A 288,358-nucleotide genomic window follows, 5' to 3' on the forward strand; every position below is an offset into this window, starting at 1 on the left:
CTCCAAATTGGTGGTCCAAATTGCTGAGTTGTTTCTACAGTTGCTGGATCTACATACTGCTTTCACTAATTTCTGTATCACTGAAATGGAGGTTATATACTCCATCTCTCTCCCCATTCAACTTACTGGCAAAGTCAAGTCTTTTTTTTTTTTTTTTTCCCCCCAAAGTCAAGTCTTGCATCATTACACTCAGTTCACAAAATCTAAATCACATCAGTAATGTTCTTTACCCGACTGTGTGGGAGCTGCAGGTTTTAGCTTTCCTGCATGTGCAACGCAAGAAGGTACATTAGATCAGTTCACACAAACCAAAATAACCCTCAGATAAATTATACATAGAGAGCTGAATTAGAGTAAAACAAAAATATCAATATTTGTAAGTATTCAGACTAATTTTAAATTATAGCCACATTTTGCGAATTATCCTTACATATTGGGTTATATGCATTAATAGATATATTACATGTAATATACATATTTAATTTATAATACATAATGAAACACATATGTACACATATTTATCTGGGACAGAGAGAGAGAATGAGCCAGAAGCAAAAAGACTATGTCAAAATGATAGCAATGACTATCTCAGAACAATGGAATTGTGAGTTCATCTTATTTCTTTCTTCTTGCTTATAATTTCTTAAATGGATGAATAATAACATAATATCTCCTTTATTACAAGAGAAGGTTAATTTTAGAAAAAAAAACAAACCCGAAAACAACTATAATTCAGAATAAAGATTTTCAAAATCCTAAGTAAAATATTTACTAACAAATATTTTAAATAAAAGTTAACCCTTCCTGGGAATTTTCTCCAAGATACTGTTCTTAGTGCTTTAATTGTATTGATATTCAGGTATTCTTTATAACATCCCAAGAGGTAAATAACCATTGTTATTTTCATTTTACACCGGGGAAACCTAAGATGCAGGAAAGGTTAAGTGACAATGCCTGAGGTGGCGCAGCGGGGAGGTGGAGTTGCTGGGAAAGGCAATCCTACTAGAGAACCCAAGCTCTCACTTGCAACACAAAATACTGTTATAATTATTAATATTATCAGCTAACGTAAACTGGGTATCAACGTACCATACAATTCAGCCATTTAAAATGTATTATTCAGGGCACCTGGGTGGCCCAGTTGGTTAAGCATCTGACTCTTGATTTCACCTCAGGTCATGATCTTGGGGTGGTGAGATCAAGCCCAGCATCAGGCGCCTCACTCAGTGGGGAGTCTGGTTAGGATTTTCTCTCTCTCCCTCCCTCTGCTCCTTCCTGCCATTCATTCATTCATTCTCTCTCTCTCTCTCTCTCTCTCTCTCTCATTCAAAATAAGTAAATAGATCTTTTAAAAAACAAAATGTACTACTCTATGGCTTTTTAGTATATTCACAGAGGTGTGTATCCATCACAATTAATTTTGGAACATTTTCATCACCCCAAAAAGAAATTCCACTCCTCCTAGCTGTCACCACCCACCCCTGCTAGGCATCCTAGGCATCATACAAATACTTCACTGGCATAATCTATCTATCCTGATAATAGCCCTATAGGGTAGGAGCTCATATCCTCACTGTAAAGATGAGGAAACAGAGGCACAGGGAGGTTAAGAAATGTGTGTAAGTTTATACAACTAGTAAATAGGGGAACCGAGACTTAAGTTCAGGCAGTCTGCCTCCAAAACACTTCTCTTAACTACTGTGTTATCCCACCATCAACATGGTCTATCACAAAAAGGAAAACTTATGGGACACCTGGGTCGCTCAGTTGGTTAAATGTCTACTTTCGGCTCAGGTCATGATCTCAGGGTCCTGGGATCAAACCCTGTATCAGGCTCCCTGCTCAGGAGGGAGTCTGCTTCTCCTTCTATCCTCCCCCCCCACAACCCAGCTCATGCTCTCTCATGCTCTTGCAAGCACGCTCTCAAATAAATAAATAAAACTCTTTTTAAAAAAAATGAAAACGTATGGCCAAGTGAGAATTATTCCAGGAGTTTAAAAATGGTTCGATTTAAATAAATGTAGTAATTTGATACAGGTTTTTAATTATAGTTTTAAAAAAAATCATGTGTCGAAAGCATTCAGGAACATTCAATGTCTATTTCTAGAGGGAAAAAAAGGTAACAAAAAGACAGGTGAAAAGCCCTAAAGGATAGAAGGATGCTGACACACCTACCTCAAATAGCGATAGTACATGACAGGGACACAGATGAAAGCTTACCTGAAAAACAAAGACAAACACATGCCTATTGTTGCTACCCTAACCTGATTTTACTCTGGCACTTTCAACCCATGCAATAAGTCAGTAAAAAAGGAAGGAAAAAAAAAAGATTTAAAAAAACAAAAAAAGAAAATGCAAAGTAATTATTTCTCTGTAATAGAGTACATAAATAGGAAAATACTAGAAGATCAGCTTCAAATCATTTTCAGCAATACAACGTTCCAGTAATCTAATAAACTGATTGAGAGACTGTGAAAAATGGAACAACAAGATAAAGGTGTGAGGGAGGAGCCAGGGGAGGGGGTGAGAGCCCAAACCCGTCTCTGAGGCCCCACAGCCCCCATAAACTGGAAATCATTAAGTCTTGCTTCAGCTCCCAAGAATGCATACCCGTTAGGATTCTTTACATTCTTTTCCCTTGCCTATTTTGCCTGGAAAAATACTTGAAACCACAATGTTGGACAGATAGTTTATTTTTGTGTGTCAGTATTTTAACTGGCAGGAAAAAGGAGAGGACTTTTCATGGATCCTTAGGTTGCGGTGATTTGACACTTTATTACTTACAGGATTTATTGCCCACGTGGAAAAGGAAGAACTTCCTCAAAAGGGAGGGTGGAAAAGCTAAGGACCAACATATTGTATCCCCTCCTTCCTTGACTGGGGCGTCAAAACCTCCAGTCGCATGGAATAAAAAGAAAGAGCCCCAGAGTCTTTTCATGTCCTCGAGGCTGTATGGAAATTACAGAGTGGACAGTCGCAGAGCATGGCCCAGGCTGCTGGGGTCACCGGGGACCAAGGCCGAAGGGGATCCTCAGTTTTGCGGATGCAGGAGCCCAAGTGTGTCTGCTCTACCAGGGCCTAAAGGGATATCTGAGAGCTGTAGCTTAACAAATTTACCAGGTACTTTTTTTCTACAACATTCTTTTATGCATCTTTACCCCCCTCCCACCCTCCAAGACTCTGGTGGTGAAGAAGTCCAGACATTAGTTTCTCTTTAGAATTGGATCAGTAGCTGAGAGGTACCAGAGGTAAACGGATGCGGGACAGAACCCCGGTCTGAACCCTGGATTACGCACGTAAGGACTGTGCCTGACCTTGGTTGAACCACGCAAACCATCATTCACCTGAAGTCAGCCTCCTCGATGTCGCCTTTAACCTGCTGGTCCCAAGTCCAATAGACCTTTTTTTATTAAAACCTCACTTAACCTCTTTATGGCTTTGGTGCCTGCTGATTACCCTTCTTCGTTGGGCTTGCAGACCACCACCCTTCTGGGTTTCCTCCCACCTGGCAGGTGGATGATTCTTCTCCTTATTCTTTAGCTCACTCCTTGCATCTAGGCTCTGACTTCAGTACTCAATTATTTGGTACTTCAGTTTTTTGGGTTTAAATCCCTTTCCCTGGGTGGCCTCATCCAAACCTAGAGTCAAGATCCAGACCTTTCTCCTGAGACCCAGAACTCTACAACGGGCCCTCCCCCCTGGAACAAGCCATAGAGACCAAAGAGTGATAGACTCCAAACCGGGCTACACATCTATCTCACCCCACCCTCACCCCCACCCCAACCAGAAAACGAGCTCCTCGTGTGAACTTGATACTATTAGTCTGTGCATCACCCTTTGAGAAGCAAAGCTTCTTTTCAGTTCCAACAACTAGATCAAGTTTTGTGGATTCTTTTACCCCCCCTTTGTTCTCGCCTCTGCTGCTTTCATTTAAGATCTTATGACATCACCTTCCATGGCCTCTCTACTCTCTCTACTGGTCTCCCTGACACCTTTCTGGACCATACCAGTATTTCCTACATTCTTCTCCTGGAATGACCTTTATCAAAGACAAATCTGAGACTCTGGGCACTCCATGGCCCCAAATTGTGAAAGCTCCTTTGCTTTGTACGCAAGGCCCTTCGTGGCCTGGACTCATGCAATTTAAGGCCTTCATCTTCAGTCACCTTCCCCCATTCCTCAATCAATTACTTCCATTTTCCCCCCAATACATCCTGCTGCTCCATGTATCCTTGCCTTCCCCCTTCCCTTCTTTCTGCTGGCATGTCCTTCCAAACCCCTAAGCTTACTCCCCCTCGAGCATCCAAGGAGCAGTTCATTGGTCACTTTTACAGGAAGTCTTCCTTTATCCTCAGTGTGGCCAGGTGTATTAGTGGCCGCAATTCTGTGCCACTCCCTGCATTTCCGTTTTTGCCATGGCCTTATCCTGAGCAAAGTACACTCACCCACACTTTAACTTTGAGATTGGCCTTGTGCCTTGCTCTGGCCCCTAACACAGAAGCACAGAATGATAAGGTGCCAGTTCCAAGTTCCTTACATAAACTTCTGACATCACCATGAGGAGAACACATGATCCTCCCCCACCACTGCCGCCACCCACCCCCAGAAATAACATAAGACACTCACTGAGTACACCTTCTCCAGGGTTGAAGTTGATCCAGCTTTGACTAGCTCCCCCTTAGAAGACTCACAGGCATGTGGGATAAAGGCTTATTGGCTCAGTGGTTGCCTGGCAGGTGGCACCCTGTCGATAAAGGATGCAGCCAACGTGGGTTATTTGTCCCTTCTCTGCCCTCCCGTTGCATCCCTGCATGTTGCCACCCAGTTTCTCTCCAAGGCAAATGAGAAAGCAAAGCTGGCGTGTGTTCCTGCTGCTAATAATACTAAGCAGATCACAAACTTCAGTCATGGGGGGGGGGGGGGACTCTCCATTCTAATAAAGTCGTTTTTAATGGCAAGAACACTATTCCCAGCACTATTCCCCCAAATAAATAAAGCTAGAGCACTTTCCTTTAGGTTACTCTCTAACCAAAACAAGTTTACCCTTGACTTTTACAAGACTGATGCCGACACATTTATGTGAACCTTTTTGTACAGATGGCCATCATGTGAAGAAACAGGTTTTTCTGCCAGGAACAAGCTAACCTAAGTTATCTGAGGAGCCCAGCTCTCTTGAAGTCTGGAGGGGCTTTAAAAACTTTGAGAAAAAAAATACTTTTATGTTTCCAATGCTTTTATCTGAGGTTTTCTTTGTCACCAGCAAAGGTGCTGGGCATTGGGCCCTGTTGGGGTTTCAATATTCCAAAAGCTGAGGTCTTGTGAGGGTGGTGGTAGGTCAGAGATGTGTCTGTGAGAGCAGAAACCTGAAAGGCACGGTCTTGGGCTATGGTCTAAGTTCATCACTGAAACTGGATGACCAGGCAGGTAGAAAAACCCCTTTGTGACTCTGGAGAAAGGCAAGTTGGGTGCCCACGTCCTATATTCACGAAAAGTACCTCTGCACCTGCTCAGAGAGCTATGCGGGCCCCAGGCACAGGGGAGGCCCCTGCTGGCCCCAACATCTATTGTAAAATGTTTCCCGTGGTCGCACAGAAATTCTGTATTTCAAATATTTCTGTATTTCATAATTCTTTTGTGTTGTATCTCTCGACAAGCCTTGTGATACTTGTGCAGAGATATTAAAAGTGCTGATTGTGTGTATGACTTAGGCGTGTGGGACATGCTTCTGATAGGATGGCAACCGAAAAACAGAAAACAAAATTGTTAAAAAAAAATTTGTTTGCACTCCGTTCTTATAATACATGTTCCTAGAAAAGCCTGGAAAAAAAAAGACCTGCCAAAAATGGTGGTTAAGTGAAATTGAGTGATTTTTTGAAGTGTTTCTATTTTTTAAAATACTCAGTGTAGAAAGGGAGCTCTGAGACGAGGACAATAAATGTCTCGTATAAAATAACATCGACAAATAAAATCTGGAAGTTGAAAAAGAAAGGTTTCTCAGTGAGCACTGAACCAGAACAAAGCAGTACGTGAACCCCCCTGGTGTCTCCCCCAGAGAGATAATCCTATCTTGGGCTCCACTACTCATTCCAGTCTGCACGGCCCCTTCTCCAACTGGGCTGGAGATAAATGACTCACTCTTTGGCTCTCGGTTTCTAGACTCCACACAGACTACCGTCCTTCCAATACATTACAATTGAGAAAATTACTGTTTACTTCAATTATATGCCAGTTATATATTCATGCTTGGGTTTTCTGGATTAAACACGGGACGTACCTTGGTCTTTTGCTGAAGGCCTTGAAACAGTTCAGCAGCAGAGGTGTTCCACTTCTTTATGGAGTGTTTACATACATAAAATAGAAGGTTCATTTTCATTTCACCTTCAGAGGATAAATTCTGAGGCCTCATCTCCAAAGCCAAGGCCGCCTCTGCTTGATGGCCCCACACTCTACAGCCTGTTCCAGTGAGTGAAAGAAGCTGGTCCCAATCCTGTTTATAGTAACCCTTCCCGCGCTTGAGGTTAAAACTGCCCGCCCACCAGCTTTTATTCAAAGGAACTCACCTGCTCTGTTTGACTTTACCTCTGAACTTCTGTTGTCCAGGAAAGAAGTGAATTTTTTCTGGATACTTGTGAAAATCTCTCCACTTGACTATCTCCCCACTGGAATTTAGTTGAAGATTTCTAAAAAGGATTTGCGATGTTGGTGCAAATATCCCCAGCACTGCCTGTAACTGTAAAGCAAAAGGCAGGGTCGGGGGTGGGAGGAGGAAGCAAGTGAAGATGGGTTTTCTATCATCAATTTATTGCATGAGGTGTCACAGGGGCACCTGGAGTGGCTCAGTCAGTTAAGCATCTGACTTTGGATCAGGTCATGATCTTGGGGTCCTGGCATCGAACCCTGCATCTGACTTCCTGCTCAGTAGGGAGTCTGCTGCTCCCTCTGACCCTTCCTCCCCACCCCTTCCCTGCTCATACACACACACACTCTCTCTCTCAAATAAATAATAAATAAAATTATTTAAAAAGATTTTATTTTTTTATTTATTCATGAGAGACAGACAGAGAGAGAGAGAGAGAGGCAGAGACACAGGCAGAGGGAGAAGCAGGCTCCATGCAGGGAGCCTGACATGGGACTCGATCCCAGGTCTCCAGGATCACACCCTGGGCTGAAGGCAGTGCTAAACCGCTGGGCCACCTGGGCTGCCCATAAAATCTTTTTAAAAATAAGAAATCACAAAGACATATAATGCTATGTAGTAAATATTAATACAGTTTCTTCCTACCATAGAGCCAGAGAGGCCAGAGTCAAATGTTCATGTGCTAAGGCTTGGAGACCCATTTTAAGAAAGAGCCAAAATTCTGAATTTTGGATTAAGAATAGGCAGTAATAGGGATATGGGAGCAAAGATGAAAGCTGTGACCATTATGAATCTTGGGCAGCAGTGCTTCTGGGTGATGTCACATTCAAAGACACGCAGTCAAAACAGCCAAAAATAATAATTTCTTTTGAAAAAAATCCATCTTAAACATGCAATTCAAAAACCATTAAATGGTACCCAATTTGAAACCCTTGTCTTCCCTCTGACTTACACGAAGAGCAGGTTTGTATCTTTTCCCCCCATCTCCTCCCCCTTCCTGCATCCTTTCACGGTTTCTAGGAGCAGTGGAGGCAGAGAAAAGTGCTCTCAGAGCAATGGAGGGGAATAACCAAGGCGGTAAAAGAGCTTTCTCATGTGGAAGGTGGGATGCTAAAACAATTTCCATAAATTAATCACTGTCGACTACGTCTCCCTGCCTCTCTGGTCAAAATTTGCCCCCCAACACATAGACACACACACACACACACACACACACACACCACATTCCTATGTTACATGGGGATCCCAGAAGCTCTTTTTATTTACAATCTAGATTCCCCCCTCTCTTCTACTGGGGTTATCTGAAGCCCTTGGATGTCTTTCAAGTCAACAACTGTAGATCCCCTTTACTGAACTTAACTCTGACAGATGGACAAATTTCTTTCCTTTTTAAAGATTTTATTTATTTATTTGAGAAAGATGGGGGGGTACGAGCAGAGGCAAAGGGAGAGGGGGAAGCAGACTCCCCCCTGAGCAAGGAGCCCAACATGGGGCTCCATCCCAGGACCCCGGGATCATGACCTGAGCCAAAGTCAGATGTTTTAACCAACTGAGTCAGCCAGGTACCCCTGGGTAGGAAAATTCCTGAGAAGCAAACACAATCAATTGAGAATTTAATCAAATGTCACCCCTGGAGCTCTGTCTCAGGTGTTTGGCATGGAAGTTGTATCTCTGGTAACAATCCTCCTGGTTGCAGACTACCAGCAGATGGCCCTCTTCCCCTCGACCTGAACAAAGGTGTCTCGACCCCAGCTGGGGTCTGTGACCAGAGGGGGAATGAGTCTTAGTGTGTGGACAGAGCCTCTCCGTGAGGAATGAGAGATGCAAATCAGAGTCAGAACTTGGCTGTCTTGGAGATTCCCACTGGAATCCACCAGGTGCGCTGCCTTTAAGGAGTGGTCGGTCATGTGTGCAGGCACACTTCAGTCCTCGCCTTAAGTTTTGAATGTCATGAAGAAATCCTGTGCCCCCAAAGCTTTAGATGTTGACTCTTTTCCTCCTTAACCCTATGCTTCACCAAAGTGAGATTCATACGAGGTCTTCAGAGTAACTATGAAGTGAATGTTGTGTCATAACTCCTGATTGTAAATTGAAACTGCATGAGTTCCAGAATCTCCATCCATTTACCATACCCAGAGAAAAGCTTGTTCACAGACCCCCCCTGTCAATGGTAACTGGTCAGGTTGAGCCTTACTGGGGACACCAAAAAGTAGCACAAGTATTGCTAGAAGGCTCAGATGAGCTCCAGTACTGATCAAGATGAAATAAATTTAATTTTTTTTAAATTATATTAAATTTTAAAAAGATATCAAAAGCACTTTGCCATAGAGAGGATCACTAGCTTAGTACTGAGCTCTTCTTAGAAAAACAGAGTTGACTAACATAGGAAAAGTATTTTTGAAAAATCACAGTGTGTATTGTCAGGGCAATTTAATTGACTTTAGGGATGCATAACACTTCCTTAGGGTGCTATGGAAAAACCTACAGTCAGAAAACAAAAAGGAGTTCCTGTGGGGGAAAAAAAGGTGATTTATGTAATTTTTTTAGAAGATTTTATTTATTCATGAGAGACACACAGAGAGAGGCAGAGACATAGGCAGAGGGAGAAGCAGGCTCCGTGCAGGGAGCCCGATGCAGGACTCGATCCCAGGACCCTGGGATCACATCCTGAGCAGAAGGCAGATGCTCAACCACTGAGCCACCAGATGCCCCTGATTTATGTAATTTAAAAATAAATAATAGAAGCCAAAAATAGTAGGATGAACATTGGACTGCTGAAAACAAGTTAGAACAGCACCCCAAGAATTCACTTGCATATTCAATAAATATTACCTAAGTCCCTCTTCTGTTGTCCATTCTCGCTCACATGAAGACATTGGGGACAAAACAAGAGGCAAACCAATCCCTGCTCACAATGGGCTTTCATTTTAGTGAGAATTATTCAAGAATTTGGAGCAAAAGAGACATTGATATAAATGATAAGATAATGGCCAGTAATATGTATAATCGATGAAGCTGATCCTACATCTTCATAATTAAGTCTTCCAGAAAGAGACCAGAGAGCAAATGAAAAAAAAAAAAAAAGGTAATAGAAAATCTTTTCTCTGAACTGACTGAGTTTACATTGCAAGAACTCACTGAGTCCTGATGAGAAAAGTTAAAGAAGCATTGAATTATATTGATAGCAAATTTTAAGTATTTAAGTTTAAAAGCACTATTAGAGGTAACAAGGACCACTTTGCATTATGGTAGGAGATTTAATTCACTAGGAAAACAATTTTAAACATAAGTACTCCAAATAAAATAGCCTCAAAATATGTGAAGTAAAAATTCATAGATCCTCCAAGGAAAAAACGACAAATGGCACCGTCAAAGTAGATCTCAGGATGTCTGTCTCAGTTGTTAACAGGAAAAACAGAAAAACAGCAAAATAACAACAGGTGCCAAAATGCAATCAGTATGCTTGATCTAATGGAAACATCCAATTTTGCTTCCAGCCATTACTAAATATTAGGTCTTCTCAAGCATGCAAGAGACGTTTAGGGGAAAAATACCGAGTTAGAGACTTCTGATTTCTGAATTCCAAGATTAAATGCTACACTCTGAGAATGTGCCAGACTGGCACCATTTATCACTCCTGCAACATTCAACACTAAAGACAATTGAGCAATGTTAAAAATTTCTTAAGAAAAAGATTATTACCCAAGAACTATATACTGGGCCAAAAAATGTTCATGTGAGAGGAAAACTGAAACATGTTTCCCCACATATAAGCAGTCACAAAATATGCTTTTTAGACAAAAAAAATCATGCATGGAGGCCAAAAGAAAAATGATTCTGGGGGGCCTGGATGGCTCAGTCGGTAAAGCATCTGGGATGGAGCCCCTCTCATGGAGCTCCCTGTTTCTCCCTCTGCTCTTCCCCCTGCTCAGATCTCTCTCACTCTCTCTGTCAAATAAATAAAATCCTTTAAAAAAAAAAAAAGAAAGAAAAATGATTCAGCATAAAGAGTAAAGAAAGAGGAAGATATGGCACAAAAAAATCCTAACTGGCAAAATAATCAGCAGAGCAATCTAAGGACTTACTGGCATATGTTAGTAAAGATCCTCCAAAGAGAAATTGCATTATGGAAAAAGGATCTGAAAATAAATATGCCAATTTTTAAGATATATGAAGAATTTTTTGGAGGAAAGGGTAGGAAGGAAGTAAAACTGATAAATTTCTGAACTTGAAAAAGGGAAATACACAGAGGTGTTCTTTTTTATTGATAGAAGCTAAGCTATTTTTGGAAAATACTTCTTTAACTTAATTTATTATTTTCAGGTGACAGCAGCGTGCTTCGTCTTGTGATGCTAATAAGGTAGCAGCCTCTCAGACGTACAGCCAGGTTGGATTTCTCACAGGTTTCTCACCTGGTTTCAAATCCTATCCCACCGGGTTCATTTCACTTAATTCCAATTCCTCTCTCCAGGGGCAAACACTCCCATTTTTCTAAATTCTTTTTCATAAGTTTCAGGTCTGCAGCAGGCAGTTCAAGAGCCCAGGATGCAGACTCGGCAGGAACCAGGTGCTGCGCAGGATGCAGACACCAATGTGCCCCTGAAAATATGTTTAAATGTGTATCTTGGAAGAAATTGAAAAAATAATTTCAAGATGGAAAATTAGGACAAAGAAATTAAAGATACACAAAGGCATAATAAGGGAAAAAAGAGAATAAGCTTAGTAACTCTACCATACATATTGTGGAATAAATAGGTAAAGCAAAATCAAGCTTTTGGCTGTTGATAAGCTACATAACTGAAACAAAATAATAGGGAACCAGAAGATGAAAACACAAAGACTTTCTTCTTCGAAAAAACAAAGGTACATCTCCACTTCCTATCATACTCAAATTGCAGTGAGATTGAATACTAAACACTGAAAAAAAAAAAGAAACACAAAAAATAAATAGAACAAAAGTCAAATACATTTATAAAATGGAAGGGGACAAAGCATTTCTAATTTTGTCGTAAAATTCAGGAAACATAAATGAAAATAATATAGAATTAGGGGAAAATGAAGAACTTTTATGTGGCCAAACACATTGTATTCAAAGCTAGGGAAAACATTCACCATATATAAGAAAAACAAGGGGCCATTATAACAAATAAAAACATTCCAAATTAAAGTGACCAAGAACTCATTAAAAAAATAGAAAAAGAGTATGCAAAGAAAAATAATACACTTATGAAAAAACTCTCAATCTCACCAAAAAAAAAATCAAAATTAAAATAAAGAAGAAGAATAAAGACATACCAGTTTGGCTAAGAATCAAAAGATTGCTCAGTACCAATATTGATGAAAGCATAAGGAAATGGACTAATAACTAAAAATCTTCAAGGTCACCCAAGAAGTAGCATCAAAAATTGAACACGAAGAGTTGCTGTATAGGCAATTTCACTTCTAGAAATTTATCTTAGGGAAGTAATTAGACAAGTGCACAAAGATACATGATTTTTATCTCAGCATTTTTTTTGAGGGAAAAATTATAAACACTTTAATGTTCACCCAGCTTTATTTTAATTACAGTACATGCATGCCTTGGAATATCATGCAGCAATTTAAAAGTTGAGATATATGTGTATACAAATGTCCAGAATAAGGGGAGAAAAAAACAAATTAAGACAGGATTTCTATGCCAGGATCCAGTTTCTGCATGGTATAGTTAAAATTTATAGTTACATCCTGGAGGGATAAAAATGTGACTTTATTTTGTTATAACTGAATTCAATCTTTTGAGGTCTAGTTTCAATTATTTCAAAACATAGTTTATTGAAGTTTAATTCAGTCTCCTCTGGGAAATTCCTCCTTGTTCCATTTTTTTCCTTTATTTTATCTCAGAAACTTCTCCCTTGAGACATCTGGCTAGAGAAGGAAGCTCCAGGATACGCTGGACAGAAGAGGTGTGGTCTGAGAGTCACAAGGATTGCAGGCTGGTCCCACCTGGTGTCAGAGGACTGGACCTCGGGGTCTGCCGAGGGGTAGCGGGTCCTGTCTTGCTCTTGTGTGTTTGCAGCAGGCATTGCTGCTGTCTATAATTCCTGGCACGTCCTTATGCCACAAGCTCATGCACGTTCTTTCTCCTTTCAAGAGAAAGAACCTGTTTCCACCACCAGGGCTTTCAGCATTTGTTCAAAACAACGTTTTTTGTTTTTTTTTTTTTAGGGGATGAGAGTGCTAGGTGGTCGTTATTTATTTTTTTTTAGAAGAAATCTTGATTCTCATAGAGAAAGAAAATGAAAACACGGCAAAGATTTAGTTTCACTCATTAATTAATAAGGGAAGCAGTAATGTTGCAACCCAGTTCAAAGAATTCAAAGACCAGGATCTGGAATTCTTCCCATCAGTGTTGAGCTGGAGTAGGACAACTGCCACCAGGAGGCTCCAAACTACAGTTGGGAGGGGATGGTGTTGGGCCCACACAGGCAACCCCAGAAATCTCAGAAGGTCACTGCTTCCAGTTTGCCTTAATCATCTCATTGACCTTTAAATAATGTGCCACCGGGTTTAACGTGATTAAATCTACCAGACTTCACTGATTGTATTATTGAGAGGGTTTACTATATTTGGTTGAATAATTTCTTGTTTCTCTAAAATCTAAACTTACTCATCAAAACTAGTGCAAACAGGTGACGACTTTCTTTTCTGTAGTGCCTTTCTGTGCATCATTTTATTGTAAATCAGTTTCGTTTTCTACATTTTCCATTATATTATGGCTACAGAATTACATAGGTTTTTTTTTTTATTATGAATTAGGTGGATTGCATTATCTAAGAATCTCGTTCCATGATAATAATTTTTAAACAGAAAACTGTCAATAAAGGTAGGTATTGGCTCTGCAGAGTCTTGAGTGCCACTGCATTGCATCATTCTGCTTCCTTCTTGAGACTTGTGCTATGGGCATTAAGGAGAGAAAATATCTCCAGTGGAGACGGTGACATTTGGGCTTCAGTTGGGTTTGTCTTCCCCATAATGGTGAGCCGTAGGAGTCTTCCTATAAATGGCCTGCTTGGGGCTGATGCCTCATTAAAATAGATGATACTTGAAGTTTATAGCCCATTTCTGTTCCAATATATGTGTATAAATTAATGCAGTGAACACCGAGGGTACTTCTTAATGAGTATTATTTCCCACAGCACTTCCAAAACTAAAAATATGTTTAGTTAGCTGCATAATTCTATACTCTGAATATATCATTCCTTTCATTATTATTCTGTTTGAAAAGGTAATTTCAATTTTACATGACGGATTTTTTAAAATTTATTTTAGAGATAGAAGGAGCATGCATGAGCAGATGTTGGAGGAGAAGGAGAAAGAGAGAGAAAGAATCTTCAAGCAGACTCCCTGCTGAGCCCAAGTTCAATGCAGGGCTGGATCCCAGGACCCTGGATCATGACCTGAGCTGAAATCAAGAACTGGCCTCTTAACTGACTGAGCCACCCAGGCGCCCCTACATGATGAATTAATCTTTAAATTAAAATTAAAATTAAAAGTTAAATTAAATTGAATACATGCTTCCAAATCTGAATTTAGCATTCAGGGTAAATTCACATCTTTAAAATGTTTTGTGGGGTGCCTGGGTGGCTCAGTCGATTGAGCCCCCAACTCTTGATTTTGGCTCAAGTCATGATCTCATGAGAATGAGCCCCACGTGAGGCTCCACTATCAGTGGGGAGTCTGCTTGAGATTCTCTCCCTCTACACATTCTCTCTCTCTCTCTCTCTCTCAAATCTTAAAAAAAATTTTAAAGACTTAAAAAATAAAAATGTTTTGTATGTGAGTGGAGCATTTAACTCACATGTCACAAAATAAGGCCAGGCTATTAAGTAAAATTAACAAAAATAGAATCAAGAATTAAATTCAAATAGAAGAAGGTAGTAGGATGAATAACACAACCCAATAGCTATTGCTTGGAAAATACTAATGACAACCTCTACCAAAGACATAAAGGAAATAGTAATGCAGCAATAGTAAGAAGGGAATATAATTAATAGAAAAGTGGTATCTTTTACATTTTTTTAAAAATTTTTTAATTTATTTATGATAGTTACAGAGAGAGAGAGAGGCAGAGACATAGACAGAGGGAGAAGCAGGCTCCATGCACTGGGAGCCCGATGTGGGATTCGATCCTGGGTCTCCAGGATCGTGCCCTGGGCCAAAGGCAGGTGCTAAACCACTGCGCCACCCAGGGATCCCTTTTTTACATTTTTAACAGATTTGTACTTTTTAAAAAAATGAAAGTTGCTAGTTCTACTAGACCAGATTGAGCAATCATTATTTTTTTAATATTATTGAGGATTTTAGAGGGATATCACCAATAAATGTCTAAAGTATATCAAGTATTGCCCCCAAAAGTGATATCTTTTATTTTTTTTTCTTTTTTTCTTTTTTTTTTTAGAGAGAGAGAGAGAGAGAGGCAGAGACACAGGCAGAGGGAGAAGCAGGCTCCATGCACCGGGAGCCCGACGTGGGATTCGATCCCGGGTCTCCAGGATCGCGCCCTGGGCCAAAGGCAGGCGCCAAACTGCTGCGCCACCCAGGGATCCCTGATATCTTTTAATAAGACAAACATTAACATACATTCAGTCCTGTGCTTCAGGAATAAACAGACCTCCTTGTAGAAATCCCAGACATAGCCACTACCAAACACATCTGCAAATGAACTCCTATTCTTCATCTTACCCTCACCCCAAATCTGTTCCTTCTCTAAGTTTTCCTATCTCAGTAAATGGCACCACTACCATGCAGTGGTTAAGTCGGAGACAAGAGAACATTATTATTCATTTCCCCTTGCAACACAGTCCATCACATTACTAAATCCTGACTGCTTCCATCTCTTACATCTAAAATATTCCCACTTTTGTCCATCTTTACTGCCAACAGCCTAGTCTAAGCGAATATCACTTTTCACATTAGTGCATCCTGCTGACCTCCTTCCATCCACATGTACCCCCCCCTCTCAACTATTACACAGTCAGTAAGCTTTTGAATCAACACAGCCCATCACTTCTCTCCCTGCCTTGAAACCCTTGGGTGGCTCCCTGCCCTTTACTCAAAAGAAAAACTCAGCACAAATTACAGGATTCCACTCGACATAGTTCCTAATAATCATCTTACTCTGCTCCCCTTTTTCATGCTCCATGTACGTAATCTTTCAGGTTGAGGGCATGCCTTAAAACTTTTATGCATGATGTTCCATCAACCTTTCCTGCCCTCTTTTTCGTAGATGATGTCTACAGTCCTCGGCTGTGAACTTTATTTTTTATTTTATCTTATTTTATTTTATTTTATTTTATTTTATTTTATTTATTTTATTTATTTATTTATTTATTTATTTATTTATTTATTTATTTATTTATTGGCTGTGAAGTTTAAAGGGATTTTCTCAGGGAAACCTTGCTTGGGCTTCATCCCCACTCTCAGACAAGGTAAAGCCCCCTTCCCATCATATCCATCTCACTTGTAATCATCATTCTCCCAATGGCTTCTCTCCCTTCTGGATTATAAACTCTGTGAGGACGTGCTACAACCTCCCTGTTGACCACACTTTCTCAAATATGTGCCATAATGTTTAACCCAGCACATGCTTAATAGGTGCTTCCCTGGGAAGCAAAAAAAATTTTAAAGGAATTCAGAACATGTAAGATGAAGTATGATCCTATTTTTGAAATGTTCAACGTTAAGTAGAGATACTATGACATGATCCAATGAATACGTAACTAGAAATACATTCAGCTGTGAATAACAGAACCCTGAAAAACAAATCAGGGCTTTCATTTTTTTTCTTACATCCTGAAAACTCTTAAGGTAGGGAGTCCAGAGCCTGTGCAGCAGTCACAGATAAAAATTTAAGAGCTGTCAGCTTACAGATGTTTTTAAGATCATGGAACTGGATGACAGTATCTAGTAAAAGATAGGAAAGGAAGAGAAGAGGCACAGGACTGAGTTTTGGGGGATCCCAGCCGAAGAAATTATTCAATAATAGATTCCAGTAACACCAAAGAAGTGACAATGCGACATTTCCAAAGCTGGCGTCATAAATGTGATGCCCCGCTGGTGAAGACTTAACAGCGAAAGAAAAACAGTATTGGAAATTGAAGGCAAAGGGATCCTTTTAAAACAGGAGCAGAACGTTTAGAAACACTGACACCTACATCACAGGAAGTAGAACATGGACCAGTGAACTGCGTGGTTTAAGAAAGACGTTTCCAGGTAAAGTGTTGGAGATTTTGCTTGTCTTCCTTTTGTCATTTATAGTAAATGACAACAAGGGACAGATGAGCTAAAGAAAGGACTGTTAAATATAAAGGAGCCAGAATTGTTTGAAAGTGTCAATTTCTAAAAATGGCAAATGATGCCAGGCTTCCGGCATAGAAGAAATTGAGGGCACAGTCAGGAGAACATGATCGAACAATGAAGCTCAGCTTGTGACTATAAAATATTTTCCTCAGATATCAGAAAGATCTAAGTTGGTGTCTCCAAGGACCGTCTGAACAGCAGGGCTTCTAAAAAAAAAAAAAAACAAAAACAAAACAAACAAACAAAAAAAACACTGAAAAAAGTGGTATCTCTGCTATAAACTCCCATCGATGTGCAGAGTTTTTATGTGGAAAGTTTTCAGTTCCTTTGGGTGAATATCAAGGAGAGTGACTGCTGGGTCCTATGCTGAGATTAAGTTTAGTTTTGTAAGAAACCACCAATTTGTCTTCCCAAGTGGCTGCACCATTTTGTGTTCCTGCCAGCAATGCGTGAGAGTTGTGATGACTCCATAGCCTTACCAGAATGTGATATTGTCAGTATTGTGGATTTTTGCCATTCTAACGGGTGTGTGGTGGTCTCTCATTTCTCTTTTACTGTGGAATTCCCTAATGGCAGAAAATCGTATCTTTTCATATGCTTGTGTGCTACCTACAGAACTTCTTTTGTGAGGTGCCAGTTCAGGTCTTTACCCCACTTTTAAATTGGACTAATTTATTGTTGAATTTTAGGAGTTCTTTGCATATTTTGGATGACAGTGCTTTATCAGATATATCTTTTGCAAATATTTTCTCCCAGTCTGTGGCTTATTTTTTCATGCTCTTGTGTCTTTTATAGAGCAGATGTTTTTAATATTAATGAGGGCTAGTTTACCCATTATTTCTTTCATGGGTCATGCGTTTGGTGTTGTGTCTAAAAAAAATCATTGCTGCACCCAAGGTCATCTAGAGTTACTTCTCTTCTAACGTCTAGGAGTTTAAGTTTTGTGTTTGACATTTAAATCTTTGATCCATTTTGAGTTCATTCTTAGGAGGGGTATAAAGTCTGCCTGTGTCTAGATTCAGGTTTTTGCCTGTGTATATACTGTAGGACTCTAAATGGGTATGATTTTTTTTTTTTTGGAATGTATTTTGGTATCCTCTACCAAAGTTAAAAAATTTAAATGTATCTTCCTTATGACCTAGAAAAGATTAGAATCATAATATTCATCAAAATTTAATACTATTTGTCAACGTAAGTTAGGTTATGTGGCAGTAACAAATGAACCGCAAAAGCCCACCGTAGACACAGCAAGTGTTTATTTCTTGATCATGCTGTACGTTGGGTATGAATTGGCAGGGGTTTTTCTCTGCCTCATCAGTCAAGGTCTCAGGCTGATGGGGACCTCAGTCTTTTCATGTTCATGTCTCCATGTTTGGCTTTCGGCGAAAAGATCTGGAGAGTAGCACAAGGGCTTTTTAGTTTCTTGGCCTAGAAATGACATTTGTCGCATCCACTCATATAGTCCGCTGGCCATTAGTCACAAGGACTTGCCTAGCAGGTAGGTAGTTTTCCAAGAGCCTTGGAAGGAGGGGGAAATAAAATATAGATAAGCTCTAAAAATGTCTACTTCAATTACACGTTAAGGTAGATACATATTTACCAACCTTGGAGATTATATATATATATATATATATATATATATATATATATATAATCTGTTACCAAGTAAAAACCCCAAATATGTTATAGATAGCTAACCTTATTTCGTTTACAAGAAACCTCTCCACTTATTCCTGGATAATATTTTCAGATATCAAGTTCTGCCCTTTTATTTCTCCCTATTTCCTTCCTTTTCTTTCTTTCTCTTAAACATATCAAAGACTCTGTGCTTCCTGGCTTGAGGAGGAATGTGGCTGGACGACAGCAGAAGACATCGGACTCTAAATCTGGATCTTCAGGCCAGAGGGGTACCCTGGGCTTCGTGTATCACATGGCCACTTTGCTACTGCATCGTTCTCCTTGGGCAGCTCATGGCTACCTCAAATTTTACTCATTATCGCTTTCCTGTAAACTTGCTCCTCATCTGTGTTCCTTACCTCACCACATCACATCCCCATCCATCTGGGGGCCAAGGTCATCGCTTAGGACCTTATCCGCACAATCTCTGGGGTCCAAGCCCTCACAAATCCAGCCACCTCCTCCTCTGCACCTCCATTACCACCTTCATCTTTCATCCCAGCAAGTGAGACAGCCATTGATCTTGTCTTTTGCCTCTGGGCTTCCTTGTCTTCAATTTATTCTGAAATGTAAACCGGACTGTGCCACTCCTTAAATCCTTTAACCCATTCCCCATAATTATCAGGACACAATGACTCTCTAAATCGCTCAAGACATCATGGCTGCCTCCTGCCTTTCAAGCCTCAATCTCACAGTCTATACTTGCTCTTCTTTCCAAAATGCTATGCAATCTCCTACCAAGCATTTGTGCATCTTGCTGGGAATTCCTATCTACCTATGCTAGGTGGGTGCCCTTTTTCTAACGGGTGGTTTGGGTGTGCACAATTTCCCAGAGTGGATTCAGGTTCAGGAGCTTCACAGAGTCACACCTTTGTGCAACTCAGGCCCAAGGTGAGGATTTTGAGGGGACAGTTCCTATACTAAGATGGAGCCTTTCTAGACTATTCTTTAAAAAGCAGTCTCTCTCCCTGCCGTCTTTATTCCTTTTATTTTCCTTTCATTTTTGTCATGCCAGAGTTTCCTTCACAACTCAATACAATTTGTAATTTTATTTTTAACTTGTGTCTCTCCATTTTCTGCTGCATTCCTAAATTCTAAGCTCCTTTTAAAGATCTTGCCTATCTCATTCACAGCAGTACCATACGTGCCTGGTATAGGGAGGGCTCTCAAAGAGGCCTTGTGAACAAGTAAAGAATGAGATCATATCAACTATCACGTCTAATTATGGTTTTATAGTTCTCAATAAAGAACCATTAAGTAAATGGCACCATCTTTGTAGTTTTGTTCCAGTAATTTGCATCATAAAAAGGCATAAAGTACAAGATGATCTCATTCTCAAAGAATTTATAATCAAGTTTGGGATACAGTCATACCTGAATGCCTATACAAGTCTAAGCACCGCACAAAACGAATCATGCACCTGTTTATGACCTGTTACCTTCTATTGCTTTTACTGTGCCAAGTTCTTTAAAAGATAAAAATAATGCAATACATCTTACCCCTCAAGGAACTCAAAATTTGTTTGGGGAGCCAGGATAAGGACGTACGAGGAATTATGGATTGCCACATAGAATAGATGCAATTATGTTGAAATAATTCTATAGACAACAAATATTAGGTCCCTGAATTTTCCTCTGAGATCCAGTTTCTTCATGTGGAAGAGGGGTTTTACAAAGACCAAATTACAAATTATGTGTCTTCTGTAAGCTGCAGATCACATTACAAATCCAACGTATACTAATATTAAAAATCTTCCCAAAGCATGTCAAGGTAAGCTAAACAAGACACACTCAGAAAGCACAAACTAATATTGATAAAACATTAATTTGAAAGCCCGGACCTTGGTACTTCATTGTTCCTACTTAATTTTAACTGCAGCATTCTTAAATGGCAGGGAAAACCTTTATCAGGTTGTGGAAGGGGACACCTGGGTGGCTCAGGGGTTGAGCGTCTGCCTTTGGCCCAGGGCGTGATCCAGGAGACCTGGGATCAAGTCCCGCGTCCGGCTCCCTGCATGGAACCTGCTTCTCCCTCTTCCTGTGTCTCTGCCTCTCTCTGTGTGTGTGTGTGTGTGTCTCTCATGAATAAATAAAATCTTTTTTAAAAAGAAAAAAAGATTCCTTTCCCGAAAGTTTCAAGAAATAAGAAGCAAACCAGTTATAAACAATATTATATCAAAGCAAAATGAACTCTGGCTTCCCTGATGTCAATGCGAAGATACTGAAAGTTGTATAAAATGAAATATAAGATCCCTTTGTAAGGGTCTCTTTTTCTTAGGTAATGCAACAGAGATCTGTGGTCTCGCTTCCACCTGTGAGGAGAGATTTTTACTTTCTACTTGATCCATTTCTGTATTCCTTGAAATAGTTATGTCTGTGCAATTTTTATAATCACAAAACTCGGTCTCTGAACAAGTACACACACAAGCTGTAGGGAAGTATCAGGCCCTCCAAGTTGCAACCATTGTTTTAAAAAAGTACTAGAAGTTTCAGTGTGAAAATGTTAAAATGTATTTGATGAATTGGAGAACAGATTAGCGGTTGCTAGGGGTCAGGATGGGGGTCACGGAAAGGACTGTGGCTATAAAAGTGTAACAGGAGGGATCTTTGTGGTAAGGGAACCACTCTATACATCGTATCAATGTCAATATCCTGGTTGTGATTTACATTGGTTTGGCAAGATAGTACTATTGGTGGAAACTGGGTAAAGGATAAAAGGAATCTCTCCAGATTATTTCTTACCACTGCATGTGAATCTACAGTTACCTCAAAAAGAAAGCTAATTTTAAAATGTTAGCAACATTATAACTACTTGAATAAAATTGGAATTATGAGCCCATATTGATATAAGTAAATAGGAGAGGACGAAACTTTTTCTTACAGTAGAAAGCTAACCTGAAATTCAGAGGAAAAAAAGAATTAGAAATTCATCATTTAGGGGGGCACCTGGGTGGCTCATAGTTGAGCCCTGCCTTCGGCTCAGGGGGTGACCCCAGGGTCCTGGGATCGAGTCCTGCATCGGGACTTCTCCCTCTGCCTCTCTCTCTGTGTCTCTCATGCGTAAGTAAAATCTTTAAAAAAAAAAAATCATTTGGCAAACATCGCAGTAATGATTCATTCATCTAAGGAATACTGATGGATGCTAAGACTAGACATTAAAATTCCATGAGGAATAGAATATTTCTTACAAAATGCTATTATTACAAAGAATTTTAAAAGCAAAACAATTAAAAAGTAAAAAAGTAAAAAGAATGGTTTTCTTCACAGTGGAGAAATCTGGCAGGCAACACCTGAATCAAGTAACCAAAGTTGATATCACCTGTAATGGAACAAATCAATGTCATGGGCTACTTGATAGGATGCAGTGAGAAGAACCACAGCAACACGTCTGTGTTATTTTTATCAAAGTAACATGAACCTAATCATAAAGAAATATTAAACCCAAATTCAGGGACATTCTACAAAATGACCAGTGATCTTGGGTCATGAAGGTCAAGGAAAGACTTGGGGATTTTTCAAGATTGAAGAAGCCTCAAGAGTTGTGGTAATTAAATACAACCAGTGATCCTAGACTCGATTCTTCTGCTGCAAGGAACATTGGTGGAAAAATTGGTGAAACTTAAACAGGGCTGTGAATTAAATGGTAGTTTATCAGTGTGAATTTCCTGATTTTGATGGCTGTATTCGAACTGTGAAAGAAAACGTCTGCAGGACTGACACAGCTTTTGAGGATGATGGGGCATCATGTCAGCAACTTCCAAATGGTTCAAGAAAATGTTCTGTAAATTTGGCAAACTTTGAGATTGTTTCAAAATAAAAATTATGTTTAGTATAAAAAATGCAATTGATAATCGTTTCTGCAGTCAAGAGCTCAAGAGATCATAGCATGCCCCACTTCTCCCTCCCCCTTCCAGTAAACAATACACTGTCAAATGAGGAGGGCAGCATGGGTGAAAATGAAATATCTAAATCAGGGGTTGGCACAGTTTTTCTGTAAAGGGTCAGAGAGTAACTATTTTAGACTTCAAGGGATGATCTCTGTTGCAACTATTCAGTTCTGCTATTGCAGTACAAAAAATAGCCAGAAACGATATACTGACGAGGGTGGCTGTATTCCAATATAACTATTTGACACTGAAGTTTGAATTTCACATAATCTCCATGTGTTACAAGATAGTCCTCCCCTGTTCCCCAATCATTTAAGAATGTAAAGCTCATCCTTAGTTCATACAAAAACTGGTAGTCTGGTCAATGGGTCTTAGTTTGCCAATCTCTGCTTTAGATTTTAAGATGGCCTTTAGATGTCACACCATTAAACAGATTCGTAAATAGTCTGTAAGTATTTACAAGAAGAACTAGAGAATTTTATGGGGGAGACTATCAAGGTACAGGTGAATGAATGTTACAGAATGAACACACCATGTTGGAAGATCGCTGACCCATTTTGGCTCTTAGTTATACACATTTCTTCTCTCAGGTGATGCCTACATCCAAGCCCGCCCCAACACACATACAAACCCCCATCCTTTGGAGGGTTTGGGGTCAGGTGAAGCTCACTTGATGTTAAAAGTAAGTAATTTGTTTCAAAAGTCTTGCCATAAAAATGTTCTTACCTTGGTGTAATGAAGGAACCTGATACAGATGTGCTTCTACAGTTTTAATCTAGCAAGAATCACCAGTTGGGTTTTTAAAAGAGGGCTAGAGGAGCTCAGTTAGTTAAGCATGTCCTTTTGGTTCAGATCATGGTCTCGGGGTCCTGGAATCAAGTTCTGCATCAGGCTCTCTGCTCAGCAGGGCGTCTGCTTCTCTCTCTCCCTCTACTCCTGGCTCATGCTCTATCTCAAATAAATAAAATCTTTAAAAGAAAAAGGGCTAGGGATCCCTGGGTGGCGCAGTGGTTTAGCGCCTGCCTTTGGCCCAGGGCGCGATCCTGGAGACCCGGGATCGAATCCCACGTCAGGCTCCCGGTGCATGGAGTCTGCTTCTCCCTCTGCCTGTGTCTCTGCCTCTCTCTCTCTCTCTGTGACTATCATAAATAAATAAAAATTAAAAAAAAAAAAATTTAAAATAAAAAAAAAAAAAAAAAAGAAAAAGGGCTAGAAACAATATCACAATATTACATTTCAAAAGTTTAGGGACTAGTAGAATAAATTAGGAGGAAGACAGAGTGGAACCTAATAGTTAATTGGAAAAGAAAATGAAAAAACAAGTAAGACTCATTAATTATATATCAGCTGAGGTTCTGAGTCTAGAAAATGATGGCTTTGCTAATTTAAAAAAGGCAATATGTGAGGGGTGGTTAATTCGTGAAGAAGAGTTCTAAGATACCTGATTTCTAACAATCTTAAAACCACCTAAATTTAAAGATTCAGAACTCTTCCAAATACTCATTGGGACATTTGAATAAATGTTTTATCTTCTCCAACATCTTAGCAATATATTTCAAAGAATATAATTGGCATATAATTGGAAAATACCTATGACTTTTGTTAGTAATTAAAATCAACAAGCATGAAGGGGTGCCTGGGTGGCTCAGTCAGTTAAGTGTCCGACTCTTGGTTTCGGCTCAGGTCATGATCTCATGGGTCGTGAGGTCATGCCCCGCATGGGACTCTCCACTCAGCCAGGAGTCTGCTTGAGATTGTCTCCCTTCTGCCCCTCCCCACCTCTCTAAAATAAATAAATACATCTTAAAAAAAAAAAGAAAAAATCAATAAGCATGAAGATCACTGTGACTTTACAAACTCCTAGTGAGCGTTTTTCATGAAGTCACCATAAGGTTTTCATAAAAATCACTTTTTCCAAAAGAAACTCACACAAAGAATGAGACTTATTACTGACATTGGAAAGCAGCAGTTCTGAGGTGGGGAAGGACATGGTGGCTTCCCCTCAAGAGTTCAGAAGCCCTGGTGGCAGGGAAATAAAGTCGTTCACAGAAGAAAGGCACCATGCAACACAAACTGGAAGACTTTTTGAGCAAGAGAAACACCACTGACCACAACCACGCACTGCCAAACTCTGAAAATGAATTTATTAAGGTCCAATTAGTAAGTTTTTAATTTCAAAAAGTCCAGAATATACTCACATGAAAGTCCAAGTTCACTTCATTCACTTCCCACATAAAATGCTTTGTATTTTGTAAAAAGAATGTGCAAACACCTTTCTAACTGGCTCCCCATGTTCTTTTCACTGTGGGCACCTTACAAGTCTGCCCTCTGCTCAAATGCTGACTGAACGCACTTCTTCCTTCCTAGACAAAACAATTCTACTGGACATCTTTCTCTTAAACATACTCCCAACGTTCCCATACCTGCTTCATGACTGGGACTTTACTGGTTACTTATTATAACAAATTGGTGCAATAACTAGTTCATCTGGACAATCCATTGAACAGATATCACCTACGATGGTGGCAGTCTATTGGAGGTGATTCCGAAGGAATACACAGTATCCAGTCACATACCAACACACTCAACCCATTTGCTACAGGAGGGTCTCGAGCCATTTAAATGAAGATCCTTTATTCACTTGGTATGTTTCATTTCTTTGCATTGTCTTCACCTCTACATTACAGTTGTGGCTACCAAGAGCTGGAAATTGGCTCCTTGGACAAAATTTGGGATTGCTAGACATATTAATTAGGGCGTCCTGGTTATTTGTGACAACTGTTTCCAGTCCATCTGTGATATAAAAAGAAGTCACTCTCAACTCAAGTGACCACTGCATTTCTTATGTAAAACGGCAACTTAAGTAGCTTTCCTCTCAACTGCCACTCCTGTGGTGCAAAGCAGGAAATCCCTTTTTAGAAAAGGTAAGAGCATAAAAAGACATTTCACATTTAAAAAAGAAAATCCTTCATGGGAATATGTCCTAAGTAAATAATCAATTACATGGACAAAGTTTTATGTACACAGAATTTCTGCAACGTTATTTATAACAGCGAAAATTAGAAATGACCTAAGTAGCCAAGAATGTGGGAACGGTTAAATAAACGGAGTTGCATCCATTAAGTGGAATATTGTATAGCCATTAAAATTATGTTTTTATAAAATTTTTAATGCCATAGGAAATTGTGACAACTCTGCAGTGGAAGAAAAACACTGGTTATAAAATTGTTTACGTATGATGCCAATTACATAAAAAGGTATATAATATACATAGAGGCATACACAAGGGGAAAAGCTGTTAACGGTGGTTACTTCTGGGTTGTGATATTACCAGTAATTATTTTTTTCTCTTTTATACATTTCTGTATTTTTCAAGTTTTCTACAATGACTATGTATTATTTTATAATACAGAAAAACACAGGCTATTAAAACATTCCTCTGATGTACTGATAATTAGAATGCACTTGGAGATTATAAATATGTGGGAACAATAGTACTGCATTTCATCTCCAGTAACTTTTTTTTAGAGTACATATTCTTTTGGTAATAAATTTACATTCCCGGTTTTAGATGTGTTATAACACTTTGATAAAAAGGTAATATTAGAGCACTGTTTCATAGCCTAAACAAATACTGGCTTTGACATCTAGGTTCTTCTATGTCCTAGAAGATTTAAAAATTTTAATACCCTTTTTATCTTTTTAAGTAAGGCATACTGCATACATACATTACATGCATGCTTTCTAAAAAATAATTCTAATTTACAGTTTCCCTACATAAGGAAAAAAAATGGAGTTAATGATAGTTTAAAAACAGCCTATAGTCTTATCCATCACAAGCATGCTGACAGGCATAAACATGTTTATTAAATGAAATGTATCATTTAGAAATAAAAAAAAAGGGAAGCCTGTATGTAGAAGAAGTTGTGGATTCAATTAGTCAGAATTTATTCTGACTTGCACCAAACCACACAAAATCTTTTGAAGTCTAGTTAGTGTAGTCTAAATGGACACTCCAGAGTCTGTTTATGAATTCCATTGCAAGATCTTCACTTTCTACTTTCAAACGGAAGGGGGATCAGGATGAGGGTGGTCACATAAGCTAATTTGCAACATCTCTCAAGTCTTGTTGGGTCTAGGAACAAATACTGCCATTGGTTAGTGTTTAAGTACACGAGTTTATTTTTCCTCTCTCTCTCACACCCCACACCTTGCCCTGGCATCTGGGTAGGGGGAGGCTGTTCATCCCTCAATCAAGGATGGCTGGCTTCTCATCTTAGTTGCCTTTCTAAACCACAGAGTGGTCATTGCTGTGAACTCCGGCCAAGATGGTGTGGTTGAGGGAGGAAGCTGAGCGGTCAGAGCCTTCCGTGGGGCCGCTGGTGCTGTCACTGCGCTGGCAGCAGAGGATCTGTCTGAAGGTGGCGCTCATCTCCTTGTCGCGGTAGGAGTAGATGATGGGGTTCATGGCGGAGTTGAACTCAGCGAGCAGAAGGAAAAACTTCTCGTAGGCCAGGACATCACACTGAGGACAGCACACATCGAGAAGTAACAGGACCAACCCAGGAGTCCAGCAGATGATAAAGGCACCTACAAAGACAGGGATCAAGAAGATTTTCAAAAAGAAGAACAGAAAAAAATACATAATTATGAAGCAAGCAACCGTAATGTGAAATGACTTCAGTTCAATGTAAAAATGCTGAGATTCAAAGCCACCGGATCATCATCTGAAATGAAATGCTAATTTTCGAAGAACAGAAGAAAGTTTTAATGTTAAAATAATTTATAGAATCTCACTGATTCAGAACCTACTAAAATTTGAGTATTTACAAGACAATGATGATCATTACTTTGAGCAAAGCTTAGCAACTGAGATGAATGACTGCATTGGGTATACACACCTCAACACCTACAAGGGGGGGGTTTTCAGCAGTATAATGTTGTTTTAGGGCAAAAAGTAAGTCTGTGACAAATGCCCCTTAATGTTTAATTAAGGAATATTTTCTGAATTCAGGTTGAATGGACCCAAATCCTTGCTTTGTTATTTAAAAAACTGGGTGATGGGGCACCTGGGTGGCTCAGTGGTTGAGCGTCTGCCTTTGGCTCAGGTCATGATCCTGGGTCCTGGGATCCAGTCCCGCATTAGGCTCCCTAGAGGGAGCCTGCTTCTCCCTCTGCCTATGTCTCTGCCTCTTTATGTCTCTCATGAATAAATAAAATCTTTAAAAAAAAATAAAAATAAAAATAAAAAAATAACTGGGTGAATTTAGGCAATTATTTTCTTCCGTTTTCTGACGTGGAAAAAGAGAACTTATATTTAGCTCATCAGGTTTGGTGTAAGGAGTAAATGAGTGCTAAGAAAATAATTGTTAAGTATGTATTTTAGCAATGACAACAATAATACTGTTTTTATCTGCTCAGCATCATATTTCCAGCGATATGACGGATGTTTACTTTTTATTCAACCATCCCTGAAAAGATGCTGTTCTGTATGCTTTAAAAAATACTAACTCACTGAATCTGCACAACACCATATGAGAGAGAAACCATTATCCCTTCAAATGAAGGGACTGAGAAAACACTATGTTGTATTTCTGCTCCCTGGACTTCATAAAACCTTATTTATTTATTTATTTATTTATTTATTTATTTATTTATTTATTTATTTTTAATAATAAATTTATTTTTTATTGGTGTTCAATTTGCCAACATACAGAATAAGACCCAGTGCTCATCCCATCAAGTGCCCCCCTCAGTGCCCGTCACCCATTGACCCCCACCCCCCACCCTCCTCCCCTTCCACCACCCCTAGTTCCTTTCCCAGAGTTAGGAGTCTTTATGTTCTGTCTCCCTTTCTGATATTTCCTACCAATTTCTTCTCCCTTCCCTTCTATTCCTTTTCACTATTATTTATATTCCCCAAATGAATGAGAACATATAATGTTTGTCCTTCTCCGATTGACTCATTTCAAACCTAAATAATTTAAACCAAATTTTATGCTTTAGCTGTTTCATTACTTTAGATCAACTTTTCCTTTCCTCCGAACCATACTGAATTGTTAAGATCTTACTAGAACTGTCCAAAAGCATGGAAATACAGACTATATTTTTAATTTCAGTTGACTTTGTTCCTAAAATCACTCATTTGGCTCCCAGGGAAAATGGAAATTGTGAAACAGCACTAAAATCTACCTTGTTATTCCAGGATCTGCTGTCGGCCAAGAGGACACGGGTCAGCAGAACCGGTGGGCACCATCACCTCCCCTTACAGCTTCACCCCATATATATAACCAGGCTCCACGGGAAACACACGGTGAACACGGATGACCACTGAAGTGCAACTGCATCTTCAGACTGCAATGGCATTGGCCTCAGTAGATTCAGGCTTGGACTGGGGTCGTGGATTTGGACTAGCCTCAAGGAGTGAGTTTTGTAAAATGTAAACACATGAGATTTAGTCTCCAAAAACAGCCCCGTTTTAAATGCGAGCTTTCTTCCTTGAACCTATTCCGCAGGGAAATGAAAATAAAGGAGGAAAGTACCCTCCTCAAGCTCTTTGTTCGAAAACACAAATGTGTATTGGTTTTCAACTGCTGTTCACTTTGAAGACTGTCCAAGGTACTTCATTTTCTATTAAATACAATACCTTAGACTTGCCTTAGATAGAAAGAAAAAAATATTTCAAATATCAGGAGATAATAGCCAAGGACCTATTTGAACTTCAAGTAAAAATGTTAATAAAGCATTCATTCCAAGTCCTTGAATTTCCTTGCTTGAAAATCACTCAGAAAGCTAAACATAAAGGGAAGTCAAAGGAATGCCTCTTGGGTTTCAGAAATAATGCATTATTCATTGAGAAGCCAGGAAGGGAATGATTCTCAGGGTGGAAAATGCTTGGATGGAAAATGCATGGTCCCATTATTCCATTTACTTGGAAACTAAAAACACGCAGGCCCTTCATGAATGGGAGAGCATTCTTGCAAGTTTCCTTTCCCTTTCTTTTATCAAAGCTCTAATTGAACTCAAAATCAGAGCTTGATTAGATACCAGCAACATGCATCTCAACAGATTTATTTTAAATAAAATGATCTTTTTCTCCTCCCGGGCAGCAGAAGGGAACATCCTTATTCTCATAGACTTTAAGTGACTGCATTCAGCTATGGGTCATTTGTTGTTTAAGAATTTCTTCCATTTTTTAAATTAAAAAAGAGCAAGATCTTTTCAATAAAAGCCAGAGTCTCAGAAACTAACCCTTGGGTCTTACTTTTAGACCAAAAAAAAAAAAAAGGAGGCAAGAAGATTTGTTTGATCAGAGAGAGGAAGTGGGAAACACCAGGCTGATACAGGAGCTAATACATGCGGACACTTCATTGAGGAACTTGGAATCATCTCCCTTCTTCACTGAAAGCAACTGTTTTTAGTACTGTGATCAAGCCCAACCCACAGTCCCAATACTCTGGTTCTTCAAGACTCGATTGAGTCATTTGAGGCTACTCACAGTACAGGCCTCAAAAATCAACATCTAAAACCAATCACACAGTTTTCCAGTATTTTCTCTTCCCTTCTCTTTCACGGAGGTGCCAACGACCAAACTGACCAAAAATGAAGATGGACTACGGATATGGAACAAAGGTGCTGAGGCTTCTAAACAACAGTGAGTGGGGGTGCCTAGCTGGCTCGGTCAGTAGAGCGTGCAACTCTTGATCTTGGGATTGTAAATTTGGGCCCCACGTTGGATGCAGAGATTATTTAAAAATAAAATCTTTTAAAAAAATAGACAGTGAGTGTGAATGTTACGAAATCAAGTTTGCTCAAAGTATGGGTTTACCCCCAGGCTTCTAAAACCAAAAACTACATAAACCCAGGCCCCTATAAGTAATAAGTAGCCAACCATAATTCAATTGGGTGATAGGACTTGAGACATGGATTATGGACCCTATCAACTTAATCTGTAGAGACTCAAGTGCATACCTGTAGCAGGTTAGTAAGAGTAAAAAGGATTTCCATCTCCCTGTCAGTAAAGTAGAAAAGTGACAGCACCCTGTCTACTCCACAGGGTGTGGTGAGAATCACATTAAGGCAAGACATGTAAAAGCTCTCTATACACTGTGCATCTACTTGACTCTACTACCTATAGCCATTGTGGGTAGCACGAGAGAAGGCTGATGGAGAGCACACTACCAGAGCAGATTTCCTCTAAGGGCAGAATGTGGAAACACATTTTGGACTGTAGAAAACCTGGCATTTCAAAAAGTTCTAATGACACCACCTCGACTCTAAGAGATTCCAAGGACTTGCTGTTGAGTATAAGGAGGATAAGAAGAAGAAAAAGAGAGGGAATGCAGAGAAGCATGGGAGCCCTAAATCACCTTGGAGGTTCTCATGTGTCAACTCAATGCCTATACCAAGATGGCAAATGAAATGATGTGATGCTCAGTGGGGACACTGCTTTCCAGAACATTTCTGATGGACATAGTCCCATAGACCAAGGCCTAAAACCAAGGTATCATATGCAACAGTAGGAAAGTAAGAGGAAGTATAAGTAGTTTATAGTTATTGTAACGTCTGTCATGAAGGCCTGTGTATCTGGCTAAGACATTTGAAATTTCTCCAGGGTGGCACACTAGTTCTCAGACCCGGCCACATTTTGCAACAACCCATGGGAGATTATAAGAACCATCTCACCTACTTCCCCCATAAGATTTTAATGTCATTGGCCTCACTGCAGAACACAATAATAGAATGGAAGAAGAAAATAAACTGGATTAGAATCAAGACAGAAACACTGGATGTTTCCAAATTCGAGAAGGGAAATGATGAAAGTCTGAATCATGGCAATGGCAACGTGGATGAATAGGAAAGGATCAGTAGAGTATTTAGGAGATGGAGTGCATGAAATGGGTAAGGTACAAAGAGTCCCAATTTCCAGGGGGGTGAAGGAAAAACAATGCTATCTTTCACTGAAGGAGGAACCACAGGAAAAAGGGCTGATCGGGGTTTCTGGGGGAAGATGAGGAGACTAGGGATGATGAGTGCGAGTTTCCCCATCTGTGGTCTTGAGGCACCTGCCAGACTTCAGATGCAGATGTCTTAAGGGCATGGTAGGCTCATGGCAAGTAGAGTCCTGGAAAACTGTCTCCCAGAATGCTGAACAAGAGTGGTTACCTTCTGCACTATTTGTCCATGTTACAAGTAACTCAGGTAGCTGGATACTGAAAAAATATCCCTGGGTTAGAATAAAATAGCTGAAGTTACTCTCCTCTTAGAACAAGCTTCATTCCTTTCTTACGCATCTGTCAAATCAATCTGTGAGGGCTCCGATGCCCACAAAGATGGAAGAAGAGGTGCTGGAATGTAGACGTGAAAGTCAGGGGGGAAGGAGGCTGTTTTGGAACAACAGGTCACAGCTGCAGAACCAGATCACATTACCACACCTTCCCTCAAATCTACACAACCTCACCGGCTGAATAATGCTTACCATCTGGTCCCACAATTAGAGTCTTTTTTTCCTAGAGTGACTTTTCCCTAACGAGCTGAACTTTGCTTACATATGGAACATAAGAATCAACGTAAAAGAGAGAAAACCTTTGACAGAGAAGGCGGCTAGGGAAAGAGCCCAAGTTTTTGACAAAGGAAAACCAGAAAACATTTCCAGTCTGGCTGGCAAATTTTGTGTTTTTACCCCAAAACCAGACAGCCCACAGATCTAAAACAAGTCAAGGTTAACCCAGTTCCATACCAGGGTTGTGTTCAAGTCAACCTCTTCGTCGGTCTCTCTCTTCTTGTTTCTCCAAGGATCTAAGAAACAGTCTAATCTCAGAGGCTTGTGGTAGAGGCTGAAGGGGAAAATAAATGTTCAAATACATGCACTCCTTCCATTGCCACTAAATTGTGCATGGGTATCTTGGGATCCCCAAATTCCGTCCAATTTCTGTAGTTATATTATGATTTCTGCTATTAAGGAACACATAAACAATATGGCTAAGAAATCCTTCTAAACTATGTATCATCTTAAAAGAGGCTGTTAGATAACAGACCACAGATAAAAAAGCTTTTTCTTAGGTCTAGCAGTCGAGGGGTCACTGCAATTGAGATGTAAACGACTTTCTGAAATTAAAGTTTTTTTCTGAAAGAATAAACTCGACCCTTTATAAAATCCATTTCCTAGAACACCGAGAAGATAAAATTAATACACTTCTGCTTCTTCATGGTCAAAGCAAATGCTTCATACATTGAAAGTTGCATGATTTCATTCATCGTGCGAGGTACTCCAATGTTTCCTTCACTCCCGAGAGCAACATTTATCCTTTAAGGAAGGATATGAGCAATATACAGATCTTGGGGTGCCTGGCTGGCTCAGTGCGTGGAGCTTGCAACTCTTGATCTCTGGGTTATGAGTTCGAGCCCCACTCTGGGTGTAGAGGTTACACAAAAATAAAATCTTAAAAATAACAACAGCAACATATAGACCTCAGAGCAGAATGTATTATTCATTACGTTTTCTTTTGAATAAAAGTTTTAGCTAAACTGTCTTTAGCAACACAACAACTGGCTCTCCCACACACAGAGAATGCCAACACTGCTTCGCTTGGAGTATTTTACACTCTCCTTCACGCTAAACTACTGAGTACATACACATACCTACGCCCCCCCATCCTACAACAGACTGTCAATCTCATCCTGCAACTGGACATGGGAAAGCATATGCTGCAGCAGCTTGCATGCCAGTGTCACCTCTTACAGAAGAACATCTGTGCTTGACAACAGTGAGTAGAAACCACTTCTCCACGGCTACAACCCTAGCCAAGTAAGCAATACCTTTCATCTGCCTATTGCAACAGGCTCCTAACCAATTCCTCTTCCTCCATGCCTCTTCCCTAAAGCTTGCACAGAAGAGCCAAAATGATCTTTCATAAGTGTAAGTCAATTCATATTACATCACTTTCCTGCTTAAAATCCTACGAAAGCTTTCTTCTTGAACCCCTTACCATGATCCGTAATGCCCCATAGGACTGGCCGCTCATCCCTCATTGCCTAGATTCTAATCACACATGCCAAGCTCATTCTGGTCTCAGGGCCTCTGCGTTGACGCCTTCTTTACCTAGGAACACTCCTTCTGTAGATCCTCACGTCTACTTACTTACTATTAAATATTGCTTCCTCAAAAGCTACCCCTGGTTATTCTAATGCTGCACACCTTCCCCACTACACTCTTTCCTATCTTGTCATCTCTGTACTGCTTATCTATAGACCCAAAAATCTCTTATTGATTTAACATGTTTATTTTCTATCTTCCTTCAATGAGAATGTCAGCCTTGTAAAGGAAGTAAATGTCGTCTCCGTCACGTCTGGATCTCTTGCACCTAGAACAGTAGCTGCCTACGGTGGACAATCAATGTGTCTGTCACACAAAAGTCACATGTAACTGCCCAATATACCTATCCAAAACAAGGAAAATTAATTAGCAATAAGGTCACTGAGTAAGGTTTGGAAAATAAACACTGATGCCAACAGGATGCAAGGTCTTTCTCTGATTGGGTTCTACAGTGCATTCAAGAGGGAATGAGGTGGACCCTGGAGGCAAAAGTCTTACCACATATGCATTTGTTACTGTAGCATAAAACTAGTCTACTGCTAACAATCCTGATGGATACCAGATTATCTATGGAATCTTCTGAGTTCTGGAGAAACATGTTGGGTTTATGCATTGGGTTAATGCATTACCCATGTTGCTGCCCTGGATCCTGCAGGAGCTACCTAGAAAAAATCACTAATCAACCTGGCCCAGCTTTGTGTTAATCCCTCAGGATTCAAAGTTCCATGTAGGGGCATAAGAGAGGCCATGATTAAGTCTCATACCCACACCCTAGCTATCAGGGAATAGGGAGAGAGAATATATTCTATCCCTTGGCATATAATTTCTTACTATCCTTCTTATACTTCTAATCACTTATCATCATAATCAGCATTCATGCATAATACTCAATGTGAATATTCACAACACTTTTCCAAGTGTCATACCTGTATTGGTGTGTTGTTTTCATATGTTTGTGTCCTGATAATTTATAACAGGCTGCTTACCTCAAAGAAGATCCATAATTTATGAGAGGATAAGGATAATTCTCATTAACCTAATTTTTCTTCCCAGCGTAGTATATCAGCTGCTTTCCTTTCAGCGATTGATGTCTAAAGAATGGTCTGAAGCTAAGTTCTTGAATTATTACATCTTTTTTTCCCTTTATGGAAAGTTTGAAAAATGTAGAAAAATATAAATAGGAAATTTTAAAAATTACTTAGAGTCCTGCAGTCTAGAGATACTTTAGTATGTGATCTTGTACTTTTATTAAAGTGTTGCTTCTTTTAAATTCTAAATGTGTGCCTTCTTTTCTGATTGCATAGGAAATTAACATGGAATGACTGTTTATTAGTGATGGGGAAGCGAATTAGATCTTTTATCTTTAGGAACATTATTTTGTTATCTGATTGGTGTTTATATATAGGGATGTGCCCTAATTTGGTCAATACAATGTCCTCTTGAATCTGTGAGAACATTAACTATAATTTATTTGAAGCTGCTTTTTGTTTCCTGGAATACATCTGTTTCAGTGTAAGATACTGCAATAAATGCAAAATCCACTGCAGGGACACCACACTTCAGGGAATGTGTATTTATGATGCAGAAGACTTTCCTGAATAGGGGACTCCCTTGGGAAGTAAATTGCCATCAAAGCCAGCTTTGTCCTAACCCTAAAATACCCAGTGATGCCATCTAATGGGTAGGCTAAATACGTGTTAAACAATCACATGGGGAGAAGCGTGCTTCTCTGAACGTTCTTATCTATGAACAGTGAATACGAGGTTGCAATAATGTTTAAATAAAACAGAAATAGCATGGCCATCTCGTTAGCTCCAAATTCGAAGAAATCAAGAGACAGCTAGCAAACTAAAAATGCACTGAGTTATATGTCCTTACACATCCAAGGCCATAGCCATAGCCATACCCCACTTCCAGCTATAGCTAATACTCTCTGAGAGTAGTATACGACCCATCAGCACACAAAACAGGAAATGGTTAAATTTACTTTTAATAAAACCAATACATATTAAACTATGTTAAAATGGATCACCATCTCTCCCTTTCCTCCCTAAACATGTTTTCTGATTTCTACCCAGCTCTTTTCTGGAGTGAACAAGCCGAGGATAAGACTGGCTCACCAGAGCATTACCATAAACAGTGCTCCTCCAAACGCCTACCAAAGCATTTTCTTGTGAGTGCTTACTATTCTCAAATGACAGATTTTAAGCTTATACAAATATAATTTATAAATATGCACACATGTATACTATGAATGCATACATAACACATGTGTGTATATACTTGTGTGTGTGTGTGTGTGTGTGTGTATATATATATATATATATATATATATTCATACCCACATCCAGAACAGTCATTGCATTTTAGTGTCTTTAAAAAAAAGAGAGAGATTTATTTTCTTTTACACACAGTAAACTTGAGACCCAAACAAAGAAGGATGCCACTTAACATATTCTTTACATTGAAAATAATTCACCATTCTCAGAACAGTGAAATCTGTTTTGCCTTCTGAACCTAATGGTTGCAAATTTTTTTAAAAAGCAAACTTCACCCCTTATTTTAAAAATAATAAATCTTAAATCTCACTGAAAATCAATGTTGTCAACTCCAGACCAACATCAACTAACTCAGAAAGTGATACTAAACATATCGCATGACTGTGGTCCAGCTGTTTCCAAGGTAATTTGAATAATATTTATTCCTTTAAAAAGATAAATAAAATCCACCCCCCAGAATCTTTCCCTAGCAAAAGTTCAACATAAACAAGGAATTTATAATTGGTTTTACAACATAAACAGGGATTTATAATTGGTTTTGCAACGTATTTAATTTTTAGCTATGAGTTAAGATTCTCCCAAAATGACGCAAGTCTGAAAAATGAGTACTAAAATCTGGTTGAAAATATTCACAGAATGTAGCTGATGATAGTATCCTATGGATTTCATTTCTTTACAGTTCATGAACTACTGGCACGGATCAGCAAGATATGTATTACTCAAGAGACAAACTCCGAGGACAAAGAAATGTGATAACAATTTCATTTATAATTCACTTCCTTACAAACAAAATGGGGGAAAATATTTAACCTAAAAGCAAATTCAGAAAATTTTGTGAAATATTCTTGCAACCCAAAATGTTTCAAAGTTATACGTATATATGGACAGCCCGGGTGGCTCAGCAGTTTAGCACCACCTTCGGCCCAGGGCGTGACCCTGGGGTCCCAGGATCGAGTCCCACGTCAGGCTCCCTGTATGGGGCCTGCTTCTCCCTCTGCCTGTGTCTCTGCCTCTCTCTGTCTCTCATGAATAAATAGATAAAATCTTTTAAAAAAATTATACATGTATAAATATATATTGTATATATACTTTTTTTTAAAAAAAGTCAAACAACATGAAAAGAAGAACAGCAGAGACAGTAAATATAATTGTTCTTTTTAATATTGGCTAGCCCTCCTACAGTGGCTGAATGTTCTGGATTGATATTTACGAAGCACAGATTCTTGGCAGAAGAGGAGGGAGACACAGTCTGTTCTGCTAGAATATGATAGCTGTGTGCCTATGATACCTCTCATTATCAAAAACTTTTAAGTCTGAAAAACAAGCTGTAAAAGCAATCACTCAATTGGGAAGCGGGTATTTAGGTTAAAGAGCTCCAGATTTAAAATCATAAGCATATTTTCCTACATGAATTTCAATTATTTTAACTACAAATTCAGAGCAAAACATTGGTTGCTTGAAACTAACAAAACTAAGATTAAATATCACAAAGCAAATTCTAAGACATAAATCCCAAACAAAAGTCTATCAGTTCTAAAGCATTCAAAATAAACTACAACAGGGATCCCTGGGTGGCGCAGCGGTTTGGCGCCTGCCTTTGGCCCAGGGCGCGATCCTGCAGACCCGGGATCGAATCCCACGTCGGGCTCCCGGTGCATGGAGCCTGCTTCTCCTTCTGCCTATGTCTCTGCCTCTCTCTCTCTCTCTCTCTCTCTCTCTCTCTGTGTGACTATCATAAATAAATAAAAATTTAAAAAAAAAGAAAATTTAAAAAATTCAAAATAAACTACAATAATATCACTTCTGGGAATTTGTCGCACAGACTTACACACAATTGCGCATGTGCAAGGAATTATTTGGAGCATTATTTTCCAGTTTAATTCCAGTATAGTTTGATTCCAATATAACATACAGTGTTATATTAGTTTCAGGTGTACATTATAGTGATTAAAAAATTCTATACATGACCCAGTGCTCATCGTGGTAAGTGTCCTCTTAATTCCCATCATCTATTTCATCCATCCACACCCCTACACCCCCTCTGGTAATCATCAGTTTGTTCCCTGTAATTAAGACTATTTCTTGGTTTGTCTTTTTTTTTTTGTATTCGTTCGTTTTTTAATTTCACCTACAGATAAAATCATATGGTATTTGTCTTTCTCTGACTGACTTCACTTAGCATTATACCCTCCACCTCCATCCATGTTGTTACAAATGGCAAGATTTCATTCTCTTTCATGGCTGAGTAATAGTCTATTGTATATATACACACCACATCTTCTTCATCCATCAATAAACCGATGGTCATTTGGGCTGCTTCCAAAATTTGGCTACTGTAAATAATGTTACAATAAACATAAGGGGGCATTCTCTTTTCAAATTAGTGTTTTCATATTCTTTGGGTTAATACCCAGTAGTGGAATTACTGGATTATGTGGTATTTTTAGTTTTTTGAGGAACCTCCATACTGTTTTCTGCAGTGGCCATATCAGTTTGCATTCCCACCAACAGTGCATGGGGGTTTCTTTTTCCCCAAATCATCACCAACACTTGTTGTTTTTCAGTGTTGTTTATTTTTATTTTTAAAAATAAGAAATAGTCTAGGTCATCACAAGTAGAAAAGTAAATTATATTGTATTCATAAAGTGGAATCCTTTTCAACTTTTTAAAGTTATTAAGATATTCTATCCTGACTGATACCAAATGATCTCCAAGATATGTTGTCAAGTAAAAAAAAAAAAAGATAAAGAAAAATACGTATAATATGCCATCAATTGTGCTTTAACAGCAACCAAAAAAGCATGTGCAAGCTCAAACACAGATACCCTATAATAAGACCCAATTAAAGCTACCAATAAATTTAAAAAGCATTTAGAACATGAAATTATAAAAATGATGCTTAAATGTTTTATTTGAACTCAAAATACCAATATGTATTCATTTGCCAATCCTTTAATATAGAGCCAAGACTTTATATGTGAATTTGGGTCTGCTAATTGGAGCTCTGTAACATCTTCCACACAAAGCCACACCAATAAAAGCATCACACATTACTTCCAAATTGGCTCCTTCAAAGTGGAGTCAGAACTTTAAAATTCTTGTAAAGCAGTTTGAGTACAAAAATCTTGCAGATTTTTTATGGTTTCTCCAAACTTCGAGTTGTTCTCATCAGCAAATCTAAAGCAATTTCTTTTTGCAACTTGCTGTCATTAAATATTAACAAAATATCCACCTCAGTTTTCCCAGAAACATCTTGTTGTATTCATTTTTATTCAATACTGTAATACTTAATTAGTTACACTATTATTAGAATTACTTGGCATAAACAGCATCAGGAGCAAAAATGAATTGGAGCTGAATTACTTGGTTTTGAGGCTACAGTCTACTGGCTTTTTTATTCATCTAAGTATATGTGTGCGTACTATATGCCAGGTACCATCCTTGGTACTGGGATGCCACAGTGAATCCGGAAGAAAGAAATCTCTCCTCTCATTGAGCTTAGGTTCTAGAAGGGATGTGAAAGACAACAAAATACACAAAATCGCTTACAGAGGGGGATGGCATTTGTAGACTGGGGGAGCAGGTGTGGAAGCAAGGAGTGCAGCTGGAGGCTCATATAGAAATCTAGACAAGAGACAATGATGGCTTTGAACATGGGAAGGTGATCACGGATGTACGCTGATGGTAACACTTATCTATGTTGCTAAGAGAATGGATGCTGGAGAGAGAGAGAGAGAGAGAGAGAGAGAGAGAGAGAGAGAGGAGTCAGGAAGCCTGCAAGCAACTGAAATAAAGGACTGAGTGCCAAGGAGGTCACTGATAATAGGTCAGTGGGTCTTGAGAATGGAAGACCGACTGGAGAAGATTTGAGAGCAAACAGGAGAAATTGGATATGGCAGGCTTAGACAATACTTTTACACAGTTTTGTTGTGAATAGGAGAAAAGGGACTGTTGGCATTAATATGTTTTAGAAAGTTTTTGTTAACTATCATGTTGGTTAAGATGGAGTTACTGGGTCTATACTGTGTGTGTATATACATATGTGCATACCCACCCATACATATACATATATATACTCATATATATAAGCTCATATATGTACAGAGTATTTTTAGAATGCTACATCAAGCATTGATTACTATCAATTATATATAAAGAGTATGTGCTTTAAATACGTGCAGTTTGTTATATGCTAATTAGCCTTCAGTAAGGGTAGAAAAATGGCTGGGAAGGAGGAGGAAAAGTGATTGAGATTGAGAAAGAGATTGACCAAGACTAGTACTGGCCATCTTTAGTTTCTTTTTCCCATCCACTGGCAGGAAGCCTATGTCTGGCCTGCTCAAGACCATGCAGTCACCTTCGTGGCACAGGCTTCATCCCAGGGTGGCCCCTGGTGATCCAGCACTGCCTGTGGCTCGGTGGGTGAGCTTTCTGATCCAGAAATGAAATGTTAGCAAGCCCTTCTGACTTCAGAATGAAAGCACATCAGTGTTAAATATGATGTTCTTATCTTAAAAAGAGTAGCTAGCAGACTGGGGGAAGATTTAAAACCCTATTAAAGACAGGATGAGTAATAAATAAATGGGCACACCCATGCACTGTTGACAGGAAAGTCACTTGACAATCTTTTTGAAGGGCAATTTGGCAATGCCTAAATTTAAAATGTCCTCTTCTCTCTAACAAGTCCAAACTGTATCAACCAGAAATACTTGAAGCAGCAAATAAAACTGTGAATATTTGTGATGGTATAAAACCAGCAATTTCGACCTCCATCAATAGTATACATAAGTGGAGTAGTAAACAGCCATCACACAGGCATTGCTGCGTGTAGGTATTTATCCACATAGGAAGACAGGCCAACTATACACCCATGAAGTTCTAGAACACTCTGTTCCATTTAGCATAAAGTTCCAAGGGGTACTTACGTGCATTCATACTCTACACACATTACAAAAGGTCTAGAAAGACACACGTCAAATTGTTAACAGCGGTTCCCTCGAAGGCTCAGGGTGGTGGTAGTACAGATTTTAAATTTTAACGGAAATATTTTTGCAATTTTCAGGTTTTTTATAAGGAGCATATTTAATAATTTTTTAAAAAGATCTTATTTATTGATTCATGAGAGACACAGAGAAAGAGGCAGAGACACAGAGGGAGAAGCAGGCTCCCTGCAGGGAGCCCAACGTGGGACTTGATCCCGAGACCCCAGGATCATGACCTGAGCGGAAGGCAGACACTCAACTGCTGAGCCACGCACGCATCCTGCATATTTAATAATTAAGGGAAGAGGCGCCAATATTCAGGCTTATTCCCCTGGCACTCAAGAAGTTAGCTCTTGGGCAGGAACACAGATTGAAGTTTCTTTGGGATAAAACTTTTTTCAACCTCCCAGGCTGTGTGACTTGGAGGACCTGAAGGGTAGACAGGTCCATATTTCAGTGGACAAAAGAGATAGGCCTGAGGTCGCACAGGGTTTCTTTCCCTGACTAGTGGTGTGATGTTGGGACAGCTTCTCCAATTTTGCAGAGTCTTAATTTCCTTCTGTGTCAAATGGGGAAAACTACTTTCAGGAGAACTGTGAGATCTGAAGGAGCCTGCCCGCCTCCCCACTCTTCCTCCCTCCTGCAGGAAAAACCCAAGAAATAAATCTACAAGAAATAGAGATATTTGCAGTGAACTATTATTGGTTCTCCAGGCCTGAAGTAGCAAAGTGGGGAGCTGCATCCCCTGTTACGTCTTCGCTGTAGCCAGAGAATGACCACCAGACCAGAAGACCGTCACCCCCGTCCTCCTCCTCCTGTTTGAGAAATTTCTGAAGGCACCACACCAGCATTTTTAAAAAATATTCTATTTATTTATAAAATAAATAGTGTTCTCTCTCCCAAGAGCACAATTTCTTGAGAGAACACAAGCAGGGAGAGCAGCAGCAGACAGAAAGGGAGAAGCAGGCTCCCCATCGAGCAAGGAACCCAACTTGGGGCTCGATCCCAGGACCCTGAGATCATGACCTGAGCTGAAGCCGCCGACTGAGCTACCCAGGTTCCCCCCACCAGCATTTCTTGATAGGCTCTCATATTTTAGGGCCAGTCCTCCTTCTACTTTAGGTTGAAAGTATTTTCTTTTAGTTTCTTACTTTTAGACCCTATCTCATTTGAAAAAGAATCTGAGCTAAGAGACAAATGACTACAAATTAAAGGATTTTTGCTTTTACTGGGCTTCAGACAGAGAACAATGGCCATACAGTAAAAACAAAAAACAAAACAAAACAAAAAATCACCTCAGCCTGCTATGCTGTTCTAGGGTTCTGGAAAAAAGATGAAATCCTGGCTCTGGAAAGCCTGAGAAGACAGTAAAAAAAAGTGCTGTTCTGCTCCGAGCATGCTCAGAGCTCTGGTGCAGGGGCAACTGCCTACAGCCCAGCCAGTGGAGCTTCTGAGCAGCTTGCTCCAAGTTTCTCTGGGGCAGACACTGGGGCCAGGTTACTTGACAGTGTGGGCCCACAGTCAAGACAAGCTGGACTGAGATGACCCCCTTTGTCACCCCCTCCACCCCCCACCCGCCCAGTCAAAGCCTAAGACAGAGGCCAGATTCCTAGCTGGGAAACTGGAGGAGACTGTTTTTTAATGACAGGGTCTGACCCAGCTGAGCGGTTTGAGGAAAACAGATAAGGCAGGGAGAGAACTTCTTTAGGGAGTGGACATAGGCCTCACATTTCTGTTTTCTCTCAGGTTACAGTTTGGGAGGGCATGGTGGGGACTTATTAGGCAGTATAAGCCAGGAGTGTGCTGCTTGGTGTAGGAGGTGCTCCAGCCTCCTCTGTGGGCTTGAACCCCACCCTCCTGAAACAGTTGGGGCGGCTGGCAGCGGGTGAGTGCCGAGGGAATTCTAGCCCAGGCTAGTTTTGGCTAAGGGGGGGAGGGAACAGATAAAAAATAATTTTCCTAAGAGAGCAGCAGCAGCATCCAACCAAATGAGGCTGAGAGGGGGTTCATGTTCACTTTGTTGGGAATGGAAGGGAACCTTTGAACCACCCTGGTGGACCCTCCTCTTGCTCTTCCCACATTTACCCACCTACTTCATAGACATTTCTCAAAGATCCTAATCAGATAGTCACAGAGAGAATAATGCCATCAGAGAAGATACAAGCTGTGTCGATTCATTTGCCTACCTATAGCTCCAAAGAGTTATTAGTCATATGTCTGCTCCAGTTTACCCTGGAGAGAGCAATGGGCTTTTCCAATTTAATTCAGGGACAGGATGCTAATGAGGAGCCTCAAGTCCAATTTGTAATTCGTCTTGTTACCACTTAAGATTTAAAACTCTGCAGATACCTTCTAGGGCTCTCCTTTTTCATAAATATTACCAATCGCTTCCTGTTAATAAACCTTTATTTTTCAGACACCTGCTATATTTTCCGGTCTTTTGTGGTCTTCTGAACTTAACTACATAAAATGTTTGAGGTGCAATTATACCTTTTAAATGTATTTTTACACCGGATCTTTTATAATGCCTGATTGAACTTATAAGGAGCAACCCATGCATGGAACATTATAAAGGTATCTCAGAATGTGAAATTAAGTATTTGATTTTTTTTTAATTCCCCATCGTGTACCATGGTACAATGTGGAAAGTAACTACATTTAGGCAGGGAAGAAAAACAAAGCAAAGTATCTGCAAGAATTGCACAGTAAGAAGGAATACAAGACTAGAAAGTTCCAAATAGATGAAACTATAATAGTAAAACAAGAGTGAGGTTGGCAGATTGAAGGCTTCTAGAGTCTACATGAATATTTAACAAAGACATAATATTTAAACATGGCTTAGAAGTTGGGGGTTGGGTTCAGTAACTTGTATATCAACATGCAACTTTTTAATCAGGAAGAAACATTTTTCCCTACATCCCACCTTCCCATCCTATAACACTCTTAGCATGTTTACAAAGCACCGATGGATCAGAATTGCAAACAGGTCACAGAGGGAGAAAACTCTGCATTAGTGCCATCTGTTTGAGAACGGAAGGTCATTTAGTTCTCTCTTCCATGTTATGGGCACCTGTGTTCTTCAATGGAGAGCATTTCCATCACACTTTGAGAATCAGAAGACATAGGTAGAAGCAAAAAGACAACTAGAGAATTAATTCTAGCAAGACAGAGACATTGAGGATACCTAGAAAGAAAAAGAACTTGGTATTCACTAAAATCAGCTTTTTTTCTTCTTCTTCTTTAAGCAGATACCCACACTACGCTCACCAATGAGGCAATTTCTTTTTTTTTTTTTTAAGATTTTATTTATTTATTCATGAGAGACACAGGGGGGGAGGGCAGAGACACAGGCAGAGGGAGAAACAGGTTCCATGCAGGAAGCCCAATGTGGGACTCGATCCTGGGTCTCCAGGATCATGCCCTAGGATGAAGGTGGTGCTAAACCGCTGAGCCACCCAGACTGCCCAGTGATGCAATTTCTATACCACAATTGTTGAATTTGACAACTTTAGAATTTTTTCATAAAGATAATATAGAATCTTCAATCACAAATTTTTTGAAGGGTGATTTAATGGGAAGAAACAAGAGATTCAAGAAATCCTAATCAGACTTGTAGTCTGAGACAAGCCGTATCTCCCTGGCCTCACACATACATTTCAGAAGCTGAAATAACTGATAACTGATAACTCTTAATCACTTCTGTGACATCAACTCCTCAAGAGTCCAGTCAAAGCCATGGCCCCTATCCTCAGCAGGAATAATGTCCTAAAACAACATTTTGCTTATAAGTCTAGGCAATCCATACAAAAATCTCTGGATCAAATTATTTTTCCCAGTGCTAGTTACACTTTCAGGGATTAAAAAAAGTTCAGTTTTGTCTAGTAGCTGTCAATTGCAGAACTATGACATCGAAGAATTAATATAATTTGGCCCCTGTATTCATCTACATGGAAAGTAAAAATTCTTTAAGTTGATATGTGCAAAGAGACATTAACTTAAATCTAACTTCAATACTAGTATTGTAGTAAGGGCTTCCACCTCTCCACCTATTTACTCCTTGCTTCCCTCATCCCACCCCGCCACAGACAGAAAGAGTCCACAAGAGAGGCAGTATAAAGCTATAAAAAGAATATTACATTTAAAATGAAAATAGCTGGATTTAAGAGGTTTTAAGAGTTATGAGGCACTCAAGGATCACCGCACACTTATGAGATAAAGATAATGAAGTCTCCAAGAGAGGTCTTCAGTGTTGCCCTTTCCATAAAATACAAGCCAAAGCCCCTCCTTCGTCTTACTCTTAACTTCTCTGAGTCTCCGTTTCCTTATTTGCAAAAGGAAGATCACTTACAGCCTGAATAGTCTAAGGCTAATTAAACTCAAAGTTTAATTTTCTCCTTTTCTATAGAATTCTTATTTATGCTATAAGCTACAATACTCAAAATATCAGGTCTTCCATGTGGTGTATGTGACCTTAACTCCAAAACAACCTACGAATGTTTTCATCGCATTAGTGCAAAGAAAGAACAATTCCTTGTAGTCTCAACTGTCATAGAAAGTAACAGATTTTGATTTATACCAAAAAACCTGATAACCCTCAGGTGACTCAGACAAACATTAGGCAATTTTTTTTAATGCAACACAAATTATTCCATCACAACAAATGATGATTCTGGAGATGTTTGCAATTAATATTAAGAATGGAGAAGGCTGGGGGGTACCTGGGCAGCTCAGTTCGTTGGGCATCTGGCTCTTGATTTTGACCTAGGTGATGATCTCAGAGTGTTGAGATCAAGCCCTGTGTCTGGCTTTGCACTGAGTGTGGTGCCTGCTTGAGATTCTCTCTCCCTCTTCTCTTTCTTCCCAACCCCTTCATGCACACTCTCTCTTAAAACGAAAAAAAAAAAAAAAAAAAAAAAGGAAAACCAGACACCTGAGTAGCTCAGTGGCTGAGCATTTGCCTTTGGCTCAGGGCATGATCCCAGGGTCCAGGATCAAGTCCCACATCAGATCAGGCTCCCTGCGAGAAGCCTGCTTCTCCCTCTGCCTGTGTCTCTCATGAATAAATAACATCTTAAAAAAAAAAAGAGGAAAAAAAGAATGAAAAGGTTTGCTACATTTCATTACAGAGAAAAATCTGAATATGGGATACATACATACATATGCATTCTCTTCTTCACATCATGAAATCACTAGCAACCTTCAATTCACTATGAAATTTTCAGTGGTTTGAAAAGGCTATATTTTTTCATAGTTGAAACTCTAGGAAATGCCCAAATTAAATTATAAAGTAAAAGATGAAAATAGCCATTCTTCGGGTTGAAAGGAAAACAACCTACACTATTTGGAAATTAGTTCAACAAAATTCAAGCCAGAAACAATAATACCAAGCAGCTATTTTGTGCAGGACGATGTGTTAAGTGTCTTTGCAGTTGGAATGCAGAGATGAAATAAGACATAGTTCTGGCTTAAAGAGCTTAAAGAGCTTAGAAACAGAGGTTGGAAAGAAGTCTCAAAAGAGAAGCAGCAGAGGGAGGAACATAGAAGGAGAAGAGAGATGAAACAAGGAAGCAAGAGAAAGTCATGTAGCAGGGCACTTTTCAAACTTACACATGCATATGAAATCACCTGAGAATCTTATTAAAATACAGATTCTAATTTAATAGGTCTGGGAGTCTGCATTTCTAACACCTCCCAGATATTGTTAATTTTATTTGTCCACATATAATTCCTTGGGTAGCAAGGGTCTAGAAGACCCTGGCACCCAACAGAACTTTCTGTGATAGATAAGTTCTACATCAGAGCTATCCAATATGGCAGCCACGAGGCAGTGTGACTAGTGAGCGCTTGAAATATGACAAATATGACAGAGAAGCTATTTAAAATTTGATTTCAATGAATTTAAATAATCACATGCCTTAACAGACACCCTATTGGACAGTGCAGGTCTAGACTTGGCAGTTAATTTAGAGCAAACTGCATGGTGCAGCCTGCTTTGAGTAGGTAAATCAACCTAATTCAGGATTTCTCAACCTGAGCTAATGATATTTTGGATGGATAATGCTTTCCTGGGCAGGGGGGCAGGGGAGTGTGGAGGTGGTCTTTCCATTGTAAGATGTTTAGCAGCATCTCTGGACTCTACCCACTAGGTGCCAGTAGCATTCCCCAGTCATGAAAATAAAAAATCTTCAGACACTGTCAAATGTCCTCAGGGGGACAAAATCAGCGGTCTAGATAATGCTTTTATACAGAAATTTATAGAAGATGAACAGCAACATCCTTAAAAGTAACCCAGTATTTCTAATAATTTTTCTATTGCTGCCATGACAAATTACTGCAAACTCAGCGGTGCAAAATAACACAAATTTATTATATTATAGGTCTAGAGGTCAGAAGTCTGAGATGGGCTAAAATCAAATGGTTGGCAGGGCTGGCTATCTTTCTGGGGCTCTAGGGGAGAAACGGTTTCCTTGACTCTTCCACCTTTCAGAGGCCGCCTGTGTTCCTTGGCTCATAGACCCTTTCTCCATATCCAAACCAACAAACAATCTAGCATGATTGCTTCCTTTTAAGGTCCTTAACTTAATCACAACTGCAAAATCCCTTTTGCCATGCAAGGGGGACATGTTTACAGATTCTGTGAAGAAGGGTATGGATATCCTTGGTGGGACACTTTTCTTACTACTATAGAACTAAAATGAAAGCTGAGAACAGTAAAAAAATCTCATACCTAAAATAATTTAAGATAAAGTCTTCCTCTAATGTCCTACAAAACTGTGACTGTATTCTGTGCTGAAAACACTTTCCTATCTAGAAATAGCATTTTCTATTTACATAAAGATTTATCGAAGTATCAAAATTTTCCAATTTTGATGTTACAGTTCTCACATACTGTTTCATGCCTCCCTGACCCTGTTGAGATCATTAGTATAAAATTACATTTTTAATAACCAAATAAGTATCATTCACTTCTAAATCTTTGCATTATGTCTAGAACTTGGGAATTCTATTTGTGTATGTATATAGTTAGGTCTTAGTCCATTTGTGCTACTGTGACAAAATACCACAAGCTAGGTAGGTTATAAACAACAAAAAATTATTTCTCATGGTTTTGGAGGCTGAAACTTCAAGATCAGGGTGCCAGCATGATTAAGTTTTGGTGAGAACCTTTTTCCAGGATGCAGATTGCCAACTTCTCAATTGTATTCTCATGTGGTAAGGGAGACTAGAGAGCTCAGTGGAGTCTCTTTTATAAGGGCACTAATCTCACCCATGGATGGAGGCTCCATCCTTATGGCCCAAGCACCTCCCAAAGACCCCACACCTCCTACTACCATCACCTTGAGGTGGGGTGGATTTCAACACATCACTTTGAGAAGGGCACATTCAAATTATAGCAGTTATATTTCCTACCTTTTTAAATACCCCTAAACTTGTCATTTCTCTTAAAAGTAAAAGGAATATTTGGTTATGTGAACCCTTATCCAAAATGTCCATCAGCAACTTTTTTTTGTATGTTTTAGACTTTTGCTTATATGTGCCAAGGGCTGGGGCATCTTCACTTATAGAACAACTAGTGACTAAGGTAATTAGTTATCATTCATAAAAATTGTTAAACAAATCCTTTCTTCAATCTGTTCTTACAAATTGCTCTTCAGAGGAAAAGCCTACATCCGCTCAACTGTTTCTGAAATAGAGGAGTGGTGAGGAATAAACAAAGCCAGATGGCATTTACACTTAAAGTTTCTTTCCCTTCTTGAGTTTGATGTACAAGATTCAAGGAATTGTCTTTAAAAGCCCATTTTCCCAGGCTTGAGAAGTTAAGCATGGTGAGGTCAACAAGAGGCGATTAGGAGGAAGGTAGAGGGAGAAGTGGTGGCCTAAGGATAGAGCATCTGCTGACTCACTTTCCCACCACAAAGAGTGGCCAAATGAAACTGAGGCTTCGATTTAACTGTTCTTCCACACTCTCAAAAGTATGAGAACTTCCATTCACAGAAGCCTATGATGGCAGCATGATTATAGAAGTGGAGGGGGGTGGGGAGAGGATAGATTGTGTTGTTTCATTTACAGGGAACCACGAGAGGCAGAAATGTAAAGAAATAAAGTACTTTGGCAGAAATGAAGCCACTGACCAAATTCATTTTTTTCTATTACAAGTAGTCTCTTAAGGGGTTCCTCCCAACCCCACAATGTCCCCTAGTAAGACTTCTGGTCCAGACAAGGTGGCATACACAATTTTCTCCCTGTGGTTTCCAGCTAAGTATAAACACAAACCCTGGGGGGAAAACCCTAAGAGGCAATAATTAAAAAAAAAAAAACTAACAACAACAACAATAAAAAAACACCTCTGAAATGCAGGAAAAGGAAAGTGAACTGGTTAGAGACCCTAAGATTGAATGGTCTTGCAACCTCCCACCTAACAGGAGAAAGCCAACCAAGTCCAGGTTTTCCACAGTCCCAACCTAGCAACAGAAGGCAGCCCAGCAAGGATTGAACAGTCCCAAGGCCACCAAGCTAACCAGTGGCCCTGGCGAGGGGATGAATCAGAAGCTCCATGGACAATATGGCCAAAATGTCCATATACAATGAAAAAAAATCACCCATCATACCAAAAACTAGGAAAATCACTACATGATTGAGAAAAGAATCAATGGATACCAACAGAGATGAATCAGATGTTAGAATTATTGGCATCCTTGTCAAAGCATTCATCAAAAAATGCTTCGATATACAGCTACAAATTCTTTAGAACTCTAAAAATAGAAACATCACAGCAAAGAACTAGAAGTTATAAGAAAGGACTGAATTGAAATTATAAATATGTGATAACAAGAATAAACTTAGTGGGTTCAATGGTAGAGATGACAGAGAACAGATATCAATGAGCCTGATAATCAATAGACTCTGTTGAATTTGAACAACAGAGAGAAAATAGACTAAACCAAATAAAACCAATGGCAGGAACTGGGATAATAAGACGCAACATTCTTCTATATCATGAGTCCCAGAAGGACAGGACAAAGAGAGTTTAAAAGACTATTAGAGGGATCCCTGGGTGGCGCAGCGGTTTGGCGCCTGCCTTTGGCCCAGGGCGCAATCCTGGAGACCTGGGATTGAATCCCACATCGGGCTCCCAGTGCATGGAGCCTGCTTCTCCCTCTGCCTATGTCTCTGCCTCTCTCTTTCTCTCTCTCTCTCTCTCTGTGACTATCATAAATAAATAAAAATTAAAAATAAATAAATAAAAGACTATTAGAAGAATCAGTGAGGATGCCTGGGTGGCTCAGTGGTTGAGCACCTGCCCCTGGCTCAGGGCGTGATCCACGGTCTCAGGATCGAGTCCCACGTCAGACTCCCTGCCTGGAGCCTGCTTCTCCCTCTGCCTTTCTCTCTCTGTGTCTTTCATGAATAAATAAAATCTTAAAAAAAGAAGAAGAAGAAGAAGAACCAATGGTTTAAACTTTCCAAACTGCATGAAACTAAGAGAGAATAAACCCAAAGAAATACACCAAGACATTTCATCACTAAATTTTGAGAACTGAAAAAACAAAACAAAACAAAAAATTGTTGACAATATCCAGAGATAAGTGACATATTATCAGTAAGGCAACACCAATTCACGTTACAGTAAATTTCCCATCTAAAACTATGGAGGCCAGGAAAAGCCACACATTTTCCAACTCCTAGAAAAAAAAATCATCTTCAAATTCCGTATCCAGCAGAACTATCCTCTGGAATGAAGAGAAAATAGAGACATCTTCAGATGCAGGAAAAGGAAAAGAATTTGTTGCTAGCAGACCTACCCTTAAAGAATGGCTGAACAACAATTTTCAAACAGAATGGAAATGGCAAAAGAAGGAATCTTGGAACAGAAGAAGGAAGAAAAACAAAAGGAAGAGAAATACGGTCGCATAAAGTAGACAATCCTCCTCCTGAGTTTTATGAAGCATATTAGGTATTTGGAACATCAGCACACCATGTTAAGTCACACATGTATACTGTAATAGCCAGACCAACCATTAAAAAACAACAACAAAAACCCAAAAAAACAGACACATTCAAAAACACCACAAATAAATCAAGATGCAATCCTAAAGGCCCCGAATTTCTACTTGGGATTCTTTCTGCACATCAGATAAGTACATGTATATCAAAGTATAGAGTCATTCAGGGAAAAGTCCTGGGATAGATGGATCTATATCTGAATCTAACTGAGAATGTAGATCACCGGAACTTACTGGGCCTCATTTTCCACACCCCTGAAAGGGAAGTGGCTGGAGAGGTACGTCTATTAAGACACATTGGGCCATTTCCACTGATAAAATTTGATTACTCTATAAATTATGAATTCCCATTCTTCTCATTTACTCTGTGTTATTCCTTATGATTCAGATGTCTCTAAAAGTGCTCTGAAAACCAAAACAAACAAAAGGTATTTGTGTGGAAAATATTCTTAAAACATGAGAGGAAAAAATGGGAAAACCCCATTAGTCTGTTATTGGTTATTTCCCAAAAACAAATAAGCAAGGGACCACTGATGGGAGACTGAATTATTCAGAATAGAAAAAAAAGTTTAGCCTTTATCCACTGTAGTATAACTGTCTTAAAAGTCCATTTTAGCTTTTCCCTGCAATCAGAAAAGTGGTGTGTGTGTGTGTAAGGATAAGCCTTTCCCTTTTTTGATATGAAAATTTTAGAACAATTAAAGAGATGCATGTAAATCAGAAATCTCAAATATTCTTTGAAGAGCAAGTCATTCTTCTACTCTCTGTATGAGTCCTGTTCTGCTTTAATCTCTGAATTATTATAATGTTGATTCCCTCCATTGTAAAGGAAATATATAATCAGCACCAATAACACAAATAATGCAGCTATTTGGCGTGGATGGCCCAGGAGCCAGTGGTGGTCTGGGGTGAACACTTCCCTTCTCTCCTCTCCAGAGTCAGCCTTCTGGAGGTAGTCAGCATCTGCTCTCTGGGGTGATTAAGGGTTTAATCACTGCTTAGGATTCTCTCCCGCTCTCTAAAAAACAAAAAAAATCATCTCCATAATTTTAGCCTGTAGTAGAGATGCAAGCTTATCTTCTCTTTTTCTAATACCAACCCTGTACACACTAAAATGGTCACCTCAAAAATATTATCTAATAAGAGCACAAATTCCAATCATTCTGTGGTAAAAATTTTTTTTCATATTTAAATATTTTTCTTGGATTTGACTTTTATAGCCTTTAGAGTTGTTAACCTATTATCAAGTACTTTAAAAAGTTTTCTTCTAAAAAAAAAGTTTTCTTCTAGGACAACAGTTTTCAAATTATAATGCTTTTCTATGTATAATGTATAAATATATTCAACAAATAAAAAACATAACAGATATGATATATCAATTATATAAGTAAGATCAAAGTTTCTGTAGTGGTATTGGAATCACTTTTAAGGCCAACTCAAGAATAAAGGGAGTTTCTAAAAATCATGATATGACGAAATCTTTCACTGATGCAAAATAGATTTAGTTTTTTATAATTTTTTTAATTCAAGAAAAGTAGTAAAACTTCTGTAAATATCTATACAGTGTCTGTTACTACAATACAGGTACCTAGTCACAACAGCTAATATGTGTTTGAAAATATTAAAAATGCACTGAACATATCCCTTTCACAAAGGAGAGAAAAGGAGAATACTAATCTAATAACTCTTATAATCTAAGAGATTATGATATCATTTAAGAATTTGGTGGCAATGATGTCACAGACAACAAATGTTCTTGATAATACACTATCCAGGGAGTAACATCACAGAACTATCCAGGGAGGGGTATAGAGAAACTAAGAGTAACAGACATGGGTGGAGAACCACCCAGAATGATTCACTGGAGACCTGGCAGGCATCAAGGCACTGACGGTTCTAACTCCCTTCACACTGAAAAAAGGTGAGGGGTGAAGGTCCAGGCTTCCAATGGAAAAGGCTCTCAGTTGGAAGAGAGTACAGAGAAAGGAGCATAAAGATAAAGAAAGACTCACACAACCACTAAGGCCAACAAAATAAATAGATTATCCATAAAGGGAGAATAATCCGGTTGACCTTAGACTCTTCTAAATCAGGGTTCTTGTAAGGTAACATCTGTAAGCATTTGCAGGAAATATCTTGATCTCTTCTTTATTCTCTCCTGTCATTCACATGCCAGGACAACAAAGTCCTTCTCAGATAGAGAACATGATTGTCTGCATGATGGGACTGTAGATGACTATTTTATTTCTTTTTCAGTATTTCCGAATTTATCTTACAATGTTATAATAATTCAGAGATTAGAGCAGAACAGGACCTACAGAAAACAGAATGGCTTGCTATTCAAAGAATATCTGAGATTTCCTATTTCTGTGTATCTGTGTAATTGTTTTAAAATTTTCATACGAGAAAAAAAAGAATCATCCTTAAAATACACACACACACACCACTTTTCTGATTTCAGGAAAAGCTAAAACGGATTTTTAAGGAAGTTATATTACAGTGGATAAAGACTAAACTCTTTTCTATTTGAGTAATTCAGCCTCCCATCAATAGTCCCTGATTTCTTTTTAGGGAAATAACAGATCTGTGTTTTTTTTTTTTTTCCCATTTTTTCCTCCCTAAGCGTATTTTAAGAACATTTCCCATTTAAACTAGGAATTAAAGTACTACTTATTTAAAATATCTACCATTTAAATATTTAAGAAATACTTATTAAGCTATTTTTAAATCTTTTTATTATTATTTTAAAATATTTTAAGGCATTAAATAATTTCAGAGCGAAAGCTATTTTTACTATTACACTTTACTATTAAAATCCCTTAATAGATTAATTTAAATTATTAAAGCTTTGAGTTAGAATCCTCCTAGATAAATTAATGCTTTGTTACATAATATCTTTGAAATAAACCCAGAGGGAACTATAAAGCAGAATAATAAATAACCTAAGTGGATAAATACGTTTTAAGCAACTGCATTGAATAGAACATTCTAGTCTGTCACAGAGAGACTCATTGGGTAGTCAGGTTAACCAGACACTCTATCAGTCTAAGGAAAACCTCGAAGGCCTAAGAAAGCCCAGAGTGGGAGATGTAGATGGACGGATGAAAAGCAACAGGGTCCCTGTGGACTATGGAAGGAAGAGAGGAAAGCACAGAAGCAAGGCAGAAATGAAATTTAAGTCACGGGTTTTAAATACTTAAAAGACGGTGGAAGGAAAAACTCAACTTCTTTCCAAACACAGCCTGCTCTTGGCCACCCACAAGGCTGGGCTGCTCCCCTGTGCTCCTCTCCTCCTGAAGGTGAGTACAAGTCCCCATCCCAGAACCAGCAGCTTGGAAGCTGGGACATTGCCAAGAAGCTCCCTCCTTCCAAGGCGATTCTTGACTTCCTCACAGATGCAAATGTCTGATCCTAACCCCAGAGAAAGAATATAAAACCCTGAAAAAGGAAAACTCTTGTCTTTTAACGATAGGTTACCAAAAAAAGGGGGGGGGGGGAATTAATAGAGGTCGAAGGCTTTTTTTTTGCTGCCAGCAGAGTTCTCCTTTGTTTTCATTTCTAAAAGCAAAGATAGAAGAGGCAAAATTAAATGAGCTTCTCCTTTCACAATGAAACTGTTTTCAGATATTTCTCATTCAGAGAGCCCTGAAGTCTTATTAATGGAGCTAATGCTTAGATGCTCAGGTTTTCATCAACTACAGGAACTGGAATCGTCCAAATGTGAACCAACTATTGCCATACAGTCGTAATGTCTCTCATGAGGACAGTGTCTCAACATCACAGTTGTTTTCATTATGCAGCCACCGTCCAGAGGAAAGGGCTGGAGATTCCATCCTAAATGCACCTGGATATTCCATCCTTCTTCACCCTCCCCATGAGAGAGGGCTGCTTTCAATGCACAGGGCGCTAGGATTAGCACCCTCCTGGGGGTTGCCTCGACAAGTGAAACCAGACTGAGCAACTGGTCAAACTTGGCATCATCAGATTTTCAGCCTCCAGGAGTTCTGGCACAGAAACGAGGCAAAGGAGTTAACAAGCACTGGATGAGGCCTTCACAGCAGACAGCTTGCCTTTACCCTTCAACACGGTGTGGGAAGTAGGATCCATTTTCCTGTTTCCCAGATGAGGAACCTCAAGTTGATGTCAATGAACTTGTCAAGCCACCGCTCACACTGAAGTCTGTGTTCAAGTCCAGGTATACCATTATATTCCCAGACCCAGGAATTCATCTAGCATACAACAGGTGCTACCTGTCTTTTTATCTATCTGTATGGAAGTAATGAGGTAAACTACCTGACTCAAAGGTAGACCATGGTATATGGAAAATACAGAGCAGCCACTACATTAAGCATAAGTTTGTACAAGTAGCCTTTACCACTATTCCACGTCAGTCCTAGAGCCAAATCAGAAAAGTCCATCCTAAGAAAGTCAGCACCAACTTGTCATCACACACACACACACACCCCCACACACACTTGATTCTGTAAGTCTTTAAGTCCAAGTTTTTGCAAAAGTAGTGATGAAAGGTTTTTGTTAATATATTTTAAGCAAGTACATCCACTTTTAGCTTTAGCTATTACAAGCCCATGGAATCAGCAGACTGGAACAGCAGATAACAGCATGATCTGCCCAAGGATCAATAGCCCATTTTGGATGGAACACAGCAAGGAAAGGGAAATTATGGGGCCTGAGTCTCCAGAAGAGGCTGCAATGTGATTCTGGAAGGATGAATATGTTAGGGTAAGGGATTTCAGCTTTCCTTCTTAGGCAGTGTGGATCCACATGAATTACTGACTAGAAAGGTCACTGTGACTATCTTGCAGGACAGAGAGGAAAGGTAAGATGCTACAAGTGGAAGGAGTGGCTCTGCGTTCAGCTGGGCGCCTGCTATACTCCTCCCCGGGGAAGGCAGGCTGTTACTAGATTGTCTTAATGAGACGTGTCCAAACTTGACGAGTATTAAGTCCTTTATCTTTGGCAGGAGATAGAGGACTAAAAGAAGTTCCCTGTTGCTTTTTCCTCTTGTTCCTGCCCACAGAAAATGCCATCATCTCACAAGTTGCCTCTTCCCAGGAGAAAGCAAGCGCCACACCCAATAACTTACAAAGCTCTAGCCTTTTCCATCGCCACACCCAAGAACTTACAAAGTTCTAGTTCTAGCCTTTTAGAATTAGCCATTCTAATCACTTTTTCCTTTATTTTCTTATGCAGGTATCTCCCTAACTTTTCAACTGTTTTATCATTACATATAGAGTGTCTTTAACAACTGTGCTTCTACTGAGCTTCAAGAACAATCTTGTTTGTGAGATGGTTTCCTTCTTCTGAGAATAGCACTCCCACTGTGTGCTTTACAAAGGAGAAAATTGAGGTTGAGAGAGCTCGAGAAACCTCTTTGAGCAATTCAGCTAACAAATGGTGGGGCAGAGGCCCTCACTCTGAGTCACAAAGCTAATGCTGCCATAGGAAAAAAACACACAGGATAGAAATATGTCAAAATGGTGGTGGTCCAATTCAGGAGTTTTGTGTTCTTACTCAAACATTTCCATATGTTATAAAACATCCACACTAGAAGGGGTTTGTTTTGATAATCAGGGATAAATTAGGGATCCCTGGGTGGCTCAGAGGTTTGGTGCCTGCCTTCGGCACAGGGTGTGATTCTGGAGTCCCAGGATCGAGTCCCGTATTGGGCTCCCTGCATGGAACCTGCTTCTCTGCCTGTATCCCTGCCTCTGTGTGTGTGTGTGTGTGTGTGTGTGTCTCATGAATAAATGAATAAAAAATTAAAAAGGAATAAACTAGTGGTTAATAAATAAATATAATACACAGTCCTTAGTCCCTTGTGCTACAAGACATCCTTCATTGTTATCCAGAGATCCTTGCCTTGGCCATGGGTTTCCCTTTCCTTTCTTTGAAACTGAGTTGGAGCAGTTTCCAAAGGAGGCAGATGTCTCTTGAAGCTCCGCAGGTTTCTCTAGAGAATGTTAATTACCATCCTCGCCCACAATGCACACACATACACACACACACAAAAAAATCCACCGACTTCAACCAATCTATACTTAACTAGAGAAAAAAAAGTGTCATATTATGGAGAAATATAATCTGAAAAAAAGACTTTAAAGGGGCTATGAAATAATATGCATGGTGAACTATGTCATTCAGTCTTCCACATAAGCTAAGATTAAAGATTCTTAATGGCTGCTGGGAAAAAAATCTAGACCATGTAGGGCTATGTGTTCATTCTCAAGAGTGTAATGACTTTACAGTTGGAAGATAAACCAAACTCACTTCAAAACATAATCCAAGGGATGGAAAGCAAAATTTTAAAGATTTCTTAAACTTTTGGGTGCTGGGCAGTTAAGTGTTGAAGAGACTAAGACGTACTGTGCTACATTTCATTCCAAATTGAGTCAACCGGTATTTTAGAAAGTCAAGCACCCCACAGCAAGGCTTTCACTGAATTGCACTTTGGCAGCAGGCCACCAGCCTTCGTGGACAAATATTATAAGAAATGGCCTATGGGCCATGGCACTCCACGTGAACACCATAAATTGTCCGGCACATCACACCATGGCCAACGTGTCCATCTCATATAATGACCCACAGGAGGAATGTCTCTTTGGGCTCATTATTCAGATGCACCATTTCTCCCGATTTTCCCTTACCACCACCAAATCCTGAAGCTTTTGTGTTTACGTCTGCATTAACTGCTAGAAAGTTCATCCTTACCCGACTCCACGTCACTTTCTGACACTGATTCGTCCCTATTTCTCCTTCTTGCTTATTTTAGGTTCAACTCTGTCCTCTGAACTGTATGCATCTTTTTAAGCTGCCTTAAATCCTTTTTCCCCCCACAAAATATAAACAAACACAGGCAGCGACTCTGCACACGTCTCTAAGACTGTTTATATAATACCGCTATTAGAACATTAAAACCACCCAGCATGAATGAAACCAGCATGTCTCCTACAGACCAAAAAGGAGAAAATAAATTTTCATTTCTATTTTAATAGTGTGATCTAAACAAGCCTAAGGTCCAACCCCCACCCCCACCCCCAAACCACCCCACCAGGCCTTTCGGCAGACACTCAGATTGCAACCTGACCCCAATGGAGCTGCTGGTTTAGCAGCAAGGTCACAATTACACTGTGATTATGTGTTTCTGCGCCGCTGCGCAAAGGAAGTGGTCAGGGTGTAAGACTCCCAGCCATCCTCGAGGTGGGCGGACAAAGGCAACTGTCAGGTTAGAGGTGTGACATTGAAGGAACAGAGTGCAAGGAAGAAGTACAAGGGAAGGACTGCACCAGGAGGCAAGAGAACCAGTGAGGAGTAATTTCTCAGCCACCAAGGGGAAAGAAAAATTCAGTTCATTGATGCGCTCTGTAAGGATGTGTCCCTAACACTGATTCCTTCTAAAATGGTGCTTTTCAAAAGTCAGTTTTTCTTCCAACTCTAATCCTATAAAAACACATGGCACATCTCTGGTGGATGCCCTCCCGAAGGGGTGCCCCAGTGCCCTCTCCTTATGTGTCAGAAGAGCCTGTGACTTGCTTCTGACAAAAGAATATGGCCACGGTTATAGGAGTCACTCTTTTGATTAGGTTCTATCATATGGCAAAGGTGAAGGGATTTTCCAGACATGATTAAGGTGACTTTAAGTTGATCGAAGGAGATTATCCTGGGTCAACTGCACCTGATCACGTAAGCTCTTTTAAAAAGAATCTAGAGAGACACCTGGGTGGCTCAGTGGTTGAGCGTCTGGCCTCAGCTCAGGTCATGATCCCAGTGTCCTGGGATCGAGGACCACATGGGGCTCCTCGCAGGGAGCCTGTTTCTCCCTCTGCCTATGTCTCTGCCTCTCTTTGTGTGTCTCTCATGAATAACTAAATAAGATCTTAACAAAATAATAAAAAATAATCTAGAGGCCAGAGATTGGAATGGAAGCAGCAGGGACTCCCTCTCTTCCTTGCTGATTTTGAAGAAGCTGCCGAGCACTCTACAGACACAGAGAGATGAGCTCTACTCAGAAGTAGACCCTCCCCTAGTCCAGCCTCCTGTGCAGAACAGAGCCCAGCCAACACGTTCATTTCAGCCTGGTGAGACCCTGAGCAGAGAACCCACAGAGGAGTGCCTGGAATTCTGATCGGCAGGAACTGTGAGTTAAGAAATGGGTGTTTTACCATCCAGTTTGTGGCAAGATGTTGCAAAGCATGGAAAACAGATCCATCATCTCAAGAGAGTCAGTTTGCATGACAATTGCTTATAGTATCAGCCAAACCAAAAAACAAGTGGAATGGAGACTTTAGACTCTTCTTCTCTCAAGAGTTTCTAGGTATATATCACTTATATTTTTTTGTAGCTTTAATGTCTTTTAAACCACTTTATTGAGGCACGACTGCCATCAGACTTAACTGTTCACACCATGTTCAGTCGAGCTCTTTCACATCAAATGCCGCTGATACTTAAACTAAAGCTGCTACCACCATGTCCATGACACTCGTCTGAAGACCACCACAGGGTGTCCCCCAAGAAACCTGCCACCAGCAGGCCAGGAAATGGTTAGCCTGGCCGACCTGCGACTTCCACAGTTTCCTAGGCAGCGACGCAGAGAATCAAGCTATGTTTTTTATCTTACCATGATTCAGCACATTCAAGCCAATGCCTTCAAGCCTGAAGCTAGAAGACCATTTTTCCCTCCCTCATCTGCCATTTGGATGTGAAAACCATCAAACAAGCACGGAACCAGCAAACTTCTTACAGACCTGAGAGAGGGAGCCTGGGTTTTACTTCCACTTTAACACTGAAATCAAAACACAGCCTACCACCAAGCTGTCCAGGGGAGACTTGGTTCCATAATAGCATGTTCTCTCTGCTCTGTGCAAAATTATACGCTGATGATGTATTTCCATGCCACTGTGCCCAACAAGCGGTTAGGCAGCAATGGCTCTAGCATGGGTGAATGGGTTAGGCATGTGAACATTTGGGAAAAAAAGAAAGATAGGGAGAGGGCAAAGTTGGTCTCTTTCTGAGGCATTTTTCTGTTGATCAGAAACTGAACTTAAATTTTTATAAAGATTTCATTTATTTATTTGAGAGAGAGAGAGCCCAAGCAGGCGGAGGACAGAGAGAGAAGATGACTCCCCACCGAGCAGGGAGCCCGATGTGGGGCTTGACCCCATGACCTTGAGATCATGACCTGAGCTGAAGACAGCTGCTTAACCGAATGACCTACCCAGGCACCCCCTATATTATATATTTGTGTGTGTGTGGGGGGGGTGCGAATACACTGTTTTTGGTATGCAGTTCAAAGGCCAAGCATTTTCTCTTCTGAAATTATTTCTAGCATCAAAGTATTGGTGATTCCCTCAAACTATTGTGATTCCTTTGCATTAATTAAAACCACTATCAGGGATCCCTGGGTGGCGCAGCGGTTTGGCGCCTGCCTTTGGCCCAGGGCGCGATCCTGGAGACCCGGGATCGAATCCCACATCGGGCTCCCAGTGCATGGAGCCTGCTTCTCCCTCTGCCTGAGTCTCTGCCTCTCTCTCTCTCTCTCTCTCTCTGTGACTATCATAAATAAATAAAAATTTAAAAAAAAAAGAAAAAAATAAAAAAAATAAATAAAAAAAATAAAGCCACTATCACCCAGAGATGTACTGGACACAGCAAAAATGGCAAATTTTCATTGCTTACAAAAATCATGAGTAACTATCACCTTTTCTTTTTCTTTCTTTCTTTCCCTCTTCCTTCTTTTTCCATTTTTAAGTTTTGAAATATTATAAAGAAGCAACAGGGGCACCTGCATGGCTTGGTCAGTGAGGTGTCTGCCTTCGACTCAGGTCGTGATCCCAGGGTCCTAGGATCAAGCCCCGTGTTGCATTGGGCTCCCTGCTCAGTGGGAACATGCTACTCCTTCTCATCCCTGCTCATGCTCTGTCTCTCTGACTCAAATAAATAACCTTAAAAAAAAAAAAAGGCAATATAACAAGTATAGGCCACTAGTTCTGAAACTACAAATCCTGAGTGAGGGTGTGGACTCCAGCAAACAGTGAATTACCTTCAGCAATAATGAATGAATGATCTCTTAAGACTCCGTTTTATCACCTCTACAATGGGAACAATAATATTTGCACTGTCAAACCTATGACATATGTATGTATAATGTCATGAGAATTTTTTTTAAAGATTTATTTGAGAGAGAGAGAGAGAGAGAGAGAGAGGGAGGGAGAGAAGCAGACTCTATGCTGAGTGGGGAGCCAGAGAGGGAGCTCAATCCCCCAACCCTGAGATCATGACCTGAGCTGAAACAGAGTTGGACATTCTTTTTTTTTTTTTTTCTATAACACCTAGGCTTTTTTGTTTGTTTATTTTTTTTAATGGGAGTTCAATTTGCCAACAGGACACTTTTGAGACTCTTAAAAGCTTATACAGGTTTATGAAGATATTTTACAACATAAAAACCAAACGTTACAAGAATGCAAAGTGCTTCTTTTTAATGACTGATGCTTTCTCTCAGAAAGTGGCAAAAAAGACAGTCACTAAATTTAAAAAAATGAGTGGTTACTTCACCCCTAACAAAATCTGAAATATTTGGAAGTAAATTTCATAGTTACTGTTGGAAAAAAATATCAGTACTGGTTAACATTTATTAAGAATCTTACTAACATTTATGAAATGTCAGGCATTGCAGTAAAAGCACCACACATTTTCTCACTTGATTCTCATATGAATTAAGACCTATTATCATCTTCATTTTATAGAGGAGGAATATGGAGTTTCGGGAAATGGAGCAGTAAGTAAACCTAGGACACAAAAGCAAGCAGTGTAATCCAGAGCCCACAAGTAACCACAAGCAACTGTTTCAAATACATTTTCTGGGTTGACAGGCCAAGAACAGCAGCAGCGAGATGTGGTCTGGGCAGTTCTTTGTTGCTATAGAGCAAAGACTGGCCCTGAGGAGCTGGGAGGTCTGGTGCGGAGGGCATGTCCACCCACACCAAGGGACAGTGCCACAGATGGACCCTGAATGATAAGCCACATCACTGGCCTGCATTTAGGCAGCCTACAGCGGAAAGGACGCTCCCCCGGGTTGCAAACTGAAACAGTCCTCTAAGGTTTAGAGCCCCATGACTGACCTCAGCCAGCGACCAAACCGATCAGGACCTCCAGGGCTGCATCTAGGGCCGCGCAGGGCCAGGAGCGACCACACAGACCCCTGCTGCCTGATGGGACACTAGACAGAGGATGGCCCTGTGCAAAGGGGAAGGAAATGAGGCAGCCAGAACCAAGAAATAAATAAAAACAGGAACTGGAGAACAAGAGGAGGCAACTAGCCAGAAACAAAACCGAAGTAAAAACCAGAAAACAGAAATACGGTATGGCCCTGGTTCCCAAACTGCACCCCCAAGGCACCTTAGGGTTCCACGGTTAATTTAAAAAGAGCACTGCCGGGGATTTTAAGTTTGAGAAAATCAGTGACACTCAACATCTGTCAGAAACCGTGTGAAAACTGCCAGCTTGAAGCAGTTCACAGTTTCAACATTAGATGGCATTAAATTGCTTTCTGTGACATTTTTGCACTATTGTCTGCTAGAATAAAAATCCAATATTGCCTAAAATTCACTGTGGAACAGGAAATGAGGATGGCAGTATTAGATCCGAGTCCAGGTTTTGAGAAGTCGCACGGTGCCCAAAAGGCGCACACCACCCTTAGTGGTTGCTGTTAAGAATTAGATAAAAATGATCTTTTTCTTTCAATTTATTCTTGTTGTTGTTGCTGTTTTACAAAATGGCTGCTAGTTTATTGGGAACTGTGCACTTTAAAAAAAAGATTTATTTATTTGAGGGTCACCTGGGTGGCTCAGTGGTTGAGCATCTGCCCTTGGCTCAGGTCATGATCCCACAGTCGGGATCGAGTCCTGCATCCCCACAGGGAGCCTGCCTCTCCCTCTGCCTATGTGTCTCACGTGAATAAATAAAATTTAAAAAAAAAAGATTTATTTATTTGAAAGAGAGAGAGCACATACACACACGCAGGGGGAGGGGGCAGAGGAGAGGGAAAGAATCCTCAAGCAGACCCCCTGCTAAGCATGGAGCTCGACACAGGGCTCAATCTCAGAACCTGGAGACCACAACCCAAGCCGAAATCAAGAGTCAGCCAGTTAACCGATAGTGCCACCCAGGCAATGTACACTTATTAAATTGACTTCACTGCTTAATAAATTAAGCATATTTATTTGGCACTGAAAAAATAGGAATAAGGACACTGAGAAATTATGGGAACCTCTGCATTAGGGACTAAAGTCATTGAGGGATCTCAGAGCTGAGCTGTTTCCAGAGACTTTCAGGATCCCAGTCCAAGGGAAACCTATCCCACTGAGTCCCCAAAGCACAATGGGTCCTGATCCTTCTGCTCTGCTGCTTCTTTTCACAACATAATGAATAAAGATCCACCACAATAAGGATTAATCCAGGGACTTTAGGGTTCAACACAGCAGTATGATAATTCTATACAAACACCAAGTTATGTATTTTGTAAGAGTATCTACCACGTACATTCCTGGCATCTTATATAATCATCTTACTTAATCTTTTGAGCCTTTTTCATTTTTGCCCTACCTCCCATTATACAGACAAGGAAATGAAAGCATGGGGCACTGGATCCATGACCCAAGTTGACACTGCTGTGTAGTAGGGTCAGGATGAGAATCCAGGCAGTAGGCACTTTACAGGTAACTTCATTATCCCTATGTTATACTGTTTAGTTATGCCTTCAGGTTTCTAGAGAAATATACATTACACTTTTATGGGGAACAAGGTACTTCAAAGTGGTACAGATACCTAAATGGGACTAAATGCATTCCTATTTTTGTTTATTCTTAGTTTCTCAATCCTGGAAAGGCTTCCATTTCTTTTCCAGGCCTGCTAATGTCTGTGCTTGTGAATAAAAATAACATAAATGGTTCCAAGATGGCACCATTAAGAGGGAAAAAAAAGTCGTCCAGATACTGGCACGAATGTAACAAAACAGTCTCACTCCTTTGTGTAAGAATGAAAATTGGTGCACCCTTTATGGAGAACACTAGTAATCAAGATTCATAAAGTCCCAGTGAGGAGAGTAAAGATTCACATTAGAATATATTTATCTCAACGTTATTTATCATAGCAAAGAGAGACAGATAAAACCTCAATGCCCACTGATCCATCATGGGATGTCTGAAGTCCATGGAGAAAACTCAGGTTGTCGTACAGATGGCCCAAACACACGTGAAAAGATGCTCAACATCACTCATCATCAGGGAAACGCAAATCAAAACCACAATGAGATATTATGACCTCACATCTGTCAGAATGGCTAAAATGAAACACACAAGAAATAACAAGTGTTGGTGAGGATGTGAGGAAAAGGAACCCTTGTCCACTTTCGGTGGGTGGGAATGCACACTAGGGCAGCCACTGTGGGAGGCAGTATGGAGGTTCTTCAAAAAAATTAAAAACACAACTCCCATATGATCCAGGAATTCCAATACTGGGTATTTACCCAAAGAAAGCAACAACACTAATTTGAAAAACATATATAGACCCCCATGTTTACTGCAGCATTATTCACAATAGCCAAATTATGGAAGCTACTCGAGTGTCCATGAATGAATGATGAATGGATAAAAGAGATGTGGTTTATGTGTACGCGCACACACACATACACGCACCCTCAAGTATTACTGAGCCATAAAAAAAAAAAAAGAATGAATCTTGCCATTTGTGACAACATGGATGGACCTAGAGGGTATGATGCTAAATGAAATAAGGTAGAAAGGCAAATACCATATGATTTTACTCATACATGGAACTTAAGAAACAAAACAAAGAAAAAAAAGAAGACCAAGAAACAAAACCAAGACACAAAACAAAACAAAACAAAAAACAGACTCTTAACTACAGAGAACCAACTAAACTGGTGGTTGCCAGAGGGGAAGTAGGTGTAGGGGTGGTTGAGATAGATAAAGGGGATTAAGGGTATACTTCTCTTGATGAGTGCTGAATAATAAATAGAACAGTTGAATCACTATATTGTATACCTAAAAATAATAGAACACTGCATGTTAATTATACTTCAAATAGTAAGAAAAAGAAAACTCATGTTTTCAAAGATTACTTAATGGCATTAACAAGCACAGGGTAGTTTTTTCAATTGTGCAACAAAACTGTACCATATAATCACAATTGTAAAGTACTCATTAAAACAAAGAACTGGAAAGAAACTGTATTCATTTTAGTATTTTGGTTTTCCTCTAAATGGTTTCGAATTCTAAATTTTCCTAATTTTGATTTTTTAATTTTCTTAATCTTTCCTTCTTTCCCTCCTGATGAGTGTGTTACTTCGGTAATCAAGAAAAAAGTCATAAATTTTAAAAAGGGATTCAGGATCTAAAGAGGCAAATGCAGTCCAACAAATACCTCAGTCCTCCACCATCACCTACACTGGAACACACTCAAAAAGCTCATTTACGTAAAGTTCTCCTGATTATACTACTGATTGGATTTTCTCCTTTTGCTCAATTTTTAGATAGCTTTATCTGTACTCCTTTTTTGGTATTTTTGTCACTTCCTGCCTTTTACAATTATCACCTATATACACATGGAATTTTTCCTATTGACTGTGGACTTTAGGATGGCAGGGCCATATTCGCTTCATAACTGCATTTGTCATCAACTTTACTGCCACCCTGTAGTTGGGTCATACTGGTAAATGAGTAGGGATTATACATCTTGGTATTTGTTATTCCAACACACAAAAGGCAACACAGGTCATTTGAACTGAATTGGTTTATACCGAATTAGTTCGTAGTGTTCTTTATAGCACTAAGGGGAAATAACTAGATCCAGTGAGAGGTACCCCAGAAAACAGTTCCATCCCAGAGTGTGAACTAAATATCTGTAAGTCCATCTATATCTGAGGACAGACTGGTCTCTATAGGGACAAAAGCCTTCTGTGCGTCTATGATGTTTGAGCAGAGGCTGAAAGACCACGTGTCCTTCCAGCTTTGGAAGAGGATGTAAATACCATGATCCTGTAGGTCTCATTCCACACCAAGATTTTAGGATTCCATATTCATTGGTTGAATGAATAATTAAGGGATGCCTGGGTAGATGAATGAACTGAAGGGCTGAATCCCTATGTAAGGCTCTCAGCTCCATTCCTTTTTTTTTTTTTTTCATTTTTTTTTCATTTTTTTTTTTCAGCTCCATTTCTATGGGTAGACAGTAGGAAAATGATAATATAGGCCTATAAAAGCAGCTAAGTGGCTCCAAGGAATGACCATGATGGGAAAACAGTTCAAAAGATTAACTGCTGCCACCTGTGGCACTTTCATGACTGCAGAACAATAGGTAGAGCATGCTCTCTCGCAGAAGTGCCAGACAGCATTTCTAAGCACTTCATGTATCTCACTTTATTCTCAAAATAACCTCCCCATTTGAGGAGCGACAAATAATTCTCTCCCCCCAATAGTGAACAGAAGCTGTGAAAGGTAAAAAATATATTGCCCAGGGTCAAAGTTTTTATGTCAGCTGAACTGGGATTTGTAACCCGTGGACAAATCAATCCTAATCCCATGCTCTTTATGCCATGCTGCCTCCAGAAGAAAATGAAGGAACAGCGGGCACAGAATATTCTTTACGTAGCCCATGAACAACTAAAATGATCAATCTGTCCTTCTCTATAAAGGTCTCCATGTAGACACACACAAAACTGCATCAGGTTAACTGCCCAAAAAAGAATATGGCTGCCCTATTGCTTCTCTTGGGGGGATAAAAAGTTTCTCCTTGGAACAGAAAATTGCACGCCTACCTGAAAAAAACATCTTAGACATGCCATGATTTCTCAAGGGACCTTTATAATAAGTCAGTTGCATTTTCAGCCATAAATTAAAGGTGACAAATTTTCCTTGGGTGATAACAGTTAACTAGTGTGGATATTTCAAATATTTTGAGAGTAAAGTCTATTTAGTGCAAAAATACCAATCTTCTTTAGAGTGAGCTTTTCAAGAGCCAAGAGTCTTGTCTTGGGAATACCATTTTCTCCCTAACTCCAACTTCTATTACATTTCTCTCCTCATTCTATTGCTCGCTTTGCAATAGAGACAAACACATAATGTGGGGGCAATCACCAGTCTTAACCCACTGTGTAAGTGGTACCCATAATGTGTCTGTTTTATGCAGGAAAGGTAAAAAATAGATTTTAGAAATGAGCAAGGACAGGTTTAAGGCCAGGTCTATGTGACTCAACTATGGGTGACTGGATGCCACACAGAGATTCCTGCTTCGATAGGTCTGGGCGGGGACCCAGCCATCAGCCTGTTCAATAAGCAGCCCAAGTGATTTACATGCTGGTGGTCCTTGAGACACTGACACAGTGAGGCCCTTCATGGTACAGAGGACGAAACGATCATAACGGTTAAGTGGCTTGCCCGAAGTAAGTGGCAAATTGGAGGTCAGAATATAGTTAATGCCTTTGCAACCACACTACATCACATTTCTTGCTTAGCATTCCAAACTTTTTTTTTTTTTGGTCACTGCTCTATATAAGCAGCAGCTGCAAAAACATTCATAACTTACATTTATGTGACACTTCCTATAAAAAGAGCTTTCACAATCATTATCACATATGATCTTCACAAAAATGTATTATACATATTTGCCAGATGAAGGAATTGAAATTCAGAGAGATTAAGATTATTGCTTGAGATTTTTATATCATATATATTTGGGGCAAAGTAGTAAGATTTCATGAGTCTTGATCTAGAAAGCCCTCAAATGTTAACCATTATTATCATTGTGGGGTTTTTCTGTTTTACGGGCTTTTTTTTTTTTTTTTTTTTTAAGAAACAAAACCATAAATATTGACTCAGGAAAAGTTAAGATTGGTAAAAAAAAAAAAAATTAAAAATAAAATTAACAGCCAAGTGTAATTACTTATTACTAATTAACCCCCTCCAAATATTTTTTTTTTACAAAATTTAGCTATAAAGTAAGGCTGAGGATAAATCAATGTAAGAGCAAAAATGAAAAGTTGAAATGGTAGACATTTTGTTACAATCTGATATGTTCAAAAAAAACTGATAAATTAAGTTGTTTTATAATCTATACAAAACAATCGGTTGTCCTAAGAATTGAAGTTTTTATTTATTTATTTATTTATTTATTTATTTATTTATTTATTTATTTATTTATTTATGAGAGAGAGAGAGAGAGAGAGAGAGAGAGAGGCAGAGACATAGGCAGAGGGAGAAGCAGGCTCCATGCACCAGGAGCCCAACGTGGGATTCGATCCCGGGTCTCCAGGATCACACCCTGGGCCAAAGGCAAGTGCTAAACTACTGCACCACCCAGGGATCCCAGAATTGAAGATTTTGAGGGATGCCTGGGTGGTTAGCGGTTTAGCGCCTGCCTTCTGCCCAGGGCATGATCCTGGAGACCAGGGATCGAGTCCATATCAGGCTCTCTGCATGGAGCCTGCTTCTTCCTCTGCCTATGGTCTCTGCCTCTCTCTCTCTCTTTCTCTCTCTCTCTCTCTCTCTCTCTGTGTCTCTCATGAATAAGTAAATAAATTAACTTTTAAAATTTTTTTTAAAATTGCAGATTTTTAAATCCGAAAAAAATGTAGCAAACTAGAAATGCTTTCCTTAACTGTGCTATACATTCAATTGTTGAAGGAATTAAAATGGACTAGGTATATACAATCCAGAACATACCTTCTCAACAAAAATGTTACTCAGATTTAAATATCTCTATTTTTAAAGACAGTACAAAAATGTCTTTGAGGTCTACACAAAATGATGGGTCAAAATATCCCATAATCTCAATAAGTTATGGAGTAATAAAGCCACCTCCAATGCTATTATAAAAGCTGTTAAGTCTGAATGCTGAGGGACATGCAATGTATTACACTGTAATAGTTAGATCACTTATTATGTGATGTATTACAGACAGATCAACATATAAACGAATGTACTTTCTAATTCTGTTTTTAATGTTTTCTGTTCCTGCTTCTAAATTTACGTAAGGCATTAGTCTTAAAAGAACCAAATCAGACTGAACTACGATATTAAGAAATTCCATTATAGAATTATAATCAGTCTTATTATCTTAGACTTACCACTCAAATTTAGTTTCCACAGAATTCTCTTGTGTTTTAAGTAAACTGTTGTGATGTATTGGTACTTGCAAATAATGCTAGAGTACAAGCATGGTACTTCGGAAATGATGTGTTGTTGCTGTTTTTTTTTTTTTTTTTTTTTAATGAAAACATCTTAGCTTGTCCCCCCCCCCAACTAAGACATTACAATTTGCCAAATTAATAAAGCTAGCGCTTCTAATCTCTACAACTTTTGTGTATTTGATCGTTACATGTGTACTCTGTAGAATGTCCAAACACAGACTCCTGTTTTTGTTCCAAAACTCACTAATTCCAGCTCCTCAATTTATAGCGCAGCTTTTCCTTTGGGGCTGGGGTAACACAGAAAGGAGCATTCCAGGGCACCACGTGCTCAGCAAGGTCACAAATCCCTGCAGCATAACACGGTGAATCACTTGCTGGCTGCAGCAAAGGCTTGTCAACTTTTCACTTCATTCAGTTTCCTGGGCAGGTCCTGCAAGGCTGGGCCCCTAAGTGTATCTTCCCTCTCCTAAAAGAAAGGAAAATAACTCGAGCAAATGAATCCATGCCGGGCCCATGAAGAGAAGCTTTTTGAAGTGCAGAAAAACCCATTCAGAATGAACTCATGGAAAACCCTGCTTAAAATGCAGTGTTCTTTGTGTCAACAAAGGTCTGCTTGGGCGGGATAAATAGGAGAAGCCATGAATTTCCAGTCTCCCTGATGCCAGATTAAATCCCACTGCTTCAAAAAAGACCCTGTTATTGCTGTGTCACCCTAATAGAACTTCTTATTTGCTTTGGATCATCACAATAACTTCTCTATTGGCGGAGGAGACCTGCCAAGGTTTAAGTAAAGCCATGACCACACTCAGTCTAGACACTATCATCTTCACTAAAATACATGAATAAAATGTAGCTTCTCAGAGGCATAAGGCAGGCTGTAATTTAAACCTCAAAGAAAAAATACCAAAGGTACAAACACTAGAAAAAAAAATCCTTTGTTTATATGGGAAAACAAACTTTGTTAAAATACTTTTTTCAAAGAGCGTGATGAAGAATGTGTAAAAAGAGAATAATTCGGTTTAGAACTGGATGTATGTAGTATACAGTATGTTCATAAACCTACGTAACTTCTGAGGCACAAATATAAGATTCTATAAACCAGACATGTCCCTTTATTTGAGACAACTCAAAATAAAACTCAGGAAAATTAAGTAAGTGAAACCCTTTATGTACTTAAATTGATCTCAGGATAATATGGAAACCCTTAAGACAGAGGAAGAAAATCTACACAGAGAGAGCTGATTGCCATCTAAAATGCTTTACTTCCCATCCACCACTGTGTGCCAGAAAAAATAGATCGTGCCCAGTTGAATTTAACTTTCAGATGAACAATGAGTACTTTTATTAGTACATCCCATAAAAATTATTTTTATTTGCTAAATCTGGCAATTCCCATGCACGTATGTGTGTTTATTGTAAGTGTAGGTGTCAATATTTCCTGGCAAGAATCTTTCAGGTCCTGAAACATACATGTCACTACAGAGCCCTTCTTATTTCCCCTGCAAGATGTTAATTTGCATATGTAGAATTTTTTTCTTTTTTGCATATGTAGAAATTCATCCGTTTCCTTATAGGTCAGTAACAAGTCAAACTCATTTACTTCACAAACAATTTGATGTGAAACTGCTAATTGTGGCCAATTTAAAAAAGTGTATTTTATCAGTGCAAAAATGATGGCAAAAAAAATGATAAGCACAATATTGTCTTAAAATTATGCAAGCCTTCTCTCCCACCTCCAGATTTGCAAGCCTAATGGGAGTTATTGTCATATCTAAGTGACATGTTAATTGCAAAACATGGAGGTGTTTTGAAGGGACTGAATATTTAATTCAGAGTGCCAAGACTTACTGAAATTATCTCTTTGCCAAGGTTCACATGGCAACTCCTACAAATCATCTAAGATGTAATTCCTTATCATCATCGTGAAGCCTTTCCTGATACTGCCCAATCAGAAGACAGCATCTTGCATATTTTATCATACTATATTGCATTTATTTAATCTATCTTGATCCACTAAAATGAGAGTTTCTTGAGAACAGGATCCATACTTTCACTGATCTTTGCATCCCTACTTCTTAACAAAGGGCCTATGAGACATTCAATACATATTTGTTGAAAAAATAAACTATTATTAACAAGCTCACACTGGAACTCAGCCTAAAAAAATGTCCTTGACAGGCAGGATGTGGAACTGCCTTATTATAACCACCTTATAACAAATACTCCTTTGAATGAGGCTCATTATTAAACTACGTTGAATTTCAAGCTCTACAGGTATATTTCTATTGTTACTAGAGAGCCTGTAAAATTCTATCCAGAACATTCATTCAACAAATATCTAGAGTTTGCTAAATGCTAGGCCCTATTCTAGGTGCTGGGAAAGAAGACAAAGACCTGCCGTTGTGGAATTCCTATAATGATATTCCAAGGAGACTGATGAAGTAGTAGGGAGAGATTAGAAGAGGACCTAAATATCCTTTATCCTTTTCTTTCCAGGTGAAGAGTGATGAGGCCTCAACCAAAGTAAGCATAGTTGGTCACACTGTAAAGCTGGGACCAAACAGGGAGCAGCAATAAGGTGTCATGACCCCATCCTCTAGCTATTTTTCCATTTATGACAAACATGGTCCTTCATTGTAGGTCAAAAGCAAACAGAATGGTGCCCTAAAAGGTGGTTGGGATGCCAGCTGAGCCCTAGAACATCAGGTCCATTTGAAGGACCTGAGAAGCCCTCTGTAAGATTTGAGAGAGAGAGAGAGAGAACACACAAAAGCGTGCAAGAGGGGGGGGGGGGGGGGGGAGGGGCAGAGGGGGAAGGAGAGGGGAGGGGGAGAGATTCTTAAGTAGACTTTGCACTGATCTTGGAGCCTGACACGGGGCTCAATCTCACCACCCTGAGATCATGACCTGAGCTGAAACCAAGAGTCAGATGCTTAACCGAGCCATTCAGGCACCCCCTGATGACTCTTTCTAATAGATATCAGCAGAGTCACCTGTTCCATTTCAAAATTCATTTTTTTCTAAGTTCATTTTAATGGTTAATGCCATTTAATCTTCAGAGAGTTACCAGGTCAGAACTGCCATTACTGGGATGCCTGAATGGCTCAGCGGTTGGGCATCTGCCTTTGGCTCGGGGCGTGATCCCAGGGTCCTAGGATGGAGTCCCACATCAGGCTCCATGGAGAGAGCCTGCTTCTCTCTCTGCCTGTGTCTCTCCCTCTCTCTCTCTCTCTCATGAATAAATAAATCTTTAAAAAAAACTGCCATTATTTTTGATGCTAATGGGACTTTCAATACATAGAGCTGAGGCTCAAGAAGGCAGACGCAGGCCACTGTGCAGTACAGATGTATCTTTGGAAGAGCAAGGGCCACCCCGAATAGAAGGTACAGCCCCTTAATGGAGGAACCAAAGCTGCTAAAACACAGTAGGAATTTTACACCACATCATAAAAAGGAATCACTACCTCAACCACTAAATCCACTGTTGTACGTATGCTCGTCTGTGGGCACGTCACAAGAGAAAGGAGGCAAGTGCACCTGCGTACAAGACCTAATAGTAACGGAAATTTGCTACCACGTAGCATTTTACATTAGCCAGACCCTATGCTACCTTTGCTTCAACTGAGTCAGCTCAGCAAGTGCTGATCATTCGAGAAAGATCTTAACAGGAGATCCTTAATAGGATCCTTAATAGGATCCTATTAACTATTAACTATTAACTCTGAAACTGAGGGGCTCCTGGGTGGCTCAGTGGTTGAGCATCTGCCTTGGGCTCAGGGCATGATCCCAGGGGTCCTGGGATGGAGTCCCGCATCGGGCTCCCCTTGAGGAGCCTGCTTCTCCCTCTGCCTGTGTCTCTGCCTCTGTGTCTCTCATAAATAAATAGAATCTTTAAAAAAAATTCTGAAACTGAGGCTCAAAGAGATTAAATCATCCACCCCTAGTTATGAAAGCAGTGAGAGTGGAGTCAGAACTTGAATTCTAAACTCTGGTCTATTGCATTCCAAATCTAAGCTCTCAGGCCCTAAGCAACAGTGATTCCCAGTGGTCACCACACACCATTCAAGGAATCTTTGCGATCTTTTAGGACCTTCAATGATAAGGACAAATGTCTGTGCAGCATTCACATGGGGTCTGACAGGAGCGTCAGGAATACAGTCTGAAGCAGACCTAAAATAAGAAAGAGCTTCATGTTCTGACTGTTCTGTTCACACCTCACAAGAAACTCTGTGAGGTTAATGTGGTATTTTTGTGTGTTTTTTTGTTTGTTTGTTTCTGTTTAAAAGTCTCTTCTGAGTAAAAATATTTGAATGAAGTTGGGCAACAAAAGGGCATAAAGAACTGGTATTTGAAAGTTGTTTTTGCTTTCGACCAGGGCCCCGGATTCGGAGTCTGGGCAGCACTGTGGGGTTCCTGTCGAGTGTCTCTCTTGACCACACCCATGGTGCCAAGCCAACCTCATGGCTGGCCAGACAATCGGGGCTCTCATGAATATTCTCTTAGGTTCCACCTCAAAGAGGTCTTAACAGGGATGCCACAGGGACCTTAGGAGACTTGGGGTGGCTCTGGTTCCTCCACAGAGCAACAGGATGTGCAACTGGTCACCAGTGGCCAGGGAATAAGAGCCTCTTGTATCCACTCCTTTTTTTTCCAACAGTGGGGAAGCCTTCTCTTCCTGTCACTGAGCTCTCTATGGGAAAATAAAGCAAAACAATTTATTTGAGATTATCTTCTATAAATGTGCCACTCCCTTTAGTGGGGAATATATATCTAAAGCTAGTCATTAAAGAAGCTGATAGGGAGAGAGCTCATAAGCCCTTGCTATTATTCCATTTCTATTTCTGTGTTTTCTACTAGAAAATTCTACATGGTTGACCCACGATGGTTATGTCCTTATCATTTTATTTAAACAGAGTAATCAGCAGAACTGTAATCTTGGAAATCATATTAGCCAACTTCCTCCTACAGATGAAAGTACAGAGAAATGAATGCATAGAGAAAGTAACTTGCCTAGAATCACCCAGATGGTTAATGGCTGAGTCAGAATAGATCCCAGAGGCATTTACCTTGATGAATATTAATTGAGAAAACACATACACACACACACACACAAACACACACACACACACACTATGGGTAAAATTAACTTGATAAAAACATGAAGACAAATGAGAAATTAATACAATTGCTGATAAAGCTGACAGGATGCTAATATGTGTAAAAATTATATACTATGGGGAAAAAAACTACATACTGTGCAAGTAATTCGGTTTCCAATGACTTTTGTCAAAGTTCATGACAGAGGTTACCAGGTGGTTATAGTTGAGGCCAAATTCAAGGTGACCCCTTCTGTGGGTGCCAAGGTACCTTTACAGCCACAATGTTTACACCTATCCAGGCTAACCACATAAATACATGCTGATGTTCAAAAGGAAGAAAATGGTGGAAATTTTGGATGAGAATGAACAGGATGGAGACATATACAGGAAGAACAGACCCTTTCTGGAAGTCAGCAAATGTGACTTGGGCCACCAGATAACTCAGATCTAAATTTCTCAATGAGTGTGGGAGTTTCAGTCTCTTTCTTTGTAAGGAGAATGTTGAATGGTGTAATTTTTTTGGTACTAGTCGTCATGTACAAGGACTCTTTTGGCTCTAAAATTCTAATCCTGGACAGACCCTTGCTTTAAAACAAAACAAAAACAAAAAAAAAAGAAGTTATCATCTATATAATGGATCAAATCCCATGTTGAAATGTGCTTTTAGAAAGCCAAAAGAAAATGTAAAAAGAATATAAACAAACCAACAAACAGCAGAATCTAGAAGTAGATGACCACACATCCTGCACTGACCAGACTTGGTTGCTGCCTGTTGCTCCTGTGTCCCAAGCAACCAGTGCCTGTTTTCACTACCAAAGCATCTTATTTTGAATGATAAATTATAGGGTAACTCCTATAAGGAGTTGGTGTTCTTTATCTGGGGGGAATCCCTCACCACCTTTGATCACCTACAGGCAGAAGCCTAAGTGCCTTGGTATATTAGGAAGGCTTTGACCCTCCAGTCAAAACTCTCCAGCATCGCCACCATATGCTAATCACACCTGCGTATTCCAGTTCCCCAAAGGTGAGGCGCATTGCTCCCGCTATTGCTTAGCTTCTCCACCCCCATCCTACAGAATGGCGAGCTCCTCCACATGTATCAAGACGTCAGCTCAGTATTGCCTTCTCTGGGAGGCCTCCCTGCCCTCCACCTGGGATCACTCTGCCCATATCTCTCCTGGCACATGGACCCAACTGTTTCCATAGCTCTTTATCTCCTCTACAACACCCTGAGCTCTGTAAAGATGGAGTTTACCATCTTTGTCTTTTTATCCCTTAGCATATATAATTAGTGCCATATAAGTATTTGATGTGTTTGTTGAACTAAATTGAGAAGTATATAAAGATTTGCTAATGGGATATTAGCTGAACTATCTTCCATCGGAGTGAAAAACAATGGGGCTTCTACTCATCTGGCCACCATCACTATTATTATCACCAGTAACAGTTTCTTGTATGGTATGTGAAGAGCCAGCATCCTATGATGGTAGGTCATGGTCTGCAGCCGCCTTACAGCTCAGTTCCACCTCTGCCACTTATAAAATGAGTGATCTTGAACAAGTTCCTTGCCCCACCTTAACCCTGTTCTCTCAGTATAAAACAGGGGAAATACAACTTTCCTTGGTGTAATACGGTGCATGAAGAGTGGTGTCAAGTATTGACCCTGGCGCAGGGGACACAGGTAATAAGTAGAAATTTGGCTTCAGTGGTGATCACTTCCAACCAGAGCAGATGGAATTAGAAAAACCATGACTCCTCCTTGTTCCCCAAAGAGATAAGCCCCATCTGGATTTATTTTGCTTTCTGTCCCTTACTTTCTCCCAGGACTAAGATGCAAAAGCCTCCACACAGTAAATATTATTCACTTTGCTTTTCTAATTGTCCCCAACACAAGTGTCAACACGAGGCATACAGCATGAAAGGCGTAGACTTAAAACTCAAGATAGACTGTGGTCAAATAAGGAAGAACTTCTTGACCGCCACTGATTCAACTATGGGACACACTCAAAAGGAATTCTTGGCAAAATGTCAAGTAAGGAGAGCTCAAGCCCGGGGAAGGATGACAGGGCTTCTTGTTGGAACCTCTAACTCTCAAGTTAACTACACCTTAAGCAAAGCACTCCCTCAATCAGAAGCGCTCGGTGACTGGTACTCCCAACACCGAGCAGTGGAAAGGGGCTAGTGAAATGAAGGAAAAGGAGGAAAAGAATGTTCCCTTGGAGATTTCTTCATCACAGGAAACAAGGCACAGGCAGCTAGGCTGTATCAGTGGCAACAAATGGGATCACAATGTTTCAATTAAATACCAGAACTGTTGGAACTTTTTAACAAAATACAGTTTATGCTGGTAGTTGTTTTTCTTATGGAGAGGCAGGATTGTACCCGAGGTAACAGAACAAAACAAAAACAACCCCAGAAAACCACCAAAACACATGGGCTCTGGAACCAGAGGGCCTGAAATGTATTTTCTAGCTCCTGTCTTTAACTAGCTGTGTGACCTTGGGCAAGTTACCTAATCTCTCTGTTCCTCAGGTTTCACCTCTGGAAAATGAAGATAAATTGATAATTAGGTACCATTACTAGGTAATGAGTAGATACCTACTCTGTAGGGTATTGGTAATAGTATTTACAAATACTGATTTTTCAGGTAGAGTAGTGCTGGGGACATGATTAGTGCCATATAAGTATTTGACAAATAAAAATATTAAGATCCAGGATTCAACTCAAAAGTAGCTTATAGACAACCTTGTGCTGAGAAATGGCTATGGGTATTGCCATGAGAAATCTCAAAGATCTCTTTACGTTGGCTCTTAGGAGTCTGACTTGTTGACCAGCACATCGTTTGCTGATCATGGGAACTGAACAGGTCTGAAGCACAGAGGTCATTCTGACATGGCAAAATGGAAACTGGAGGTTTTTTAACAAAATTAATTAAACCTTAATCACCCCCACAGTAAATGAAAGTTAAACAAACATATTATTGAGGCATTTCCCAAAAGCTGTTGTATTTGATCGGAAGGCCCATAACGTGATAGGAGTGTAGGTAGGTGTGGCTTCTGCCACAGAGCTCAACACAGTGGCATTAACTTAGTGAATTCACTGTGGCTCTCTCTGCTCCCCAGTTTTGAAGGCTCAATGGCTTCGTTTGGTATCACTCATTCACTCAACAGTTACTCAATCAGCACCTACTTTGTGCCAGATACCAGGACAGGTAATGTGGACCAAACAGACAACAAGTTGCTACAGCCCCTGCCTGCCTCCACAAAGTCTGGCAGAAAAGGCCAATGTTAAAAACCAGATGTGCACCCACAAAACTTGACTGTCAATAAACTAATTTACAGCAAGAAGAGCTTCAAGTAGACTGCATTTGCTTCTCTAAGACCAAGCCACGGCTTTCATGCAATAGTTATGACTACCCAAGATTCCAGCAGAGGAAAACATGGATGGTATCAGGCATCGTCTTGACAAACACTGAGCCATTCAGGATTGTGAATTCCCTATTCTAAGCTTTCCAACCACCCATGCCCTCACCTCACCCATTCTCCCATTCTTGCTGCTTTTCTCAAGAAGACTACAATCCATTTATTTTATTTCTCCTTCCCCTATTCCAATCACACACACACACACACACACACACACACACACACACACACATATATCTTGCTTCACCAAATTTCTTCACCTATTATTCTGATTGCAGTTTTCCAAGTTCTAAAAGTTCTTCCATCACACACATAGAGAAATAATGTTACTTATTCCAGAGATGGTTACACATATACAATCTTTACAGAGGCTACTAGTTTAAACCTCAGAGAGCAACATTATTTCTGTTATTTTCACATTTGGGGTTGGCATGGTGGGGTGGAAAGGGCTCTGAAGGGCAGATCTACCCTGAAACTGTTGCCCCATAAACCCTCAAAATAATTTCATTTAACCTGTAAAATAATCTAATGAGGCACAAAAGTTAATTTTATAAAAATTATTAAAGCTTATTAGATACCAGAATGTGCTAGGCATTATACAAAGGGCAAAATTAAAACAAGAACTTGTCAGGTTCATAGTCCAAAGTCAGCAGTCATTCTTTACTGGTGTTTCTATGAACTGTAAGCAGTACTTAATAATAGAAAAAGCACAGCCATAAGACAAGTTTTAACCAACATTCAAAACATCACTAAATAAGCGAATATTTCAGTCAATGCAGAAGTAAAATAACTCACGTTATTTAATTTCACACAAACATAACATTCATGGTAAAGTAAGACAGGGCTTCCGTTGTGCAGCAATTTCAAGGTTTTGTTTTTACTCTTACAGGCCTACCACAGGGTCACAAGCAGGGTACTCAGGTATGATCTCTTTGATGCATTCAATCTAGCCAAAATGGATGAGACTGATGTATCAACCAGAATGTTAGCTTATTTAGCCATAATTAGGGCTCTTTTTCCAGTGACTCAGATTAATCTAAGTCCCAGAGTTTCTGAGGAACCACACAATCCAGGTTACATTCATTCAACACTACTCTACAAACTGATGCAAGGAGCATTAGAGGAACTTTCCACTGAATTTCCCTGAGAAAAAGGTGAAATGCTAAAGATTCTTAAAAATATTTTTAAATTGTGATCAAACACTAGCCCGAATGTAGTCTACGGAGAAAATGTAATTAAATACAGTAATTATTTTAACAAATTTTCACTGGGTGAACTTTTATTTTTTTTAAAAGATTATTTATTATTTGGGATACAAAGAGAGAGTGAGAGAGACCATGAGTGCGCGGGGGTGGCAGAGTGGGATGGGGGGAAGGGACAGAGAGAGTCCCAAGCAGACTCCACACTAAGCATGGAACCCAACACGGGGCTCGACCTAATGCCCCCCAAAATCACACCCAAGCTGAAACCAAGAGTCAGATGCTTAACCAACTACACTATCCAGGTACCCACCCTGGGTGAACTTTTAAAACAGGAACTCTAAGCTCAAAAAGAAATGTTCTGTGCCTGTCCTCTTCTTGGGTACCTCACCAGGAGTCAGCAGAAGGCCTGGAATGTATTAGATGCTCAGGACTATCTTCTGGGTACATAAATAAATAAATATCTTCCCCTGATTATTACCATGGGTTCACCTCTAAGAAAAATAACAAAGGCAAAAGTTATCTGAGTGTATATAAAATAAAATCTTGCTCTTCACCTTAAAATATGAATTTCCACCACTAAAAACATAAAATTAATGAAAATATAAGTTTCCATAAAGATATTCATAGAATGCTATTAATTCCAATCCATTTTGCACAGCAAATCTATATGAAAGCATGGTACTAAAAACAAAAACAAAAACAAAAACAAAAACCAAAAAACATGGTACTATTACCTCCATGTATGTAGTAACAACTACAGAATGTGAAAGATAACTTATTTAGAAACAGTCTCATAAAAATAACTATATATGAAAACATTCATATTATATCAAAGCACTTACTATCTGAAAAGCTGTAATGAAGATTTATAAGGCAAAAGTAACACAATTTGGGCTGTAAGGAAACCTTTTGAAAGCTGGTATTTTCGATACTTGATAGCTAAATTCATTAATGACCTCTTTCACATCATCATCCTTTATAGTACATCACTGAGACATTTCTCCAAAACCAATCTATGATGGTAGGAAGACTTGCATGCTGACTTCTTCACAGACATTTGCTATGAAGTGCCTCATGCCCTTGTAATTTCTGCATGCTCATCGGTTGTCTACCACTATCATAAATGAATATGGTTTATATGAAGACACTGATAACTCATAAAGTAAGTTAACAGTCAAGACAAAACTTACCAAGCACAATGACCACAGTCTTCAGAAGACTCATCATGGTATCCCGATTCCGCCGGGGTCCAGAACTATGCCGAGACATCCTCATAGTCCTCTGGCGAACATAGCCAAAAATATGAGCATAGAGAACCACCATTACGACAAAGGTCACCAAGTTGAAAATGGCCCAGAAGACTAAGTAAGAGTCACTGTAGAGGGGTGCCATGTTGGAACAATTTTCAATATCACAGATGCAGTTCCAGCCCACACTGGGTATAGCACCCATAACGATGGCCATAGTCCAGATGACCACAATCACCACCACCACCCGCCGGTTGCTCATCCGTGTGTGGAGCTGCATGCGGAAAACTGTAATGTGCCTCTCGATTGCAATAGCCAGTAAGTTGGCCACAGATGCCGTCAAGCTGGTGTCAATGAGGCCCTGGCGGAGGAGCCACGTGCTGACAGTCAGCCTCCGAGTGTTGGGTCCTGTGTTGAACATTAGGTAGAAGTAAGCCAACCCAGCAAAGAAGTCTGCAGCAGCCAGATTAGCCATTAAGTAATAAATAGGAAAATGGAAGCGGCGGTTGACATAGATTGCTACCATGACCAGTAGGTTGGCCAACATGATGAAGATACAGACAGTGATTCCAAGTCCCATCACCAGCTTGCTCACTGTGTTCCATTCTGTGGCAAGATACTTTCCACTCCGGTTATAAAAGAAGGCAATGGACTCATTGTAGAAGCACTGTGGTTCATTCATGGCTGTGAACTAAAAGAGAAAGGAAGAAAGATGAAAAAGAAAGAAAAGAAACCCACAGATCCAAATTTAAAGACGTATAGTATGGTAAATGTGGCAAAAAAAAAAAAAAAAAAAAAAAGCAAAGAATCTGAAAATCTGATCCTGCATAATATTCTATTATTATGTTGAAACCCCAAGGCTTTACACTGTATTACTGTCCTCAAGATTAAAGACAGCTGGAGTTAAACAAATGACAAGGTCTGTGCTTGGTGGTTGCATGTCACTGAGGTCTACGAGAAAAGCCACATGACCCAGAAATCTTGCTTAAAATACATGAGACAGATGAAAATTTTGCAGAGAATTGCAATTGGAATATTTACCATAGTGATACCTATTTTGACCTGTTATTTAGGGAATCCGTAAACATAGTTGGTTTATGGATGGGGTATTATTGCTCCATTATTCTGCATTTCTGTTCTCACATAGTATGTTCGATCTGTGACAGTTTGTAGTGCAAATCCCCACAAGGACCATCAGTACCAACATTTCAAAGAGGTCACTATGCATCAAAGCTTCTTTGCCCAAAGCCAGCATTTGCTGTTCGACATTCCTGTGGTCAGCACTGTCTACCCCCATGACTCCTTATCCCCAGAATAGCATTTGTTAACCCATCTATGACGTTTGAGAACTTTTTTCTCTTTGGAGGACATAAGAAATACGTTACCTAATGTAACCTCCGAAGAGCAGTTGACACTTTGGCACCGCTCTACAAAAAAAGTGAAGTGTACTTCAAGTTTTGCTAGAATGTGAAGTGATAATGTTTTATTATGTGTTTTCTTATTTTTCAGCATCAATTAGGATATACTCATTTATTAATTATACTCACTTGAGTCCAAAAAGGACTGAGCAGGTTTACAACAGAATATAGGTGCTCAATAAAACTGTTTAAAATAAAATGAGGAAATAAAAATATATAGAAGAAATGAGAAAATTTCACATCGGAGAGAATAAAATCACTTTTCCCAAAGCCCTGAGTGTGTCTGAGAGACTCCTAAATCAGGAATTTAAGACTGCTCATATCCTTTTTCTTTTTATCTTGTATGTTTAATCGATGACTTAGCAAATCTGAGTTTTAATCACTATTTTTGATCAAATGTTCTATCGAATATCCATAGGTTGTATGTAAATGTTTATCAAACACTGAACCTTCCCAAACAGTGTGAAATGTTTATTAAATGGTTAGTCTTCTGACTTGTCCAGACATCTAGTCTCTCCTCATTTAGACTCTAAGAGCTTTTAGATTATGTTTCTATCATTACACTTACCATGAGCATCATTATTTATCAGCTGTCTGTTCCTTAAGGAGATCATGGCCCAAGAAAAGAGTGAAGACCTTGTCTTACACATCTGGGTATCTTTTGTACCTTCCAAAAAGTCTCATTCTTTGGAGATCTGAGAACCTGGGTTGTTGCATCCCATTCCACCCCAAATCTTGCCAGTCATCTAATTTTCTTGCCTCTCAGTTTCTTGACCTCGTTTCTAATGACCTTCTATTCCATTATAACTCAGCTGCCCACTCCCATGGTCACACCCTGAACTTCGTAACCACTCAGAACTGTCATCCTTGGAAATAAGTGAGACATTTTAATTACTCACCACACTTCCCAATTCTCCAATTTTCTCATTTGATCCCCAGTACATCAGTTCTTTGAAATCACCTATTTCCTTAAGCATCCCACTTTTCCCCCACTGGAGTGCTCTCCCCATCTTCTCCTTTTTCCTTATATAGCTTAGATTTCCTAGTTTTTGGTTCAACCTCTTTCTAATACAGGAACACATTCTCGAAGATTCTGAGGTCAGATCCTTCAGAATTCAATTTTTTTCTGGCCTTAAGAACAGTTACACAGTAGATAATCCTTGGAAAATGTAATATCTCCATCAAAATTTGGAGCCTTGTTCTATAATCATACACATTATTTTCTTTAGCAAAATATATTCATATATACACTAAATTTCATAAATTCATTCTGCACTGGTTTTGCCACTAAGTGAAATATGAAAAAATCTTCAGTTTTCAGACCTTGAATTTTTTAACTTCAGGTAAGGAAGAGGGCACCTTCCTCTTTTCGTCTACTTGTCCCAGTGTACTTCCATTACAGTTTCTTAGAATAAAGAATAACACCAGTTTTGGATGAATGCAGTTTGTTGCCAATTCCATACCGACACCAAGGCTAAATTCATGATGTCTAACCTCAACTTCAGGACTTCTGGAGCACAAGGGGTCTGGTTTTCCCATACTCTCCCTGTTAAGCGTCTACTCAACTGGTCTACTTTATTCCACCTTCGTGACCACCAGCATTATTACTATGGTGGTTTCCTAAGTGTTCTTTCTACCCAGCACCAAGCTCCTCTCTCCAGTGATCTTTCCAAAAGACAAAGTTGACCAAGCTATTCTACTGAAAATGCTTCAATGGCTTACAAGTGCACTTAAGATAAAAATCTATACTCTTCAACCACCTTATCAGGCCTCACCTGCCCTCCAGCCTCACCTCAAACTATTAATGACTTCCAACTCTCCGCTTCAGCCCTACACAACATGTTGTGCTCTCCCTCATCTCTGGTTCTCAGAACAGTGGTTTCCTCTACCAGGATCACTTGAAGGGTTTCTAAAACAGATTTCTGGCCACATCCTGAAAGCTTCTGGTTCAGGAGATGTAAAATGGGGATCCACGTGACACTGATGCTGCTGGTCCAAAGACCACACTTTGAGTCCCACTGGCCTAGAACAACCTTCCCTCAATTTTCACCTGGCTCCCCTGTTCTCATTCTTCATGCAGTTGAAAGGTTATTCTTCATAGTCAGTTTCATAGACATTCTCAAGTCTAAGCAAGGTGTCTTCTACTACAATTATCCCACAACAACACTTAGCACACTGTATAATAATTGCTCAATTAACACTTCCTATGAGAACAGAGAGTCTGACTTTCTTGTTTGTTGTTGTATAGCATCCAATGGTTAGATTAGATGCCCACTATATATTGGCTACATTAATAAATTAATTTCCAGAAATGTTTAGACTTTACAAGTTTCCTTTCTCCAAAGGATATACATACAATATACCAAAAAAATGTATTACCTATAAATGTAAAACTCTCTTCTTTCTTTTAGTCCCTATAGCCATTTACTTTCTCTGAGCAAGTAGATCTTTAAATCAAATACCAACCACATAGTTTTTCACAGCATTCCAACTTCCAAACATCAACTGCTACAAAGTTAAGAGATGGCATGTGCAGCTTCTTCACTTTTACCAACACAGAAAAACTAACCAGTCAAGGGTGAAAACATAAAAGGGTAAATGGTCTTTTGAAGCCACAATATACCAAAAGAAGAAAACTGATGGATATTCCCTGGTGGTATCCCATATATTGCATCAGCAAGTGGCAGGTGTCCAAGCCCTCTGCCATCTCTTATCTCTCAAAAACTTGAATAGTAAACACCATGCCACATTTAATGACCTAACTTACATGATTGTCTGAACTCCAGTTTTGTCATCTGTGAAATGAGAAAATTGAGCTAAATTGTACATAAGGGTAATCTCAATTAAAATTCTAAACTAAGAGAATTCTGGGTAAGGACGTTATACTTCATAAAAATTGCCAGCGCAATACTGAGACAGCACGAAATATGACCCGAATGAAAACAGTAAGGGTAGGATATGCCTGAGAAAAAGTCAGAGGGATGTCAGCTAGATTGAGTGTTAACAGGACTGAACTGAAAGAAGAATAAAATCTCCTCTCTTTTTTATCTGCTAAAAGCAGCAGGCCTGGAATATAAGTGAAGGAGACCCAGGCAGAGCTGCCAACTACCCTTTCCTCACTTCTTCAGGCCCCAAGGGCCTTAGGCAGAAACCCCAATCAAGCTCTGGGAGACTCTAACTCAACTCTGATGGACTATAACACATTCAGACAGTCTTGCCTATAAGGATACAGCAACAGAAAAAAAAAAAAAAAAAGATCGAATACAGTAAGACAAACACGCAACCTCAAAAGGAGAGGACCATTCCGAAGAACAAGAAAACACCTCCCCTTGAGCAGATTTATTGGGGGGGTGGGGGATAGAGGGGAATAAGGTAAAAAGAAAAAGATTAAATTATAGGATATTTCTGATTTGTATTTTCAAATGTACATTGTTAGGGTACTAGCAGTGAAAATAGAAAAAGCCATCATAAACAAACAAACAAAAATAGCCAGTAAAAGCTACATGGAGATTGTAATAGTTTCCTAACGCTACTGTAGCAAATTACTACACAGCTTAAACATAAGTTTATTAATTTTTTTTTTGTCCTGGAGGTGAGAAGTCCACAAGGGGTCTCTCACTGAGCTAAAATCAAGGTGTTAGCAGAGCTGTGTTCCTTTCCAAAGGTTCTAGGGTGAGTTTTTCTTGTGTTTTTCTAGAGACTGTCCACATTCCTTGGTTCTCGGGCCCCTTCCATCCTTAAAGCTGGCAATAGCCAATCAAGTCTTCTTCATATTGCATCATTCTAATACTGACTCTTCCTGCCTACTGCCTCCATTTCCACATTTAGGGACACTTGTGATTACACCTGAGCCCACCTGGATAACACAGGATAATCTCCTCACGTCAAAATCCTTAACTGACTCACACCTTACCCAGTAGAGCAGCATATTCATAGGTCCTAGAGGTTAAGTAATGAACATCTTTGAAAAACCACTCTTGTGCCCACCAAAGAGATAAAAATACAACTTCTGACTTAAACATAGCAATTTAAGCAATGAAATAAAGTGTAAAAATTCCAGAAAGTTGAAATGGCAAGTCTAAGACATATTGAAGAAATTCACTCAGCACTCAGAAGAGGTCAGAGATGAGAAAGATAAAAGGAAAGGATGCACAGAGATGGAAACATCTAGGAAACCAAGAAAGATTAGGACAAAGCTTCAGCAAGATAGCTTGAAACGTAAGTTACTGCTTAAGAAGAAGGATCTCAGATTACTGGCTTGCATTTATATAAATTACAAAACAGAGTTAATTAAAATTAAAATTTTACCTAAATTTTAGGTATATAGCTTGGTTAGATATTAATTTTACCTAAAATTTAGGCATATAGCTTGGTTAGATTTTGGAATCTCAAGGGTGAAGATAAAAATTCTTTACGTATTAAAAGAAACAAACAAACAAACAAACAAAAAGCAAACAAATGAAATATCTAGGAAAGAGAGACAACAACACAGGATATCACCAAGCCCCTGCTATAGAATTCCAAAGGACAGAACACAAGCAATCAAAATCTCCATTAAAGGGACGCCTGGGTGGCTCAGTGGTTGAGCATCTGCCTTCAGCTCAGGGTGTGATCCCGGGGTCCCAGGATCCAATCCCGCATCAGGCTCCTTGTATGGAGCCTGCTTCTCCCACTGCCTGTGTCTCTGCCTCTGTGTGTGTGTGTGTGTGTGTGTGTGTGTCTCATGAATAAATAAAATCTTTAAAACAAAACAATAGAGCAAAAACAGTGGCAACAAACATCAAAACCCCCAAAATACAGACATCTAAGTAACTGTTCATATGGTTCTAAAACTTAAAGCAAATATCAAAAATTATTGACAGTATACTTATAAAAATAACTCAATGGAATTAAAATCACCTTATCAACAAGATCTTGAAATGAGAAGTATGTAGTAAATGTTCATTTTCTCTTATTACTCAAGAATCAAGACATATTACTTCAGTTATAACAATACTTCTCAAAAATTTTAAAAACCACCTCATCGAATAATTATCATATTCATCATAAGAAATCTGGGGAAAACAAACATGTAATCAGACAAAACTCAACACTTTTTAGAAGTTTGTTATGCTTAAAATCCAAATCACTGTATTTTGAAATTTCTCTGTAATAAAAGAAGTTCCAGAATTCCGCACTGCCCGAGGAACAAAGATGTAAATAAAACAGGATTATTCCAAAAATATTGTCCTGGATGCTAAAAAGAGAGGTCCACACGCATGCCCTTTTCACATCCACCAATTACATCTCAGGATGATGGGGCAGAGGGAGGAGGCCTCTTGGCTGCTCTGCAGAGCAGATGTTCCCAATCTGCGAAGTTTACCTCACCCATCATGTGATCTCAGGAGAAGTCATAACAATTCCGCCAAACCTGAACTCTAAAGAGGCACATACGGTGTTCATCTTCACTATGCACTTCATTTATTTGTGCATTCACAATTTACGGAATGCCAGGTAGGGGAGGGCATCGCACTACACCACATCTCGGAGGGCTCCCAAAATGATACCCCTGGTGCCTGCTGCAGATCCTCTCACAGTCAACCTGCTGTGAGTTTTGATCTCCTGAAAGACAATAATATAATTCACTGGCCAGGTGGAAAAGAGAACACTTGGCAAAAGCTCACAGCCTGGTAATTAAAGCTTTGTGATTTAGTAACTAGATTTAAAAAAAAAAAAAAAAGTAAATGTGTATGCAGCTGACATTCTAAAAGAGAGATTTTACTCTCTGCTGGATAAAGGACCAGTAATATGATATAAATCAAGTGTAGTTATCCACTTCTGCTAAAGTCCAACAATGGAGTGAATGCGTCTTCCTGATTCTGGTGCTGGGGACAGCTAATTGGTCTTCAGGTAAGGCCCGTAACTGCTCGGGATGGTGATTTTCTTATTTGCGAGGTAAGGTATGAATGCTAAGGCCCCTGCAAATCAAGCTCCTCAACTTAAATAATCAGACCTTCTACACATTTCTTCCCCCTTCCCCCCCCCAAAAAAAAGAAAAGAAAAAAAAGAGCACAGAATTCAATGCCATAAGTCTCTATTGAGAAAAAAATAGTTCTCATCCCATTCAGAGCCTTAAATGAGAAACAAAAAAACTGAAATGATCTGCTGCTAGAACTAGTAAATGGGTCACAATGCTGATAGAAACTACAAATGTTTGAAAGTTAGTATTCTTTTTGTGGGGAGAGGGGAAGGGGCCTCCTTCCAGGGGCAGAGAGGGAGGGAGGAAGGGACAGAGAGTGAGAGAGAAAGAATCTTCAACAGGTTCCATGCTCAGAGCAGAACCTGACACAGAGCTCCATCTCCCGACCCTGAGATCATGACCTGAGCCAAAATCAAGAGACAGATGCTTAACCGACTGAGCCACCAACATGCCCCTAAAAGCTAAACATCTAACCATATGTGGAGAATAGGCAACTACAATATTTTCGGAAGTTCACCTGAAAAGGTACACAAGATGCTACTTCTTATACAGTAACAATGTATGTGAATAGGATGTAGACACATGTAAAGAGAAACTATGAAAAGCAAATTGCACACCCGTGAAAATACTTTGTAGCTGCTACAGCCCCTGGCAAGGAGCAGAGATAAACTGGGCAACGTTATACTTATCAAATTTCCAAAGAGAAAATTTTGAGTTGGTCCTAAGAGGAAGGAATGAAAAAAAAAAAAGTCACTAAAAGGATGAAGAGGTTATGAGAAAATGTAATCCTCAATGCATTCTTGAGTTAAAAGGGAACCCCAAGCCAATGCAATGGGCTGCCCTGGAGGCACACTGTTAGATTATGGAGACAGGGCATTAAATATTACTGGAAAGAAGAGGAGCTCTGAGCCTTGATGGGGGCTGTGGGCTAGAACTGAGAACAATCACTAAGCTAAAAGTCTTGAAGATCTCCTTATTAGTAAAAGAGGAGACCAAGAGAAAAAAAAAAAAATCTATCCAGTTGCCCTGGGGAAAACAAGGAAGTCTGTCTCAGCTGAGGCTCCAGGCTAGGAAACAGATAAAAGTCTCCCTTCAGAGTCATGACCCCAAGCCTATAAATCATATACAGTTGCAACCTGAAGTTCAACTACCTGTCAAGTGTGTGAAGCCACAGAAGGGGAATGACCACAAACCATGGTCCTGAGCATGTGATATCTGCATCCATTTCCTGCTCCACGTTGCCTAGCACTAAGGAGCAGCAGACCTTTCCAGAGAGCTGGACCTCTGTGCAGCCCCAACCAAACACAAACTCACCGCCTGAAAGAATAAGGGCACACCGAATACCGCAGGTGAGAACCAGCAGAACAGTCGGCAGCAGGAGCAGCCCCAGGGATATCAAAGATTACCAGAATGTGAGATTTAACATGCATACTTGACGTGAAGCCTCAAGGTAACTCTCTTTCCTTGATGCAAGCTTTCACTCCAGTGTCTCCGCTCTCCTCTTAAATGCTACTGATCTTCAGCACTGTACCTTCCATTTGTTTCCAAACCTCCCTAAAATTACTTGATATTACTGTTTTGTTTTTCAGAAACTTGAGAGGGAGAGAGAATATGTGTACCTGCAGGCAGGAGAGACAGAGGGAGAGAAAGAATCTCGAGCAGACTCGGTGCTGAGCATGGCATCAGATGCAGGGCTCGATCTCATGACCCCAAGATCATGACCTGAGCAGAAACCAAGGGGTGGACGCTTAACCAAATGAGCCAGGTAGGCACCCCCTACTCCTTTGGTTTTATATTTTCAAAGTTTATTTGGTTATCTTTGTTTGAAGGCAACATAATTATATTACAAGAACAAACAAGGAAATTAAGAACAAAAGAAATTGATAGCCAATTTTTTTTAGGAATATAAACAAGAGCTCCTGAATATATTACATATCCATAATATATTATACATTTATATATTTACATATTATAATTATATTGGAACACTTATGTAATCTACAAATATAATTTTATATAGTAAGACTAGGGTTTAATTCAGAATGCAAAGATGATCTAACACTTAAATATCTATTAATATAATTCACCACACAAACAAATTCAAGGAAAGAAAAAAGGCCAATGATCATCTCAACAGACATGAAAACTGTTTGGCAAATTGTAGTGTCCTTTCACGTTGATTTGGCAATCTAGATTTTGAAGAGAGCTTCTTTAACTTAATAAAAGATTGAACTAGCAAGTGTCATTGTTGATGGAAGTATTCCCTTTTAAAACAGAAATGAAACAAATTGCCAATTTTTTGGCATGCACTGGTGGTGATGGCCAAACAGTAAGAAAAACAAAAACACAAAAACAAAAAACAAAAAGAATTGGAAAAGAAAAAACGTATTGTTTTTCACAAATGAGATAATCAGTTACATAGAAAATACAAAGATGACTGTATGAATAGAGTTTAGCAAGTCTGCTCGATGAAATATCAAGTCACATGAATCAACTGTGTTCCTACAGAAATGCCAAAAAAAAAAATTTAGGTCATTATTTTAAGAACAATTCATTTACAAGAACAATATCTCTAATGTTCCTAAGTCTAAATAGTCAAAGCTTACAAGAAAACCCAGACAGAGAAAATATTTTAGGGGTAGAGAAAGATATTAAGATGCCAATATTCCCGATATTAATATATTAATTCATTGCAATAAAATAAAAAAGCCCAAAGGGTTCATCATAGCGTTTTGACAGGTTCCCTGAACATTGATATGGAGGTATAAATGAGTCAGAATAACTTGAAGAACAAAGAACCAGATGCCCTATAGAATGCCACATTTTATTTTAAAATCATAGTAGTTAAGACATTGTGATATTGTCACAGAAATACTTGAGTGGCCCAAAGGAATAGAGAGCCAGAAACATGATGCGAGACATGCTTTACCCAGCAACGGGGAAAATGGCTTAACTGTTCGTCTATATGAAAAAATAAATTATCTATGCCACATACACAGAAATCAACTTTAGGTAATATAAAGACATGTGAAAAATAAATCTCTAAAACTTTTAGAAGAAAATATAGCATATATTTATAACCCATAGATTTTTTTTTTCCAAACAAGGCCAAAACAATGACTAATTAGAAATTTGAGACTTTTGTGCTGCAGAGAACTTAGTGAAAAGAAAAGCTGAAGACTAGGAGAAGTTTTGGCAATGCACACATAAAAAGGCTTACAGCGAAACGCAAAAAACTTACTACAAGTCAAAAAAGGAAAAGCCAAACAATCCAACAGGCAAAGATAAGGATGGGTAATTCACAGAAGAGGAAACCTGAATGGCCAATAATCACATGAAAAGATAATTATCCTTAGAAGGAATCGGAGAGAGTTAAATATCAACTGCAGTCAGATACAACTTATCTCTACCAGGTTGGCAAAAATTAACACATCTGAAAACATCAAGAGTTTGTGAGGATGGTCATTTGGTGTTTGGTGGGAGGAGAATTGAGTACAGCTGCTTTGAAGAACAGTTTGGCCCAAACCACTAAAGTCAGACACGTCCATACATGGGATGGAGAGATTCTAACCCTAGAAAAACTCACACGTGTGCCCAAGGAGACACGAGCAAGACTTTTCATTGCTACTCTTCTACGACACTGAAATGTCAGAAGCAACATCATGATGATATTCACCAAGTAGAGAAAGGGAAAACTGCAACATAAACAGGAAGGCACAGCAGTTAGAAGGAACAAGGGAGAGCCTTCTGTGGGCTGATGGCTAAAGCAGTTTGTGCAGTGTGACACAGTACACCAATCTCCGGAATGTTAAAAACTTGCAGAAATACTAAATATTGTTTCTATATTCCCACGTATGTGTACATATCCACCAACACATGCAGGGACATGACAAATATCAACTTACAACCTGAGCCAAGAGGGAGGTGTCCAACATTGGCTAAGACTACAAGGGATGTCGGCTTTACCTGTAATTATTTGTTTCACTGATTAAAGGCCCAATGATTTTGAAATGATTACATCAAAATGGTCAAATTTTACAAAGCTGGGTAATAGATATTTCACTGTTTTATAACACTCTCTACACTTTTCTGTATGCTTGACATATTAACACACACACACACACACAGAGCTAATTGAGTCCAAGTCCCGGCCAATGGGTTGTGTTATCAATAAAAGAGGGAGTGGAAGGAGGGAGGGGGAAGGGTAGCAACAAACACTATTGCTAGACTTCACCAGGCCCAAGAAATGAATAAAGAATAAAATCTTTTTTTATGATAGTCACACAGAGAAAGAGAGAGAGGCAGAGACACAGGCAGAGGGAGAAGCAGGCCCCATGCACCGGGAGCCCAACGTGGGATTCGATCCCGGGTCTCCAGGATCGCGCCCTGGGCCAAAGGCAGGTGCCAAACCGCTGCGCCACCCAGGGATCCCAACAGGGATCTGGGGGACGCCTGCCTGGGTGGCTCAGTAGTTGGACATCTGCCTTGGGCTCAGGGCATGATCCTGGAGTCCTGGGATCAAGTCCCACATTGGGCTCCCTGCATGGAGCCTGCTTCTCCCTCTGCCTGTGTCTCTGCCTCTCTCTCTCTCTGTGTCTCTCATGAATAAATAAAAAAATAAAATCTTAAAAAAAACAACCCTGAAAAAAAAAAAAAAAAAAAAAAAAAAAACAACCCTGGGTATGGATGGACTGATACTTCATTTGCAATTTCCTATTTTCTGGGAGACAGGGAGGGTATGGAAGGTGCCATCATAGATAAGTAGCAGCCACTGAGCTTATGAGGCCTTAGAAGTGGTGAGATCTGAGTTCAAATGCCAATTATTTAACACTCCCCTCTCAAGGCCTTGGTTTCCTCATCTATAAAATGGAAACAAAAATGTCACCCACTTTTAAGGATGGAGTGCTTATTACTCAGTCTCTGTAACATCTGTTCTCTTGAAACTTTTAAATTCAATAACCCAGAGAGCTTGACCTTCATAAACCAACGAGCACCTTCCAAACACAAGTTTCTTGAACTCACAGATGAAAATAGGAAGTCATTCATCCATGAAAAAAATGAAAAATTCTTTTCCATTAGCCCCTTTTTTTGTAGTCTAACAGCAGAATGTTTCCATTCTTATCTTATTCCAATTAAATTTGTTTTTCTTCTTACAGTGATATGGGTGTGGATTGGTATCTCTTTCTTCTGATGCTTTATCTGTCCCTACACAAATTCCCTACTGCTTTAATTCAGTATAACTTTATAATAAATTGTGATGTCTGGAAGAACAGCTTTTCCTACCTTGTTCTTCTTTAAGATGAAATCATTTATTTTTGACCTTTCATTTTTTTATATAAGTGTTAGAACTAACTTGTGAGGTTCCCCCCCCAAAAAAAATTAGGATTTTTATTGTGATCACATTCAATCTAGAAAATGTGTTTGCAGGGAACTGACATCAAATCAATGGATCTTACAACACATTGACACGATGTCTATGTAAGTCTTCTCTAATATCTACTAAAGTTTGATAAATAATCTCAAAAAACTCTTACACCTATTTTATTATTATTCTTAGATGCTTGATACCTTTCATATACTTACACATTGCTCTTCTGGATAATTCTTTCATCTAACAGTCGTTTCTTTTTTATTACTGAGATATAATTGATAATATTAGTTTCAGGTGTTCAGTTTTTAAAACTAGAATTATTTACCTATTTAAGTCTTTGCTATTTTCCACTACCTACACTTACATACTTCCATTCTTACAAAAAGTTTGCTCTTCTGTGTCTAGTTTTGAGAAAGCAATAAAATGTGCAACCAAAAAGCAGTATTTAATACTTTATTTTTAATAATTTTAAGGAAAATATGCAAAAAATTTCTAAGAATAGATATTCCTGATACATCATCTGAAAAGCTCCAACTATCATCCTCTGTTTAGCTCCAACTATCATCCTCACAGATTCCCCATCATACCACCTTGTTTCTTCCACCTTTTTGTGTTCTGCTGTCACAGAATTGAATCCCCATCTGCAAGTGCAGTGCTGCCCTAGTTTTCCAAGCTAATCCCAAATGAGACAATGGGTTGATGAGCAGCTGAGTCTCCTCCACCTTCATGTGTCCCACAGAGGTAATAGGATCTTTGCTTGACCATGACTGCCGAATCCTGAGTTCCCACGGGTCACGCACATATAATCAAGAATGTCAGAGATAAGTCCAGAACACAAGCCACAGGGCTGGGATTCTTCTGGGTCCTCCCCTGCACTGTTTTTGCCAGATTTCTTTGGTCACCAGATCAAATACAATTAGGGTCATGCTAAATAGAGTTCCGGAGTGTGCAAAGCCCTTAAAGTTGGAGCTCAAAGCTGAATCCAGATGAATGGATCTTCTTCCAGGCCTCCACTAAGGCTCCCAAACCTCCCCATGCTGACTGGTAGGCATTCCAACTAAGTGCAAATATTCTGACATCAGGCAGCTATCTAGTTCAACCAAATCTCTATCCCTCTTCCTGCAAGACTGGAGGGTTCTTGCTCCCAAAGGGGGTCTGAATCTTTGAAAGTTACTTTATTGCGAACCCAGTCTTTCAAGATCTCATCTTCTTGATGACCCTTTCATTAACATCTTATCTAACGCTAAGAAACAGGCAACAGTCCACTATCACTTCTCTCCCAGCCTGTGCCTGCCTAGGAATGCCATTTACGAAATGGGATAAGTTTAACTGAGGGGCAGTTCTTAAGGGATGCCATGCAATTATGAAATAGCAGCATCATCACACACAGCAGATGAAGGGCAGATTTTTTTTTTTTTGAAGGGCAGATTTTTAAATGACGGTCTTCTTATATATAGCAAGGTATAGTTCTCAAAAGACAGAATTCTCCTGGACTCTGTGATTATGCTCTCTTCCCACTGGGAAACACACTGGGCACCACCCCACCATAGTGTTTATTCCAGAAAAGCTGCAATGAAGGTTCAAAGAAAAATAGCTGGAGAAGCTAGGCATAGAAAAAGGAAAACAGGCAAATGGCATGAAAATGTGAGGAAAAGGGAGAAAATCACATCCCCTCTGAAGGATAAATAAGTAGCTACATTAATTACTAAAGACTAAGCTAATTAGAAGGAAAATATTGGAAAGAAAAAGAAGCAAATGTGAAAGGTCTGATGTCTTTGTACAATTTTGTTTTATGAACAGAAAATCCAAAAGGTGTCCTCATGTAAGTGAGTGTGTAAAGAAGATGTACAAATCTACGATGGAATATTACTCAGCCATAAAAAAGGAATGAAATCTTGTTATTTGCAACAACTTGGACAGATGTAGAGGGTATGATGCTGAGGTCAGTCAGTCCAAGAAAGACAAATACTATATGATCTTGCTCATGTGTGGCATTCAAGAAACAAAACAAATGAGCAGAAGAAAAAGGAGAAAGAGACAAACCAAGAAATAGACTCTTAACCCTAGAGAACACACTGATGGTCACCAGAGAGGAGGCATGAAATAGGTGATGGGGACCAAGGAGGGCACTTGTCATGATGAGCACTGAGTCAAGTACCGAACTGCTGAATCACTGTTATCGTACACCTGAAACTAATATAACACCACATGCTAACTATAATGGAATTAAAATTAAAAACGTAATGAGTATGTTGTTAAACATTTCCCAACCACCACTGCCTGGACCCGTTCTAAATAAAATCACATGGCCTCGGGGCGCCTGGCTGGCTTAGTCAGTACAGCACGGGACTCTTGATCTCCAGGTTGTGAGTCTGAGCCCACACTGGATGTGGAGATCACTTAAAAAAAAAAAAAAATCTTTAAAAAAAAAATCACATGACCTCTTGTCATGTGAGCTAATTAACTCCCTTATCCCTCCTCCCTCATCTTTATCTTTCTTAAGTTAGTTTGGGGGGAAAAAATGTGCCCTCATATTCTGAAATAAAATATCCTCTCAAGATTTATCTGAGCATATAAACAAAGGGAGAACAGATGAATTTAAATTGCAATATGAGAACAAATTTTACCTCTAATAGAAACATGGTTCAAGATAGAGTAAGTCAGAAATCTCAGTGTTTATCTATGCATGCATTTATTCCTGGCAATACACTAGAGTTTTCCATAGACTGTTTATCTAACTTGGCTTTCCTCTGATGGATCTTCTGGCATCCTCCATAAGCACATCATATACACAGACCATATGCAGAGGTAACCACCTTCTCCCTGTAAAGAATGCTCAGAATAATGATGGCGGGAAAAGTAATAAACGTCACATATCTAACCGATAGAGTCCTTAACAGATATTTTGCCATTTAAGCAGATAAAGGACTTCACAGATATGTTGACCTTTAAACTTGGGAGTGCAGTGTATATTATGTGAATTCTAGAGATTGAAAGAAATAAAACTGAAAGAGATGACTATATTGAAACATGCCCTAGGTATGGGACTTGAAGCAAAATTCACTTACGATCTAAGCCCAGGAATTCTCTTTTCTCGATTCCATGTTAGATGAAGCCAGACCACATTGTGTCTTCACTGCGTGGCACTGGAAACGTACTTCATATTCCAACTATTCACACTTTGGTCTAAAAGCACTCTCCAGCTATCTGTGATCCTTCACTTTAGAGACTGACAATTTAATAATTACAATAATTCTTTTACTTTGGAGCCTTCCGTGTAGGTCTCATTTTTTTTTTTAATTCTTCAGTGATGAAATATTCTAGCTAATATGTCAATCTACCTCCCCCTTAAAGGGAGGAAATGGAACTGGCTTTTAATCCTTAAAAACTCATCGAATAGTCTTATAGAGAAGAGTAAACTGATCTGATCAATGTGTCTAAAGGAAAACATAACTGCAAAACGACTTTTTGGAAAATTGGGAAATCAAATATGGATGAGTATAAAATGATATTAAGGGATTGTTTTTAATTTTGTCAAGTGTGATCATAGTATTGTGGTTATTGAAGCAAGTTATTTTTAGAGATGCATATTGATGTACAAGGGTCGAGGTGAGGGGCCATGATGCCAAGCATTTGCTTTATAATGTTTCATCTCCCAAAATGGGAGGAAATGAAACAAGTAAGACGAAATACGAATACCTGTTGAATCTGGGTGATGGCTATACTGGGATTCATTACATTATTTCTTTTTATTTTTATTAATGTTTGAAAACTCATAAAAAGTTCTTTAAAAAACAAGTCTTTCAATCTCAAAATACACAACCCATTTAATACAGAATTCAACTCCTTTCATCCAACAGTATCCAGTCTCTAATATCAGAAATAAAACAACTAAAACACACATTTTGGAAATACGGTAGATTTAGTTAGAGGAATCTAATGGTAATGATGTTCAAAAATGCCTGTCTTCCAGCAGACAAATAGAGATCTACTTGTATTACGTCAGAGCAGTGGATAAGAACCAGAGGAGCAATCTGTTAAGACACTGAGTACTTACCTACCCCAATTCATATCTTTAATGAAAGCTACAGGAAATCACTTGGCGAGATCAAAATCTTTGTTTCCTGGGCTTAAAACCAAGATAGCCGCTTCACAAAAGACAGAATGAAACCTTGTCAAATACTGAGAGAACAGAGTCCTCTCTTGCTGGAATCCCAGGTGTGAGGCTCTGAATACCTTTGAAAGTCTCAACACCAGTCCTGCGTTTGAGAGAGGCCAAACCATTCATGCATGTAGTGAACTACTGACCCTTCCATTCAAAAGGAAAATGAAACTTGTAATCTACCGTCATTGGATGCAACATAATTCAAGAAATGCTAAACAGAGTCCTGGAAACAGAAAATTGGCCATGAAGAGTGGCGAGACTTTGATTTTTCTATCCCACCCTCCACCCCACCACTCTGTGCCCGTATCTGCGGGATACGAACACACAAATTTAACCTAATGGTGAACATGTTCCTGTCTGCAGACACATCCCTGAAGCTTCCCTTGGGCAAGGAACTTTCTATCCATGCCTGGATGAACAGGGCGGTAAATGAGCTGCATATGGTCGTCCTGCTGCTGCTTGTACAGTTTCACCTTGGTCTTCATCTAGCTTCGTGAGAACAAGGTGCTTTCTCAACATGAGAAAACAAAATCCACCCCACTGTCTGGTCAGGAGTAAAGCGGGGAATACAAACGTGTCCCACTTCAAAGCACAAGGCCTATCTTTCACTAACTAAGCAGCAACCCCAGCCAGGGTGACAATGGAAGCTTTCGTCCCTATTATTGTTTGAAACAATCGTAGGCTATTTGTTCATATTAATTAGCTTCTATCTAGTATTAGGCAGCCTTGATTAGAAAAGTGCTCTTTGTCACCAAATGAATAGAGGAAAGCAAAACCAAAAAGCTTTTTTTTTTTTAAGTTGTTGTTTTTGCCTTAGAAAAGGATGGTCAGGCTTCTCACACTCGAATGTGGGTTTATCTCTATGCAGGTCCCTGAATTCACTCTAAAAGAATGTGAGTGGACGTGCCAGAGCCAGGCTGAGGCTGATGGAGTGAACTGCTTAGTTCGCCTTGCCTGCGAGATGGTGGATTTAAACTATTTTTACCTTCTCTGAACCCGGAGAAACCTTGATAATAGGAGAGTAGACATCAATACAGTGTCGGAGGCAAGGCAAGGGCAAGTCAGCCTTGGGCTAAAATCTGACACCACAAATTACATGTGAAGAACTGACCTACAGATAATCAGGAGGCCCGTCACCGAGCAGAGATAGGGACCTAAGTGACCCAGGGGTCTGCACCTCTGCAGGAGAATCAGCTCCCTCTCCCTGGGGCCCAATGCCCTAGTTTACAGCTGACTCCTTCCTTCCAGGTGGGCTTGGGTTCCTCCCACAATCGGAGGCCACTGTTCCTCAGCGTATGTGAATAATGGGACTTGCCACCCTTGTTGAGATGGATTAATGAACTAGTTCAACAAAACGGCCCAAAGTCAGGTTTGGAACCCAGCCCCCAGACTCCAAAGCTACGCGGGCTTCACGATTAATGTTAAATTCCTCAACGTAGTTGGAAAGGCACTGCGAGAACCTTCTCCAACCTTGTAACCTAACCCATCTAACCTCCTCTACAACCTGAAGCATGCTGATAAATATCTAACAATGGGCCCTTTCGGAGTAAGGGACTGTGTTTGCCCAATTCCATGGTTAAATACTCCACCCTGGCTGACTGCAGGCTACAAACATGATGTCCACTGGCTCACACAATTCCTGGAAATTTAACAATCAGATCTTGTGGCCTGGCAGGGCTGGCTCTAGCGCGTCTCTGCTTACGACCCCAGCCCCCAGTGGACTACAGCTCTCCTGAATGAACATCCGAATGTTATGGTCTCGCTCTCCCCTTGGGACATTCAACATTCACACATGCTGTTTCTCTTCCCTTGCCAAAGGAAGGATACATCAGCTCCCAGCCTGGTGGTCTTCCTTCTAGCAGCCTTCTCGGATCCTCCAAGTCTTTTCCTGGGTGCCCCACTTGACTCCTAAGGTCCCCATATTACTGTCCTAACAGGTGTGACACAGCTCTCAAATTTTGTTTCCTCATCTGTATGTTTCCCACTACATTTCTAAACCCTGCAGGTCAAAAGCCTTCTTGATCTTATTTATCCTCAGGATGCTTGCTGAACAATGTACTGAGCAGTACATGCCAGATTTTGTTCTAAGTTTATACATATTATCTCATTTCATCCTTAAAATGATCCCATGGAGTTGGCTCTATCATTTTTATGTTCATCTGGCAGATGAGGAAACTGAGGCCCTGATGGGGTGGGTACCTTTCTCCCCAGGGCAGAGTAACTACAGAGCCCTTGTACATCCCGTCCAGTGTTTGACTTCTCTTCTTTCCATTGGCAATTCTCAATGAGAAAATTTTACTTACGTTTCAATTCTCCCTAATGAGAAAAATTAAATTATTAAGGAATAAGATGTCATCAGGTAGGGTTAAACTTTAGAGGGACTTTTTTTTTTTTAATTTCCCAAGACCCAATTTTTGGCCTCTTGGGGAAATCATCATTCCCACTGACAATGTATTTTCTAGACCTTTCACTATGTGCTTACATTAATGTGCCATATGTTCATCCCTAAAAACTTATGGTCTTGTTTTACAGTTTGAATGACATCCTCCTGAATTAGTCTGCATTTTACTTTTTCCTCTACCAGGTATCTTAGGGAGAGCTGTGTTGAGAAATGTATTTATCTTTTTTTTTTTTTACCTGCTGCATGGTACTTAAATGATATCAACATGCCTGAATTTACTGTCATTCCACTATTGCATATCCTGGCCTCCAACTAATGCTTCAGTGAATATCTTTATGCATGTCTCTTGGGGCTCATGTACAAGTGTTTTTCTAATGTAGTTACCGAGCTAGGAAGAGGGTGTATGCAAAGGGATATAATTTCAATAGATATTATCAAATTACCCTCCAGAGCGACTGTACCAATTTACCTTCCCACAGAGGATTTACAAGAGAACATACTTTCCCCAAGTGTTTATATTAAATACAATCTCTTTCTACCTTGGGCAGTGTTAAACATTTTAACTAAATGAGTCATTGAGAAATATTCCTCTTGCTTGCCAGCTGATAGTAGCTTATTTAAGAGGAAAGAAGCACACAGATAAAATGCTCCTACTGGAGATGCTGACAAATGTCAGCATTGTCAGGTGCTGAAATCCTTGCCCAGAAAACCTCTGCTAAGGCCTACCTCACTTCGCCAAAGGCTCAGAATGGCAGTCACATGGGGACAGCTGCAGAGGACTCTGACGTGGTGACCTCAGTAATGGGCACTAAATCTCATTACCCACTTAAGAAGTCTCTGCAGCACCAAAAACCCTGTTGAGGGGAATGGAAACCAAAGAGCCAAAATCAATGAAATACTGAAAAAGCAAGATCCATTTACCAGAAAGAGAAATACACATGATGGCGGTAACACTAAACTTTCTGGAAAATATCAAATGCTTTAAAATATTGGATAATAGGAGGACTTGATCTATATGATCAAATTCCAAGGTCTTTTTTAGAAGAGACAAAAAAGCATTTAGATATACATGAAGTAAAAACGCTCTGTTCTCCCTCCCGCTCTTTCTCCCCCTGCCTCACATACCCCTAACTTGAAATACATACAGCATCTAGTAGCCTGAAAATTGATACAGGACCAAAAAATGTGTGCAAAAACATTCTGCATCATCAATATTTAAATTTCAAACAATATGGCTCTTTTTCAAAGGTATACTTTTTTCTTGAACCTTGACTTAAAAATTATCATGAATGAGATGGGGGAGGTCACACTCTAAAAGGAGGGAGAGAAAATGAGGGAAGAGCAGATAGAAAGCTGTAATTTTTGTGCACCTACTATGTGCTCTGCATATTTCCTATCATCTACTCCATACAACCATCCCACGAAGTGTGGTGACATGAGGAGACACTGAAGCTGAGTGAGGTTAGCATGACTAAGGGCCATCCAACAATCAGGATGTGATTTCAGGCCTAATGACTGCAAAGGCTGTTACCACACCATCTGCTAAAACTGAAAGAATCCAGTTAATACTCTAATAGATCAGACTGTAAAATAATCTGAAGGCAACATTCTTGCCACGTAACTGCTCTTCACTGGACAGAAAAAGCAACTTATGACTATTGTTCACAAGTTTCTGGAGTTGCATCTTCTGTTCAAAGCTCCTAAAACAGGTCCAGGCAAAATAGTAATTATAGGAAGCAGACAATGAGACTACATTCAGAAAACGTGTAAGATTAGATCTGTTCTGAGATATTTCATTAAAACCCTAAAAAAGCCAAGAGAGGGAAAGCACAGGATTTACTTTTGTCTTGACTGGTAGTAACAGCCAGACATTCTAAGCACTGAAAACCAAGACCCCTATGCACAGAGGCTGCTCCACTATCATTACTTTCTCATTGTTCCAGCTGCTTCTTGAACTAAATAAATAGCACCTGCCTCACAAAAGCACTGTTATCCAAACGCCCACCAAATGATAACTACAAGTTTACATATGCACCTTCTGAAACTCAATGTAAATATCTGACAAAACTAAGATTACCCCAAACTTATACCAGGTTGAATCACTTACCTGGGGTTGTGAATTTACAGGGGTGGAAGTGGGGGCAGCAACCATGGCAGCTCTGTAGTTGTGGGCAGTGACCAGGCCCCAGCACAACAGCGCCAGACACAGGAGTCAAGTTACGTTAGCTATTGATCAGATCACGGTCATGCTAGGAGGAACTGTGTACCTGGAAAAGGATGAGAAAATACACATTTAGCCTGAAAGGACTAGTGTATGAGAGTGAAGTACCACTGGCCAAAGAAAGCAAAAATCGCTGTACAACATATCAACTAGAAGTTTAAAGAAAAGAAGAACCCAGAAGGGAGCATCTCGCATTTCTGAGCCAGGATTCCCGTACCACTCACCCAAATCATGTTAGGTTGATGTATTTTCAGAAGTCTGAATCCAGTTATTCTTGCTAAGTTAGGTGTTTTGAGGAGGCATTTTCAAACTGTAAGGTTGGGGACAGTGGGCCCAGGGGAGACCCCATTCTATCATTCAACAATAAATGAATTAAATGACCCACAATCGATAACTGCCAGTTTAAATCCAAAGGGCAAAGAGAATAATACCAAAACATCAAGTGTCTTAAAGATCAGCCAGTTCAAGCGTATCCAGTTGCAGATGGATAACTAAGGTGTGGAGAAGAGAAGAAACTATAGTCACACATTTTGTTAATGACAGAACCAGAAGGAGAGCCACAGTCAATTCCCAGTCTAGTATGGAACACAAGAAAGTGAGAATGTTCCATGTTTACATTTCTTCAGGAAACTTAGTCACCACAAAGATTAAAGAAAGGCAAGGCAACCCATAGTTAGAGGAGTCAGTTACAAGAATGAATCAAGTACTCCAACGGGTGTGGGGCAGAAGGAGGGTAGTTTCATTAGCCAGTCTTGCCTATGAGTGGGGAAGAGTGCGCTTCTACAGTCTTTTTCACATCCTCGGAGAGAGGATGCTGGATAGGCACAAAATATAAACGCATCTTCTGTTACTAACATGTTCATTAAGAAAATTCGAAAAGATGAATTCTCTGCAGTAAAGTGTGGCCCAACTTCTGTCCAAAGACTGATGTGATTGTTTCCACACATTTGATCCACAGGGAAATTTTTTCATTTTAAGAATTTATGAAAATTCTTCCCTTTTAAGAAAGTTCTCATTTTTAGGTTGTTTTCAGACCACCTAATAATATCCTTTCATTTATTCAAAAGATATTTATTGAACATCTACAGTGAACCCAGGAGCATAATGGATAAAACTGGGCCAGCCCCTGACCTCAGGAAGCTTTTGTCTGGAAATATAATTTCAAGTTTCACCAGCAATGCAAGATGATATCTGAACACTTTTTAACTACTGGAAAAAAAATACTTTTCATTATAGTAGCAATAAAGATTTAAGTCTTGAGCTGGACATTTTATCCAAGCCTTCTGAGCCCCGAATCCTCTGGCACTACTCTGCACTGGCTGGATGATGCCAGGCAAATCACAAAACCTCACAACTGTTTCCTAAGAAATAATCTAGGTTTAGCAGCCACTTCTATGAACTTAAAGTTTTGATTTTTATCCTGTTTTTGCATATTCTCCTTCATACTATAGTTTCAATCACTTTAAGTTTTGTTTAGAATGATGGCTTCTTCTTACCTTCTTCCTTCCTACCTTCTTCCCTCTGTTAGAGTGATTCTAGTTATTAACAGCTAAGGAGTAAAGCTGTCAAACTATTTTGGCATAACATTCAACACTAAATTCCTTAGGTGCCCTGATGTTCTCATTAATCCTCACTTTGGGGAGGGGAGGGAAGATTGGTTGTTTATCAATACCACAAATTTAAGTGAACAGCCTGGGAGAAAGGTATATTCATATGGGAGTGCCTTTTTGCCTGAATGCCAAGCCTACACTGAGAAAATTATAAGATCCTCTTGCTGTACTGCTTTATACTGAATGTATTCCTAGCATCATTTTGTGCCCGCCCCTTTTTTATTTTTCCTTTTTCCTTCTCATGTATTTATAATTCACACTGTCTTACTCTATCATATGTAGGGTGGACAGATGAATATGTAAATAGCATGATAACCAAAAAACAAAACAAGCAGGCAAGTGAGATTCTATTCTTAGACTCACACTATGTGCTAGGATCCAATAACTAAGCTAAGTCATTAGGCAATATAACCTTAAAAGATTTTCAATATTCAGAGGACACAGAATTGCCTGAAAGGTGAATAGAGAGCAGCTAGCCTGTGAAGTAGATGTGACAAATATTCCAGATGGTATCACTGCTAACAAGCAAAGGGGGACGCTAGGAGACTGGGATTTAATAAAAGCCTACGAGATGCTGAGCAACTCATTTTGCATACAGTTTGAGGTGGATACTGTTAATTCATTTCATGGACAAAAGCCCTGAGGCTTTAAAAATTTGTGGAGCGTACACAACCAAAGACACACAGCCCAAAAATTAGGGCGCTGACACCTGAACCAGGCCCCACTCCAAGGCTGTGCTCTTTCCACAGACTAGCCCCCTATGTGAACACAAACTAAGGATAGAAAATGCTTAGGGTTTGAGAAAAAATTTCAGATCGTCCCGAAAAGAAAGCAGGATGGCAGTCAGAGGTCCTGCAGGATAACTAATTTCCTCAAACTCTGAAACAAGAGAATCCTGTGCTGCTGCTCTCATCTGTAGAAAACTGTTATGTGTTCCCAGTTTTGATTTATGTCACACATCCTTGAGACACATAAGTGATAGCCCAGATTGTTAGTTTCCTATCTTCAAGAAGCAAGCAAGAAAATAAGGCAGGAAATAAACTGCCTTCTCCTAAAGCATTTCAGACTTACCTAATTAGGAGGCCTTTGTTGAATCTATTCTTACATTACAGGAGCCCTTTATGAAACGGCATATGGTTTCTTAACTCTAAAAATACAAGGGCTAAGCAATACTACCACAAAGGGTATAAATCAGCTCTCTTGTGGGAGTGAAGTCCTAAAATTACATTTATAAAACCAATTACATACATAAGTACATATGTACTTCCCAGCGTCTTTAACAAACTGCACAGATCATGGGGGAAGTAAACAAGATGACATCCTAAATATTGCCATTCAGTCCCTAACCAAGTAAGCCAGCTCACTGTGACATACCAGTCCCCTGCTTTCCCAGAGCCTCGTAATGTCAACCACAGGACTGCACCACATTTCTAAAGAAATGCATCCCTCTTCAAACTCTTCCAAGTATCTGGATGCCTGTCCCATAGTTCTTCCAACCCGCCATCAATCCAGCTCTCCGTTTCCTTCGCTTGAGCTGGAAGACTGTGCTCCAGCTACAGGAGCCACGGGTCAGCTGACCCCGCTGACCCCAGCCACCCTTGGGTCATTACTGTTGCCCCTCCTCTCTCTCTGTACTTCTCTTCATTCTCCATTGTAGGCATCTCTTCTGATCTGTACATTCTTCCCCAAACCACAAACCACCTCTCATGCCCCGCACTTGCAAAAGATCAGCCATCACTTATTTATTTACTGGCCCATTCATCTATTCCTCCATAGTCATTGGGTATGAATTAATTCATTATTCCCCCTACAATTCAAAACAGATGTACAAAATACAATCCACAAGTAAGAAAGCCACATAGACTCATTCCTCTGTGCCAGATTACTAGAGAAATAACCAATTGAATATAAGAATAAGAAATACCCTGAATCAGCCCTAGAGCCACAGATGGAATCCAGCTATTTCTAGTATACTTTTCTGAAAATTCAAACAAGAATCGATAAGGGAAAGATTGATAGAAGGACTAAGGTACAACATCCCCTTCATGTGAAACTGCACTACATGGGCAGAAAATAAGCAAATGAGACCCTAATAGATTCCTGATAATACTCCTAGTTCAAAGGCATGAGGGGTGGACAATGAAGCCAAGAAGCACTGGAGTATAGTTAAAATACACTCACTCCTTAAAAGGGCTTCCTGGCTTCAACTAAGTAAGTCATTTCTGTCTGTATTTACTTCTGATTTACATGTGGCCGTGATGACTGCCCCAGAAAACATGTGGGGGAAAACTCTACCAGCTGGCTTCTGACATGGGCAACCTTGCCAAGTGACAATGACCTTACTAATTACTGAGGACCACACCAAATACCTAAAAGAAAGTCTCTGGTTTTGAGGCAAACTCCCCTTCATTTACTTCTCCAGCTGATGCTGGCTCCTTCCCTAGGTCGCAAACAAAGATGAATTTCTAATTGGCAAATTAGTCTACTATTAATATAACCATTTTCCTCTATCTGGACTTGAATCAAACAGTGACTCATTTTCAGTCTCTTGAAAGAACACAGGGCAATACTCGATACTGAATATGCATAGACTTCCCTCTCCACGGATAACAGAGAAAAATCCAAATCCACCAGGCAAATGAGAAATATTATAGCTCAAGAGAAGATTCTAGGATCAAAGCAAATATTTACATAAGAAATAGGTGTATTACATTAAAAAAAAAACTTTAAAAATTATGAGGTCAGAATGAGTCTGCATTAACCAAAAAAAAAAAAAACAGAATCTGAATTATGAACTTGAATGTAGTCGATAAAGCAGAAAACATAATAAAAAATAAAGCAAAAGATAGTTATCATAGGGGATCCCTGGGTGGCGCAGCGGTTTAGCGCCTGCCTTTGGCCCAGGGTGCGATCCTGGAGACCCGGGATCGAATCCCACATCGGGCTCCCGGTGCATGGAGCCTGCTTCTCCCTCCGCCTATGTCTCTGCCTCTCTCTCTCTGTGACTATCATAAATAAATAAAAATTTTTAAAAAAATTAAAAAAAAGATTGTTATCATAAAACAGTAGGAAAACTACAGCTTGGTGGGGGAGGGGCTTACATAGGTAAAGATTTCAAAGCTGCATCCCCAAAATATAACAGATGAATGAACAGTACTAAAGGGGGAAAGAAGTCATCAATGCTAAAATGAGGAAAGAATAAATGTATCCTCAAAGCTTTAGAAAAGTATCACATATAGAGCCTTTTCAATGAAGTGAGAAAAAATTCAGACCTGAAATCTGTGTATCCTTCTGCAGAGCTCTACAGTCTGGCAGAAACCAAGTAGAAAAAAAAAAAAAAAAAAAAAAAAACCTCTGAACCTCAAACCTGGAGGAACAAGAAGATGTGATATAGGAAAATCAGAGCTATGGCTTATTTCTTGTTTCTTAGTATTTATTCCCCCTACCAGTGCTGAACAGCATCTGAAGCCAGCCTGTATCATCTAAGGACTAAGAGGCTTCTCTTGAATCTAAGCAGATGAAAGCACTTAACCAATAATGACACCAGAAAGATAACACTGCATCCCTTGAAACAGAAACAAAATACTTTGCAATGCTAATTCAAATGTCAAGTGAAAAAACTTGCCCCAAATGTAGAGGAAAGAAAAAAAGGAAAACAGAACAGTAAGGAGAAAGGTAAGGCCTAGTCCAGGAGATCCAATGGTTCAAGAAAAGCAATTCCAGAAAGAAAGAATAAAGGAAATAGGGGATAGGGGGTCCATTTCCTAAAATGGAAAAGTCATAAATTTGTTGGCTATTAGAGTCCACTGGGTGCCTACCTGCCCACATCAAGCACATCATCATGAAAATTTTTTAAATGGTAGGCATGGACAAAAAATTCCGTAACCAATCAGAAATTGGGGGCAGTTGGGGGGGGTGTGTGCGCATAAATAAAGAATTCATGATCAGAAAGTCTTTGGACTTCTCAACAAAAACCAGGAAGCCAGAAGATAATGAGGCAATAAAGCAAGTGATTTATAACCTATAATTCTATTGGAGGATGTTCTTCAGCAAAACAGGGAGGAAAGTAAGAAAAAAGGCATATAATACAGGAATAGTTCAAAACAGGAGAAAAACACAAGGAATTTCTGGCATAATTAGAAAAGAGATCCCTAGATGATGGGTAATGGGACTCAAAAAGTAGCCTTGATAGAATAATTCTGCATCTGGATCCATACATGGAGAGCAGACTTTTAGAACTGACAAGAGTTTGGGTTTGAGTGAGTACACAGAAAACAAACATTAAAAAAATGATTAAAATTTCCTTTTTAAAGAATCTGCAGAAGAGCAAAAGGAGTCATGGAATTTTCGATAACTCCACTATTAACCACATTAACAAGGTCATGATGGCATGAACACTGAATAACAAATGGCCTAATCGAAATCATGACCTAACCATATAAGGATGAAGAGATACAGGATGGGAGTGTGTGTGTGGCGCATCTTTCCCCTTGGACATCTAGAAATATTTCAAACTGATATATCAAAAAGTATGAGTAAAGATCTCAAAGAGGCAATGAAAATACTGAACAAAGCAACTAAAACAACTGAAAATCTTGGCCATGGTGAGGGTAAAACGGTAGGGAGAGAAGAGCTCCTTTTCTTAAGAGAGCCACATACAGCTACTTGACACTATTTTTTTTTTAACTTACTTACTTACTTATTTATTTATGAGAGAGTAAGTGAGGGGCTGAAGGAGAGGGAGAAGCAGACTCCCCACTCAGCAGGGAGCCTAACTTGGGACCCCAGGATCATGACCCGTGTCGAAGGCAAGATACTTACCCAACTGAGCCACCCAAGTGCCCCTACTTGACACTTTAAATTACAAACATGTATAACTTAAAAAAATAAAAGCAAAAAAGAAAAAGAAAGAAAAAATAGTATCACCACTGATATAAAAATTTTAAACTACAGCAGGCAGGAGTGCCACTACAGAAAACCAAGTTGATGCCATGGAAGATGAGCTTGAGCAAATCCACACATACTTATACTAATGGAATTTACTAGACTGACTAGACATTATGGGTACAGAGCACAGAAAGTAGAGAGTCAGTATAAGAATAATTGGTATGTTTGAGGACTAATGGCACAATAGTTAACAAAAGTTAACTTTTCTTAAAAGACATTAAAGAAGACTGAAAGAGCTCACCACAACACAAACAACAACAAAAAACAGATAAGATGCACTAAATCAAAATTAAGAACTTCCATGCAAAGGACACACAATCAAAAGTGAAAATACAGTCCATGGAATGGGAGAAAATATGTGCAAATCCTAAATCTAAAAAGGACTCTATAAAGGAATATATAAAGAACTCCTACAACTGAACCATGAAATCAAACAATCCAATTTAAAAATGAACAAACATCTCTCCATATACAAATGGCCAAAAGCACATGACACAATAATGCAAGTCAAAACCACAATGAGATACTATCTCACGTCCATTAGAATAATTGCCATCAATGGGACACCCGGGTGGCTCAGCAGTTGAGTGTCTGCCTTTGGCTCAGGGCGTGATCCCAGGTCTGGGGATCGAGTCCCACGTTGGGCTCCCTGCATTGAGCCTGCTTCTCCCTCTGCCTGTGTCTCTGCCTCTCTCTCTCTCTGTCTCTCGTGAATAAATAAACAAAATCTTTAAAAATAATAAAAAAGAATAATTGCCATCAAAAAGGCAGAAAAATGAGTATTGGCAGGGATGCGAAGAAACCGGAACCTTTATTTTACTGCTGGTGGTACTTTATGTACTACTGGTAAAATGGCTCAGTTGCTATAGAAAACAGGATGGGGGTTCCTCAAAAAGTTAAGAATGGAATCATCATAGGACTCAGCAATTCCACTGCTGGATGTATAACCAAAAGAATTGAAAGTGGGGCCTAAGAAGACATATTTGTACACCCATGTTCACAGCAGCATTATTCATAATCACCAAAAAGTGGAAGCAACTCAAGTGCCCATCAACAAGTGAATGGATGAACAACGTGGTATATATAACTACAGTGGAATATTATTCAGCCTTAAAAAAGGAAGAAAATTCTGACACATATTACAACATGGATAAACCTTGGGGGCATTATGCTAAGTAAAATAAGTAACAAAAATATAAATACTTAGTGACTCCACTCATATGAGGCACCTAGAGTAGTCAAATTCACAGGAACAGAGACTAGAAGGGTGGTTGCCAGGGTCTGGGGGGAGGAGGACAGGGGGAGCTGTTGTTTCATGGGTACGTTTCAGTTTTATAAGATGAAGAGTTCCAGAGATCTGCTTACCAGCCATGCGAAGATATTTACTACTGCTTAAACCTGAAGATGGTTAAGACAGTAAATTTTATGTTACATATATGTTACCACAATTAAAAGGGGGGAGAGACCTCGCCCCATTCCAGGGAAAATATGAAGTACTTGACCTGCAACCGAAACACAGGTCTGTTAAGTTGCTAACCCGCAAGAGTTAAAACAATCCCCATTAAATAAAAATCAAGTCAGGGGAAAAATAAGTCAAATCACAAGGGGAAAAAATCGGGCTGGACATAGTCGCCATCCTGACCACAACAGATGAGAAGATAGGAGAAACTTTCATGATTTCATCAGAAATATGCAATGATTCAAAAAGTATACATTCATCCCAGCTGTCCTTTACGAGCAATAGCAAGAACAAAGAGCTTTTATTAGATATTATCAGGGTATATCTCACCCTCAAAAATCTACTCGATGGCATAATGCAACTGATTCTACGTTAAATAAAAATGAGGTGCTCAGGAGAGTGTCGGCATGAGGAGCCTGTCAATGCAAACAATACCTATGATCATCACAGGACCAAAAATGCAGTTATTCTAACTACTAAGAGAAAAACAACATAGCTGAAGTGCATATAGCTGTCATGAACTAAGATAAAAACTCCAGAAAATCAGGGCACCTGAGTGGTTTAGTTGGTTAAGCATTCAACACTTGGCGACTCAGGTCATGATCTCGGAGGTCATGAGATCGAGCCCTGAGTCGGGCTCTGCGAGAGTCTACTTACCTCCTTCCCTTTGCGCCCCCTCCTCAACTCTCTCTAAAATAAATAAATCTTTAAAAAAAAAAACCCTCCAGAAAATCACAAGAAAAACATTCACCTTTTGAGACTCAATCAATACTGTTCTATTTCTAAAGTCAATAAGAAGAGAATTTCAGGCTCAAAGAGCCTGAAAAGGAAAAGTAAGGGGGGGAAAACGGGTGACTACAGACACATGCTACATTTTTTATCTTAATTTCCTATGCTTACCACTGCTTCCCATAAAACCAGGTGAGGCAAATGGTCCAGCTGGGATGAAGAAAGCTGTGATCACTCTCAGGGTCCATTTGCTCCACATGCAGAGTTGGAACAAAGAAATCAGAAAAGCACTTAAGAAACCAAATCATTTCCTCATGTTTTGTTATAAAATACCAGCTCTACCTGCGGCAGCAGAAACTTTCCTCTCTTCTTCAAAGCATCAGGCCCAAGATCTTGCTTCAATATATTCACTGAAGACAATATATTTCGTGTTCTTAAATCTTTTCTTTTCCTACATATAGGATCAGTTTTTCCATTTGCTTCTCCAGCTTTTCAATCAGATCTTTCATTCTACATTTGGCCTAAAAGTCTATCATTCTTTCCATATGGCACTCAGCTGACGCATTCCAAGGAAAGGAATACACGCTGCCTGCCCAGGGAGAAACAAAAGCACCACCATAGCCCTATTTAACACGTCCCTTATCTGTTCAGAGTCCAGTATTCTACAGGACTGAAGAAACTGGCCCCAAAATTATTTAAATAAACTCACTGTTCTGATTTAAAAGACTGCGTTGACAAGCATACAGTTTTCACTTTTGAACGGTGCTCTTGACCAGGAGATACACTATCCTGAAATGTGGCAAAATTACCAGGAATTGTTAGAACACAATTGGCAGAAAAATCTCAGAACAGTTGTCATTACTAAAGGCAAAAGATATGTTGGCCATACTCTGTAGTCTCAAACTCAAGCTAGTTTGTGTTATACTGCTAAGAAAACGGGGGAGAGGGGTTGTGGTTTAGTAATAGTGGCTCAGGAATGGGCTAGAATTACAGATTTCAGAGTTAAAGAATGATGAACAAGGGAGTGTACTCAATCGTGATGGGAGAGAGCAGGGGTGAAGGGATGGGAATGAAGGAAGAAAAGTCAAGTCAACTAAAAGGATTGAGAAAATCCTCCTGAAAGGTAGGACGAAGTTCTCTTTGGATAAAAGACAGATTTACTACTACCCTGTTTCTTTCCATGGCCCACGTCCACATTGTCCAAGCTCTTGGGTGTTCTTGGTGTCTAACGCCATGACCCTAAGCTCTCTGCATAGGGACCCAGAGCAGTGCAAAGACTAATGGGACTTAGGATTTGCACCTAAGTGAAGAGGTACCCTGAAGCATAACATGGGTAAGTTTTACTGAGGGATGTTTAGGGAGGGAACCTCTGAGCCATGCTGGAGTATTTGCAGTCCCTCAGTTCCAAGACGAGGAGAATTACTACAACCTCTGTAACCAAGCGACGGGCTAAGCTAGACTCTGCCAATCACAGTCAATGGAGGAGATGGAAGATGGTTCCTTCTAAGAGCAAGTGCATGTTTCCAAAGCCAGAATTCCCAAAAGGCCTACAACTGAAGGAATATGAACATGCATATTCATCCTAGTGGAGGTGAGGGAAGGGACAAGGAGAAGGAGAGAGAGTAAATGGGAGTGGGAGCAAAGTATCCAAATAGATGGCCAGAATACAGAAGTCTATAACTGTGATAAGAAAATGATTCAGCCCAGTGTCCCATTAACAGAGGCATCTAGGAATTTAGGTAAAGAACTAATACTAAGGGCAACGATTTTGCTACAAGGATGCTTAATGCATTATCACACATGACTGGCAAATTTTAGAAACATTCTTAACATGTGATAATACAATACTTGCCAATTGAGTTATTAAAACTATGTTTACATACAATTGAATTTTATATAATAAAAACTTACACACTTTTTATACAATAAAATTGTATTGAAATCGTGTATCTCTATGTCCCCCCCACACACACTTTGGAGAAACATACAAAGACAATCCATATATATTTATTAAGCCCTGAGGTGGAACATAGTATCACTCAGAAAATCTTATTTTGCCAGAAAGACAGCACTCAAAGAATTATGGGGCCATGTTAAAAGAACAGGGAAATTAGCTGAAAGGCACCCCCTTGGCCAAGAATAAAAAGTTTTGAGTTTCAAAATAAATGACAGTAACAGCTTTATAATCCTTTAAATAAAACAGGAATCCAGGAGTTCGTTTTGAAATAAATAAATTAATAAAAGTTTGGCAAGAAATGGGATAGTTATATAAACCCAAATATTTTCCCACAAAATCCATATTCATTATAAAGGGAAAACAGTAACTTTACAGTGGAGAAGTCTGGAAGACACCACCTTAACTCAAGTCATCCAAGTAAACATCACAGGAAATTTGAACAAATTGATGTTGTGTGCCACCTGACAGGATGCAATGATAAGAACACAGCATCACTTCAGTGATATTCCTGTCAAGGTTCAAAACCTGAATTTAATCAAAAGGGACATGGGTTCAACTCAAATTGAAGGTCATTCTGCAAGACAACTTTCCTATAATCTTTAATTTTTTAAAGTTTCATTTATGTAAGTAATCTCTGTACCCAACATGGGCTCAAACTCATGACCTTGAGATCAAGAGTCACGTGCTCTTCCAACGGAGCCCCCCAGGTGCCCATCCTATATATAACCTTTAAAAGATCAGGTCATACGAGGGGAAAAATACTGAGAAACTGTTCCATGTGAAAGGAGACAAGAGACATGACAAATTAATACAATGCAAGATTCTGGACTGGATCCTTTATAAGGAGATTATTGCAACAACTTGGGGAAAGTTCAGTAGGATCTGCGAATCAGACACAATAATGATGCTCATCTCCTAATTCTGATGGTGGTTTTGTGGCCATGTGAAGAACGTCCTTGTATATAGGAAAGATACTCTAAACTATTTAAGGGTGTCAACATCATGTCAACAAGTCACTCCTAATTGGCTTGGTGAGATTAAAAAGTCCCTTCACACTTCTGTACTCTACTTACAACTTTTAAGTTCGAAAGGGGAGGGAGAGTAGGAGATGAGGAGGGAGGACGCAGGGGCGGCAGGAGCCCCACCATCTAAAGGAAAACACGTTTAGTTGGAAGGGAGTATTCGTGTGTCACCATTTAACATACGAATACACATGCCCGAGAATAAATTGAATTTTACAAAATTTAATCTGGTTAGGAGTTACTGTTACAAATTACATGACTACCCCAGACACACATGCGCCTGATTTTAGAGAAGACAGGAAAAGATGTCTCAGACAAATGGCTGAGTGTAAGAGGCATGTTGCCAAGAGTCAAATAGGTCTTTTGAAAAAGAAGAAGTCTGGACCACAGCACACAGTGCAGGCAGCCTCATACCACCAAGTTGTGCTTTATTTTCAAAGCTCAAGAAGCATTATAGTGCCAGAAACATATATTTGCATGCGACACAAAACAAAGAAAAAGGCAGATGTCCCAGCAATGTGGCCTTAAGACGTCTTCTGTTTCCAGGAGATGGGGGAAATGGGACAAGGTACCACGTTCTTTGAAGATGGTGGATTATGAAATTTCTTCTGCCTACCAGTGAGAATAATTTCTTCCAGATGTTGTTTGGCCCACAATGTGCTATTCAAAAATATGAGCGTTTTATTTTTGCAGTTCAAGAGCCAAATAAGAAACCTGGTTTCCTTCACTAATCTCTAATTAAACTGGAGATAAGTTACCTTCCAAAAAAAAAAAAAAATCTTGTACCTCCTAAGTCTAGACGCAGGCATCTTAGCCAATGTTTTGAGGAGGGAAAAAAATAATAATAATACCTGTTGAATACAATTCTGGTAACCTTCCTTGCCATGGGAAAAATGGGGCGCTTAATTTAATTTCTTTCCCTGCTCTCAACATCCACCACTTTTCCTCGGTGAAGTCCCTCCTGGCAATAAAACCTCTTTAAAACAGACTTCTTTAGAACTGTAAGTAGGGAGAGAAATCTAAAGAACACAGTATTGTGCTACAGCATGAATTATTCCCAGCTGGGCGGAGGATATGTAAATACCATCGTTTCCTGAGAATTCACATACATGCTTTTGCCAACTTGAAAGGTCAGTAAGGAAAGGCTGGCCTCCTCGTTCATTAATATAACAATTTCATGAGTAACATTTCAAACATTATCATCCCTGTTGAAGAAATTAGGAATGTGGAGCAAAGGGAATTAAATGACTCTCCTCGTTCACAGTGATTTAGTAACTATGAAAACAAACAAACAAAAGAAGGGCCCCTCCCTAACTTACTTGAATGGTATTCTAAGTCTTGTATTTCTTTTATGAAAGGATTTTAAATGTGACAGTGGATATCTTTTTAAATGATTGTTGAAGCTGTTTATCAGGAAAGCAGCAGAAAATGGAAAGGCGGAGAAGCCTTTTTGCAAACTGCAAAGAGATAATAAAACCACAAAGTAGCCACAAAACCCCTAAGCTTGAGACAGGACCTAAAAACCAGCTGGAGACCTAAAAGCAGCTGTGAGACAACACTTTAAAGACTTCTGACCATCTAATCATCAGTCTGAAAAATGCTGTCCTACTTGTCCAGAAAAATCACAGGGGGAAATCCAAGTATGTAAAGAATGGAGAGTGTCCTACAGGAAAAACAGCTCACTAGTGTGAAAAGATATGTGACTAAGCCAAAGAGGAGAGAAAGCATTATAAAATTAAAAAGGGAATTCTGGTATAGAAGGGAACCCGAAAAAGAAAAAAGAAAAAAAAAAAAAAGTCTTGCTAAACCGATGTTACCTGAAAAATCTGGAAGGAGGAAAAACCACCGAACAGACTCAGTGGCAGCAGTTTCTACCTGACCAAGAATTTCCTGGGGCTTTAAAGGAAGGAGTGTGCTGTAGGGCTGGGGTTAGTGTGGTTGTCATTTTAAGCCAAGTCATGCAGATAAAATAAGCAGGCAACAGATCTATAAATCCTTTGTGTTCCAAGATTTCTTCATTTTACACTACTACGGTTCTGGGTTCCAAGAAACTGAAGGTGGTGTGCTCAGTCCACTGCAGAGAAGTGGATCCAGAGGGAAGAGGAAACAGTCACCTCCCTGAAGAGCCATCCCAGCTTGAGTGGTGGCTGTGGAGGTGACCAGGATGACAAGCAAGGACTCTTCTCCTGCTGGGGCCTGATGGTTTCATTTTGGAGCCTGATCTCAGATCCATGTTACATGAACTCCTCTCAGCTGGAGTTCATAGCACCACACTGATTTCTTTTGGCCCTAATCCTGCATTGCAGCTGTTTGTACTTATTTGAGGTATGGTGTATTTTGAAACAAAATGAACCAGATTTCCCCTACTGCCTATGTCAGTGCCTGGTAATGGAAAACATTAACTCTTTCACAACCAGGATACTGACAGTTGTAGTACGTCCATTATATACAGGAAGACACAAAGGAGACGGGGATCCAGAGCTGGGAGAGGTTCTCCAAATGAGCTTATTTCAAAGTAAAGGGCAGATATTTCACCTTCTACATAGTTTCTAGACTCTGTCCATCTCCAAACAAGTTTCAGCCAGCTTACAGAAGGTTTTACAAGAACAAGATATCATGAGTTTGATATGCCAACAAACTGGACAATCTAAAAGAAATGAATAAATTCCTAGAAGCATACAACCTACCAAGACTGAATCATAAAGAAATAGAAAATCTGAGCGACAGCCATTAGAAATGACAAATACCCACCATTTGCTTCAACGTGGATGGAACTGGAGGGTATTATGCTGAGTGAAGGAAGTCAATTGGAGAAGGACAAACATTGTATGTTCTCATTCATTTGGGGAATAGAAATAATAGTGAAAGGGAATAGAAGGGAAGGGAGAAGAAATGGGTAGGAAATATCAGAAAGGGAGACAGAACATAAAGACTCCTAACTCTGGGAAATGAACTAGGGGTGGTGGAAGGGGAGGAAGGCGGGGGGGTGGGGGTGACTGGGTGGTGGGCACTGAGGGGGGCACTTGACGGGATGAGCACTGGGTGTTATTCTGTATGTTGGAAAATTGAACACCAATAAAAAATAAATTTATTATAAAAAAAAAAGAAAATCTGAGCAATCAAACACAAGTAAGGAGACAGAAACAAGTAATCAAAAACCTCCCAATAAAGAAAAGGCCAGGACTAGATAGTTTTGCTGGTGGATGTATCAAACATTTAGAGAATTAATGCCAATCCTTATCAAATGCTTCCCCAAAAAACTGATGAGAAAGGAATACTCCCAAAACCATTTGTAACCTGATACAAAATCCAGATAAAGATACTACAAGAAAACATAAGCCAATATCCCTGATAAACACATGTGCTAAGGGCCCAGGGTGGATGGGTTGGTTAAGCATCTACCTTCAGCTCAGGTCATAATCTTGAGGCCCTGGAATTGAGACCCACGTCAGGCTCCCTGCTCCGTGGGGAGTCTGCTTCTCTCTCTCCCTCTGCCCTTCCCCCCTGCTTGTGCTATCTCTGTCAAATAAATAAATAAAATATTAAAAAAAAAAACAAGCACAAAAATTCTCAAAATTTTAGCAAACCAAATTCAATAGGACATGAAAAGGATAATAAACCATGATCAGGTGGGATTTAACACTGGGATGCAAGGATGGTTCAACACATACAAATCAGTAAGCAAGATACAACCACATTAATAAAGGATAAAAATCTTATTATTCTCTCCACAGATGTGGGAAAAGCATTTCACAACATTTGACATCTGTCATAATAAACACTTTCAACAAATTGGGAATAGAAGGAACATACCTCAAAATAATAAAGGCCACACATGACAAACTCAAAACTAACATGCTCAATACTGAGAGGTTGAAAGCTTTCCCACTAAGATCAGGAATGAGGTAAGGATGCCCACTCTCACCACTCCTACATACAGTATTTGAAGTTCTAACTAAAGCAATTAGGCAAAATAAATAAATAAAAGGCATTTAAACCAGAAAGGAAGAAAAGTTGTCTGTTTGCAGATGATATGATCTTATTGATAGAAAATCTCAAAGACTCCACCAAAAAAACTGTTAGAATAAATTTAATGAAGTTATAAGATATAAAATCAAAATACAAAAATCATTTGTTTCTATATACTACCAACTATCTGAAAAAGAAATAAAACAATCCCATTTATAATGGCATCAAAAACAATAAAATACTTAAGAATAATTACTTGATGAAGGCAGTAAAGACAGATATGCTGAAAACTAGAAGACTGATGAAAAAAAACTGAAAGTCACAAATGGAAGATACCTTGTGTTCATGCATAAGAATATTGTTAAAATGTCCATACTACCAATTCAGTGCATTCCCTATCAATATTCCAATGGCATTTTTCATAGCAACAGAAAAAAAATCCTAAAATTCATATGGCACCACAAAAGACCCCAAAGAGCCATTGTTCCTGAGAAAGAACAATAAACCTAGAAGCACCACAATTCCTGATTTCAAACTTTATTACAAGCTATAGTAATCAAAACTATATGGTATAAACTTTATTACAAGCTATAGTAATCAAAACTATATGGTATTGACATAAAAACAAACACTTGAACAACTAAAACGGAATTGAGGCTTGAGAATTAATATCAACATATATGACCAATATTTGACAAAGGAGCTAAGAATACTCAGTGCGGGAAAGGACAGTCTTTTCACTAATGGTGCTGAGAAAACTGGATCTCCATGTGCAAAAAAGAATGAAACTGTATCCCATCTTCCACTACTCACAAAAATTAACTCAAAATGAATTAAAGACTTAAATACAAGACCAAAACTATAACACCACTGGAAGAAAACATGACAATGTCCTTGACAACAATTTTTTGACTATGACACTAAAAGTGCAAACAACAAAAGCAAAAAAAAAAAAAAAAAAAAAAAGGTGGGACTGTATCATGCTAAAAGTCTCTGCACAGCAAAATAATCAAGAAAATGAAAAGGCACCTACAGGAGAAAAACCATCTATCTGACAAGGGAATTATATCTGAAAATATATAAGGAACTCATACAACTCAACAGCAAAAAAAAAAAAAAAAAAAAGTGATTTTTAAAAATGGGCAAAGGTCTTGAAGACATTTTTCCAAAGACATACATATGGCCAATGGATACGTGAAAAGATGCTCAACATCACTAATCATCAGGAAAATGCAAATCAAAACCACAATGAGATGTCACCTCACACCTGTTGGAATGGCTATTATCAAAAAGACAAGAGATAACAAGTGTGTTGGTGAGGTGATGAAAAGGGGACCCTTGTATACTCTTGGTGGGAATGTAAATTAGTGCAGCTACTGTAGAAAACAACATAGAAAAAAAAAAGAAAACAACATGGAGGTTCCTCAAACAAAAACAGAAATACCCTATGATCTAGCAATCCTACATCTGGGCTTATATCTGAAGGAAATAAAGTCATTATCTCAAAGAAATATCTGCACTATTTTTATTGCAACATTAACAATAGAAAAGACATGGAAACAACCTAACTGTCCGTGGGCAGATGAACGGCTAAAGGAAATACACACACACACACACAGGAATATTACTCAGCCATAAAAAGGGGAAATCCTGCCTTTTGTAACACTGATAGACCCTGAGGGCATGCTAAGTGAAGTAAGTCAGACAAAGAAAGACAAATATTGTATGTCCTCACTTGTATGTGAAATCTAAAAGCGCGAATTCATAGAAATAGTGAGTAGAACAGTGTTGCCAGGGGCTAGGGAGTGGGGGAAATGGGGGAGATGTTGGTCAAAGGGTACAAAGTTCCAGCAATAAAATGAGTAAGTTCTGGGGATCTGTATAGCATGGTGACTATAACTAACATTCTGTATTCCACACTTCAAAGTTAAGAGATTAGATCTTAAATGTCATGATCATCAAAAAAAGAAAAAAAAGGTAATTATATGAGATAATGGTTATGTTAATAAACCTTATTGTGATCATTTTGCAATATATACTGCAACTCTGCATGTTGCACATCTTAAACTTAGACAATGGTATAGATCAGTAATATCTCAATAAAGCTGCGGTAAAAAGACTCATGGATTAAAGTGGACAAGGGAAATAGGGATTTCTAAGTTGAGTGAAAAATTTTACCAAGCTCTCTGGTAACTAAAGCAACAGAGAAAGTGAAGCGTTGCATATTAACTATCAGGAGAGAGAGAAACTATGTTCTTCTACTAAATGTAAGAGTCAACATGTAGTACAAACAGAAAGAAATGTTAATATGGCCATTTCTTCTCTACCAACCCTCAATGAAAGTAGAGGACAAAACGCCATAGTTCTTAAGAGATTTGCAAATGACGTATCTAATACAGGGTTAGTGCCCAAAACATAAAAAACTACACAATTCAACACCAAAACCCCCAAATAATCCAATTTAAAAATGGGCAGAAGACACAAACAGACATTTCTCCAAAGAAGATATACAGATGGCCAACAGACGCATGAAATGATGCTCAACATCTCTCCTCGGGGAAATGAGATATCACCTCACACCTATCAGAATGGCTAAAATCAAAAACATAAGAAACAGTGTTGACAAGGATGTGGAGATAAAGGAACACTCTTGCACTGTTAGTAGGAATGCAAACTGGTACAGCCACTGTGGAAGACAGTTTGGAGGTTTCTCACAAAGTTAAAAATAGAACTACCCAGCAATCCAGCATCACACTACTGGGGGTTTACCCAAAAAATACAAAAACACTAATTCAAAGAGATACACGCACCCCTATGTTTATAGCAGCATTAATCCTAATAGCCAAATTATGGAAGCAACCCAAATGTCCATTAATAAAGAAGATGTGGGGGGGGGAGATGTATGTGTGTAGATATACACATTAAAGAGTACACTTGTCATGAGCATCACCAAGTATATACAGAACTGTCCAGTCAATCAGTATATTGTATACCTGAAACTAATATAACACCATATGTTAACCATACTGGAATTAAAATTAACAACTTAATAAAAACAAAATTGTTTAAAAAAAAATCCATGGCTCCCAGAGGGCTGAGAATCTTAAACCCAGAACATACACAAAAATGAATACCACTCCTCACCCCTAACCAGAGCTTTTGATTTAGTAGAATCCAGTCACCTGTATTTTTAAAGTCTTCTTAAGTAAACCTCTGATTCTAAGCCACTGTCTTAAATCAGAGTTCTATAAAGACACCTGTGTAGGGATAAATGCATTATATTCCACATGTATACTATTGAGTGACCTAACAGCACACAAGGTGAGAGCAGAGGTTCCCAAAGCAAGTTTTGCCAACAGAATATAAAAACATTGATTCCTAAAAAAAAAAAAAAAAAAACCATTGATTCCTGGGCCCTACCTGAGGCCCACAGGCCCACTGAGTCAGATTCTGTATGGATGTGAACCAAGAATCTGTATTTTTTTTAAGATTTTATTTATTTATTCATGAGACACACATGGAGAGAGGCAGAGACATAGGCAAAGGGAGAAGCAGGCTCCCTGCAAGGGGTCTGATACAGGACTCGATCCCAGGACCCCAGGATCACGACCTGAGCCAAAGGCAGATGCTCAACCACTGAACCACCCAGATGCCCCAAGAATCTGTATTTTAATGAGTGCCCCAAGTGAACCGAGGTTGAAAGCCAGATGTGTTAACTAGTGCATTGAACTAGTGGTTCTCAAACTACAGCCTACAATACCCAGATGTCATTGGAGGGTTTGTTCAAACACCAGAAGGCTGACTGCCTACCTATGGAGATTCTGATTCAGTAGGTCTGCAATGGGCTGACATTTTACCCTTAGTAACAAGTTCTCAAGTGATACTGGAGGGGCTGCACCAGGGACTACACTTTGAGAACCGCTCACTAGACTGTTCTTTTAATCCATCAGTTACCTCAAATGGCCTTCGATACAACTAGAAAGTAGGTAACTCAGGACTGCAGCCCCTGGTAAGTGTCTAAGTGTTAATTGTGCAAGACTATTGAATAAAGACCAGTCTCATGTGCTTTTTTGATAATGGCACATAAAAAGCAATTTTAGTCTTTTCTTTAAAAAACAGAAATATATTACATTATAATCCAAATTGAAGGCAATCTTACCTATTCAATTATAAGGATTTCCAGAATTTTTCTTAGGAAGGATGGTTAGAATTAGTCAATAAGGACCAATTGAAACTCACGGATGAGTGATGAAAAGATTTGAGGGCAGGTGCTGCCATTTATAAGTCCTGGACACTGAACAAAAACCTACTTAGTAAGACTGCCAAGAGCGTTATTTTTGAATAGGACTCAAACGCAGTGTGCGTCCACAAGAATAAGAGAGCTGAGAAATGTACCCGCCACACCATTATATGAATTGACCTATGGAATGAAGAGATTTAATGCTGTCCATCTGAATGGTGAAACGTGTCTGCCAAAAGCAACAGCTTTCATACAGATAAAGAGCAAGCTCTCCTTTAAGAAAAGGATCAGCCAACAGGTCTGAGGCTTCTTAAATTCATTTCCTGGTCATGAGGATAAGATCATATCACTGTAAAGGAAATAGCTGGTTCATATAAAGGTTTAGGCTATTAATCATAAATTTAAAAGAAGGCAGAGGGATAGGCTTTAGACCACTTGGAAATGGAATTTGATTCATCTATCGATAATTCCTATTTACTACAGATTCTCAGGGAGGCTGTATCCACCCTCTTAAATACTAAAGTCCGAAATCTTTGAGATCAGTCAGTTCAACTGAAGAACCATTTCATTAGGATCAAAAGCTTTGGTTTAAATCAATAAATCACGCAAATGGTCATAACCTGACTTCTGAATAAAGATGACATCAGCCCCAATTCCTTGATAAGTCTCCACCCAATTTCCTGTTAAAACACACATAAAGACAAGCAAAAACCTCAACATGGCTTGAAACCAAGAATAACAGCCTGCCATTAATAACTTAAAAAAAAAACCTGCCAGTGATATGTATTAAGTACAGTAGATTGTCTATGAAGTACAGTGAAGGTGGAGCAGAGTTAAAAGCAATGTCTCATGAATGCTTTGCTGAAAAAGAACAACTAAAACGGAGCAGGTTCAGACTTCCTCCACTCTACCTCCTTTTCCAGAATAAAAGTGGGTGCCAAAGAGAACAGCAGGGAATAGCCCTGTACTGCACAGCTCTGCCTCCTGAAACAACCAGGTAGCAATCCACTATTCAGCCCCTTTTTCCCATCACTCTCGGAAATTCTGTGCAAGGAACTTTTTTTCATGAGTCAGTAAGCATGATAAAGAAAACACTGGCGGGCTCGGCCTCCTGAACATGAAGGAACACAAGACAAGTCTATTCTAAAGAGATCTGGGTACAGAAAGAATTCTAACACTTGTCTATCACTACACCTGAGTCTCTTAGTATTGATTTGTGACTCGCGATACAATAGGCCCCACTTTGAGTGGGGAGACTTCTTTGAAGCACAGGGCCAGGGTTTAATCCCATGTCAGCAGTCAGTGGTGCTGGGGGGAATCATCCTTGCCAATGGCGCCATTTGCTCACCACACAAGAACACGTGCTAAAGTGGGAGAGGTAAGGCTGGAATCCCAACAAGCACTGTACCACTCACTGTGGAGCTGGGCCTGCCCAAAAGAAAAAGCCTGCTGAAACCAGTGGAGCCATACAGCTAGTAACAGGGGATGGTTTTAAGTCCAAAGTCAGGACCTGAGCTGTCCAAGATGATAGTCATAGTCATATGTGGATAGTGCAAAAACAGAACATCTCCATCACTGCAAAAATTTCTATTGGACAGCGCTGGGACGCTGTCCACCAAAACTGTGAAGTAGAGAAAAGTAACTTTGTCACTTTTTAATTAAAAGTGAAGTAGGATGGGATGCCTGGGTGGCTCAGCGGTTGAGCGTCTGCCTTTGGCTCAGGTCGTGATCCTGGTCCTGGGATTGAGTCCCATATCGGGCTCCCTGCATGGAGCCTGCTTCTCCCTCTGCCTGTGTCTCTGCTTCTCTATATGTCTCTCATGAATAAATAAATAAAATCTTTTAAAAAAAAGTGAAATAGGATTATTCCCTTTTACAAAAATGTAGTGTCCAGAGAGTTCTCTCATTTTGCAGTCAGAATGAAATCTAGCTAGAACAAAGTACACGTTAAAGACAGTTAGTGATAAGCTCATAATTAACTATTTCTGTTGTGTTTCCTAATTTTTCCTGCATTAAAGTCAAATAGGTGGAAACACTGAGCTGCCCTAGGTAAATCCCTTAAAAGGAATGGGATTCAAATTACATATTCATTCATATTCCTCTATTATTCTGTCCTTGTAAAATTCCCTTGAGAAATCAATTTTCGAACTTACTTCTAAGCCACCTCACTCTGCACACGAAACAGTAAACCATTGTAATACTAGAGTGTGTATTGTAGCTATTTTTAGGCAAAATAAATAAGCTTAATTTATCAGGCAGTATTCATTGTGTGTCAAAGTTAATCAAACAAAACCAGAACATATTTCAGAAAGAACTTATCTTCTAAAATGGAGAAAAGTGTCACACAATGTCAACTAACAATGAGAGAAGAGTGAGGATAAATGCAAATCAATATCCATCAGCTTTTGAGAGCCAACTAAATGGGCATTCTCTTAACCCTAATTAAAGTTAAATAAACCAGAGGATCTAAAGACATAAATACAGATAGGATTTTTCCTGCCAAGGCTAACTGAACAAACTACACAACTCAAACAGGCAGGAAAGAGGAATATGAGGGCCAGGCTCTAGAAAGGTGCATCCACCCAAAGTCTAAAGTATGAGGAATGGCTGAGTTCTCTTTAAAATATTGGAGTGTTGGTTACACTGATTTGCACACCTAGATCAGAAACTCCGGAAATCCGAGGAGGTCACTGGGAGCCCATTTGTAAGTAGAATCCCTAGGTCTCATGGAATCAATAGAAAAGTATTTAAACCACAGAGATTCATTCTTTTTTTTTTCTTTTGTTTTTCATGTCTATAATTTTTTTGTGTATTTTTTATTGGAGTTCGATTTGCCAACATATAGTATAACACCCAGTGCTCATCCCGTCGTGCCCCCCTCAGCACCTGTCACCAGTCACCCCATCCCCCCGCCCACCTCCCCTTCCACTACCCCTTGTTTGTTTCCCAGAGTTAGGAATCTCTCATGTTCTGTCATCCTCTGATATTTCCCACTCATTTTCTCTCCTTTCCCCTTTAATCCCTTTCACTATTTTTTATATTCCCCGTATGAGTGAAACCATATGATGTTTGTCCTTCTCCGATTGACTTACTTCACTCGGCATAATACCCTCCAGTTCCATCCACATTGAAGCAAATAGTGGGTATTCGTTGATTCTAATGGCTGAGTAATATTCCATTGTGTACATAGACCACATCATCTTTATCCATTCATCTTTCGATGGACACCGAGGCTCCTTCCACAGTTTGGCTATTGTGGACATTGCTGCTAGAGACATCAGGGCGCAGGTGTCCCGGTGTTTCATTGCATCTGTATCTTTGGGGTAAATCCCCATTAGTGCAATTGCTAGGTCGTAGGGTAGTTCTATTTTTAACTCTTTGAGGAACCTCCACAAAATTTTCCAAAGTGGCTGTACCAGTTCACATTCCCACCAACAGTGCAAGAGGGTTCCCCTTTCTCCACATCCTCTCCAACATTTGTTGTTTCCGGTCTTGTTAATTTTCACCAAACTCTCCCTCTTCACAGATGACATGATACTGTACATAGAAAACCCAAAAGACTCCACCCCAAGATTGCTAGAACTCCTACAGCAATTCAGCAGTGTAGCAGGATACAAAATCAATGCCCATAAATCAGTGGCACTTCTAGACACTAACAATGAGACTGAAGAAAGAAATTAAGGAGTCAATCCCATTTACAATTGCACCCAAAAAGCATAAGATACCTAGGAATAAACCTAACCAAAGAGATAAAGAGATAAACCTATACCATAAAAACTACAGAACACTTCTAAAAGAAATTGAGGAAGACACAAAGAGTGGAAAAATATTCCATGCTCCTGGATTGGAATAATTAGTATTGTGAAAATGACAATGCTACCCAGGGCAATTTACACATTCAATGCAATCCCTATCAAAATACCATGGACTTTCTTCAGAGAGTTGGAACAAATCATCTTAAGATTTGTGTGGAATCAGGAAAGACCCCGAATAGCCAGGGGAATATTGAAAAAGAAAACCAGAGCCAGGGGCATCACAATGCCGGATTTCAAGTTGTACTACAAAGCTGTGATCATCAAGACAGTGTACTACTGGCACAAAAACAGACACACAGATCAATGGAACAGAACAGAGAACCCAGAAATGGGTCTCTATGGTCAACTAATATTTGACAAAGCAGGAAAGACTATCCACTGGAAAAGGACAGTCTCTTCAATAAATGGTGCTGGGAAAATTGGACAGCCACATGCAGAAGAATGAAACTGGACCATTCTCTTACACCATACACAAAGGTAAACTCAAAATGGATGAAAGACCTAAATGTGAGACAAGATTCCATCAAAATCCTAGAGGGGAACACAGGTAACACCCTTTTTGAACTTGGCCACAGCAACTTCTTGCAAGATACATCTATGAAAGCAAGGGAAACAAAAGCAAAAATGAACTATTGGGACTTCATCAAGATAAAAAGCTTCTACACAGCAAAATAAACAGTCAACAAAACTAAAAGACAACCTACAGAATGGGAGAAGATATTTGCAAATGACCTATCAGATAAAGGGCTGGTATCCAAGATCTATAAAGAACTTATTAAATTCAACAGTAAAGAAACAAACAATCCAATCATGAAACGGGCAAAAGACTTGAACAGAAATTTCACCAAAGAAGACACAGACATGGCCAACAAGCACATGAGAAAATGCTCTGCATCACTTGCCCTCAGGGAGATTCATTCTCAAACAGAGAAGGATAGACTATGGCTGCCCCAATCTCTAGAGCTTAGTGGGCAAGCCAGATTACTCCAAAGTAGAAGAGAGTTCACAGGTACACGTTCACATCTCAAGTACTTCAGAGAAAGGCTGGCCTAAGTGCAAAAAGGAGGATGGCACACAAATCATTCTAGAACTCATCCTCTGGGGAAACCTAATATAAAATTTGCTTAGAGGATGCCTGAATGGCTCAGTTGTTGAGCACCTGACTCAACAGAGCGTGATCCTGGGGTCCTGGGATCGAGTTCCACATCGGGCTCCCTGCACGGAGCCTGCTTCTCCCTCTGCCTGTGTCTCTGCCTCTCGATCTGTGTCTCTCAGGAATAAATAAAATCTTTTAAAAAAAAATAAGCAAAATAAAATTTGCTTAGTGGTAAGTGCCTTTGAATGTGCAGGCACTTCTGAGAATGCCTCAAAGAGTTTTCCCACTGGGAAGAAAAAGTTCCTTCTGTTTCGGGGGGATGGAGTAAGGTGAACTATTATTTGGGATTCAGAGACTCAAAACTGGTGACAGCAATCATGGAATGAGCAGAGTTGCCCAGGTGTCCATGCAGCGTGGTAGGATCAGGAGCTTCCTTCCTTCCCAAGAGTACCAACCAGCTGAAGGCATCCATCTGTGAGATGGAGTATGAAAACTAAACCAGTCTTTATGGGAGTGAAGGCAGGATGCTGGAGCCACATATCTTCACTATCCCCCAACACCTCTAACTGTACTTCAGGTTCTCCTGGCTCACGGAAATAAGAATGTAACGAAAACCAGCATTAGGCTAAGCAATAATTCAAAAGTACCAATCTATTTACATGTACCTTTGAACACTGTGCCAACTGTTGGTTTTATACAGCGTTCTTATATCATTAGCAGCGTCAAAGTCCCATTAATGACTCCAGTAAAGTTTGTCCCAACAAGTCAGACCTAGGAGGAAACGGCCAACTCATCGTTCCATGAAGACATCATCAAGGCTCTGTCATACACCCAGTAGATGTAGCTCTTCGTGCCCATAAACATTTGTAAAGCCTATGCCTTGAAAACCTCCACCTTCCCATGATAGAAAGAGTCACCAACTTTGGCCAACGCTGATTTTGCAAGACATTTCCCCCCATCCATCCTAGTCCTCAACTGGCCATATCTAGTTTTGAACTAAAGTTTGTTTCATTCTTTTCTCTCTTCTGTACCTTCAGCTTTGTTCTCTTCACCATCCCCAGCCCTCAGAGTAAAAACATCCTATAATTCCTATTTTTAAAAGAAAACAGAGCAATACTCCCTTAATCCTAATGACTACTTCTTCCTTTCCCCCCACCCTGTCCCCTCCACCACCCTAAGGCCAAGAATATTGAAGTAACTGTGTGTTCATCGCTTTTGCATCCTTATATGATGCACCATGGCTTCTGTTCTCAAAATTATGAGAAAAGACCACTTTCCTCTAAGTAAGGACACTCTTCTGTCCTTATCTTACTTGACCCTTCAGTGGCGTTTTACATTGTTAATCACTGTCCTTCTAAATTAGCCCTACTCGCGACATCATGCTCCCTTGATTCTTAACCAACTTTCTGACAGCTCTTTCTCACGCATCTTGGCAAGACCCTCTTCCTCTACTCATCTGGAAATATTGGTGTACCCTACCCCTGAGTTCTTTGTTCAGTCCTTTTCTGTTCTCCTTTTGCTCACTCTTCCTAGGCCAGCTTATTCATACTGAATGGATCCCACAGACATCTGCAGATGATGCTTCTTCAATATGCATCCCACTCCAGAATATTCTCCCACACTCCAACTGACCCATCAATAATTTAAAGACCTCCAATTTTAAAAATCCCAAATCCAACTTATTATTTTCCTACCTTAAGCATGCCACTAAATCCTGTTAGCAATATTTTCCAATAGATTCTAATCCATTCTCTCTCCTCTAGCGTCAGTCACTACTTAGTTCAGGTCATCTCCCCAGGACAATTGTAAGAATCTCTATCACTAATCTTATTGCACTTCTCTATCCCTCTCCAACTTAACCTGCCATAGTGATCTATCTGCGAAAAAAAAAAAAAAACTGTTGAAATCTTTTCACTTGTTAAGAATTGGGAGGGAGGAAACAAAAGTTTCATCTACATACTGCACAAGACCTCCCATAATCTGGCCTCTTCCTCATGCATGACCAAGTCTTCCATTACTTATCAACCAAATTACTTGGTTCCTAAAACATTAAACCATATTATTTTAAGCCTTTTCTTGTCTATTTTCATGGCTTAAAATACCTTCTTTCACAACCTTTCCACAAAGTAAACTCCTCTTTATCTTTCATTACCAAGTCTCAGGAGTCTCCTTCTTAGTCACAAGCACACACACCACCACCACCACCAAGTTCGTGTGCCCTCATATATGCCATCATCTCTGCACCTTGCACACAAGAGATAACATTCATCACAGTAAACTCTATTTATGACACAGCTGCTGGACTTTGTGCTGCCTGAGGACAAAGTCAGCACCATAATTATCTTTTTATACTAATGCCCAGTGTTCCTGACAGATAGTCCCCAATAAAGCCTTGTTGAGTAACAAGGGGAAAAATGAATGAGGACATGGCCACGAGAAATGAAGAATAAAGAACTGATCTACCCCAAAGTGCAAAGTATTTAAACACAACTATATTTCCTAACCAGGAATCTCCCTTATTCATTCATTCATGCAACAAATGTTTATTGAGCACCCACAACACACAAAAGGCCGTACCACACAAGAAACAAAGTGCTGGTAACAGAATCTTCTCAGCTTTTTCAAATGACTGCAAACCCTTGACAATACAAGAGTCTTCCTGGTCAATCCCACACATTCCCAGTGGTCACTAGGAAGATAAAGAAAAAATATATATACAAATTGGTAGAAAGATGACCCTATGATGGTTGAGCATGATACTTAACCTTCTTCAACACATCCCTTAGCTCATTCCTTCTTCCTTAACACACTCACCTGCTTTTTTCATCATGAATTTGGAGTTACCACTGTCTGTATAAACATCTACACTACCAATTCCACATTATGCCAATTCTATTTCCAATTCTATTTCCGACTGGGTGGCTGGAGTCGGTTAAGCATCTGCCTTAGGGCTCAGGTCATGGTCTCGGGGTCCTGGGATCACAAGTTTCAATATGGAACAAGGACTCCATGCTCTGTAAAGAGTCTGCTTCTCCCTCTCCCTCTGCCCCTGCCCCTTGCCCATGTGCTTGCTTGCTTTTTCAAACAAATAAAGTTTTTAAAAAATGTTTGATATGTTCCTAAGTGAAAAAAAAAAGGCAGTATATTATGCTCCATTTTTATTTCCTAAGAAGTGTGGATTTACAGACGTGTACATACTTGAAAAAAACTGGTTTTTAAAATGGTTAGTATATGCTTATTTTTAAGTGGAAAAAATTCTGTCAATTTTTGATTTATGCTTTTTAATCTTTTCCAGTGATTCTGAATTGGATATGTATCACTTTTAAAATAAGAAAAGTTACTAAAACTTTTTAAAATAATGCTGAACATATCTGAGTATATGAAGACACATACCAAAATGTTAACAGCTAATAACAGCTAATATTTCTAGTTTGTAAGCATTTGAAGGATTTTTATCTATAGTTTCTAACCCATGATCAAACAAATTGTATGAATACAGAATGAAAGAGTTCGTATTTTAAAACATTAACAGTGGCTTTACTATATATCCTAAGTTACTACATGATCTATAATTTTTATATTTTACAAGTTTTCATTTGTTATTTATTGTTAATATTGTTCACATTTTCATTTGTTTCAAAAATCAGAAAAGATTAACATATTCATATGGATACATAGGTCAGTTGGTCTTAGAATTATGGGTAGAACTTTGTGCAAGAAAATCTCATTCTAAAGTCATCAAAATTCAGAACAAATACAGGACATACCCACATATCTACATACAATGTTTTCAGAGACTCATGATGTTATGAGAAAGCGTTGCCTTTAAATGTTAAAATTTTAAAGCACACAACAAAAATAAATGCAGATCTCATAAGCAATCTGCAGGAGGATAGCAGGCAGAAATAAGAGAATGCTAGCAGTGGCCGTCCCTGGTGGTGCAGTTTCCTTCTTGCATTAATATCAGGGGAGGGAGAGAACAAGAGGGCTAGTCAGGGTTTCTCAATGTTGACACACATCTGGCCCCAATTTTGAGTCTTGGGAATCAGAGCAGTGGAAACAAGAGAACCAGGAAAATAAGACAGGAACTAAAACCACCTATCTTAAAACACATTAAAATTTAGAATTATTGGCACTTAGAGGGGGAAAGTCAACATTTACTAGGGCCTTTCAACAGAAAGAGAAAAGACCAATGAAACCAAGAAAAGAGGCAAAGCTAATAATGCGTGGCGGCTGCCATTTCCCTTTAATGACATCAAAATCCACATCAGATATATGATTCGTGTGTTGGTATCTAGTATCCTCGAACTAGAAACCAGATTTTAATCTCTAATTTATTCAAGAATAAAAATTCAGGCCACAGGCAACATACTTTCATGAGACTCTAAATACGCATTATTATTAGCTAATGACAGGAAAACCTTGCATTGTCTAGTTGAGTTCACACAAAATTTCATGACTCCCCTCTCTTTCTACAAGCAGATCCCTAGCCAAAGAACAAGAATACAAAGTCTCAGAACAAAACCTTTAACTTATTCTAGTCTTCCTCTGATCTCTAAAGGAGTGATTCTGCAGTGCTTTCCAAATTCACAGCAGACCTGATGTATAAACATCAAATCATCAAAGACAGTTCAAGAGAGCACTTTGCTTCCAGAAACATTACAAGCGAAAACTAAGAGCTTCTACACCTGCAAATAATAAACTTCAAAGGCAACCCCAAACTAGCCTGGCATTTATCATCAGTGCACATAAGTGTGTGTGTGTATACTCAGTTGACCAACTATAGTTTACCTAGCCTTTAGCTTGGATTCTTGTATAGGGTCCTAAAACTTAACGGTGCTGTTCATAAAATTAATAGCATCTCCCAAATGGAAGGAAATTTCTAGTCTAGTTCTACCTCTTAACCAATGCTTTAATCTTGTCTACATTAGCCAGTAGCTGCTTGAAAACTTCCAATGATGGGAAGCTCACCGCCTCCCAAGGCCAGCCATGAAGTCCTCAAGCAGATTACTCACTAGAAATTCTCAGATGTAGTTCAAGTCATACTGACTGAGAAGCCCATCCATGGGGCCCAACTGCTCTTCTGTAATTCAATAGAATCGCATCCTTCAAACACTTGAAGGTATTGTAGGCAGATGAAGGTAGCAGTCAGGCCATCCATTTCTTTCTTCATTTCTCACATCCTTCAGAGAACTTTCCACCCTCCACTCAGAACACAGCTACTATTCTCGAAGGGTGGCACCTAAAACAACCGACAGTAGAGTATCCTTGCCAGATGGTTCTGCCCAAGCCAAAATACTGTGGAACCAACCTCTCATTTGCATGCATGTTAATTTTCACATATAAGGTGTGTAGAGAACATCCTGCAATGAAAGAGTTTACGATTCGGTGTAACAGCCATTTCAAACAGGACCAGCTTCAGAACATACTACGACAATGAAACAGAATTACAAAAATTCAAGTTCTGAAATCCACAGTTTCTCAAAGAGATGCTTAAAAATGCCAAGCCCTGGATCCTTCCCAAATTGCATCAATCAGAACCTGGGACCTTGCATTTTAAATATGCTCTCCGGGGACTGTGATGCAAAGTAACAGGTGAGCACCAGTGCCTCACCTCTTGATGGCTAAATTGTTGTTCCTTTACCACACACAAATCTCCCTTGCCCTGTCCCTCCATCTCCTGGCAGTCCACCAAGGCAGAAATGCGATGACCAGTACCATCGAACTTGGGTTTCAACTGATGGCTCAACTGGGATTAGAACCAATAATAGTAATCACATCTTTTGGTTCCTGTCCAAGCTTGTCCCTAAAAAGGAGAACAGTATCTGGGATGTAGCAGGAGGAGGAGAGGGATCGAGTATTAGAGGGAGCTAAAGTTGGGGAAATAGCCTAAAGCAATTATTCACGCCGGCTCCTTGGAGGTAAGTGGTAAAAAGCTGAGAAACTGTTCATCGTGGAGGAATCTGCCAAAAAGAGGAGAGAAGGAAGGAAATCCCAGGCGACAGAGGAGAATTCCTACAGCTGAACAGGACCCACCTGCTGGATTCAGCCCGTCGCTTTGTGAAGGTTCTGCTGTTTCACTCATAGAACTTCATCAAGTTCTCTTGTATTCAAACTAAGTTTTATGGGTTTTAGAACACATTCTTCCCCAGGTAAGCAAACTCAGGATCAGAGTCTATATTTGCTACAACAAGAACAAAAACCCAAGAGTCACTCTTTTATATGCAGGGATGAGCATCAGAGTGATTTCCTCAAATATCAAGAAGAAATCCTAACACTGAACACAAACTGGGCCCATACAATTCCCTGTTGCTTTGGATCCTAGTTTTTAAAACGACACTTCGTTCTCTTGCCAAATACAGATGCAAACTGCAGACAAAACATCCTACCACAAAACTAAATCTGAGAATGCCCAGGACCAACAAATCCACAAGAAAGGGGGCTAAATTCCAAACCCAAAATGGTAAATGTAGTAACGATGACCCTTACCCTGTGGTCAAAGATGAATCCAATTAATGTTACCTTAAAAAGAATTTCAGTAACTCCTCTCTTCCTGTTGTAATTGCCCATGATAGGCCTCCAAAGCCAGCAGTTTGGTGGAGACACTTTCCGACCAGCGTACTCCTTCACCCTGTGTGAACTCTACGAACCAAGCATTAATGGATCCCATAATCTGTCAAACATTTACAATTACAAGGGGATCAATAAAAGATGGAATTGTCATACAGTTACCGTCTAGATTGCTCTGATTCCAAAGTGACAAAGAAAAAAAAAAAAAACAGACGGTGACTCAAAAAACAACATCTGTTAAATCACGAGGGCTGGAAGGGACCTTAAAGGTTACTCTAGTAAATCCCTCTAACCTCTAGTCCCTCCTCCAGACAACCCAGTCATCAAGTAAATCATTATCAGGGCAAGTGCAACGTATTCAAAAGTCTGACCTCTCTGCTTAGCCCCCTCATTAACCAGAATCGCCCTGTGCCACTTCAAAATCCCCCTTTCCAACTGGAACTGGAATCCATACGGCTGTTGTCACCCACATACAACATATCTGCCCCTGGATATCAGGTCGCCCATCTCCCCATGCCTCCATCTTCTTGGCCTTGGCCAATCAAAATGCCACACAGTCCACTCCTGAGCTCTCCACACCCACCTGTTCCCACCCAGGCTCCTTTTTCACCTTAACACACCAATTCTGAGCAAACTCCAAACTGCCTGTTCTGCTCCCATTCACACAGCCTCCGGGGGTCCCATGGAGAAAACTCAAGGACAAGATGAAGAGGCCACTCTCATCCTTGTATCCTCATCTCAGCAGAGCCCACAATGGCAGCCCTTAATGCCATCACTGCTCTCTTCCATTGCTCGGGGCATTTTTTCTAAGCGTATAATCCTTTCAAGGAAGCTCCATAACTTTCACATCCATCAAGGAAACATCAGTAGGCATGGGGCAAGAACCTCTAGGTGCCGTGCTACCCCTCCTGCTCACCCCTACTGTCCATCATTTGAATAATCTGGGCCATTTTTTTTCACCTGTCTTCTCTGGCTCACCTACCACACACAGCCTAGACCACTCCTTTCAAGCCTGGATGCTCACTAGAGTCCCCAGGTAGCTGTCCTGTTATGGGCTGAACTATGTCCCCCAAAGATTCATACATTGAAGTCCCAACCCCTGGGCCTTCAAAATCTGCCTTCTTTGGGCATACAGTCCTTTAAAGAGCTAATGAAGTCAAAATGAGGTCCTCAGAGTGGGCCCTCATGCGATATGACCAGTGTCCTTACAAGAAAAAGAAATTTGGACACAGACCTGCACACACAGAGGAAAGATGTGAAGATACAGGGAGAGGACCAGCTACAGGCCAAGGAGAGGGGCCTCAGAAGAAACCAACCCTCCAACACCTTGATCTTGGACTTCTAGCCTCCACTAATTATGAGAAAAATTTCCATTGTTCAAGCCGCCCAGGCTGTGGTATTTTGTTATGGCAGCCTTGGCAAACTCATACACCTCCCCCTGCCCACCTTATTCTCTCCAACTTCTCCATCTTGGTGAATGTTTGGTGATTCCATTATTACTCCTCATCCTCCTAAATATCTTTCACCTCTGCCTCCTTCCCTCTAAATCCACAGCTACTGCCTTATTTCAGGGCCTCATTATCCCCCCTTTGGATATTCCAGTCACTTCCACTTACCATTTCTCTTTGCTGTGTGGAGAATCATCTTCCTGATGAGAATGTTACCATGACAATTCTGTTTTTCAAGCCTTCCCACAGTTCTCTATTCCCTCCAGTCTGACCTCCTGGACAACAGCATACAGAGTGCCTTCCAGTTACTTCCTGCTTTCGCCATAACCTGTCTTGTTCCTTGAGCTCTCTCACTTTGGATCCACCTGGAACTTCCCTAACACATAATGCTGATCCATGCAACTAAGTGTCTGTACACATTCATTTGGCTCAAGGAGAAGAATAGCCTCTCTATGCCTAGCGAACACCTATGCCATCCTTCCAGTCTTAGCCTCAGAATCACTCAGTGAAAACTTTTATGAACCTCTTCCCCACCCAGGTTAATTACTCCCTGTTCTGTGCTGCCTCTGATATCAGACTTACTTCACATTACACTGTGACCATACTTCGGCAGGTGTCACTGTCACAAATACCCACAGGACTGACCAGGCATCATAAATCAATGAAGTATCTAGTGGAAACACATCTTAAATTCGCATGATACAGAAAAACCATGCTTGTGCTAGAACCAACCATACTGCCATGGCTGTCTTATCGTTTAAAACCCTGCACTTAAATAAAATGCATATGGAGCCAAGTTCATCTAGCCAGAGGCACACAATGGCAGGGCCTTCATTGCTCTTCCCTCTACTTCTTGAGGTGAAAAAGCTAGAGAACACGCCTGTGGGTATTCTCATAGCCTGACTAGCTGTAGTTCACAGACTGACTCATGTTTGCACTACCCTCAATGGGACTGACACTGAAGGCACATGGATACACACTTCACTGGTTACAAGGAAAGGACTCAGTGTTGAGTTGAGCTCACTTGGCTCAATTTTTACCAAAAAGACTTTGTGAGAAGTAACATTCACAGGCAGTATCTCGGAAGGTACCACGCCCTTCATTCCACAAGCAATGTGGAAGGTCTATCCTTGGACAGAGCCATGCCAGCAAAGAGCTACTTGTCTGAACGATCTTTCTTTGATGCCCATAGAATTGCTTTCCTGAGATAAGCTTTGGCATTTTGCCCTTGACCCATACTGAGTAACATTATTTTTTTTTAACCCCACGGTTCTATTCATTATAAAAATTGTGCTTGGAGACACTGTTAATTATACTAACATATCTAATGTTTCAAGAACCACAGATGAAATCTTTTCTCCTCCTAGTGCCATGAAGAGCTCTTTAGTCCTTGTCCCCACAGCCATCTGGCTCATAGAGTGAATTGTGTCCCCTCTTGGTGTCAATTACTGGGAAGAACAGCGGAATGTGTGGTCCTTTCCATAATACACGCACGGGATCCTCAGGTGGATGTCCTGTCTTGGTCTTTGGTTAAATTCACACTCTCTTTTTCTCTCCACATTTCCTTCTTGTGCTTATTACATTTCTTTTTCTTCAGGAGGAAAATGCACAAGTAACCAATGCACTATTTTCAGTGAGTCCCCACCTCTACAGTTTGTCAGTTTCTTAAAGACAAGACCTCCCTCTTAGACTCATTTTGTATCTCCAGAGTCAAATAAGCAATCATTTATTGTCAAATGTAGTTACATCATATGTGATTACTTCTAATTATGGATGAAATGGTAAACCACTCTCTTCTTAAGGAAGGTCATTTCTTTTACCCAGAAGAATAAAGGTGACACCTCCCACCCCCCATCCTTAATACCAATAGCATCTAGAAGGCATTATGGAGACCAGTTTCGGGAAATCACAGTTAGTATGTATGGTTATAAATATTACATAATTTTTCATTATTTGCTATCCCATTTTTAGAATATTTGTTCCATCTGCTAGTAGTTAACCAATTCTTTTGTAGAAGCCTACTAACCAGGAATATTCCACAATCAGTTTATAGAATGAATGGAGTTAAAACCAAAATATTTTATGGCATACTAAAATCTGTGCGTTCAAAGAGTCCAGGACAAAGGAAAACCTCAGGAAGATGTTCTCTGTTAGAATACAAAACTGTGAGGCAGTGAAAAAATACTACCACAAAGGAGAGAAACATATCCACTAGTGAGGTCAGATCAGTTCCACTCAGCATCATCCAGGACCGATTAGTAAAGCTCATTGCTCTAATCATTTTCCAAGTTCTAGAAATGCACATCTATACAAAGTTCAATCTTCCAAATTTTTTTGAAATTCAGCTGGTTAGTAGTGTGAGGTGTTATCATTGTTTTGGAAATCGATTTAATAATTTCTCATCACTAGTCATAAAAATCATCCCTACTTTTTGAGGCAGCAAATTCTGTAAGTAGGAACCTAAAGAAATCATCTGAGGGGTGGCCGGGTGTCACAGTCAGTCAAGCCTCCGACTCTTGGTTTATGCTCAGGTCTGATCTCAAGGTCTTAAGATCAACCCCCCTGTGGGGCTCTGCACTCAGCAAGGAGCCTACTTCTTTCCCTCTTCCTGTGCCCCTCTCCCCTGTGCATGCGCTTGATCTCTCTCTGAAAATAGAAATAAATCTCCAAAAAAAATCTGAAATGCAGAAAGAGCCGTGCACACAAAGGTGTTCACTGAAGTGAGAGGTAGAGCTACTGCTGGAATTAAGGTCACTTCTAATTATGATATACTATTATGACAAAGGACAGGATATTCATTATACCCAATAAGATTTTGACCCTATAAAATATGTGAAGACATTAGAAGGTAATATCTCATAAAAAGTTGACAATTGGATCTCCAGGTGGTAACTGTAGCTAGTTTTTTCCTGTATACTTTTGATTTCTACAATAAACACATATTACTTGTGTAATTTTAAAAGTTTTTTTTTTAGAAAACCATTTTTAATATACTTGGAAGTCATATAATATTACTCTCTGATCCTGCTCTTTATTAGTCTCAGAAAATTAAGAAGCTATTGGGAGCAGTGTTCTTTTAAAATAGCAAAGAAATGAGAAAACTAAATGTCCAAAAATAGGACAATGGTCAAATGAACAGCAGCTTAACAACTTAATCCAAATGGACTACTATGGCTATTAAAAATATAATGACGCAGACTATATTGCCACATCTAACAGTAAATAGAAAACCATCAGTAGAGGCACACTAGTAGACACATAGATCAAAATAACAAAACAGAGAGCCCAGAAATCAACCTATGCTCAAATGTCAATGAATTTATGACAAAGGAGACAAGAATGTACATTGGGGAAAAGATGGTCTCATCGACAAATGGTATTGGGAAAACTGGACAGCTACATGCAAAAGAAGGCAATTGGATCACTTTTTTTTTTTTTTACAGCATATATAAAATAAACTCAAAATAAAGACCTAAATTGAAACCTGAAACCATGAAATTCCTAGAAGGAAACATGGGCAGTAAGCTCTTCAACATCAGTCATAGAAACATTTTTCTAGAGAGGTCTCTTGAGGCAAGGGAAACAAAAGCAAAGTTAAACTATTGGGACTTCATCAAAATACAAAAGCTTCTGCACAGCAAAGCAAATAATCAACAAAACAAAAACAGTCTATTGAATGAGGAAGATATTCACAAATGACATATCTGATAAAGGGTTAGTTTCCAAACTATATAAAGAACTTATACAACTCAACACCAAAAAAAAAACAAGTAATTCAACTTAAAAATAGGCAGAAGATATGATTAGATATTTTCCCAAAGAATAAAGATGGCCAACAGACACATGAAAGATGCGTAATGTCACTCTTCATCCAGGGAAATGCAAATCAAAAGTATAATGAAATAATCACCTCACATCTGTCTAAATAGCTAAAATTAAGAACACAAGAAATAACTGTTGGAAGACTCTGGAGAAAAAGGAACCCCCCATGCACTGTTGCTGGGGATGCAAATTTGTACAGCCACTGTGGAAAACAATTTGACGTTCCTCAAAAAATTAAAAATAGAACTACCATATGATCTAGCAATTATACTGGATATTTACCCAAAGGAAACAAAAATACAAATTCAAAAAGATATATGCATCCCTATGTTTATTGCATTTTTTTTACAACAGTCACAATATGGAAGCAACCCATGTGTCCATACATAGATGAATAAAGATGTGGTGTATATATACACACATACACACACATAGAATATCACTCAGTTACAAAAAAATTTTAAAAAAGAATGAAATCTTGGTGTTTTCAACATGCATCGATCTAGAGGGTATAATGCTAAGTGAAATAAGTCAGTTAGAGACAAATACCACATGATTCCACTCATATATGGAATTTTAAATACAAAAAGAAAAAGACAAAACCAGACTCTTAAATATAGAGAACTGGTGGTTGCCTGAGTTGGGGGGCTGGGGGGGGGGTTGCAATGGGTGAAACAGGTGAGGGGGATTAAGAGTCCACTTATTGTGATAAGCACTGAGTCATGCAGAAAAAGGTTGAATCATTATATCGTACACCTGAAACTAATATAACACTGTATGTTTACTTGAATTTTAAAAATTAATTTTTTTAAAAAAGAAAATGGTCAGTAGAAACAAAAACACGTTTGTTAACTCTAGGTAGAAGTAGACCATAAAATAGACCACAGTGGAAATAGGCCATAAAATTAACATGATTAAATGAAAAATATACTACATTAGGGAACTGCAAACATGAGTGGGTTTGTTTATTTAAATATTGCCATAATGCAATGGTTTCATAATGTCTGGTTTCAGAAAATTTTTAAGCATTTTAAAGAATATTCAAATCAGTGTTTTTACATTAAAAACATTTTTTAAAGGAGTTGAAAAGTTGTAAATACTTTAAGATATGTTCATTGAAAGATTTTTATTAGCTGAGTTATTCCACCATTAAAATGGGACGGTTGAGCGTCGCCTTCGGCTCAGGTCGTGATCCTGGGGATCTGGGATCGAGTCCCACATCAGGCTCCAAACAGGGAGCCTGCTTCTTGCTCTGCCTGTGTCTCTGCCTCTCTCTCTGGGTCTCTCAGAATAAATAAATAAAATCTTAAAAAAGAAAAAACATAAATACTAAAAAAAAAAAAAAAAGACCATAAATCTAAAAAATAAAAAAAAAATTTTTTAAATGGGATGAAAAAGGAAAGGACCTTGGTAAGTAAACTGATTAGGTCGGTGCATTCTCCCTCAATCAGAATCAGCCCCAAATAGTCCACTAACCTCTGTCATCATAGCAATGGACACGCTTAAAACTTTTTTCCCCAAAATTAATGGAATGTTAAGTATGTCTTACAGTAACTGTTACAGGAATAATATATTTAGACACGAAACCTGAGCTAATTCTTGCTCCTAGAGAAGGTATTCAATGATGTCCCTAATCCCTGAATCAGATAAGAATTTGTGGTTTGTGGTACTCCACTTTGAGGTGGCCAAATGCTTGAAGAGTTGCCAAGACTGCATTTCCCAAGGTCATGGTGACAAAGCCCTGCTTGAGGGTTGGCATTCCCTCAAACAAGCAGAGATGTTCAAGTGATGCTCCTAACTCTGAAGATAAAATTCCTCCAGGGAGCTTTAGCTCTTTGTCTACACAACCTCTCTCCTAGAGCTATCCAGAATGCCTCTCCTTAGAACATTAGGCAGTACATGAGAACACCCTGTGCCTCTTCCTGGCTTTGTCTGCCTTGAACTTAATCTAATCCCATGACTCCCACCCTTCTGATTCACTTATGTCTAGTACTAGCCTGAAGCAATACCTGTGTCTCTGACCTGTCTGAACTTAGGCCCAACCTGGATCCCAAACACCAACTGTACGACCTGCCTCTGCCTTGTCCCAGATCAGGAGCCCTGAGGTCCTAGCCAGGTTTCCATACGGTATCGGCTTAAGGAGAAGATAATTCAACAGCAAATAAAGGAATATGAGCTGATGAGTCAGCATCAAAACACACAAAGTAAAATACCCACAGCTACCTGAATGTCCTGAATAAATATTTATTATGAGAAATCAGAGAAAGCTCCAACAGAAAAAGCATGCATCTTTTTTTCCCTTAAGTATATCTTACTCAAAAATAAGAACAAGTGAAATAAAGCACTCCTAAGTGAAATAGCGACTTAAAATTATTTTGAAATCACCAAAATAAAAAAAGTCCTTTAATCAACTGATTTAATACTCATGTAAGAAAAATGGAGTTGTCAAGTCCTTTCCATCTGTTCCACATAAGACCCATTCTTTATCAAATATTCCTTAAACTTGGAACAGTCATTAAAACTGAATTAGTCCTCCATGTGATTCCTTAGTCCTTTAAATCTCTTTGAAATAACATCGCTCACTGTTCAATGGGTTTTTATAAAATGTGGATTATATATAACTTAGATACTGTACATTTCCCCCAAAGCAAATACTCAGAAAATACAAAGGTAATGATTTTTTCATCTTCATGGACTCTCACAGGTTAAAAAAAAAAAAAAAACAAATTTAATTTCAAGGCTGGGCAAACTGCAAGCCAGGATGGTAAAGCTGTAAGGATCTGCTCAGGAAAGTCCCTGTTACCAAGAGAAGCATTAGCTGTGTCAACCACAGAGCCTTACAATACACACGAGGACGTAAATACCTGGAGTCTCCTGCATTTGGCTGGAGCCTGTCAGACAAAATTGTCTCAATGGCATGGGGTCATCATTTCTTTGAACATTCAACAGCCAGAGCAAAGTTGAAAATAAAAACTGTAGAGTCAATGAATACAGTAATGATTAGTGCAAACTGATTCCAAGTCCTTGATTTTTAATTTTTTTTTTTTACTCCAGTACAGCAGACAAAGCTACATCAGTTTCAGTACAACAGAGTGATTCAATTTCTCTCTAGGTGACACTTTGCTTGCCAGGGTCACTACCACCTGGCACCATACAGTGTTATCACAGTATCATTGACTGTATTCCCTCAGCTGTGCCTTTTATTCCCGTGACATCTTCATTTCATAACTGGAAGCCTTTACTCAGTTTACCCATCCCTCCACCTCCTTCTCTCTGGCAACCATCAGATCCTTCTCTGTGTTTATAGGTCCAATTCCGCTTTTGTCTGTTCCTTTGTTATTTAGACTCTGCTTCTGAGTGAAATCAGATGGTATGTGTCTTTCTCAGTCTGACCAAGCCCTCTATTTTAAAACAAGGACCTGAAGGCCTGGAAAGTGTGGGTAGGCTGACAGGTCCCCACGGGCAGCAGTGGTAAAACTGGCACTTGACTCCTGATCTCCCATCTGTCTCATTTAGTTACAAACTTATTTTATGAATTTACAATTTAAAATATTTTTTTAAAAATTCTTCACACAGCTTTAAAAAAAAAAAAGGCGAGGGGAGAACCCTAACATCTTAGTATGGCAAAATAAGTTTAAAAAAAAAAAAAAAAACACTGAGAAGCTATGAAACACTCACCCACTCACCTGGTCTTCACTTACCAAGACTTAATTTCAGTTTTTCCTTTCTTCCGAATTATGCATAGTTAATAACTTAGTAAAACACTATATGAGTATTTTTTTTAATCCAACCGAAACTATATCTAGCTATCCATGCAGAATTTTGTACAGTTCCTAACACAGAGCAAGCCTTTAGTAAGTACTAGTTATTTTTAGCAATGCACAAAAATTGCTATAATGAACTGCTTCAACATATACCTACATCTATTTCCCAAAAATATCCTTTCTATTCCTACTTGAATTTCGTCAAGTGGGAGAAAAAAAAAGTCACAAATAGGAAGGCCCACTAAGTACCACAAAAAAAAATTGCCAACTCATCAGACCAAAAGGCTCACCTTCCACCCGCCATTCATTTCTAGTTCTCTATTTTGCGTGTTACTCAATTCTTCCGTGACTCTATAGTCCCATGTGTGCACAACCCACCTCAGCCCTACAGAGTTAACCCCGTCTCATTCTGCAGATCTAGTCAAATGTCACTTTCCCAGGGAAATCCTGATTCACTCCTAAGTCAGATAAGGCTCCCCATTTAACCTCTTTTGAAACTCCCTGGGTTTTTTTTTTTTTTCCCCTTCTAGTACTCATCATATTTTACAAGTATATGTTTGAGTGATCATTCGGTCAATATCCCACTTTCCACTAGATTCCATGTTTCATGCCTCCGGTGATAACAACTGCTTTATGCACTAGTCTATTCCCAGCTACCAGGATGTGGTATTGCACATAATAAAGACACGTTGAATAGTGAATGGCCCTAACTCCACACACAACAGCAAGAGACTAAATTACTGTTTTCAAAATTTCTGAGTTATGATGAGCACTTTTTAATGAAAATGAACAGATAATAGAAAATATAGGAACAATATAGGAACAAATGTATTTTCCTATAGGAAAATATAGGAATATAGGAACAAAATATAGGAACAAAATACAAAAAGTATTATAGTTTACTATTTATAATTAAGCTACATGAAACTTGTTTTCTTCACGTATACAACCATTGCTAACTTTGGGGCATGGTCAAAGAAAAAAAAGGTTGAAAGTCACTAAGGCAGACGTCCGAATACACCTCCTCCCAACTTTCCATTAAAATGCTCAAGAAGGCATACAAAATGGCAAAAATCAGCAACAGTACTAGAGAGGAAAAAGCCAAAATCAAGCCGTCATTTCCACCACACTCTTTGAAAGATGGATAAGCAGTACATTCTTGGACCACATAAATCTGAAAGATGCACACTGCACCTTTTGAACCTCAACAAGACACATGCTCTGATGAATGTAGGAAAAATCCTGAGTCTAACTCAGGAATGCAGAAGATGCCATTGTCCGGATAAATATGACCCGACTACACGGGAGACCTCTTCCAAGCCCGCTAAAGCAAGGGGCCTCTATGGCCCCCAGAGCTAATTAGGGTCAAAACAGACACATACAAAATATACTGGCAGATTTTATTGCAAATAGAAGACAAAAATCTGACGTCTATGCTTTGACAATTTAGGAGGTAAAACATATAAATCTATGTATTAAATGTATAACGGAAATTGAGGGGGGGAAGAGGGCAAGAATAATTAAGGCATAGTAAATTCCTGGATGTGCAGAGGAGTAGGATCAAAAGTAATTTAGTTCTTTGATTCTGAGAACCAAAGAAATCCAGGATTTTGCCTCTGGAAAACAGAGGCCATCACTTGTAAAACTGAAAACTAGACTTGGTCTAGTTTTATTATTTTCAAAATACTAGTATACTGAAACAAATCATACACAGAAAGCAAAAAGAAAGGCAGGAAGAATATTAGATTGGAAGCATACAAAACCTGCCACTTTTGTAGGTCAAGAGCAGTCAACTACCAACGATTTCACACGACTGAACCTAACAATGAAAATAGTAAAAGCTAACACATTCGGAGCAACAAGCATTTTTATAGTGTGTGTGTGTGTGCGTGTGTGTATTGTTCTTTTACAAATAGAAATCTGTAGGCGTGGAATGCCTGGGTGGCTCAGTGGTTGAGCCTCTGCCTTAGGCTCATGGCAGTGATCCCGGGGCCCTGGGATCAAGTCCCACATCGGGCTCCCCATGGGGAGCCTGCTTCTCCCTCTGCCTATGTCTCTGCCTCTCTCTGTGTGCTTCTCATGAATAAATAAAACCTTTAAAAAAAAAAAAAAAGGAAATCTGTAGGCTTAAAGACATTATGTAATTTATATAAGCCCACGTGGCTAAATATTGGCGAAAAAAGGCAAGCTAGTACGTTTTATTCAAGGCTATGGCACCTTTGATAACAAAGAGAAAACTTAAGGGTAAGAATGAAGTTCAAACGTGTTGGTTATAACAATAAATGTAAAAGCCATACGTTTCCTGTGAGAGGTATGTTAAAACAAAATCCAATTAAATGTCATTTACAGTCAAAAACATATTAAACAAAATGACACCAAAAGTTTAAAAATCAGAAGGATGAGGGCAGTCCGGGTGGCTCAGCAGTTTAGCGCCGCCTTCAGCCCAGGGTGTGATCCTGGGGTCCCAGGATCGAGTCCCACGTCGGGCTCCCTGCATGGAGCCTGCTTCTCCCTCTGCCTGTGTCTCTGCCTCTCTCTCTCTCCTCTCTGTGTATTCTCATGAATAAATAAATAAAATCTTTAAAAAAATAATTAAAAAAATAAAAATTGATTTTAAAAAAATAAAAATTCAGAAGGATGAGCAAAGTCTTTTCAGACAAGACAAAAAAAGATCGGCAACACTAATCTCAGGAAAACAGTAGGATGTGGTTCCAAATGCACAGAGGATTATTTTACATTAATAAATACATAATAGAGGCCCAATAGGAATCTTTAATATTTTGCTAACACAGAGAAAGTGCTATAACCAAACTGACAAAAGCCCATTTGTAGACAGAGACTAAAAGACCATTATCAGGCTATGACAGCTCCAGTACAGAATCAGGGCACAGAAAATGTGAATCAGATTATAGTGGCTGACTTAATAAACATATCATCTGTACGTGTCACGGGGAGAAAATCCTGCCCCTCTCAAGCAGCACAACACACAACCCTCAATTGACCAGAAAGAGAAACTGTACAAATCTCACTTAGTTACCATGATAGATAAAACGAAGTTTATGCAAAAGTTTAAGTGTGTACCCACCAGTAGCATTCCCAACAAAGTCAGGTATTCACAAGAATGTTTACTTTGCCTGGATTGACATTTTCACAACCTTTTTATTAGCACAAAACAGAATTTAAGCTAGTTCCATTTAAAACGTTGCTACTTTCAGGGCAGCCCGGGTGGCTCAGCAGTTTAGCGCCTGCCTTCGGCCCAAGGCATTATCCTGGGGACCTGGGTTCGAGTCCCACGTCGGGCTCCCCACATGGAGCCTGCTTCTCCCTCTGCCTGAGTCTCTGCCTCTCTCTGTGTGTGTCTCTCATGAATAAATAAATAAAATCTTTTAAAAAATAAAAAATAATAAAATGTTGCTACTTTCAGACTGAATATTCCTCCTCCCTTAATGACTGGCAAAATTAGCAACAAAATACTGTTTGATAATTCAGAATTATTGAAAATGAAGTACTATATATCAAAAAGGCCAAACAAAGCTGATCGATCTCCATCCTTACACAATTCCATCGTTCAAAAAAAATGACCTAATTTCAACCAAAGAAGACTCTGACTTTTGCTTATTTTCCTAATTTTTTTTTCTAATCACATCAGCCCTTCCTTTTCTTTATCAATGTTTTTTTCTCCTTCTCTCCTCACCTTTCAGTTTCACTGATTCAGCTCATCCTTCCAGCCTCAGTAAAAAAACCACTTTCTCAGAGAAACATTCCCCACCTGCCCCGCCCCAAAGCTACCCTCCCTCTTATTCTCTTCCGGGACACTCTGCTTTTCTCAATAATTCCAATCACATGTTGAGCTACCTGTTCAAGGCTCCCTCCTTCCCTCAGTTGTAAATCCCGAGCACTCAATGCTACGTACTACAACATGCTCAGTATATTAATTTTTTTTCATTCAAAAAAAGTCTGTTCAAAGAACTTTTTTATTCAGAAAATCGGAGTTCTACTATGTGCAAGGTACTGTACTAAGCACTGGGAATGTTAACAGCAGTAACTAGAACGAAAATTTTTAGACCACTTTCCCTCATTTCAGAAGTCAAAAGAAAATACAGCATAGGAAAAAAAAAATCAGGCAAGCTGGATAAATGGGAAAAGTCATATGATTTTAAATGTCGAAGTTAGGGAAGGCTGCATGAAGGTGGTGGTGACATTTGAGTTGAGACCTGAAAATGGAAAGAGAGTCAGCATACAGGTACCAAGGGAACAGAGAACTCCAGGCAGCAGGGACAGTCCAGGCAAAGGCCTGGAAATCACAGTCCACTGTGTAGATAAGCTCATCCATGGAGACTGTTGGCAGAAGGCTGGAGCTCTGGAAACACCAGCACCTAAAGATGGCAGAGAAGCACACATCCTTTAAAAAAGAGAGAGAGAGAGAGAGAGAGAGAGAGAGACAGAGAGAGAGAGAAAAGCAGCAAGCAGAGACCAGAAATAATGAAACATGATCCATATGAAACATTGTGACTATCCTGTTGTCACTGGAAATTAAGAACCAAAGATTTTAAGGGCACCTGTACTTCTGAAGGACACAGAATGCTACCGAATATTCGGTGAGACCATTTAGTTTTTAAAACTGCGAGAAATTATCCCAAAATGGAATGAGGAAGTTATTCTTGAATGGCAGCACTATGGCTAAGTCTCCTGTACTTTCCAACTTCTAAAATGAGCGTGTACTGTTTTTACCACCAGATGGGAAAGAGTGTAATTTTAAAGAATCACAATGGCCTTGAGAGAAAATGACTAGGGATAGGTTTATCTTTGTTCTAGCTCATATGCAAGAAGCCATGCCAACATAATTATACAAAATGGAAATACACTGTTAATCAGAAAAGGGGTTTTGTTTTGTTTTAACCAAGTAAACAGCAAAGTGACACCGTATCCTACTTTTACCTTAATCAGGCAGTGGCAACTTCCATGTCCTGGACCAGATTTTATAAATCCCCATGACAAACCTGTTGGAGTTTCTGCATCTGGTCTTTAGGCAAGTGGGCCTTCCAGAGTTTTGCTGAGTGTCTCAGCTTGTCTTTTACTGTAGCAACAATAGCAATGGGACTTTCACTGCCGTGGGCCCTGCAGTGAATTAAAACTGTATTTTGCAATTCTTCTCAGCCCCCAAACCACCACCAGTCTTCTAATTAGTTTCAGAACTGTCTTTTCCTTCGCCGGGATGGACGGTTTCAGGAGCTTTTATGCACCCCAAGGAACACTGAGCTGGAACTCCATCCTCTTTGTGGCATCCCAGGGCCAGCTCATCAAGAGAAGCCATCATGGGTGCTCAGTGAATGTCTGACAGCCTCGAAGACTATTTCAATCATCTGCCAGGAAGAGAAGTAGCCCACAGAATCAAAATACGCTTTGTCCCTGTTAAAACACCAAGTATGCTGGAGGTGGGGGGTCCCTTTTACAATATATATGTACATCAAATCATCATATTATACATTTCAAATATCTTACCATTTTATATGTCAAGTATACCTCAATGAGGCTTGGGGGGGTATATTTTTTTAAAAAGCACCAAGTATATGCCATGCCATGAACTCTGAAAGTTCTCTTCAGCCAATCCCATAAATTTCACTAGTATTTACTCTGACATACAGCACTTACTCCCCAATACTGCCAAGCTCTGACCTCTCGGCTAAGCTTCAAACTCAAATTCCAGCTACTAGCTGAAAACCTCTGCCTAAAGCCAACATGCCTCATTGGAAGAATTCTTATACTGTCATGTCCCATCTGTTAATGGCATCAACGTGCCCTTTTCTTTTCTCCTTTTGGTCCTCAGTGGCTTTGCACCCTTCTGTTGGCCCTGCAAGGTTGACCCAAAGCCTACCACCACTCTGCCACAAACCCTAACCTGTCGCTCACACGCAGCACGTGGGCCTTCTAGTCTTCCGTGTAGAATTAGCTTCTCAGCCAACTCATGCGCTGAGGCCAGAATCCAGCTGCAAATCCTTCCTCTACTCCGAGGCAGAGTGACTCTCTCCAGCCTCAGATGTTGAGTTGGGCACCTTGTCTAAACCTCCATTCAAAACATCTATCACTATCGGCCTGACCTTAGGCATTTGTTTCCACGGCTCTCTGTGTTTATGAGCTACTGAGAGCAGGGCCCATACTTTCCTGGTGGGTTGCTGTTGTTGTTGTTATTAATATTATTATTTATTGTAGTGTCCTGAGCCAAGCATAAGGACTTATCGCAGAAGTGCTCCAAGATTTCAGCCGTGTGAAACCAAACCGACTGGGTCTCAGGGAAAGCGAGGAGGGAACAGATTCTACTGAACTTGGAAGGCAGTTACCCTTGCCCTAGCCTTTGAACCGTTGGGTCTCTATGTCTACTCCAAGGACAGCAAGCAGTTCTGTATGGAGCTACAATAAATACTGAATACAGAATGAATGCCTCCTTTTCTTGACAGGACAATAACCCCTCTTCCAACACACCATGGCCCAAGATGGCAAAGCAGCCCCTTCACAAAAGGCAATTCTGTTTCAGCTGCGAGGCTCCCTTAGCAAGGGCCCTCCACCCTCGCCATCTGATTACCAGCTTCGAAGGGGGTCCTCGCTCCATACTCACCCCCATGACACCTGCCTAAGTCACCCCACCTGGCTCCTCTGTTCCAGTGCTCCCTGGGCCTACCACAGACGCCTGGTTTCCCACCTAACAAAAGGTTTGCAGATGCCAAATGCCTGCCCTGCAAGGCCTCTCCTCCCCTCACCCGAGGCCCAGATGAAGCAGAGTCATTGTGAGGATCGCATTCTCTGCCATGAGATTTGTTGTCTTGGTTGGTGACGCAGTTTGTTCCCTGCTCCTAAAGCCAGACGGTCATCTCTCTCTGATAAAAACTTCCTGAAGTCACACACTAGTGCACGGATTCAAGAGCCACAAGGGCTGCTGGGGCTTCAAAGTACTGAGCCACGGTGGCAGCCTTAGTTACAGACTCTCCAGGACAAGCAGGGGCAGGGGCGAGCATGTGCACACACAGACACACACACAAACAGGTATCTGGGTGTGTACATATAAACATATCTGCACACACATATAAATATATACACACGTTTGTAGGTCTGTACAAGCAAAAGCACAAGTATGGAAGGCTACGTAAGTGCTGACTGAGGTTGCTGAGGGAGGTCACTACGTTTACTTTAGACACATCTATATTGTTTGAGTCATTACAAAATCCACGTCTTTTTGAGAAATGAATGCAGCTCCCTTGTTCTGGTTAGAACACTTTCTACCGTGTTCATTCCCTCAGTGATTGAAATAAGTAGAATGCGTTAACAGCAAAGTACTGTCATAGCGTGACCTCAAAAATAACTCTGACTCCCCCAGAAACACTAGATTTGGCTCATTCTAGGGAGTCAAACTGAACATAGAAACTCAAACACAGGCTGGGTCAAAACTGAAGAGTATCCAAATGAGGGTCCCTGGGTGGCTCACTCAGTGAAGCTTCTGCCTTCGGCTCCGGTTGGGGCCTCAGGGTCCTGGGCTCAAGCCCCCTGCCCGGCTCCCTGCTCTGTGGGGAGTCTGCTCCTCCCTCGGCCCCCCCCCTACTCATGTGCACACTCTTTCTCTCACTCTAATAAAATCTTGAAACAATAATAAAAAGGATATCCAAGATGAGATGGAAGCAAGCCAAGATTCCAGATAAGACACAGCTGCATCTGTCTCTAGACTTGACACAAACAGGTAAATCTTGGCTAAACATTTCCAAGTTTATAAAATGACAATGAGAATACCAGGCTCTGTCTCCTTCTTCTCCTGTTTATGAGGGAAAAGCTAACTTACCTGAAGCCACTGGGACTCAAGAGGAAGAAGAATTCAACATACTCCATATTTGAAGCATTTCAAAAGAACTCCCATTAAAAATGATAGAATGAGAGCTCCCCGAAAAGGAACCTTACACATCTTGTTTCCTACCGTTTCCCAGTATACAGTAGGTGGGCAACAAATATCTACTGACAATGGAACAGATCAATGAACAAATGAGAGATGAAATTAAGGGACAACTAAATGAAAACTAGCATTAGCAGGCAGGCAATGTCAGTTCTTCATCCCATTTTACAGATGCAAAAAGAGAGAAACTTTGATTCACCCAATAATAGCAAACCTGGAAATACAAAGCCTTTTGATGCCCTCTATCCTGATCCCCTTTTTTTTTCTATTTTAGGTTCCTAGCATCCTTCCAAATCCCAACCCTTTGGCAGTCTTCCCTGACCGCCACCACCATGCCCCTCAGGGTCAGGTGAGCCGGTCCTCCCACACCTTATCTTGCTCATCACACTTCCTACACTGAAGCACTTGTTACACTGAGTCTGTTAACATGTCTGTACCTCCTGGAGGGTAGGAGGTCCCACCCAGACTCCCAGCCCCGAGCACCTAGCACAATGCTTATTAAATGGCAGGCAGTCAATCAAGGGCTGCTAGAGTCCAGAGAACTTGCCTCCTCTGCCCTGAATCATTTCTCCTTCCAAAGAGCCAGACACATCCTTCTGTTGGGGCAGAATTTTAGAGTGAAAGCAGCTCTGAGATTGGTCAAGGAGAACCAAAAGCATAGAGTAAGAAAACTGAGGATGGCAGATGTACATGAACCCATACCTAGCCTATTGTTTTCATATTTAAGAAAACAGATAAAGGGAAACTTGCTACAAAGAAAGGGTTCACAGTAGGTAGCACTCTCTGCAAAGTGAGTCCTGAAGCCTTCAGAAGCATAGGCAGCCGTGATGACCATAAGGAACAAAATTCCCTTTAACAAAAGTTTCAACCCGGGAAATCCCACCCCAAAGAGACCTAGGACCAGGTGCTATGGGTCAAACTTTCTTTTTCTCTTTCAGATAAAGAGGCTGGTTTCAAAATTCTTTTCCCTTATCTCCATATTAAATACAACAAACACAGCCTGGTCCACCTCCTTCAGGCTTGTACATGTTTCTTGTAGCGCTGGGCTAAAGTTAAGAGCTGCCCTGTCACTCTAGCGCTTTCTAAAAGCAGTACTACAGACATTTTTTAAAAGACTTATAACCTAAATCCATGCACACAGTACAACAATCCTCTTTCATCTCTGAAAGAAATTTGAATTTTACATGAACTTCGAGGTTAAAGTTTCTATGGCACTGATGAGGGGACGGGAGCTAAGGTCAAAGCATTAGAACAATCTTCTTTGCCTCATCCCCATAAGTCAGCATGAACCATGCTACTTTGAAATCATACTAAACTGCAGGGGAAAAAAATGTCAGGGCACTTAAATAAAATCACCATCACCACCACCCTCTCTTACATCCCTCCCTAAAAACCAAAGAAACAAACAAACAAAAAGTATCCTTCTAAGAAACAGAGTATACTAACCCTGGACTCTTTCAAATTAACTAATTAAACGTGCCAAACCCAAGTTCCCTTGCAAAAAAAAAAAAAAAAAAAAAAAAAAAAAAAGATTAAACAAAGTGGTGGGAGGATCCTTCATTCAAATTGTATCCAGAAGATAGTAAAAAGCAGCTGACCTAACTAATCTCCTTTTATTAAGGCTCCCGAGTAGCCCAGCATCTCCAGGGTGAAGGTAATTAGAAGACTTGGCCAGACCAGCTCCACCTTTGACACACAGCTTAAAAGCCACCTATTCCCACCTGTGACATGGAGCTATTGTGGTACGAGAAGAAATTCAGGGGGCTGAATGCCTCTCTCTCAGATGGACCCCATAGGGATCCTTCCTATCTGAGAGGTTACAAACTAGACACCTTAGCTCTCAAGATTTAGGGAGGAAAAAAAAGCAGATGATCAGAAAGGAGGTTCTCGAAGGATTTGTCTACACCATTAAGCTACTTCTATTAGAATTACATTTAAAGGCTTTTCAGGATTGGGTCAGCCCTCCCTGCAGTACCCCACCCAACGTACTGCCCTCTCCCCACCTCCTCCCTGTTTCATTTCCGCCTACCCTTTACAAGGACATTAGCCCCATTTCAAAACTAATAATAATTCTTCCTCTTCTGTACTACAAATATTCAACCACTGTGGTTAAATACTCTGTATAAGATAAACAGGGTCAAGAATGTTGGTTGCTATTAGAGTCATGTTTAAATTAGCATTAACTAGCAGGCCCTTCCCTAAACAAAACAAAATGCTTTCTTGGTCAGCTCCGTGCCTGGAGTGACTTTAACTCACATGCTCAGAAGGCCTCCCAAGCATCATTAATTTTTGCTAAAAGACCACTATCCGCTCGGGGGGATTATGCAGGAAGAAATGACATATCGTTTATGCTATAATTTTTATATAATCTGGATAAGCTGGAGGCAGTGCCCTAAAATTCACTAGCCATGAGTTAGAACGAAATGTAAAGGAATCAAAGCTCAGGCTTTACAAACATTTCACCCCTCTCGATGCCCCAGTAGACGTCACCATTGTCTTCCAGCATTTTGGAGGCTAATAGCCCTTCCCAACCCCACAGTAGCACAGCTTCTTAAAATAACACCCAAGCCCCCCTCCTAATTTACCACCTGGTACCTTTCCAGCCTTCATTACCCCAGACTCCAACTACATCATTCTCCACCATTCATCTTTTAAGAGATGCATCATTTTCACCCTTTAAGACCCTCCTGTGAAGCCTTCCCCAGAACGAGAAGTTCATTTTCCATTCCCTAGCATGCCAAGGGTTCTTAGATTCTACAGCTGCCACCTAGTTATGCAATCCAGCTACTATGCATTGACGCTAGCTGCATGTTTTCCCTCCGCACTGCAGCTCTTTCTAGAGCCTCATTTTTATCATCTTTGTGTCTGCCTCTCTAGGAGAAATTCAGTAATTGCTTATTCAATTAAAATTTTCTTTTCTCTCAACTTTGTAAGACATCCATAATAGTTCTCCATGAGATTTTTTAAGTAATAACACAATAGGGATTTGGGGAAGGGGTAACATGATACGTAAAAACCAGAAACCAAATAGTATGATGCTGAGTTAACAAGGCCAGAGCAAACTTTGAGACTTTAAACCAAGAGCTTATGTCTCACTTTTATTATATCACACTTCATTTTTTAAAATAAATCACATTCCTCAAGTATGTATGCCTACAGGCACCAAAAAACACTAAAGGAAGACATGCCACACATTAAGCACGAGCATTAAAATCTTGACCTCGGGATGACTGAGTGGCTCAGTGGTTAAGCATATGCCTTTGGCTCAGGGCATGATCCCGGAGTTCTGGGATCGAGTCCCACATCGGGCTCCCTGCATGGAGCCTGCTTCTCCCTCTGCCTGTGTCTCTGCCTGTGTGTGTGTGTGTGTGTGTGTGTGTGTGTGTGTCTCATGATAAATAAAATCTTAAAAAAATACTTTATAAAATCTTGACCTCAAACTACATTTTAAGTCTTGTTATTTACTGAACACTTGGAGCTTCCCAGTGAAAATGATACAGTGTACTCTGCCCAGATTGCAACTTTCCTTACTAAGCATTTGAAATAAGATTCTTGGCCCTAAAAAATCACTAACTTCAGACTGAATGTCATTATGCATCAAAAAGACCGAGCGAGTGAGAGATCCAGCGAGTGAGATTTTTACTTTGAATCTTCCAGTCCGTCAAACAGGACAGATTCAGTATAGCCTTGACAGATCTATGGTATAATTAAAAAGAAAAAGAAATTTCTGTTTGGTAAATATTAGCTTCAAACAAAAATAGACGTTTCCAAACATCAGTTGTTGAAAGGGCTGCCCTTCCCACCTCGGTATTTTTCCTCCTCATTCACAGGGATACTGAGCTCCTCTGAGCGCCCACAGCACTGGGCAGCTGGGGAGCCCAAGAGACACCCATGCATCAGGTCCCACCACAGGGATCCCCCTCACTCCACATGGATTTTAAGGCTCAGCAGGCTCACTCACTGTGATGGAATAGTGGAAGATGAAAGGGTGGGGGTTGTATTGATGCCCCTGTGGAGGAGGAAAGAAAAAAGAGGAAAATCAACCCCCAGATGGAGGCCTTCCCCCCTCCAAGCGTCTCCCGCTGCAAGTTCTCTTCTACCTCTGACCCTCTTGCCCTCTCACCTCCCTTCTGGGATAACCCGCTCACAGGTGACTCTCCCTACTGCTCCAGCACGGGACAACCCCACGCCAGGTTCTAATGACTCGGGGGAGCTGGGAAGAACAGAACAGCCAAGATCATCAAATCCGTCCATTTTCCAGATGAGTGCCCCGAGACGAAGGACAAGCTGCTGAGCTGATGGGCTAAGGTGGCACCGCTAGGGGACGCGGCGCGCGTGGGCTGGGATGATGCCAACCCCTCTTCCCGCCTGCGCCTCCCCCCTTCTCTTGTTTCTTTGCTTCTTTAGCCTCAAAGTAAACGGCGGGTAAAATCCAGCCTTAACACACTTAAAATGCTAATCATCACTCTCAAGTTTGCACTGGAGGCAAATTTGCTCACTCCTACCGGATTCGGAGAACCAAGGGCAGAAACAAGTGGATGCGAGTGTGTGTGTGTGTGTGTGTGTGTGTGTGTGTGTAGGCGCGAAAGCAGTTCACTCGGGTCCAGACAGCCCTAACTCCAGTTACACCCCTTTCCCTCCTCGGGGCTTAGGCTTCCGTATGACCAGGGGATCGCTCCCTAGGGGAACCGAGCAGCTTTCCCAGCGCTGTCCCCCTTTAACCAGAATCGCAGGCTTTGCATCACGGACCACTCGCCTCCCAGTTGTGCTCACGCTGGACAAACCACACTTATGCAAATAGGTGAAAGACACGGACTGTTAGAGCCTGAAGGAATAGAGGATTCTACCCCATAACTGCAGTTACCTGCTTCCCATATTCGGGTTTGCACACAACGCGCCCATCCCAGCGGGAAACGGTGCAACTTTAACAAGCGAGCGCTCGCTGAAGACCCACGTTTATGAAAACTCCACAGATTTCAACAAACGAGAAAAGAAAGAGAAGCAGGAACACAGAGCAAGAATCTCAGGCCCCAAAGTGAAGGCAGCAACAAGTCCTGGATGCCGTCATCCCTTACGCATCAAAGGCCCAAATGGCAGCAAAGAAAAAAAAAAAAAAAAAAAGAATAAAATTTAAATCCATTCACAACAAACTAGTCCGACACAAACCAAACGAGCCTGTCGGTTTCAAAACCACCAAGTCCAAGCCAGGTCCCTCCCTTGCCTTCAGTGTCCCAGTTACTTGCTAAGCGTGTTTGCTGGGCGGCTGCACCGACACCAAGTTTAAAGTCCGCAGCCCGGGAGCGCGAGGAGTCGTCGGGGAGACGCGGGGTGCACCCCGGCGCTCCCGTGCCCCGGACCCGGCTTCGGGGTCACCTCGAGCCCCCCACCCCTGCAAGCCCTTCTCGCGCTCCCACCCAGACCCAGGTAACCCGAGGCCACCTACGTGTCACTTGGGCGGGTCCGGGCCGCGGACGCGGCACAAAGCGCGGGCCCCGGGGCGCACCGACCTGGCCGGGGAGGGGGACGGAAGGGCCGGCGGCCCGGGCGGCTGCGGCAACTTCCCTCCCGGGGCGCGGGCGACTGGCTGGTGGCGGAGGCCGGGAGAGCCTCGCCTCCTGCAGGCCGGCTCGCGGCGCGCACGCCCACCCACAGCCGACACCGGCGAGCGCGCGCGCGCGCACACTTGCACCCGCTCGCACACTCGCACGCGCAGCCACAAAGCCTGTCTGCCCCGGGACGGCGCGAGCCGAGCGCGCCGAGCGGCTGCGCAGGCGACGCGGCGGCCCCTGGCCCCGCGCCCAGGGGGCGCCGTCCCCCGCCCCCGCGCCCCGCCGCCCGCCCCGCGCCCGCCCCTTTACCTGCGCCCGCCGCTGCCCCCCCGCCCCCCGGGCTGGCCTCCCGCTGCGCGGTCTCTCCCCGCGGCCGGCGCCCGGCCCTCCGCCCGCCCCCTCGACGGCCGCCCCCTGCGCCCCCACCCCCGCCCCCGGGAAGCCGGAGCCGCGCTCCGCCGCCGACGCGGGAGACGCAGCCCGGGCAGCGCCGGCCGCCGCTCGGGCCGCCAGTCCGCGCTTTGGCGCGCTGGCCGGGGCGGCGGGGTGGCCCGGAGCCGGCGCGGCCGCCAGCCTCCGTCCTCCCCCCTCCTTCTCGGCCCGCACCGCTGCTCCCTCCCCCTGGCTCGTTCCGTCGCGGGGTGCGACGCCCCCCGGAGCCCCCCGCAGCCCGCGCGCGCCCCCCGCGGCGGGAGACCCGCGGGCTCGGATGCTCAGCCCCCCCCCCCCCGCGCTCACCTAGCGCCCGCCGGCTCGCCGCGCTGGGTGGGCTCCCCCAGACGGTGCCTTTTCCTTCTGTCGCTCTGCTCTTCCCACTCGGAGAGCTCGGGGAAGCATCGCGGGCCCGCACCCCCTGCAGGAGGGCCTCTCCCGCAGTCAGCGGCCAAGCTCGGCGCGGACCCCGGCTTCCCCCCGCACGGCCCGAGCTGGAGGTGCTCGCGCGTCCGCGTCTGCAGCCCGAAGCCGGCGTGCCGCGCGCCCCCAGCTCCCCAGGCGCAGGGCTGCAGCCGCTCTTCCGCTTTCCCAGGGCAACTCTGCAAGTGCCAACTCTCGGCGTCCGGAGGGTAATCAAGGGCGGGGAATGCACACCTGGAGGTGTGGGCGGGCGCGGCGCCGCGGGACCCCGGGAAGGTGGCCGCCGCCGAGGTTCGCGCGGGCCCTGCACGGCCGCCGGTCGGTCGGGGGCTTTCCGGCCGCGCCACCTCTCCCCCACCTCCCGCTTCCCACCCCCGGCTTCCCAGGATTTCCGGACTCGGGGCACTTCTCTGCCGCTCGCTGCGCTGCCAAAGCCGCCACGCATCCCAGGCAGCTGCCGGGCAGGAGGGGAAGCTGGGCAAGCCCTTGCCGGGGGCACCCGGGAGGCCCGGGGAGCGGTGCGGCAGGGGGACCCGCGACCCGGGCGGGGGGGACCGCCCCGGGGTTGGGGGGGGGGGCACGCGGCGATCCTGGGCTGCTCGGAAGGGAGAGGTCCCTTTAAACCGCAGTGGGCGGGGAGGGGAAGACTTCTTGTAAGGGATGGAAACTTTTCCAGCTACCGGTTAGGGACGCGTTGGTAAGAGAACGCGCGACCCTCTCCGCCCGGCGCTGCTTAGAACTTTGCGTTGGCCTCTGGTTTCTACGGGATGCTCAGGGCTGAGACCGGTCTGCTAGCCAATTACTGTCTGAAGCGGTTCTTTTTGTAAATAATCTTTCAAATCCCTCTCGTTGGTTTTTTTTTGTTTTTTTTTTTTTTTTTTAAGTAATCTCTACATCCGATGTGAAGCTGGAACCTACCTACAGCCCCGGAGATGGAGACCCAGGCTCTAGGGACAGAGCCAGCCAAGCGCCTCCCTTTTCAAGAAATCAACTTGAAGCGATTCCACTTTCCCTCCTTTCCTACCAAATTATGATTTATTTTTACAATAATCTACTTAGAATGTGAAAAAAAATAGAAATGTTGATGCAGGCACAGCGCCTATTATATTCACGTACGCTACAGAGATGCATGTGCATATGCTTATCTCAAATACTGAGAAGTGTTCACCTTAAACTCTAAAAAAAAGTTGGACAAATAGGAAAATATCCACCGTAAAGTCTAATACAAAGTACATACTGATGAGAAGAGTACATGCTGAAAGGGTTTTGTTTTCAACCACAGCTCTACCCAACTCGAAAATCACTTAGCTAATTTTCCTGTCTCTTTGTTACACACTCTTTATTTCCTGCTAGGTTTCCTAATGCCAGAAATTGAATATCTAGCGAAAAGAACATTTTATATTTTTATTTAAAATAAAGTATTATCTTAATTTTATTAGTAAACATTATTAGATTATTTAATTTAAAAGTCATTTCTGTGTTTAGCCCTTACTCATAAGTCAGAAGCAAAGTGTCAATGAGTTTCTTGCCTACTACTCCCCTTGAATATTTTCGAATATATTGATTTTATCTCTTCCCATCTTAAGGAATATGGCTGCTTGTGCTTTGATTATACCTTAACTGCCTTAATATATAACCACCTACTCTGTGGTCCTCACATCAAATGGGGAGTTCTGTTCACCCAAGACATATGTATGCATATGTAGTTCTAAGTTATTTGCTGTACAACACTTTATTTCCTCCTTAGCTGGTCTACTGTGGCCTAAAATGAAATGTAGAACAAAATTCAAGGTCAGCCTGGACAGACCTGTCTTTCTGACAAGTGTGGACCTGTCTGCATGAGACTGCTCTGCAGCCAGCTTTAGGACAATAATTTGCAAGTCAAGTGTAGGTTGGATGCCCAGCGTAAAAGGAGAGAGAAAATGAAATCTAAAACAGAATTCAGTTCACCAAAACTAGTACTTTGCTCAAATGAGCCAGTTTCCTCCTCTGTAAAATGGGATAGTAATACCAGGATAGTCTATTTTATTGGGTTCTGAATTGTCTTTATCAAAGTAAGTAATATCCTTAAACAGGCTTCTTAAAACACTGAAGTGGATAATGTTTCAATAGAGATGCAAGATACCGTGATATGCTTTCTTCAATTGTTTTTACCTGCCTGTGGCCTTCTTGCCATTCAGGTTCTTTTGTTTCCTGGATAGTCATCCAAATGCTTTCTGCCCTAACCCTTCTCTCTTATCCGCTGCCAAGCAGTGTTTCTCTAGATTTGTTTCTTCTAATGTTTCTTCTAATGACTTCAGCAGAGCCGAAGACTCAAAAGACAGCTAGTGCTGTCAAATATGAGAAAAAAAATATTTTCAGCAAAATGAAGAGAATTCTAAGGAGGAATATTTCAAATATAGTTTATATTATTATCTGAAAGGATACTATAGACTTTGTTAGATTGCGGATGTTATCCAGAGAGTGGTCCAAGAGCTATAATTTATGAAGCATTTAGGATAGAAAAATTGGCTGTCACTACATTAGGTTCTATCATTTGTTCAGAAGGGTTTGCTGGTCATGCCAGTTCTCTGCCTCCCCATGTTCCCTTCTGTCTGGCACAAAGCCTTTGAAATTTTCTACAAGAGAGTAATCAAAACTATCAACAGAAAGATCTGTTGGAAACTTTCCCTCTAGTCTGTTAATGTAGAGACTGATTCAGAAAATATATTTTGGTGAAACAATACCCTCAGAGAAAACAGCATGCCTGGGAAAGTTTTTCAGGTGCCTCCGGGGCACAGGTTTCTTCCTTCTTAAAATGGGGCATTTGTGCCTCTCTGGTGGTTTTCCCTTGGCTAGAAAGAAATCATTCTCCTTAGGAAACCTTTCTATTTTAAAAGGCCAGCAGCAGAGGTGGGTGAGGCAGCCCAATTTAGTTAAAACAAAAACAAAAATAGAAAACAAAACAAAACAAAATGCTCTTGAGGGTAGAAGTGCATAAGGAGACTCCAGGAATGGGGAGGAGACATTGGGATTGTGTGCCCAGCAGCCTAGTGTGAGGGCTACCTTGCAATGAAATGAAAACCCTCAATGTGGTGCCTCTGTGCTCACCTGCTTCTCACCACACATTTCTGCACAAATAATCTAGGTAGTGTGAAGCAATCAAGGCCTAGCAATTGCTTTCCCGTGGTCTTCCTCACCCAAGTAAAAAAGGCTTTGCTAGAAAACAAAAGGAGAAGAAAAAAGCAAATGAAGAAGAAAAAAAAACATGTGTTACATGTATAATTTTAGAGCTAGCAATAGACCTTTATACAAAGAAGTCATAGAAAGGGTCATAAAACAAAAATAAAAAGAGGTAAATTGCTAAAAAAAATACATAGTGGAGGAAAAAATAAGACTATGAATGAGACTATAATTATAGTTTCAGTAGAATTTTTTTAATTCTAAGAGAATAGTATAGTAATACATCCTTTCTGAACATTAAAAACTTAGTGAAAATAAATATTTCTTACCAAATATAAATTATAAAAACTATTGATTCAAAAAATTTAAAACATGAATATATTTATAACCATTAAATAAACTGAATTCCCATTTCTAAATCTACCTATAAGAAAGCTCAAAGATTTAGTGAGAAAGGTTTATGAAATCTTCATAGACACTCTCTATTTCAAATGGTTCAAAGATAAGAAGGAAAGCATCTCGATGATTTTATGAGCTAATAAAATCTTAATACTAAAATCAGAAAAAAATGTAGAAAGGAAAATTATTAGCCAATCTCAAAAGGCATTAAAAAATGTTATTCTTAAATACAATGTTATTCAACCCAGTTCAGCATGGGTTTTAAAAATATATACTTCATAAGCACATCAGTTTGACACCATAATATAAGGACGATTTAATATTAGAAAATACAAAGGAATTTGCCATTCATTTATTTTTTTTTAAATCCTAGCAAACTAGGAAAGGAAGAAATGTCCTAAATACAATAAAGAGTTGCTACCAATAACCTATTTCTAGAAACATTATTCTTAATCTTAATTCATTAAACATTAAGGACAGCTTTACCATCTTTACCATTTCTACTCAGCATTGTACTGAAGCCCCTTGCCAATAACACACACACACACACACAAATGAGAAGCTATAAGGGTCAAAAAAAACAAGAAAATATGATTTATTGATGATGTAGTTATCTGCTAAGAAATTCAAGCAAATCTAATGAATTAATAGAACAAATAAGAGAGCTTAGCAGCATTGTTGAATAAAAGGTCAATATACAAAGAAGCCATAGCCCATTAGATATTATAAATTCTTAAAGGTCTCATTCATAGTAGCAACCAATCTTAGAACTTGAATAAAAACTCATAGTATCTGTGGTGAAAATTATAAAGCCTTATTGAAATACAGAGAAAAGCCTAAATAAATGGAGAGATACATCATGTTCATGGATGAGAAGATTCCATGACCCCAAAACAATTTACTCCAAATTATAATATAGGATCTTTCATAGACCCTGACAAAGTGATTCCAAAATTCATGAGGAATTGGAAGAGGCCAAGAATGACCAAGACAATTCTGGAGAAGCATAGGGAGGGAAAATTTTCCCTTTTGATATCAAAAGCTTCATATTGTAAGAATGTGGTATTGGTACAGTGATTGGTCTATAATCTAATGAACAAAAAAAGCAGGTTCCAAAACAGAACCGCATAGACCTGCAAGGTCTATTATGTCATTCAATAATCTAGTGAAAGAAAATAGTAGGTTCAGAAACAGAACCATACATACAAATGACAGATAAGTCAATGCAAATTAATCAAAGATGATCTGTTTAATTAATGGTGCTGAGATAATTAGCACTCTCTTTTCTATATTTTTAAAAATGAGATCCCTACCTCACACTGTAAACAAAAGTACGTTCTTAATGATCTTACTAGCAAGGCAAAACCTCCAGATTTTCAGAATATCTTCATCATTTCAGGGTAGAGAAGAAGTCCTTACACAAAGCACAAAAACTACAAACCATAAACAGATGTCTTTTCTTTCAAAAAAATTTGATTCCAATATGCTGGATCCTGTGAGTTCTGGTAGTCGATATGACGTCTGCTTCAAGCCCTGCAAAGGGTATTCCAAGGGATATGAACAGCCCTGGGCCGCCCTGGGCAGAAGTAGGGCAGAGGGTTTTCCTAAGTCAGGCGTATTTTGTCATCTCTGTTGTTTTGACTTCATAGCCCTTATACCTTGTAGAGAGCAAGGTAAAAGCAGCAGTACTAGTGGTACAGGAGGCTCTGAAACATTTTTGGGTGTAGACCACTTTGACAACCTAATCAGAGCCATGAAACTGCTCTACAAATAAATGTGGAGCATACATATTGTAGCAGAGGCCTCTGACTACAGTAATATCCCTTCTTGCCTTCTTGGGCACCAGCTAGACTAGATTTCCCAGCCTCTCTTATAGGTAGCTGAGGCCACATAGCTCAGTTCTCCCCAGTAGAATCTGAGCATAAGTGACTTCTGGCAAGTCTGGGACTATCTATAAAATTCCCTCACAAGTGCTTCCTTATGGTCTTTGTCCCTTTTGGTTGACTGGGATGTTGTGATGCCCACACCAACCTTGGAGCCATGGGTTGAAGATGACGAAGTCCTGACACCTTAGTGTCCGTATGGAGGAGAGCCTATCTACTGATATGAACACCCTCTCTGGACTTTTACCTGAAAAAGAAATTTCTTGTTCTTCGAACCAATAAATGTGAGCAATCTATCAGTTAACTTGGCTTAACTAATTTATATACTCACACACATTTTGGCTGTATTCTCAGCTGATCAGTGACCTCTGTGGATTGACCTGAGAAAAGAAGAAATTCTGATGTACTGCCTTCTGGAGTGGGCATTCTTCAATAGTGGGCAAGTTAGAGATGTTACACCTGTGCCCAAACTCTGCTTGATGAAGCACTGATTACATTGTACCGAATGCCTCTGCCAACATATACTCTGCCAGAAGCAGAGACACGGTAAATTCCAAAGGTCTAAAAAAAAAGGACATGCTTGGAAGATGAATGAGTGACATCAAGAACAAACTCCTGATATACACAAAAATATGGATTAATCTCAAAAACATGCTGAACAAAAGAAGACACACACAAGACAGAATCATATTGTATGCTTTCATTTCTGTGAAGTTCTAGAACAGGCCAAATTCCTCTATAATGTTAGAAACAGAACAATGATTGCCTTGGGAATAGAGATTGAGTGAATTCCTGGGGTGAAGGAAATGTCCTATATCTTGCTTTGGGTGGTGGTAACATGGGTGTATATAATTGCCCAGACTCATTGAACCGAACATTTAAGATCATTGTAATTTATTGTTTGTAGATTATGCCTAAATGCTATATTTTTACATGTATGTGAAATGATTTGAATCTATACACACAATAGTATTCCTAAAACAAACATGGAATAATGCTCAGCCATCACATCCTCTGGGAGCTACTGTTGTGATTAGACACATATAGGCACTACGACACCTGAGAGCAGAAAGCAATTATGCTCCCGTGTAAAACCAAGACACATAACAAACATGTCCTAAGAAAAATTAACTTTATAATAAGTCAGTAGATTACTCCTATGTATAAAGCCTGTGATATTATCTTAATTCTGTGTAACCATGGAATATATTTCTATAATTAATAGTGTATAGTTTCTTCTGCCCTTAGTGGGATATGCTAATTATATGACAGGACCACATTTTAAGATTTTTATTCAATGTTTTCTTCTCTGTGCTCATTGCCCAGGAAGGTGTGCAGAACAGAGAACAAAAGAGCCAAAAATCTTTGCTTAGAGAGTCTAAGCTCTTAGGATAAAAAGATTTATAGGTATAGAGTGTTATGTATAGGCCTGAAAGAAAAACAGTTCTCTTGGAGAAGGAGAGTGACAGAGAAAGGTTTGTGTATCCCAAGAATAGAAGGCACCTCTGCCCTTCTTCCTAGCAAATTTTCCAAGCAACACCCTTGAAAAGAAAAGACTTCAAGATGTGTTCAGGTAGATAAGATCTAGAACAGCTTAGCAACAGATGCTTATGTCTCACAGGTGACACAGCAACAGGGGACTTTGGACAAAGGAAGTCTTAGAGGCAAGCTCTAAAACCAAATGGGCCTTAGGTAGATGAGTCCCTGCAACACACTGACATTATACAAAACTCTGGAAGGATAACTGAGCTGGATACATGTGTATAGTTCATTCCCTAAGAATGGAAGAAAACTCCAAAAGAACTGAGCTCATGCTTACCTGGCAACCCTGAAGAATGGGAGATCAAGAGTAAGAATTTAATCTGAAATATAGGAAAATACTTCTTGAATATCTAAGTTCATTGATTGAGATTCACATCCACTATATCAGGTTGTTGGCGGTGCCAGAACAAAATAGTATATAGTGTTTGTGGCTTAAACAACAATAACGTGTTGTTACACTGATCTGGAGGTTAGAAGTTCAAGATCAAGGTGTTGGTATGGTTGTTTCTTTGAGGTCTCCCTCCTAAGCTTGCTGATGATAGTTTTTTCCATATGTCTTCACTTGGTCTCCCCGTAGTCTGTGCGTGTCTGTGTCCTAATCCCTTTATGAGGACACTGGCCTTTTTGGGCCAGAACCCACCCATATGAACCTCATTTTACCTGAGTTATCTTTTTAAAGGCCCTATCTCCAAATATAGTCACATTCTGCAGGGTTGGTACTTCAACATATAAATTTTGGGGAGTCACAATTCTGCCCACAACACCAACTAAGGCTGGAGCCCTTATTCATAACTGCTAAGAATCCTTGGCCACCTCATGTGGGCACCATGGAAAGATTACAAACCTTAGAATAGGAACCAATTTAATATAAGATGTGGCCACAACCTTGGGAGGATTACTATGCAGACAAGAGGTAACCTCGCAGGAGTCACTGCTAGTTTGCACCATGCAGATGGACTATAAGGAGTTTGAAACAGTAACACAGAACACTTTAAAACTCCTGAGACAGTGCAGTATGATCAGAAGAAAAGGCCATTGAGCCTTGATAGAATTTGCTGATGAAGCTGACTTATCTCTAATTCCCAAGAAAAGATCTAGAACAATATCTATGAAAAGTTATCTTTAAAACCCATTTCTTGGGGTAACTGGGTGACGGGGCACAGGGGAGGGCACTTGATGGGATGAGCACTGGGTGTTACACTATAGTTGGCAAACTGAATTCAAATTAAAAAAATGTAAGAAAAATAAAAATAAAAGAAAGAAAGCCATGAGCAAGGGGGAAATAGAAGCACAAAACAAGACAAGAGTAATAGGCAGTTGCCAGATCATTATGCTACTCTTGTAGGCTGGTAAGAATTTCAGTCTTTATTCTAAATAAATGAGAACCATTCAAATATTTTTTTAAAAAAATAAATAAATAATAAGGCCCATTTCTGAGACTTTAAGTTTCTGAAAGGTTAACAACAATAACTATAACTGGACTTTGTCCCAGAACAAGATCAGGACTGACTTGTAGAAACTTAGACCTGACCCATTAGGGATAGGTTTTGGCAAGTGTAAATTACACTCAGCATCATAATCTATTCCAAGATGAAGTTGAATGAACATGATCCTCCTCCTTCCATAATTCTTCTGACTGATAAAGGAGAGGGAAGAAGTAGAATTTCCACACTTCTCCACAAGCAGGAATGCTGAGCCAGCCTTTGTCAACAGCACAGTGGACACATGAATGAAGGGGCCACCATGGCAGAGAGGGAAGCTATAGACTCCCACATACCAAAGCTGACTTTTCTGGTGCTGCTCCTAAATGTCCAAAATGCCAGCTACGGAGACCTCCTCCAAGCCCAAGTATGGACATAAGCATGGACCAACTCAGAGCTCCTAGTACAGACCATTTCTTGAGGACACCAACTGGCAACTTAGTGGCAAGTTGACTAGGTTGAGCCTCTTCCAAGCTAGAAGGGCTGTGGAATATTCCAAGGAATAAACATCTATATGGCCATTGCCATTCCTGCCCTTGGGGCCTCAGCTAGCATCACTATCCAGAACTTATGGAATGCCTGAACCACAGGCTCGGAGTCCCATACAACATTCAACCAAGGCATTTAGTTTACAGTGAAGAAGGTGCATCAAGGGTCTTGCCAGAAGCTTCCTGTGAAGGGATGAAGAAGCTGCTGAAGAACACAGCTGAAGTACGAACTTGGAGACAGGACTCTGCAAGGATGGAGAACTCTCTCAGGATGCAGTCTCTGCATTGGAGCAGAGAACTTAATGTGATGCTTTATCACCAACAGGAGAAACACACAGGTTCCTGAAATTAGAGGGCACACAAAGTGACCCCACTTACCATCACTGTCAATGACCCACTGTGGGACTTTGTGCTTCCCTCTATACAATTCTGGGATCTCCAGCGTGGAAGAGGTTCTGTACTCTCACCAGGCTAAGGATCTGAGTCCCACCATGAGTTACGTTACCAAGACTGGTGGACATATTAGCTGAGGATGAGGGGATTTAGAAGGTACAAGGGGGAGGAGCCAGAGGAGTGGAGGAGCAGCTGGGTACCAGTTGTGGCCCTAAGGCAAACTGTAGTGATAACAGTTCTAGCCAGCCCCCCTCATCTCCCTCTTCAGGAAAAGAGGCCCACCCAATACCTGGAGGTGCTGCTACCTCAAGTCTGCAGAAGAGAACCCACGCAGAGCAGGTGCTCTACAGCACGAGTGAAGACGTGCCATCCAGATTTGCTTCAAGACAGAACTCACTGACCAGTTGCAAAGATAATCTGAGGCTTGTAGCACTTCCAGCATCCTCTGTGGCTTTTGAGATGAGGCCACATTCTTCCTACGACATCCCCTTCAGCCAACCAAGAAGCAAAGTGTTAATCAAGAGTATGCTCGTCTCACAGTGGGCCATGGCCAATGACTGAGCAAGGAGGTGATACAAGTCCCAATGTGGATCTTCTCAAATGGACCGGCTTTGGTCCCAAGACCCATGTAAGGCCTGCAAAAACTTTGTTGGTTCTGTATCATGGTCTGATGGCTCCCCTTGCCCTATCCTGCTTCTCCACCTTTTCTTTTCATAGATGTTCCTCCCCAGCAAACTCTTTGCACTCCCAGCTCAGCCCCAGCAACTACTTCCCAGAGAACTCAGCCTGTAACAAGTATATTTCAGAGTTACTGTCTTTTTAAAATTAAGTTACTACTGATCTTTAAAAAATTGTCATGTAATAGTCACTTTGTTGAGATTTTAAAATTGCTTAGACTGGAATTGTGAGGGTATTTACCCCTTTGTTTATCCTAGTACTATAAATTAATATTTTATTTTTGTTAATGATTTGCTTTGCGGGGCACCTGGGTGGCTCAGTGGTTGAGCATCTGCCCTTGGCTATCAGGTTGTGATCCTGGGGTCCTGGGATCGAGTCCCATATCAGGCTCCCTAAGGAGAGCCTGCTTCTCCCTCTGCTTATATCTCTGCCTCTCTCTCTGTGTCTCTCATGAATAAATAAAAACTTTTTTTAGAAAATGATTTGCTTTGCTAAAGCTTTCTTTTTTCTTTTTTCTTTTTTCTTTTTTTCTTTACTTTTCATTTAAAAAAAAGATCCAGGATCTATTTATCAATGCTTTCATTTTCTGCTAAGTATCTCATTAAGTATTTTGTTTACAGTGAAATCCTTCCTACTGACTTCCTTCGGTTAATTTTATAATTCTCTTTAGTTTCTAGTGCTGAATGCTTAATTTATTTATTTTATTCTTTTCTTTTAATAATAATTTTTAAATGCTCCCAAATTGGTACAATACTCAGTCACTTGAACTAATTTTTACATTTCTCATCAAGGCTTTAAGGGTGGTATATGCTGTAGTCTTTGCATATCTTTGAATGTTTTCTGTTCCCTCCCCAAAAAGAAAAAAAAACTACATTATAACCTCGAAACCCCTTCATATCTACAAAAATAGATTTTTATGCAATAGGTTTACAAATAGGTTTTCAAACCTTTATAAAATAAGTTCAGGAAAGTTTTCTTCTACTACATACATAGTTAATTGTGTTTTTGCTGCTGCTGCTTCTTCTTCTTTTTTTTTTTTTTTTTTTTTTTTTTTTTTTTTTTTTTGTCTCCTTCTCCCTATCCATACACTGGCTCTTTGTTCTCTATTCTCCATTCACTTGCTCTCTTATCATTTTTATCTCTTTGCCTTTTCTCCCTGCATCCTAGGAGAGCTTATAATGTGTGAAATTCATGTTATTGATTCCATTATCCATAGCATTTTTTCTCTTTAATCACTCCAATATAAATTTTATTTACATTGAATTTTAAATTTTCTTGCATATCTCTCTTGTCTTCCATCTTCTTTTTCATCTTACCTAATTATCTTTGGGAAAACAAACAAACAAAAAACTCTCACTGTTAACATTTTATATCAACCTGCCCTTCTCATAACCCACCAGTTTCCATTTCAGAGAGAGAGAGAAAGAGAGAATGCCCATGCAGGGGCAGAGGGAGAGGGAGAAACAGACTCTCTGCTGAGCAGGGAGCCCAATGCGGGGCTCAATCCCAGGACTCTGGGATTATGACCAGAGTTGAAGGCAAATGCTTCACCGACTGAGCCACCCAGGTGCCCCCCATTCCCATTTCTTAAAAACTCATCTTTTTACACTCTGTCACATGTATGCCTAACTCAGTATCTAACACTTAGTAAATACTTGTTGGATTAAGTTTAAGTAAATGAATGAACCTTGAACTGTAGGTCAAGTTCCAAAGCAAAGGGGGAAATAATACACTAACAAAATTGGCAGTTCACTCAAGTAAAAAATGAAATGTCATTAATTTCTACTTCCAGTTTTATTCAAAATGAGTTTTTAAGGTACAGTAAGAGAATTATCCAATATTTAATTTCAATCTATTTGGAAGCGATAACTGATCATCTAGATTGTATCTAGCTTATGTAACTGGGCACCTCTTTTTTAAAAATTGCCTTGAAGAAAACTATTTCTGAGATGTTGAAATCTGCCCACCCTCTTGTACTCTACAAATATATTTGCGGCTCCTTCTTTTTGTGTTCTCTCTCCAAAAAAAGTCTGAATTTGAAACATTAACAGTGGAACAGTTTAAAAAAAAAAAACTCTTCTGGTAATATTAACCAGCCACAAATGGCCAGGGTAAACTTCCTTCATGAAAGCTTCTTGCCTAGGAGTGGGACTGGGTCATTATGTCTGCACAATAACCGCCCCTGCAAACAACATATGAATGCCAGATGGTTGGAACTGTTCCATTAAGAAACTGATGTTTTCATTGTTTGGAATTTGATTTTGTAGCTTTCTCCATATAGTGATTTGATTGCAGCATTTAGAAGCCTTGAGAGCTTTCCCATAAATTATTCCACCCCTTGAATATGAAACTAGGGGAGGCTTATTAGCCTGTTTTTCCATTAGTATGTCATTCCCACTTTCTTACTCAGATGTGGATAATTTAGGCAGGATTCATAAAACGAAAATGTGGGTTTTGTGCTTTGGTTATTCTCTTCAAGGAACGTGCTACTGAATAATGCTTCCCTCACTTTGTTCCTTGAATATTTATAAGTGAATATTCATTAAAAAATTAAATAATAATAGCAAACAAAGCTCTTACTGTGTACTTCCATGGCTCTTACATTACTTTTGCCGTTTTAACTATCCTATACATTTTATACATATTAACTCATATAAGCACCACATCAGCTCTGTGAAGTCAATATTATTATTATTTCCATATTATAGATGAAGAAATTAGGGAAAAGCGAAGTCAAGTAACTTACCTAAGGTCAAAAAGGCAGTGGTAGAAGTAAGATGTCAACCTAGGGGAAAAAGTCTGAGTCTGTGCTCTGAACCACTTCACCCCACATCACATCATTTAAGTCCTAACTAATCTAGCTTGTTCCAAGAGAACAGTGACAAAACTAGATTCCTTGCTCCATATTTAGTCTTCACTAATGTAAACAGGCTCTTGCTATGATTGTGGCATATGTCTTATCTATTGCAAACCTTAGAGAATATGCCAGGGTGTATAACAACCTATCAACAGGACCAGTCAAACTATATTTGGAGAGATCTATTATTCTGTTTATGAAATAAAGGAGGTTTTCTTTCCTGAAATCCCTTACATATTACTCTTGCTGTGAATGCTTCAGTCTTGATATTCCCCATTACCTTAAGGTAGGTCATGATTTTTTTAAGCCATTCATTTGCATTAGAAATAAAGCGCAGCATGAAGTTACAGAAAATGCAAATGGACTATAAAACCAAAACTACAAGGAGTTACAATTGCAAAATGGCAATTACTGTGATACAAGTCATGATCAGTAGGTCCTGGTGAGAAAGCATATGCCTCCCCTCAAGGTGAAAGGACATGGACATGACAACGACAAACGTTTGGAGTATGGCACTGTAAGAGGAAACCAAGGTACACTACAGGGAAACCAAGTAGTTCAAAGGGCTTTAGGAAAATATCCTTGCTCACAGGCAAGTATTTAAAAATCATCCTAAGACTAGTTCTGATTCATCAATGCCATAGGAAAATGGATGCAGTAGTAGACATCTGTCCTCATTTTGTTGCCTTTACATCCATGCTCCCTTCTGCTAACAACACCTTGATATACATTTCTACTGTTTTGTGTTGACTTAACCTTTTCCTCTGATGTGGTCCCGGCCATTGAAAGAATTCAATTCCATAGTCACATTGATCAATTCAGAGATGAGCCAATGATCCTCTCAGAGCCAATGATGTACAATCTTGGGTACTTTTGCTTGAGCTGATGAGAAAGGAATACATTCTCCTTTCCTGCTACAATTGGAGCTGTGAGACTGAATACCTAAAATGTCAGAGGCCACCACGAATGAGAACTTGCCAAAAGGGTAAGCCAACACTCAGAAAAGTAGCATACAGGGACAGAGAGGGAGTGAGATAATATCCTGCAGACATCATTTGAACCCCTGGATCAAGGTGTACCTACAGTCTGTCCCTCGATGTTTTAACTTACATAAGCCAAAAAAGTCTAATCTGTATTTAAGCTTTTTGAGCTGCCCAAGGAGTTCTGACAGAAGGAAAGCACTAAGGGTCCCGGGCCCCTTTGGAGAGTTTGCTTTGTGTTCCTTTGTGCGGGGAAACAATGGAGCCCTTGAAGAAGGCTCTGGAGAAAAACAAAAAGGTTGGGATTTAAGGATATCCCTGAGCAGAGCTAATCTTTCAGGGCATTAAAAGAGAGGGTCTAGATTGCCCTTCCTAGAAAGGCAAAGAAAATGTTCTGTACTTTCACACAGAATCCTTGGGGATAAAGTTGAAAAGAAAACAATTTCAAAAGGTAGTAACTAAAAAGTTTCATTTATGTTATTGTGACAGATTTCAGAGACTTACCTTTTAGCCAGTAACGCACAAAGATGCTTTGTGCCTTAGGGAAAGGCACTGACCTGAGTTTCTCTACTTTCCACAAAATGTGTTCCCTATATAGGGATTAGCCTGGTGTGGCAGGCGACCAGTGGTCACCAGAAACCATCAACTTTTCTTATTCCCAGGAGTGGCATTTTAGCTGGGTACAGGGATGTTCAGCTAGAGTCTCTGCTTCCACGCCAACTTTGCGGTCAGTTACAATCATGTGATTGGTTCACACTAACGGAGGTGGAAGAGTGTGCGTGGGAGAGATGTGTGCAATTTCTACATCATTTGCTTTAAAGGACATTGCTTGCTCTCCATCTTCTAGCTTGATTCGATTTCAAACAATCAGCAAGGACAACACCCTAGGGACCAGAGAACCAACAGGATGAAAGAAACAGTGTCTTTGAATCACTAACTGAAGAGAGGAGAGCTGCCCCACCGACCGGGGCCACTCAGCACTAGACTGTCACGTGACAGGGAAACACAGTTCTGTTATTGAAGCTCCTATATTTTGGATTCTCTTTTTTTTATATAGCAGCTTAACCTCTACTCGAATATTTCTATTTTCTGAATCTTACTGTTTTCTCTTCCACTCTTTCATAACAGATCATTTCCAATCCATAATGTTTCCTCAATCACACTCCATCTGGCCAGGATCTTTGATCTTCAAGCTTCACCAACTAATGCAGCCATCACCTTAGTGCTTTGTCCTCTTACAACAAAGCTGAAACTTTTATCAAACAATATTGAGAAAATATCTCTGCTTAAATATGAAGAAGGAAGCCCATCAAGTATGAGAACTTCATTTTGGTTCATTTCTTGGACTTGACTGCTTAGATGTTATCAGGGGTAAGTCAGTGTCATTTGGGTTCATCAGGAGGATGGCACTCACTCTGCTAACAATTCTCCCAAATATTTCGGAACAGGACACCATATCTCTCCCTATAATCTTTAATATTTATTTATTTATTTATTTATTTATTTATTTATTTATTTATGAGAGAGTATTGTGTGTCTGTGTACAAGCTGGCAGAGCAGCAAGCAGAGGGAGAGGGAGAAGCAGGCTCCCAGCTAAGCAAGGAGCTGGATGTAATGACTTGAGTGGAAGGTAGATGCTTAACCAACTGAGCCACCCAGCACCCCTTTCCCATGCATTTTAAGTGCATCAAGAAGAGGGGGGAAAATGGAAGTTGAGAAATTTTTTCCCATAAAATATCTGACACTTTTCTATTTTCTCACCTTTGGAAGTGTGTGTGGTTTGATGATTAAGAACCCAATCATTTTCCCCCAAAAGTCAGAGGCTACGATTGTCATAACCACACCTCAGTCCAGGTGCAGTCTGCAGCTGTGAGAGATCTCGTGAAGACGGAGCTGGATCTCTGGGAGCAGCAGGTTGGTAGATACTCTAAAGCACACCTTTAATGTGACTGAGTTGTTGTCACAATGTCTGCTCCTGCTGTGTCTTCTTGCTTTTCCTACAATCAACTAAATTCATCACCCTTGATGATAAGTCTTTTATTTAAGTAAAATGTTTTCTGCTTCTTTGTAACTTTAAGTTGATGATGTTCCCTGAACATCATCATTTCTTCTGTTCTTCCTGCCACTGCCTGATTCTCACCCTATTTCACTTGAATTATTGAGAGTGAGAATCCGATTGGCCCAGCTAATCCCTATTTGGACAAATTTTTTGTTTCAGGCCTCCTTATAGGACTGGCTACCTTTGGGTTAGATAACCTCTGTCCTTCCTGACAACTAAAATGTAGTGAGATAAAGGGGAGGCTCCTAACCTGTAAAATACACCTGGCTTTCCCCCTTCATTTGTGGGGCATAATATAGACAGAACAGTTTTTCTTAGATAGGGCTATGGAAGTGGTAAGCACTGTGATTAACCATTATACTACAGTAATGAATATAAAGTCCACTAAACTTGAGCCCTTCATACACAGTGGCCAATTCTGGAGTGTATTTCCAGATTTCATGTGGTGAGGACAGCTCAAATAAATAAAATGGATAATTCTGTGTAGCAGGCTTCTAAAGTAGAGTGGAGTCAAAAATTTTGCTACAAAAAAAAAATTTTTGCTACATGAAAAGACAACTTACTGGGTGGGAGAAGATATTTGCAAATGACATATCTAATAAAGGGTTAGTATCTAAAATATATAAACAACCAATACAATTCAACACACACACACAAAATATAATCCAATTAAAAATGGGCAGCAGACACGAACAGACCTTTCTCCAAAGAAAACATACAGGTGGGCAGGAGACATGTGAAAAGGTGCTCAACATCACTCATCATCAGGGACACACAAATCAAACCCAGAATGAGATGTCACCTCACACCCGTCAGAATAGCTAAAATCAAAACCTCAAGAAACACTAACTGTTGGTGAAGATGTAGAGAAAAAGGGACCCTCCTGCACTGTTGGTGGGAATGCAAACTGGTGCGGCCACCGTAGAAGAAAGTATAGAAGTTCCCCCCAAACTTACAATTAGAACTACCCTATGATACAGTAATTGCACTAAGATATTCACTCCAAGATTACAAAAACACTAATTTGAAGGGATATATACACCCCTATGTTTATTGCAGCATTATTTACAAAACCAAATTTGGAAGCAGCCTAAGCATCCCCTGATAGATGCATGGATAGAGATATGGTAGATATAGATATAGGGACGCCTGGGTGGCTCAGCGGTTGGGCATCTGCCTTTGGCTCAGGGCGAGATGCCAGAGTTCTAGGATCGAGTCCCACATCGGGCTTCCTGCATGAAGCCTGCTTCTCCCTCTGCCTATGTCTCTTCCTTTCTCTCTCTCTCTCTCTCTCTCTCTCCCTCTCTCTCTCTCTCTTACTCCCTCTCATGAATAAATAAAATCTTTAAAAAAAAAGATAGATATAGATATAGATAAAGATACATAGGTATATATAATGGACTATTACTCAGCCATAACAAAGAATGAAATCTTGTCATTTACAATAACATGAATGGAACTAGAAAGTATAATGCTAAGCAAGTCAGTCAGAGAAAGATAAATATCATACGATTTCACTCATGTGTGGAATTTAAGAAATAAAGCAAATAAAGGAAAAGAAAGAGAGACAAATCAAAAAACAGACTCTGGACTATAGAGAACAAACTGATGGGCACCAGAGGGGAGGTCAGTGGGGGGATGGGTGAAATAGGTGAAGGGGATTAAGAAGACACTATCTTGATGAGCACTGGGCAATACATGGAAGTGGTGAATTGCTATATCATATACCTGAAACTAATACAATGCTGTATGTTAACTATACCAGAATTAATTTTTTTAAAGATTTATTTATTTATTTATTTATTTATTTATTTATTTATTTATGATAGAGAGAGAGAGACAGAGACAGAGAGGCAGAGAAACAGGCAGAGGGAGAAGCAGGCTCCATTCCGGGAGCCTGACGGGGGACTTGATCCCGGGACTCCAGGATCCCGCCCTGAGCCAAAGGCAGGCGCCAAACTGCTGAGCCACCCAGGGATCCCCTGGAATTAATTTTTTAAACTCTGCTAAATAAAGTTTCCACCACAAAACTACATGGGGGTAGGGGTAGGGGGATAGCTCTGTATATCCGTAAAACCTCACTCATGCTTAGTCACCATGGTAACTCCTTCCTGCTACCCAGCAGCAACTACATTTCTTAAAAAGATTTTTATTTATTCATGAGAGACACACACATACACACACAGAGAGAGAGAGAGAGAGGCAGAGACACAGGCAGAGAGAGAAGCAGGCTCCATGCAGGAAGCCCGATGTGGGACTCGATTCCGGGACTCCAGGATCACGCCCTGGGCCGAAGGGAGCCACCCAGGCATCCCAGCAACTATATTTTTAACCAGATGTCAATGTCCCTGGGATCCCATGAACAAAGATTAGGTGAATAGGCAAACTGAGGATCAGTCAGTCACCAGAGAGCAAACCACAGAATGTTGAAAGCATACCTGGAGTACCCTGTGTACCTCGTTTTACCTGAACTTCGCTTGGGGCAAGTAATAAAGTAAACTGGGTGGGGTTTGGGCACCCAAGAATTCACTAAAAGGGCAGTTCTGAGGGCATTCTTCAGGTCTGCTTCTATCTTGAAAAGATGAAACTTTTCTAGCCCAGGCCAGCCAATTCCCTTCATCCAGGATCCCTACATTTACCTGCCCTACCCAAGGAGGGAAGTGGAGGGCAAAGAACTACCTAAGGACAGTAAACACAATCCAACAAGATCATTAACAAAACCCATGTGGCTATTGCTCATCAGTCTAACCCTCTTCATAATAAATGGAGAGTGAAAAATAACTAAAGAAAAGAAAAGAAACTGCCACCCAAAAGAAGAGTGGCAAAAAGATTTTTCTTTTGAAAAATCAGAGAAAATGGCCTCGGGTAACAATAGTAATGGTGAAAACTAAACAGAACTTAAAAAAAAAAAGTTCTAATTGATATCTTCAATGAGATGTAAAGGAGAATGCACAGATGAAATGAAAACAGACTACTGTTCAATTGCATTAGAAAGTAGCAAGTATGGGGGGTGCTGGGTGGCTCAGTCAGTTGGGTGTCTACCTTCAGCTCAGGTCATGATCCCGGAGTCCTGAGATTGAGCTTCATGTCGGCCTCCCTGCTCAGTGGGGAGTCTGCTTGAGGTTCTCTCTTTCCTTCTCACCCTGTCCCTCCCCCCACTGGGGTGTTCTCATTCTCTCTCTCTCTCTCTCTCAAATAACTAAATAAATCTTTTTTTAAAATGGTAATTCAGGTTGGCAGCTGAAAATAAAGAAATTCCATGTGCACACTTTCTAAAGAGAGACACTAACAAGTGGGGACAGACTTACTGATATAATAAAAGATGTCACAATGGCCCCTAGCCATTAACAGCACCCTTTTCCCCAACCCCAGGACATAATAGGTGAAAGTAGAAGGGTGAGGATTTTCAGAGAGTTGACATAAATGACTATATGTGATTCTCACTGATGATATGTACTATCTGGTGAAACCGCTATTAAGCAGTGAACATAATAGAAGCAGCAGGGACAGATAACCTGTTGCACCTGATTCAGTCCAGTATATTAAATGGAACCTGAGAAATGTCAAGTAAGTAGGAGGCTATCAGTGAAGAATACCATTCATTGTCAAGTCCAAAGGCTCTCTCTGACAACTTGGAGAAGCTTAAGTTGGGGGAATGGATTAAAAGATACAATAGTAAGGGTGCCTGGGTGGCTCCATCAGTTAAGTATCTGCCTTTGGCTCAGGCCATGATCCTGGGGTCCTGAGATCAAGTCCCAAGTTGGACTCTCTGCTTTGCAGGGAGCCTGCTTCTCCCTTTCCATCTGCCCCTCTTCCTCTCTCTCTCATTCTCTCTCTTTCAAATAACTAAATTAAACCTTTTTTTAAAAAAAAAGATAAATTAGTAAGAAAAAAAACACAGGGGCAGAGGTAGATCTTTAGACTCAACAGAACTTAAGAGACATATTGACCCTTTGCAATGTACAAACCATAATTAGATTCTGATTCAAACAAATAAATTCTGCTTTAAAAAATTATACATTTGGGAAATTTGTACTGGGACTAGATATTGAGATATTAAGGAACTATTTTAAATTTTTAGGTGTGATAAAAGTATTGTGGTGTTATAAAGGGTTATTTCTTTTAGAAAAATACATTGAAGTACTTAAATATAAAATAAAATGTCTGAGAAGTGCTTCTAAATTATCAGAAAGCATGTATAGGTATAGTTATTGATGAAAAAAATTTAGAAGTCTTTTTTTAAGGTTGAGTGTTTGAATAAAATAATAATCATCTGCTGTTTAAAATAAGCAGACCAAAACAAAAAGAAAATAGAAGTTTGGAAATAAGCAAAATGAGAGGACACTATGCAAATGATAGTTAAAAACTCAAGTAATATTCAAGGAAAAAATTAAGTGAGATTAAGATGGACAATTCATATGAATAGATGGTATAATTTATAACAAGATGTAGCAATGAGACTTTGTGTTCAAACAATTTTGCATTAACTAAAGCAAAAATTTTTAGCAGCACAGGGAGATTTTAATACAGTAAAAGAAAGAACAAATCAATTGGGCTTATAAATATAGATGAAAATATTCCTTTTTTTTAGATGAAAATATTCTAAAAGCAACTATTATGAGACAGATGGCAATAGTGTAAGTTTTAAAATAACTACCTAAAGTTACTTTTAGGAGTTTAAAAATGATTTATAATTTCATTCATAACTCATCCCCAAATGAGGTCAAAGCAGAAAAAAAAAAAATGCATCTTAATAAATGTGGAAGAGTCCCAAGCGAGGCCTTGGGGGATGCAATAGGGAACAAAACATAGCTCTCCCTCAAGGAGCTGATGTTCCAGTGGGAGGAGACAGAAAAATTAGCCAATAAATAAACTACACATCAGGTAGCAATAAGAGCTCTAAAGAAGATGAGAGAAAAGTCAATGCAGAGTTGTTACAGGAGCACCTAGCTGAGATAGAAGAGTCAGGAAAGATCTTTTGTAAAGGTGGCATTTGAACAGAGACTCGAGGAAAGCAGACAAGGGGGTGGGCAAGGGGCAGAAGTGCACCTTCTTCCAAGTAGAAGGGAAGACCAGTCCAATGGTCCTGAGATGGCACTTTGCTCCCCTTATTCAAGAAGGGGGTTACATACCAATTTAAAAGGCCCACAAATAAAAACAAGCAGCACTTTAAAAATGATAAACTGGGTATATATTGGTGAAATATGACAAATATTTTAATGTGGTTTTCCTTTTTTGAACATCCATCTAATCTGGATGACGGTCAGGGGTAATTAGCACTGTCAACAGCAGGAATGCAAGAGAAACAAAACTAAATGTTCAGCTTCTGACTGTCAAATGGCTTTGTTCAGAGAGAAAAGGATTTTCCACATTCTTTGAGTGCTCACTTAATTGCTGACTTGATCAGAGTTCTGCTACAAGTATAACAAAGGAAGAACTCAGGAAGCAAAGGCCCTGCCACAGAGGAAGGAGCGAAAGTCCATCCTTTCCTTTTGCAGTGGAGTTTGGAGAAAAAGAATAGGTACGATGAAATTAGGTGACGGGGATCTCACTCTCGTCCTTCTAGTGTAGAGGTCAGGAAAGATATTGTGGACACTGAGGATCCTGGAGCTAGTGGACTGCTTCCCCGGATGTAGGGAGGCCCCCTCGATACTTAGCTCAATGTTCAATAGGGTTAGAGCTATCGTGCAGCACTGGTACAGGGAAGTGTCTAGAAAGATGGCTTCTCACATCTTCATGTGGATGACCCAAGGACACTGAGTGGATTCAACAGTGAATGTCTGCTCTTGAGACAAAGAATCTACAGTGGCAGAGACGTGGCACTTTGCTTCATTTCAGGGTAGGGTATCCACAGGTTATTTCAAGGTCTTTGTAGTCAACTGAGTCCCCTCCAGAATGTAGGCAATAGTTTATCAGCCTCTTTCAGACTTATGTTTTCATTCTCTTTGTGGTTTTATACATATTTTTGTGAGGCCTTATGTGAATCTGCTTCAGGGAATAGCAGCTTATTACTGGCACACCAAAAAAGAGACTGGGATGGCTTTAGCCACCCCCACCCTACCACCAATAATCTCCAGCCCCTTTTATTCTTCAGATGAATGGTTGCCTTTCTCAAACTTACACGAAGTGCTACACAAACCCAACTTTGGGCTTCCATCCAACACCATAATGGCCTCCAACTCGCTTATATGAAATTTTGTAATCATCAGTAGCAAACCAAACCATTTTGAACTCTCAACTCTTAAACTGGGCACTTGAACTTTGAGGTTTTGAAGTGGTCTTTTCTGAAGCAAGGGATAGCAGGCTGCCATCTATCTGTGGTTTCAAATCCTATCTCTTCTAGATCGGACTTCCTTGCAGTTACTTTAAAATTCCATCTTCCTCTCTCACAAAAGGTAGGCACCAAAGCAGAACTTCTGGGAATAAAGGGCCACAAATTCAATCAGTCATTTATTCCTGACAGTAGTTTCTTATGATTTCCTTATTGGGCAATAAATATCTCAAAGAGAAATGTTGGGACATATGACTGACCAAGCAATCAAGGAACTTAGTTACAAGTTTTGGCTAATTTAGTTGATGCAACTTGGTCCTCTTCTATTTATTCTCCTTTTCCTGCCTTGCGTTTCATCTCAAGAGGCAAATCTGGATGTTATAAGCTAAAAAGAATCTCTGTAACTACTCACCGCACCTTTGAAACCCCCTTCCCTCATATCTCATTAGTTTCATTTTTGTTTGACTCATTATTTGCTTCCCTGCCACGTTCCCCCATTCCTTCTGAAATGTCCCTTCTTCCTCCTGCTTCTGTGGCTTTTTCATGTCCACATAGCCCATCTTCCAGCAACATCTGCAGTCCCAGATACCTGAGAGGATCTGCCTTTCACCATTTTTGCTATTATTCCACATTATGGCTATTAAGTTGTGTCTTGTTAAAATGCAGATTCCTGGGCCTCTGCCAAGTCAGAAACTGTCAGCAAGTGTTGGGATTCTTTATTTTACAAGCTTTCTAGGTGATGATGATGAATGCTAAACCTTAGGAAGTTAAAAAAAAAAAAACAGATAAAGCCTTAGGTCCTCTCAATTCTTCATTTTTTGGCTCCTTCCTTCCTTTCTCCCTTCCTTTTTTCTTTCTCTGGAACTGAATATAATACAGTCCACTCACTTTCTGGTTTTTAGTCTTCCTCCTTCCCTTTTATTCTTTCTTCATCCCTTCTTTCTCATTCTCTCTCTCTCTCTCTTTCTCTCCCCCCCCCCCCATACTGCCCAGCTTTGCTCTGGCATTTAAGTGTATCATGGCACTATGCTGAGCAATACAAGTATCTGTTATTCTTTACCAAAAACAGGGAAGGGGATGGGAGGGGAGGAGACAAGAGGGGAGGGGAGGGAGAGAGAGGAAAAGCATGCTGGGCAAGAGCTGCTGGGCTGAAATCTCCCTTGAGCTTTGGACACGTAGACTACAAACTACAGAATGGTAAAAAGCCAGGAAACCCAAAAGTAAGCACAGCTGGGATCCATAAAGTCCCCTCCCTCTTTGATTTGGGGAGAGACATTTAAACAGCTGACCTATTGCTCCAGCGTTTCTTTTCCATCCTATGGAATGTGTGATAAATAGATATTTAAAAGCCAACATTGTCCTGCCCTCCTTTATCCTTTACCACAATTTCACTAATTGCTTTTCAAGAAAGTTTCCATCCTATGGGCCTATATAAAAAGGCTTCTTTCTTCCATATGCTTTTAGAGTTCTGTGTTAGTAGAACAGGAAAAAAAAATCTCTTCAAGACCTGTTGCCTGCAGAAGTGAGTAATGCAGGCAGTCTGTGGTGGTTGTTTTATTAAAAACAAAAAGCTAAGAGAATACTGCTTAGAAATGTACTGGTTTTTATTGCAGTCAAGGTTCCTGAAGAGTTGCCTATTAATTAAATTATGGCTAAGAAACATGTATTTAAACTATACCTATTCCTTGTATGTAATTCATTTTTTTTAATTTTTTTCCTTGTATGCAATTTAAAGAAAATTTACAGGAATTTTTTGAATCAAATAATGACTTCTTTTTTGCTGTGCAAATATTCATCTTATTTTGCTAAGGTCGATCACAAATCCATTTTCCTTAAAGTGGAGGCATTTCTGCCTCCCTGAGTGTTTTGCTTTAAATGTCAGGCGTAGCAGGAATGCTATACCCATGTTTACCTCACATAAGAAATGCTAATTATATGTAAAGTTAGCTGGTTAGTAGAATTGTCTCAGATGACTAGGCTTTGTGTCCGGGAATGAGAAAAGCTCTTTCACTTGAAAAAAAGATCCATTTTATCGTCATGGGTTGGTTTTTAAAATAACAAATTCTGTTTTATTTGCAAAAGTCCACAAAGAGACCTATTTGATTTGCTGAATTTAAATAACTTACAGATACCTTTCCTCGAGATAGGAAGGGGGGATGTAACAGCAGCGCCCACTGAGTATTATCTTCCAAATACCGCCTCTGAGTCTGGACTCCACATCAAGATCTGGTGGGGACAGTCCTCGAATTGTCAGCTCTCTGAAATAATCACAGCCTGCTGTCAGTCACAGATTTTGCCATTGAATTAATACACACTTCTCCCTTACACAGCAATCTCCCTTTAATTCTTCTTGTTCTCACTTATTTTTATAATAACTTGATGCATTGGTGCCTATACCTCGCTCGGCTGTACAGATTCCCAGCAGGAACCATCAGTCAAGGGATCCAGGCTGGTGGGGATAAAGACAAGGATCACTTCATAAGAAAATGAAGTGATGGAAAGAGAGGACCAAGCCCCAGCCCCCGAATAGCTTCAATATGCCCATCCCCAGTCCGATAAACATCTCTTTCACATTAAATATTGGCTGGAAGTACTTTTACATAAAGGAAAAAGAAGACCTTTTTTTTTTTTATAGCTTTGAAAGGTGAGCACAAGATCAAAGGAGCCAGGATCGGAGTTTCTTGACTGGAATTCCACCAACACAGATGGAAAACCCATTAAAAAAAAAAAAAAGTCAGATCTATTCACAAATAAAAATTAGCCACTAGGTTTTAAGAGCTGTGGCCTGTTTTCTGTGGATCATTGGGAACGAATGAAATGGCTTTCCCCTTCTTGTTTATCCTAAATAATAGGGTCTTTTCCCTTCTCTGATTATACCAGCTTCGTGTCCCTGTGGCAGGGGTCTGCTCTTTCATTGCCGTTAAACTTCTTCCTCCATAGCACACAAGAGTTGGTAAAAGCCTGCATTTTATCATGCTGGGGTTGGGGGTAACGGGTAGGGGGTGGAGAGCTAAGCAACTATCTTATATCCTGTAGCATTTTCTTTTGCCCCCAAAAGACAGCTGCCAGTTGCTTAATAGCTGGGTGCATTTGTATGTCGAATCACAATATCCAACCATTGACAATGATTCTGTTTTTCATTCACTTAAACTTTTCACCTCCTTCCTAAGCTTATCATGGAACATATTCTTCATGTTCTGCTTTTAGGTTTCCTTTTTTTTTGGCTTTTGCACATGGTTCAGTTCTGAGAGGATAGAGAGGTAGGCTTAGTGCCTTTATTGTGAAATATAGACTGTGACATGACATCAATCCTTCCAGTTACCGTCTGAGAACAGGCCACTCCGCGGGCCTGTTTCCCGTCTGCCCACCGAGACCACAGCCCCCAACAGAGGGTTCGATGTCTCATGTCCACACATCAACAAATCTACATATCTGCTCCCAGGGTGTGTTCCTAGGAGCAGGGTGGGTATTACACATTGGAAAGAGCTACCAGTTAAGTTTGGAAAACCACAAGTCACATGGCTCTTAGCCTGTACGATATACAGACACGGTCATCCTTGTAGATTTTGCCATAGAAAACAAATGGGGAAAGAGAAGGAGCTTGGACTTGTGCCCTATTAAATCTCTCCAGAGTGACTAAGACAACTGGGGAGGCTCAGAGTGCTTAGGTAGGAGCGGACAAGGACCTCACAGGGTTTTTGGAACTTCTGCTCCCTGCAAACCCCAATCAGTGAGTTCAAAGTTCAGTCATGCGTCTTGTTAATGTCCAGATAATTGTGCCAGGAAGTGACAGAGGAAATATTATCTCAAAGTTGAAAAATAGCTTTCATCTTCTGTCCACAATAACCCAAAAGCTTTTCCTTACTAAATGCTTGCACTGTTCTGCTCAGACCTGCTGAGTGCCTGCCATCACTACTCTACAGTACCTCACAGTTCCTTTCTAACCCAACCACAGGATTCAAGTATGTACCTTCGGGGACAGTTGATTGGCCATCTGCCTTGCTGTCTCCACAACAGTGCTGCTTTTTATGCTTTTCTAGGAAACAGAAAGGAGTAGCTGCCTTCCTAGAAACAGCATAGTGACCTGGCATCACCACATGCATCCAGGTTGCCTAGTAGAGGTCATTCAAATTTGAGTGGTGACCAAGTGTAACGGGAAAAATCAGACCAGGGAAAAGGAAACCTGATTTTGGCCAACTCTCATTATCAAAGTTGACACCTAATCTCTAAGTCTCTGTGCGCCCCACTGTCAAAGGGATAGCAGAAAATAGTCACGGGGGAGCCACAGTATTCCATGCACTTCACTGAACTTTTTAATTTGTATTCACACAAAACCCTTCCAAAGGAAGACTTTCTCTCCCTGTATTTTACATGAGGAAATCGGAGCTCAGGAAAGTTAATTAAGGGGCACCTGGGTGGTTCAGTGATTGAGCGTCTGCCTCCAGCTCAGGTCGTGATCCTGGGGTCCTGGGATCAAGTCCCTTGAGTCCCCCATCGGGGTCCCTGCAGGGAGCCTGCTTCTCCCTTTGCCTGTGTCTCTGTCTTTCTCTGTGTGTCTCTCAGGAATAAATAAATAAAATCTTTTAGAAAGAAAAGAAAAGAAAGAAAAGAAAGAAAGAAAAGAAGAAAAGAAAAGAAAAAAAGAAAGAAAGAAAGAAAAGAAAAGAAAAGAAAAGAAAAGAAAAGAAAAGAAAAGAAAAGAAAAGAAAAGAAAAGAAAAAGAGTGAGTTAATCAATTTGCCCAGGATCACAAAGCAAAAAAGTGGCAGAGTCCAGATTTGAATCTACGACTAACTAGCTTCCGAGCTATCGCCGTCCCTGAAAATACACATATGAAAGCATTACGCTTGGCGCATCATTAGTGCTCTGTTCCCTTTCAAAGTCCCTTCTAGCTTTAAAATACAGATCCTATTATAAATTCCAAGCTTTAGGCCTATTCATTTATGCAACTCACATAGCTCACTGCACACAGGGTCCAACACTATCTGCTTTGTTCCCCCTTTTTAATTCCATCAGGCTACTTCCTTATGATATCTTCATTTCTTTCAGGCTAAACTTCTTGCTACCCTCTTATTCCAATGTTCCCACATTCCCATCTTTGATGTCTATCAGGTTATGCTCCACTCTCCAGTACCATTTGTCAACTTCTGACCCTTTTCTGTGTGCTAAGAGCTCTTGAAATCTCAGCCTTCATTAAAGGCTTTTTCAGAAAAAGTTAAAATAAGCATAGTAATTCCCTGACCCCTCGCTGACTTAGTGACAATTGAATTGCATTAAACAAATTGTTTTCAAGTGAAAATATACAGTATATTCAATATGTATATTTTATACAAGGTACAAAGAGTATACTATATATTTTATATATATAATATATACTATATATAATATATATCAGGTATAAAATAATATATAATATATGTCATATTACATTATGTAGATATAGCCTGTGGATAACTGTGAAAACACACACATACACACACACTTCATGAGAATAACAAATAGCTTTCAATAACAGTGCAGTCCAAGTCATATTTAGAAAAGCAGTATTTTCCTAAAGGAAATAAAATCTGCAAAGATTAAACTCTGCCCACAATGAAGTCAACCTTTTATAGGAATAGCAGAGGACTTTAGTTCCTGGCAACCACATGTTCTCTCTCCTTTCCAACTCAAAATAAGGTATTTGTGGTGGTCTTCCAAAAACAAAGGAATGTCTCCCCCACCTCACTCCACCCCCACCCACAAAAAATAAAAAATTGCTGAATTCTGAGCTGACAATGTTTTAGTTAGGAATCAAGCTCCAGAAGTATGAGATACCCTTCCCTCAGCAGTCTTTCGGCAAGATAGAATTTTAGCCAAGCACTTGGCATGGGAAGGGGAGATGAAGGACCAGACGCCTTCCCTCTCCTTAGGTAGGAAATCCTGGAGGTCATGATCTTTTCTCCCTGTTTAAATTTATTCTCACACCAAGACATGTAGTTCCCCACAATTTTTGAACTTCTATATTTTTCCAAACCCATAGAATGTGTGAGAAAGGTAACTTTCTCAAATTTGACCTGAGTTATGCTGCTGTGCTATTTTGGGGTTTGTGCTTGAACAAATTGACTTTGAAATGTACCACTTATTAGAATGTGGGTTAAAAGAATTGGCAGGTACAAGAGAAGGCAGGAAAGGAATACTTCAGGTAGGATGGACAAGAAAGCCTACAAGTCTGTACTTCTGACAAATTGGAAGTTTTCAAAAGATGTCTCCTTTTGGTTACTTTTAATTACTGCTAAGGATTCTGTATCTGTGGCCCAAAGGTAGTAACATGGGTAGACTCCTAAGATTATTATTTCCCACCCTGAGCCAAAGAAAGGAAAGGAAAGGAAAACAAAGGAAATCTGGGACCTGTCATTCTTTCTCCTCATCAGCTTTTTCTCTTACTCACTTCCTCTTCTAGCTCCCAGGGACCGCAGGGACTAGTCATTGACTAAAAGAAACCACCTCAGTACTATGAGCAGAATCTCAATACTAGGGTCTCATTAAATTTTTAGAGTGACTTATAAAAGCCAAACACTGTTTTTAGTGTTAGGCCTCCTGTTTCCTGGGGGGAAAATGCTACATTACACATGAGAATGAACCTAGTCCTAAACAGATCCTCAACATGCTTCCACAAAGCTCCTTGGCTGCAGGGGATCAGATCCCATCTTTCTCATCCCCAACTCTGTTCTCTCAGAGGCAGATGGTAGGGAAATCTGGCTCCAAAGCAGAAAATCAGGACACATCGAAATCCTACTGGTAGAAGACTTTGGTGGGGCAGCTGATTCTCTGGATATTTCCCAGCTTTGGATGAGTTGGGGATCAAGGGAAATGGTTTCCGGGAATGTGACCAATAGCATCCTACTGGAAGGGAACTACGGCACTCTCTATCCCACATGTGTCCTTGTACTAACACCCTGATAGAGGGTGGGACGTTGTGATCATTAATGCCTTTGTCCAGCGACAAAGGAAGAAGCAAGAACTTCAGGGAATGCCAGACTATCAGTCACAGGAAAACTCTATTTAGGGATGGCTGGTAGACAGCAGTTACTGAGAAAGGTGTCCATCCAGAAATAAATGGTGCGGCTGTGGAACCCATCTCAGAGGGAAATCTTTCCTTGAAGAGAACACTTAGTTACCTATCAGTTTAAGCATTTATGAAGAGATATAGATAAGTTAAAAAAGAAAAGAGCTAATTTAATGAGAGAGTGGTTCTGGAAACTGACCCAGGCAAAGGGCAGATGCTACAGAAATGGAAGATACAAACTTGGTTGTAGGGATAGGATAGCTTTGAAAAGCAAGCTGATTGCATATTATTCATGGCCTGGAGGAAAGTAGAGGCAAACTTGATGTTTGTAGGTAAGAATTTTGTGAGATAAGATGAAAAATGCCTATTCCAAGGGACTTCTTTTCAGAGGGTGATGGCATGGGGGCCTGAATCCTGCTCTTAGGGGGATATTCTGCTGGCCTCCGGCCAATGCTGAGGTCACTTTGTCAGACCATAAGTTATTTAGAGAAGGAACCAGTTAAAAAAAAAAGCCTTAGGGGTCAAAGATCCCAACCCCACCTTCCTAGAGCATATGGAGGCAGAGAACCTGAATGCCTTGGCCCACATCTCTCTCATTAGGCTAAATTTGTTGAGGTAGGAGGGTAGGAGTTGACTCCAAGGTAGGCCAAGTACCTCGATGGATTTTACAATTGGTATATGCCCTTCACCTGTTCATGGTTGAAACGGAGGAAAGAGACTGAGCTCACTGAGGCCACCATATGTGACCAACAGGAAGTCCTTGGGGTGTGGTGGGAAATTGTGGGAAATCTTCACTGAACTATATGGTTTCCGTAAGAGTTCTAAAAAACACCTTAAACCTAGATTCATAAGAATCTAGATACAATAGGGAATACGCTCGTGTTGAAGGCGGGGGCGGGGGGGAAGGGAAGAAGCATAAATTTTATATTAAAAATTATTTTAATACATGGGGAGATCATTTGAATCATCAAAAAATTTTAGACTGTTTCCAAGTTGGCATTTACAGTGCACGAATCCAAGCTTATCAATAATTGCTCCCATTATGCCAAATTTACATTCTCCATCTTGCTTTGTCCACCATACTTAGTCCCTTACTGAACTGATGTTTACTTGCTCATCTACCAAATCTTTGCTTATATAAATTTGCTGCCATCTCCAATGGAAATAGTCCACAGGTTTCACAAAGGCAAGATAACTATGTTAAATGGGATGATACAAGATGGCTATTTCTAACATTGACTAGTCATGTGACCTCAAGTAGTTGCTGTGAGAATTTACTGACGTGGCAAGTATGTGACACTAAGTCGCCTAGAAGATCAGATCAATGAATGGAGTTCCCTTCCACCATGTCTGGGAGGGAGGCCCTCTTGAGACTCTTCTGTTTCCCACTTAGCATCATAGTGGGCCACCATGGGACAGATGTATTATCTGACCTCAAGTCCCTTTACCCACTTCTCCATTCTCAGACCTAGAAATATGCCATTATTCCTCCCCTGAAACCTATAGTTCTTCTCACAGTTTCTTGAAACTTTTGCTCCTGGAGCATCTGCCTTTGGCTCACGGCATGATCCCAGGACCCTGGGATCGAGTTCTACATCTGGCTCCCTGCATGGAGCCTGCTTCTCCCTCTGGCTGTGCCTGTGCCTCTGTGTGTGTGTGTGTGTGTGTGTGTGTGTGTGTGTGTCTCATGAATAAATAAAATCCTTAAAAAAAACAACCACCTTTGCACTGAACACTTTCCTCAAGTTCCTTCCTCCCCCCAACTCTATGCCTCTCACCTTCTTCTGCTGGCCACATTTTCTAACTCAGTATTTTTTCTCATCCTCTTTTTTTAAAATTTATTTATTTATTTATTATAGTTACAGAGAGAGAGAGAGAGGCAGAGACACAGGCAGAGGGAGAAGCAGGCTCCATGCACCAGGAGCCGGATGTGGGATTTGATCCCAGGTCTCCAGGATCACGCCCTGGGCCAGAGGCAGGCGCCAAACCGCTGCGCCACCCAGGGATCCCCTTCCCATCCTCTTTTTAAGGGTTTACAGCTTCTGCCCAGAATCAGTCTGCCCTGTATAACATTTACCTGTTACACCTTCAGTAGCTTTCTCTGCAGTCTAGCTTCAAGGGATTGTCCAGCTCTTGAGAGATTAAAAATATAAATAAATAAAAATAATGAAAAAAGGTGACATAGGCATTTAGGAAAAGCTAATAAATAATTCTATGTGGTTGGGGAAAGCCTACATGTTGGGAATTAAATGCAGAATTCATGGAGAACCAGGACACCTGGGTGGCTCAGTGGTTGAGCATCTGCCCTTGGCTCAGGGTGTGATCCTGGGATTGAGTCCCACATCAGGTTCCCCGCGGGGAGCCTGCTTCTCCCTCTGCCTATGTCTCTGCCTCTCTGTGTCTCTCATGAATGAATGAATGAATGAATGAATAAACAAACAAACTTTAAGGAATAAAAAGGAGTTCATGGGGAACCAGGAAATTATCTTCATTCTCTACCTCAGGTTCTTATCCAATTTGAGCAATATAAAACAGCACTTTTTGGGTTGTTGGTAGATGTTAGTCACAGTGTGTTTTATATAGGTCATCTCCTTCCATTTTTAAACATTTTATCTCTAAGATGTCTACCCCAATGTGGGACTTGAACGCACAACCCCAAGATCAAGAGTTGCATGCATGCTCTACTGACTGAGCCAGCCAGGTGCCCCCTATCTCATTTCATTTTTAACAATTTCTGTAAGTGGACACATTTATTATCATCATCCTCATTGTATGGATGTTGAAATTGAAGCCTAGAAAGATATTCAAGGTCACATTCTGGCTCTAGGGCTCACTGCTCGACATGAAGGGGTTCAAGTCTACAATGGTTTTCAGTCTAAGAGAAAGTAACCATTTCAGCCTAACCCATTTTAGGATTAAGACCTTGGACCCTGATTCTCTTCCTGATGGATTTGATAAGCCTGGAAGAAAGGATCTGACAAAGATAAAAATGTTAATGTCCTGCTCTAGGAACTCCAGAATTTTCTATAATTCCATATTTATAGCAATAATAATAGCTGTTATTGAACCATCACTGTATGATGGTGCTACATTATGAACCTTCCTTACTTTATTTAATTCTTAAAATGATCCTTCTAAGTATTTATTATTATCCCTATTTCATAACCAAGAAAACTGAGGCTTAAAATAGTTAAGTGACTAAGTAAGGAGGTAGGATTTAGTTCAGGTCTCCTAGATTCCAAAGCCCTTGTTCTTTCCAAGATACTGTCTTCCACTTGTTTTCTTTACTTTTAGAAAAAGCATGTACGGTGATCTTCTCGCCTGTAGTCTCTGACCTATGACCATCTTTAATTCTGCATGAAAAGATTAAAGTGATAAAGAGATTAAAATGATTCAAGTAATCAATTTCTGGTTATCTCAAGTTGCCAAACAAAGCGAACTTATCCCATGAGCCAAGACCTTTCACCAAGAAAAGGAATAAAACAAACACATTATTTTATCTTTCGTTATGTGGTTTGTGACTCCCAGTGAAAGGAACTCGGCTGTAAAATTAAGAAACAAAAACCAAATGGTCACAATGAAGTTCTGGAATCTATTCTCTTTAACAGGTAAGGAAAATGGAAAAAAACAAAAAACTGTGCTAAATAACTAAACGAATATTGGAATGATTGTATTCCATGGAAAGAACACGAGGCTGCGGGTAACAGTCCCTATTGTGCATTAGCCATGCATTTTTTTAATTAGTCACTTTATTTCTTTGAGATACAGTTTCCTCATCTGTAAAATGGGGCCAATATCTGCCTTGCTTAACCCAATAGATTGATGGAAGTATTAAAATAAAAGAAGGTACATCAAAGTGCTATATAATTTATAAAATCTAATTACATTGCTCTGTCATCCTCATTGCCTTTGGAGTCAAATGAGTTAGGGTTTAAATCCTAATTCAGTCCCTGACTATACCTGGGATGTCAGATCAGGTCACCTAACTTCTCTGTCCTTCCACTTACCATTTATAAAATGGATGTAGTGAATATTTGCTAGTTGCCTACCCCAGAATCCAATCCCCACCTCTGTCACCCTAACATTATCCATAGTTTTCATTCTTGAATATACCCCTGCCCCATGGATTTCAAATACTCTAGAGGTCACCAGACTCCACCTTCAGTTTCAAGGGTGAGTCTTGATTGGACTAAGGAAATCAAGAACTAAGGCCACCTCACCATAGCAATTGATTTGCAATTATCATAATCTGATAACAAAAGAGACTGGTTCAGAAACAAGCAAATTTATTACCCCACTATGACTAATGAGAGGCATTGGAGGTTTGCAGGTGAACTGAGCTTTGGGAAAGAAGCTTCCTAGCTCTTATGAGATAGTACCTAAAAAAAAAAAAAAAAGTTATATTTCTACTTTCGGTAGAAAAAGTGCCTTTGTACTGTAAACAACTAGCAAACTGGACAAAATATATAACAATTATTTCTAGACAACATACAATTGGCAGCACAGGATTGTGACACCTGATAGAAGAAAAATAAATGAGTTGAAAACTATGATCATCCCAGCTTCCTATATGGAGGCATTTACCAGACAGTTGACAGAAGGAGGAGGAATCTAAGCAGAGTACAGTGGTCTTAATAAGCTGAGAACCCAAAGACTAGAGTTCAGCGAGGCAAAACTGGCTAGAATTTTTATGGAGCACTAGAAAGGAATGGGTACATAGATAAATCACTCCATAAATCTGCATGTGGATTGTCTTGAATGTCTGACCAAATAATAAGCTGTGCCTTTAAGGCATAAGACTATTCTAGAGTAATTACTAGGGAAAGATACTTATGTGAAGCTGTAAGCTGAACAACTACCAGAACCTTCACAGAGGTAAGCAACACTTCAATCTGACCAAAGTGGAGAAACCTCACTGAACACTCAAGGCATTCATTAGAATCTGCAAAAGGCTGCACCTTAAGAACAGGGCTTAGCCTGGAAGCAAAGGCTACCTTACATATGCTCTAATGGAGCTTTTTTTTTTTTAAGATTTTATTTATTTATTCATGAGAGACACAGAGAGAGAGGTAGAGACACAGGCAGAGGGAGAAGCAGGCTCCATGCAGGGAGTCTGATGCAGGACTCAATCCCAGGACCCCGGGATAACGACCTGAGCCAAAGGCAGACGCTCAACCACTGAGCCACCCCAATGCCCCTCTAACAGAGCTTTAAAAGTACCTTGAAAGGACCAAAAATATCTAGAAGTAAATTAATTACCTTCCAGAATAAAATCCAACACAGATTAAAGGAAGGCAACAAAATCTAGACACTCAACAAGGCAATCATCACAATGCCCAGAATCCAATAAAAATGATTGTACATGTGCAATGTTATTAGGAATTAGGTAGATACAAATAAAAACTTTAATGAGATACTACTTCATACCTACTAGAATGGTCATAATACAAAAATATGGAAAATAACCAGGGCAAGGATATAGAGAAATTCTCAAGTTGCCAATGGAAATGTAAAATGGTACAGACATCATGAAAAAAGTGTTTGGTGGTTTTTCAATGAATTAAACATGGAATTACTATATGACCTAGTAATTCTACTCTGAGGAACTGCATATACAAAAGAAAACAGATGTTCAAACAAAACTTGTACATGAATGCTCATAGCAACACTATTCACAGTAGCCAAAAGGTGGAAATAACCCAAATGTCCATCAACTGATACATGGATAAACAAAATGTGGTATGTCCATTCAATGGACTATCACTCAGCCATAAAAAAGGAATGATGTACTGATACATGCATGCTATGACATGAAAAGTTGCAAACATTGTACTAAGACAGACACAAAAGATCACATATTGTATGATTCCATTTATATGAAATATTCAGAATAAGCAAATCCATAGAGACAGAAAGTGGATTATTGGTGGCCAGGCGGTGGGGAAAGGAGGAAATCAGGAATGACTGTTTAATGGATATATGTTCCCTTTTGGGGTGAAAAAATTGTTCTGACGCTATATAGAGGTAACAGTTGTACAATACTGTGAAAACATTACTACTGGATTATACACTTTAAAATAGGTAAAATGGTGGGATCCCTGGGTGGCGCAGCGGTTTGGCGCCTGCCTTTGGCTCAGGGCGCGATCCTGGAGACCTGGGATCGAATCCCACGTCGGGCTCCCAGTGCATGGAGCCTGCTTCTCTCTCTGCCTGTGTCTCTGCCTCTCTCTCTCTCTCTCTCTGTGTGACTATCATAAATAAATAAATTTTAAAAAAATGTTTTTTAAAAAAATAAATAAAAAATAAATAAATAAAATAAAATAGTTAAAATGGTAAATTTCATGTTATGTATACTTTACCACAATTTTTAAAAATTATTGTATGTGTCAAGAAATAGGAAAATTCTTGTGAGTTCCCCGCCCCCCCGTTTGGAACTTTTATTATAAAACAGGGAGAAGAATCAGACAATAGAATCAAATCCATGGATGAAAGATGACGGGATAAGCAGAAAAGGACTTCATTATTATTTTTTTTTTTTTTAAGTAGCATGGAACCCAATGCAGGGCTTGAACTCACAACCCCAAGATCAAGTCCTGAGCTGAAACCAAGAATCAAATGCTTAACAACTGAGACACCCAGGTGCCCCCCAGAAAGGAACTTTAAAACAGTGATTATAACTACATTAAATTATTGCATTAGCTATCTATTGCTGCGTAACAAATTAACCCAAAATTTAAGAGTGTAAATAGCAAGCATTTATTATCTCATATTTTCCAAGAATCAGAAATTCGGGAGTACATTAGTTGGTGCTTCTGACTGAGAACTTAATGATTCCTTATGCAAGTGATATGATAAATTTGGCAGTAGAGATAAAAGACAACAAAATACAAAGAGGCAGTAAAACTCAGCATGGTAAATACAGAAGTAAAATGGCAACTGTAGCAGTAAATATTAAAAGGCCTTTTCTGTTTTTAAAATTTCTTTAAAAGATAACTGGGAGAATTCCTCTTGTTGTGACAGAGTAAGTCCCTTCCCCTCTGCAGAGAACAACTATAAAACTTAAATAGGAATATAGTGCTGAGACCTTTATCCCAGACAAAAACCTGGATGACTCAAAGAAAGCACAAAACTTGTGTGTCACCTCCTATAGGAGACACAAAAGTCACCAGGTAAGGCTTCCCTGGCTATGTCACATGTTAGAATAATCTCAGGAGGAAAGCAATAGGGTTCATATAAAGAACTTAGATGAGACCCATCTTAGCACACACTGGGGGAAAAAATGAAGGTCGAATGAACTAGTGTTGGTATAGGACTTTATTTTTAGACTTGTTTGCAAATCAAAAACTATTAGATCACCAAGAAAAAAAGTGAAATATCTGTCCCTATGGAGTTGAACATGGAGCAAAATTCTAAAATTCTCTATCCAGCAGCTCTTCTATGCCATCAAACTGATCTCCTTCCCGCCAGTTGGGATGCTCCCAGCAACTGATAACCAAGAGCCACTTGAGAGCTGTGGGAAGTCTCCCCAGACAACTTTCTTAGACAATGTCACTAAGCTTCTTGTTTCCATGAGCACCAATTATTTGTTTTAAAAAGATTTCCTGTGACCTCACATGTTTTTAAACTGGAAGGGCTTTTCATGTCTTATTTAGAAAGTCAGCACAGCCCATGTCTAACAGAATAACTGGGTGCGAAGCTCACCCCAGTCGTGCTGGGGACCAGGAAATTGCAGAAGCATGTGCTCACCATGAAGGTGGAACAAGGCAGGTGCATGGAGGTAAGTGTGGAAATCTTAAGGGAGAATAATTTTCCAATAAACCAAGGGAAACCAACTAAGATTTAAAAATTCAGTGATGCTAGATTGTGACAAAACCAAGTAAGGGTTAAACGTCTTCTACTCTTGGGGGGGTCAGTGTGGTTAAAACCTCCTGCCTTCTTTGGGATTTAGATGTATTTACTAACCCTCTCCTGCACTGATTCCCAGCCCTTGCTGTACAATAGAATCACCTGGGAAGTTTCAAAAACTACTCAGTCCTGGGACCCATTCCCAGAAATTCTGACTTAATTGCTCTAGAGTGAGCCTGGGCATCAGCTTATTGTAAAGTTCCCTGCGGATTCTCAAAATGCATCAAAGTTTGAGAACAGGGTCTCTACTGCTTTGTTACATACAGTGTGGTCCGAGGAGCTTGCTAGAAATGCAAATCTCAGGCAACATCTGGATCACAAAATCAGAATCTCCACTTTAATAAAACCCCCACATGCCTCGAACACAAACTCAGTGTAAGACATCGCTCGACTTCTCTGATCCCCCTTCCATTCTTCAGGGCAGTAGTTGTCAACCTGGGCTTTACGTTAGAATCATCTGGAAAAGCCTTTTAAGAAACATCGATGCATGGGTCCTCCGTCCAGAGATTCTGATAGAGCATGGCCCAGGAATGGTCTTTTGGAGTTTTGGGTTTTTAATTTTCATTTAAAAACAAATAAAAAAACCTTCACACAGGATTTTAATATAAATTCAGGACTAAAAACATCAATATAGGGATTTTTTTCTTCTTTTAATTCAATAGCCTTTGCTGTAGTGACAATTTCTGTTAAAAAATTAAGTTCCCTGGAAGATGTAACACTATAGACTATTTTTCTATTATTTTTATTTTTTAAGATTTTATTTATTCATTCATGAGAGACACAGAGAGAGACAGAGACATAGGCAGAGGGAGAACCAGGGTCCCTGCAGGGAGCCTGATGCAGGACTTGATCTCAGGATCCTGGGGTCATGACCTGAGCCAACAGTATATGCTCAACCACTGAGCCACCCAGGCATCCTTAGACTATTTTTCAACATCGGTTATGAAATGTTAACGTGCAAAGACAACTACCCTGTTCCTTATTAAATAAAAATGCAGATTCCCAGCATCTCAACTTCAGGAATGGGGCCCAGAATATGCAATTTTTACAAACCCTGGTTGGAATTCTGACATGTGTACTCTTTATATCATAGTCTGAAAGAAGCTGCTTTAGCGTAGCAGAAGAATCAGAGAGTAGACTTTGATGGGGATAAGGAGAGAAAGAGGAGCATGTAAGCGCCCAGAGTACAGGGTGAGGGAGCAGAAAGAAGTAATGCAAGCAAAGCAAAAGATAGGGCCCCAAAGGTCACTAAGAGAAAGATGGAACCATATGGCACAATTCCCAGGAATGAGCTGGAAGATCAAGGCTGACTGTACAGGCTACTTCCTGTCTGAGCAACTCTGTGTTGCCCAAGGAACACCAGCATGCCTAACCAGAGTGAGCACCTGCTTGGAGGCCTCAAAGGATATATCAAATATATCAAATGATATTTTGAGTCCCTATGCAATATCACTAATGATCTGAAAACTGCAAATCAAAACCAAAATCAGACACCAACTCATACCTGTTGTCTGTCATCAAATTTTTATTTTTTATTTTATTTTATTTTATTTTTTGCCATCAAATTTTTAAAAAAATTTTAAAGTAATCTCTACATCCAATGTGGGGCTCAAACTCATGATCCTGAGATCAAGAATCACATGCCCTACCAACAGAGCCAACCAGGTACCCCTGGACATCTATTATCGAAAAGACAAGAGACAAATGTTGGTGAGGATGTAAAGAAAGGAGAACCCTTGTGTACTACTGTTAGTGGAAAAGTAAATTAGTACAGCCTTTATAAAAAATACTATGGAGCTTCCTTAAATAATTAAAAATGGAACTATCATATGATCCAGCAATCTTACTCCTGAGTATATATCCTAAGGAAATGAAATAAGGATCTTAAAAAAGATACCCACATTCATTGCAGCATTATTTACCATGACCAAGATATAGAAACAACCTAAGTGTCTATCAATGAATACACGGATAAAGAAAATAGAATATTATACGGCCATAAAAAGGGATATCTCATCAATGACCGCAAATGCAGTCATTTGCAACCGCATGGATGAACCTTGAGGTCATTATGCTAAATGCAATAAGCCAGACAGAGAAAGACAGATACTCTACAATTTCACTTATATGTAGAATTTTAAAAAGTCAACTCCCAGAAACAGAGACTAGATGAGATTGCCAGGGACTAGGTAGGAATGGGAGAAATGGGGAGATGCTGGTCAAAGATAATAAACTAGTTCTAAGACGAATAAGTTCTGGGGATCTAACGTATAGCATCATGACTATAGTTAATAATACTGTATTATAGACTAGAAAGTTGCTAGGGGAGTAAATATTAAGTGTTTTCACCACCCCCACCCCCACACAAAGGTAACTTTGTAAGGTGATGGATGTATTAATTAGCTTGATTGTGGCAATCATTTCACAATGTATATGTATATCAAATTATCATATTGTATACCTTAAATACATATAATTTTTATTCGTCCACTATATCTCAGTAAAGCTGGTGGGAAAAATCACTACAGCAGGGGGAAAGGGCTTACAATTTTAAAGAACCCCCTGATAAATTCTGCTTATCTGATCTACTTAATGAAGGACATTTATTTAATATTGACAGTTCCTAGGGTTATTACTGGATTAAATGGGAAGCTTCATTTAAAACATTACGACAGTCCCTGGCACACAGAAATTTTAAAAAGATTTTAGATATTATGTTTACTATAACGATGGAATTTGTCTAATGTATATCTCAGAAGACCTATCCGTACCTTTCCACGTCGGGGGTCATAATCAGTCCCAGGAGGCTTAATGAGACTTATGCCTATTATACAAGAACTTGCAGACAGGAATACAGTCAGGCAAAACCACAATCTGTCAATGATTGACCAAATGATAACTCCTTAGAGACGGTGAAAGTGAGTAAAACAACAGTGATTTCATCTTCCCTAACAAATCCATTCATAAACCAATTGGTCTCATTCAATGAGAGCTTACAACGAAAACACATGGGTTTAAATCTCATTAGATTCCTAAATTGTTAGTCCACTCCAATGATGGGAAACGTCTAGAAAGGGACAATGCAACTACTAAAATCTGGGTCTGTCTCCCTAGACCAGATTGCAACCACTCTTTTTACCTTCCCCTTCCTAACTGTCCCAACAAAAGTCCACCGTGCCACACTATCAGAACAACCAAAGACAAGTTGTTTGTAAGGTGACACTCAACCATGAGAAAAATGAGACCTCTGTCCCCTGAAACAACCTCAGATTACAGAATGTAAAGCTCTTTTTCTTAAAAAAGTCAGACTCCAAACAAGAAGTTGGGAAGATAGCAGCTATTCACTCAGGACCTCGAGAGACCTCTCATTTCAGCTGAGCCTGATTTACCTGTTTATGGAGTAACCTTCCTCATGATGATTTGGGATGTCAGGCAGAGCCGAAAGACAGCCAGCTCACTCACTGGAGGATTCCATTAACAGTCTGAGCCCTTGTCCTACCACCTTGAACTCACACCTACCTGCTGTCCTTGCCCCTTGGCACGGCGTGAGCGTCTGCACACCTTGGACTGCCCCAGTGCTTCTTCTATGAAGGGCACATAGCCACAGTGTGATGATGTGATGTGTGTATACATTGTCAAATGGTCACTAGAATCAAGCTAACTAACACATCCGCCACCTCACACAGTTACCTGTTTGTGTGTACATGTCTGGTTGAGAACATTTAAGATTTATTTTCTTAGCAACTTTCAAGGATATAATACAGTATCATTACCTATAGTCACCACCCTCTACATTAGATCCTCAGAACTTGTTCCTCTTGTCACTGGCAGGTTTTACCCCAGCCCCTGGCACCCACCATTCTAGTCTCTGTTTCTGCGACTTGACTTTTATTTTTATTTATTTTATTTTTAAAGATTGTATTTATTTATTCATGAAAGACACACACACAGAGAGGCAGAGACACAGACAGAGGGAGAAGGAGGCTCCCTGCGGGGACCCGGATGTGGGACTCAATCCCAGGACCCCAGAATCACCTCTGAGCTGAAGGCAGATGCCCAACCACTGAGCCACCCATGCGTCCCAAGTTGACTTTTTTTAGATTCCACATATAAATGAGTTCACACAGTCCCTCCCTTCATTCTTAGTCATGGCACCCTATCTTATATTTGCTGCATCCCAGATTTGAGGTTGGAAGCCCTCGTTGTCCTTACACTCATTGTCCTTGTGGGTGTTCTCAAATACAGGAGGCTGACATTTGGTGGGGATCTGCACCCAGAGGAGGACCACAAAATGACATCAGCAGAGCCAAGTAAACCAGCCTATGATTGGAGCACTTAAGGAAATGAAATCCCAGCAGGATTCTGATTTTCCTCCTTAATTAGCTTCCTCCATTCCCTGAGGCATTTGCTCCCTTAGCAAGATCCTACCCGGTAAACTTTCCTTTGTCTTGGCTCCCGGGTGTGTTAAGTAAATACCTGGGAGCCATGGCCTGGAGCTTGAGAGGCTTTTTGCAGTCCACAGCAGGCTCCCTGCCCAGACAGCCTCTGCTAATGCTAATTGGACTGCTTGTGTCACACTTTCTGTCCCCAGGAGTGATGCTGCTCTGTCTGCCTGAGTTCTTGCCAAAGGAGCCCTAGAGTTCCTGCCCTAAGAACTCCCATACATGTGCATTTACTCCCAGCCAGTCTCCAGAGGGGTCAGCAGGTGTTCATTTTAGCCTCGTGAAAGGACATGTTTTCCCATGACCTCTAGGTGTTCTGAAATGGAAAGGTCAAAGGACAAACAGAATATACCCATAACTGTAATAATATTAATCCCATTTTTAAAAGTCAGATTAAGGCAACTCAAATTGTTGATCCAATGGAACCAATGTTAATTCTAGAAGTAAACATTATAAATCTCATCACCAGGTTAAAGTTAAAATCACACATAATAAGATAATAACACTGAAATCTAGTGATCCTTACAATCTTTCTGTTTCTATCACAATAGCTTCTCCCTCTCCTGAACCTCGATGGCTCCATTGCTCTGTCAGGCTCTCGCTGTGTTAATTTTTTAAAGAAGAAAATGGGGCAAGTTCAGAGATAGGAGAAGAGAAATGAGGAGAGAAGAGGTATCTTTCTACTTTTTCTATATTAGGGAATCTGAATCTATTTCTTTGGCTGAATTATGCTTCCAGGTAAAACACTGCTGGATGATATAATGCAGAATGCTGCAGTTGAAATGTCTATCTTTGTTTTCTTCATGTTGGATGAAGCTAGGAATTCATTCATTCATTCATTCATCAATACGTACTGAGGTTAGGATGCACATATATATGATTTATTGTCCAAACAAGGATAATCTAGAGAATGAAAGGGATGCTTTATTATTTCTACCCAGACAGAAGGACATACCAGGACTATTCTGAAACAAAATGGGAGGTATAATCACCCTAATAATTGAGCACTTCCCACATACATGGTGTAAAAGCAGAAAAGGTCCATGGAGTGGGTAAAGGTGCTATTTATTCTTCATTCCTACATTCAAAAATCAGTGCTAACTCCCACCTTTTCTCAAATTACCAAAAGGTTCTGGTAAAACGTATTGGTTCTTTCACATAAAATAAAAGTAGTACTCAGGTTTTTCAACCACGGATTTTTCAAACTTGAAACAATTCTCTCGACTCAAATAAGACCCAATTTTTTCTGAGAACAGGTTGAATTTTGATAGGTCATTCTATATTTAATTACACTGATACACAATGAGCAGTTCACTGAGACTTAATCTTACCCAAAAAAACCTACTGTTCTCCCTCAAAAAAGAGGACATTTCTGTCTCACCATTTGAGGGAAAATAGTCAAGGAAGACAAAGTACAAACACACACACACACGTGTATACAAATACAAATACATACATTCAGTTTTGGAAAGATTTGAGCACAACTGATATTAGTTCATAATTCATGTTTTCACAGAACAGTATTTATAGTTTAAAAATGAATTTTGCCCACCTGACCACAGTTGATTCTCACAACAGCTGGCTTAGATAGTATCACTATCCCCAACTTCCAGTTGAGGAAATTAACTACTACAGATTGACACAGACTGGCACTTAAAGCTTCTGACCCTGGTTCCATCATTCTTCTTACAATGAAACAATAACTCATTACAGATGTTTAAGTGACAACGTTGTCAAAAATCTCTTCTACTTCCATCAAACTTAAAACTTTTCAAAGCATTTTCACATTGACTCAATATACTCAAAGGGACTACCACGAGCCATGTCCTGATGAGATGCTGGAGGCACAAAGGTGTATAAAACTGTCCCTGAGTATAAGGAACTGGAAATCTGATATATACGACAGACAAGGAAACTAGCCCAGTTCCGTTGATAAGTTAAATGAAGGAACTGCAAAATATGCAAAATATTGCAAAATATTGCAAAATATGCCAAGAGCCACACAGCAAAGAGTACCAAGGCCAGGCTATGGGGACCACATAAGGCATCCCCAGGAGGTACTGCTTGCAAGAGAAATGGGCGTTTGTCCTGTTCCCTGAGGCTCAGAATCTCAAGCCAGGGAACATTAGGTTATGTTAAAACACAGTAAGTTGTTTGTAAATAGTTGTAGCAAAGGATGTATTTCATCCTTTGATGAAGGATGCTGGATAATTGGCAAGGCACAGGATGGGAGCCTGGAATGTTTAGATAAGAAAGTTGAAATTCATGTTATAGGCCAATGAAAGAAGGAAGTGATATGGGAGACAGTGAGACACCCAGGAAAGCAAATGCACAAGGCTTATTTGGGACCTAAATTTAAGAGAGTGAAGAGGAAAGCAATGCCAGGATATAAATGTGTTTAAGACAGAAGTCAGTAGGATTTGGGGTCAGGATGTGGAAGATGAGGGGTGAGGAGAAAGCAAATGTACCTCTAAATTCTTTAAGGAACTGGGTGGTTAAGTTTCATGAACCAAGACAGGGCACTAAGAGGGATGAGCATATTTCTGAGGGATGCTAAGAGTTTTGGTTTTGTATATATTGAGTGTATGTACTGAGTATAAGGCCCATGAAGCTGTCAAGTGGCAAGACCTAGGGGAAACTAAAGCTCAAGAGAAAATTCTAGACAGTAGTTTCAGCTTTGAAAGCCATAGGTGAGGCAGGTACAGAAGGCCATTCACTGAAGACATAAGCAGAAGAATCTTTCCACTGGGGAGAGGGAAGGAGAGTTTAAACACTGGGAGGTTATTATAGTGTTTTGTTTTATTAGAAATGATTTAGTTGGAAATAGATATTTTAATTAAAATGTCGCAAAAAACCTTCCCCCTCCCTTTGCTTTATTAAGAGATCTACACATACCTCCATAATATTTCCCCCTAAAAATCTTCTCCTCAAAAAACTTTGAACCACATATATGGAAAAACAAGATTGGAGGAAATCTTTCTTCCATGATGTCAAGTTGATGAATGTGTGATGACCTTTCCGAGGGAGAGATGCACTAGGGGAAAAGGGGGCATATTTCTAGAAGCCCCAGAGGACTGACCTTCAAAGTTTCCTGACAGTTCCAAGACACTCTCTGAGATCACAACATTTCATTCAGCTTCTCCATGTACTTGTATCTAAACAAATGGTTGCAACTTCCACCACCCATGTTCTCATCCCTTTCAAATATCAGATGTAGATTTCCCCATGGCCAGCAAGAAAGCCAAAGAATGACTGAAACCCCTAGTTAGCTCTGGGAAACAGGCCACACAGTAAGGAAGAGGGAGGTTATTTCCCTAAGCGTCCTGTAGTGAAGTCACTTTTGGCTCCATTCTGATTGTACAAATGGCCTGCGAGATTGGATCCCATCATCTCAAGAAATGGCTTACTACAGTGTGAATATGGTTCTGACCTTGGGCCAAATGACGTCCACTGCCACCCTCACCTCCAAAGTCATAGTTGAAGTTTTAATCTGCCCCCCCCACCTCCGCCAAAGAATGTAACTGGATTTGGAGACAAGGTCTTTAAAGAGGTAATTAAGTTAAAATAAGGTCTTTAGGCTGGACAGTCATCCAATATGACTGATGTCTTTATAAGAAGGGATTTGGACACAGATATGCACCAAAGAAAGATTATGGAAGATCACAACAGGAAGGTGGCCACCTGCAAGATAAGAAAAGAGGCCTCAACAGAAACCAAATCTGCCCACACCCTGACTGACCTTGGACTTCTAACCTCCAGAACCTTGAGGGGGGCAAAAAATTTCTGTTTAAGGCACCTAGTCTGTGGTACTTTGTTATGCATGCCTAGAAACCAATACAGGCAATTATAAATGTGGTATAAAATGTGTGCCAAGATTTCCCAGATGAAGTTAAGTGGGGAAAAAAAATCAGGCTTATTTTACAATTAAGGGTATTGATGCACAACTGTCTTGTATAAAAATGTGTTAATTGATTTATAAGTTCTAGAGAAGTCTAACCATTCAGGAGAGAAGCTAGCCTGTGGGTATTTGAGTTTTGAATCGTCATTGCTACAGAATTCACTGACAGGGTTTCATGGAACTACATCCTGTCTGTGGCTCAGATGGGATTTGGCCTGTGTCTATTGTACCTTAAGATGTAGTAAACTGCTTTAGGTAGGCAGACTGTGTTAACTTGATTCTGCAAAACTCTTAATATTTGAAACAAAATCCTGAATATGACATTTCAAAAGCAGAAAGAAAAAATTGTGGGTAATGTCTCTGCTTGTGTGACAAGTCACTTTTTTTCCCCTTCAATTTGTTCCCAAGTCCGATAGACACAACATTTGAAATTGGCCTCATGTTGGTTTTCCCACCCATACTGACTGTGACCGCCTTCATCCAAACTTGTATAATTTCTGGCCCATTCTATTTATCCACCTAACTAAAATTTTCGGAGGGGGTACAACATTGTGTAAAGGTTAAGGGGCATAGTCTCTTGAGTTAAGAGTCCCAGCTCTGCCCTTGACAAACTGTAATCTCACTCAAATCTAAGCTTCAAATTTTCATGATTGAAACAGAGGTAATAACAGTACTCTCCTCATAGGGCCGTTGGAGAATTTAGTGAAATAACAAGTAAAAAAGCATTTAGACTAGTACATATAGGATACTCAGAAAATATTAGGTATACTAATATGAATCTTTTAAAATCCATCACCTTACAGTATTTTGTCTTGCTCTCTTCTGCATATTCCACCAGCCAAGATTTTCTCATGCTTGGCTTTCTTGTAACTGATATTTTGAAAACAACAGACATGTTGAGTTTTCTGTTTCAAATATCACTAGTTTCTCCCACCCGAGTCTCCTCAATGAAGGCGCCTAAGTCTTCCAATGGGAAAACTCGTCCTCACTGACATTTTTCAAGTGTCCATTGTAACCCATTCTCCCTGTGACACCAAGCTCCTGAGTTCTTTTTTCCACAGCACAGAACTCATCTTTCTGATCCTTCAGTGGCTTATTCCAGTTTGTGAGCTGAAGCCCAGATGCTTCCACATGGCCCACAGTGCCTTCATCAAGCTGCTTGGGCCTCCATATTCTCCCCTCCAGCCCACAGAGCCTAATGAACAACAGGTGTTTAGTAAATGTTTGGTTAATGAGAGGAGTGCCTGAGCAACATGAGGGCTCCAAGGCTTGTTTCTTCTCCACCAGCATTAGCCTGTTGTAGAAGCTTCCTGGGGCTGACACCACAGACTACCACCAATTTTGAGGCTTAAAACATCAGAGTTATTGTCTCACAGATCTGAAGGCCAGAATTCTGAGATCAAAGTTCTACCAGAGCCGTGCTCCCCTGAAAAGCTCTAGGGGAGACTCCTTTGTTGCCTCCTCCACCTTCTGATGGCCCTTGGCGCCGTCTGGCCTGTGGCTGCATCCCTCCAGTCTCATCAGGTGTCTTCACATGGCCTTCCTCTCTGTGTCTCTTCTGTGTTTTTGTGTCTCAATTTCCCTCCCTTTTATCATATAAGGACACCAGTCAGTGGACTTAGGACTCACCCTAAAACCAGGACGAGCTCATCTTCACATGCTTAACTTCACAATCAACACAAAGTCCCTACTTCTTAATAAAGTAGGTGGGGTAAAGACTTGGACATCTCTTTTTGGGAAACACAACTACAAACAAATCACAAACAGTCAACTAACAACAACAGTCAAGAGTAAGAGAGGTCAAGAAGGGAAGAGAGATTAGAAAATGGAGAGTTTTGACCGTACCTGGAAAGGAAATAGGATTTTCATCTGCAGTTCAGAGACCAGAGTGGCCTGAGTGCTGAGCATGCCATCTGGCTAGAGTCCTCGAGCAAGCCCAGGGCAGCATGGGGATAGTGTTTCCTGCCCAGCTCTCTAGTTTCAGATCCACTTGTTAAAGGTTTATGTTTTTGTCCTATGAAAGATTATTTATTAATAAGGCAAATTAGAGAAAAGGAAAAAAAATCACATGAATCCCATCACACTTGTGTCTCTTTTTCCCCATTTTTAGGTTTTAGCTTGGGTTTTGTTAGTTTTTTTAATGAGTAAGCTTACACTAGACATACAATTTTTGTACCCTGCTTCTGTCTTATAACAAACTTCTTAAAATCAAAATTATTTCCATTATATTAATATACTCTATAAGTATTTTCTTAATGTATTTTAAATTTAGTTCCATATTTTTCAAAATGACACCTACACAAAACTTAAAGTTTATAAAGCTTGTTATAAAGATAAAAATAAATCACAAACAAAAATAGCAATCCTCTGTATCATAGATCCCTCCCATGTCCTGCAGCCCAAAGGCAACCACTTTAAACAATTCTCAGCTGATTCTTTAAATGTTTACTTCCATATATCTCAATAGCAAGCTTACGGTAATAATATTTCTTGATTTCTCAAGAAAGTTTTAGATGTTATTATCTGGTTGGAACCTTTGTACTGCTCTGCATCTCTTTCCCACTTCCACCATCACTACTATCACTACCACACACACACACACACACACAAATCACACATATCTTATCTCCTGTACTCTCAACATGTTTATATATTAACCGTAGTTAGATCAATAGGCAGTGTTCACATTACCTGCAGTTGAGCCAGGAAGTGTGCTATAATTACTTGTTCCATTCTTAAACAACTTTTGCCTTCGATAGTATTAATAATTGAATTTTTTTGCTTTATTTTCTATATATTTATCACTAATACATTTTCAAATTCTTCTCCATTATCTAAATGTCCTTTTAAGACTCTATTAATTTCTTCTTTTGGAGCCTTATCTCCTGGAGCTAATTGGCATGTTTTCACTAGTCTGATTGCTCCCTATGCCAGCTACACAACTGCCACCTGGGGATCTCCCTTGGCCCTCACCTTGAGGATTCCCTTCACCTCCGTCTCCCATGGGATTTCCTGTTTCCCAAGTGCCATGTCTTCCTTTTTTTGTTATTTACTCTCTCGTTGTGGTGGAGCATCTCCTTCAGTAAGTTCCTGAGAAATGATGTTGTGATGGTCAATTCCTAGAGACCCTTCAGTCTATTTCATATTTAACTGATATTCTCTGGGGAATAGAATCGAAGTTGAAAATCATTTTCATTCAGAGTTTGTAAGAAAAGTCTCCATGAATCTCCAGCTTCCTCTGTTGCTGTTAAGAAAATCAAAATAATTTACTGCCAACATCTTCACCCAACCCCCACCCCTCAACCCCCAAGCTTATAGGATTTTCTCTTTGCTGCCAGGATCCTATAGTTTCATGATTCTGAGGGTACCAGCCAAGGGCAAGAAACTCGCCACACTCCCAAATGATTTTGGGTTTTTTTAGACTTTCTAATAAAAGAATTGGTCATGTAAGCCATGATGAAAGGAATCCAGGGATCCAAAGGCACTTGAGGACTAGCAAGTGTACCATTAGCTAACAGCACCACTTGATGTGAAGGGACAGGGCAAAGAAATAAATCGTCTGTATCAGATTCTGCTTGTGTGCTGCAACCCTGCACAAAGAGTTGCACAACAGGAACTGTAACAGCAACAGGAGTAGTTACTACTACGTCTGTGCATGATCTGGTCATTCTCTGATTCATCTGGTTGTGATAGGAGCAAAACCACATTTGTGTCCTCATTCACATGGTCTCCCAGTGAGTGCTTGGTGCTTGGCCGCTGTGTCCTGGTCTCTGGCTGATCAGATACTCTTTCCTACGTTTACACAGAAAAAACAGCCTTCCTTGTGCTGAGTACAAGGTTATGTGTTAGATGTGGATACAAGAAGAAGATTAACTGGTAGAACTTAGCTGTTGTAACTTACTCGGTAGAAGGAAATAAGTGCAGCTCTCCAGCTGGGAGGAAGTATAGCTTTTGGCCCACTCCTCAAGGGCCCTGTTCCTTTGGGCAAGAAGAACACAAACAATTGGGTTTGTATCTGGAAGGCCTTTACAGACAGCCTTCCCAAGCAAAACATACATGAACAGGTCATGAAGGAAAAACATCATCCAAAGGACCCAGGATGGGCCAATGTGGGTCCCGACAGGGCCACTAACCTCTATAAAAGCATCTTTGTATGAATAGAGAAAGGCAACCCTTCTGTGGAGATATCAGAAAAAGATCCCCACTTCGGGCGGGTCCAGCCCTGTGGAAGCACAGCTCAATGAGCAGAGCCATGCTAGATGCCAACCATCACTTACTCCTGGGTCAGACACCTTTGTCTGTCAGATGGACAAGCTTTACAACCATTTAAAGTGGCCCCGGGTCCTCATATACTGATTAAATACAACAAATTTTTCAGGGTATGGACCATGACCAATTGGACATCATAACACCAGATAAAGGGGTCTAATGTCACCCTCCCAGAGCTGATTCAGATTTTTGCGAGCTAAAAACACAGGAGGATGAAGAGTAACCAAGTTAGCAGACCAAAGAAAGGTGAATCCTAGACCAGAAACAAGAAAAGTCAAGACATCATCAGAATTACACTACAAATAGATCCTCGCCACAAACAGAATTCCCAAAATGCCATCAGAATTCCTATTCCAAAGGCGATCGGTCAGACATAACTTCTCCCATTTCCCTCATATGTCCTTTACTTTGAAGCAAGCTTCGTTTACGATCATGTTCTTCAAGAGAGACCACCAGTAGCCTGGAAGGGACCCTGCTAGCCCTCTGGAGCAGTATCTACAGAGCAGACTCAAAGAGCATAGAAAGCCCACCCAGCATGTAGCTCCCTGTGATCCCTTGAGCTGAGGTGGGACGGAGGGGAAGTTGTTTTGTAGGACTAGCAAACAGAGGGATGGGTTTGTAATCTCCAAATGGGGCTATAGAAGCCAGAAAGTCTTTGGTGGAAGAGTTCCAAGGCAAAGTAATCTCTGACATCTCTTCTCACCTGGGTTTTCAGAAGCATTGGAATGACACGGTCCATTATGCTTCCCAGGAAGCTCGTGGCTGCAGGGACTTTGGCAAACCACCAGTCCACACCTCTTCCTGCTCCCACCCCATCCTCCCAGGCCCTGAAGAAAGGTTTCATAACCTCATAAGGAGCTCACTTGCCCATTCCTGAAAATTTAGCTCAGCTAGGAAGAAGGTTCCTAGCTGAGTACAGGTTCTGAGCATTGTGGTATCGCATTTAACCTCTTGCTGCAGCTCCATGTGGGCAATGGAGAGATTTCCAAGAACATGAACATCTTCCTCTTCCTCAGTATTTCAGCACTAGAGTCCCTAGGAGATCCAGAGGTAAAAACTGTTTTCATAATACTAAGATATCATGTCTTGGCCACCGCATTCACATTTGGGCTGATGGGACGAAAGCAATGATAGGTAAAACCGTTGGCACAAATCAAGGCAGAAACAGTAAAATGTACAAGTAGGCTAGCTGTCACTGTACTCTTTCCTGCCACACATTCACCAGGGGAAAGCCAGCTTTCCTGTTAAATATCTTTGATGAAGCAGCTAAAAGCATAACTTTAACTCTTCTTTTTCATATTCTTTCTGATGGATTTGGCAGCCGTTAAGAAGCTTAACGCATAGCATGTTTGTCTCAAAGAAAAGCACTTGTGCAATTTTGAATTTCAAGCTGAACTAGCCACTTTTTTTTTTTCATGAAGCATTCGGTTTTACTTGAAAGAAATCGGAATGACAAATATTCAGATTTTGGGTGTTTGACAGATACTTTTCTGAACGTTAAAAAGCGAATCTATCACTTTAATTAACAATGGACAGTATTTGTGGCCAATTACAAAATTTGAGCTTTCAAGCAAAAATTACAATCTTGGAAAATTTGTACCTGTATCATGAAATTGACATCCTCCCAGTACTTAGAGATGTAGAAACATCTTTACATTGCTTAAATTATTTTTCTAAGACTGGTCCTGATATAAATAGTTGGGGTGTTTTGATGTTGTATAATAAAATATGTAAAATAAAATAAAATAAAATAAAATATGCCAACATTTTAAAGATCTGTATAACTCAGTGACCCGATACTGTAACATCACGAATGGGCCAAAGATCCATTCAAACTACCAAGTAGACCAATGGACTTTTCATGAAACCCAATGAAAGTTCATTGATACAGTTTCAGATTTCACAGTACAATTATTCTTTAAGAAACTACCACTTGTTGGGACACCTGGGTGGCTCATTTGGACATTTGTCTCTTGATTTCAGCTCAGGTCATGATCTCAGAGTCTTGAGATCCAGCCCAGCCACAGGCTCCATGCTCAGGGCAGAGTTGGCCTGAGAGTCTCTCCCTTTGCCCCTCCCCCCACTGAAGCACATGCACGGTTGCGTGCACGTGCACTCAAATAAATAAATAAATAAATAAATAAATAAATAAATAAAATCTTTTAATCTTTTTTTTCTTTCTTTTTTTTAAGAAACTACCACTTGTCAAGGGGTAATTTCTGGAGTAAAGGCTGTGTGTAGGCTGCAGAGCATGAGTGGATAGACTGCCTTGAGGATTGCAGACAATCCATTGCAATAGAAAGGACAGTGGAGTAAATGGAGACAAATAGAGGGAAGCGGGGAAATTTGGAAGAAGCATGAAGATCTGGGAGCTCTGTCCTGACTGTAATGTACTCTGTGAAACGAGAGGCAAGAGCTCCAAAGAAGGGAGAAGGAACTGAGTGGAGGATGGAGGAGGATTGCTAGGCAGCCCCTAGGGCCCACTTGAGGTTTGTGGTTGTAAATTTAAAGCGAGACCAGCCAGCACATTTATGTAGAGCACAATAATAGGGTTTTCTGTTGAAATACATTTTCTTTATTGATTTCTAAGAAAGACAGAGAACCTACCACTTGTCGTTTGGTGCAATATCAAAGGAGAATAAAATCTTCTGAAATGGCTGCTAAAACACTCCTCCCTTTTCTAACTACTAATCCGCATGAGGCTAACTTTTCCTCATATACTTCAACCAAAAGAACATATCAACAGATTGACTGCAGCAGCACATGTGAGAATCCAGCTGTCTTCTATTAAGGCAGCCACTAAAAGATCTGCAAAAATGTAAAATAATTACCCTCTTCTGACTAAATGTTTTGTCTTAGAAAATACAGTTCTTTTTAATTAAAATATTACTTAGAGTAACACGTACTAAATATAATTATTTTAAATATGGTAATACATAATTTAAGTGTCTATTGCAAAATACATTGTTCTCATAAAAGTGTTCCATTTATGTGAATATGTGATAGGTTTATTATAGTTACTTTTAAATGACTGAATAATTTTTAATTTTTTTAAATTCTACTTTCTAAAATGTGGTAAATTCACCCATAGAAACAAACCCTAGTTTCAGAGTCTGAAGAGGTCCTGAGACCAAAACAGTTGAAAATTCCTGCTCTTGAGATGATCCAAGTCAGCATGGTTGAAGCTAGCTCACTGGGCAGGTCCTTGGGAAGAGGGCAGAGAAGAAGCAGAGGAAAAGTGATTTGCTTAAACAGAGCCAATCCAGAAGCTGCGTGCACTATTCCTGCTCACAGCCTATTGGCCAACACTTGGTTCCATGGCCACACCCAACTGTCCAGAGGCCTGGAGACCCGGCCTCCATCCCGGTTACCAGAAGGGAGGCCTTAGAGGTCTCTGTCATACTCCCAAAACTGGACCATGGGGGCATTCAAAGAGACTTCTCTGAGTTGGTGTAAAGGTAGTTTTGTTACAGCAGCAAGCACCGCCGAGGCTGAGGCTAATGCTGGGGATGTCCGGACAATCCAGGAGACCAAGGGCTGGTAGTAGATCAATATTTTGATTCAATAGGCTCAGCTGAAGCTGGCTTGAGGAGTGGCATTTATAATGTCTGCTGGGGCATATGCCCACTCAGCTTTCCCCTTATATAACAGCTGAACTTCAGGGATGGCCAACCATACAAGGACAAACAGGTACAAACATTGATCTTGTACAGGCAAAGCACTCAGGCTCCCATGACCCACCAGGCCTAGTTACTTTATCAGTAGCATCAAGGGAATATGAATGGAGAGTGGACCTCACCACAGGTTTTGATGTGTCTACCACCAAAAAGACTAGCTGCTTCAAAGAACTCTGGTCCTGATACAGGACAGTTGCCATCTCTAAGAGAAAACTCTTCCTCTCTTATTTACTCTAGGATGACCTCCTTAAGCAGCCTATTGGACCAGCCACCAGAGAGCCTCTGTGGAAGGTGGGTGCAGGTGGTTTCCCCTGAGCCTAGTACACTGTAGGTGGGAACAGTCGTTGTAGGACTGAGTGCCCAGCCTGTATGGTTAACACAGGACAGCTGACTGCCAAGCTCAGCAGATCCCCAGCTCAATTCACACAAATCATTTCTTTTTATCTTCATCCGTTGGTCTTTAAAATAAAGAATAAGCCATGTGCTCATTCACAGAGTTGTACGGAAATCAAGCAAGAATTAAGTTGCAAAACACTATGTACCACAAAGAAAAAAGACAAGTTTGAGCAGTTAACATGGTTATTACCTCTGCTTGACACAGTCAAGAGATCTTTCTTAAGTCACTTAGGATTTTTTGGGTTCATATGTCCCCTTCCTGGGCAATCAAATTATTGTGGAATCAACCTCCAGAACTTTTTCATCTTGCAAACCTGAAACTCCACCTATTAAATAACCACTCGCCATTCCTCTCAAAATTGGTTTTGAAGTAATCTTTCCTCTCAAGCTTCCAGAGCGACGATCAGCAAAGGTGATGTGCCACACGGGGCAGGGGTGGGGGCCCAGGGGACAGGACTTTTCTTCACCTTCCCATTATCCACTCACGAAGCATGGATTATATTGAGTGTACCATATGACAGGTTCTCTACAATGCTTGGAGTCTTAAAAAATACATTATTCTGAAAGATGTCACAGTTTATTTTACAAGGCTGTCAGTTATTGAGTGTGATTCCGTGGTCATAAACATGCAGTTAAGGTCTATACAAGGTGTGGAGATAGCACAAAAGAAGCCATCCATCCAACTGAAAGAGGGGTGCAAAGGAAGCATGTGGGGATGCTATTAAAGGCTTCATGGAGAAGGTCCTCAAGTTGGGATTTGAAGAATGGGGAGGCAAGAATTTATTAGAATTATTAGAGAATAGTGAAAAGGTTCTGATATATAATCAGTTCAGTCTAATGTGAAGTATTTTTAGTCTGAGGTTTTCTCAGCAATCACCTAATTCCCCAAAGACTTTTTAAGTGATAAGGATTCCAGGCAGGAACTTTAGTAGAGCTAGGGAGGGTGGTTATGACAGTGACAGGCCAATGAAGCAGATGATTTGTGCAGAGACTTGGAAATCCGGTCTGTGTAGGTGACACCTGTCTCTAATAGACAACAAATATTCAGGGAAAAAAAATTACTCCATTTGTGATGGAATATTACACAGCCACATAAAAGGATGAGGTCATGCCATTTGCAACAACACGGATGGGCATGTGCTAAGTGAAATAAGTCAGACTCAGGAAGATTACATTATATGATTTCATTATATTATATGATTATATTATTTCATTCATATGTGGAATCAAAAAAGCTCAGATGAACAAACAAAAAGCGGAACCAAACCTATAAACAGAGAAGAAACTGATGGTTGCCAGAGAAAAGCGGGAGGAAGGGATGGGCAAAATGGGTGAAGGGGAGTGGAAGATCCAGGCTTCCAGTTATGGATCGAATGAGAATCCATATCCATGAGACTACAAGGCACAGCATAAGGAATAGTCAATGATATTGTAACAGCCTCCTATGGTGACAGATGGTAGCTACACCGTGGTGAGCACAGCAGAACATATATTCTTGTCGAATCACTACGTTAGACACCTGAACCTAATGTAAATCTTTTCTGGTATATTTTTAGTTTCCTTGTTTGATTTCAAAGCTTGAGATCTGTTTATATTGCCAAAAAGCCTACCAATTGTGCGGGGAGGTTTTTTTTCTTTTAAAGTCTATTCTTTTGCTGTTCAAAACCATTTTTAAAAATCAATGTCTTTAGAAACCATTCCTAAAGTCATATTTACTGAGAGCAATCTCAAACATATCTGTTGGACATATTCCAAGTTAAATATTGATAAGAGTTTAACAACTGATTTACTTCCTTTTGGCCTAAGTATCCTAAAATGGTCATAGGATTGTTCTACATTGTTCCAAACATTATATTTATAATAGAGTTATACAAATATTTATTTGAATATCAGTGCTTTATGGCTTCAGTATAGTTATTTCTACTACAATTCCTATAGGTGTTTTTAATAAACAATCAATATATCTACAGACCTATAAATTTTAAGATCCCTTCCATTCTGCAATTGTAGTAATTGCTTCCACCTCACTTCAAAAGAAAGACCTGACAAGCTAAAGATAAGAGGACGTCATGGCTGGGACCCATCATGGAGAATTAAGTCATCCCAGGGCTTTGGAAAAGCACTCCATCGTTGGCCTCAGAAGCCTAATAGCCTGGGGATGTCTTAACATCCAAGGAAGAATTCACCTGAGTTCCATTCTAATTTTCCTGGCTCCCAGGGGCTACGATTCAGAGGCCGCATGCCACAGAAGAATCCCAAACCCAAGTGAAATAACCCTGAAATGCCATGGTCTTGGCATAGACCTGAAGCCAGGGTAAACACATGGCCAGGTAAAAACATACAGGAATTGCAGGCAAGTTTGAACTATGCTTCCATTCATCTTGATTTTATTTTGCTATGTCTATGGCATCATTTTAGTAACAAATTAAAATTCAACAAAAGATTGAATAAGGGAAAATTCTGAAAACTACCTGGGAGACCATAGTGGTATTTGCTTTTTTCATGTATAGATACTTGGGAGGGGTAGGGCGGGGGAGATGGATGTTTCCCAGATGTTGTGGGCCAGGGGCAAACATCCAGGTGCTTTCAATTACTTGAGAAGCAGGAGAGTCTGTTTTAACAGAGCATCTCCACGTATAATTTAAATTCCATGATTTAGGAAGTCTAATAAGACAAAGGAGAAATGCCCTGTACTAATTTGTTTCATCAGTAAGCTCTCCAATTATAGAGCTTTTAACTAACATGCCAGGAAATCTTGCAGTCCTCAGGATGCAAACTGTATAAAAGCCTCGTTGGGTTTCTTTTTATTTCATTTCCTCCTTTTGGATCAATTTTTCCATACTTGATTAGTTTTAACCAAAGTAACTATTTTAACATATCTCCCTCCTGAAATATAAAGTAACACAAATTTTTTTGCAGTGACCATTTTTCCTTTTTCACCCCGTGATTTCAAAAATATTCTTTCCTTTGAATCAATTCAGATACTAGAGCATCTGTTTTAAATATAATGCTTTTTTGGTAGATTTTTTTTTCCTCCCACATTTTTGTTAGGTGATACATCAGCTTTATTGATTCATCTTGAAATGATGTCTGGCTTCTTTTAAATATGAAAACATATATGAGAAATTGGCTATATTCTTCATAATTAAATACTATATTTACGGATATGCATTTGTGGTAAAAGATTTAAGACATGCGTGAAAACTCCAAGGTACTGGCTAGCTCCCGAGAGGGAGGGAGAGGAGAAGATGGGCTTCCACTGTATCGGTAACCTTTTATTTCTTTCACAGAAGAAATTATCTGAAGCAACAATGGCATATTATGAACCTCTATCAACTCCATTAATGGGGAATAGAGGTCATTGGCAGCTGCCCCAAGAACAGCCACAGGAACCTTAGGAATAAAGCTACTGCTGAATTCGTATGAACTGTAAAAGCATAAAACATGAGGAGTATCATCAGATAGAAGGTATCGAGGTTCTATGGGGAGAAACCTGGCTTTGAGTCCCAACTCTGTCACAGTGATGATCAACTTATCAATGAAGTCTGAAATTCACTTCTAAATTGACCTATAGATTTATCAAACTTTTAAAAAATTTCCAACAAAAAAAAAATTCAACATTCCTCCTTGAAACACTACATTTTTAAATAATCCAAGCAGTGCGGTGCTAGTGTGGAATGGGGTAATATAATAAAGGATCGGAGTACATAGAAGAATTAAAATAGAATATGGAAAAGGAAACCCTGAGATGGTGCTACTGGGAAAAACCATCCCTTTAAAATTTTTTCATTTTTTGTGGAAAAATAAAAAAGAGGAAATCAATGGGACAACCTACGCAAGAGGGGACAGAAAAGGAAAATTAATCATTGCTTTCACAGATGTTGTCACATTTGCTACTCTTACCTCTTACTCTTAGCTACACAGCTAGCCAGTGGCAGAAGTAGGCTCCAACTCTAGATTTGGTTTCATTCTCAAATCCACACTTTTCGTTATTCTACAAAAGTTATTTCCTTTCTAGAACCTAATTCTGATCAACACAGAGGAGTCTGTTGGCGGGGAGGGGGGCGGGTGACTCTTCTATACCACTTTCAGAGAGAACCTACTGATAAAATCTCTAAACCACTTCCATCTTTGAATTCTGGAAAATATAAACGTGAGAAAAACAGAATTCTAACACCAAAAAAGGTAGATTCCTAAACTCTACACTGAGGAATTTTATTATCGACCCTTATCAAGAGGTCAACTTGTGACCATCGAAAAACAAATCAGTGATCACTACAACCATTAAAGTTACATAAAATGAATCATGGTAAACCGATCTTGTTTCTCTTCTAACAGATTTAGGATAGGCTGATCAGGAAAAAGGCAGTAGAAGACACTTATCTGGGCTTTAGCAGGGCACTTGACCAAATCTCTCATGCAGTCACTCAATACACGATTACTAAACCCTATACCTGGCGGATGCCCTCTCTGACATTTAAACAGCCCAGGCCACCCATGCTTCATGCAGCACACTTGCCAAAATCTGTCCATGTATTTCCAACAGCGCCCATCCGTGAGTTTCCTCCATCCATTCCTTTGATGAACTGACCCCTGCTCATCCTTTGAGGTTCAGGAGTCACTGCCTTCAGGAAGCCTTACCAATGCCCCTTCCCCTGAAACGGTGCCTTACGTGCAGCAGACCTGGATACAACCAAAGCTTCTTGTGCATAAATTTATCCAAGCACCTACCCCACTGATTTGCAACTATTTTGTTTACTTGCTCGTCTCACTCTCTGGATTGTAATTATCCTACTGGCAGGAGTTCTGTTCTGTTGCCGGCAGAGAGTAAGCATCTGATAAATAATGCTTGGAAGAAGAAACGTATTGAGCAATATTGGAAGTGGTACCAGACTTGACATATTAAATATGCATAAGCCTTCTTCCCTTTCAGTGGTCAATTTTCACATTTATTCAAGAGATTTTGTTTTATGCTTGTCTTGATGTGACTATCAGACGGAGCTGGCTTTTGGGTGCTCCTTTCCGGTTCCCCTTCTAGGCCACCTTACCCACCTAAGTTATGGACAAACTTCTTTCTTCTTCAGATTGCCCAACAATTAACCGTTGAATAAGAACAGACACATACATGCATTCCCACAAAACAAATAGTGAAGTCTAATCTATAGGAAGCAGTTTCCTAATTGTTTCCATAATTAGGTAAGAACATACTGTACATGCTTTACTTCTTTATTGATCCTTATATATTTTTTAAGATTTATTTATTTATTTATTTATTTATTTATTTATTTATTTATTTATGATAGACACAGAGAGAGAGAGAGCGAGGCAGAGACACAGGCAGAGGGAGAAGCAGGCTTCATGCCGGGAGCCTGATGCGGGACTCAATCCCGGAACTCCAGGATCGCTCCCTGGGCCAAAGGCAGGTGCCAAACCACTGAGCCACCCAGGGATCCCCTATTGATCCTTATATTAATCAACACCAACCATTTTGTTTTAGAGTTGAGAAAACAGAGGCAAAGGAAGGAGAAGAGAATTGGTATGTGCAGTTATTTAGGGGCAGGATCTGGAGCCCAGTGCTCTGGTCCTAGGCCAGGTTACATTCCACAGTGTGGTGCCTCTGAGCCACAATTTCTTCCCTGAGGCAGCATCCCAGCAGGGTTCCAGAAGGATCCCTATCACCTTCAGGTTATATCAGACTGTTTAAAATTTCAAAGCATTTTCAAGTATTAAGAGGGGGGGTGGATAGGGCTTGGGTCTCCACCTACAAACATTATGCCTTTCATGCCCCTCAACACAACTTGTTTGCTAAAATGCACAGAGGTTAAGGTAGCCCAGAGGGTTGAGATAGCTTTTTATTTATTTGCTTTCTTTCACTAGAAGGAAGTTATCTTTTTGAGTCATTCATTGATGATCAGTAGCAACTGCTCTAGCTAAACACTCAAAACCTGGCTCCCTGGTCAGCAGACACAACTCCCATCCAGTGAATAGCATTTCAAATCTCAGAAGAACCATGACCGTTCCAGGATACTCGGTACCCAGGCCCTGTGAAGACTCGGATTTTAAAACCATTGACCCATGACTGTATGCCAATCTGCCTGAAAACCCTTGTGACAACTGACTCAAAAGGACCAAGATATATAACATCAATTCAGACCAGTATATATATAAGGGCACACAGGAATTAGGGAAATTATATAAAAAGCAGATTTTTTTTTTCTATTCTCCTTGTCTCTTGCTGATTGTTCAATGTTGCAAAGAGAGTTTGAGTCTCATCCTATTAGAGTTCAGTGTCCCAAGCTTCTATTTTGAAATTGGCATCTGTGAAATGAAATAAGTACTTGCCATGGGACAGCATGAGACAGTAAAAGATCACCAACATCATTGTTTGGTCAGTAACATCCACTTAACAAGGAGCAATGGCTGTATCTGGGACAGTTAAGAGTTCAAAATAACTAAACCCTGCCTGATTTTTAAAAGTTCTGTAAAATATTTCTGGATTACAATGACATCTGGCCAGAAGTTTCCCATTTAGCTTGTCTGCTTCTTACTAGGAAGACTGGAAAGACACTGGGGAAAAGGTAGAAACTGATCATGAACCAAAATGAAATCAAGTAAGTACCTTCCCATTTATACTTTTTATCTGCCTAGAAATGCACAGGATTTTTGTCCTCAATCTTTATTATTAAAAGTGTTTCCAGAATGTGTTTGATGGTACTTCTTTCAGTGAATTTTGCTCAGGAACAATTTTTTCTTTCTTTTTTTTTTTAAGATTTTATTTATTTATTAATGAGAGACACAGAGAGGAGAGAGAGAGAGAGAGAGAGAGAGAGAGAGATAGGCAAAGGGAGAAGCAGGCTCCATGCAGTGAGCTTGACGTGGGACCTGATCCCGGTTCTCCAAGATCACTCCCCAGGGCTGAAGGCGGCGCTAAACTGCTGAGCCACCGGGGCTGCCCCATCAGGAACAATTTTCTATCTAGCAGTTGAATTGTTTCCACCATTCCATTTGTTTAGGGTCTCTTCTGCAGGATCACAGGCTTTACCTGTACGAAATCTTTGGTTCTATCTTCCATGGCTTTCATTTTTACTTTCATCATCATCCTTTTCTTGTACATCCTGCAGGAACATGTCCACTGTGTATTGAATTCTGTTGATGAGATTTTTCCATAGCCCCAATTCTTCCCCTTTCTCTTTATTTGTAGGATTTAAAATGTTTTTCGATTCTTTGTAGCCATTCTTTATCTTACCTGATAACTTTATATCTGCCCACCACTCACAAAAATGCCAGAGGATGTACAGTGATTACATCCAAATGATTAAAGCCAAATTGCCTATCCTGAGTGGCAGTAAGAAATTCACACTTCCAAATACATAAACAATTAGAAAATGTACCATCCATGTGCAGTTTTTAGAAAAATTCAGATTAATACCTACCTCCATGTGATTTTTGTACAAACAGCTAACACAAGGGAGAAAAAGACGTAAAATAATGGGAGGGCACACACTGTTTCATACTCAACTCTCTGATAATCAGAGAACAGGATAAAAAATTTCAGGATATCACTTGTAATATTCCACAGCACTGCAAAGTTGAAAGCAAAGAAAAGCATAGTCCACAGAGCAAAAGATAGAAAATGAAGAAAACAAGACAAATGGGAAGGTATAGAAAATGCCAGAAATTAGAAAAAGTAAGTTAATTATAACCAGTGTACATCGAATCACTTTCCCTAGGAAATAAAAATCCTCTCAGATGTGTCAGAAAACAAAATCCAACTATATTCCATTTCTACAATATGAATTCAAAGCAAAAATAATACAAAAATGGCTATAATAAAAAAATATAAAGCTAATATCTGGCAAAAATAAAGCAATGGTCACAATATTAATATCAGATAATTTGAATTAAAGACAAAAAGCATGAGTTGGGTCCAGGAAGGCAATTCATATTAAAAAGAGATTTATTTAAAATAAGAAAATAATATTCATGGCTGTTTTTATACATTTTAATAAAACATAAAAAGAAATTAACAGTAACAATAGCACAACAGTATTGAAAAATGTTAACATTATTTTGTTCAGTCTACTAAAAACTTTTAACTGCTGCTATTGATTATGACCAAGATACGGCACTTGTGGTACTCTAGATATGTGATTTTTTTAGTCTACATGAATAAAAGTTCCTGAAGAATCCTCAAATCAGCTGAAGGAGTGGCCTTGAATAAGCTAAATCTTATGGTTCTGTGAGAAACAGTGACCAGATGTTTTAAAAAGCCTAAAGAGTTATGTGATCAAATATTCATGCTGATCTAAAGCATATGCTGCATCCTGTAGGAGAATATCCCAATCATGCAGGATTTTGTCTCCCAACTCCCTTCACTAGGTCATTCACTGCTTCTAGGATGTGGTACATACTACTACTAGTGAATTTCTTGGGCACATATCTTTGACACTTCTTTTACCATTCCCAGCCAGATGAAATGTTGCATGGAATACCATGACAATGGACAGGCCAGTCTATAAATCCACAGAGCAGTGCTATCAGGGTGAGGCACATCTCTGTCAGGAATTTGTATGTATTTTAAAAATAAATTGCTATACCCTCCATGATGGGGATGGCAGGTCACGCTGGAAATGGTGACATATTAGGGTTTCAGCACTGGAAAATACAAATACCTTCAAACTCTTTGGCTACTCTGTGAGGTCCATTACCTACCCTATTCTTTCATTCTTTCTAAGTCCAGACCCGCTCGCTGAACAGTCAGCATCTATTTCCCACCATTTGGCATGCATATATCTCACTATACACCATGGAATGTGTTCATTTTCTCCAGCAGGAATATCACATTTGGAATAGCAGCTGCAGAGATACCACTGATGGTAAGTTTAGTAATCCAGTTTAGTAAAGCCACTGCATTCAGCATCTCACCATTTCCTCATTCCCTCATACTCTCAAAGTGAGAGGTTATCTTCCTTAAGTAAGAAAGCAATCTTGCCCAAGAATTCCCATGCTACTGGGCCTAGTTTTTGTGCCAAATACAAGTCCTGACAATAAACAGAATTCTCCTGAGTAGCTCAAATTAAGAGACTTTAATGAAAATACCACTTACAAATATATGGGCAGTATTAATGAATGTCAAGGTACCCTAAGCATGAACAGGGAGCCAACACCACCCCTAGGCTTGGGAGACAAGGTGATAAAACAGTGTTACTGGAGCCCAGGGAGAAGAGAAGCACCAGTAGAGAGCTGTACTCATGGACAGTCACAGCAACTGCCAAAGATGTAGCACTGAAGCAGTAAGAGTCAGGAAATAAATATTCTGATACCCTTCATACCACCTTCTGATCTCCATCAGCTAAATCCTATTGAAAGTCAGTCCACAAAACTTGGTGATACACAGGGAAGAGATCAGGCTCCTAGGGTAAACAACAATGCAGAGAGGGTAGATAATGGGTATGGGGGTAGGGAAACAATAATCAGCACAAAAATGTATAAACAAAAAAAGTTTATGTGACTGTGCATTCAGATAACAAGGACTAAACTAATGATCTACCTAGAATGTGTAGCATTTATTGCATGAAGATACATCTACAAATTATTTTTATAATGATTTATAGTGAACATTTATATATATAAATATGTATAGTATATATTTTTATATATACTGTTTGGTTAGCCCAACACATAGCTTTTTAGGAATCCCACCCTCCTTTTTTATTTTTTTATTTTTTATTTTTTTTTTAATTTTTATTTATTTATGATAGTCACAGAGAGAGAGAGAGAGAGGCAGAGACACAGGCAGAGGGAGAAGCAGGCTCCATGCACCAGGAGCCTGATGTGGGATTCGATCCCGGGTCTCCAGGATCGCGCCCTGGGCCAAAGACAGGCGCCAAACCGCTGCGCCACCCAGGGATCCCCCCACCCTCCTTTTTTAACCAGTCCATCTATGTGGTCTCAAGTGCTGAGTAAGCCAGTAAAGATAGGGTCAAGAATAATGTAGATGTGTAGTGAAAACATGGGAAAAAATGGAGAAAGAAGATGTATAAAGCAGTTCCTTCTGTCTATTCCTGAAACACAGCATTATATTGCCTTGAATCCCATAAGATTCCCTAGAATCCTTCAAACAATTTCATCTACAGTTGACCCATGAGCAATATGAGTTTGAACAGCACGGATCCAATCATATGTGAATTTTTTTCAATAAACATTGTACAGTACTATAAATGTATTTTGTCTTTCTTATGATTTTCTCAATAGCATTTTTTTCTCCAGCTGTAAGACTACGGTACATAATACATACAATATCCAAATATGTGTTGATTCCCTCTTCATGTTATCAGTAGGTTTCTGGTCAACAATAGGCTATGAGTAGTTAGGTTTTGAAGGAGTCAAAAGTTATAACCAGATTTTTTACCTCATGGGAGGGTCCCCACACCTAACTCCACAGTATTCAAGGGTCAACTGCATTTTGCTTAAGTTTAATTAGAGTTTGGTTTTTGCTACTTAGACTCCTAACTAATAGATGATCAATCTAGTGCATAATTTGGTTTAACACAACTTTATACACTAATCTTTCATGTCAATTTAAACTTGTGTCAATGTTTCCTTCTCAATCTCAGATGATTCTTTTTGAAAAGTATGAGAAATTAATGAAAAGAAAAAGAAACATGTATTGATTGGATGGAGAAGAGTTAAAGAAAAGAAACTGGAGGATGTGTGTTATATAGTTTTTCTACTACAAAAGCAGAAAACCCATTAAATCTATATAATCAATTCTAGGAACAGATCACTGCAATTGCACATGAAATTTTGTGTGGAAGGTAGATAATCTTTGAATTATCTAAATTCCTAAATGGCAGCATGTTTGACTCCCAACCAGTTTGACTTCACTTTATCAAGGTACTCACATTTTAGAAATTACTAGGGACCTTTTCCCTCCTCAAACCCCATGAACACCAGTGGCTTACAAAAGTCTATATAATCCCCACTGGGGGAACATAAATAAAATGGATATTCTTAAGGAAAAAAAAGTTGTTGAGAAAATGACTTTTCAATGGAGTTTAAATCCACAAGTTTCCTCTGCTGAAATTCCCCATCTCAAATTTCTATACCAAGATCTTAGCCTAAAATCTTCTCTAGGAAAATAAATACCCTCAAGAAAATAACATAATTCTAAAAAAAAAAAAAAAAAAAAGAAAAGAAAATAACATAATTCTAATGTTCTCTCCTAAATCTAAGCTTGCTTCAGGAAAAGAAAATTTAATGTCAGAATTAGTCATAGAAAATTCAGTTTGGGCATATGTTGAAAAACATTATTAGACTCCAATCCTGACCCAAGAAAGGTTAAAATGGTTTTGCTTGGTTGGTTGTGTTTAGTTAGTAGGAGAATGTTTGTTCTCCCTCTGTATTGCTATCATAAAACACATTGATCATTGTCTGCAGCCATTTGGTTTTACTGTTTATATTTGAGAGATGTTGCAATATTGAGCAGGGAAGTCTCTGTCATAGGAGGGAAATGATTTGGACCATAAATAGTTGTTTACAAATAAATCCAGCTTATTCATCTGTTTTCTGTTTATGTTGCTAATTATCAGAGTTAAATGAGTGTTTTTGTTTAGACATCTCCTGATTTTTGAGTCTCCTTCAGGCAGATTTTGAATACCAGGGGATTTATTTTTCACCAACCATCACAAGCAAATATTTAGCCTAATTTCCAAACTTATTATTGCATTGTGATTCCTGCTGCCTTATCTTTCCCTAATCTCATGGAATGAACATAAAAATAAGGACATTTTAAATCCAATGGAACAAACACCGGATATTTTCATGTGCTAAGACTGTGGTAGTCATTCAGAGTGCAAAGAAATGAATACAGTTCCTGGTCATCTGGAGATGAAAGGAAAGCAGAAGATCCACAAGTGTTGGCTTCTATTCTACATAAAATCAAGACAGCTGTCAAGAGTAGAGATCAATAGGAAAGAAAAGCAGAAAGAAAGGACATAAAGAGAAGAGCAAAACTTGGGATTTGCCATTAAAACAAGGACAAGTATTAACTGAGTACTATGTTCCAGCCAGTGGATAAATTGCTTATATTGTATAAGCAATTAAATAATTGCTTTAATTGTATATTGAAAACACAATATACATTGTGTTTTTAATCCTTAAAACAATCTTTTGACACAGGTACCACCGTCTTCATTTTAGAGATTAAGTAATGGAGAATCAGAGAGGTTAAATCACTTACCCAAGGTCATACAACCTAGTGAATTGTAGAATCAAGATACAACCTGCTATCTATAAAAGGAATTGACTAGAAATAACCAAAGAACTGCTGAATGGCAGTAAGTGCCATGTTCAGTTTAACATCTAAGAATTTACAGTAATATGAACTTACAGAACTAGGCTATTTTTTCCACCAAGGCTTGGCAACTCAAGAAAAAGAATGCAGAAAGCTAATTGTTGAAGTCATTGAGGATTGGCTGAGTATTGACATAGTTGCTGTGAGTAAAGCATAGTTGTGGCAAAGGAACTGAATGTGCTGAGGAGTCCTGTGGAAATGAATGTTAGGTCAAAAGAGAGGGGCACCTGGCTGGCTCAGTGATAGAGCAGATGACTCTTGATCTCAAGGTCATCCTACACTGGGTATAGAGATTACTTTTTTTTCTTTAATAGCATAGAACAGGTCACCTATGCCATCATCATCCATAGGTAATGTGAAAAGATGGGAGGAACTGGGGTGAAGAAGATTAGCCAGGTGCCAGTGTTTTAGATGGATGGCAGGGAAATGACTGGGTAAGTTGGTGTGTGACAGCAAGCAGTAGGGTGGAGGGTAATAAACTTAAATGGAAAAAGCCTCAGGTGGAGAGGGTTTTTACAAGATAGTGGAGAAGCAGAGATGGCAATAGTAAGCTGGGAAGACACTAGCCCTGCCCTCTGGTCCTAAGGTACATAGGCTGTATGGAAGTCAACAGCCACAGCCACTGATAAGAGTGTCAGGTCTTCTTTGGAAAGACCCAGATTTCACTAAAGGTAAGGAAGCAGAGGGAGTACTCAGGCAAGAGGGTGAAAATAGGGGAGTGGGTGTTGCTGGTTATGTAGCAGCCATTCAAGAGAGAACAGCAAAAGGGTCTGGGAGGTAATATGGTGGCTAGGTCAAGAATAAGGAAGTAGCAAGCACAATAGGGATTTCACTTACACTTTGACTGATTAAAAAGAATGAGAAGCATGGAGGATCTGGTCTCAACAGTCTTTCTGGGAAAGGCAGTCATCAGACCCAGAAGCCAGAAGACTTAACTCATTTGGCCAAGTTGATGGTGGATCCAGAGCCTGTAGATAAAACTAGCTAGTAAATGAGCTTGCATTTATTGAATGAAGATTATATATCAAGTATTGTGTGTATTTATGTCACTTAATCCTTACAAAAGTCTTGCGAGTTAAGTGTAATTATTCTAAATTTACAAATGGAAAACAGGCTTAAAGACACTAACATGGCAAAGCCAGGACCCAACGTTCAACAGACATTGCTATCAGTGGCTCATGAACTATAATAGGCTGGAAACATACTTTGAATGTTTTGTTTGGCCCTCACATTCTCAAAGGAAATACATAGAGCTCAATAGCTAAAGGCGTTATATCTAGACCACCTTACTTATTTTTAATGTTATTGGATTACTCCTGTGGGCATTTAAATTTGTCAGCCTTATTTAAACTAAATGGGCCTGACTCCATATTTTACGTACTCTGCAGTATTGAATAAGAAAAGGCAGGTTTCATTTCCAGCCATGACAGAGTAACCATCCTAAACAACTCTAAAATTAGACAAACTGTATAAGGCAACTGCTTTCAGGTACTGAACCACAAGCAAAGCAGGATCATGATCCTTAAGAGAAGAAAAATGTAGCAGATGAACATCATGTATTTCCTAGATTGCTGCCTGGGGACAATTTCCAGCTGATTGAGTAGAGGGGTGAAATCCAAGCAGAGTACAACAGTGTCACTCAGCTAGTGGACTGGGAGCCAGAGTTTGGAACTACTGAGGCAATTGGAATGTGTGCATTATTGTTCAAGAGAAGAAGTAACTGCACAGAGGAGGGGTCCTGAAGTTGGCATGGGAAGTCCAGTGGGTTACTAGACCAAGCTAGGCTATATATTCACAGGATGAGATGCTACAAGGCCCAGCAAAGAGTAGATACTGCAGGACTGAGGGCTAACTAGAGGCAAGAAAGTTCATACAGAGCTACAAGATATGGGACTTCTAGTCCAGGCAGTATGGAGAGGCCTTGTTGAGAACTCCATAAATGTATGTCTTAGGAAGAAGGACCATAACCTTATGTAAAAGCTGCATTCTCAGAGTAGGGAGAGCAAGGGTCAAAAATACTCTAAAACATAATGACTAAAAATATCATAAGCCTACAGATCTAAGAAACCCAGAAAACCCCAAATAGCATAAACTAAGAGAAAATCAAAATCAAAATCAAATCTAACACAGTTGAACTACTAGAGAGAAAACTTTTAAAGGAGCTATAGAAAAAAAATTGACATTGAATAGACACACAGATCAATAGAATAGAGAGTCTAGAAATAAATTTATAGTTATGACCAATTGATTTTCAATGAGTGCCAAGACAGTTCAATGTGAAAGAGTAGGCTTTTCAATAAATATTGCTAAGAGAATTATCTATTCTCATACAAAAGAATGAATTTAGACCACTACTTCACACTGTATCAAAAATTAACTCAAAACAGATCAAAGACCTACATTAAAGACCTAAAACTACAAAACTCTTAGAAGAAAGCACAGCACAAGTCTTTAAGGCTTGGATTAAGCAATGATTTCTCAGGTATAACACTAAAGTCAAACAACAAAAGAAAAAACATAAACTACACTTCATAAAAATTTAAAACATATGTGCTTCTGGGGAACCTGGGTGGCTCAGTCAGTTAAGTATCTGCCTTTGGCTCAGGTCATGATCCTAGGGTTCGGGGATGGAGCCCCATATCTCTGCTCAGCAGAGCCTACTTCTCCCTCTTGCTCTGTCTGCCTGCCACTCCCACTGCTTGTGCAAGCTCTCTATGTCAGATAAATAAATAAATAAAATCTCAAAACAAAACAAAACAAAAAAATATATGTGCTTCAGAAGACACTAGCAAGAAAGTGAAAAAATCCACAGAATGGAAGAAAACATTTGCAAATCGTATACCTGATAGGGGACTTGTATCCAGGATATACAAAGCACTCTGACGACTCAGCAAATAATCCAATTAAAAAATGGATAAAGGATTTGAACAGATATTTCTCCAAAGATAACAAACAAATAGGCCAATAAGCACATGGTAATATGTTCAATGTCATTAGCCATCAGGAAATACAAATAAAAACCATAATGAGATATCACCTTGCATTCAATAAGATAGCTATAATAAAAAGAAAACACAATAACAACTGAAGATAAGAAAATTAGAACCCTTATACATTGTTGGTGGGATTTTAAAATGGCATAGCCACCTCAGAAAATACTTTGGCAGTTCTTCAAAAAATTAATCATATGACCCAGCAATTTCACTCCGAGGCATATGACAAGAAAATTGAAAATATATGTTCACACAAAAACTTTTGCTTACAATGTTTGTAGCAGAATTATTCATAAAAGCCAAAAAGTGTAAATCAACAAAAGTCCATCAACTGATGGATTTTTAAAATGTGGTTTATATGCACAATGGAATATTATTCAGCCATAAAAAGAGAAGTGCTAATATATGCCTCAACATGGATGAACCTTGAAGACAGTATACTCAGTGAAGCAGACAGCTTCTTTTAGGGAAATGAAAATGTTTCAGAATTAATGGTGATGTTTGTACAACTCTCTGAATATATTTAAATCTACTGAATTACACACATTTTAATGGGGGTAACTTTAATGGTATTTGAATTATATCTCAGTTTTAAAATTGAAGAACTCTATAGAAAGATGGAACTCTATAAAAAGATGTTTTATTTGGGACAGAAAAACTCCCTAAATTAATCCATAAATTCCAAACAGATTCAACCAAAATCTTAATAGAACTTTTTCTCACCTGACAAAATGATTATAAATTTCTTGAGAAAATAAACACAAAAGAATTCATCTTTAAAACTCTGCAAAATATTACAAAATATAAGCTAGTGGACATTGAATTAGCTCTCCTAAATATTATTTTTGTGTGTTAAAATACTACAGTGTCTAAAAGTATATGCAGTAAGATATTTTTCCATTTTAACTTTTAAAATAATGCAAATGTATTACTTTTATAATACTAAAACAAGTCAAGCAAAAAAAGGCAAAATAAAAAATAAATAATCCATGTATCTCCTTCTCCAATGTTGATTTATTCCACTTTAGGCTAAAAATCCCTTTTTGATACATCTTCATATGCATAATGTCAAGTTGCTTTTTCAGCCTTGTCGATTTTCTCTGCATGTAGATTAATTTATGAATAGCTTCCCTAAAGTTTGGCACCTAATCTGAATACATTGAATGTGGACTGATTGGCCCACAATAAAGGTTTATTGTCTTGGGCATTCTGGTTACTTCATTTACATGGATGCATCCTAAAATCCTATTAGCCCTTTGGGGCAGTTAGTGCACAAAGTTAACTCATACTGTGCCAAAGTTAACTCAAAGACTAGTGCCTAAAGACCCGAGATGTGTTCATAATCAGTGCTGCCAAGTCAAAATTATCTTTATCATCTTGTCCCTTGTGCAGTGATATTTGGAATAAAGTACATGACCTTACCTTCATTCCATCAAATTTCATCTTGATCTATTGTACCAATTCTTTGTATCTGATGCAATCATTCAAGGCGTTCATTAACTCTCCCAGCTCTGTGGTATCTGAACATTTGTAAGGAACAATCCTTTGATCATCATCCGAGTCACTGATGAAAAGAATTATCAGGACATCTTAGGGGACACACTGCAGTTAATATGAAAATCTTCTTATGCATGAATTAATTCCCATCGTGTTTCTAGCATCTCACCCACAGATGCTCAGACCTTAGTGTACCCATGAGTCACCTGGGTAGCTTACAAATTCTCTGGACCCCCGGTAGGGATTCTGATTCAACAGGTCTAACACCCACAGAACTACATTTAGATTTATCTAAGACTACATTTCTCTTTATTGATGATAAGCATATTGGAGAGGTCATGTCATATGCGTTGGTGAAGGCAAGATGCCGTGTCTACTGAATCTACTTCACCCACCACCCTGGCTTTATGTTTAATCAAAAGAATGGAATTAATGTGCAAGAAAGCCTATGTTGCCTTCTAATGAACAATGCTGCCTATATGTGCTCACAAAGCTTTTTCTAATAATCAGTCCTAGAGTTAACTTTCATAAATTTTCTTTCAATTACCAAACACCAGGGGAGGGGCTGATATATGCCAAATATTCTAATTTATACTCTTACCTGTGGTAAGAACTTTTCATTGTACTCCTGTTCACACTGGGTCTTATAATTCTTCATTTACTTAGTGTGACAAGATAGAATAAATATAGTTGTGCTATTTTAATTTACATTTTTATTATCTTCAATAAAAGGTTTTTTTCATATTTCTCTTGGCCATTGCAAATTCCCCACTGACTCCCATTTATCAATTGCCGTGTTTATTTTTTCTAATAGACATGTAAATTACCACTGTTATTTTTACTGTTATTTGGGTCACAAATAAAGACCCGAGATGCTTGTATTCTTTTTTTCTCATTTTCTTTGTTTCTCTATTTCCACCTTTTGTTGTCTTTTAACCTTTTATAATTTTTTACCTTTATAGCAAATATGTTTTATTCCTTATGCAAACAATCTTTGTATTGTGGTTTCTGCCATTGTTTGAAACCATGCTTTAAAAATCTTCCTCCAAGATTATGTAAATATTCAATTATATTATCTTTAGAATCTAATTTTTTAATATTTTTTATATTTAAATTTTAGATATCTTTTTATCAGTTACATAGTCCCCTTATTCTTTAAAAATATCATCCTTCAAAAATCTGGATCAAGGATATTAATAGCAGTATTGTTTAAATACTAAAAATTGAGGAACTGCCTAAACGTATAATAAAAAGAGATGAGTTGGTTATGCAGAACATCCATAAGATAGAACCTTGTGGCAAGTGAGATTTTGGTCTCAAAGGATATTTTCTGATGTGAAAGTATTCATAATTTAATGTTAAGCAAAACAAAGTACTAAAATAGACATACATACACATTCATGAAGTCTGAAGCTAAAACTGTGCACTGTGCTGAATTCTAGTAACTTTGAGCTGAATAGGAAAATATGGTAAAGTATAAACTATCTGGTTTTAGATGACCTACATAATACTTGGATGTTTTTTAGAAATTTTTGTTTTCAAATACAACTGTGCTGTCTTTGTGAATCATTGATATCCAAACCAAGTCAGTAATATACTTTCTATAAATGAGTATAAGTTTCACTAGTTCTATACAGTCATATGCAAATATAAATATATTATCACATTTTACTGATATGGCATCAGCATGCTTCTCCACTTAAATTCATTCCCGCATTTCAATGATTTTTTAAAAAGATTTTATTTTATTTTATTAGAGAGAAAGAATACAAGCAGGGGGAGGGGCAAAGGGAGAGAGAAAGAGAATCTCAGCAGGCTCCCTGCTGAGCACAGAGCCCAATTGGGGGCTTGATCCCAGGACCCTGAAAGCACAACCTGAGCCAAACCAAGAGTGAGACGTTTAACCAACTGAGCCACCCAGGCACCCCCAAATGATGTTTTAATAGTCAATTAAAAACACGATTCTGGCATAAGAGTTTCAACAACACGTATCGAGGGTCCCACCCGCAGTTTTGATGATCTGCTGGGAGGACTCTAAGACTCAACATAAAGCCATACTCATGGCTATGATTTATTACAGCAAAAATATCAAAGCAAAATCAAAGCAAAGACCAGAGGAAATCATGAAAGCTTCCAAGAGTGCTCTCCCAGTGGAGTCACAGGGGAAGCACTTAATTCCCCAGCAATACATTGTGACAACATATGTAAAATGTCTACCGATGAAGTTTATTAAAAACTCAGCCTCCAGAGTTTTTACTGGGGGCTGGTCAAACAGGCACCCTTTGCCTAGCATGTTCCAAAATTCCAAATTCCCAAAATGAAAGCAGGTATTCAGCAGAAACCACATTGTGCGAACTGTCTAGACACAGTGAGCAACACTTAGCAGAGTTCTGCAAATGGTGGAAACCTTCTGAAAATCCAAGTTTCCAGATGCCAATCAAGGGCCACCTTGCAAATGGATATTTCCAAACAGTTGTTAGCCTACTGTGTCAACTCTTTTCCACACACATGTTACAAGTTATCAAGCCACCAGGTGTGGCAATCACACACACACACACACACACACACACACACACGTTAGTCTCATTCATACCCAAATAAAGTTAAACAAAGAAAAGTGAATGAAGTTTACCTTAAAATTCACTTTTATTGAGTCCACAAATAAATTATTTCAGAAGTGACCAATTCAGAAGAGATCAGAAATTAAAATTAAAATATTACAATGGTTATTTTCCTCAAGTTGTAAGGTTAAAGCACATTTGTTGTAGAAACTGTGGAAAACTCAGAAAAAGATTAAAGAAATAAGATTCGCTGAAGCCCCCAATCATAGATTTTACCATTGCTAACTTTTCTACTCATGTACATCTATTAACATGGTTGATACCATACTTGCTATTAAACTTTACTTTAGTTATCTCCATTTTTCTATGCCATTAAACATTCCCAGTAAACATTTCTCATAATGAAAAGTATTTTATCCCTGGTTATAATATAATTTTTAAAGCCTTCTCCTTTCAGTTGGATAGATAGGTTGTTTCCTGTCATTAATATTTTTTAAGCCCTCATAAAACCTTTCAATGGCTTCCTATTGCTCTTGGAATAAAGGTCAAAATCTTTAATATGGTCAACAAGGCCCCACGTGATCCCGGGCTTCCTTCCTTCTGCAGCTCCCATTCATTCTTTCCCATTCTTTCTCTGCCCTCAAGCACCATGGCCTTCCTGGAATTCCTCAAATGTGCCACTGTTTCCTACTTCATGGTTTACACACGTGTAGGTAGCCCCTATCTTATATACTGCAATCAGCACAGTTTTAACTAGTCATGTCATTAAAAGTATGCACATTTTTAAAATATATATTTCCCATAACAGGCAGTGATTCCATGAGGGCAGAGCATAGGTCTGTCTTGTTCACTGATGTACTGCTTCTCAGTGCTAAATGTTATCCCTGGAATACAGACATAAAGAAAAAATCATTGCGGAATTTAAGAAGAGATGCATTAATAATAGGATTCTACCTTTAAGTCAACTTTTTAAACACTCAGGATATTTGAGAACTTTGTTAATTGGATTCCCACAAGAATTCCCACAAGAAATGAGTTATGATTAAGTATTTTCTTTTTCTAAGATTCCATTTCCTCATGATACTTCTTCATGATCCATTATGGTAAATAGTTAAAACCATTTAATTCTGTACATGTTTTCTTTACAGACCCTTTACTTATCTATTTTATTCTAGTAATTTTTTTTTAGATTTTATTTATTTATTTGAGAGAGTGAGCATAAGAAGGGGGGAGGGGTAGAGGGAGAAGCAGACTCCCCGCTGAGAAGCCCCACACAGGGCTCGATCTCATGACCCTGGGATCACAACTGAGCCAAAGGCAGACACTTAACCATCTGAGTCACTCAGGCGTCCCTAATTCTACTAATTTTTAGATTTACTTTTTGGCATTTTCTCCAAATCACAATGACTATTGCTTATACTTGGAGTAGCACTATTTTATCACGTATTCTTTTATTCATATTCATCCCTAGTAGTTGCCTTCCAATTTTGAATTAATACTGTCTCATATAGTATTTTTAAAATTATTATGCTGAGTGAAGTAAGTCAGTCGGAGAAGGACAAACATTATATGTTCTCATTCATTTGGGGAATATAAATAATAGTGAAAGGGAAAATAAGGGAAGGGAGAAGAAATGGGTGGAAAATATCAGAAAGGGAGACAGAACGTAAAGACTGCTAACTCTGGGAAACGAACTAGGGGTGGTAGAAGGGGAGGAGGGCGGGGGGTGGGAGTGAATGGGTGACGGGCACTGGGTGTTATTCTGTATGTTAGTAAATTGAACACCAATAAAAAAAATTTTTTCCTTATGAATGGGTGTTTTGCTTAATCTATTTTTTAAAAAATCAATCTCCTCTTTGGAATTTATGGAGGCTTTATTATTGATAAAGGTGTTTACCCTACAGATTTTGTTTTTCAATTGGGATATTGGGCAAAAACTGAGTGGCAGCAGGGATGGATTTTCCCTTTGGTAGAGGAATTAAGAAGTCTGGATTCTTGTAGGGCACCACGTAAAAGACATGCCCCCATTTGGGGGGCATGAACCAAGTCCAACAACTTGGTGATAGGATGGGTGTGTAACAAGACAGATGTTTCTGGAAATGGAAAATGGGTTTGCTTTATGAATCCTGAAAATTATCATATCTAATATCCAGTATTTTCTTTTCTATGTTGCATCCAATATTATCCAGTTACCTAGCATTGTGAGTAGAGTTTTGTTTCAATGTTACAGCCTGATCTCAGCTAGCTCTGCCTACTAATCGATGGGCTTCTATCCCCATTTGGGTTACAGCTCTATAGGGTGAGAGCAGTGGCCTTAGAAATTCAGTTTGGAAAGAATAAGAAGTTATTATCCAAAGATTAGAGATGCAGGCCAGAGGGAGGTCACTGGCCCAAGGACATAGTGAAATCGAGGACTGATCTGGGAAACATTCGGGTATTCTATAGGGAGTCCCAGAGACCTTGGCAAGGGGGGAGGAGGGCGGGGTGTAAAACGGGAAAGCCTAACTTTCCTGTGGTCAAACATAATGAGAGCTCAGATCCTTTCATTCAGAATTAGAGGGAAGTGCTAATTCTGACAACCATAGAGGTCAGCAACCCCTAGGTTACAAATCAATAAATTCACTTCATAGGCGGTCAGTGAGACAGAAACTACTTTTCCAGATGCTTTTGTGTCCTCCTGCTACACGGCACTATGATTACTGTTCTAAAGTTCTATTTCAAAATAAATAATATTAATTTAAAAGAAAAACACTGAACGTAGATGAAGGTACAATAAATGTGGCATCTTCATATTTGGTACATGAATAAAGAGCCACAAACTATTTGTGTAATTAAACCCAGAAATTCTACTTAATGAAAACATCTTTAAAAAATAAATCAAAAATATAAGAGGAAGCACAAAAAGGTGTTAAAAAACAAAATAAACTGAAGGTTTACAAAAATGCCTTAAAGCTTTGGGATGAAAAGCAAAAAATATTGATTCATTGGCAGAGATAACACTGACTAATGACGACAAGGAGACACATTTATTATTTATACCACTGAGTATAAAAGTTTTGGAACCACATATAAAATTAGAGAAGTAAAATAAGCAGCAGCATGAGTGTGAAATGGCGAATAACATGTTAAGCAGTTGAAAGATTTTCAATATTGAAAATATTGAGTTGTAAAAGGACAGCAGTGTATTCACGGCAAAATAGGCTCCCTGGCTTTGATTCCTGGTCGAATGGAGCACTGGCCAACCCTGGCACAGGCAGCAGAGCACCCTAACCACCTTTGCTAACTAGCTTGCTTTCTTTACCCTTCACTATCTGTTCTTACACATGTGGAGGGTAGGGCACACATGTTCTTCAGCAAACCATAACAGCCTGTAGGAGTAACCTCCACTCATTCTCGTTCATAAATGCCAAAGCATGGAAGAAATACTATGTACAAAAAGGCATCCAGAGGTGCCTGGGTGGCTCAGTCAGTTAAGTGTCTGCTCAGGTCATGATCCCAGGGTCCTGGGATGGAGCCCTGCACTGAGGCTCCCTGCTCAGTGGGGAGCCTGCTTCTCCTTCTCCCTCTGTCCCTCCCCCTCTCAAATAAATAAAATCTTAAAAAAAAAAAAACATCCATCACAGTGCTATTTATACCAGTAAAATACGGACACAACCTAAAATGACTAGGAAGTGGAAAATCATTGAATGTCCCATCATAAATAAGCTCACTGAAATACTTCAGAAACCTCAGAAAATAATTTTCTAATCAAATTTTAAGTTAACACTAAAAGATGTACCCTGGGAAACTTACGATTGAATAATAAAGGTAAAAATAATATAAAATATACAAATATAATAAGCCTACATTGTATTTATAAAACATACTGAGAGGAAACATAAGAAAATGCTAGTAGCAGTTATTAAGGTGACAAGTCAAATTTTTCTACTTTTTTTTTGAACAATGAAATTAACTTTATAAGAAAAAATGTATGTGAAAATATATGTGATATCTGTTTGCTTCCATAGTTTTGGGACCATAACCAAAACACCTCAAGGTAATTTAGGGCTCTGGTAGCCAGTCAGCCAGAGATTCCCATTTTTCAGCCCTGGTTCCAGTGGATCCTCCCAAAGGCATCCAGAGGTGCCTGCCCTGCATACCAGAACCCCCAGCCCTTCATACCATCTTGATTCAGCCATATTGAGTTTTTAAGAAGGGGTGCCAGAAAGAAGATGTTCCTGCATAACACCCTTCAGGTTCGTCCATGTTGTCACCGATGGCAGGATTTCCTTGGGTTTTTTTTCCTTGTTTTCTACAGCTGAATTATATTCCACTATGTGCATATACAACATTTTCTTTTTTAAGATTTTATTTATTTATTTGTGGGAGAGAGTGCATGTGAGAAGCAGGGGCGGAGGGAGGAGGAGAAGCAGACTCCCCTGCTGAGCAGGAAGTCCCATGTGAGGCTCGATCTCAGAACCCTGAGATCATGACCTGAGCCAAAGGCAGACGCTTAAACAATTGAGCCACCCAGATGCCCCAACATTTCTTTTATCTACCTATCTCCTAAAGGACATGTAAGTTGTTTCCATATCTCAACCACTGTGCATAACACTATAATGAATATGGGGGTGCAAATATCTGTTCAAGATAGTGATTTTGTTTCCTTCAGATATATATACAGGAGAGGGATGACTGGATCACATGGTGGATCATATGGTAGAATGGAAGTTCTATTTTTAACTTTTCTGTGGAACCTCTATACTGTTTTCCATAATGACTATAACCAATTTCCATTCCCACCAACAGCATATAAGGATTTCCTTTTCTCTACGTCTTAGTCAACATTTGTTATCGTTTGGCCTTTTCATAAGAACCATCCTAACCAATGTGAGGTGATATCTCCTGGCACCACCTACATTTTTCTTTATAGGTGAAGAAAACCCTTTGAGAGAACTAAGGAGCCTGCCTGTCCCTCTGAGGTCAAGCTTAAAATTGAATTATGCTACGTGATCAGATCACTCCCTCTGTCAATAGCAGGAAATCATAGTAGAAAAGTAGAGAGACTATGTCACAATCTGGAGTTTCACCAATTCATGACAACCACAGACCATTATGGAAACTTTTGTAGGAAAAAAAGAGAAAAGGGGGTTTATTCTGTCCTCACCAGACTCTAGTCCATTCCCTTCCATTGTCCAGGGCCTACTATCCATGAGTTTAAAACTCTACCCTCTGTTCCTCCCTCTTTCCAGTCTTCTCAGTCAAGTATTCTGTAGCAAATGCACAGGAGTTAAAAATCTGTGTCTCTGGGGATCCCTGGGTGGCAGCAGCGGTTTGGCGCCTGCCTTTGGCCCAGGGCGCGATCCTGGAGACCCGGGATCGAATCCCACGTAGGGCTCCCGGTGCATGGAGCCTGCTTCTCCCTCTGCCTGTGTCTCTGCCTCTTCTCTCTCTCTCTCTCTGTGACTATCATGAATAAATAAATAAAATCTTAAAAAAAAATCTGTGTCTCCTAGTTAGTAATTAAAATGATATGAACAGAATTGCCATACATTTATTCAGCACACACTTTCCATTCAATTCAGGCCCAGAGACATCTGAGGATTTATAGAGATAATTTCACATTACATGTAGCTAACCATATGAATACCTTCACACAGATATTACTTAGGTATGTGTGCATCTTTTACTCAAAGGAGAAACCAGCTGAGTGCCAGTCAGGAGGACATCAGGCTCCTCTACACTGTCCTGGAACCAGAGATCCACTGGCTGGGACTAGAGCTTGCTTTCTAGAAGCCAAATCTTCCCACCCCTAGTGTCTATCTAGGCAAAACACTCTTTAACCACCTACAGAACTCTCCCTGAGAGTAGCTGTGCTAAATACCATTTTCTCCATATAGTTATATTTCCAGTAATGTTTTAGTACCCCTTATAACTAGGAACCCAGGTGGCTATCTTGCTGGCTTATACCTGTTTCCCAATATAGGAAATTAGCGCCATAATGAAAAATCAGAGTAGCTGATGTTGGCAGGCAGGGATCAGGGCTTATCCAAGAAGAGGAACTAGGGAAACTTTCTAGGATGAAGGAAATAGGAGTCTGGTCTACACAAGTATATACATTTGTTAAAACTCAGGAAATTAATACCTAAGACTTGTGCATTTCATGGCATGTCAGGTTTTACATTAAAAATAGTAAGTTAATATTCAACTCCTGTCAATGACATATATAATACAATATACAGATATCAATATACTAGAGTTTGCAATTTACCTTGAGTTACATCATCAAAAATAAGATGGGCTAGGAGTTCCTGGGTGGCTCAGATGGTGAAGCATCTGCTGTTGGCTCAGGTCATGTTCTCAGGATCCTGGGATCAAGCCCTCTTTGGGCTCCCTGCTCAGTGGAGTCTGCTTCCTCTCCCTCTGCCCTTCCCCCCACTGTACCCTCTTGCTCTCTCTCTCTCTCAAATAAATAAGTAAAATTCTTTTAAAAAATAAGATGGATTGGGATCCCTGGGTGGCGCAGCGGTTTGGCGCCTGCCTTTGGCCCAGGGCGCGATCCTGGAGACCCAGGATCGAATCCCATGTCAGGCTCCCTGCATGGAACCTGCTTCTCCCTCTGCCTGTGTCTCTGCCCGTCTCTCTCTCTCCTGTGACTATCATAAATAAATAAAAATTAAAAAAAATAAGATGGATTAATAGATGTTTAAGAGGGATGGTTAGACAGATACGTGACAAAGCAAGTAGATGTGTTCTAGGGGTGTTCACTGTAAAATTTGTTCAACTTTGCTGTATGTTTAAAATTTTTCATAATAAAATGCTGGAGAGAAAAAGAAATCAACTCACATTCTCCCGCCCAGGTCTAAATAAATTATGAACTAAATATATTACTTTGCTCTATCTGTCTTCCTTGATCACCAGACTGTATTTAATAGGAAGAAAGATTATTTTCAAAAGAAAACTCAGATACTGTTTCCAAAAGAAACTGGGACAGATGCTGAATAACCAAAAAACAAGACAAAGAAAACTAAACAAAACAGAGATGACAGTGTATTTATATTACTCTGTCACCCTCACCAGACACTGACACTGTAGTATTTACTTGAACACCACTGTGTTTCACATCCATCTCTTTCTCTTGTTGCATCACTCCAACTCTGTGGCCATCTTAAAATCTCCACCAAAATTTCCTAGGTCCTGTTTTTGCTCCCCTTCTCAGCCCAGATTCCAAAATTTCATAAAGAAGCATCATCTCCCTATACCACTTCCAATGCTGGCTAAGGATTTAAGACTTCCCTGAGTCACCTTCCAGATCCCGTACTAGTGTATCTAAACCGAGATCAGCTTGTATGTTTGGGTCTGTTTTGTGATTAGAAATTTGTCTCTGGATATTGGAGAAGATGGGACCTTGGTCCAACTTGCTTGTCTGACACAATATATCAGAACTTAAGGAAGCTCAAGGAACTAACCTGATCTGTCTACGTTCTACTCTCTCTAGGACAGGAATGCTCTGGGATGATTGCTTCTTAGGAGAGCTACTACTTAGACACAGCAGAGCAATGAAAGTCTGCAGAGCAGACTAAGCCATTTTAAGCAACTGGATTTGAAATAACTAACAATTTCAACAAAAATTTGTGAGTAGGGAATGGAGACTTGGCTTCAGAGCTGTACATTTGGGCCGTGTTTATGTGAGTCAGGAGAAAACCTGGCTCTGAAGCTGACACACTAGCACGGTTGTGGCTGGTGCCTCTCAGAGTAATCTGGAGTACATCCAGTAAGGATTGGCCTTCCGTGTGGGAGGCCAGAGGCCAGCTGGAATTATTTTCCATGGGTACCGCACCCCTGGATTTTCAGGGTGTCCTCATACCACTGGCTCCATTGTGAAAGAGCACACCCAACGTCAGACAGCAACCTAGGGGGTTCCCATCACCACCTGATTTTCCAAGTTCTGACTTCATTTTCTCCAAGGCATTTTCTCCTCATTTTTCTGGTTACGAGGGACTGCAGCTGCTTTATTTGGCTATGCTCGTCCTTAAAAATGGAATATTAACTGGTTTAAGAGTTTATAGCTGCCTATTCATATTCAGGAAAGTTTTCTCATTCTGGCTTCATAAGTTATTAATTGTCTGAGTTTGGAAAAATCACTCCCACTTCTCTAAATTGTAGTTTGTTTGTCTAAAAAAAAATAAAAGTCTGTCCTATGTACTTTAGATTATTATGAGGATCAAGTGTCATAACTTTTTACCATTCCACAATAGGACTCCTATGTGTGTCTGATAAAACTACATAGGTTCTTTATATATTAAATATGTTAATCATATATAAAATTTGTAAGTCTGGCATTTACCTATAATTCTCTTTTGGTTGCTTTTCAAATATAAAAAAAAAAATCAAGCACAATGATTATGAAAAGAATGCATAGTGCTATAGTTCTTAAATAAAGAGATATCCAAAAAATTAAAACTTACAACTTCATTCACCAGTGTACAAGTTGGAATATAAATGTACATTTTGACTATGCATATGTTTGCAAATATTTGTGAAGACATACATATTTTATAAGAAAATTACGATCAGAGATACATGCTGTTTTGTAAATTCCATTTTTATTTCACAATATATTGCAAATATGGATATATGAGATAGTCTGTAAAATACAAAATATCTTGCAAACATTCTCCATCACTGTCATTATACTAATTTGTACCACTGACTCAGCAAAACTAATGTTTTCCTAGGAAAATGATTAATTTTAAGATTATATTTCTGGAGCGCCTGGGTGGCTCAGTCAGGTAAGCCACCAACTCTTGTTTTTGGCTCAGGTCACAGTCCCAGGATCCTGGGATCCAGCCCCACATCGATTACACATTCAGCAGGGAGTCTGCTTGAAATTCTCTCTCTCCCTCCCTCTCTCCCTGCTCCTGCCCCAACTTTTTCTCTCCCTCTCCCTCTGTTTCTCTCAAACAAATCTTTAAAACAAAAAAGTTATATTTCCATTTTTTAAATATTTTGTTTATTCATTCATGAGAGACACTGAGAGAAAGAGACAGAGACACAGACAGAGGGAGATGTAGGCTCCTCACAGGGAGCCTGATGTGGGACTCAATCCTCGGATCTGGGATCATGCCCTGAGCCGAAGGCAGACACTCAATTGCTGAGCCACCCAGCCATCCCTATATTTCCATTCTTAAAAAAATGTTGCTAAAAAAAAAAAAAAAAAACAGCTAAAGGTACAAAATTCTGAGAGCTAAACAGTCTGTTTCTGAAAAGGACTTGCAGGTGTGAATGTGGTAAAGGACTATGACCGAAGAATGGAAATCTATGTATTGGAGTCATATATATCATATTTGAATTCTAGTTCTGCCCCTTTAAGTCTTGCTTTTTCTGCCTATTAACAAAATAATATATAGTTCTTACCTTAGAATAATTTTTTCTTTAATACTTAGAATACATAGCAAAAATAATAAATATTATGTCATTAATATTATTACTATAATTAGTAATACTTACTCATAGATATTTAAGTTCTAAAAATAGGCCTTCAAAAATACTGAGGATGGAGTGCCTGGGTAGTTCAGTGGATTAAGTGTCCAATTCTCAATTTTGGCCCTGGTCATGATCTCAGGCTCATGAAATTGAGCCCCTCATCAGACTCCACACTCAGCAAGGAGTCTGCTTGAGATTCTCTCTCTCCCTCTCCCCCTGCTCCTGCTGCCACTGGTTCTCTCTCTCTCAAATAAATAAATAAATAAATACTTGAAGGAAATACTGGGGATCTTACAGCTTTCATGGTTTAATTTAGGGATATAACCTATCAGTCGACTGTTACAAAACTGTCTTTCCCCATTACCTAGGTAGAAAATTAAACCATTAATACTTTTCTTAGTACCAGCAGAATAAGTGGAAATACATGATCAAAAGTTTCACAAAAGAAAGAGTTTAATAATCATTGCTTCCAATAATTATAAATGTTCAACCTTCCTATTAAGGAAATGGTTACAACAATAATAAATATTTTCACCAATTATGTTATTAAAAGAAAACAAACACAGGAGCCTATTGATGGCAGCCATCCACTAAAATAAGCATTCTCATTTGGTGGTGGGAAAAGTACTACAGCTTCTAGAAAGTAACTATATAGAATGTAGTATAGTTTGTAGTTTATTATGGTATATAATTTAAAAACTAATAGTAATTTACCAATAATCTCAGTTCTAGAATTCCCTTCTAACAAAAAAATTGATTATAGTAGGATATTTATCACAGATTTGGCTGTTACACCTTTATCTATGGTAGTGAAAAATAATAATACAAATAACACAAATAGCTAAGATGATTAGTACACCCATTCAGTGTAATATATGGCCACTGAAATATATTTAAAGTAGTTTTCTAATAACATTGTTAAATGCTTATAATAGTGTGAAAAATTCAAATTTAAGAACACTTCATAGGCTGCATTGTTATTTTTTGTTTTTCATGCTTAAGCAGACATCTATTCAGGTCTTGTTTTTGTCTACCACCAGAATAAGGAGATTCTCTTCTCTCTTCCATTTATTTGAATCCTGACTGGATCTCCACCTCAGACCCACTGATGTACTCCACCTTCTATTATCTGTGTGGCTCCAGGCCTCTGGCCATAAGAGGACATTGGTTACAGCCTCAGGTTTTATTCTGCTCAGGTGTATACTACCCTGAAAGCCTTCCTAGCACCCTCCACATTCTTTTCATTTCTTCCCTGACCTATAACCTCTCAGTTGAAGTAAATACACATCTTGGAAAATAAATAACACATCCCTGTACTCCTCTCTTTTAGTTTGTGCAACTGTCAGTTTGCTGCCATGAGTGAAAAAGAAAAAGAGCACAGTTGATGAGGACTAGAAATTTGAGAAGGAGAGAGAAGCATACTTGGCACCCTTACCAAAAAATTCACACACACACATATATATATATGGTGGTGAAGGAGGCTGCCTTTCTGCCCAGCAAAACTTCCATCTCTCAGAGCTAAAGCCAGAGAGTGGAGGTGAGTTAAAAATCTCCTTCTGCTTTATTTTCCCACCTGCCACAGGCTATGGCATTAGCAGGGGAGCGTATAGGTCATGATCTTTTAGTTTCAACCCAGCCTATGTGTCACTGCAGCAGATGGAATTTCCCTCTGTTCTCTAAAATGTGGTCTTCTAGTATCCATAGTTTCTAGGTGCTTCATTCATTTAGTTTTATTTGGTTTTAGGATCTTTATTTAGTTTTATAAAAAGTTGCCATTACCAAGAGTGTTTAAAACATCTTAATCACAGATTACTGTTTTAAATTATTTGCTGAGAATTTCTGGTTGTAAATAGATTTTTATATTTCTTTGGAAATTAAATGTATATAACTTTGTAAATAACTCATTTACATAATTTATTTTAATAAAAACCTATTTGTGGTTCTTCTACCATCATATTCATTTCAAAATCTGCCTTCCTTTCCCTAGATAATGGTCCTAAGGAAAATGCTTGAGATGATTTGAGAAACAAACAATATAAAAAGAGGAAAAATAACTTTGTTTTATTTACGGACTTTTCTTTTTGTTTTTAAAGATGTATTTATTTATTTATTTATTTGAGAGAGAGAGAGAGAGAGAAAGAGAAGGGGGAGGAGCAGAGGGAGAGGGAGAGAGAAAGAAAAGCAGACTCCCCATTGAGCACAGAGTCCAATGTGGGGCTCGACCTCAGGACCCTGAGACCACACCCCAGCTGAAGTCAAGAGTCAGATGCTCAACCAACACAGCCACGTAGGTGCTCCTATCTAAGGACTTTTAAAAACTGATGGCATCAGATGAATTTGATTAAACTGCTTCAGGGACAAAATGTCCATTGAAAATATCAGAGACATCATCTTCTAGATGGAGACAAATGTAAATGGCAGCCAACTCTGCAATAATGAAATTTCAGGTCTATTTACTTACAGAAAGTCTAGGATTTAGCACTGCATGCAAATCTTCAAGCCACAAAAACACTGCAGAAAGATGAAACAATAAAAGTGGCATGCCAAAAGGTTTCAATTAAATGTAAAGCCATGAATGCAATTTAATTGGGATCTCCTTTCAGGGCCAGAAATGGGGCCTCCTGCTCTGTCAGGGTTGTGTCTTGCTGTGGCTTATGTGTGAACAGCTACATGCTGAGGGTCTTGCAGTCACTCTTTACATCAAAGCTGTAAGTCAGGCTTCTCCAGTGACTTTAAAGCAAGTTAAATAAACACCCATCAGGGAAGAGAGGAAAAGCTGTGGTTGAGAAAAACAGAGAGAATTCAAAACAGCAAGAAGCAACAGATATGATAGAGAGCCACTTTGTCCACCCCCATTTGGCAGGGCCAAGGATATGACCTCCTCGAGTTTCTCAGAACTGTGGTGAACACAGCAATATGCTGTGCGGGTCCGCCTTCAAGAATGGACTCACTGCTCAGCTGAGAGGGCTGGAGCCAGCAGTGGACAGAAATTTCAGGGTCAGCCTCCTCTATCTAGAACTGCTTTCCCCAGGGTCATACCCTCCTTGGGGCAGCCTATATCCAATGACCTAGCAAGCTGTGGGCATAAAGGTTCAGTCATTAATGTATGCAGTTAGATTAATTCCAGGTGGCCCTCATGTATCAAAACCACAATAAAATAAATATAAAAAGAGGATGAAGTAGAGAATAAAATAATACCAGGTGGTAGGATTAGAATACAAAGCACATTCTATAAAGTCCTATACACTCACTAGTGGTGGGCTGCAAATTTGAGTTTCATAAGAAATGTATCCTCTGGGGCACCTGGGTAGCTCAGTTGGTTAAGTGTCTAATTTAATTTTGGCTCAGGTCATGAGATCAAGCCCCATGTGGGGCTCTGTGCTGGGCATGGAGCCTGCTTGAGATTCTCTCTCCCTGTCCCTCTGCCCCCTCTCCTGCCCATACTCTCTCTCCAGGAGGGAGGGAGGGAGGGAGAGAGAGAGAGAGAGAGAGAGAGAGAGAGAGAGAGAGAGAGAGAAATGTGCTCTCTGGTTCCAGGGAAAATAGCAGAATAGGAGAACCCTAAGCTTACCTCCTCCCATGATACAACTAGATAACACATCACGTAAATAACCCAGGAAATGACCCACAGACTGGAAGAACAAGCTCCACAACTAAATGTAGAGAAGAGGCCACATCAGATTGAGTAGGAAGGGCAGAGACACGGTGAGGAGCTAGGCAGACACATGAGACTGCCTGCAGGAGAGAGGAAGCCTCTGGTGTGGAGAAGGGAGAGAAAAAGACTATCACACTGGGGAGCCTGCACAGGGAAGACAAATCCTCACAATATTTGGCAAAAACTAGAGGGGCCAAATTTCATGAGTTCTCACAACCAGGGGGACTTGAAACCTGGTCCAGGTTTAACAGTCAGTGGGCTCAGCTCTGGGGGAAAGAGGGTGATAGAAAGCCAAGTCCCCAGCCTTAAGGAGACAGCACAACAAACAGCCTGTAGAAATGCAGCATAGAAGCATCAGTTTGAAAAATGCCTGGAGCATGGGAGAGAGAATTATTTACTGTCCCAGAAGGACAGAGATCACTAGGAGATTTCAAAAACAAAGGAGCTGGCAGGCACCATTCCCACCTCTGCCTACCCCTCCCCCCAGAACAAACACACAGACAACTGTGAGAACCAGCATGGCACCAGCAGGCTTTGTGGGTCCCCTTCCCTAGAAGACCTGAGCAAACCTTGCCAACACCAAGTCTCTCAACAGCTTGCTTTGCCAGGCCTTACTAGTGGCCACCAGCCACCTCCCAAAGAGGATGTACACACCTTGTTAAAACTGCACACCTTCCCCCACATGCTTTGTGGATGGGCCCAGCCAGCCTTGATTTCAGTGGTGGCTACAAGTCCCCTGTGGAAGAGAACCAGCTCACAAAACTTGCAGGCACTACACACCCCATCCACACATGCTTTGGAGATTGATCCCCACTGGCTATGTCTTGGCAGCAGAGGCATATCCCCTCTGGCAGAGGACCACTACCACCTGGTTAAGAGCTCATGCTCCATCCACTACTTTCAAGGTCAGGAGACTTAGCTGACTTTCCTAACACAGAAACAAACACAGAGAGTTAGACAAAATAATAAAACAGAAGAACATGTCCCAAATGACAAGACAGGACAAAATTATAGCAAGAGACCTAGCACAACAGAGATAAGTAATACACCTGTTAGAAAATTTAAAGTAATGATCATAAAGACACACAATGGACTTGAGAAAAGAGTAGAGGACATTAGTCAGACCCTTCACAGAGATAAAAAAAAAAAAAAAGAATCATTCAGAGATGAAAAGCACAATAATTGAAATTAAAAATATACCAAATGGAATAAATAGCAGGCTGGAGGAAGCGGAAAAGTGGAAGAACAAATCAGCAACCTAAAGGATAGAGTAATGTAAAGTAATCAAACTGAGTTGGTAAAGAAAAAAGAAATTACACAAAATGAAGATAGACTTAGGGAACTCAGTAACTCCATAAACTGTAATAACATTCACATATAGGGATCTCAGAAGAAGAGAAAAGGGGCATAAAATTTCTTTGAAGAAATAATAGCTGAAAATTTCCCTAATCTGAGGAAGGAAACAAAAATCTAGGAGGCATAGAAATACACCGACAAAATTAACTCAAGGATGCCCACAAAAAGAAAAGTAATAATTAAAATGGCAAAAATTAGTGATAAAGAGATCATTTTAAAAGTAGCAAGAGAAAAGAAAATAATTACATACAAGGGGAAACCCATAACGCTATTTGTGGATTTTTCAGAAGAAACACTATAGGCAAGAAGAGAGTTATATGATATATTCAAAGCGCTGAAAGGAAAAAAAAAAATCTGCAGCCAAGAGTACTCTATCCAGCAAGGCTATCTATCATTCAGAATAGAAGGAGAGATAACAAGTTTCCGACGCAAATTAAAGTTAAGGGAATTCATGACCACAAAACCAGCCCTACAAGAAATGTTAAAGGGAACTCTCTGGGTGGAAAAGAAAGACCAAAACAAAAGAAAAAGTAGGAAGCACAAAAGCAGTAAAAATAAGTGTATCTATAAAAATCAGTCAAAAGACTCATAAAATAAAAGATGTAAAGTATGACACCATACACCTAAAATGTGGAGAGGAGTAAGAAAAGATTCAAATTTAAGTGACCATCAACTTAATATTAACTGTTGTAGGGGCAGCCCGGGTGGCTCAGCAGTTTAGCGCTGCCTTCAACCCAGAGCCTGATCCTGGAGATCCAGGATCGAGTCCCACATGAGGCTCCCTGCATGGAGCCTGCTTCTCCCTCTGCCTGTGTCTCTGCCTGTCTCTCTCTCTGATAGATAAATAAATAAAATCTTAAAAAAATATATTAACTGTTGTACACCTAAAATGTTATTTATAAACCAAGTAGTAATCATATTCAAAAACCAGTAATAGATATGCAAAAAATAAAGAGAAAGGAATCCAATTGTATCACTAAAGAAAGTCAACTTATGGTGAGAAAAGGGATAAAAAGAAGAAAGGAACAGAAAAGATCTACAAAAACAACACAAAACAAATAACAAAATTGTAATAAATACATGCCTATCAATAATTATGTTGAATTTAAATGGACTAAATACTCCAGTCAAAAAACACGGGGTGATAGAATGGACAAGAAAGAAAGAAAAAAGAAAGAGAGACAGAAAGAACAGAAAGACAGACAAGACCCATCTATATGCTGCCCATCAGAGATTCATTTCAGACTTAAAGATACATGCAGATTGAAAGTGAGGGGATGAAATATTTACCATGCAAATAGATGCGAAAAGAAAGCCAGGATAGCAATACTTATATTGGACAAAACAGACTTTAAAACAAAGATTGGAACAAGAGACAAAGAAGGACATTATATAATCATTAAGAGGACATTCCAACAAAAAGACATAACAATTGTAAATATTTATGCACCCAATATGGAAGTACTCAAATACATAAAACAGTTAATAACAAACATAAAGGAACTAATCTATAGTAATATAATAATACTAGGGGATTTTAACACCCCATTTACATCAATGGACAAATCATCTAAACAGAAAATCAACATAAGAAACAGTGGCTTTGAATGACACACTGGAACAGATGGATTTAACAGATATATTCCAAACATTCCATCCTAAAACAGCAGTATGCAAATTCTTTTCAAGTGCACATGAACATTCTCCAAAATAGATCATGTATTAACCCACAAAACATATCTCAACAAATTCAAAAAGATCGAAGTTATGCCACGCATCTTTTCTGAACACAAAGCAATGACACTAGAAATCAATCACAAGAAAAAATTTGGAAAGACCACAAATACCTGGAGGTTAAATATGCTACTAAACAATGAATGGGCCAACTAAGAAATCAAGGAGAAAATAAGGACATGGAGACAAATGAAAATGAAAACACAATAATCCAAAATCTTTGGGATGCAACAAAGCAGTTATAAAATATATAACAATACAGGCCTACTTCAAGAAGCAAGAAAAATATCAAATAAATAACCTAACCTATACCTAATGGAGCTAGAAAAAGAACAAAATGTAAAAGTAACAGAAGAAAGGAATAAAGATTAGAGAAGAAATAAATGATATAAAATAAAAACTACTAAAAAAATAGAACAAATCAATGAAACCATGAGCTAGTTCTTTGAAAAGTTCAACAAAATTGATAAACTTCTAGGCAGACTCATCAAAGAGAGAGAGAGAGAAAGAGAGAGAGAGAGACAGATGAGACACAAATTTAGAAATGAAAGAGGAGAAACTATAACCAGTACCTCAAAAATACAAAGGGTCTTAAAAGAAAATTATGAAAAATTATATGCCAAGAAATTGGACAAGCTAGGAGGAATGGATGAATTCCTAGAAACATATAACCTACCAAAACTGAAGCAAAAATAAACAGAAAATTTGAACAGACTGATTAGCAGCAAGTAAACTGAATCAGTTATCAAAAAACTCCCAAGAAATAAAAGTTCAGGACCAGATGGCTTCACAGGTGAATTCTACCAAACATTTAAAAAACAGTTAAAGTTAATATCTATTCTCAAATTTTTCCATAAAATAGAAGAGGAAGGAAAAACTTCCAAATTCATTCTATGAGGCCAAAATTACCCTGATTCCAAAACCAGATAATCATGCCACAAAAAAAGAGAAACACAGGCCTATATCTTTGATGAACATAGATTTTTTTAAAAATCTTCAACAAAACACTAGCAAACCAAATCCAACAATACATTACAAAAAATCATTCACCATGATCAAGTGGGACTTATTCCAGGGATGCAAGAGGGTTCAATATTCACAAATCAATCAATGTGATATATCACATCAATTGAGAGAAAGGATAAAAACCATATGATCATTTCAATAGATCCAGGAAAAACATTAGACAAAGTACAAATTCCATTCATGATAAAAATCCTCACCAAAGTAAATTTAGAGAGAATATGCCTCAACATAATAAAGGCCTTATATGAAAAACCCACAGCAAACATCATACACCATGGGAAAAACTGAGAGCTTTTCTCCTAAAGTCAAGAACAAGACAAGGATTTCTATTCTCACCACTTTTATGCACAGTATAGTCTCAGCATAGTATTGGAAGTCCTAGCCACAACAATAAGACAAGAAAAAGGAAGGAAAGGCATCCAAATGAGTGAGAAAGAAGTAAAACTTTCACTATTCGTAGATGACATGATACTATATACAGAAAACCCAAAAGACCACCAAAAAACTCCTAGAACTGATAAAGGAATTCAGTAAGGATGAAGGATATAAAATCAATATATAGAAATCTGTTGCATTTCTATACACTACTAATGAGGCAGCAGAAAGAGAAAATTTTTTTTAAATCTCATTTACAATTACACCAAAAATAATAAAATACCTAAGAATAGATTTAACCAAGGATGTGAAAGACCTGTCCTGTGAAAATGATAAAACATCAATAAAAGAAATTGAAGATGACACAAACACAGAAAGACATTCTGTGCTTATGGATCAGAAGAACAAATACTGTTAAAATGTCCATACTACCCAAAGCAATCTACATATTTAATGGAGTCTGTATCAAAATACCACCAGTATTTTCCACAGAATGACAACAAACGATCCTAAAATTTGAATGGAATAAAAAAAGATCCCCAGGAGCCAAAGAAATGTTGAAAAAGAAAAGCAACAATAGAGGTATCACAATTCCAGATTTCAAGTTCTATTACAAAGCTACAGTAATCAAAACAGTATGGTACTGGCACAAAAACAGACACATAGATCAACAGAACAGAATAGAAGGCCCAGAAATAAACCCACGATTATATGGTCAATTAATCCTTGAGAAAGGAGGCAAGAACATGCCATGGGAAAAAGACAGCTTCTTCAACAAATGCTGTTGGGAAAACTGGACAGCAACATGCAAAAGAATGAAATTGGACCACTTTCTTACATCATACACAAAAATAAATTCAAAATGATTAAGGGCCTAAATGTCAGACCTGAAACCATAAAAATCCTAGAAGAGAGCACAGGCAGTAATTTCCCTGACATGGGCCATAACAACATCTTTTTAGATATGTCTCCTGAGGCAAGGGAAACAAAAGCAAAAATAAACTATTGGGACTATATCAAAATAGAAAGCTTCTGCACAGGAAAAGAAATAATCAACAAAACTAAAAGACAACCTACAGAATGGGAGAATATATTTGCAAATGACATATCCAATAAAAGATTAGTATCCAAAATATATAAAGAGCTTAAACAATTCAATACCAAAAAATCAAATAATCCAATTAAACAATGAGCAGAAGACACGAACAAACATTTCTCTAAAGAAGACAGACGGCCAACAGACACATGAAAGGATGTTTAATATCACTAATCATCAGAGAAATGCAAATCAAAACCACAGTGAAACATTACCTCGCATGTGTCAGAATGGCAAAAATCAAAAACACAAGACGCAAGTGTTGGCAAAGATGTGGAGAAAAAGGAACTTTGGGCACTATCAGTGGGAATGCAAACAGGTGCAATCACTATGGAAGACAGTATGGAGGTTCCTCAAAAAACTAAAAATAGAATTACAATATGTCATAGTAATCATACTACTGTTTATTTACCCAAAGAATATGAAAATACTGAGTTGAAGGGTATATACACCCCAGTGTTTATTTTATAGTCAAATTATGGAAGCAGCCCAGGTATATACCAATAGATGAATGGGTAAGAAAATGTGGTGTATATTCATATATACACACATATATACATATATATAATAGAATGTTATTCAGCCATAAAAAAGAATGAAATCATGCCATTTGCAGCAAAATGGATGGATCTAGAGAGTAGAATACTAAATGAAATAAGTCAGAAAAATACCATATTTCACTCATTTGTGGAATTTAAGAAATAAAACAAATGATCAAAAGGGGGAAAAAGAGAGACAAACCAAAACCAATATAAAACAAATTTTAAAAACCCTAGACTCTTAACTATAGAGACAAACTGATGGTCACCAGAGGGGAGGTGGGTAGGGGGATGGGTGAAATAGGTGAAGGGATTAAGGAGGGCACTTATGACAAACACTAAGTCACGTAGAGAATTGTTGAATCCCTATATTGTATATCTGAAGCTAATGTAACACCATGCGTTAACTATCCTGAAATTAAAACAATATTTTTTTAAAATGTGCCCTGTGAATTAGTAATGAATGAATGAGTCAATGAAAGGTTAAATTTAAAAAATGTAAATGACTACAAAAATTACTAAGGAATGTAAAAGTATTTGAAAAGATGAAAAGACAAATCGTGATTTAGGTTATAAAGATAATCATGTAAATATTCTTCCCAAAACAACCATAACTTTAATGCAAGCCTAATGAAATTCCAAAGGGTGTAGGAAATTGACAAAAAGGGGCACCTGGTGGTTCCGTTGGTTAAAGCATCTGCCTTTGACTCAGGACATGATCCTGGGGTCCTGGGATCGAGCCCCAGATCAGGCTCCCTCTCTCCACCCCCTGCTCATGCTCCTCTCTCACTATCTCTCTCTCTCTTTTAAATAAATAAATAAAATCTTTAAAAAAAAGAAATTGACAAAAATATTCTGCAGTTCACCTGAATGAAAAAAACAGGAATTTTTTAAATCCAGAATAAAAGGGGGAATTGCACTACTAGATTAAAACATATAATGAAATAATATTAACAGCAATGTGAGAGATGGGCAGGAAAAAACCTCAGATGATATTAATCCCCTAAATGATAAGAGACAGAAACAGACCCAAGTGTAACATTAGAATTTAGTACAAAAATCATGTATTGCTTCTCATGATTCTGAAATTTTGGTGGATCTCCAATCAGACAGCTTATTTCCCCCTCACATTGTGTGGACTATAGCCACTTAGCTGGGGCTGAAAGTTCCAAGGTGGCTTTCACTATGTGTCTGGTGCTTCAGCTGGGGTAGCAGGACTTGGATTGAGACTGATGGACTTTCTTCCCTCTTCCCTACCCTTTCCCTTCCTTGACCTTCTTTCCTCTCTTTTGTCTCTGTCTCAGTCACACACCTCTCTCCCTTCCCTACCATCGATCTCTCTCTCTTCCCCTGGACTCTTATCTGTCAGTAATCTAGTGTGAGTTCTTTTACACTGTGGCTGATATGTTATGAGAGCAAGAACCCAAGCTGCCTGGTCTTTTAAGACCTACAGCTAGCATAGCACAGATAGCTGCTTCCATTGGCCAAAGCAAGGGACACCAGCCCAGCCTCAACAAAAGGTAACTAACTCTTGACTGGAGGACTTTATGTGCATACATTGTCCCATTGCTCATGTCTACATTAGCAGACAACCTACCAGAATAAATTTGTTACTATTATGAAATACGTCTGCACACGTGCATGCACACTTGGGCCCATTTGGTTTTGCAGACTAAGTCTATCAAATATTCTCTTCCAAAAGATAGAAAAATAAGGAATGCTCCCCCAGCTCACTTTATATTGCTTATATAATCTTGATTTCAAAAGCATACTGAAGCACTACTGCAGGAAAGGAAAATTCACTGGTCTTATTTAAAAATACAAATCAAAAAGTATTCTAATAAATCTTTAAAAAAAAACAAAAAGTATCTAGATAAAATATTATCAAATCAAATCCAGCAATGTATAAAATAAATAATACATGGCATCCAAATGCAGATGGGTTCACATCTGAAGATCTAATATAGTCCAATCACTCTAATGAAATAAAATAGTGGATGAGAGAATTGATTTTTTATCATTCAAAAATAATTCATGACTTTAAAGAACTCTTAGCAAATAAAAATAAAAGTGAACTTCCTTAACCTGATAAACAGAATCTACTGAAAGCCAACAACAATCACCCTGAATGATGAGAAGCCATAGCATTCCTTTTGAACATGATAAGGATACCCACAATCAATACTTCCATTCAACATTGTACCAGACGCCCTAGCCAGAGGGGTAAGGAAAGAAGAAAAGATAAGTGGCATATAGGTTGGAGAGGAGAAACAAAACAATTATTTCCTGATGATATTTTTTAACACTTAGAAACTCCAAGAAACCCGTCAAATGAACTACCAAACATACAATTTAGCTAAGTTGTTGTATCAAAGGTGAATATATAAAATCAATGCATTCTCCTACATTAATAATCCAACAAAGCTGGTATGGGTTATTCAAAAAATGACAATAACATTAGCTATTACAAATTTAAAACAAAATATCCCTTAATCCCAAAGAAACTCTTACAAATTAATGTTAATTTTTTAAAATGAAATTACTGGACTATCAGAAATTATAGATGAATGTCTATGTAAATGGAAAGAGATTTTCCAAGTGTGAAGGCCATGGAAAGACTCATAAAGCAAATAATTGATAAACTAAACTCCATAAAGTATGTTAAAGGATATAAAAAATAACACATAAATGATGAACTGGAAAAATAGCCACTAATAAGGCAAAAAAAGTGGCTACCCTTAATATACAAAGCATACATCTTAAAATCCATTGGAAAAACACTATTGCTGCCAATAAACATAGTAGCAAAGAAAATTCATGCAAGAAAGTATCACTTATAATCATGTGAAAAAAAGGTGAGCTTTACCATAACAAAATTACTTGCTTAGTAATATAACAGTGATGTGTTACTTTTTAGCCAGCAAATGGAAAATAACACCAAGAAAATGTAATTTGTGTGCTATGAGACAGGTCCTCTCCTACACTGCTGTTTGGAGTTGAAAGAGTACAAACAGCCCCCAGGCTGTGTTTATGTTATGAGCCTAATACAACACTCTGTGCCTGACCCGCTATCTGGGTCTGTATCTATTTATATATCCCAGAGAAATAATTATATATTTATATTTATATTATATGTATGCATATATTTTACACATAATCATATTTAATATATTTATATTATGTAGTATGTGAATGCATATATGTATGTACAAAATTGCCCATGATATTACTCAAACTATAGAAAAACTGGCTATGCAACAAATGCCAAATGGTTAAATAAACTACGGCTCACCAGTAACTCATCTCAAATTCTGATATGCTTGGGAACCCTTCTTCAAGGAGACTTTTGTGCAGAAGCCCAATATATAAATTAGTTAAGTGTGGAGCTGCTGTTTGACAAGCACAAGGGGAGCCTTGGCCCAAACGAACTCAGTGGCTTCCCTCCCAATTCTTACTTCTTCCCAAGCCCTGTGGTGGCCCTCAAGACACCTTAATGAATCCCCAAGACTACATGGAAAACTGAGGGAAAAAAAAATACCACTATACTATACCACTATATAGTATAAGACTACTAAAGTCACACTTTGACAAATTTGTAATAAGAGCAAAGGCTCAGGATACAATATCACATAAAAATTAATAAACACAAAACTGCATTCGGTATGATCACAACTAGATAAAGAGATATGACATGTATCTACAAATAGATATTTACATATATGTAAATATCCAGTGATTTTTCTACTTTCTTTTTTTATAGTTATCTATAATTTTCAACTTTCTTACCAAAACCATAAATTCCTTTCGTAATTAAGGGGAAATGGAAAATTATTAACAAACATGTGTAGTTTGCAGTCAGGCCCACTAGTTCATGCTAGAATTATTATATGCATCTGTAGGGGAAAAAAATCTTGGAATTTTTAAGAAAGTTTTATTAGAAACAGCTAAAGAGCTCTCCAATAATCTACCTCTGGGACATTTATCTTCAGTGTTATTCAGAGCACATCTGAAATCAATTACAGCCCCCCAACTGGCTTCAGGAGCCTCTGTGCGCCTCGAGCCATCTCCACAGCAAATTGCCTCAGCCGTGGTCAAAGTCAGAATTTCTCAGTTGCCTTGGTTGACCTAGAAATGTTTTATGTAATTTGCCATTATCTGGAAGGAAAACAGTTGTTAGAAAATAAGTCTTTTTTTGGCTTTGTCTTGTTAAAGGGGTGCCAAGAAATATTCTTCATCGTTCAGACACACCAGAAGAAAAATAAGAAATATTCAGTAAAATAAATGGAATCTCCAAAGTAAATTCAAATAAAAATCACTGTTAATCTACCTCTAGAGAGACAACGTGTAGGGTGATTTGTTTTTTAACCTTTGACTATCAGAAGTAGGGCATCTATAAGGACTGAACATGGAAATAAGAGGCAGAATTTTAATTTTTCTTTGCTTCCTCCGTTCACTACATATTTGCCAAAAAAAAAAAATCTTTAACAAGAGGATAATGTAGTAGGGGCTGGGAATAGAAATTCGTGCATAGTGGAGGAGAGAGTGGAGGCAGAAATGTAAAGAAATGATTGCAGTTTATTGAAGAGTGCTATAATAGAGGTGTGTGTGTAGGCAATTTGGGAAGCGCAAAAGACCACTCACTTTTCTAGGAGTGGAGGAACAAGGAAAAAACTGTGAAGGGGGAGATGGAAGGAAGGATGGAGACAGAACTCTCCAATGTTTCTAATAACTCATGCAGCTTTACATTGATCACTAATCTGAAAGGGTCCCTTAGAGCCTCTGGGCAATTCAACTGTATTTCAGTAGCTCATTACTCGCCTACTCTCCGCCACTGGTTTGTACCCTCTCCTGTCTCCTCAAACCTCCAACACTTCCTCCCCTCCCTCTATCTCAGATGCTGAGACTGCTTGCTTTCGATGTGCTCCCAACCCACATCCACTGACCTATCAGTACATGTACCCTCATTCTCCACCATCCCTCCTGTGGCTGTGGATAAACTCGTGGCCTCTGAGCTAAGGCCAACCCTCCACTTGTGTGGTAGATCTCATCCCTCTTGCCAACACAAGAACACTACTTCAACAATTGTTTCCTCTCTCCCCTGCATCTTCAATTTCCCTCTCTCTCTGAGTCATTCACATCAGCGCACAAAAATGCTAGATCTTAAAATAAAACCCTCACTTGACCCCATGTTCCCTCCCAACTACCACAACACGTCTCTGCCGTCCTCTACTGCAAAAATTCAGTTGAAAGGTTGACCTACAGACAGTGTCTCAAATCCCACTCTTCCCATTCTCTCTTGCATGCATTCCTGTCAGGCTTTCTTCCCAACCACTCCACTGAAACAGCTTTCATAAACATCCCCAAGCCTGTCTCCCTCACTCACACGCCATCCTTCCCCTCCCTTGCCCCATCACCATTTGACATATCATATATTTACTGGCTTGTTTGTTGCTTCTCTCCCCCAACTAGTCTGTAGTCTCCAGAAACTCTACCCCCAAGGCCCCAGAACATCGCCTGGCACAAGTATTCAATAAATTTGTGTTATGTGGATAAGTGAGATAAACAAATTACCATGCCTAAGATTATGCAATGATCCAGTTGGGGAGCAGAGATCTCAACCCAGCTGTACCTCACCTTCACATTGTGTACCCCAAAGCTTCATGGTACAACCTGGGACCCTGGTGAGGTGATTGAAACAGATGGCAGTATTGTTAGTGGCATAGGGTCTATGTCAGGAGGAAGATTTGCCATGGAGAGTTGTGAAATCATTTAATAGTTTGCAAAATAAGCATAACGTTAGAGAAATTGCCTACTTACTCAGAGGTGAGTAATCTGGCAATCTCATAGATCTACGACCCAATCCAGAATGAGAAATGGAACAACCACAGTCTCTAAATGACCTAAGCAGATGTCACAAAGCCCAAGCTTACACATGAGGAGCTTAGTGGGTTCTCTCGGGGCCGCAAGTTTAGGGTTAGGTATTCCAACCACAGAAGCGTAAAAGCAACCAACTCTGAGGTACTAGAGGGAGCACATCCCCATACACACACACACACACACACACACACACACACAATTTCCAGAAGCCTCTGCAAGAACTTAAATGACCTGGTGTGGTTTCAGCTCGGCCTTACCACAGCCCTTCACACCTCACAGCCCCTTTACACCTCAGCAGTGATTCTCCTGCAAGACAGTCAAATGCAGGGAAGCTTAAGACAATAATTGTTTAAAACAATGATCTGAGGTTATGACTGAGTTGTATTTAGTATCTTCTATTTTTTAAAAATTTATTTTATTTATATTCAATTAATGTATCTTCTATTTTAAAAAGGCAGATAGAGAACCCATATATTTTAGAGATATCCATAGAATCTGGCTGCAGGATTTTTTGTTTTTGTTTTTGTTTTTTGTTTTTGTTTTTGTTTTGTTTTTTGTTTTTTTTTTTTGGCTGCAAGATTTTAAAGCCTGAAGTTGAAGAGGCAACATCTCAGTGGGGGGTGGGGATGGGGTCAAGAATCTATTTAATACAAGAGCCCAACCCCCAATCATTCTAAATAAACAGGACATTAGTGTACTGCTTCAAAGGCTAAAAAGAGAATCAAAGTGGATTTAAGTGGATAAGTGGATTTGATTTTTATTTTTAATTTGCGTTTAAGTCATGCCAAAGGCATTTGAGAGGTGATAAATATATCACAACTTGCATCATGGAAGTAACATCTGATATCAACAATCCAACACAAGTTGGTACTCACTGGTCCAGGGAATGGGAGGCTGCTGACATTAGTAGGTCTAGATCTTCTATAGAAATATGATAGTCTTGTGGATAATTAAGTATACTTTTTCCACGCAAGAGATTGAGTTTTCTAAGATTAGCAGTATAGTGTTTTCAAAACTGAAAACATATTAGCAGCACCAAAGAAATCTCCAATAATCAGGCTGTTAACTCTGCAGACCAAAAAGAGAGAGAAATAAGAGCTTAATATCAAAATTTTCTAATTTTTTCCACCCTTATTAGCACTTCTGGTCTCAGATTTCCCTGCCAGCATTACCAATAGCGTATGGAAGCTTGTTTTTGTCACATATGTGAAGATTTATTTAACTTGAAAGCCCTCCCCCATTCATGTGGATTGAAACCATAACCAAACACCTTGTCACATGTTTCCTATTGTGAATAGGCATACATGGCTTTCCAAAGAATAATTATATCCCAGTGTGCAGATTTTGCCCAGACTTTCAAAAGGTAGATTATAGACCTTGAAAAACTAAAAAACTTATTTGTGATTTTTAATCAGGAAAAGACTGTTCAAAATAAGACATGGAAAACAACTCATTCTCTGGAAAATAGGAAAATAAAGCTTTGGAAAACCAATTTCCCCTTTTCTTTGAGCCAGATTATAAAATCTATGGTAAAAAGATATTACATGAGGGGAAAAAATCTTTTTTTCTGGATTCAGTAGTCCAAATATCATACGAGATACTTTAAAGATAGAATTTTTGCTTTTGGGGGGAGTGGAATGGCTTCTTAAATGTCATTAGGATCATCACTCTGCCTTGTGGCCAAATCTTTCTAAAGTCCCTATAATCTGATACACAAACATAAAATTCAAGGCAATAGAACAAAGGAATTAAGACTATTGGCTCTCAAATCAGACCTGAGTATGAATTCTCGATTGCACTTAATATCCTTGAGCTATTAACTTCTATGACCCTCACTTTTCTCATCTGAAAAATGGGGTAAAAGTATAGCCTGTTTCATACTTTCAGAGTTACTAAAAGAATTAATGAAATAACAAATGGAAACTACCTACCATTGAGTAAATGCTCAACCACTGTTATTAGTGATTTCAGTTATGTGATTGTGAATCATGGTAAGTAGCATAGACGGCTGTGAGTCTTTAAACCTACTTGCCTGCCTGACACATAGTCACATAATGTTTCCTTCTTAAATATTTTATAACAGACTGCTGAAAGGATGAGTTTTAACCTGGATCCATGCTCTTAAAAGTTAAGAAATGTAGTGACTTTTCTCTATTCCATTTGATCTGCCCCCATTGTTCCTTCAACTTTCTTCCCTACTTCCAGAAACAACTAGAGAAGGAAAGAATGAGAAGACTTGATGACAAACAGGAGAGGATCTGGACACTGGACAGTATGAGGTTTACTCTTGAGAGAGTTGAAATGGGGTAACATAAGATGAAATATGAAGGACGGTGAGCCCACGTGAGAAAACAAATCCTGACACATAGATGTCAATCTGTGGTATGACTGAAAAGCAGTCTAGCAGCTAGTTTTTGCCCCCACACTCCATGACTGTGCCTTGAGCCTTTTCCATCTCCTTAAGACTAACTCCCTTCATGTGAAAACTGTATTTAAAAAGTACCAGGGGGGATCCCTGGGTGGCTCAGCGTTTGAGCGTCTGCCTTTGGCCCAGAGCCTGATCCTGGAGCCCCGGGATTGAGTCCCACGTCGGGCTCCCTGCATGGAGCCTGCTTCTCCCTCTGCCTGTGTCTCTGCCCACCCCCCACTCTCTGTCTCTCATGAATAAATAAATAAATCTTTAAAAAAAAAAAAAAAGTACCCGTGAACAAAAAGCTAAATTAACCCAGTAAATTACAAACCAAGAAATGATGACAACAAAGAAGGTGTCAGCAACATTACTGGAAGAGTGACAAGGAGTGTTCAGGTAAATTCAGTGGGTCCCAGACTTACTTTGTAGTCTTCCTTCCAAATCCTATCCAAAAAATGAAAGTTCGGTCCCTTCTGTTTTCATACAGGGCTTGATGAGCATGTTTTGTCAATTACTCTCAATGACTGACCATGACATTAGAAAATGTTATTTCTTCAAACTAAAAAGAACCTGCGCTGCCCCTTCTCCGTTCTGCTTCCCCTTCCCCCCACGTAACTATGCCCCTTCACCTCTGGTGGGGTTTTTTTTCTTCTTCTTCTTTCTTCTTCTTCTTTTACTTCAGGATTTATAAAATCCTTTGAAACATGTTGTTTCCAGATGTAGGTCCCAAGTGCCCTGTCATTTACTTCCTGTCCAAGCACAGAGCAGATGGAATTACACAAGTTTGGCCGTCTGATTCCACCCTCCAATGCCTTCATTAAACTCCAGGATTTTAAAAGAGTCTGCCCAGTTCCTGGCAGGGACCTTTCCATACTTCCACCCCCAAAGCTGTAAATTACTACCTCATTAAACTCAATTGTAAATGATGAGGTGTCTGGAATGTACTTTCCCTACAGCCTCCGTGGACTAATTACTGCATCCCAGGTCTCCCTCCTTAACTTAGCACATTATTCAAGCGGTAGAATGTTTGAGTAGCTCATCGAGGGAGATTTTATTTCTCTGAAGGTATTATAACTCTATCTTTCGGTTCCCCAAGTAGAAGATTTGTGATCTTTCAGTTCCCATGGAGCCGTCTCTCTTTTAACAAGAGAAAGCTGTAATCAACAGGCCTTTTTCAAGAATTCATTTTTCTTTCTACCACACAGGCAGTTGCAACTACAGAACTTTTGTTTTTTCCTGAGTATCAGTGAGAAACAACATTTTTAAAAGGCTGCTGTTACTGCCATTAATTTCCACAGGTAGAGGTCACCTGAAATATGTTTAAACATTTGTTGTTGTTGTTGTTGTTGTTGTTATTTTGCTTTTGTTGTTTTTTTTAATTTTTTTTTTTGGGGGGGGTGAGACAAAGAGATACAAAGGAAACTCAGGTAACCATTGCCTAGCCACCTAAGTCTGATTCTTTGATGCCCTTTGTTTTACAAAACCTTGAAGAGTCTGGAAAGGTCATGGGTAAAGAGTAGGAGGGGGAGAAAGAGGAGGAGGAGCTGTCACATTGAATAAATAATCTATCCCATGTTCCCAGCCTGGTTGCCATCACGTTAGCAGAAAAGGTAAAACTAATATTCCCTGAGGGGCAAAAGCTCAGGAGGTCAGTCCTCTTTCTTACGGAGATTTTGCCTCTTTAGTTGATTCATTGGTGTAGAGTCAAGATTTTTCACTATGCCTGTCTTGGGTTTCTCTTGACACTTGTTTCACTATAGTCAACCAGTTGTGCTTCACTTTGTCACTGGAATGTAGGTAAAGATAATGACTTGTCATATGGAGAAAGGAAATGAGGGCCATTGAACAAAATGCTTTAGCTGAGGTCAAACAAGTATTAGCAATATAGTCATTGCTGAAGTAGAATTTCCATGAAGGAAAATGCAAAAATTGATAATGGAATGGAGCATCATTCATTTCTAACTCAGCTTAAAAATATGTTCTTGGGTATTATAGATGATCCTAAAGGAGATTTGTTCAGATTTGGACATGACACATAAGGGGTGGACCAGGTAACGTAGGTGTTCATTTGTGTGTAGAGAAAGTTCAAATGAACTTTGCTCTTTACTCTCTAACTGGGATGGAATAAAAGGATATAACTTAGTCTTGGTTCCTAGCCTAGGACCTTGGAGTAGACAGCAGGAAAGAGGTAAAGGAGCTATTTCCTCGAGGAAGGAAAAGAAGCATAGTGTTACACAGGTGACAAAGAGTAACAGAGTCAGGAAGGGTACAGGCTCCTCCCTTCTGCCCACACGCAGCATAACTTTGGTTTGGTGAGGACTGAAGGAACTGCAGTGTTTGCCAGACACCGCCAGGGCCTGAGGATTTGGGAAACCATCTTTTGGCAATGTCATCAATGTTGTCATGGCGGACACCAGCAGCAGTGATGATGCTGAGTTACCATTCTCAGAAAATTTCATAAACCTCAGATATTCAAAAGGGTACAGGGTGTGGAACAACAGGAGCTAAAGGAAGACATCACAGAAATAACCAAGACTTGAAAAATAAAACTTGAAAAGGATGGACATCCTTTGTGTTACACAAGTGCCAGTAGAATTTATGACTATAGTCGCCTTATCCAGACCTATAGTCTGGTGAGTTCTGGGAACATCAATTTACACAAAGGAACACTATTTAAATTAGGACCACAAAATGGGCACAGAAAAAAATTAGCTATTGAAGTAGACCAAATGGAAGCAAAGCAGGCTTGAGAAATACTTCATGTTAACTATGTTTTGAGCGATTCACTCTGATTAATTTTTTATTGCTTTTATTGGATCGTTTAAAAGGCGATTCCAATTTTAAGATTATTTTTCCCCCACAGAGGAGAAGAAACAAAAAAGGATATATGCCAAAAACCCTACTGTAGGGCTGCAGTTTTATGCAATTCAATTCCAGGCAAAACTAATCTATGACGAGAGATACCCCCAATGTAATTACTTCTGGATTGGGGCTATTGCCTGGGAAGGAACATAAGGAAACTTTCCAGGGATATGAAAATGTTCTAGGTCTTGTGTAGTGGTCATAAGGGATAAACACATTTGTAGAAATTCATTGAGCTATAAAATCAAAATTTGTACATTTTACTATATTAATTACACTTCACTAAAAACAGTGTTAAAAAAAAAGGTTTATTGCATATGTATTGCACATTCTTGACTTCATACGCTTCCACAAAGAAAAAACTGACATCCAAAATATCTATGTTGGTGTCTTGCTTAGAGTCATATTTTTTTTTTTTTGAGAAAGAGAGAGAGAGAACGAAAAAGAATGCACAAAGAGGGGGGCAGGGCAGAGGGAGAGAGAGAATCCTAAGCAGACTCCATGCCCAGTGCAGAGCCCAACAGGGGCCTCCATCTCACAACCCGGAGATCATGATCTACGTGGAAATCAAGAGTCAGATGCTTAACTGACTGAGCCACTAGAGTCATATTAAATATCTAAGTTAACCTAAAAACAATTGATAATATATTGGGTCAACCTATCAGAAACACATTATATCTTCATTTATTCCTTCTTATTTGAATACTCTCTAAATATAGTTTTAAGCTTTTTCCTTAATTTAAAAATTACTTTTGTAGAAATTTTAATTCTGTATTTTTCCGTCATACGTACCAGTGAGTTGTTTCTCATGTATAGGAAAATAATACTATAGGTATTTTAACTGACTTCCTTATCTCCATTACTCTTTTCTTTCTAGAATTTGTTGTTTTTGTTTGCTTTCATTGAGCATATAACTAAGAAATAAGAACAGTATTGCCTTGTTCTTGGCTTGAACTACCGAAAAGGTATTTTTAAAAAGTGATGAAAAATATATATGTCAATTGTATATCAGTAAAACTGAAAGGAAAAAAAATGATAAAAGCTAGTATTCCTGTCCTCTTTGTAGTCTTCATAAAATGCCCTTAGCATTTACTACTAGGAGGATGCTGATGTTAAACTGAGAGAAAGATTTACTCTCATATTAAGATATTATCGTCTAGGGACACCTTGGTGGCTCAGTGGTTGAGCGCCTGCCTTCGGCTCAGGGCATGACCCAAGGGTCCCAGAATCAAGTCCCGCATCGGGCTCCCTGCATGGAGCCTGCTTCTCCCTCTGCCTGTGTCTCTGCCTCTCTCTCTTTCATGAATAAATAAATAAAATCTTTATTAAAAAAAGATATCATCTATCCTTAGTTTTCCTTCAATTTTTGTCATAGTAAAGTACAGAATTTTACATCTCCAGGTACAGAAAATAGGGATAGAAAATTCATCTCAACAGTTAATTAAAACATTCAAATGGTTTCCCTCCTTCGATCTAATAATGCCATGATCACATTGTGTTAATAGAGTTTCTAATATTAAATCATTCCAGATTCCTAGAAATCATATTTCTATGATTTTCAATCATAGAAATCAATTTCTATGATTTACATGTGGTTTGTGAAGAATTTATGGTATATTTTTCCCACTGGAGTTGTAAATATATAGCTTTATTTTTTATAAGCATTTTAGGTCTACTTCTTTTGCCCCTATAAGTGTAAATGGCAAACTTTTTTCCCTGTGGTAAGCATTTCAGGAAGTTTGGCCTCAGTGATAATTTTAATTTTAATTTTGTAAAAAAAAAAAAAAATTTAATTTTGTATGTTTCGGTATGTGTGCTGCCGAAGCGAGCACAATTTTGTATGTTTTGGCACCAGTTCTTAGCCAGCTTTATACAATGAATTGGGGAACTTTCCTTCCTTTTGTGGACTCTAGAATGTTTCATGTAGTGTGGCAATTACCAGTTATTGGAAGGTTTGAAAAAAGTCACATGTAAAAATGACTCAGATCTTCATCCAGCTTGGAGAAAACTCATTTTGAAGGTTATTGGTGTATTCAATTTTTCTGTATCCTGACTCAATTTGAGCAATATATATTTTCCTAAAAAACTGCCAATTTTCATATGCGTTAATTTTAAATATCATATTCTAACTCTTCATAACTTATTTAAAGTTAGATCCCATTTTAGTTAATACACCATATGTTTTGTACATGGTGACTTAACTTTGCTGGTGGTTTCTCTGTTTTATCTGTCTTGATGAATATGTCTGCTTTTACCTTTAATCCTTTTCTCTTGCTTGCCTCAGATTAATTTGATTGTTTTCCAACTCTTTGATGATGATAGGTTATTTTCATTCTTTTTCTGGTTTAATAGAAATGCACTGAAATAACACATTCTGGAGATACTTTTAGCTTCCGTTGTGTAAGATCTTATGTTCAGTGTCCTCATTACCATCTTTAATAACCTCAGCTTCAATTTTTTTCCCCACTTACTCAAGAAAAGAAACATACTAGTTAGAAATCAGGTCTGGCCTGTGAGAGGCCCTGATAGTGGCTGAAATCAGGTAAATGTCCATGTAGGAGCTTAGGGCTGAGGGCAGTGCAGTCTTTTTCTATATTGCTAGGATATATACCACCAGTTTCCACAGTATGCAGTTTCCACATCATGATTTCAGATCACTGAATTAATTCTTAACATCATAGCCACATTCTAGCCCAGAGAAGGAGCAGAAGAGGGTAGGAAAGGATTTACAAAACATATGTTGCACATATCATCAGAATTTAGTCACATGGCCACATCTAGAATCAAGGGATCCTGAGATATATGGTCTTTCCCTGGTTATCCAGGTGCTCAATTAAAAATTCTATTACTATGTAAAATGGGAGAACAGATAAACAGGGGGAAAGAATTGTACCCGCCGGACAGTTTTTTTTTCCCCTGCCAGAGTGTTTTAAAAATGTTTCCAGTGAGCTGATTTAATTTCTAATTTCTAATTTTGTTTCAGTGGAGCAAACAATGGGATATGAATTATTCCTAGTTTTTAAATTTATTGACAATTGTTTTCACTGAAGTATACCTGACACACAATGTTACCTTAGTCTCAGGTGTACAGCGCAGTGATTGGCCAAGGCTGTATGTTAACACTATGCTTGCCTGAAGTGGAGCTCCCATCAGTCACCATACAACACTATTATGATTCCATTGACTATATTCCCTGTATTTTACCTTTTATTCCTACAACTTATTCTTTCCATAACTGGAACTCTGTACCTCCCACACCCCTTACCCATTTTGTGCATCCACCCACCCCTTCCTCCCACAAACCAATACTTCTGCTAGTTTCCTTTTACTTGCTTCCGAGTTTTCTCCAGCTTCTCTGAATAGATGCTTAGAAAAGGCAAAGTTAGAGGGAGATGACAGTTTTATATATCCCATTTCATAATTCTGTAAAATGTAACTTATTTTAGAAATGGCTGGTTTGCTATTTTTCACTAATATTAATAAATATCTTGGACAAATATGCCTCTCTAATAAAGAATTAGGGGCTACATGTACTCAAATAATAATTTGGGCTTTTTTTCAAGTTGTAGTTTCACTACAAATTCTTGTTCCTAAAAAACATTTTTATTTTATTTATTTTTTCTAAAAAAACATTATAAACTAACATAATTTGGGGTATTTTTAATTAAAATTTTAGACACTACTGTACCTTGTTGCCCAAATTTTTATACAGCCTTTTTATATTTTCCAGTGTTAATAAACATTATTCCATTACTGTGGCATGTTTCCACTATTTTAGATTTTTAAAAAACTATACCAGTATTTTATTAATTTTACAAATTATCATTTCAAATATTGCCTAAGACATTGTTTAATATTTTCTAACAAATCCAAAATTTTTCATTTTATAAAATAGAGCCTCTTGTAATTAAGGCAAAACTGGGAAGTTAATAATGAGATGTAGGTCTGCAGCTGATGAAGAAATATGCTAAAAACTCTGTAGAGTTAAAAATTATAAAGGCTGAATTGTTAGTCAGAAGATGTTTTCCCAATGTCAGGTTAATAATTTTGTGTGTCTGGCACTGTGGTTCAACTGTAAAAACAATAGAACTCCAACAAGATGGGATTGTTATGGGGGAGGGGAAGAAGAAAGCCAAGAAGGGCGAGGAGGATATGATTTTAACATCTGAAACTCAACTTTATAATGAGAAACAGAGGAGACATGATGTCATACTGTAGAAGGTAACTCCACTGTATTTTTTTTTTTCAAGCTGGCCTGACCTGAGGTTTTCAACAAAGTCCAGATGGAAAGAAGGGAGAAATACATATATTCCAAGTTTGAAACAAAGACTTAAAACATGGGGTTTCTCACTCATGAATTTAACATGCTTGCTTTTAATACGGACCAAATAAAGCCACCTCATTATTCCCTCTTCCTGGCCTCCTTACCCCAAATCTGTTAACCTCACGCTGAATTTGCAGGATGTTGTCTGGCCTGGGTAGTCTTCTAACCACTAAGTGAGGGAGGAGGTTCCTTCTTTCCCACTGATGGAAAAGTCATCTATTGTCTTTCATCAACTCTAAAGATTCAGGTTTGGTTTACTGTGTTTAGTTTTTGTCCTTGTTTTGTTTGGTTTTCATATTTTACCACTTCTGCAATCAGGATGGATCTAACAATCTATGATGCTTTGTGGTTTGACTGGCAAAGGATTTTTGTTGTTGTTGTTATTTGCTTGCCTGCTTGCTTTTCTATTTTCCTTAGTGAAATATAAAATAATGCGCACCCATCGTTAATGCTGTCTTAAAATTTATAAAATATAGTAACTCTAATGCAGTGACTGATGAGGCACAAGGGCTTTATTTGCTTTGTTTTGCTTGGCTTTCCTTTTATTCTGAGGTGATATATTTTTTAATTTATTTATTTCTGTATGTGTGTATATATGTATTTGAGAGAGAACAAGGGAGAGGGGAAGAGGGTAAAGGAGAGAGAACTCCAAGCAGACTCCCTATGGAGCATGGAGCCCTACACAGGGCTTAATCCCTTGACTCCTAGATCATGACCCAAGCGGAAACCAAGAGTTCAATGCTCAACTGACTGAACCACCCAGGCAACTCCTAGGGTGACATCTTAATTGAAGACACCCAGAAAGAAGCTCCCCATGAGCTGGTCTGTGTTCAGTGAAAGTTCACTTCTGTGGCTGCTCTTGATTATGCAAATATAAAGCCAGCAGTTCTTTTTCACCTGGAGAAAATCTGTCCATCTTCCCTGAAAGCTCAAGGTAGGAAGTGCATCAACTTGCTTAAGAAGCCCAGAGTCTACAAAGAAGAAAGGATAGAGACTGCAGCCCCTGTCCCCCTTAAACTCCAAAGTCAGGGAAATGAGGAATGAACCAGGGTGCCAATGAGCAAGAGATGCTGGAAGAAAGTGCAAGTACATGAAAGGAGAAATTGTTGAGAGAAAACGAAAAAGGTTTTTTTCTTGAGTAGGTGGTGCAGCCTCCAGACAAGCCTAGGTTTTAGGGAGAAAAGCAGTGGGTGGCTAGGACAATAAGCCCTGCAGACTTGGCCATTCTAGCATACTGCTGAACTTCTTGAAGAATAGTGACCAAGCCCAGGACACAGCACCCCTGCCAGGAACCACTGCTGCACTGGCAAGGATCCAGACCTTTAAGAGCATTTCCTCAACTGCAGACAGGCATCTATCTGGCTGAGCAGGACTAGCCTTATAACAGCAACAACACACCGCAGGAGCCAAAGCAATGGTCCAACAAACCATTCAACTGGCTAGTCCCCCTTCTCCGTCTGGCATTTGGAAGACTGACACCCTCTGGACTGGGTATGGCCCTGCATTCATGGAAAATTCATTGAAAATGAAGACACCTGCCAATCTTTGTATCCCAGCTGCTAGAGCAGACCATTCGCCTAACACGTACTTAGTACCTTTTTCAGATCAGACACCACAGAAGAAACTTCTAAAATGTTCCCCACAATGAATGACAAGTTGTGATTATTCTAAGGAAACAAAGTCACAAGGGTTTAAAAAAAAATGTTGTCCAAAGACACAAAGCTAGTAAGCACTGGATTAAAAATTCAAAGGAAGGCCAACCTGACTTGGAAAGTCATATTCTTTTCAAAATATCATACTGGCCATCTCTGGAGAGATGAGAATTCTCACAAGGTCAAGTTCCTCAGAGATCATCCACAATGCTTAACTGGTTGTTTTACTCTGGATTAGATAATATAACCCGGGTTTAGAATATGAGGAGGCAATAGCTAGGCCTAGAACCAGCCATCCCTTCCAGTGATGCAGAAGTCTCCAGTCAAACTTCCTTGGGTTCACTGTGAACTGATGAATATGAACAATTGACAAATGTAGAAGTTCCTAAAAGTGTCTAAAGGTTTTCTGAAAAACAAAGGAGACTGACTCTGCTTCCTCAGAAAGAAATACACAAGATGCTATAGAGAAGCTCTGAAAATCTGTCTTTCATAGTCTTGTTTCATATGTCAATAAGGAAAGGTAGAGGGGTCTGTCACGAATCTAAACTCCATTTACTTGGTTGCCTGAGGGGTCGGAGAGTGGGAGAACGGGCCACCCAGGTACAGGGGAGTGGGAAATATAGGCTTCCAGGTATGGGATGAATAAGTCAGGAAAATAAAAAGCACAGCACAGGGAATATAATCAATGACATTGCAGTTGCCTTATATGGTGACAGATGGTAGCTATGCTCATGGTGAGCATAGAATGAGATAAATCACTTTCTTGCACACCTGAAAATGATGCAACATTGTACATCAACTACACTAAAAAAATTTTTTTAATAAATAAAAATAAAATCCACCAACTAGAGGATTGATGGGGCACCTCTAGAACTTTCTGGACATTGAACTTCTTAAGGCCAAAGAGACCACTAGCATTTTCGCATTATTTTTATATCCTTTCTCTGGTTATAAAATATGACATGACTTTGTGTAAATTGTGGGATAAAAACCATTTCCATGAATAAAAGGTATAACAATAGTTGATCCATAATCTTCCCATGAAGTGATAAGAAAAGTTACCAGTTCAAATTATTGTTTCCAGTCATAGCTATTAAAAAAATCATAATTAGCACCACACATGGAAAGAGTTGTATATCCTTCTGCTTAATATTACATCATGAATTTTCCCTTAGCCATTACAAATTTCCAGAATGTGCCAAGCTTGTAATTTTGGGCATGGGCCATCAAGGATTCTAGTCAAAGAACACAGTGCCTGCCTGCTAATAGGTTCATAGAAAAAGGCAACCATAGTCAGCAAAGGTGAGGGCATGCCTGCAAGGCAATGGGAAACCTGAAGTATTTTAAGTGGCATGAGTAGAAAACAAAACAACAAAAAAAATCAGAAAACATCTGCTCCAAGCATTAGGGAGCATGGGTTAAACTAGGTAGGGATTTAAAACTCCATAGAGGGATCCCTGGGTGGCGCAGCGGTTTGGCGCCTGCCTTTGGCCCAGGGTGCGATCCTGGAGACCCGGGATCGAATCCCACGTCAGGCTCCCGGTGCATGGAGCCTGCTTCTCCCTCTGCCTGTGTCTCTGCCTCTCTCTCTCTCTCTCTCTCTGTGTGACTATCATAAATAAATAAAAAATTTAAAAAAATAAAAAAATAAAAAAATAAAACTCCATAGAGATTTACTGAGATAATGACACCCAGAGGGGGGGACCTTTTATACATACATAATTTATCACTCAACCTGGAACACTGTTGACAATTGCACTGCAACAACAATGGTAAACAGGACATTCCTAGGGAAACTGACACAAATAGTTGCCTTATTTATAGTTCGTTTAGAGCCAGTCAAGAAGATAGGAAGGTGAAGAGTCCTTAAGGGCTCCTAGACTGCTTGCATTCTCACATTGGCAATAATTCCTTCACAATACTGTGCACTAACAATGGCATTAAGAATTCTTATTCTGATTCTGTTTCACTGTTTTCACTATTACATACTGTGCTACTCACAGATGGAAGCAATGCTTTAATATCGTACACACACACACACACACACACACACACACATGGTCCAGTGGGATTCATGAGGGAGAAACTAGAAAGTTGCCTATGGGGTGATAGTGCACAAGTGCCCATTGATTATGTAATACTTTTTCATTATTTCGTTATTACATAAATAACATTCGGGGATCCCTGGGTGGCTCAGCGGTTTGGCGCCTGCCTTCGGCCCAGGGCGTAATCCTGGGGTGCCGGGATTGAGTCCCGCATCGGGCTCCCAGCATGGAGCCTTCTTCTCCCTATGCCTGTGTCTCTGTCTCTATCTCTCTCTCTCTCTCTCTCTGGCTCTCATGAATAAATAAAAATAAAATCTTTAAAAAAAATAACATTCATTATACAGTATTGGTCTCTGCACTATTGTGTCAATCCCCACATTCATCCCAGAGCATCGTCATGATTCCAGGATTTCCCTATGTCTTTGGTCCATTCTCTGTCACAGGAACGCTAAGTGGAGAATGAGACTTTGGTGGGATAAATGAATGAGAAGTAGGGAAAGATAGGGTGGATTTGTGTGGGAAAACTACCTGGATCCCAAAGGTTGTGGGATTGGCAACTCCCACTATGACTCCTTAGGGACACAGATAGCATGGAACCATTGGCCAGCATGAGAAGCTAGTGTGTTGGAGGCAAAGAGATGGATTTTCCGGGGTCTGAGTTGGTTGGTGTACACTTCTGAACTGTCCTTTGCTCAATAGAGGATACCCAGAGGATTCTCCCTATTACTTCAACATTCTAAGCAATTTTAATAAAGACTTTTTCTGCTTTAATCAGCCAAAGACATTTCTATTGCATGCAAACTAATCCCTCTGACTGATAAAGCTATTTAGACAGAGTGTGCTCTTCATTCCAACAACTAAGTCTCTACTAGCTGTATTAAATCCTTATGCCCTGAACACATAAAGTGGCTATCTTCCGTATAGTTTCTATTGTCTTTCATATGCAGAGAAACGTATCTAGAAAGTAACTTCAAATTTGAAATAATTTTATACTTAAGAAGGTGCAGAGAGGCACAGGAATGGTGGTGGTCAGAGGGGACATGCCTTAAATCTGTAATGTTCTGATTTTTAATGAAAAGAATATATTACTATGTGTGCAACAAAAAATTCATTTAAAATGCAACTATAGGGGCAGCCTGGGTGGCTCAGCAGTTTAGCGCTGCCTTCAGCCCAGGGTGTGGTCCTGGAGACCTGGGATCAAGTCCCATGTCAGGCTCCCTGCATAGAATGGAGCCTGCTTCTCCCTCTGCCTGTGTCTATGCCTCTCTGTCTCTCATGAATATATAACTTGACAATAAATAAATGAATGAATGAATGAATGAATGAATGAATAAATAAATAAATAAATAAATAAATAAATAAATAAAATGCAACTAGAATATCTAGCATAGATCTAGCACAGGTATGCATTCAATAAATACTTTCTGGGAGAATGGGCAAATATCAAATAATTGCAGAATGTTATTTTAGAGACAAAGCAGATGACACTGTAAACTCTGTGGCTGGTATACAGCACCACTGTGCTTGGTCTGGAATGTTAGGTGTCCATGTTTGGGTAATAAATAAAATGGAAGTTTGGTAGTAGGATGGACCTAAAATGTATGGAGACACGGTCATGCTACTTTTGGTTGGCTGTGGAGATTTAGAGCCATTAGTTACAAGCAAAGGGATAAATTATGGCTGAATTAAGTGATAAGAAGTTTATTAAAATTGCTGGGAAGTCTTTTCCTAGCAGAATGAGGGCAGGCTGAGCAACTGGACCCCAGAGCCAAGGTCACAACAGAGGACCAGTCTGGCAGACTGCTATCACCACCAAGAAAAGTTAAGCAACCTGCCCAAGATCCTACAGCTAAGAAATGGTAGAGCTGGACAGCCTGATTCCAGACTCTTCACTACCCAATTTAGATATGTGGAATCTCTAAAATCTACTGCACTAAGAGGAATGGATGGTTTCTTTAGGGTACTGTGAACAACTGCTTCAAATTCTCTTGCTGGCATTTTTGGTGACCTTGTATCTAATCTGAATGCTCTCTGAGTTAGTGGGCCTCTAGGGTGTCTTGTCGCTCACAGGGCACAACGAAGACATGGACAAGAACAATCCTCACCACTTCTTGTCTAATGTGTGTAACAATGCACTAATGAAAGAGAATGCAAGAGCATGTGGCAACATTCATCGGCAGTGAAAATTGAGAGAAATCTAGGGCACTAGATAAGAAAATGGTTTATTTGTTATCAAAATACAGAAGAAAAAAATTAATGGTTTGATAATCTAATTAGTAACAAATGTTAATGCTTTAAATCAATCACACTTTAAAATTGTCCTACTCTAAGTAGTATTTGTGTCAACAATGTGTGTGTGTGTATGTGTCTCTCTCTTTCATTCAGCATCATTTCAAAGTAAAATATAGATGGTCCTTAGTTACAATGGCATGTTTCCTGTTCCTCAATAACTCAACTCTTTGGAAGGAGTTAATATCTAGCATAAATTCTATTTTGTCTTGCTGGAGTAAAATTCCAACAGTAAACCACCTTTTTCTGTGACAAAGCTTTCTGGCTGAGCGTTAACAAACTTTTTTTTTTAATTTATTTATGCATGAGAGACAGAGAGAGAGAGGCAGAGACACAGGCAGAGGGAAAAGCAGGCTCCACACAGGGAGCCCAACATGGGACTCGATCCTGGGTCCCCAGGATCCCACCCCAGGCCGAAGGCGGTGCTAAACCACTGAGCCACCAGGGCTGCCCAACAAACTTCTTTATAAAAGACAGAGACCAGGAACATGAAGAAGACCCAAGCTAAACATTGTGCACACAGTTATTGAGTATGAGAGAATCCAAAATATGTTTGACAGAAAAAATGTGCTCCAAAAAAAAAAAAAAAAAGTGCTCCATTTGTTACATACACCATAGCAATACACGAACCTGAAACCTTAACTTCACAAAAAATTTTCACTGAGATTTGTAACAGTCACATCAACTTTCACCACACTCATCTGTTATTTAGGGATGCCAGATTAAATATTTATAAAAGTAGAAGAAATTTCCAGCCTTATTTTCTTTTTAGGATAGAGTGCACCTGATGGTGTGTGGAGTACATACATTTTAAGAAATAATCTATAGCCTTTCACATTCTCGAATAATTCTGGGAAAAGACTATTTTATACAGAGAAGTGTCTGGAAATTTCCCTTAGTCTTGAAATGCTTTCTAAACAACTATTATACTATTGAGAATTTAGACATAATAAGATTTCACAGCAACTATAGCAGCACCCAAAATGTTGGTAGTGGAGTATAATTAGCACAGTATACTGCAATATTCAACTGATTGTGGGAGAGAACATCTCTGTTATTAGAACAGGACTATTTGGTGATAATGAGGCAGCATGACATGGAGCAAAAAACAGAATCTGGAGATAGTCAGATCTGGGCTGAAAAACATGTAGTCAAGAATGCCTGTATGAGGCAGCCCCAGTGGCTCAGCGGTTTAGCGCTGCCTTCAGCCCAGGGTGTGATCCTAGAGACCCGGGATCGAGTCCCGCGTCGGGCTCCCTGCATGGAGCCTGCTTCTCCCTCTGCCTGTGTCTCTGCCTCTCTCTCTCTCTCTCTCTCTCTGAATAAATAAATAAAATCTTAAAAAAAAAAAAAAAGAATGCCTGTATGTCCATCTGTAAGCCCCCAACCACCCTTCCTCTACAGAGATAGAAACACTCCTGTCTTCAGGGACACTATTTCAGAATGGGTGAAAAGTCTGCAAATGGCCACGAGCTGCTTCAAAAAAAGTGCAGTGTAAACATCAAATTATTAATTCTTCTACGGGTCACAGTTCATTCATTCTTGGCCCAGGGATAAATATGGTAGTGTTTACCCAGGATGCTGAGTGGACCATTAGCCTAATAACATACAGAAGCATTCTGTGTTTGCAACCTGGCTTGGACATTCTGAGTATTATTACTTTTTGAAGTTATATATTATTTTAGTCTTAGCGATTTGGCTACTTCTGTTAAAATAAAAACTCATTTCATGTATTCATTTATTATTGCTGCCCCTCCAAATTCCAGAGAGGATTTTAAGAGACTTAAGAAGAAATGAAAGGAAAGACTAACAGACATTGTATGAAAATGGTAGACTAAGTAATTATGGGAGAAAACTATGTTGAGGAAAAACTTTCTTTTTTTAAGTAGGCTCCACACTTAGGATGGAGTGCAACATGGGGCTCGAACTCACAATCCTAAGATCCTGCGATGGAGACCTGAGCTGAATTCAAGAGTCGGACACTTACCCAACTGAGCCACCCAGGCACCTCAAGGAAAGATATTTCAATAGAACACAAGACTTACATATTTCCACCAGGTAGAAGGAAATAGAAGACTTTGGCATAAAATGGCATCTACTTAGCAACTTCTGTAGCAGTCGTTCCTGAAAACATTCTGACACTGTGGTAAAGATTCCAAAAACTATGAGAGCAGCAATAAGATTAATAGACGCTATAGTGGAAATGTGTGGAAGGAAAGGAATGGTCACTGACTAAAATGTCAATGGAGCAGGATTGAGAAAAAATAATCCAGAGCTTCTTAAGCCTCATCAAGTGAAAGAAAGTGCTCTGCTTAGTTGAAAAATGACAGTACAGACACTTCATCCTTCTGCTCTCTTTCTCTAGCTCCAAACAAGGAGAGCTATATCGCAAAGGCAAAAATAGGGAGAGAGCCTTGATAAGAAGGTACAATGCTGGCTGTGATGTTTCACATGCCCTTTGGTTCACAGAGTGGAAATGGGAGAAAACTATGCCCTGTCCCAGCAATATGTACTCTATAAATGTATGAAACATGGTGCCATTTTGGCTGTAAGACGCCTAATAAGATGGTGCCCAAAGTTCAAGGAGAATCCACTTACCCTGACTGATGAGATAAACATCAGGTTTGAGTAGGTCTTTCCATTTATTAAAAAGAAGGGGCACGTGGGTGGTTCAGTCAGTTAAGTGTCTGCCTTTGGCTCAGGTCATGACCTCAGGGTCCTGGGATGGAGCCCTGCATCAGGCTCCCTGCTCAATGGGGAGTTTGCTTCTCCCTCTCCCTCTGCCCCTCCACTCCCTGCTCATACTCTCGCTCTCTCAAATAAATAAAATATTTTTTTAAAAAAAGATGTTTAATGTCAATTTCTTAATTTAAAATATTTTCATTTTAAAAATAAATAAAGTATTTTAATTTGGATATTTAAAATGGTTTTAATTTAGGGATGCCTGGGTGGCTCAGTGGTTGAGCACCTGCCTTTAGCTAAGGGTGTGATCCCAGGGTCCTGGGATTGAGTCCCACAGTCCCCTGTGGGGAGCCTGCTTCTCCCTCTGCCTATGTCTCTGCCTCTCTCTGTGCCTCTCATGAATAAATAAATAAAATCTTTAAAAAACATTAAAAGGTCTTAATTTTAATTTTTTTATTTAAATTTTTGTCAAAATTTATAACTTCAGATTTCTTCCAAAACAGAAAAAAAAAAAAAAAAAGCAAATGGGCCCTGTGGAAAAAATAATGTATCACAAGGAAAACATATTATCAATCTGATGATCTAAAAGAGACTTTCCTATCTTTGAAAATGGTATTTGGTGGGAACCAAAGGATAATTTCATACAACTTGGCATCTTCAATAGGGATGCAGGATAATGAGCAAATGTGAAAGAGGGAGAACAGGAACTGGTAAAACAGTGCAACAAATTGAGAAACCAGGATAGTAATTAGAGATAAACAGGGGTTGGAGTGAGAGAGAGAAGAACAAAAAGGAAACTGGTACGGAAATAGAAGAATTAAGATCTGCAAAGAGAAGAAATGATGTGGCAAAGAAACCAAACATGAAAAATAACTTGAAGAGTTATTTCAAAAACATAGTTGCAAAGGACAATGAGCTGAGTATCATGTGGGAAGTTATACATATTAAGGATTTATAGGACAGTCTAACCAAGGAATCAATGATGGTCACACCTCTAAGCCAGAACAATTTTAAGTCACATATCTTCTCTGAGCTTAAAAACACAAAGACTGGAATATCATATCAATAGTAATGAACACATTCTATGAGAAATTACCAAAAAGCGACCTATGCTGAAATTTCTGAATTACAAGGAAAAAGAAAATATCCTGTAAGATCGAGCCCCATGATGGCTCCATGCAGGGCATGGAACCTGCTTAAGATTCTCTCTCTCCCTCTCTTTTTGCTCCTTCCTCTGTATACACACACACACACACACACACACACACACATCTTTCAAGCTTTTGTGGACACAAAGAAAATTTAAAAGACAACAGCAACAACCAAAAAAAAAAAACCCAAAAATTATACTATACTATACTAATATAATATAATATAATACTATATTATACTACTGGCCTCAAGATTTTCTCCAATTAAAAAAAAATCAAAACAAAAGAGAAGTCTATAGGATTTTCTGGAGGTAAAGTCTTAAAGTAAGAATATCATTTCCATGTAAGTTGTTACTCCTCTGTGAAAGAAAAAATCATCATTCCAGATTTAAAAAAAAAACAGAAAATATAGAATCCAAGTGCCTTTATTTTGTAGCATAAACTTTTCCTTTCTGATTATAAAATGTATATAACAAACGCATTATAAAAAATATTTGAATTAGCAATAGGTATGACAGCAATCACCCTAAGTCTACCACCCAGAGATGACCTTCTAGTTTCAGACTGCAATATGTCCCAAATTGTTGCCCATCTCATTAAAATTTTCCCATAGCATCATTTATAATGTTGGGATTAAAAGTTAAGGTTCATTCCAATATGGAAAATAATAAATTATGAGTGTGCCACCATTTATCTAATCTATTCCCTGTGCCCCAAATGTCCATTTGGTCAAAAGTCCAGTGCCTTCTCCCAAGATTTTGCATATTTCTAGGGAAATGAAATTCCAATGTTACCCCTGGCTTTCAGCTCTAGCTCTCCACTGAGTTCATTTAGAACATGATTGCTTTGGCATATGCTATATTTGAGCCTGTCACTTCTCTGCTACAAACTTTATAATAAATACTTTTCCATTCCCCTTGTAATAAAGTGTAAATTACACAGCCTGACTTACAAATCCTGCCTATGACTCCAGCCTCATTTCCAGACACTGCCCCTTCCTACTACCTATTCTCCTCCTTTCCCTCTGTTCCAACCACATGAACAATTTTAGCTTCCCAAATAAGTCAAATTCTCTCTTACCTCCAGACCTCTGGCAAGTTGTTCAAAAAATATTTACTAATCTGTTTTCTAGGCACTCTGCTAGAGACCTAAAGGCCCTGGTCCAAAACAGACAAATCAGAATATGCAGCAAGAACAGATTTTCATATGCATAAGAATGTAACACATAACATATATAATATATTACAAAGTGTCACACACCAGTGGAAACATGATTATCTAACAAATATTGTGGGAGAACCTTGGCTTCCATCGAGGAAAAAAAATCAAGAATAATAAAGATGAAAGCCCCACCTAATACTACATATAATAATTAACAAGCGAGATTTAAGAAGGTAATGTAGATGGGAAACCCTTAAAAAATGGAAGCTATTACAATCGGTTATTTAATTGATCTTGAGGTGTGGAAGGAATCTCTAAGCATACAGTAACAGAGGTATCTTCAAAGGAAAAATTTAACAGATTGTATAACATAAAAATTAAGAACTTTGGCAATTAGGGAAAACAAAGAGCAAATAACAAACTGAGCAATGGAGTTTTAGTTGTAATGAATGCTTTATATTTTAGGGCACTCCCAGCTCACTCAGAGAGAAGGTCCCAGTCCACATAACCTAGCAGTTCCATGGCCTCATTTCCCCCCTGCCAACCCCCTTGACTCACAGCCACATGAACTCCTTCCTGTCCTTCAACTCACCCCGCATGCTTCTACCTCAATGCCTTAGTCCTTGTTACACTTTCCTCTGGGCTTCCTTTTTCTCCACTTACCTATAAGCCTTTACTTCTTTCCTATTGCTGCTGTAACAAATTACCATAAGTTTAGTGGCTTAAAACGAATCTAAATTTATTATCTTCCACTTCTGGAGGTCAGAAATCTTAAAATCCAGTTGCCAGCAGGGCTGCATTCCCTTTTGGACACTCTAGGGAGAATCTGTTTGTATGTCATTTTCAACTTCTAGGAGCTGCCTGCATTCTTCGGTACATGGCCCCTTCCTCCATCTTCTAGCCAAGAGCACAGCATCTTCAAATCTCCCTTACTTTACTTCCCCCATGTTGTATCTCCTTCTCTGGTTGACCCTCTTACCACCCTCTTATAAAGAGCCTCAGGCCTTGTAACAATCCCTTACATTGGGCCTAACCTTCCCATCTTAATATCATTAACTTAATCACATCTGCAAGGTCCCTTCACTTGTAAGGTAACATATGTACAGGTTTCAAAGATTCAGACATAGAAATCTTTGGAGGGGGGCATTATTCTGTCTACAAAATTTCCTTCTGATCTTTCCTCAAATGTTACTTTATCAGAAAGACTATGCTGCACCTAAATAAAACAGAACGAGCCTCTCTTCCACCTCTAAACCTATGCTTCTCACTGTATTTTATTCTTCTGTGTAGTACTTTTACCAACTAACTTATGCAATCTCCATCAGGCCACGGATTTTTGTATTACCTACCCATGTATTCTCATAGTTAGAAGAGTGGGAAGCACATGGTAGGTGCTCCATACATGTTTGCTGAATGAATAAATGAACCAGAAAAAATAAAATGGCTTGTTTCTAGGGCAAACAAGAAAAATACCAGAGGGACACCTGGTTGGTTCAGTCCATTGGGCATCTGCCTTTCGCTCAGGTCATGATCCCAGAGTCTTGGGACTTGAGCTCCCTGCTCGGTGCGGAGCCTACTTCTCCCCACTCACACTCTCTCCCATTATCTCTGTCACTATCTCTGTCTGTCTCTCAAATAAATAAAATCTTTTTTAAAGGAAAGAAAGAAAAATACCAGAAATGATAAATTTTCTCTTGTATCAAGAAAGAAAAAAAAAAAGAAAAGAGAAAAATAACAAAAAGAAAGGAAGAAAGGATGGACTGCCTCTTCTTGAATAGCTGTTGAATCATGAAAGTTCCCTATTATGGGTCCATAAAACTTTCCCTAAATCATGCATTAGATTTTCTTTAAATTTGGGCCAGCACAGGATAATTCACTGTAATGATGGCAAGATGTGAAAAGTCTATACGTTTCTCAAGGAAAGTCTCAATTCTTAAATGCTCTTCTTGCCTCCATGGTAACCTAAGGAAGGTAACTCTAAGCAAAATCAAAAAGGGAGAAGGAATGTTAGGCCCACATGGCCAGTTCACAACAAAAGTCTGTTCCGCTGTGATTTGTAGTCTGTTATTCAGCAGGAAAGAATCTTGGAAAAACAAGCATCTCGTTCTTGGAATGTCAGAGAGAATCAAAATAATTCAAAATCCAATCAGTGGCTTTGAGAAAAACACATATTCTTTCCTCCTGCTAGATCTGGACAATAATTCCTCACACAGGAGATTTTATAGAGCTTGAGACTCTACTGCAATAATGAACAAGTCTAGGGAAACTTTGAACCACACTGGCTTGCTAAGAGTTGGGGTTGGTGCAGGGCTCTACTGGGAGACCAAGGGAGGGAATGGAAGAGGGAGCAAAGTGTGAGATGCAAGAGTGGATTCTGGCGAAGGAATTGCCTGCTCTGGGATTTGCATAGCAGAATAATGACACTTGAAACCTTTGCTTTTATTTTTCCTTAAAATGTATGAAGCCACATGATTGCTACAGTCACTCTTGCTGTATAAAAAGTATCCCATGGTTTAATGGTATAAACTTCAATCATTTGATTTTGCTCACAATTTTGAGAGTCAGGAATTTGGGAAAGTCTTAGTGCTAAGTCTCTCTTTGGGGTCTCTCATGTCATTGCATTCAGATGTCAACTGAGGCTGCAGTCACCCAAAGATTTGCTTGGCTACACATCCAAGTTGGCTCAGTCACATGGTTGGCAAGTGCTAACCTCTGGTGAGGTCTTTATTGTATCCAGTACATAATTATTGAACATATATCACCTGCTAAGCACTGTGCTAAGTAATTAGAATTATTACTCACTGAAGTAGGAAAAAGGAAGGAGGGAAGAATTTATTTCAGTTTGTCACATTTCACCTTAAAAATAATGTTCTTCTTGGCATGCAGATAAACTGTGGTTCACTTGGGCTTTTGTCCTCCAAAATTCCAAGCATTTAAAGGGAGACCTTAAAGGATTAGGTTCATAAATCAATGTTTGGGAATAGCAGAAAGAAGAGTGTGGGGCTTCCACTTGCTCTCCACCCAATATCAGAATCATGTTCCCCTGGATAGAGTGAAGAACACAGGAAGTGGAAGCAGTCTGCATGGGACTTATCTCCAAAGTGGGGCCCAGGAGTAGCAGAGAGAGCCATGTGGCTCCCCCTGTATGGCAATGAAGCAGGGGTCTCCTGGTTGGGAGAGGCTTTGCAGAAGACACAGGCCTTTCAGTACCGGCCTCAGTGACCCAATGACCAAGGAGGAGAGAGGCCTCCCACGCATACCTTAGTTCAGTTTAAGCCCTCTTGAACTTCAACACAACCCCAGGAGAATTGGCACAGAACCCACAAAAGCTAAAAATAGATTTTCTATCTGCCAGACATGATAGGACTAGAAATAGAAATCTATTTAAGTCATCAAAAGTAAAGCACAGCTCTTCTTCCTCCTCCTCCTCCTCCCTTTCACTATGCTCTCTGCCTCTGTGGCCACACTGCTTCCTCCACTTCAGTCTGTGTGTCTGTCTAACCTCACTTTGCCTCTCTCTTGTAAGGAGAGAATAATCTCTCCAGGTCAAAATCCTGAACTTATTCATGTAAAGATCCTTTCTCCCTATGTAACATCTACAAGTTCCAGAGAGGAGAACCTGGTACCTTGAGGGCTATCATTCTGCCCATCTCACCCACTAAAGTATTTGGCAGTAATGAAGCATCCGGTTGACAAATTTTTCTTAAATATTGAGACTGTTTTTCCTGTGCTTCCAACTTTTTAATGACTTTGTTTTAAAACAAACAAGAAAATGCAGTTCAGTTGTGGTCTGAGACTCTACCAGCTGCATTATATCTACTTGTACATAGTTACTACACACACCTACATATTTACCTACACAAACTATTAAACTATTTACCTACACAAACCTAAGAAGTTTAGGTCATGTACCCAAAGACACAGAGCCTCTTCTGATCTACTTACTAACTTGGGAGGCAAGAGAATTTTTCTACTGCTTTTGTGGAAGACTGTAAAGGAATGCCCCCCACCCCGCCCTGCCAAAAAACAAAACAAAACAAACAAACAAAAAAACTTTCTTCCATCTCTCTCTTTTTTTTCTTTTTTTTTTCTTTTGGAGAGAGAGAGATTGTGGGCACATGAGCAGTAGGGGAGGGGTGGAGGGAAAGAGAGAGAGAGAGAACCTCAAGCAGGCTCCACACTGAGCACAGAGCCCTACCCGGGGCTCAAACCCACAACCTGAGCCGAAACCAAGAGTTGGCCACTCAACCAACTGCACCACTCAGGCTCCCTTCTTCTCTCTTTTTAAAGTACTGATGTGTACATTATAATAAAATGCTTAGCGATTCAGTGTACACTTCACTGAATTTGATACATGTATGCAACTGTGTTAACTACTACCCCAATCAAGATATAGAAAATCTCCATTAACCCAGAAAGTTCCTTTGTGCTCCTTCCCTGCTCTTTTTCGGGATATGACAAATTAAATTTACATGAATGTTCATGTCAAAGTTTTTATGTACATGGCTTTTCATTTCTCTTGGGTAAATACTTAGAATTGCTAGGTCATAGGGTACATGTACATTTTTAATCCATGCTCTCTTTTTTGCCAATACATTATTCATGGGGGGTTTTTATTCTCTACATTTTCTTCAGTAATAAGTTGATAACAATCTTTAACCTGTTTGACTATCCATTCCTTTCTTCCTTGGTATGCCAAGCCACTGTTCCTTTAACCAGTCTTTAGTCAGTTTAACTGTTCCTTTCTTCCTTTTTTTTTTTTCACTTTCAAAAATCTGATTTTATTTTTTCTGAATCAAAAAGAAGTGTACTCACATTAAATGTAGAATGTTTACTGTCCATTGATCTCTCAAAACGCTTTCCAGTATTGTTAACAGTGCTTAGAACTGTGTAAAAAGTCAACATCCAATACCATGTTTTAAAGAAAAAAGTTTAAATGAGGGACTTACTTCTAAGAAACCCTTCTCAAAGGTCAAGGCATTGGCAATTCCAATTTAAAAAGAATTTTAATCATTATTGGAAATTTAAGTGACAATGGTTTAGCTAAAAATCAGATCTCTTTTAAAACAGAAAAAATTTTAATTTCTGAGGGACTTGGTATATCTCACTTTGAACAATGCTCCACTTGTTTTATGCTGGTACATTTACTTCTTACTTCATGGAATGTATTGCTGATTCTTAGTGGTTATCTTTGCAATTTATTTGCTGCTTAAGGGGGAATTTGCTTCCCTCCAAAATTTGCCATACGATGCAGATTAAGCCTATACGATGCTGCAGCTCCCTGTGTCTCTATCCTGAACTGATTCTGCCTTTTTTCATAGGCAACTCTGTCTTTCTAACCCAATGATCATCCTTTGGGGAAATGGAAAAAAAGAATATAAATGCTCCGTTGGTTCCTCAATATGTGCTTGAAAGATGTCATGAGGCTTCCTTTGTAACCCCAATCATCATTTTCCTAGGTAAGTATGCCACTCATATTGCCATATAATCACTTCCTACACAATACTATGTAGGATACAATTACTATGCCAACTGAAGCTGTTTGCACTTAATTCCATCAAAAAGTGTCTCATGATATGAAAATACTATGAAGAATTACTCACAAAGGAAAACAGATGTGGAAAAAAAACTAAACATGTCCTTGAACTGAGCCTAACTCATCTCTCAGATTTATATGCTGAGTATGACTCTCTCCACATACCACTGAAGTCATCAAGATTATTAGAATGTCACCAATGGCATAAGTGATTAAAAGACAATCAGCATAAAAAGATCTTGAACTATGCTGGAGGTACATCTTCCATGTTTTTAATAAATAAGCTGAATTGCTTTATTGGATTATCCATTTCCTTCTTCAGTATTAATTTTACAAGAAAAAAAATGAAGATCCTTAAAAGAAATCTTGAAGGTGTGCCTGGATGGTACAGTCAGTTAAGCACCCAACTCTTAGGTTTCATCTCAGGTTGTGATCTCAGTGTTGTGAGATTGAGCCCCATATCAAGCTCTGCACTCAGGGAAGAGTATGCTTAAGTTATTCTCTCTCTCTTCCTCTGCTTCTCCCCACCCCATCATGTTCATTCAACACTCTCTCTTTCAAGTAATAAATCAAGAAAGAAAAAAAGAAAGAAAGAAAGAAAGAAAGAAAGAAAGAAAGAAAGAAAGAAAGAAAGAAAGAAGGAAGGAAGGAAGGAAGGAAGGAAGGAAGGAAGGAAGGAAGGAAGGAGCGAAGCCTTGAAGATTTCATTTGTAGCAGCCTTTGTTTTTGTCTTTAAGGGAAAAAATTCATTTTTATACTACATTGTTTCACAAAGTGGTTTATGATAATGTCTAAACTATTTAGATTGCTTTGGGGACACGTTTTAAGCCTTCATTTAAAAAAAAAAAAAAACAGCTGAACCTTGCATTACAGTAACTCAGTGATCCCTGGATCCTGTGTGTTGTGGGCTTACAAATGGTTTCTTTTGCATTACCATTGTGAAATTTTTTCCAATGAACTCTGTGCAACATAATGAATATCCACATTTGGGATATAAGAAGTCACTCTGGCCTCTAAACTCCATTATGTGAACACCCATTATTTCTTAAACATGGATTTTAACGTTCACAATGAAAACATGCATGATTGTGTGGCATGACAGACCACCAGCCTAAGGTAAGACCATCCTCTGGATCTAGATAGAACAAAATCAATGTTCTATGTCTGTGACCTTGTAAGACTAGCTGATAGAGCTTCATTCCTGCTTCCTCCCACCTCCTCTTCCTCAGCTCTTGGAGTTTCCAGAAAAATTCCTGGATGGCTCCAGAGGTCTCTGCTGTGACCAAGTTACTTCTTCACAGCTTGTCTCATTCAGACATGGCTGCTGCCTCTCTCATCCCTGCCATTCCTGCTGCTCTGCAGTCCTAAGCAGCAGTAAGAGCAAAACGGAATGAGGCATTCCCATCCCAAAATGGGTTGTACTATTGCCAAAACCCTGAGACCCCAGAAGCATCTGGGTAAAACTGTATGTTCATGAAGAGCTTTCTCTTACTTCTACTTCCTAGGATGTGGCATATCAGAAATCCATAAAGAATAAAGGAGAACTTTCCACATTTTTTCAAGGCTAAGAAATAACTTATCACATAATAACTTAAATATTGAAGCAGAAATGGAAAAACAAATTATATGAGCTAAAGACATGGATAAACTATAAACATTATAGTGGTTGATCTGCTAATTCCTTCTACTGCTCTTTCTATTCCACTAGATGAAAAGATTAATAACAACTGGAAACTTTCAAGGATGATGTTCAAATGCCTGGTAGTTTGAGAGATTTTCTTACTGTAAATTTTTGGAAAAATTCACCTCTGGCATGCAATTATATGGGAATACTTTCTGTGAAAAACAAAATAAGAATGCCTTTTATTGGTATTGGTACTGGTTTTTAAAAATTACAAATAACAGGAACATACATTATTCCATTTGATCCTCAAAGCAACTCCACAAAGTAGACAGGAAATTCATACTATGGTCACCATTTTAAGATAAGGAAACTAAGGACCAAAAATCATAAAGCTCCTGATCAAGATCTTATAAATAGTAAATGGCAATATTTGGCCTTGATCTCAAGTTCGGTGTATTTCCCATTTAGCCATAATGCGCCTTCATCTAACTCTTTTTTTTCTGGAAAAATCAAGGCACTCCTGTTTTTTAAATTAAAAACTTGTTGAATTTAAAGGAAAAAAACTTTCTCCTTTTTAAAATTACATGAACAACAGATCATTACAGAAAAAAAAAAACTTTGAAAGGCAAAAGGGGTAGAAATCTTTGAGTTATCATCTAGAGACAAAAATAACACATAGAATTAATAACTTGGTCTATTTCCTTTCAGAATATTTCCTATGCAAGTTTGTCATGTAAATAACTATGTATTTGCTTACAAAAAATGGTGCCATCTTTACAGACTGCTTTCATGCATTGCCTTTTACATTGAATATATATGGAACAACTTTTTACATCAATATTTAAGTATCTGTAATTATCATTTTGATGACTACATACTATCTCATATTATATGTTAACATATTTAATCAAACCCTTAAGATGCCAGAGTATTCTCTATTATAAGTAAGTAATGTGACTGTTTCCTTAAGAAACATCAGACAAATCTAAATTGAAGAACATTCTAGAAAATAATTGTCTTCAATCTCCAAAAAAAATCAAGGTCAGGAAACATAAATAAAAAAATGAACTGCTCCAGATAAAGAGATGAAAGAGAACAAGAGGTAAATGGCTATAAAAGACATAATTAGATGTCAACAAATTGGACAACCTAGAAGAAATGGATAAGTACCTAATAACCTACCAAAACTAAAGCAGTAAGAAAATTTGAACAGACCAGTTACCAATGAAACTGAATCAGTAATTTAAAAACTCCAACTAAAACACTCCAGGACTAGATGGCTTCACAGATAAATTCTATCAAACATTTAAAAACCATTAATACCTATTCTTCTCAAACTTTTCCATAAAATAAAGGAGGAAGGAAAACTTCCAAATCCATTCTATGAAGCCAGTGTTACTCAGATACCAAAACCAGATAATTGTACGAGAGAGAGACAGAGAGAGAGAGAAGTACAGGCCAATACCTCTGACGAACATAGATGAAAAAAAACTTCAATAAAATATTAGCAAACCAAATTCAACAATACATTTAAAAAATCATTTACCAGCACTCAAAAGCATAAGATACCTAGGAATAATCCTCACCAAAGAGGTAAAGGATCTATACCCTAAAAACTATAGAACACTTCTGAAAGAAATTGAGGAAGACACAAAGAGATGGAAAAATATTCCATGCTCATGGATTGGCAGAATTAATATTGTGAAAATGTCAATGTTACCCAGGGCAATATACACGTTTAATGCAATCCCTATCAAAATACCATGGACTTTCTTCAGAGAGTCGGAACGAATTATTTTAAGATTTGTGTGGAATCAGAAAAGACCCCGAATAGCCAGGGGAATTTTAAAAAAGAAAACCATATCTGGGGGCATCACAATGCCAGATTTCAGGTTGTACTACAAAGCTGTGGTCATCAAGACAGTGTGGTACTGGCACAAAAACAGACACATAGATCAATGGAACAGAATAGAGAACCCAGAAGTGGACCCTGAACTTTATGGCCAACTAATATTCGATAAAGGAGGAAAGACTATCCATTGGAAGAAAGACAGTCTCTTCAATAAATGGTGCTGGGAAAATTGGACATCCACATGCAGAAGAATGAAACTAGACCACTCTCTTGCACCAGACACAAAGATAAACTCAAAATGGATGAAACATCTAAATGTGAGACAAGATTCCATCAAAACCCTAGAGGAGAACACAGGCAACACCCTTTTTGAACTCAGCCACAGTAACTTCTTGCAAGATATATCCACGAAGGCAAAAGAAACAAAAGCAAAAATGAACTATTGGGACTTCATCAAGATAAGAAGCTTTTGCACAGCAAAGGATACAGTCAACAAAACTAAAAGACAACCTACAGAATGGGAGAAGATATTTGCAAATGACGTTTATCAGATAAAGGGCTAGTTTCCAAGATCTATAAAGAACTTCTTAAACTCAACACCAAGGAAACAAACAATCCAATCATGAAATGGGCAAAAGACATGAACAGAAATCTCACAGAGGAAGACACAGACATGGCCAACACGCACATGAGAAAATGCTCTGCATCACTTGCCATCAGGGAAATACAAATCAAAACCACAATGAGATACCACCTCACACCAGTGAGAATGGGGAAAATTAACAAGGCAGGAAACAACAAATGTTGGAGAGGATGCGGAAAAAAGGGAACCCTCTTACACTGTTGGTGGGAATGTGAACTGGTGCAGCCACTCTGGAAAACTGTGTGGAGGTTCCTCAAAGAGTTAAAAATAGACCTGCCCTACGACCCAGCAATTGCATTGTTGGGGATTTACCCCAAAGATACAGATGCAATGAAACGCAGGGTACACCTGCACCCCGATGTTTCTAGCAGCAATGTCCACAATAGCCAAGCTGTGGAAGGAGCCTCAGTGTCCATCGAAAGATGAATGGATAAAGAAGATGTGGTCTATGTATACAATGGAATATTCCTCAGCCATTAGAAATGACAAATACCCACCATTTGCTTCAACGTGGATGGAACTGGAGGGTATTATGCTGAGTGAAGTAAGTCAATCGGAGAAGGACAAACAGTGTATGGTCTCATTCATTTGGGGAATATAAATAATAGTGAAAGGGAATAGAAGGGAAGGGGAAGAAATGTGTGGGAAATATCAGAAAGGGAGACAGAACATAAAGACTCCTAACTCTGGGAAACGAACTAGGGGTGGTGGAAGGGGAGGAGGGCGGGGGGTGGGGGTGAGTGGGTGACGGGCACTGAGGGGGACACTTGACGGGATGAGCACTGGGTGTTATTCTGTATGTTGGTAAATTGAACACCAATAAAAAATTATTTTATTAAAAAAATCATTTACCATAATCAAGTGGGACTTATTCCAGGGATGCCAGGGTGGTTCAATATTCACACATCAATCAATGTGATACATCATGCCACTAAACAAAAGAATAAAAATCATATGATCATTTCAATAGATCCAGAAAAAGCACTCAACAAAGTACAAATTCCATTCATGGTAAAAATTCTCACCAAAGTTTATTTAGAGAGAATATAGCTCAACATAATAAAGCCCTTATATGAAAAATGCACCGCAAACATCATACTCAATAGGAAAAACTAAGAACTTTTCTCCTAATGTCAAGAACAAGACAAGGATTTCTATTCTCACCATTTTTACTCATCATAGTATTAGAAATCTTAGCCACAGCTAAGAAAAGGAATAAAAGGTATCCAAATTGGTAAGGAAGAAGTAAAATTTTCACTATTTGCAGGTGAAAGTTTACTATTTCCATATACGGAGAATCTGAAAGACTCCACTAGGGTGCTGGGTGGCTCAGTGGTTGAGGATCTGCCTCTGGATCAGATCATAATCCCAGGGTCCTGGGATGGAGACCCACATCAGGCTCCCCACAAGGAGCTTGCTTCTTCCTCTGCTTATGTCTCTGCCTCTCTCTGTGTGTCTTTCATGAATAAATAAAATCTTTAAAAAAAAAAAACTCCACCAAAAAACTACTAGAACTCATAAAGGAATTCAGTAAAGTTATAGGACACAAAATCAATGTGTAGAAATCCATTGCATTTCTATACCCTAATGAAGCATCAGAAATAAATTTTTTTAAAAATCTCATTTACAATTGCACCAAAAATAATAAAATGCCTAGGAATAAATTTAACCAAGGATATGAAAGACCTGTCCTATGAAAACTATAAAACATCAATAAAAGAAATTGAAGACGACACAAATGACTGCAAAGACATTCCATGCTCATGGATCAGAAGAATAAATATTGTTAAAACATCCATACTGCCTAAAGCAACCTACAGATTTAATGCAATTTGCATCAGCAAATTTTCCATCAGCATTTTCCACAGAATGAGAACAATCCTAAAATTTGAATGGAATCAAAAAAGACCCCCAGGAGCCAAAGAAATCTCAAAAAAGAAAAGCAACAATAGAGGTATCACAATTCCAGATCTAAAGTTCTATTACAAAGCTACAGTAATCAAAACAGTATGGTACTGGCACAAAAACAGACACATAGATCAATAGAACAGAATAGAAGGCCCAGAAATAAACCCATGATCAATTAATATTGAGAAAGGAGGCAAGAACATGCCATGGGAAAAAGACCAATTCTTCAACAAATGCTGTTGGGAAAAATGGATAGTAACATGCAAAAGAATGAAACTGGACCACTTTCTTACACCATACACAAAAATAAATTTAAAAAATGGATTAGGACCTAAATGCTTGACCTAAAACCATAAAAATCCTAGAAGAGAGCACCGGCAATAATTTCCCTGACATTGGCCATAACAACATCTTTTTAGATATGTCTCCTGAGGCAAGGGAAACAAAAGCAAAAATAAACTATTGGGACTATATCAAAATAGAAAGTTTCTGCACGGTAAAGGAAATAACAAAACTACAAGACAACCCACAGAATGGGAGAATAGATTTCCAAATGACATATCCAATAAGATTAGTATCCAAAATATATGAAGAACTTAAACAATTCAATACCAAAAAATCAAATAATCCAATTAAACAATGGGCAGAAGACATGAACAGACATTTCTCCAAAGACGACATACAGATGGCCAACAGACACATAAAGGTGACACATGAAAAGATGTTCAATATCACTAATCATCAGGGAAATGCAAATCAAAACCACAATGAAACATCACCTGAATGGCTAAAATTGAAAGCACAAGAAACAAGTGTTGGCGAGGACGTGGAGAAAAAGGAACCTTCTTCTACTATTGGTAGGTATGCAACTGGTGTGGCCACTGTGGAAGGCAGTATGGAGGTTTCTCAAAAAATTGAAAATATAGTTACCATATGATCCAGTAATCACACTACTGGGTATTTACCCAACGAATATGAAAACACCAAGTTGAAGAGTATACGCACCCCTATATTTACTGCAGCATTATTTATAATAGCCAAATTCATGGAAGCGGCCCAAGTATCTGTCAATAGATGAATGGATAAAGAAGATGTGAGATATATATAGATAGAGATAGATATATAATGGAATATTATTCAGTCAAAGAAGAATGAAATATTGCCCTTTGCAATAACATGGATGGATGTAGATAGTATAATGCTCAGTGAAATAAGTCAGAGAAAAACAGATACCATATAACTGATTTCACTCATAGGTGGAATTTAAGAAACAAAACTAATGAACAACAACAAAAAGAAAAATCAAAATAATGAGACTCTTAACTATAGAGAATAAACAGATGGTCGCCAGAGAGGAGGTGGGTGGGGTGAATATGTGAAATAGGTAAAGGGGATTGAGAGTACACTTACGTTGATGAGCCCTGAGTAACATATGGAATTGCTGAATCACTATGCTG

The 288,358-nt window shown here is 39.5% G+C and overlaps 1 protein-coding gene and 3 long non-coding RNA genes across 13 annotated transcripts; 2 read left to right on the forward strand and 2 right to left on the reverse strand.

Annotated features, from left to right (window-relative positions):
- Nucleotides 1-24,660: 24,660 nt before the first annotated feature.
- On the reverse strand, nt 24,661-156,618 carry LPAR1 (lysophosphatidic acid receptor 1). Of its 6 annotated transcripts, none has more exons than XM_025433398.3 (4): nt 156,292-156,618; nt 101,510-101,669; nt 80,032-80,779; nt 24,661-27,128 (listed from the first exon to the last, which is right to left on the reverse strand). In XM_025433398.3, the coding sequence occupies exons 2-4, from the start codon at nt 101,552-101,554 to the stop codon at nt 26,827-26,829; spliced, it is 1,095 nt and encodes a 364-aa protein (XP_025289183.1). In that variant the 5' UTR covers nt 101,555-101,669; nt 156,292-156,618; the 3' UTR covers nt 24,661-26,826. The 6 variants fall into 6 exon arrangements, with proteins under 6 accessions (XP_025289183.1, XP_025289184.1, XP_025289186.1 ...); XM_025433399.3 differs by lacking the exon at nt 156,292-156,618 and adding an exon at nt 155,512-155,659; XM_025433401.3 differs by lacking the exon at nt 156,292-156,618 and adding an exon at nt 155,448-155,610.
- LOC112650567 (uncharacterized) lies at nt 52,625-56,870 on the forward strand. Of its 2 annotated transcripts, none has more exons than XR_004803549.2 (3): nt 52,625-52,819; nt 54,699-55,638; nt 56,110-56,870. It is a non-coding gene; the product is annotated as an uncharacterized LOC112650567 (long non-coding RNA). The 2 variants fall into 2 exon arrangements; XR_003130277.3 differs by lacking the exon at nt 56,110-56,870 and adding an exon at nt 54,140-54,197 and having other exon boundaries at nt 54,699-56,103.
- A 20,926-nt stretch (nt 156,619-177,544) lies between the features above and the next one.
- Nucleotides 177,545-209,385, reverse strand: LOC125752181 (uncharacterized). 3 transcript variants are annotated; one of them, XR_007401043.1, is made up of 6 exons: nt 209,260-209,385; nt 204,865-205,135; nt 203,737-203,905; nt 187,724-187,778; nt 180,734-180,859; nt 177,545-178,746 (listed from the first exon to the last, which is right to left on the reverse strand). It is a non-coding gene; the product is annotated as an uncharacterized LOC125752181 (long non-coding RNA). The 3 variants fall into 3 exon arrangements; XR_007401045.1 differs by lacking the exon at nt 209,260-209,385 and adding an exon at nt 205,793-205,921; XR_007401044.1 differs by lacking the exon at nt 187,724-187,778.
- A 116-nt stretch (nt 209,386-209,501) lies between these two features.
- On the forward strand, nt 209,502-215,121 carry LOC112650086 (uncharacterized). Of its 2 annotated transcripts, none has more exons than XR_003129938.3 (4): nt 209,502-209,850; nt 210,075-210,128; nt 212,244-212,563; nt 213,524-215,121. It is a non-coding gene; the product is annotated as an uncharacterized LOC112650086 (long non-coding RNA). The 2 variants fall into 2 exon arrangements; XR_003129939.3 differs by having other exon boundaries at nt 212,452-212,563.
- The last annotated feature ends 73,237 nt before the right edge of the window (nt 215,122-288,358 follow it).

Source organism: Canis lupus, chromosome 11 (assembly GCF_003254725.2).
Source record: "Canis lupus dingo isolate Sandy chromosome 11, ASM325472v2, whole genome shotgun sequence".
NCBI classification, from domain to species: Eukaryota; Metazoa; Chordata; class Mammalia; order Carnivora; family Canidae; genus Canis; species Canis lupus.

Excerpts from the sequence above, each read along its gene's own strand:
- LPAR1 (XM_025433398.3), bottom strand. The coding sequence starts at position 101,554 with ATGGTTGCTGCCCCCACTTCCACCCCTGTAAATTCACAACCCCAG. Across the intron at positions 80,780-101,509 it reads CTGTAAATTCACAACCCCAG|TTCACAGCCATGAATGAACC; the intron begins GTAAGTGATTCA and ends TTTCTCTTTTAG. Across the intron at positions 27,129-80,031 it reads GACTGTGGTCATTGTGCTTG|GTGCCTTTATCATCTGCTGG; the intron begins GTAAGTTTTGTC and ends CTGTCTTTGTAG.